Raw genomic sequence first — 243,793 nt, forward strand, 5'->3', positions numbered from 1 at the left:
ACATTGACAAATTAACGCGACCGCCAACTCTGCAACACTTGCTCCAGTAGACTGCATCAAACTCTTCCCCTTTGCTACAAATTATAAAACATCATCACCAAGGGAATGCTTGATGGGTTCAGTCTTTTATCTTTTTATCTGTGAGGTATTCATAGTGTCCGGCTGCAAATGGACAAGCTTTTTTATTCTGCTGTCAAACCTTTAATTATTACCACCCTGGGGGAACATTAGAGTTATGATTGATTAAATTTGAAAAGTTTAATTTTGGACACAAATTAGGTTTCTTAAACAATGTCAGTTATCACTGAAGAAACTCACTAAATGGGACTATTCCCTGAGCTACATTTAACCTGGGATTGCAACACCGAGATGATCAGCCATTCTCCCAGTCACAAACAATAGATAGCATAGGTCTGGAGATTGTGAGCAGGAGCTGGGCACTGTGGGCACTCACACTATGCACACCAACATTTATACAGCCACTTTGTAATCCAAATTTCCACACAATCCCACCGTGAACGCACTCAGACATACATTCATTGTATGGGCTCTCAGTCACACCTCTCCCAAGCAAATGCCCTGCAACACACACACTGTACAGACATTTATCCTCTCACACATATCGTTCACAAATACTCATTGTAATACACTTCTCAACACACCCTTCACACTCCCACACTCACTCATTGTAAGACACTCATACTCATCCAATGTAACACACACACACACACCATCACACTCACGTATACACTCTAATAACTTCGGCAAGGCCAGTCTTTTAATAATAAACCCTTTATTGCAGAAAGGTTGCAACTGCAGCTTACATGCATCCAAGCCCAGTGACCTTCGGAGATGTCGGTCCAGGTTGGGAAAGTGGGGTTTAAGCTCCCTCCATGCATTTCCGATTAGGCGAGTCACCTCCTGCTTAATAGAGGAATTAATATTCCATGAAGCCTAGGGGGAGGTCTCTTACTGATCCCCCATGTTCTTCGTGGCCACAAAAACATTCCTCCCCCCTCAAGTCCGTTTCTCCCTCGGCATTCCTACTTCTTCATGATCGGTTTGGGAATAGTAGGCTTAATCTCGTATGAAGCTGCCGTCCCATTAACAGTTCCTGGGGTGATACCTGTTGTAGTATGAGGAATGGTCCTATAATCAAATAAAAATCGTGCAAATTTGGTCTCTAAGGATGTCGTGTTATCTACCCTGGGGTAACACGGACTGCAAATGGATGCAGTTAGACTGTAAAGCATACACCAAACTTAGACATAGGTTCAATACGATTTATTAAACTTCTGTAACAATGCACACAGCTGGCTGTGGGTTGACACTCTACTACTCTAAGTGTACTAACTCTAACTAACTAGACCAGACTAGCTCTGATCCACGTGTAGAAGGTGCTGACTGATATATACACCCTGACTGTCACTACAGTTGTCACCAGTGGAAAGAGGTGGAGTGCTGATGCCTTGTGTGTTTTATAGTAGGAAACCCCCCTCTCGTGTTCTGTCTGGTAATTGGCTGTGTTCTGTCTGTGTGTTGATTGGCTAACCTGGGTGTCTGTCACTGCCTGTCTTTACCTCATGATGTGCATGGGTGCATATTATGACATCCTCCCTTTTTTAAAGAAAATTTGTCGGTTGCTTAGAGCATATACGACATATCTACAGATCGGACTATTTACAGCAAATGGCGAGTGAATGCATATGTACATGGAAGGTGCGGGCTTCCTCCGGGTGCTCCGGTTTCCTCCCACAGTCCAAAGATGTGCAGGTTGGGTGGATTGGCCATGATAAATTGCCCTTTGTGCCCAAAATTCTATGATAATCTATGATTAACCTAGGACAAAAGTTCGGCACAACATCGTGGGCCGAAGGGCCTGCTCTGTGCTGTATTTCTCTATGTTCTATAATATGTACAAAGGAAATGTCTATAAGTCCAATCTCTGGGGCTGGCGTCTGATCCTTGTCGATCGCCAGAGAGGTGGAGGTGGGGACGACGGCGCCTTGACAGGCGGGATTGCTGCCAGATCGGTGGCCTCGTGGAGCGAGTTGTCTGGAGAAGGCATAACGTCAGCTGTAAACGTGAGATTCGGTGGTGGGCAGGCAAGTTTGCGTAGTGCCCTTTTGTTGCGTCTGACAATGGAGCCAACAGCCATGCGAACCACGAACGACCTGGGAGCAGCCTGTCGAACAACAACTGGAGCTGACCAACCTCCACCAGGCAACTGGATATGAACAGTATCTTCCGGAGAGAGCACAGGCAAATCAGTAGCATGAGCATCGTATGCCAGCTTTTGCCGGTTTCTGAGTTGCTGCACCTTTTGCAGCACTGGGAGGTGATCCAGGTCTGGTAAATTAATGGCCGGAACAGTCGTCCGCAGGTCTCGATTCATAAGGAGTTGTGCTGGATACATACCGGTGGACAGAGGGGTTGCTCTGTACGCCAGCAGCGCAAGGTTAAAGTCAGAAGTCGAGTCCGCAGCCTTGCAGAGCAGTTGCTTCACGATATGGACCCCTTTTTCGACCTTCACGTTAGGTTGCGGGTAATGCGGGCTTGAGGTGATGTGCTTGAACTGGTACAGCTTTGTGAAGTTGGACCACTCTTGGCTGTGGAAGCAGGGACCATTGCCGCTCATGACCGTGAGCGGAATACCATGCCTGGCAAATGTCTCCTTGCATGCCTTGAAGACTGTCCTCGATGTGAGGTCGGACAGTTTCACCACTTCAGCACATAGTCGATTCCCACCTTAGACCACTGAGAGGTCACGATTTTGTGTTGCTGGAGTGTTTCTTTGGGTTAAGCAGGCTGGAAACGCTGGCAAGTCGCACAATTGAGGACCATGTTGGATATGTCCTGGTTGATTCCAGGCCAATAGACAACCTGACGGGCCCTGCGCCTGCATTTTTTGACACCGAGGTGTCCCTCATGACTCTGTTTGAGCACTCAGCTCTGGAGGCTGCGAGGAATAACGATACGATCTAGCTTGAGGAGGGTCCCCTCGACGACTGTCAGGTCGTCCTTAACATTAAAGAACTGGGGGCATTGCCCTTTCTGCCAACCACTTGCAAGGTGATGCATGACCCGCTGCAGAAGAGGGTCCTTGGCAGTCTCTTCTCGAATGTTGACCACTCTTTCATCTGAGGCCGGGAGGTTGCTGGCACACAGTTGCACCTGTGCCTCAATTTGGCGGGTGAAGTCGACCTGTTCACAGGGCGAGGTGAAGGCACACGACAAGGCATTCGCAATGATTAGCTCTTTGCCCGGTGTGTATACCAATTCGAAGTCATACCTGCGGAGGCGAAGGAGAATGCGCTGAAGCCTGGTCGTCATGTCATTCAAGTCCTTATGAATGATATGGACTAAGGGTCTGTGATCAGTCTCTACTGTGAATGTTGGTAGACCATAGACATAGTTATGGAACTTTACAATGCCTGTTAGGAGGCCCAGGCACTCTTTTTCTATCTGAGCATATCTCTGCTCAGTGGGAGTCATGGCCCTTGACGCATCGGCCACTGGAGCCCAGGATGAGGAGTCATCCTTCTGGAGGAGCACCGCACCAATGCCGTCCTGGTTTGCATCCGTGGAGATTTTTGTTTCCCTCTCCGGGTCAAAAAACGCTAGTACCGGAGCAGTGGTGAGCTTTGCCTTTAACCCGAGCCTCTGTGCTTGATGTGTGGGTAGCCACCGGAAGGCAGTGGACTTCTTCACCAGATGCCTCAGAGCCGTGGTGTGTGATGAGAGGTTGGGAATGAACTTTCCCAAGAAGTTAACCATACCGAGGAAGCGTAGAAACGCCTTTTTGTCTTCCGGGGTCTTCATGGTGTCGATAACTTTGACTTTATCCAAGTCTGGTTGCACACCCTGCTGGGATATTTGATCGCCCAAAAACTTGATTGATGACATGCCAAAGGAGCACTTGGCCTTGTTCAGCTTGAGGCCATTTGCATGGATGCTTCGAAAGACTTGTTTGAGACGCGATATGTGTTCCTCTGGGGTTGTGGACCATATGAATATGTCATCAACGTAGACCCACACACCCTGAATGCTCTCTAGCATTTGTTCCATGTTCCTGTGAAAGATTTCAGAGGCTGAAACAATACCGAATGGCATGCGGTTGTAACGGTACCTTCCGAAAGGTGTATTAAACGTGCAGAGCTTCCTGCTGGACTCGTCCAGTTGTATCTGCCAGAAACCACACAATGCATCTTGCTTCCCACAATTTAAACATCGCCTGCCTCTTGCAGGGCTTTGCCGCTTTAAGTGGGCGGTGCCGCAGTTCGGGCACGTCATGACGTTGACGTCATAACGCTCCATGCGTTGTCGCACATTCACAATGCGGTCAGCTGGCGCTCGCACCTGCGCAGTGTGGTCTTCAGCCGCTTCGTTTTCCCGTCCGTGGTGCGCACGTGTGAGACCCCGCGAAAAGGCCGCCTTCATTGATGTTAAAGCACCGCATTCAGGCAATGGCCTGTACAATCCTTGGCTCGTGGGAGGCAAGTTGGTTCTGTTCTGTCGATTTAAGGTGAGAGTAGCGATTTTCTGCCTGTTCATGCACTTTGCACATCTCGATGGCGACTGGCAGGGTCATGTTTTTCATATTTAGGAGCTGCTCCCGCAGGGTGTCAGAGTGGACTCCAAACACGATCTGATCCCTGATGAGGGAATCAGCAGTGCCATCATAGTTGCAGGATTGCGCTAATATGCGGAGATGAGTTAGAAGGGATTGGAAAGGCTCATCCTTACCCTGAAGGCGTTGCTGGAAAACATAGCGCTCAAAGGTCTCGTTCGTTTCGACTTCACAGTGACTGTTGAATTTGGCTAACACGGTCTGGAACTTGGACTTGTCCTCGCCATCGGCAAAAGTGAGCGAATTAAAGATTTGGATGGCCTGGTCCCCCGCAGTCGATAGGAGCAGCGCAATTTTTCTGGCATTGGACGCATCCTCGAGGCCCGAGGCCTCAATGTAGAGACTGAACCTCTGCTTGAAGACCCGCCAGTTGGCGCCGAGATTGCCGGAGATCCATAGCTGTGGAGGGGCCTGGATCTTCTCCATGCCGCTGGAAGGCACTTGCTGGTCACCACTGAATTATTCAAGGTAAATTACTTAGATGAAGTAGACTCCTGGTATCACGTTGTGTTATTTACCCTGGGGTACACGGACTGCAAATGGAAGCATACACTAAACTTAGACATTGGTTCAATACGATTTATTGAACTTCTGTAACAATGCACACAGCTGGCTGTGGGTTGACACTCTACTACTCTAAGTGTACCAACTCTAACTAACTAGACCAGACTAGCTCTGATCCACGTGTAGAAGGTGCTAACTGATATATACACCCTGACTGTCACTACATTTGTCACCAGTGGAAAGAGGCGGAGTGCTGATGCCTCGTGTGTTTTACAGTAGGAAGCCCCCCTCTTGTGTTCTGTCTGGTGATTGGTTGTGTTCTGTCTGTGTGTTGATTGGCTAACCTTGGTGTCTGTCACTGCCTGTCTTTACATCATGATGTGCATGGGTGCATATTATGACAAAGGACGCTGCCGGTTGTTTTGTCTAGCCGCTCTGTGCAGGAGACAACTACCTGGGTTCCTGAAAGAATGATACAGTCCTCAGCTTAGGCTGGCAAGTGGCAAATTACATTTGCGCCACACAAGTGCCAGGCAATGGCCATCCACTACAGGAGAGAATCTAACCATCGCCCCTTGACATTCAATGGTATTATCATTGCTGAATCAACATCCTTGGGGTTACCATTGATCAGAAACTGAACTGGACTAGCCATGTTGATACTTTGGCTGCCAGGGCAGGTCAAAGGTTCGGAATCCTATGGTGAATAACTCACCTCCTGACCCCCAAAGCCAGTCCATCATCTACATGGCACATGGTGTATAATGGAGTATAATGGAATACTCTCCACTTGCCTGGATGAGTGCAGCAGAACAACATTCAAGAAGCTTGACACTATCCAGGACAAAGCAGCCTGCTTGATTACTCCACCTTCCACAAACATTCAAATCCTCCACCACCGAGAAACAGTGGCAGCCGTGTGTACCATCTACAAGATGCACTGCAGTAACTCACCAATGTTCCTTAGACAGCCCCTTCCAAACCCATGACCATTACCATCTAGAAGGAAAAGAGCAGCACATACCTTGGGACCCTCCTATCTGGATGTTTCTCTCCAAGTCACTCACCATCCTGACTTGGAAATATATTGCCATTCCGTCACTGTCACTGGGGTAAAATCTTGGAATTCCCTCCCTAACAGCACAGTGGGTGTACCTACACCTCTGGGACTGCAGCGGTTCAAGAAGGCAACTCACCACCACCTTCTGAAGGGCAGCTAGTGAGGGGCAATAAATGCTGGTCCACCAGAGAAGCCCACATCCTGTAAATGATTTTTAAAAAAAATTAAATGCTCAATTTGTCTTTCTTGATCAAATAAATTTTCATGTCCTCGGAGGGTTGACCTCGGACTCCACCGTACAGGATCACATGCTTCAATTTTGACCATGTTGGGCCCCTTTGTGTCAAGGTCTTGATTTGCTTTGTAAGAACTGGTAAAGTCTCCAAATAATTTAGGATCATCGTGGCCTTTTCCAACACTGGCAAGGAGCCGGGCTCGTGGGCAGCGGGTACCGACTCAAAACCTCGGCGTTAACTAGTCACATTTCAGGGAGGTGTTCTAAGAGATATTCATAAGCTTCAAATAACAAGGCAATAGTGGGGGAATTGCTTTATCCTTCTTAAAAAGTCCCAATAAAGGCTTCTGGTCGGTCACCGTCGCAAAACACTTGCCATAGAGGTATTGGTGCCATTTTGTCACATCAAACACGACCATCAAGTCCTCCTCAATTTGAGAATACCTCCGCTCAGCATCTGAGAGTGTTCTGGATGCGTAGGCAATGGAACTTTCTGTCCCATTTTTCCAGGGGTGTGAGAGTACTGCCCCAACCCTGTAAGGAGAAGCATCGCATGTCAGAATGAGTTCCATTTTGGGCTGGAAACGGGCTATAAATTGGACAACGGCAACTGTTGTTTTACTTTTTTGAAGGCCTCCACCTGTGGTGCTTCCCAAGGACACTTTTGATACTTGTGCAATAGTGTGTGTAGTGGAGACAGCAAGGAGGCCAAATTCAGGATAAACTTCCCATAATAACTGATTAGTCTGAGGAAAAATTTCCATTCCATGGAATTTCTAGGAGTTGGTTTTTCCCTGATGGCCCTCACCTTGTCCTCCACTGGATGTTTACTTTTTTTTAATCCACCCAAAAACGCAAATAAATGATTTTGCTCGCTTGGAAAACTCATTTTTCCCTTTTTGGTTGTACCCCAGCTTTCGAAAATTGCTGCAAGGCTTCCTCTAGGTTTACCAGTCCCTGTGATCAGAACATCATCCAAGCACACGGCCATTTTAGGAAACCCTTGGAATATGTCCTCCAAGATCCATTGGAATATGGCTCATGCTGACAGACCCCAAAGCGTGTCGATCATAACATATTTGCAGGAAGGCTCGATTAATTTTGTTGTGACATGGCTATGTTGCATTGTCTCGGCTTCTGGGAATAAGTAGTACTGCATGATATGGGCCTGTGCTAGCCGTAGCTATCTCCCTGAGTAGCATGTATATTGCCTATTCCTAAAGCTTTGCCATGGCTCTGCTCTTTTACAGTGTTTACAATAGTCCATCGTCCAACATCTGCAATCTTCTGGAGCGGGTTGCCTAGCATCCTTTGGACCGTCATATTATATCTTTGACTATTGGGGGACTCGGGCTGAGCTCCAATTAGGTGATGGACTATTTGCACAGGCACCTACAGCTGAGGAATGGTTAATTTTTGCACGAGGCCCTGCCCCCTGATCGGAGGACATTGCTATCTGATTTCCCTTGTAGCACGGAAACCCCTTTTGCTGCCTTCTCCGTATATAGGGCTATCCCAATGGCTTTTTTTAGATTCAGATTGGGCTATGCCAGTAATTTATTTTGAGTTGTCAGATTTTTTATTCTGCATACCAATCAGTCTCGCAACATCTCGGTCAGGGATGGACCAAATTCACAATGTTCCTCCTAATGTATTCAACTCTGAAGACTGCTCGGAAAACCTTGTCTTCACTCCTCATCTTCGAATAACAACCCTTTTATTGCAGCAACGTAAAAGGCTTCAGTGCAGCTTACAGCACATGGGCATAAGCCCGGGGATGTACAGAGGTGTCGGTCCAGGTTGGAACTTTGGGTTTTAAGCTCCCACCAAACATTTCCTATTGGGCGCTTAATTGGGGAATTTATATTCCACGAAGCCCACGGGGAGCTCTCTTGCCGACCCCCCACCCCCGTGACCTTCTTGGCTGCTATAATTAAAATAAAACCAATAACCCAGGTAATAAACAAGGAAATAATAGAGACATGAGAAAAAAAAGAGAAGGAAGTAAAACCCCAACACTCAGGCGTAACCGACAACTTCATTCAGTTTTCCCCCAGTCCGTGTTTCTTTACAAAGTAATTTGCCTCCTCTGTTGTATCAATGTACTGGTCCATATCTCTAAGCGCGACCTGCAGGCAAGCCAGTTACACCACTCCAAACCGCACTTTGCTCTTTTGAAGAGTGTCCTTAGCCTTATTGAACCTTGCACACCTTTCATAAATTCCGACAGGAAGGAGCGTCCATCTACATTCTCAAGTGTCCTTTGCCTACCTCAGGATCTTTTCTTTATCCAAAACCTGTGGAGTAGGACTATGCTCACCCGTGGCAGCACCACAAATGAATGAAAATCGCTTATTGTCACAAGTAGGCTTCAAATGAAGTTACTGTGAAAAGCCCCTAGTCGCCCATTCCGACGCCTGTTTGGGGAGGCTGGTACGGGAATTGAACCATGCTGCCTGCCTGCCTTAGTCTGATTTCAAAGCCAGCGATTTAGCCCTGTGCTAAACCAGCCCCTGAAAGACCGATGGGCCCGGTCTTCTTACATGGAAACATGGAAAATATTTGAGAAGGAACCTAAATGGGCAAATAGGGCCAAAAAACAAATCCCCAAGCAGTGGCTACCTTATGTGCGTCTATTCACCTCATGCCTGCCACTGGAATTCCCTGTACAGTTTTTTAAAGGGTTATGGAAGGCATCCTCCAGCGTCTACCCAATGTTCCAATGTATTTAGATGATGTGCTCATAACACGGGCCACTGTAAAGGAGCATATGGATAATCTATAGGGAGTCCTCAGATGATTTTTCTAGCGAGGCGTCCTCTGAAGAGAGGCAAGTGCATCTTCCAAGCAAAGACTATGACATACTTGGAGTATAGAGTGGATAAGGACGGATTACGCCTTGTGGAGGAGAAGGTTTGCGCCATAAAAGGGGCCCTGACCCCACGAAACACCACGAATTGTGATAATTCCTGGGTCTCATCAACTATACGGGAAGTTTATTCCAAATTTGGCCATGATCCTGTTGGCACCTTCGCATCTTGCTAAAGAAGAACCAGAAGTGGGCCTGGGGAACTCCACGGGAGGAAGTGTTTGATGGGGTGAAGAAGTGGACGTCATCCTTCCTGCTGGTTGCCCGCAAGGGTCCATCCCGGCTGCTCGTCCTCACTTGTGGTGGCTTTCCTTATGGCATCGGGGCGGTGCTGTCCCATAGTTGGGGCAATGGCTCAGAACGCTCCATCACATTTGAAGCCTGGCAGATAAAAGGCACCACTATGCCCAGATAGAAAAAAAGGCAGTGATATTTGTCGTAAAACAATTTAATCAGTATGCCTATGTGCGATACTTCTTTATGTTCGATGTACACGTGGAAAGAAGGAAAATTCCTTCGTCATCAAGTGCCCAAACCTCCACAGATCCACACCACCAATCCGCTCCATGAGCCCAAGCAACTCCTTCGCCAACCCCGACACCTTCAGGGATTTGTGGCGCGATCGGTCCAACCTAGGGTCAAGCATATAATTAAAATCACCTTCCATAATCAATCGATAACTAAATCCAGAACCCTCGCCAACACCTTCTTAATAAATTCCACATCATCCCAGTTCGGAGTGTACAAATTCATCAACACCACAGGAGCCCCATCCAATCTTCCACTCCCCATCATGTATCTTCCCCCAGATCTCCCACTATATTACTCACCGGAAAAGCCACACTTCCATTGATAAGCACCGCAGTCTCCACCTTCTTCATATCCAACCCCGAATGGAACACTTGGCCCATCCACCATTTCCTCAATCTCATTTGGTCCTTAATCCTCCTGAAGGACCATGTCAGCCTTCAAACTTTTTAAATGGTCGAACACCCGAGATCTTTTAATTGGCTCATTCAGTCTCCACACGTTCCTCCCAATCCTCACCATCCACCACCCCCCCCCCCCCCCCCCCCAACCCTGACCAGCATACCCGAATCCTAACGGACTCAGCCAGGTCCCTACTTTGCCCACCACCGGGTCCACCCAAGATGGCCGCCACTACCGCCCTCCATCCAATTGCTACAGAAAGAAACCTTCATTGCTAGCAGCCCACCCCTTCCCTCACCATCACTTTCCCCATCTGAAACAGAGAAAGCCACATAGCCCCAGGCTCGCTATCCTAACCCAAACAAACAACAAAGAAAAAAGAAAAACAACAGGGCTGTGTTGTGTAAATAGTTCTTCTGACCGCTGGCTTTCTGAGTTTTATAAGTCTGAAACTAAAGAATTTATAATGGAGAACAGGGCAGAGCAATTAAACAACCACTTTATTTCTGTTTTCACAGAAGACACTAATAACATTAGAAATGCTAGGGAACCAAGGGTCCAGTGTGAATGACGAATTGAACAAAACTTTTATTAGTTAAAAAAAAAAGTAATGGAGAGATTAGTGGGACTGAAAGCTGATAAATCCCTGATCATCTACATCCCAGGGTACTGAAGGAGGTGTCCATGGAAATGGTATCTGCATTTTTCATCACCTTCCAAAATTCTGTAGATTGTGGAATAATTCTGGCTGATTGGAGGGTGGAAAATGTGACCCCACTATTTCTTTTTTAAATGAAGGCAGAGAACAGAAATTACAACCCAATTAACCTAACATCAGTAATAAGGAAAATGCAAGAATCTATTGTAAAGGATGTGATAACTGGTCACTTAGAAAATGTCAATAGGATTAGACAAAATCAACATCTATTTATGAAAGCAAAATCGTGCTTGAAGATGTAACTAGGAGAATCGATAAGGGAGAGCCACTGGATGTGGTGTATTTGCATTTTCAGAAACATTTTGAAAAGTCCCATAAGAGGTTAGTGTGCAAAGTTACAGCACGTGGGATGTAATGAAATGAAAATGAAATGAAAATGAAAATCGCTTATTGTCACGAGTAGGCTTCAATGAAGTTACTGTGAAAAGCCCCTAGTCGCCACTTTCCGGCGCCTGTTCGGGGGGGCTGGTACGGGAACTGAACCGTTCTGCTGGCCTGTCTTGGTCTGCTTTAAAAACCAGCGATTTAGCCCAGTGTGCTAAACCAGCCCCTTTGGCATCGACAAGGATTAGGGGTAATACATTGACAAGGATTGAGAATTGCTCAGCAGATAGTAAACCAAGAGTGCAGATTAATGGGGCTTCTTCAGAGTGACAGGCAGTGACTAGTGGGGTACCACAGGGATCAGTGACTGGGCACTAGTACTCATAACATATATCAATGATTTAGACGAGGGGACTAAATATAATATTTCCATGTTTGCTGACGGCACAAAATAAGGTGGGAATTTGAGTGGTGTGGAGGATGTAAGGAGGCTTCAAGGCAATTTAGACAGGGTGAAGTTATCAATTTTTATAGGAAAAACAGAAGATCAGAGTATTATTTAAGTGGCGATACATTGGGAAATAGTGATATCCAAAGGGACCTGGGCCCTTTACAACAATCACTGAAAGCAAGCAAGCAGATAGGAATGCAGATGGTATGTTGGCCTTCATTACAAGAGGATTTGACTACAGCATCAAGGATGTCTTACTGCAGCTATACAGGACCTTGGTGAGATCGCACCTGGAACGTTGTCTGCAGTTTTGGTCTTCTTACCTAAGAAAGTACATATTTGCTGCAGAGGGAGTGCAGCAAAGGTTCACCAGGCTGATTCCTGGGATGGCAGAATTATTGTCTGAGGAGAGCTTGGATCAACTAGATCTGCATTCATTGGAGTTTAGTAGATTGCGAAGGCATCTTATTGAAACATATAAAATTCTGGCAAGATTGGACAGACTGGATGCAGGGATAATGTTTCCCTTGGCTAGGGGATCTGGGACAAAGGGTCAAGGTCTCAAGATGTGGGCTAGGCCATTTAGGACTGAAATTAGTAATTTCTTCACTCAGAACCTGTGGAGAGAAAGTCACTCAATATTATATTTAAGGAGGAGATAGATACATTTCTGGACACTAAAGACATCAAGGGGTATGGGGAGACAGTGGGAGTATGGGAGTTGTGATAGAGGATCAGCCAGGATCATATTGAATAGCGGAGCAGGATTGAGGGCCGGATGGCCTATTCCTGCTCATATTTTCTATGTTTCTGTGGATTTCCATGAGGCATTTAAAAAGGTGCCACATAAAAAAATATTTTAATATAAATTTTGAGTACCCAATTCTTTTTTCCAATTAAGGGGCAATTTAGCGTGGCCCATCCACCTACCCTGCATATCTTTGGGTTGTGGGGGTGAGACCTACGCAGACACGTTGAGGCCACATAAAAAAAAGGTTACTGCAGAAGGTAAGACCTCATAATGTTGGAGGCGATGTTTTAGCATGGAAAGAGAATTGGAAAACAAACGGGAAACAGAGTCCGGATAAATGGATAATTTTCAGGTTGGTAAACTTTACCAACTATGGTCGGAGAGTCAAGTACTAGGGGACATAGGTTTAAAGTGCGTGGGGAAAAGTTTAGAACAGATGTGCAAGGCAAGCTTTTTACACAGAGGGTAGTAAATATATAGAATGGGGAGGTGGTGGGTGCTGGTACAATAGCGGCATTTAAGGGGCATCTAGACAAATATATGAATAGGGTGGGAATGAAAGGATACGGACTCCTTAAGTGCATACGGTTTTAGTTTAGGCAGGTACCATGGTCGGCCATGCTTGGAGGGCCGAAGGGCCTATTCCTGTGCTGTATTGTTCTTTTGTTCTTTGTTTACCGAGTGGAATGCCACAGAGATCAGGGCTGCAGCCTCAATTATTTGTGACCTTCGTGAATTATCTGGATGAAGAGGCTGGCTGGTTTGTAGCCAGATTTGCCAATGATTAAAAAAAAGATTGGCAGGAAAGCCAGTTGTGCAGGAGGCTACAATCCACAAAGGGATATAGATGGATTAATTGGATGGGAAAATATTTGACAGATGGAGTATAATAGAGTATAATGTGGAAAGGTGTTACTTTGGCAGAAAGGTAGAAAAGCATCATTTAAAATGCAGAGAGACTGCAGGATGCTGTGGTACAGAGGAATCTGGGTGTCTTTAGACATGAATTACAAAAAGGTTAGCATGCAGATGCCAAAGTGATTACGAAGGCAAATGGAATGTCGGCCTTTATTGCTAGTGGGATGGAATGTAAAAGTAGGGAGGTCTTGCTACAATGGTGCAGCGCATTGGTGAGACCTCACCTCGACTGCTGTGTACAGTTTTAGTCTCCATACTTAAGAAGGATATACTTGCATTGGAGGCAGCTCAAGGAGGTTTCACCAGGCTACTCGATTGATACTTGGGATAAAGGAGTTCCCTTATGAAGAAAGGTTAAGGCTATGTTCACTGGTGTTTGGAAGAACAGGTGGTCTTATTGAAACATATGAGACTGGATTCTCCGCTGGCGGGATCCTCCATTTCACCAGCAGCGCACTCACGCCCGTGGTTTTCCCGCCGACGTGGGGGTGCAAACAATGGGAAACCCCATTGGCTGGCTAGTGGGACGGGTGTCCTCATCACCAGTGGCATCCGACCAGGAATATCTGGCGACCATGTCCGAGATCTTCCAGCAGGTGGGTGCCTGCCTCTGGCAGGAAAATGTGTTTTTTATACCCTAAGGTCACTTATTTGGGTACTGAACGGGTTTCACCCTGTAGCGGACAAAGTGCGAGCGATAAAACAGGCCCCTGTCCCTGGCGCCAGACAGAAATATGCTCGTTCCTCGGATTAATTAATTATTATGGGAAATTCATCCCGAACCTGGAAACCCTCCTCAGTCCACTCCGCCTCTTGCTAACGAAGGGTCAACCATGGGCCTGGACAGCGTCACAACAGTGGGCAAATGGCAGCTGTCATTCTCAAAAGTGTTAACGCATTTCAACCCCGTCAAGTCGCTGCTGTTGACATGTGACGCGTCCCCTTACAGGGTGGGTGTGGTCCTCGGCCACCGCATGGCCAATGGATCAGAACAACCGATCGCATTCGCATCCTGTATGTTTGCCGACGCTAAGTGCAAATAGATGCACAGATCAAAAATGGTTAGTGGTCATCTTTGGAGTCCGTAAGTTCCATCAATACATTTATGGGCACACTTCCATAGTCAACACTGAACCTAACCCTGCCTGCTGGCTCCACCCAGTAGGCAGAGTATAAATGTGTGTGCTCACCGAGCTGCAGCCATTTCGTCAGCTGCTGTAGGAGGCAACACACCTCTGCTTAACAAAGCCTTGATCATTCTCTACTCTCATCTCGTCGTAATTGATAGTGCATCAAGTTTGTTGACCTCATGTTGCAGAGAAGGTTACTTTTTTGCCATCTCTTGGGAAGAGGATCTCTTGCCCTTCCGTTGCAGCCTAGAGAACCTGCAGGGAGACATTTCTAAAACATGGTCCAGCTGGCGACTTCCCTCTGCCATGTGGCACCACGTTTGGTGAGCCTCTAAGGATCTTCAGGGTTTTTTAATTTCTGCCACCAAGCTGGAGGGATGCAGATGAGAGGCAAAGGGTGCTTCAGGACTGCTGCTGTGATGATCAGAACACACAGGGAGGACTAAATGAAGGCTGGCAGGCCTTTAAAAATGGGGGCAGCCTCTCCATCAGATGATGGCCATTCGACATGCCCTGTACCTCCCGCCCATTAATTGGCCAGCCACCCCATGATCATGATATACTGGCCACATTGCTCTCGTGCAGCACCCATATCTAGTGCCGCCACCAAGACCTGAGTCATGTGCTCAAAATTCAGCCCAACACACAATATCATACTCGTGCATACCCCTTGCGCTCACTCACTCGATTTAACACTCAAAGACTCCTACACCACTCCATGTACCACCCACCCTGATATTCCCACTCATATCCTCGCACTAAGACATTCATACACACCTCTCACATACATAGATACACGTGTTGCTCGTTATGCTTTCCCTTAATTTGCTCTGTTTTAATTACCTTTGCTCAAGAGTCGCTAGGTATCTTTCTGATACCACCACAGGGTTCAAAGCCAAATACTGATCAATGACTCGATACACCAGTTAGTAAGTTTGAAATCAATACACATTTATTATACACACAGTCAATTCTTACTCATGCATAAATTCTGCTTGCTAAACTACAACTACTACTAAAAGCCTATACTTAGCTTCGAGTGGCCCACTCAGTCAGAGGAACAATAGCCGTTGTCCGGTTCTGGTACTGCTGGCTTCGAACTAGTACCGAATAGTAGCTAGGAGCGTCTATCCCGTAGCGTGCGTTGACCTTAGACTTACTTGGCTGGTGCTTGGCGGGCCTCTCGTTGTTGAGAGCCAAAGCCAAGGTGAGAGTTCTTCCAAGAGCTTTCAAGAGAACGAACTGAACTTGGGGACTCTGCTTTATAGTCCCCAGGGGTTTCGCGCCCTTCTGGGCGGACCCCGGACTTGGTCCCAATTAATTGGACCATGTCCCAATCGTTCGTATTGATTTTCTCCAATACCGGAGTTGTTCCCTGATCGTTGGGCGGGCCCTATGTGGCCGTTGGCCTGCCTTTGTTTTAGCTTCCACTGGCGCGGGGAGTCTGTCCTGGTCTCGATTGTTTCAATGTTTCCTTTTTGTCTCCAGAGATAGCTCATTAATATGTAAATGGCTATTGGTTTTAGTTCTGTCTGGGTTCTGCAAATCTTAATACACAGGAAATCTTGCACCTGCTTGTTTTTCCCTAGTGCAGTCCAATTTTCCCTGCTCTCTTTGCGGGCATCCATTTTGGAATCGGGACGTGGCCACCCCAGGTGGCTACACACGACACACACATCCTTACTCTCACCGATTGATACGCACTCTCTCACACCTCTCACATATATGCATGTACCCTCACACATTCCCATTTGCATACTCATATGCATCATATACATTCACATGTGTATACAGTCATACACATTCATCTTAACCACTCTCACACACACTCATACATGCCACATGCTATGCACTGTTGATGTACTTATACCATGTGGACTGTATTGTTTCAAGAAGGCAGCTCACCACCAACTCCTCAAGGGAAATTAGGGATGGGCAACAGATACTGGCCCTTGCCAGTGATGCTCACATCTCAAGAACAAATTAAAAAACACTTAACACATACCCTCACACACTTATATGCACACTCAAACTCACAGCCATTGCACACATTTACAAACATCTCCTTTAACATGTACACATTCACGCATCCCCTCACACTCACACTCACACTCCTACAGCCTCTACAGAAATCGACATTCTCCGAAACATTCACCTTATTGACTATTATGTTTAACGATTGTTCAAATTGATGACGTCAGAAGTGATTGGGATGATAGGTTTCCTGTCTGAAATTATAACAGTGAACCAGTTAATGTTTTGAAAACAATTTGATAAACAATTCCATGCCCACCATTTTATTCCAGGTGCATTTAGTTACTTGAATTTAGATTTAGATTTAAAGCCTCTGGATTACTAGCCGAGGAATCTGTCCCGTCGTGTTTTCAAGATCAGCATCATGCATTCTACTCCTGCAGCTAGTGGTCTATTTGGGTGTATTTCATTTTCTGGCAAAAAATGCTGGACCTTTCTGCCTTCCTACCCGCACAAGTTGCTCATGGCACATTACCCATCTTCTGGGTCAGTGACCATGGTTTAAACCTCGATAGCTACTTAAAATGAACTCAGCGTTCATCTAGACAAGCAATCAAAAAATGCACACACAGTCAAGCAAATGCATAACAACCACTTGCATTTTTTGTTTGGAAGTTTAGAGTACCCAATTCATTTTTTCCAATTAAGGGGCAATTTAGCGTGGCCAATCCACACACCCTGCACATCTTTGGGTTGTGAGGGCGAAACTCACGCAAACACAGGGAAAATGTGCAAACTCCACACGGACAGTGACCCAGAGCCGGGATCGAACCTGGGACCTCTGCACCTTGAAGCAGCAGTGCTGACCACTGCGCCACCGTGCTGCCCACTGATAGCACCTTTAACAGTAAAATATCCCACAGTGTTTCGCATGAGCATTATGAGGCAAAACGTGATACTACACATAAGAAGGTATGAGGACAGATAACCAAATACTTGATCAAACAGGTAGATTTTCAGGGGCGCATTAAAGGAGCAAGAACTGTCAAGGTGGAGAGGTTCACAAATGGAATTCCAAGATTAAGACTTAGATATCTGAAGGCGCAGTTGGCAAGAGCAGGTGAAGAAAGTTGGGATGTAAGAATTGAATGAAAATGGCACTTGAGGAGTTGTGAGGACAGTGGAGGCAATAGAGATTCTGAGGGGCATGGATATAGAGAGATTTGAACGTAAGGATGAGAATTTAAAAATCAAAGCATTGATGGAACAGGAATCAATGTCGGCCAATGAGCCGATGTGATAACTTATTGGTACTTAGCACAAGTTTGGATACTGGCAGAAGAATTTTGAAAGAGTTCGAGTTTAAGGAGAAGGCAATTAGGGTCACGTATGAACTGGTCAGAGAATCAGCATGGATATGTAATAATAATAATAATGATAATAATCTTTATTGTCACAATTAGGCATACATTAATACTGCAATGAAGTTACTATGAAAAGCCCCGAGTTGCCACATTCCGGTGCCTGTTCGGATACACTGAGGGAGACTTCAGGACGTCCAAATAACCTAACAGCATGCCTTTCGGAACTTGTGGGAGGAAACCGGAGCACCCGGAGGATATCCACCCAGAAATAACGTGCCGACTCTGCACAGACAGTGACCCAAGCGGGAATCAAACCTGGGGCCCTGATGCTGTGAAGCAACAGTGCTAACCACTGGACAGCATGTACACCAAATCTTCTGGATTGTCCGAGGACCTAACTAAAGTGGTGGATCAGAGAGTGTCTACTATTTATATGGACTTCCAGAAGTCATTCGGTAAAGTTCCCCACCAGAGACTGTTAACACAAATGAGAGTGAATGGAATTGGAGATAACCTATTGATATGGGTAGGAAATTGGCCAAGAGATTGAAAACAGAAAGTAGGGATAATAGGTATAAACTGATCCTGGTAGTCGGCCCCTGGCCCCTGCCCCCTCCCCCCTGCCCTTACCTTTCCTCCTTCTCCCAGACCCTCTTCAAACTGGGGCAAGATGGACTACAACTCCCGGCAGCTCCCTCGAATGCCGCGCATGCGCCACTGGCCTCAGTGTTCACGTGACGTGAGGAGTCACGAGCACCATGGCGGAAGTGGAACAGGTAAATAAAAGGGTGCAAGATGTCTCTGTGCAAATCGGTGCGTGTCTGCTCCGGGGAGGAGAGGCTGAGATGTCAGTAGCGGTGAGATTGGGGAGGACCTGAAGCGGGGCGTGGGGGGTGCTGCCTCCCCGCAGCTCTGGGACTGGTCGGTTGGTGAGGGGCCCTCAGGGCGCTGCTGACAGTGCAGCCACAGACAGAGCCATTAGCCCAGTCCAGCCTCATACTGTTCCAGGGATAACGCTGTCATGGCCGTTACAAGAACTTTACCTTTTGATTGTGTGTTTTGAAGAAAGCCCGAGCTGTTTTGTAAATACCAGCGTTTGTGCGGCTGCTTTGGTTTCGACACCAATTAGTAGAGGTGGAAGTTCTCACCGTAACCAGTGCACTTGTCCCATCATGGACTACACCCTCTAGTCAACATACTCTGTTCTCAGCTGAAGTTCTAAAGCTGTGAAAGGTAACTGCCCCTCCCTTTGGGGTCTTGGTGGTACTCCACACGATTGCCCTCCATGTGTGCACCCGATTGCAATAATAATTGTCACATGTAGGCTTACATCAACATGGTGATGAAGTTACTGTGAAAAGCCCCTAGTCGCTACATTCTGGCACCTATTCGGGTGCACAGAGGGAGAATTCACTGTCCAAATTACCTAATAACATAGCATTTGGGACTTGTGGGGGAAAACTGGAGCCCCTGCTGCAAACACTCACAGATACAGGGAGACTGCAGAATTTGCACACTGATCCAAGCCAGGAATCAAACCAGGGACCCTGGTGCTGTGAAGCAACAGTACTAACCACTGTGCAGCCCTAAATTGTGCTTTCAGCTCCCAAGGCCTGAAGCTCTGAATTTCATCCCCTATGTGGATGGTACTGGTTTGGTCTGGATTTACTGTTCGTCCTTGAGAAGGTGGTGGCATGTATTGCCTCCTTGAACTGCTGCAGTCCATGTTGTTGTAGGTGAGATGAGTGACTGCTATTGACGTTAAGGCAGCATCAAGGAGCTCTAGCAAAACTGGAATTGATGGGAATCAGAGGGAAATTCTCTGCTGGTTGGAGTCATGCATTGCACAAAAGAGTGATTTGTGACATGGTGTACAGTGGTTAGCACTGCTGCCTTGCAGCTCCAGGAACCTGGGTTCAATTCCGGCCTCGGGTGACTATGTGTGGGGTTTGCACTTTCTCCTGTGTCAGTATAGGTTCCTCCGGGTGCTCCAGTTTCCTCCCACTGTCCAATGATGTGTAGGTGCTCATGGAGGAAACCCACACACACTGGGAGGTCGTGTAAACTCTTGTGCAGACAATAACCCAAGGCTGGAATTGAACCTGGGTCTCTAGTGCTGTGAGGCAGCAGTGCTAACCACTGTGCCATTGTGATGGGCAATAAATGCTGGTTTAGCAGTGAATTCATCCCATGAATTCATTTTAAAAACATACAGGGTTGTGAGAAAGGGAATTTCAGGATTTTAATGTAGCAATAGCGAAGGAATGGTGAAAGTTACAAGTCGGTGTTGTGTGACTTTGGTGGGGAGCTTGCAGGTAGTGCCATTCCCTTTCATCTGCAGTGTTTGCCCTTCTAGGTGCTGGAGGTTGTGGATTTGGAAGATGCTTTTGAAGGGGCTTTGTTGAAGTGCATCTTATCTTACCACTGTGACTGGTGGATGGTGTGAATGTTTAAGGTGCTGGGTGAGGTGCTAATCAAGCTTTGTCCTGGATGGTTGAGTATTGTTGGGGATGCCCTCATCCAGGTAAGCGAATGGTATTCCATCACACTCTTGACTTGTGCCTTCTAGATGGTGGACAAGCTTTGAGGAGTTGGGAGGTGAGTTACTCTTTGCAGAATTCCCAGCCTCTGACCTGCTCTTATGAACACAGTATTTATATGGCTGGTCCTGTTTATAGTTTCTGGTCCGTGGTAACCTCTCAGGAGATAGTCAGAGATTCAGTGGTTGTTGTGCCATTCAGTATTGGAGATGGTCAATACTTGGCACTTGTGTGCACGAATGTTACTTGCCATTTCTTAGGCCAAGCCTGAATATTGTACAAGTGTGTTGCAAATGGACACTGAACGCTTCAGCATCTTGAGGATTTGCAAATAGTGCTGAACATTGTGCAGTCATCTGCAAAACGTTCCCACTTCTGATAAAAACAAATTACTGTGGATGCTGATAAAATTTGAAATAAAAACAAAGTACAATCATTCGCAACAGGTCTGACAGCATCTGTGGAGAGAGAAGGGAGCTAACATTTTTAATCTGGATGACTGCAATAGCTGGAGCAAACTGAAATAAGGTCAGATTTATACTGTTTGGAGGGGGAGATGGTATAGGGGGCCAGCAACAGGTGTAGATTAACAAATATGTTGTGCACAGAAAGACCAGAGGAATGTAAATGGGATGATTAAGGCTAAGAAGGGTGCTAATAGTGGCTGTAGGTACGTTACAGTCTCCTGGACTTCACATTGAGTTTAACAACTTCATAGGATCATAGGATTTGCAGTGCAGAAGGAGTCCTTTTGGCCCATCGAACAGTACTGGCCCTTGGAAAGAGCACCCTACTTAAGCCTACATCTCCACCCTATCCCTATAACTCAGCAACCCCACCTAACCTTTTGGACACTTGAGGGGCAATTTAGCCTGGCCAATCCACCTAACCTGCACTTTCTTGGACAGTGGGAGGTAACCGGAGCACCCCCTTCCAGAATACATTCTGTTCCCTTGGCACTCTGCTTTGCCCAAGTGGTATTCAACATGGAGGAGTACGGATTCACCAGCTAAGGCAGGTGGGGGGAGAGGGAGGAGAATGGTGGGTGGTAATAATCATCAGGAAGTTTCCTTGCCTATGTTTGACCTGATTCTGAGATTTCATAGGGTCCAGAGTCAATGATGAGGACTCCCAGAGCAACTTCCACCAAACTGTGTTGGAAGTATCCTCCTGTTTAAACCTGGTTTCCCTTGGGTATTCCCCTCTATTTTCTTGGTTGTTGTAACTCTTGTATCTGGGACATTGTAAGGTGTGAATTGGAGTATCACTGCCAGTCTGATTCTTCACTGGTCTGGGGAACAGCCCTCCCAATTCTGCCACAGTACCCAGATGTTGTTGAGGAGGACTATGCTGTATGTGCCGTTGCTTACTGCCGAGCGATCTGTCCAGTTTCACTATTCCTTTTAGAATTCATAGCGGCTTGATACAACTGGCTTGCTCAGCCAGAGGGCATTCAACAGTCAATCATATTTCTTTGGGTCTGGAGTTTCGCATAGGTCGGACTGGGTACGGAATGCAAATTTCCTTCAGTAAAGGGCAGAGATCAACTATGGTTTCGTGGAGATCGGCTATGGTTTTGTGGTCACCATGAGACTACTGTTTCATCCTTAATTTATTAATTTAATTTAAATGGTGGTGGGATTTGAAACCCCTGCCCCCAGAGCCTAATACTCTGGATTACAAGTCCAGTGGCATTGCCACTACACCACTGCCTTCACCGCAATAAAAGTATAACTGCAAGTTGCTGTTGAGATCTAGTCTGCAAATGCATTGATGACTGTTTATTCGACTTTGGAGTACAGTATGAGCATCCCTACAATTTATATGGAGGAGGAAGCTCCATTTATACCATAAGGATAGCCTAATGAGGTACTTCATTAAATTGTGTCCTTTCAGAGTCGAACTGTAGCCTGATTTAACCATTTTTGCAGCAGCCTGATGGCATTAAACAATATCAGAATATTTTGTCTAACTGAGGAGATCAATTGTAAGTTCTGAGGTACATCTAGATGAGCTTCGCCCTCAAACTTCACTTTTCTTCAAACAATTATGACTCAATGGGGACCTTGTGTAGATATAGAAGACCGTCACTGTGACGGGAAGTAAACATGGAACCGCTCTCTTAGTGCCAGAGCAGCAAGATGCAAGGTCAAGGGGTTGGAAAGGGCACATTTAGAATAGACATCAATGAAGAGTATTTATTTTGAAGGTCTTCCAACAGGCCAGGACACTGATCTCCTCTTGAAGTAACAGCTTCAGGCTGTTGGGAAGATGGTAGAGTCCATATCCTAGAGGAATGAGACAAAATGCATCATGGTGGGTCCTACCATATAAAGGTCAGCTATGCAAATCCCTGCCTGTGTTTTGTCAAAACTCAATTGGGCCAATTGCAATAGCTCCTATATTCATTGACACTACATTTATGGCATAAAATACATAATTCAGCAGAATTTGGTCCATTATGAAGCTTACAAGATGCCACATTTACTTTATTTCAAGGTGGAATTCAACCACATTTTTTCGTTAATAGAATGAAGGAAAAAAAAAGTGCTCCTGGATTTAGTACAGTCATTATATATAATGGGTTTGGTTATAGTAATGGAATGTTAGTAAATCATTTAAACGCTTTCTATTTCATCATTTCCAGCTTTTTCTGAATTTATTTACTCAGCACGTCAGGTAGCATCTATGGAGAAAGAAACAGTTAATGTTTCAAGACTTCTGACCTCAACTCGGCTAATTAAATTTTTGGCTATGTATGTAATTATTGGCAGCGTTTCCAACAAGAGGCACTGGACTGATTTTACCTGGGAGGGTTTGATTAAAAAATGTCTCCATTTGTAAACTTCTAAACTCAGCAAATCCTGTACACAAAGTCTTGATATTCACCCAGGAAACCTGCCCATCAAACCTTGCCTGGCAATTCTAACCTAAGTTTGGACATCTATAGTTGTAGAAATGCACAAATGACTATGTAAAATACAATTAAATCCCCTTCGTTCAGAATATTACATTTTTCTCAACACTAACTTTGCCATGTTGGTTAACTTTTTAGTGCAGAGAGTAACTTTGGATTTATTAGTGGATAGAATCATGATTTGCATCTAATTTTCCTTTACCAGGAGTCAACCAAGATGTTTTAGTATGCAAGAGTCAGTCATTACAGCACAAAAGCAGGATGATCCAAGTCCACTACATTCATGCCTCCTTTCTGGGGAGCAATCCAGTCAATCCCACTCCCTTGATCTATTCCTCCCAGTTCTGCCAGGATTATATCGTTTCCCCTTCCATCACCCTTGCTGGCAAGAGTGTTTCAGGTCACACCACGTGCTGGATGAAAAATGTTCTTTCTCTTATTCCCACAACCTGCAATCTGTCCTATTTCCAAATTGTATAAAGATAAGGTTTTTCTTCGTCTGCGTTATCTAAATCTGTTGTCCCTGAGGATTATTTGTCGGACATTTGAGACCAACGTATCAGAGCTGGAGTAACTTCTTGTGCTGGCACATATTAGACCTCCTGATGGCCGTAGAGAGAGCCTTCTCAAAGAACATGAGCTGATGGTTAACAACACTCCTATTGACTAGAGGATGGTAGTAAAACCTATGCACTCAACTGAAATATTGTAGTCCCTATTGAAACATACTCCTCACCCTACAGACTGATTACAGCCCCACCTCTTAGTGGCAACAACTGCAACCAGGTAACTGGCCCGAGTACTGTCCCAGGTTTCAGCCTTCCATGCAAAATCTGGACAACCCATCACAGCTTGAGGACAGGCCAAGAAAGATGAAGCCACTTCCTCTATAAATGGAACATGAGGAACAGCTCCCATTGTGACTGTGGCCATCCAAGTTGGACTATCACCCATATACTGAACCTCTGCCCTAAGAGGTGGAATCTCAATCATTCACACTGTATCTGAGGAAGCTCTTGGATGAATTGATAACCAAATATAGAACTATAATTACTTCCCCAGTCTTATGAATAGAAAGCATTTAAACCTGTCGCAAACTGTACATATATCACATTTTCCCTCAAGTCACCTTTGTTACAAAGAGAACAACCCAGCTTCTCCAAACTAACCTTGTAAAGAAAGCTGCTCATCACTGGAACCATTCTTGTAAATATCTTCTGCACCCTCTTTGAGAACCCTCGCATCATTCATAAAATGCGGTGACCACAATTGGGTGCAATATTCTGGTTACCAGAGCTTTTTAAAAGGTCAACAAACTTAGCTGCATTTGTACTCTGTACCTCTTTATGGAACCCAAGATCTCACATGTTTCGTGAATTACTCTCTCAAAAGTACAAAGATATATATCCAGGTGGATTGGCCATACTAAATTGCCCCGAGTGTCCAAAAGGTAGTGGGGTTACGGGGACAGGATGGGGAATGGGTCTAGGTAGGATACTGTATCGGAGGGTCGGTGCAGACTCAAATAGACTCTGTCTGCGCTGTAGGGATTCCACACGTTCTGCACCAGAATCTGAGTATGAAGTAGCCATGGCATTTCGATTACAATGTAAATTCACTTTCTGAAAACCCTTGTGAGGCCGGAGTCGATGTATGGCTCTGAAAGAAGAGTGGCAGAAGTAATTTATTATTTTACTTTGACATTTGCCAGTTCGATAGAACAGTAGACATGGCATTGATGAGTAATGAGGTAAGTGCATTTAAAATGAAAAAAAGAGATGTGTGGAATAAACTAAACACATTTGGAGGATAAAACCCATGGTTCAGATGGATTGCTTCCACATATTTTGAAATAATCCAAGAAAGAGATAGCAGAGGCATCATTAATGCCATGAGGAAGTAGATAGTCAGAATATTTTCTATTTTGCATTCATCAGGTTAATTTTTATGAAATATACCTTGGAGCCCAACAAGGTTGGGATTCCACAACAGTGGACAATATTCTTTGACCTTTTAAATGCAGTGATCCTGTTGATTGCAGATGATCTGCAGAATAAACTATTGGAAGAGTTGAATAATCTTTCCTGTTTAAATATGCCATCCTTGGGGACCATGTGATGCGGGTGCGGGAATAGCTTTTCCGTGGGCTTTGGTGCCATTCTCTCTGTGATCCGTCATTTATCCTGATTGCCCGGCACAGGTTTGCCTAAACCATGAATTAACACTTGATATGTCCCGAGAGGCCTTCTGGATTAGTATTGGTGTGAATCTGCCAAAAGATGTGAAGACATCCGATGATAAAAGGGTGCAATTGGATTCCACAGGGATGGAACTGCATTTTCAATATGGCGACTTGATCCTCAAGCGGTCTCTTGAGCTGGCCTTCTGAGATGCTCTCCGAGGTGCTGAAAATGATGACTAACAACATTCGCTTAGTTATTGACCAGAGACGACTTACTGACACAAAACCTTAGTGCTCAAGGGTCTGAGTTGCAGAATGCCAGTAAAAGGCTTGATGTTATGGAGGAAAGGATCTCGAATGTCGAAAATGTTGCTTCTTCAGCTGAAGTTTGTATTCAATCCTTAAAACTAGCTATGTGGCCTGTCAGAAATCCTGGAATATTTGGAGAACTGAGGTCGGAGAAAGAATATTCCAGTCTTCGGTCTGCCTGAGGGAGTGGAGGGTAAGGCTCCTATTAAGTTATTTGAGAATCGACTGACATTTCTTTGGGCAGGATATGAAAGCTGGGCATTTCAGGCCAAGTGACAATCGATGTTCCAGGCCTGTAATCATTTGCTTCCGCAATTTTAAAGGTCCCGGAGACGGCGAAGCGGGGCAGGGCCTGGCTCCATTCGGGAATGAGGATTTCCGTTTTACAGGACTTTTCGGGAATGACGCAGCTGCAGTGTCAAGGCTTGGATTTAAGGCAGCTGGAATGATTTGTGTTATGCATTATCCTGCAAACCTGAAAGTGATATCTGATGATTCGATTCTGTCGTTTTTCAATAATTGACTACTGCCTTGGCCTTCATTAAATCAATAAAGGTAAGGAATTGGATTGATAGTCTGGAACTTGGAACACTCAACATCTCTAATCCAGACTCTCTTCCTATCAATTGTGTTGGTTGTCTGATTATATTGTCATCTTTCTTGCTTAAAGGGAGATATTAATATTTGAGCCCTGTGATGAATGTATTTTTGACCTTTATGTATGGTAGTTGTGCCACATGTTTGTTATCCGTTGGTCTTATTAGCCGTGTCTTAACCATGGCAGAATTGAGTGGCGGCAGTGCTGAAGGATGGTGGTGGATAAAGGTCTTCATGGGTTGGCTTAAAATGTGCGAGAGGCATTTGTTTACCATTCCCTTGTGGGCTCTCTATCTCCTACTCGTTGAGGAGGGTGATATGTTGGTAATTACAGTATGGCCATAGGGATAGTCCTTTGGGTCCTCGCTCTTGTTGAGTGTTCCTTAATTGTGGTTGTGATTCTTTTTGTATTATATTTGTGCCTCTTATGTTTACTGTATACATGCCTTGGTACAGACTTGTCTTTTATCCGTGAAGGACTGTGTTAGGGACATTTTGGTGCCTCAGGTGTAAATTGAGATGGGGAGGGGATGTGGCGCTTGCTCGAATATGGTACAAAAATCTTATCCTATTCTTCTGGACTATGCAATAGCAGTAACACATTTTAAACTTTGCTCATGGAATATATGGGGAATTCATTATCCCATCGAAAGGAAAAAGATCCTCTCTTTCCTCAAGAAGGAGAAAGTGACATAACCTTGTTCAGGAGACTTGAATGACAGGGAGCACTTAAAATTGAGGCAGGAATAGGTGGGGTAGGTCTATTTTGTCTCTCTTTTTAACGAGTGGTGGGGGAGGGAGAGAAATCCTGGTCAACAAGAATGTTCCCTTGAAGGTCGAGAACTGTGGTAAGGATAAGAGTGGCAGGTATGTGATTGTTAGGGGACTGGTACACCTGTCTCAATAATGAATGTGTATGGGGTGGCACAGTGGGTTAGCACTGCAGTCTCGCGGTGCCGAGGCCTCAGGTTCGATCCCGGCTCTGGGTCACTGTCCGTGTGAAGTTTGCACATTCTCCCCGTGTTTGCATGGGTTTCGCCCCCACAACCCAAAGATGTGCAAGGTAGGTGGATTGACCACACTAAATTGCCCCTTAATTGGAAAAAATGAATTGAGAGGGGCCAGGCAGGACTGCCCACACTGGCTATTGAGGCATTGTGGAGTCTATTGCGTGGGACTCCCTAATATTAGGGCTGGAGTGTGGGGACAAGCAGCACGAGATGATGCTTTACGCAGACGATGTATTGTGTGGAATCTGGATGTCTAGGTTCCTGCTATTTAGTGCCTTTACAACTTTATTCTTAAGACAACTTTGTGTCTTGACTCCTCTATTTCCCTCGTGGGAAAATCTTGAATTTAGTGGAGCCTGAATAGTTGATCAGCAAATTTTGTGTTACCGCATGTTCCAGATCCTGCATTAGTACATTGGGTACTTTGCGGTCTCTGAAAAAAGACTTGGCAACTAACATTGAGGAAACATGGGACAGTATATGGAATTATGGCAGTAAAACTTCTGTTTGTAATAAAATTAAGGAGACCGTTTAAAATACTGCACAGCTTGCATATCACACCTAATCTTAGACACAGATTTGAGTCTGCTATATACCCGGTGTGCCTAAAAGTGCCTAGTATTTGAGGGTGATTATATACATTGTGTATGGGCCCATGTTAAGATTCAATCCTGATGTAGAGAGCTGGAGAAGATCTTTGACAGAGCTTTAGAATTGAATCCTATGTTCCTGGATTAGTGGCAAATATCCTTCAATTCGAATCTGGCATAAATAAGTTCTAGAATGTATTCCTATGGAATTCCTGACATCTGTGATCCGTTCTACATCTGATGTTATCCTAAAGTATGGGACCCCTATCTTAAAATTTTAGGCTCCATCTTGTCTGACCTGCTCCTGTTGGGCTTTCCATGAGCCATATTATATGTCTTGATGTCTCAATACCTTAAGGTGTGTGGCCTGTACTGTTATCGTTTCATACTTCGTTGCCCTTATCCTCCTTTCCCCCTTAACCTGCTATTAACTGTCATTGGATTGATCCGGTATCTAAACTGGAGGTACTAGTTCTGAAGTATACTGTTCTAAATTCATCCTGTCGTGTTTGTTCCTATATTTGTTGTTGTTCTGTAATGTACCTGTTTTGCATTGTTAATTACTTTTTGCAATATTTGTTAAAAATTGCAAAATCTAATGAAATTATATATGAGGTGAACTTATTAAGACATACAGATTCTCAGGAAGCTTGACAGGGTAGATGCTGAGAGGATGTTTGCTCTTGTAGAAAAGTCGAGGACCAATCTCGGAGTAAGGGGTCGCTCGTTTAACATGAGGAATTTCTTCTCCAAGGGTAGTGAATCTGTGGAATTCTTTATTACAGAGAACTGTAGAGGCTGGGTCATTAAGTATGTTCAAGGCTGAGATGGGCAGAGTTTTAATCAGTAAGGGAATCTAGAGTTATGGGGATAAGGCGGGAAAGTGTAGTTGAGGATTATATTAGATCAGCCATGATCTCATTGAATGGCAGAGCAGACTGTTGGGTTTATCCACAATAAAACATATTGAGCTACAATAAAACACGTTGAGCTAAGAAGAATGCATTTCCAATTTTTCCTGTTTTGCTCAAAAGTCTCGATGGAGATGAAAGTTGCTGTCTGACCAAAACTGAGCTCCGATGTCAGTTCAGACTAAGGTTTGAGTTTGGACTTTCTAATTTCTGTCAAATTTTCTTAAAAGGAATAGTGATAGTTTAGGTAGCTTGTGTATAATTGGTTAATGGATGGGGGGTCGAGGAGTGAATGGAATGGATGGTTTTCCGACTAGAGAGAGAAGAGTATGCAATGGAATCCTCCTGGGTCAGTATTTGATGTTGGCATTCTTGCATAAATTACCTAGTCTGGGTAAGAGAAAGGACAACTTTGAATTTTGTATAAACTTTGGTAATGTAGTAAATAGCATTATAGCAGAGGCTTTGGGCAACTTTTTTTTGCACCTTTCTTCACAGTAGAAGACACAAAACATCCCAAGAATAGTAGAAAATCAAGAGATAAGGGTGCATGGAACTTATTGCTGGAGAAAAAGTTATGGAACTCTAATGGGACTTGAGGCTGCCAAAACCCCTGACCTGATGGCCTGCACTCTTGGGTCTTAAAGAAGTGGCTGTGTAGCGTTTACATTGGAAGCATTTCAGAGAAGGTTCACTCTGATGAATCCTGGATTGGGGAGTTTTCTTATGAGGAAGGTTTGCGCCTATATTCATTGGGAGTTCAAAAGAGTGAGCGATCTTATTGAAACATGCAAGATTCTGAGGGGGCTTGGAGGGTAGATGCTGAGAGGCTGTTTCCCCTCGTGGAGGGATAGAACCCGTGACCACAGTTTAAAAATAAGGAATCTCCCATTAATGATAGATATGAGGGATTTATTCTCGAAGGATCATTTAGTCTTTGGAATTCTCTTTCCCAGAAAGCAGTCTAGGCTGGGTCATTGAACATAATCAAGGCTGTCAGATGACAGACGGAAAAGTGGAGTTGTGGCCAAATATCTTGGATTTTCTACTATTCTTGGGAATGTTTTTGTGTCTTCTGCTGTGATGGCAGATACAAAAGAGTTGTCCAAAGCCTCTGCTATAATACAGCTAGCTATTTACTACATTCCCAAAGTTTACATCATCCACAAAATTCAAAGTTGTCCTTTCTCTTACCCAGGTTAGGTAATTATATGTAAGAAAAGCAAACATCCAATACAGATCAGCCACGCTCTTATTGAATGGCAAAGCAGGCACAAGGGACCAAAAGGCCAACTCCTGCTACTAGTTCTTGTGCTTTTATGTCCATTATAGCAGATTGCAGGAGTGGTGAGATGGGCCCCCACATAGCAGATACCAGATACTATTTAATATAGGTAGGTGTAAGGTTCAAGACAACAACATTGCAAGGCTTTATAATTCCAATGGCTCTAATTTGAGGGGGTGGGGGTGCTATTTCTGTGCAAGAGCAGAGGGACCTGGGATGCCTGTTCAGAAATCTTTGAACAAGCATAAGTGAGTTTTAAAAAAAATAAAATAAATTTAGAGTACCCAATTCTTTTTTTCCAATTAAGGGGCAATTTCGCACAGCCACCTATGCGGGAGTGATGGCCTCCACGCTCCCCACTGTTCCTGGGCTTGGGTCACCGTTTCACCTCATGACCCAAAAACTTGGAGTGAAGTGCTACACCCACCCCACCATGTCAATCGAGGCCTGCGTCTGTGCTATGGCTGAGGTTGTTGGCCCTTTGGCCATAGTTGCGGTCTCGAAGGTGTATGGCAAAGCTGTCTTCTTTTAAGAGCTGAGTCGGTCCACCTCGCCCTGGAAAAAGGTGGGCGGGATCTGCCTGGCGGTGGACCCGCTGGAGGCCACTGCCGAGAGAGTTATCCTCTCTAATGTCCCGCCTTTTATTCCCACGGAGCTCCTCCTCGCCCACCTCCATCAACTGGGGGAGGTACGGTCAGGGGTGATACCTCTCCCGCTCGGCCTTAAAGATCCCACCCTCCAGCATATTTTCTCATTCCGGCACCAGGTCTTTGTTTGCCTGGCCCGGGAGGAGGTCCTGGAAGGGACTTTTGAGATCCCTTTTGGGGACGAAACGTGCCATGCCTGCAAGAAGGTAGGACATATTAGAAAAATTGGCCCACCTCTAACACTGCCGCTGATGATGCTGCCGGCCCCTCTACTTCCACTGGCGTGGAGGTGAGGGGACAGCCTCGTAGCTGGAAGGTGGAGAGGAAGACCAACGGTGATTCGCCAGAGGTCAGGTTTGGGTCCTTCTGACCCTCTACCCCTGACTGACCCAGTGCCCCTGGCTACTGACCTGGGTGCAGCCGTTACGCCTCACCCCACCATCTCCCAACAAAACCCTCAGCCCGGTGACATTTCTCCATCGAATGCTGGGCCCGGCGACACTTCTGCGCGGGCCCCTCTGGGTGGCGGTAGTGATGTGCGCGACTTCAGACCAGAGGGTGCTCTGTCCCAGCCACAAATTCTGGAGAGAAGCATTGAGGGACAAGGAGTCAGCCTGGAGGGACCTCCAGAGATAGAGGTCTCCCGGCGTGTGACCCTCTCCCCAACAAACGGTGTCAATGCAGGTTCTTTTCCATCGCGTCACACCCAGACCCCGAAAGAAAAGAGGCGGGGGGATAGTGAGGAAATCCCAGCAGCTGCTGCTGTCCCCCGAGCAGGGTGCTTCGGGGTCGGAAGGGACCCGAGAGGGCCCGCTCCACCCAGTACAATTTAGCACCCCGCATTTGTTCAATTTCTCAGGGGAGGGGGTCAGCGACAAGCCCCTGCTTCTAAGGTTCTTAGCGGGTTATAGTTTGGAAGACCCTCTGTCCCAACCGCTGTCTTTGGGCACCTCTACCACCATCCCGGCCCTGTTTCTGGAGTTATTTTCGGGGCCTTCCAGTGACCATGCGGCGGGGGCGGAGCATTTGCACCACCGCTTCCCACTGGCACGGGGCCTCAGGAGGAGCCTGAGGAGATCCCGCCTGTCGATGATCCCGGTGGTGGGATCAAGGCAGCACCTGAGTTGGTTGGTGGGCCCGTGTCGCCCGCCGCAGTCGGTATGGTGGAGGATTCAGGCCCGGAGGGCGACTGTCTGAAGGCTGTCAGCCGCCCAGTGTCGGGAGCGCAGGGTCCATGGGACGCTCTGTAGAGGGGTGCGGGTCTCACTCTTGCCTGACACTATGTCGCCCCTCACCCCCTCTGGGGATCTCCCAGAATATGGCACATCATAATTGATGGTTATTTTGTTTTTCTGCCTCTGTAGATAGTTCAGGCAGTGCCCTATTGGGCCCCCCCCTTCACCAACACTCCGACTCTGTCCCTCCCCACCGACACTGCACATCTTTTTGGATTGTGGTGGTGAGACCCACGAATACACTGGGAGAATGTGCAAACTCCACACGGACAGTGGGCCGGGATCGAACCCGGGCCCTCGGCGCTGTAAGGCAGCAGTGTGAACCACTATGCCATCGTACTGCCTTGGCATGGTGAGTTAATGAGACCGTTATGAAAAGGAAGGTTTGTGATTCTTGGCTTTGTAAAAAGGAGAATTGAAAGCAACACTAAAATTGTGCTATACCTTTAAAAATCATTTAATTTGGCCTCGGCTGCAGTCAATGTCTGAGATGCTGTAGAGAAGGTTTACCATTGATGATCAAGTTCCATCAAGTAGAGAAGTTGGTGAAAGTGACATTAGTTAGCAAAGGTTTTGATAGAACGTAAGGTGAACCGTTTCCTCAAGCAAACCAGTCAGTAAAGATAGGCCGTAGATTTACAATAATTGGCAAAAAAACTGGATGGGAACTGAGGCGAAATTATTTCGGAGGGTTCTCATTATCATGAATGCATGACCTGAAAGGGTGGTGAAATCATATTCCATCGGAACTTTCAAAGCCAATTGGACATGTACTAGAAGAGGACTAATTTGCAGGATTAGAAGGATAACATAGGGACATCGGACCAAGGAGCAGGTGTAGGCCTTTTGAGCGTACTCCACCATTCAAACATTCATGGCTGATCTGGCTGTGTTCTCGATTCACTTTCCTGTCTGCTCCCCATAACACTTAACTCCGTTGTCTACCAAAAGCCCATCTAACTCCGCCTCGAATAAGTTCAGAGAACAGCCACCACTGCTTTCTGAGAAGACCATTCCACAGACGAGTGACATTTTTGAGTAAAAATAATTCTGCTTGTTCCATCGTTAAGAGATAAACCTCTTATTTCTTAAAAAAGGTGTCCCTTAGTTTTAGTCTCTCTTCCCCTCCCCCACAGGTGGAGGCATCCTCCCGGCATTTACCCTATCAAGTCCCTCAAGATCTTGTATGTTTCAATAAGATCACTTCTCATTCTTCTAAACTCCAGTGGGTATAGGCTCAACCATTCAATCCTTTTTAAGACAAAGCATTATCCCTTCTTTGTACTGATTCTAACATTGTTCTTTCCAAATAAGTAGACAAAACTGCATGCAGTATTCCAGATGTGATCACACCAGTACCCTGTACAGCTGCAGTAAAGCTTCCCTACTTTTATGTTCCATTCTTGCGATAAATGACAACATTCCATTTGCCTTCCTAATCATTTGCTGTAACTTAACATTTTTGTGATTCATGTACGAAAACACCCAGATCCCATTGAGTTCTGCACTCGGTATACTACCTTTCTATTTTCCCACATCTAACTTTTTACCAGCTCAAATAACCTACCTATATCCCTTTGCAGACTCTCTGCACCTCATGGCAACTCACTTTCTTGCCTACCTTGCTGTTATCAGCAAATTTAGCTGCCATACATCTTGTCCCTTCAGATAGAGCTGTGGTATAGGTCTAATAAATTGGACAATTCTTTCCAAGAAAAAAGGGCTGTGATTCTATAATTCTGAGCTTTAGTGCATGCATCCAGAAAGATCCCAACTACCCCCAATCATGGTTTTACACTGTTCGTTAAATGTTTGAAGGAATTTTGGCCCTCCCAACATCAGGAATCCATTCCATATATTGATCACTATTTTTGTGTGAAGAACATCCTAAATCTTCATCCTAAATTTGTCTTTTACTACTTGTTGTTTTACCTTTTGGAAAGCTAGGGTCATTTGAAGATGGATTCATGTACATTGAAACGGGACAGTCAATTAAACTGTTGATGTAGTAGATTCTCACTTTGGTACAAATAATGATGGCATGTAATTAGAAACTTTTTAATGCTTTGAGCATGCCAGTTAAATCCAATTTCCAAAATGAAGCTTTGACAGTGTGCGTGCAAACAGTATACGTGGAGCCAAACAAATTAATACCGGTGCACCTTCTTCTGTAGATTCAAAATTAGCATTTGTCTGCATTTTATTGATGAATAACTTTTCAGTATTTATTTTATTTTTAAAAAATATTTTTATTCTCCTTTTTCACATTTTCTTCCGGATTTACACCCACCAACAATATCAGCAACAGATATGTCAATCCCCATAACAATAACAACGATTCCATCCTCCCACCAACCCCCAAACATCAGCCCGCATGTTTACACAAACAAATGACCAAAAAGGAATCAGGGATTACCCATAGTCATCCTTAATATACACAGCTGCCCTCCCCCCAAACCTCCCAACTAATGTTCAATGTTATCCAGTTCTTGAAAGTGCATAATAAATAATGCCCATAATTTGTAGAACCTCTCCGAGCTTCCCCTCAGTTCAAACTTAACCTTCTCAAGGGTCAAGTATTCCAACCAGTCCCCTTGCCACGCCAGGGCACAGGGTGGAGAGGCTGCTCTCCATCCCAGCAGGATCCGCCTTCGGGCGCTCAATGAGGCGAAGGCTACGATATCTGCCTCCACACCCGTTTCCAACCCTGGCTGGTCCGACACCCCGATAATGGCCTCCCGGGGACCCAGGTCCAGTTTCCCGTGCACCACCTTGGAAATTACCCTAAAAACCTCCTTCCAGTACTCCTCTAGCTTTGGACTGGACCAAAACGTATGAATGTGATTAGCGGGCCCCCCCACCCCGCAACACCCACACCCATCTTCTACTCCTTCAAAGAATCGGCTCATCCTCGCCCTCGTGAGGTGCGCTCTGTATACCACCTTCAGCTGCATCAGCTCCAACCTCGCACATGAGATGGAGGCATTTACTCTCCGGAGCACCTCACACCAGACCCCCTCCTCAAGAACCTCTCCCAACTCTTCCTCCCACTTTGCTTTGATCCCTTCCAGTGGTGCCTTATCCTCTTCCAAAATAGCTCCGTACACCGCTGACACTACCCCCTTCTCCAGTCCCCTTGTCGTCAGCACCTCCTCCAGCAATGTGGAGGCCGGTTCCTCCGGGAAGCTCTGTATCTCCTTCCTGGCAAAACCTCCATATATCTAAACATTTCTTCCTGCTCCAGCCCATACTTCGCTTCCAGCTCCCTCAATCCTACAAACCGACCTCTAAGAAACAAACCTTTTATTGTCTTAATCCCCTTCTCTTCCCATTTCCGAAAACTTCCATCCTACTTCCCTAACTCAAATATGTGGTTCCCCCTAATCGGCATTTGCCTTGACCCTGCCCCCAACCCGATGTGTTGGCGAAACTGCCCCCAGATTTCCAATGAAGCAATTATTACCGGACTCCCTGAGTATTTTCCCGGAGCTATCTGGAGCGGCGCTGTTGCTGGTGCTTTCAGTCCCGACCCCCTGCACAAACTCTCCTCCATTCTGGAACTTTTCAGTATTTATACAGTTAATTGCATAACCCTTTAACCCACCAACCCGTGCTCTGACTCGGTGAGCAAATCTAGTGAGCATCTGTGCCACACAGACCCAGTCTGTGCTGAGTTGGCTGCACTTGCTCTGAATTGTTGAATGAAAAGTTAGCCAGGTTATTGTTATTTTATTGGATTTGTTTATTGTCACGAATACCAAGGTACAGTGAAAAATATTTTTCTGCGAGCAGCTCAACGGATCATTAAGTACACGAAAAGTAAAGGAAATAAAAGAAAATATATAATCGGGCAGCACCAGGTACACAATGTAACGATAACATCGGGTGACGCATACAGGGGTGTACTGTTAGAGGTCAGTCCATAAGAGGGTCGTTTAGGAGTCTGGTAACAGCGGGGAGGAAGCTGTTTTTGAGTCCATTCGTGCGTGTTCTCAGACTTTGTATCCCCTGCCCAGTGGGAAAAGATGGAAGAGTGAGTATACCTGGTGGGAGGGGTCTTTGATTATGCTGCCCGCTTTCCCCAGGCAACAGGAGGTGTAGATGGAGTCGATGGATGGGAGGCAGGTTTGCGTGGTGGACTGGGCTGTGTTCACGACTCGCTGAAGTTTCTTGCAGTCTTGGGTTGAGCAGTTGCCATACCAGACTGTGATGCAGCCAGATAAGATGCTTTCTGTAGTGCATCTGTAAAAGTTGGTAAGAGTTAATGTGAACATGCCGAATTTCCTTAGTTTCCTGAGGAAGTATAGGCGCTGTCGTGCTTTCTTGGTGGTAGCGTCGACGTTGGTGGACCAGTACAGAGTTTAGGAGATGTATACCCCTAGGAATTTGAAACTGCTAACCATCTCCACCTCCGCCCCGCTGATGCTGACAGGGGTGTGCACAATAATTTGCTTTCTGAAGTCAATGACCAGCTCTTTAGTTTTGCTGGCATTGAGGGATAGATTGTTGCCGCTGCATCACTCCACTAGGTTCTCAATCTCCCTCCTGTATTCTGACTTGTCGTTATTCGAGATCCATCCCACTATGGTCGTATCTTGTAGATGGAGTTGGAATCAAATTTTGCCACGCAGTCGCATGTGTACAGGGAATGGAGTAGGGGGCTAAGTACGCAGCTTTGCGGGGCCCTGGTATTGATTACTATTGTGGAGGAGGTGTTGTTTGTTCTACTAATTGCGGTCTGTGGGTTAGAAAGTCGGGGAGCCAAGTCCTAGGTTTTGGAGCTTTGATATGAGCTTGGCTGGGATTATGGTGTTGAAGGCGGAGCTGTAGTTAATAAATAAGAGTCTGATGTAGGAATCCCTTGTTGTCAAGATGCTCTAGGGATGAGTTTAGGGCCATGGAGATGGCGTCTGCTGTGGACCAGTTGCGGCGGTATGCGAATTGCAGTGGATCAAGGCGTGGAGTATGGAGGTGATGCGCTTCATGACCAACCTCTCAAAGCACCTCATCATTACGGCTGAAGTCAGGGCCACCGGACGGTAGTCATTGAGGGACGTTGCTGATTTTCTTTGGCACCGAACCTCTCGAAGTACTTCATTACGACAAAGTCGGGTCCACCGGATGAGAAGTCATTGAGGCACATTGCCTGGCTTTTCTTTGGCACCGGTATGTTGGTGGTCTTCTTGAAGCAGGTGAGGACCTCTGAGCGGAGTAGGGACAGTTTTAAAGATATCTGCGGACACATCTGCCAGCTGGTCCACGCAGGCTCTTGGTGCATGACCAGAGATCCCGTCCGGACCCATCGCCTTCCGAGGGTTAACTTTCAGGAAAGCCTATTTGACCTTGGAAGCTGTGATAGTGGGTATGGGTGTGTCATGGGCTGCTGGGGCACTCGACAATGGATCGTTGGTTTCCTGCTCAAACTGAGCATAGAATGCATCGAGTTTATCGGGGAGGGGTGCGCTGCTGCTATAGATACTGCTCGCCTTCGCTTTGTAGCCCGATATGTTGTTTAGGCCTTGCCACAACCGCCGATAGTCTAAAGCTCGTCTGTGACTCTAACTTGGTCTGATATTTTCTCTTGGCATCTCGGATGGCTTTGCGGAGGTCGTACCTGGATTTCTTGTATTGGTCAGGATCGTCTGACTTGAACGCCTGTCATTCAGTAGGGAGTCTCGATCGAGCCATGGTTTCCGGTTGGGGAACGTACGGACTGCTTTCTTTGGCACGCAGTCATCCATACATTTGCTGATGAAGTCTGTGATGGTGGTGGCATACTCATTTAAGTTTGTCGCGGAGTTCTTAAATATGGACCAGTCCACTGCCTCCAAGCAGTCACGTAGGAGCTCTTCTGTTTCCTCGGACCAGCACTGCACGACCTTCTTAGCTGGATTCTCCTGCTTGAGTTTCTGTTTGTATGCCAGGAGAAGAAGCACTGTCTTACGGTCTGATTTCCCAAAGTGCGTTCGGGGGAAGGAACAATAGGCGCCCTTGATTTCTGAGTAGCAGTGGTCAAGAGTGTTGTTGCCCATGGTGGGACAGGAGATGTGCTGGTGGAATTTTGGCAGTACACTCTTGAGGTTGGCTTGCTGAAGTCCCCGGCCACGATGAACAAGGCCTCCTTTGGAACTGTGTCCAGTTTGTCCAGCGCCTTCTTCACTTCTGCCTGGGGTGGGATGTAGACCGCTGTGATGGCTCAAGTGAACTCGCGTGGAAGATAGTATGGGCGGCACTTCACGGTCAGCTATTCCAGGTCCGGAGAGCCGCAGGTGCCAGGGTCGCCACATCCAAGCACCAGAAGGAGTTGATGAGGAGGCAAACCTCTCCACCCTTCGCTTTGCCTGAAGATGTGGTGCGAAGCCTTCAGGTTGTATGGCACAGTCCGGTGAGGCGGGGGTGAACCATGTCTCTGTGAAACAGAGCACACAGCAGTCTCTTACTTCCTTCTGAGAGATAAGTCTAGCATTAAGTTCATCCAGCTTGTTTTCGATCACTTGTACGTTTGCTGGGAGTATGCTGGGGAGAAGAGTCTTGAAACCGCATTGCTTCAGTCTCACCTGCAGACCACCGCATTTCTTGATTACACTCTGATGATCCCTGGTTGAATGTACGTGTGCACATGATTTAACTTTGGCTCAATTGATACCCACATTGTGAAATAGCCTCCTGATGCTTGCTATTAAGATGCCAGATGACTAACGGGTTGTGAAATTGGGGGAAGTTGGGCGGTGGAGGAGAAGTACCAGTATCAGTGGACCTGCTATGCAATTAGTTCTACTTACGATTCGTTCTCTTGCTTGAACGTTAAGGCATCTGTGGTCTACCCAAGCCACTCAATTGAAGGCCACCGTTACTTTCCAATCATATGAATTCCGGCAGGCCCAAGGTAATCTTAAATATAAAAAAAAATTCTCAATTAAACCCTCAACAATGGCAGGTAATATGCAGCATTTGAAGACAATTAATTTACAACACATACGTTCATTGGACTATCATGCTTGGTTGGGCCAGTGCTAGCCTTCGAGCTATTACTCTTTATATATTCCCTATATCCTGTTGCATTCATCCTTTTCGAGTAATAGCCAATTCCATTTTAAATCAGAGATCATACTCTAATCCCGGTCTGTCTTGTGTTGTCTATTACAGGAGACTCAAAACTATGAAGAATCCACAGATGAATCCGAGGTAAGTTTGCGTCGGATAAAGGTATTTTAATAAAAACGCTGTTAGCACTCTAACATTGGCAATAGTAAAAATCAACCTTGTGAGTACCGATTGCACCATATAAGAAACGAGTGACAATGGTGGATGGATAAAGGTGCCTAGATAGTGAAGGCTAAATGTTGAAAATTGAATAGGTGTAAGGAATAATGGGATGGAGAGCTTGGCTTGCAGCGGGGGAGGAGGGGGGGGGGGGGGGGCTTTAAAGCATAGGACGTCGTTGAAACATCAAATGTACTCCATTTTCCTGAATTTTAAGTCATGAGACCGCTTTCTACATTTAATCCAGCATCAGGGTACAACTCCACTGCTACTCGCCTCCTCCGGACCATCCAACCATATCAAGAATCGGTATCATGAGCTTTTCTTTTTGGATTTGTGTTTATTTCACTGTTCCAGGAATGCCTACCTTGAAGTTTCACTCAAACAGTTCATGAGTACCGATGCCCAACTTAATGCTTCTTTGACGACTAGGCACAAACCTGAAACGTTAACTCTGTTTCTCTCCAAGCGTTGCCATAACTGCCTTGGTTAGACAAGACCTGGACACACACAGCGCACTTCTGGGCATTGTTGTGGGGAGACAAATTATTAGGGTTTACTGAGAGCAATCTATTAGGACAATTGATTATTTTTTGGGATATTAATTTATATAATGTAGTACAGTATACTAAAGCAATGAAGGGCAATTTACAAAGGTGCCCGCTAAAAGCTGATGTGGCACCATCTACAGCAGTCAGCATAAGGGTCAAGCAACCTGTTCCAGTTTTCAGTGACCTTAACAGCTTGTTCTTAAGACACAATCTACAAGTAGTCTGGATAAAGGTTAACAACATGTTTTCCTAACTTGACCTAAGGACCAGACACACCTATCGGGCCTAGCACCCAGTAGGGATGTTAGTGAGGAATCCATAGCAAGATGAAGGGTAGATAAAGGTAGATAACACTTTGCTTGTGTGCACATATGTAACTTGTTTAATGTAAAAGTTAAAGCAGATATGATCAAATGTAAATAATATTGTTGCCTACATAATCGGCACTGTATAAATATACCCGATTTCTTGCATTGAGCAGAATCGGTTCCAGAGGTCTTTCTCTGAAGTTGTACTCTCCCAATTCGTTCGTCAATAAACAATTGTTCTGCTCTTGAGACTCCTCCGATTTTATTTTGTGGAAAAGAAAAAAACCACGATAGTATCATACCTCAAGAAGGATATAATGGCGTGGGAGGAAGTAAAGCATAGATTTACTAGAATGATAGGCGGACTCCCAAGAGTTAAATTACGTGAAGCCATCAGGCAAATGGGCATGTCTTCCCTGAAATTTAGTTGGTTGTGATGTTTTCACTTGCACAGGGGTGCCCTATGAGTCTTTACTTTCTCCCCATGTCTGTGTGGGTTTCCTCCGAGCGCTTCGGTTTCCTCCCACAAGTCCTGAAAGACGTGCTTGTTGGGTAATTTGGGCATAGTTTACCCGAGCAGGTGCTAAATGTGGCGACGAGGGGATGTTCACAGTAACTTCTTTGCAGTGCTAATGTCAGCCTACTTGTGAGATTAATTATTATGTCCCCCCTCTTGTTCGCGTTGACAGTTGGCCATTGTCCTGAGGCTTTGGATAGGTGGAGAGGGATAGTAAGGGGAGGGACTGAACTAGAGAGATGGGCAAAGGGTCTGGTGGGGGGGCATCTTGCCAAATACATGAATAGGATGGGAATAGAGGGATACGGACCCCGGAAGTGTCGAAGATTTTAGTTTAGACGGGCAGCATGGTTGGTGGGGCTGGGTTTGCTTTTAGTTTCATTTTTCAGCCCTGCCATTTGTCTGTTTTTAGTTTCATTTTAGAGTTCTACTCTGGGTTCTGAGGAGTAGTGTTTCTCAGGCCGCTGCTGAAGGCTTTTCTCTAAGGACTTTGTGAATAATTCTGTAAGCCACTAGATGTTGACTTTATTTTATAAATGGCATTTGACCTGTATTGGATGTTGCTTTATTGAAATTTTAAAAGTAGATTGTAAAGTAAGCTCGAAAGACCTTCCTTTGTCTTGCGAACTGTTTAACTGTCAATTGAAAAGCTATTTTTTCCCTTTCATGGTAATGGGGTTAATCCTGTGTTAATATTAAAGTTTGTTTTAGAACAAAGAACAAAGAAAAGTACAGCACAGGAACAGGCCCTACGGCCCTCCAAGCCTGCGCCGACCATGCTGCCCGTCTAAACTCAAATTTTCTACACTTTCTCCGGGGTCCATATCCCTCTATTCCCATCCTATTCATGTATTTGCCAAGATGCCCCTTAAACGTCACTATTGTCCCTACTTCCACCACCTCCTCCGGCAGCGAGTTCCAGGCACCCACTAACCTCTTGTGTAAAGAACGTGCCTCGTACATCTCCTCTAAACCTTGCCGCTCGCACCTTAAACCTATGCCCCTAGTAATTGACCCCTCTACCCTGGGGAAAAGTCTCTAACTACCCACTCTGTCTATGCCCCTCATAATTTTGTAAACCTCTATCAGGTCGCCCCTCAACCTCCATTGTTCCAGTGAGAACAAACCGTGTTTATGCAACCTCTTTTCTCAAAGCTAATGCCCTCCATACCAGGCAACATCCTGGTAAATCTCTTCTGCACCCTCTCTAAACCCGCCACATCCTTCTGGTAGTGTGGCGACCAGAATTGAACACTATACTTCAAGTGTGGCCTAACTAAGGTTCTATACAGCTGCAACATGACTTGGCAATTTTTATACTCAATGCTCCGGCCAATGAAGCTAAGCATGCCGTACCTTCTCCACCTGTGTTTAATACAAAAACTCCGTATTTTTCAGTGAAATCATTCCTGGAGATGAACTATCCTTTCCTCACAGTTTACAAATTGAAAAATTGTTGGGGTTTCTCACCCGGTTTCCTACTATAAATTGAGGGTCTGGCCCGATACCATAACTAAGGGGGCAGCAGGGTAGCATGGTGGTTAGCATAAATGCTTCACAGCTCCAGGGTCCTAGGTTCGATTCCCGGCTGGGTCACTGTCTGTGTGGAGTCTGCACGTCCTCCCCCTATGTGCGTGGGTTTGCTCCGGTTTCCTCCCACAGTCCAAAGATGTGCGGGTTAGGTGGATTGGCCATGCTAAATTGCCCGTAGTGTCCTAATAAAAGTAGGGTTAAGGGGGAGGTTGTTGAGTTACGGGTGTAGGGTGGATACGTGGGTTTGAGTAGGGTGATCATGGCTCGGCACAACATTGAGGGCCGAAGGGCCTGTTCTGTGCTGTACTGTTCTATGTTCTATGTTCTAAATCTAAAGAGGTGTCAGGTTTTCTGATACTGCCAGAAAATACCCTTTGTTCAGGATCACAGGCAGTCATAACCTTGTCCAGCTTTTTAAATTTTTGAAATTAGTCAGGAGGATATCTATAAAATCTATAAAAAATATACTGTGAGGCCTTAGTCCCCTGACACAAGGAAATCTTAGTCACTGGCACTAATAAGAACAAAGAAATTAAGGTAATTCATATCTGCAGAGAAAATGTGCTGGAAAAACCCGAGGGACTAAAATCTGGCGAATCCCCAGGACCTGGTGGCCTACATCCTAGGGTTCTAAAAAAATAAAGCTGCAGAGATAGTGAATGCGATGGTTATGATTTGCAAAATTCCAGGGATTCAGGAACTGATCCATCAGATTGGAAGTTGGCAAATGTAACAGTGTTTTTCAAAAAATTAGGAGAGAATGCTGGGATCTACACTGTTAGCCCAACATCAGTCATTTGGAAAGTGCTAAAAAAAACATACTATGAGAAAAACAAGTCAACATGGTTTTAGCAAAGGAAAATACGTTTCACAAATTTATTTTGAGTTTTTTTGAGAATGTAACTTGTGGAGTAGATGAGGGGGAACCAGTAGATGTAGTAGACTTGGATTTCCAAAAGGCATTCATTAAGGTGCCACAAATAGGATTAATATGTAAGCTAAGGGCTCATAGAGTTGGGGGTGTTATATTAGCATGGATAAAGAATTAGTTAACAGACAAGAAGCAGAGAGAAGGAATAAATCGGGCATTTTTAAGTTGGCAGACTGAGTGCTGCGACCTCAACTATTTACAATCTATCTTAATGAGAGAGCAGTGTATCTAAAGTTTGCTGATGATACAAAGTTGGTCGGATTGCAAACTGTGAGGATGATGAGGCTGCAAAGAGATATAAAAAGGTTAAGTGAGTGGGCAACAAGAAGCAGACTGAGTATAATTGGTAAATTGTAAACTCGTAAGGATACAAAAGCAGAATATTTTTAAAAAGGTGTGAAATTCATAAAATGTTGAGAGAGATTTGGCTGCACTCCTAGAAGGAACGCAAAGGAACACAAAAGTTAGCATATCGGTACAGCAAGCAATTAGGACCATAAATAACATGGCGGCTTTCCTCCCACTATACATTCTGTTGCTGCATCACAAGGACCCTCATCTCTTTGAGTTGAAGCTGTATTTGACATCCGCCGGGTGTTCTAACCCCACCACATTCCCCTATCAAGGAGTAACTGACACCTGCTAAATATTCTTCTGCAGTTTTTCGCAATAAAGCGGCTGTCAACTGGGTAGAAAGTGCCAAACCCTAAGCCCCCAAGCGGAAGCCATCTTGTGTGTGACTGGCACAATGGTTAGCACTGCGATTTTACAGCTCCAGGGACCCGGTTTGATTCCCGACTTGAATCACTGTGTGAAATCTGCATGTTCTCCCCTGTCTGCGTGGGTTTCCTCCGGGTGCTCCAATTTCCTCCCACAAGTCCCAAAAGACTTGCTGGTTAGGTGAATTGGACATTCTGAATTCTCCCTCAGTGTACCGAATAGACGCCGGAATGTGGCCACTAGTGGATTTTCACAGTAACTTCATTGCAGTGTTATTGTGACACTAATACAGATTATTATTAATAGCAGCTCATGGCTGCCACTGGAAGTTCGTAACTAGTAGAGTTGACGAGGATGTGGTTTATTTGGACTTTCAGAAGGCTTTCACAAAAAAAACTATTAGCGTGTACAATTTGGGGTAGTATATTGCGATGAATAGAAAAGTGGTTGGCAGACTGGAAACAGTAAGAATAAATGGGTCTTTTTCCGAATAACAGGAGGTGACTTGTGGGGTACCGTAGGGATCAGTGTTGGACCCCAGCATGTATATTGATAATGTGGATGAGAGAACTAAATGTTATATCTCCAAATTTGCAGATGACACAAAGCTGGGTGGGCAGGTGAGCTGTGAGGAGGGTACAGAGATGCTTCAATGTGATTTGGAAAGGTTGAGTGAGTGGGAAAATGTATGGCAGATGCATATAATATGGATAAATGTAATATCCACTTTGGTAGCAAAATCAAAATGGCAGATTATTCTCTGAATAGCTATAGATAAAGAGAGGGGAATGAATGTGCAACAAGACCTCGGCATCCTTGTACGCCAGTTGTTGAAAGTAAGCATGCCGATGCAGTAGGTGGTAAGAAGGCAAATGATATGTTGGCCTTCATAGTGAGAGGATTTGAATACCGGAGCACGGGTGTCTTGCTGCAATTATACAGGCCTTGGTCAGACCACATCTGGAATATTGTGTGCAATTTTGGTCTCCTTATCTGGGGAAGGATGTTCTTGCTATAGAGGAGTGCAGCGAAGGTTTACCAGATTGATTCCTGGGATGTGGGACTTGGGGAGAGATTGAGTTAGTTTGGATTATATTCGCTGGGGTTTAGAAGAATTAGGGGGATCATATTGGAGGAAATCTAACAGCATTAGACAAGGGTGATGCAGGAAGGATGTCCCTGATGGCATGCGAGTTCAGAACCAGGAGTCACAGCCTGGTGATTTGGGTCTGGGATGAGGAGTAAAAATTATTCACCCAGTGAGTGGTGTACCAGTGGAATTTGCTACCACTGAAAGCATTTGAGGCCAAAACATTGTATGTTTTCAAGAAGGAGTGAGATATAGCTCTTGGGGCTAAGGGATGAAAGGATATGAGGGGGAAAAGAAGGAACAGGTTATTGAGTTGGATTATTAGTCATGGTCTTGAATGGCAGAGCAGGCTCGAAGGGCCGAATATTCTGCCCAACCTATTTCCTATACTTCAAATGGAAGTAGAAGGATCGGGAGGTTGATAGTGAGCAGATCCGGGGGGGGGGGGGGAGAAGTATTGGGTTTATTTCTAAAGAGACCAAGTTGAAAAACAGATATTGAACTCGTGCAGTGCTTGTTAGACCATATTTGGTACTTTTCTGGTCTATACATTATTAAAATTGATATAGAGGGAATAGAGAGAGTGCAAAAAGGATTTACTCGATTTAATATCAGAAGTGAGAGATTATGCCAATCAGGAAATGTTGAACAGGCTGGGATTCCTGGTTCACCTGGTAGTTTCTGCTTTTTAAGATTATGAAAGAGTTTGATGAGGGAAAGTGTTGCTCGTTCTGGGTGAGTGTGCTTTACACTCAATTGGCTCTGTTTTATTCCTTAGCTCTAGAGTCGCCAGGTATCCTTATGGTACCGCCACAAGATTCAAGTTCAGATCAATGACTCAATACACCAGTTAGTAAGTTCAAACAAGACAAGTTTATTATTACACAGTTATTTGCTACTCATGCATATAAACTAAGACTAAACTGTTCCTACCACTACTTAGGCCAGTACTTATCTGAAATAAGTTGCCCTATTATGTATTCTCATGTATTTTCTTGAATTGTTTAATTCCCTTTTCTTCCATGTACTGAATGATCTGTTGAGCTGCTTGCAGAAAAATACTTTTCACTGTACCTCGGTACACGTGACAATAAACAAATCCAATCCAATCCAATCCAAATAAGGGAACTGCTGGATCAGGGAACAATGGCCTCTTGCTTTGACCTGTATCTGCAGGCTTCCAGTTGGTGTGGACTAAAGGGGTCAGGAGTGTCTACTCTCTTAGCGTGCGTTGTGTGACACTTACTTGTCGGTGTAGCAATTGGCCAGGCCTCTCCTTCTCACGTTCAAATTCCCGGAGAGCTGCTGCAAAGGTGTTCTGCTGGGAGGGCCGGCTAAGAGAGCGGGAGGCTGGCTAAGAGAGAGAGCTGGGGTCGGGGTCTCTGTCTTATAATGTTTTGGGTTTCGTGCCCATTTGGGCGGACCCTCTATAAACTTGCAATCGATTGGGTCTCTTCCCAATCGATTGATTTGAATTTCCCCAATAACGGGGCTGTTCCTCGATCACTGGGCTGTTCTTTCCACCTTGCTTGTGTCCTTTTGTTTCAGACTCCACTGGCGCCGGGATGTCTGACCTGCTATAGAATGTTTCAATCTCTTCTAATTGTTGTGCCCATTGTGCCTGGGAATCACCGGGAATCGCTCACTTAATATGCAAACTTGTTAGTTACAATGCTGTCTGGTTTCTTTAGCAGCCAGAATACACAGGGGATTCTGCAAACTGCTTGTCTCTTTGCAACTGTCCATTTTTCCCTGTAACCTTTACGTTCTTCCATTTTGTGTGAGGAAGTGGCCAACCCAGGTGGCTACACTCGGAACCAATATGATACCACTTGTGGGGGAGATCTAATAAATCCAGTGGGTAGTTCAAGAGATGTTGCTTTTCCCAGAGAGGGGTTAGAATGTGGAACACACTACCGGGGGAATTTGTTGAGGTGACTAGCAGAGATGCATTGAGGGAGAAATGAGATAAACACATTAGGGAGAAAGGAACAGGAGGTTATATTGATATGGTTAGATGAAGAGTGAGGCACAGTAGAGAAAAAATATTAGCATGGAATCATTGGGCTGAATAGCCTGTACATAATATGCAGAAATAAATGGGTGCATATTAGGCTTCTGAGGACAAAATATTGGATGCTCCTGCTCTAAACCTAGAAAAACCTGGGGAAATAGCTATATGTCCAAGGATATTTCAAACAAGATAATACTTGAAATAAAATTTTAATTAAATATGGTCATCGTTTTTACTCAGTTTATCCCTTTTGTTTTAATTATTTCCTTTTGATGCCATTTAACCTCATCGATCTAACCAGCAATTCTTAAAAAGCAGGTGCAACATCCAGAATAAATTGGCCTCTATTCTAACACAAGAATTGGGGCTAAACCGGCCATTTGGCTTCTGAAGACTGATCTGCTATTCAGGAAGATTATAGCTGACCTTTTATCTCTGCTACGTCTTCCCACATTAGCACATCAGCTATGATTCGCTTGGAATCCTAGGTTAAAACATTTCTGTCTTGAATGTACTCAACGACTCCGCATCCTGCAGCTCTCTGGGTGAGAGATTTACAAAGATTCACAACCCTATGAGTGAAGAAACTTCACCTCAGTCCTACAAGACTGACCCTTGAGATGTGATCCTGAGTTCTAGACTCCCCAGTCAGGGAGACGTCCTCCCAGTATCTACACTAGCAATCCCCTTAAAAATCCCAGGAATCAGCCTTGTGATCGATTAGTTCTGATCAAAGAGCCATCAACGGCAATTTGAGTCAGAGGAGATCTAGCTGTGTAGAAAGAGAAGGGCTTGTGTTTGGATAGCACTGCTGATGTAGAAAGGGTACCCTGAGTCCTTTACAACCATTTAAGTACTTTTGAAGTGTGGTCACTGTTATGTAGGAATTGCAGCAGTCAATTAACATACTCGAAACTCAACTGTTTTTAATGTTCTGTGACATTTATCTTGACCATGTTGCGACTGGGATTGCTTCTGTTCAGGGAATATGTTAATGAGAATCACCTGATCTTCTCCCAACCTAAGCACTGCGAGTACGAATCAACAAATTATACTTTGGTCTGGTCTCTGATTAATTCGATCACTGCTCTGCAGAACCGTCTGGTGGGTTGGGATCGGTTTTATTTTCGTAGCCAAATGAAAGGTCTCTTAAGGCCCACTACAAATGACAATTTCATTATGATGCTATAAAATCAAACTCTCACAAGCTTCATTCAAAGCAGAGAAAATACAATCTTGATTTTGAATTTTTTTAAAGCAGGGAAACAGCACACCAATAAAAATCAATAATGCTAAATCTTATGAAATGGAACAAATTAAAATATATTATGTTGTAGAACTTTATTGCACACGCAATTGATTTTTCAGAAGCGTAGTGATGCCTATTTTCTCTCCTGGTGGAAGGGTAGAATGTCTTTCTGTTCATGTCTTTGTCCTGCTACAAGTCAAAACTTGTTACTGGTTGCACCAGGTTGCCATAGGAACATAACGAACTGTCATTTCAACTCAAAACATTAGTGGTTATATTTGTGGGTTTGCAGGATTATTAAAATTTAACAAAATTATTGATTTTTCTTTTATTTACGCCTGTGAGAGTTTTCTCCAGGTAGTTGATTTTGAAGAACAAAGCTTTCTTGCACTGTGCTTTTTTGACACGAGGCAGTGATATTAAAATCTTCCCTTTTTAAATAAGTAAGGAGCATTTTTTTAAGTAAATATGAAATTTACTGTGAAGTGATTTGAGCAAGTACGTTGTGTATTTTTAAAAATAAATTGTATGGACTTGGTATCGGCATCATCAGTCGATCATCGTTTGCGCTCCTGGTACTGTATTCTATTTTATGGCAGGAACCTGAAAGCTGATGTTTCGTTTTAGGTTGTCTTGTTTTTTTTAAATTGACTTGTTATATTTTGCACTGATCACATGGAATTTTGCAGCAGGGAACTAAGAATTCAGCCCAGCTGGTTTTGTTCCACACAAACCTCATCCTACCCTTTTCACCTCACCATATCAACATACCCTTCTATTCTTTTCTTCCTCATGCATTCCTTGAGCTTCCCCTTAAACGCTTTAATGCTATTTGCTTCAATTGCTTCAAGCGATAGTGGTTTCCACATTCGAACCATCTCTATGGGTCAAAAAGTTTGTCCTTCATTCTCTATTGGATTTATTTGTGGTCTCTAATTTTGGGTTTCCTCAAACACCTTCATAATGGTCACCTCATACCGAAAAGGCCCTTCGGCCCATCGCGTCTGTGCCAGTCAAAAACAACCACCTTCAAGGGTCAGCTCATCCTCCTTTTTGATGACATTTCCTCCTTTTAAGAGTCTCACCACCTGCCTCCAAATGCTTATCCACCCAAATCTATTGCCACTTTGTGGAGGTGACTGGGCTACTTAACAGTTCAACATTAACTATGATGTGGAGATGCCGGCGTTGGACTGGGGTGGGCACAGAAAGAAGTCTTGCAACAAGTCCAACAGGTTTGTTTCGAATCACTAGCTTTTGGCGGGCAGTTCCTTCCTCAGGTGAATGTGAACATTAACTAGACAGAAGTAGTTCTGCCTTTACAGTAAAAGGCTTGAACACTTAACCTGCTATTACAATCCTAGAGATCCCATAGTGGCTAGGATACTGGACCGAAACCCCACATTATTTTGGAAGACTGTGCAGAAAGAATGATTTGCTCCAGGAGTGATTACATGAAAAAATAGGCCTTTGATATTTTAAAACAAAACTTTATCATGATTGCAATATTAAACTCTAACTTCACAACTGAAAAGAACAGATTACAATTACCCCTTAACGCCACTCAATCCCCCTTTAAACATCAAGAAATGATCCATACAGCTCTCACTCCATTTTAAAATCAGCAGGGCATATAGTAATTTTTGCTTTGTCGAACAGATTTGGGCCCGGTTAGAACCCCTGCAGACACTGGCTGAACATCTTCAAATAGCAGCTTCAACTTGGTCGTTTCAGCCTCTTCCTTGTCTTCATATAAGACTGCTTTGCTTTAAAATATTATTACTATTTTTTAAACTATTCTACTGGGAAAGAAAACTGCCTCTTCTTGTGGTCAAAAAAAAAACAAGGGTTGGCAAATCCGACTTCAACTCTTCTCTTCAAAAGCTTTCACAAAAAATGTGTTTCTCTTCCTTGGCTCCACCTAGCATTGATATCCTCTCCCTAAGCTGAAAAATAAATTAACTTTACAGGGACTGAAAGCACATTAACTCCCCAGGGACTGTCCCCAGTCAAACCACAGTGCGTTCGCTCAGACTGAAAAATGCATTCACCTTGGTCAATTTCACCTCTGGCTCCCGTGTCTGCGTGGGTTTCCTCCAGGTGCTACAGTTTGCTCCCACCAAGTCCTGAAAGACTTGCTGTTCGGCAATTTGGACATTCTGAATTCTCTATCAGTGTACCCGAACAGGCACCGGAATGTGGCGACTTGGGGCTTTTCACAGTAACTTCATTGCAGTGTTAATGTAAGCCTACTTGTGACAGTAAAGCTGATTAACGTTATTTTTTAAAAAATAAAAGCACCCAGGCCCTGCAGGACAGAATTCTTTTTCAAAACAAACATGACCATCGGAGTCAAACATGCTTTTAACCCTTATATTGCCCAATACTTAGAATCCAATATTCCTAAAATCATATGTTTGTCACACTGACATATATTAGGAATAGCCAACTGTGGCTCAGTGGTAGTGCACTCGTCCTTGACTTGGGAGGCAGTTTAGCACAGTTGGCTAGGCAACTGGTTTGTGATGCAGATCAAGGCCAGCAGCGTGGTTTCAATTCCTGTACTGGCTGAGGTTATTCATGAAGGCCCACCTTCTCAACCTTGCCCCTCGCCTGAGGTGTGGTGAGCCTCCGATTAAACCACCACCATTCAGCTCTCCCCCTCTTAAGGGGAAAGCAGCCTATGGTCACCTGGGAATATGGCGACCTTGCTCACCTTCCGTGGTTATGGCCCCAACCCAGAGACCATTCATAGGGCCCATCATTTTTGATCTACGGTTTGCCGTTCCCTCAGGGTACCCTGAAGTTACACTGGGGATCCCACATAAGAACTGCATTGTAATTGCTGGGGTAGTTCAAATTTGCATTGGGCAATTACTCTGCATTATAAATCCCCCAATGCACTAATGATTTTAAATCGCAGCCTTCAGATGGTTCTGAAGGTCTTACTCGGGAAAAGTTAGAGTTGAAACCACTGGTCCACCCGACTACTCTGCTGATTACCTCCCATACCCCCAACTACCCACCTGAGCTCCTAGGGACCAACCACTGGCCACCCTTCCAACTCCCAATCCACTGACCACCCTTCCAACTCCCAACTACACTCCTGACCTCCCATGGAACTACCCGACCATCTCTGCCAATCCTCCCAACCACACCCCAACCCCCATTACCATCACTGACTGACTGATAACCCCCCCTGTGTTAGGCTGCATGTCCCTAATTCCTCGGGAGAGCAGGATGGTCAATTTATTATTCGCCACTTACAGCGATCTTAATCTGTCTCTTGCAATTTAACTGTGAGTTTGCAGATTTTGAAGTGCTTCCTAGCAGTACCAGTGAGAACACGTGCCAAATGAGGGGCTGCCGACATGACTGGGAAATATACATATAGGCACTGAGGCCTCGTAGCTGCTTTCTTGCCTGCTTATGATTGTTCACAGTATTGGGCGGTAATTTGCACACCTTGAAGATTGTTTGCACATTTGGAGATTCCATTCACAACTTTGGAAATTTGTATGTCTGATCTGCCATCATCATAGGTGATCTTATGTTATGCTACTTTGGTCCTCCAGATGAGGTCAACAGAGAGGTGTAGTTTGGCAGAAACCATGCCTGGCGCACAGGGTCCACAGGTAGAAGATGAACGTTGTTGAATGTTGGAATGATAGTGTCTCAGTCAGCTCAATGTCTTGCATTTATATGATGGTAAACATTTTCAACTTGCTTGCAAAAGACCAACATCCTCAACATCTTTGCTTCTGATCAGCACAGTAGCACAAGTGGCTCGCACTGTGGCTTCACAGCGCCAGCGTCCCAGATTTGATTCCCCACTGGGTCACTGTCTGTGGAGTCTGCACGTTCTCCCCGTGTCTGCGTGGGTTTCCTCCGGGTGCTCCGGTTTCCTCCCACAGTCCAAAGACGTGCAGGTAAGGTGGATTGGCAATGCTAAATTGCCCTTCGTGACCAAAAAGGCTAGGAGGGGTTATTGGGTTACGGGGATAGGGTGGAAGTGAGGGCTTAAATGGTCGGTGCACACTTGATGAGTCGAATGGCCTCCTTCTGAACTCTATGTCCTATGTTTCTATGATCTTTCCATAAATCTGCCAGAGACCTTTAAGGATCTTGTGGTTGGCGGCCCACAACCAGGGGCTGGTTTAGCTCACGAGGCTAAATCGCTGCCTTATAAAGCAGACCAAGCAGGCCAGCAGCACGGTTCTATTCCTGTACCAGCCTCCCCGGACAGGCGCCGGAATGTGGCGACTAGGGGCTTTTCACAGTAACTCCATTGGAGCCTACTCGTGACAATAAAGCGATTTTCATTTTCACTTTCACATACTGCACAATATATGCTGCATATTACACAGCACAAGAGTTTGGATCTTCAGCTGGAACCGGGAGCAGAATATAGAACCTCTTTAGATAATTCAAAGCAGAAAGTACAGCCTCTGCATCAGCAGCAATGCTTGTTGCTACTTGGGGTCATCTCCTTATTGTGAAGCTCGCTTCAGTCCTCCCACCTGGCAGCCACACTCAAAACCCTGCCAACCATATCCCCAGTGTAAAACAGTCCTGTAAACAACCAGGCACTTTCACACCTCTCAAATTGCTTGGTATTCATGTCTTAGCATTCAGCAGTCAGCAGACAAAAATAGGCAAGATGGGAATGTGGTGGAAAGAAATAATATTTTTATGAATCAAAAATAAACAGACTTGGCAATCTTAACAGTGTATGTGCAAATCTTGACAGTTCCTCTTCATGATACTTCTACGTGGTGCAATATTCTCAGTGTCCGAGCGCATAAGGCCCCGGTAAAGATTGCTCAACCTGAAAATGTACAGGGACAGATCCAGCCATTGGGAAACAAGGCAATATGTGGAATTCCGAAACAGGAGGGCGGCTTTGGGTAGGAAGTGGAGTGCTTTGAGTTGTGTCTCTTATTTCCCAACCATGATCCCTCACAATCCACCAACGTGACCCAAATCGGGTGAGGTGATGAATGGCAAAAGCTAGAGTGTCATACATCCCATTTAAGGTGGCATTTATATAGTGCAAACAGTTGATTAAGCCATCATACGCTTGGCTGATTGCATGTTTGATGTTCCATGGACAAAGATATCACAAAGGCCCTGCAACAAGACAAACTTTGCCAATTTTTCAGGATGGCGCTGTTAGAAAACCTGGTGTACATTACACATTCTTTGTTGTGGCTCCAGATGTATCCTCTTTGTTGACCACTGCTGAAGTACAGCATCTATGTCACAAATATACAGAATTTAGTCTGTTGTGAGGACTGGTGTGGTTTCTCAATTGCTATTCCTGTCTCTAGCACTTGCCCTTTTTCATTGCACGATGTATGAGTCACAAAGTGAAAACTCAACAATATGCCTACCAGTCCCATCAAAGTATGGTTATCTGAGCTGGTGCATGGTCTACATGAGTTCTGTGATAGTGAATCCTCAGTATGGTGATCTCCTCTGAGGAGTTGGAAACTAAAGACATGAAGTAGAACTGTTAAGATAAGACTGTTCTAAATGATCATTTGTTCTTATGATCATCTTAATAGCTATCGCAATTTTCCATGCAAAAGGACCTCGGTTCGAAACTGGTCATTTACAATTCCATATTTGATTTACTGCTGACTTCAAGTGAACATGTTTTGTCAGCCATTGCTTATTTGGTAGCACTCTTGCTTCCAAATCAGAAGGTTGTAGGATCAAACCCTGCTCCAGAAGCACAGATCAAGGCCAACACTAGAGTGTAGTAGTGAGGGAGTATTCCACCATCTGAAGTATTGTTTTCAGATGAGACATTGAACCAAGGTCTTCTGCACTCTCAGGTGGATGTAAAAGATCCCATTGCACCCCCTTGGGGTAATTGCTGTGCACTGGGAACCATCCAGTAATGCAATTTAAATCACAAACTTTCGATGGGTCTCACTGTCATAGTCGTAGTTACCCAGAAAAGGTTAGAAGGATTAAAACCACGTGTAGCTTCTGGGTAATTATAGCACTGATCCACCCTATCTCCCTTGGGACTCGTGTTAAAGTGGCAGATACTTTAAGCCTATGTGGTTTACGCAGAAATGCTGGATAAAAGGATGGTGTGGCTTACTTACCTTTGACTCTCCTGAATTCTACAGTAGGCCACAGGAACTTGCTGCGCTAAGTGATCTTAGTCCCGCCCGGTTTGAGTCAGAAGGTCATGCGAGATCGGAGAGGCTTCATTTTGAAGTAAGAAACTAGGAATGGAGTGACTCAACTTGTCATTCCAATGGAAATTATGGGCATCATTTGGTCAGGATGTGGGAGTTCGCCATGCTCAGATTGGTGACTGTCTTTCCTACATTATAATAGTGGCAACACGTTGAAAAAGTTCCTCATTAATGTCCGATGATGGGGATGTGCTGAGTAGTCACACGTCAGTTGGCTCTCTTCCACAAGAAAGGAAAATAAGCATTTTTGGCCAAAATTAGCCTGGATTTAAAAATCCCTTCACCCTCGACAACAGAATAAACAACAATGCCAGGAAGGAACAGCTCGAGAGGCCGCAGGGACACTAGAAATTGCGGCAAGGGACAGGAGTGGCGAGCAAGTGGATTGGTAGAGCCATGAGGTTAGGCGTCCCGGTCTCCCCCGAGAGAGGGAGACTGGTGATTCAGAAAACAAAGAAAAAGACAATTTTGCTTGGCACTGCTTTGCCTTGCTATAAACTAGGGAACTAGCTCACACTAAGGAGGAGGCAAGGGAGCAGAGCACAGCAGACGGTGAGGAGGAGATAGAAGGGACGCAAGCATAGCGGGCGTAGGAGGGGAGTCTGATCGACCCTGGGGGGGGGGGGGGGCACCACACTAGTGGGAAAGCCAGCGGGGGGGGGGGACGCCGCATCTCCCATCGGGGAGGGAGCGTCTGGCTGAGGCGGCCGGGTGGGGGTGCGGATGCAGTGGGCCAGGGTGGGAAGCAAGGGGAGCCAAATCCATGGGGTGAACAAAACGATGAGGTGGGGAGGGGAATGGAAGGGTTCTGGACTGGCTTCAGCAGATCGATATAGGAAATGTGGAACAAGCTGGCACTGTAGGCAGCCACTTTGGATGGTCCCTGAACAAAGGGAAATCCTGGAGTGCTTGGGCTCACCCACATGGCAAACACATGGTCATGTTGCATGGAACCCCAAAGCGCAGGGTCCCGGCCTCATGGTGAGACTGGATATGTCAGTTGTTGGGACGATAGACGCAGGGACTTGGAAGCATCACTAGGACTGTGAGAGGTCATGGAGAGCATCATGTTTGTTCCAGTGTCTGCCCATCTTCCTCCCCAGGGCCTTTTTCAAGAAGGTAACGAGTAGTATCATGGGGTATGTGTGGGCACATGGCACCCCGAGAGTTAGAAGGGTCTTTTTGGAGCGGAGTAGGGATAGTGGAGGGCTGGCGTTACCCAACCTTTCAGGATATTACTGGGCGGCAAATACATCGATGGTACGAAAGTGGATGATGGAAGGGGAGGGGGCAGCCTGGAAGCGCATGGAGAGGGCGTCCTGTGGCAACATAAGCTTAGGGGCACTGGTAACGGCACCATGGCCGCTCCCTCCCACGAGGTATACCACGAGCCCGGTGGTGGCGGCCACCCTCAAGATCTGGGGGCAGTGGAGGCGACACAGGGGGGAAGTGGGAGGTCTGATAGGGGCACCACTAAGAGGGAACCACAGATTTGCGCCGGGAAACACAGGAGGGGGATTCCAGAGCTGGCAGAGGGCGGGTATTAGACAACTGAGGGACTTGTTTATAGAGGGGAGGTTTGCGAGCCTGGGAGAGCTGGAGGAGAAATTTGGGCTCCCCCCGGGGAACACGTTCAGGTACCTCCAAGTGAAGGCATTTGCCAGACGACAGGTAGCGGGGTTCCCCGCGCTCCCCGACAGGGGGGTGAGTGATAGGGTGCTATCAGGGGTCTGGGTCGGGGAGGGGAAGATCTCGGACATCTATAAGATTATGCAGGAGGTGGAGGAGGTACCAGTAGAGGAGCTGAAAGATAAGTGGGAGTTAGAGCTGGGGGAACAGATAGAGGACGGGACATGGGCAGACGCCCTGGAGAGGGTTAACTCGTCGTCGTCATGTGCGAGACTAAGTCTCATTCAATTTAAGGTACTGCATAGAGCCCACATGACGGGGACAAGGATGAGTCGGTTTTTCGGGGGTGAAGACAGGTGTATTAGATGTTCGGGAAGCCCTGCGAATCATGCACATATGTTTTGGGCATGTCCGGCACTGGAGGAGTTCTGGAAGGGGGTGGCAGGGACGGTGTCGAGAGTGGTGGGGTCCAGGGTCAAGCCAGGATGGGGACTTGCGATCTTCGGGGTTGGGGTGGAACCGGGGGTACAGGAGGCGAGGGAGGCTGGAATATTAGCCTTTGCGTCCTTGGTGGCTCGGAGGAGGATCCTGATTCAGTGGAGGGACGAAAGGCCTCCGAGTGTTAACACCTGGTTAAACGACATGGCAAACTTCATCCAATTGGAAAGGATCAAATTCGCCCTGAGAGGGTCGGTGCAGGGGTTTTCCAGGCGATGGCAACCCTTCCTAGACCTCTTGGATCAGAGATAGAAACTGAGGCCATGACAGCAGCAACCCGGGAGGGGAGGGGAGGGCGGGAGGGGGGGATGGGGGGGGGGGGGGAGGGGGGACAACGACGAAGGAAGTACGGTAGCGGCGGTGGCACGGGCAAGGCCTGCCCGAGGACGCTGCTAGAAATGATAAGTTGGTCTGACTGTCGGTTCGCCGGCGGGGGGGGGGGGGGGGGGGGGGGGGGGGGGACGCGCGGGTAGGGGGGGGGGGATTCTTTTTCTTTTTCTTGTTAAGTAGGGGGGTTTGACTTTGTTTTGCTATAATTTAAATGTAAATGTAGGGGGGGTTAAAATGTTTGTATTTTGAAAAATTCAATAAAAATTATTTAAAAAAAAAAAAAATGGAGAGCATCATGGAGGCGGAGAAGGTGCCGGGACCCGATGAGTTCTTGGTGGAATTCTACAAATTATTCGCAACAGTACTCACACTGCACCTGCAGGAAATGTTTGTGGACTTACTAGCGAGGGGCACCCTGCCTCCAACCCAAAAACAGGCCACCATATCATTGGTACCCAAAAAGGATAAAGACTCAAACGAAGTGGGGATCATACAGACCCATTTTGCTGCTCAATATGGATGCGAAAATACTCGCAAAAGCTCTGGCCAAGTGGCTGGAGAACACATACTGGTCACAGAAGACCAGACGGGCTTTAAGGGTAGACCGCTAACTGCGAACAGCAGGCACCTGCTGGACATAATAATGACCCCACCTGGAAAGAGAACACCAGAGGTGTTTGTCTCCCTGGACACAAAAATGTCCTTCAACGGAGTAGAGTGGAAATACCTCAGTACGAGAGCGGTTTGGACGAGGGACAGGACCCTTATACAACGCCGCCAAGGCGAGCGTACGGACCAATGCCACCAGTTCTGAATACCTCCAGCTGCACAGCAGCACAAGGCAGGGATGCCCGCTGACCCACTGCTTTGGACTAATTTTCATTTTAAAACCCAGACTTTTCAGTCCGAGCTGTAAAGGCAATTAAAAGTAATGATGTTGCAATAGAGGATCACTCTTCACTCAGGATTGAGGTGAGTTGTTTAAGTTGTGAAAAGAGAGAGGGTGGCAGTGGGAATAAGGCAGCTTTCCGGTATTTCTAATATTATAGAGCTTGGCATTGTCAGTTGTTTGGAGGAAAGAAAAATAATTTCCCTAACACAGTCAACTGTCACTCCAATCTAGAAACACATTATACAAAAGAGCAATGCCAGGACGTGGATTAGTTGTTTTCAGTGAGTGAAATTTGTTTAGATTTTAAAAAATTATTCGTTAATGTGATCGTGTTGTGTTAAAGCGATGACTTGCTATAGTGGCCATATGGTAATAAAACATTTGCTGTACATGCCTTAACACGACATGAGTTTATTTGGTGGACTCAAGAAATTATAAATAGTTGGCTTGCCACTTTAATTTCCCCTAGGTGGAATTCTGGCAGACAATCAATAATTCATGGTTGTCCTGGGATAACGGGAGTTCCTAAGTAATTGTCTTTTGTGGTTTTAATAGAGTAAAAACCTGGAAATTATCAGTTTATTTAGCTGTTGATTTTTTTTTTTATTCTTTCAAAATACAGGAGGAAGAAAGTGAAGAGGAACCGAAGCTTAAATATGAAAGATTGGCTAATGGAATGACAGATATCCTGCAGAAAGATGCAGCAAGTTGTATGACTGTGCATGATAAGGTAGCCTGTTTGTTCCAGCAATTTTAATGTATCATTTTCAAAAAAACTTAGTTTACCTGTTACAATCTTAAGGACACTGGAACAAGCTACACAAATTATAGAGCTGTTAAAAGCAAAGGTGAATAATTTAAAATCATGTGCGTGGCCTATCTATCTCATTGTGATTCATATCAAGCAGTGACGATTTATGTTTTTGATAAAACATACGGGTTCCACATAATTCAATGTTCCATATCTATTCAGAATTTGCTTCCCACTTTTCTTGTAGCCACTTTCCTTTTCTAAAGCATCACATTTTCACAAGCATCAGTCTGTACTAGATGACTAATCGTCATGGCACCTGGTGCAGTCAAGCAGGCTTGTGCAGTGGAATAGTCATACCTAGTTATGTCTGCGCACCTGATGTTTTATTAACCAGTATTGATTTTCTTTACCCGGGGGACTTTCTTCTTCTTGGAAAAAAAAAAGCAACCTTGCAGGGGCGAAAGACATTGCCGGGCTGAATTTGTAATGAGTCTCTTCTTCCTTTTTTACTCTTTAATGCAGGTTCATGTTATAAGTGCCTGAATTTAATTTTCAGTTTAGCAATTCCATCTTGATAAATCCTTTTTAAACCTCAAGTTAATGGAAGGTTATTTTTTAGATGGTGCTGGTTGACTGACATGCTTGGTAGTGCCTGTAAATATGAGCATTTCATTAGAGCCTCCAATCAAGCATGCTCAGAGTCACAGAGAGATTGTAATTTGAGTTGCCCCAGAATTTGGTTAATGCATTGAACTCAAATATATCGATTCTCTGTTTACTATTCCGTTTCTTTCAGAAAAAAAAGTTGAGAATGTTTCAAATATTATTTTAAAATATTCTTTTGTGTTTGCAAAACTCCTAAATGGTTGGTTATGTATGTTGATTTTCTTTTTAGCAATCGCTCCCAGAACTTTGCACTTTTAGCTCTTGAATCTTTTTACATTTATTTTACACTGCTATAACTTGATCCTTGTTCAATGATATTGCAAATATTTCCTCAATCCTTGCTGTGCCTGTGCATCTTGCTCGTGTTTAAAAGCCACACTTTTAATTAGCTGCCACAGTTCATCAGTGAGTATGCACAAGCTGCAAACAATTTGTTGTCAGTAGATAAGGCTTCCTTTGACTCATTTTGACAGCTAACAAGTACTTGCACAATCATATTGCCTCACTTTGCGTAAAGATGTCACTGACTTCGAGAAAATGTTCCCTTTTTTTTGGGAGGGAGGTTAATATTACAGTCCTTGGATACTAATTTGATACTAATTATGATACAGTGAAGCAAAGTTTGTAGAACATTGTGCATAAAAACAATTATAGGTTCATGCTGGGGAGCACACTTTTAGTCACCATGCATGTAAGGCAGCAAAATTGTACTCTGAAAAGGGCAAAAGGATATTAAAAAAATTGCTGCAATTTTACTGCAGCTTGTGAATTTATTTAGCTCGGCACAAATATCCTGAAGGATTTGGAATTTTACTAAAATGAGTAAATTGTTTTATTCCAATAATGTGATTTTAAGTGTATTGTGGAATTACAGGGCAATGAATACGTAATGTGACCATATTCATATGTTTTCAAGCTTGTGTGGTAGATAATTTTATATATAATGACGAGAATAGATTAATTTAAATAAACTTAGTCTTTTAAGTCTTTTGATCAAGGCCGATTTGAACACAATTGTCGGATTTGTGAGGATCTGTGCTGCATAATCCATCCATCTGTTGCTGCAGATGAGTGAAGACTGGGCTTTTTAGGGACCCCTTTAATTTAATGGAGTTTGTTCAGGGATATGTGGTTCTGCAGTGCCCTGGAGGTGCCAGTATTTAAATCTGCTGCTTCTCCACTGTGACATAAACTTGCCACCAAGAGCCGAAAAACAGGCCTTAAACTTGCACGGCTGCCTCGAAGATGGGTGATCGGATATAGCCTTGGGAATACAGCAGTGACGTTATCTGACTTGTATTAAATCGTCAGTGCCAAAGTTGGGGCAGCCATCATTGGCAGTGTTGGAATATAACGAGGATATTGGATAGCTCCTTGTTGAATGTATTGACGTCTCCATTCCTGCGACCATATACTTGGCATCACATGGCCAGATTTACACACCGTTCCAGAATGTCATCTGAATTGTTTTGGAATAACAGCAAAGGTGCCTCTCAGCATTTTATGTGAAGAAAGGTAAACGGTTTCTGTCGATAGAAGTGAATCAGGATTGCATATAGCATAAATAAATTTTACTTTACTGCTGTTTTGTTTCAGTTTTTGGCACTGGGGACACATCAAGGCAAAGTCTATTTGCTGGATGTTCAGGGGAATGTGACGCAACGCTTTGACATTGTAAGTATAATCTGATACTGTAACAAAAAAATTGCGAGTGTGATATCTTTTCATTTCCCCACTCACTTTGAATTGTTTTCTCCAAGCCATCTTTTTGTGCTTCTGGGACCACCTGAGTATCTATATGTTCCCCCTCTCCCCTGTTGAAAGAATGAATAATCAAGCTGCTCTGAGGTCTCGCCTTGTACTTCTCCAGAGCTAACCACAAGACGCTTCTTGAGAGAGGTCCAGGTCGACTGCCCTTTTCAATTATTTTTTCCACCCTTCTTTGCTCCCCATCTGACCCTTTAACAGCTCAACTGAGACAGTGTGTGAAGGGCAGGTTTGAAGCAATGCCTTTATCCCACTGACATGCTATTGGTGCTTCATTATTTCACTGCCATTAAAGCTATATTGTTAACTTAAACATAAATATCTTGTGTACTCACTTCCACCTCTCTCTCAATATACTTCATAAATGTGATCAAACTGGTGGGACTTTTGTCTGATTAAACCCATGGAAAGCACTTTGAGTTGTTTTTATATAGGCTATATGACACAGAAACGGGCCATTTGGCCCAACCAGTCAATGCTGTCATTTGCACTCCATTCAAGCATCCTTCCTTCCTACCCAAATCTATCATTGCAATCCTCTGTTCCCTTCTACCTCATATCTTAGTCTAGCTTCCCTTTAAATGCATCGATACCATTTGCTTTAATCACTCTGTGCGAGTTTTCAATCTCACCAGCCTTTGGGGAATGAAGTCTATTTTGAATTCCCTATTGACTATCTATATTGATGGCCTCTAGTTATGCTCTTCCTACAAGGGAAACCTTCTCTCTCTATCCACTTTATCAAAACCGTACATAATTTTAAAGGTCTCTAATAGGTCTCTCCCCAGCCTTTTTTCAAGGAGAGAAGTCCAGCCTGCATATCCTTTCCTGATATGTATACCCATGCATTTCTGTTACCGCCCTTGTAAATCTCTGCACCCTCTCCAATGCCTCAATATCTTTTTTTACAATGCTGCATTTCAAACTGCACAGTCATCTAATTGTGGTCCAACCCAGGTTGTTTCAATTCTCTTCCCCTAGAAATTAAGTCCAGAGCTTGGTTTGCTTCTTCTTATAACTTTGATAACCTGTGGTGCAACTTGTAGTTGTTGATGTACTTTTGAGATCCCTTTGTTCCTCTATCCCTCTCCCTAGATTTCCGTCATTCAAATAATAAGTGACCTCCCTATTCTTCCACCTAAAATATGCTACCACAAATTTGTCTGTGACAAGCTTCGTTTGCCAGTTATTTGTCCATCCTGTTGAAGTTTTATTAATGTCCTCCTATAATATGTTGCACGCCTCCTCCTTAATGATAACTATACCTCACAATTTGGTGTCCCACAAATTTAGAATTTGCGTCCTTGATTCCAGAGTTTAAAATTGTTCATGTATGTTGTGAACTGCGATGATGCCAGTGCGTGTCTTTGGGAAGCATCATTTCCCACCTCTGCAACTCCGAATAACCATGAGGCAGAAATTGAGAAGTACCGCACCAGATTCAGCAGTGCCTCGTGGCGAAGTGGAAGAAAATTCGGCGGGGCCCTCCAGGTTGTCAGCGTGCTCCCAATGGAGAAATTGGTGGAATTCCTTATGAGGGAAATCCAGAAACCGAGGCAGTCAACGTTAGAGGATCTTTTCAATGCAATTGAGGTGGCACCCCTTCTAGTAACTTTGGAGAGGGTGGAGCAGCGGTTGGAGGCGGAGGGCATGACGATCTGGAAGGTGGATGAGGCGGTCTCACATCACAGTGACTGTATTGCCTCTTTGGAGGCTGAGGTAGCATTATTTGGACGGTCAAGGAGAACCAGTCCAGGTGCCAGGACCTGAGGATTGTCAGGCTACTGGAAGGCATTGAAGGTATATGTGGCAAAGATGCTCGGGAAATTGATTGGGGAGGGGGCCTTTGTGAACCCTACCGTGATGGACCGGGCCCACCGGTCACTACAACAGAAGCCATAATCCGGGTATCTGCCGCGCGCGGTCATAGTCCAACTTCATAGATATCTGGACAAGGATACTGGACAAGATAAAGGCCATTATTTCAATGCTCTGGAGGAGGTAAATGACTTTGAGGAAGAGTAGACTGAGAGCGTTCTGATTGTGGTTATGGGATGTTTTGGAGTTTTTGAATTTTGTGTGGTTCTTTCTGTGTTTTGCTCTTTTCTCTTCCGTTTCTTCTTGCAAATGGTAGAATGGTGTAGTTTGATTTGTTGATGTGGGGTGGGGCTCATTTTTCCCAGTATGTACTATTTTAGTTGCGTGATTGGAGTAAGGGAGTGTTTGGTTTCTCCTGGTTGGATTTACGGTCTGCATCTGGTTGCCTGGGGAGGGAGTTGCTATCTGTTTTGTTTGTGGGGTAAGGTAATGAGCTGAGGTCAGCTGGGTTTTCTTTGTTGGGGGTGGGAGAGGGTGCCTCTCTGAGCTGGGAGGCTGGTTGGCTATTGTTGGGGGGTATGGTTGGATAGGAAGGTGGGAGTGGGTGTGCGGAGGAGGAGCGGTGCTTGTAGAATGCTGGCGATTAAAGCTTCTTTGCTTATGGATCTGTGTGAGGATGGACGGCAGCATCTTGGATTTGAGGTATGTTGGGGCTCAATTGGAGTTCCTCGCAGGAGGCATGTGACTGCTTTTAGTAGGGGAGGGGGTCCAGAGGCCTACAGTTAAGCTGGTTACGTGGAATCATAGGGGCTTAAATCGTCTGGTTAAAAGGTTCCGTGTGTTTACCCATTTGAAGAGTTTGAGCACCGAGGTAGGTCTTCTTGCAGGAGAGGCAGTTGGAGGCTCTGGATCAGACGAGGCTGAGAAAGAGATCGGTGGGGCATATATATATATATGGTTGGTTGCTGGAGACAGGGAAACATTGAGGAGGTAAAGGGGAAGTGGGAAGAATTTTAGAATTGTCCCTTTTTTATTTTCTGTTGCCTGACCTCGTTTTTCCTACCAAAATGCTTAACTCAACACTTCCCTGCATTAAATGTTCTCTGCCATGAGTTTACACATTGCAATAACTTATCTATGTCCTCTTGAAGTCTATCACTATCCTTCTCTCAGTTCACAATACTTGTAAGATTTGACTCATTTTAGGTGGGGTTATAGGGTGACAGGGATATGGTGGGGGAGTGGGCCTAGATGGGATGCTCTTTCATAAAGTTGGTGTAGATCTGGTGTCGGCCGAATGGTGGTCTTGTGCATTGTTAGGGATTCTCTCTCCACATTTTGGAATTGTCTACCCAAGACGAAGTCATTGATATATGCCACGCAAAGCAGGATTTTGATACCCACCCTTGGAGAATCCAACTATATTCCTTCTTTCATTCTGAAAATAACTGCTCACCATTACTCCAACTCCTGTCACTTAGCCAACTTTGTATTCATTATGCCACTGTCCCTTTTATTCCATGGGTTTCAACTTTATTGACAAGCCAATTATTTGTCACTTTATCAAATGCCTTGAAAGCTCATGATGTGGAGATGCCGGCGTTGGACTGGGGTGAGCACAGTAAGAAGTCTTACAACACCAGGTTAAAGTCCAACGAGCTCGTGTTTGAAACAAACCTGTTGGACTTTAACCTGGTGTTGTAAGACTTCTTATTGAAAGCTCATGACCACCAGAGCAACCGCATTATCCATATCAACCTTCTCTGATACCTCATAATAAATTCATGCTGGTTTTCTTGAATCTATCCACACTTGTCTAAGTACTTGTAAATTTTACCCTGGATTGTCACTTCTAAACATTTTTTTCACCACAATGGCTAAATTAACTGGCCTACAGTTGCTAGTTTCATTCTTGCACTCTGATCAAAGGTGTATCAACTGAAATTCTCTAGCCATCTGACTTACACCCTTGTATCTAAGATGGATGAAAAGGTCATGGTCATAACCTCATTCATTTTCTTGCATTCCTTCCTTTTTCTCAGCACCCTTGGATGCATTTCATCCACCCTGGCGACTTAATAACTTTAGCAGCCGGCCTTTCTCAATTGTCCAGTTTTAGTATATTCAGTGTCTCAACTAACTCCTTTTTAACTGGACGTTAGCACCATCAGATTTCTTTCATTCATTAAGTATGTCAGCCATGCCCTCTACCTCCATATATAGATCTCCTTTTTGATCCATGTGTCTCAGTGACGAGACGAATGCAGCAAAGAAATTAGGAGAAAGAGGCAAATTCAGATTTCTGACAAGGGGGCCATTGGAGGAGGTTTGGCCCCCATAAGCTAAGGGAATACTGATCCCTATTTAACCTGGTTTATTTTGCAGGGCAATTGCTGTATGAGGCTAGCAGTCCTAGAATTGTTTCCGCTTTCTATTGAACATTGTTAGAAAGAAAGGACCTGTATTTATATTGCACCCGTCAAGACCTCATGATGTCTCAAAGGTGTTTAATTTGCTTTTATTCGCTATTGAAATGTAGCAACCAATGTATTCACTGCAAGGTTCAGTAAACAACAGAGATAATTGACCTGATCATATTCATTCCAGTTTGGTTGAGGGATAAATATGAACACTGGGAGAACTCCACTAATCTTTGAATAGTGCCAATGAGTCTTTCATGTTCACCTGAGGGGACAGATTTCAGTTTAGCACTTCATTTGTAAGACATTTTGTTGTAGCAGAATAGATACTTGTTTGAGTGTCAATCAGTTTCACCCCTTTCCATTGTGTTGATTAAATTCATTTTCATATTTTAATTGCGATTTTGGGAATGGGGCTTGAAGCAATTGGCTCCTCTCATTTGCACTATTAAATCTATGTACTATAGTTCAGCAGATTCTCATCCAACTCTGGACAGAACAGCAGAAACACTGGGATCCGGTTCACCTATGCCGTAGTTCCAGATTATGGATTAAAATATCAGCATAAGAACAGTTAAAATACATCAAACACAAACTCGTATTGTAGTGGTTGCATGATAAGTTATATTTTCTCTTTTTAGTGAATTGAGTGCCGTTCATTAATGATATTATTTTCTCTGATCTGTTAAAATTTGATCGTCCAAATTTTGTTTGTAGCTATTTTTTGAATGGTTTCTTAACGTTTGACCTGTACTTCAGAGGTTCAAGTGTCAGCCTTGGCTCCAGCGAAAGCACTCAGCGCTGAGTCAAAATGTTGTGTTCAAGCCTCATGACAGAACTGGGCACATAATCTTGACTGACAATTGACTGCGGTACTAAAGTGATGCAACGTTGTTGTAAGTGCAGTTTCTTGGACAAGGCATTAAACCTTGTCTGGAGTTGAATATTAAAATCTCATGAATCAGAGAGATATATATATATAATATATTTTCACTCCCAAGGGAAAGAGTCTTTGTTTTAGATAGTGGTTTCTAGCACCTTAATCCTCTTCAAACTTTGCTTTAGTTTGAGGTTTTTTGCTGTAGATTCATTCCAGTTTTCTGCAGCTCCAAGAATGCAGCACTCGTAGCCTTTCTGGAGAAACCGGGAGGAGAGAGAGTAGGATCTTGTCCCTGTGCTGCCAGGAGTTAAACTGAGCTCCTTGAGACTCTGAAAATCATTCCACGCGGATGGGAGCCAATCACCACCTGCTACTGGGCAGAGTACAGCCTTTTGGGCCAATTCATTGGCCATCAGCCAAGCCATCAAACCGAGTCTCACCCCATCTCTCTGGTGCCCATAAGTCTGAAGCTCCTGTTCAAACTAGCAGAGTGTTCTCTCCTGTGATTTCTGAAGTCCTCATTCTCTCTGCTGCTTCACTTGAAGAAACATGTCCATTAATCTTCCATGGATCATAAGTGATAATGCCAAAATAAAGGAAATGGGAAATAAGGAAATAAACAGGAAGGACCCTAACAGCAGTGATTATACCTCAAATTAATCCAATACCATGGAATGCCCTGGGGATCTGAAATCATGCTATATAATTAGAATTATTTGTATTTCTTTCCTGTTAAGTTAGTTCCTCGCGTCTAGTTGAGTAATCTTCCAAATACATTTAAAATTTGCATGTTAAATTTTTAAATCCCATTTATATATCTCCATCTCAGCAACAGCTCAAACATACACAGCGGTACATCTTTGAATGTATGCAGCTGGTGGTTCATCATAAACCTATTGTACTATAAGATCCCACCAGTTATTTCCTTAACTTTGTCTTTGGGGGATCGATGAGAAGGAGGTTATTGCTCATGCAGTCACTCTCTCCTTCAGATACTGTGTACTTTTTTGTCTTACAGTAGTCACTTCCAAAACAGATTTTCCATGGGGATGCAACATTTGCAAGAGAATCAATTACCCATTTGTTAGCAAGGCAAGCTTTACAAATGACCCATTAGCTGATTGATTACTCTGGCCTCTGTTGGGTATCTGAGAAGTGGAAGCTGGTGTGATGGATGCTGAGGGAAATGGCTTTGCCAAAAAGTATGTGATTATAAAAAGCTTTTCTAATAGTTAGGAATATTCCTAATTGAAAAGCTGACAAATCCATGCTTATGGGTATTTTGTCTGCATTTACAATCTCAGTTTAGTGGTTTGGCTGTCTTATAATGAATGTTGCAATAGTTTGTTTTGCAACACAATAATTTGTCTTTGAGCAAATCAACTTTCGGTAAACCAGTAATATATCTTGCGTATCTCCGACTGGAGGCAGCAGGTATTATGATTATATTTTATTATAATATATTTGTATCCCATTGACAGATTCATTGTGAGATGGAGAAATTACTGTTTTAAAGCAATAGATATGTTGCAGGAAGCAGATGTGACACTCGAAGATAGTGTGTGTTATACATCGGCCTCCACTACACATTGCTATTCCTCGTGGTTTTGTAAATGCAGTGAAAGAAAAGTTGCCCCAAAAGCTGCACAAAGTGACTGCCAATGCTGCCAAGCATTGACTCGTGTGTCAGGAACCTAGGTTTATTGTGGACTGAACAACATTTTTTATCAGGTTAGAAAGGAACATAGCAAGAGCCAGAGAATGTGTGGAACCAAACAGGGTGGCACAGGGAATGGAGCTGGTAGGGATCTGCAGACAGGTATTTAGCAGACCATAACATGGGGTATCAGTGGACATGGTCAATTAGCCAGAGGTGTAGCCAGGGGCAGGTCAGGAAGGTGTAAAAGGCCAGTTTGCACTTTTGATATGCCAAAGCTGCACCATTTTGTTACAGCTTTGCAGGGAGTAGTGAGAGGCAAACAAGTGAATTCAGATATTTTCTATATATTTTTAATTCATAACAGTGAGTTGCTTATGGAGGGAGTGGGGGGCTCAATTTTTGTAGACAGCAGATACACTTGACAGCGCAATAGTGCCACCTAGTGTCCATCAGTCTGCATTGTTTCATTGAAAGAAACAAAGAAAATGCATTTACGTACCTATTCGTGACCTCAGGATGTCTCGAGGCTAATTAAGCATTTCTCACATGTAGTCATTGTTATAATGTAGAGAGATGTTACAGACCTGTGCCCAGTTAGCAAACTTTTATGCATGTATGTTACAGTTCACTCAGGGAGGCAGTGTTGTTGCGACAGGAGCACTTTTACATGCATGCTGTAGTCTGGAGCTCTGGACAGTGGTGGTCGAGGCTGTAACTTTCTTTCCATCTCATGGCTGACCAGGAATCTCTCCCACTTTTAATGCCTGCCATTGGCAGGTGTTGGGAGGATTTTCAGGCTGATAATCAACCTGTTTGGCTGTTATAAATGTAGCTTCATTGCCATTCAAGATTTCAGGTGGGACTCCACCCCGGAGCTCCTGACTGAGAAGCTGGGATATCACCCACTGCACCACAAGGCCTCTGTTATCAGAATTAACTGCTATGAATAAACGTGCATTTTACTAAGGTTGGAAAATGTGTGTGTGTGTGGGCAAAGGGAAGGGGTGATGGTGCAAGAGCCACAAATGCATCAGTCACAGCAATGGAGTTAATGTGTTAAATGACCTTAACTATTCAACAAATAATGAATAATATAATGGATTATCATTGAGACAATACAGATATATAGAAAGGACAATGGAATGTTCAAAGTATAATGGGTGGAAGAGAGACGAATAAATTCTGTAAAATAATAATATTTTTAATGGCTGTTTATTTTCCCTCTGCCCAGTCGGTAGGGATGGAGTGGGAATTTATTGGAATGCCTGGATCATGCTTTCTAATATTTGTGTTCTACATAGATCACCAGCTATTTTTATACTGATGTGTTTCTTACTGTAGTCGATACATTCTTTTAAAAAAAACACTTCCACAAAATGTTATTCCTGGGTGAGAAGTGCAAATTTAAAATTGTAACAACGTATAATATGTGCATAGTAATTGTTATGAAGAGGATGATGAGTGAGCTAAAGTGGACTTGCAGTTTCTTCAGTGTATTTTTTCAGGCATAGTGGTTTGATTGGTCACCACTCAACCAGTGTAAAATAAAGACACAGATGATAAAGAATGCTACTATTGAAGTTAGTCTATATTGGTGGGATATCACCACAAGGAGGAAACTTTCCTCTGTGGAGATAACCCACTCTAGGTCCATGTGACTTTTGACAACCCTTGACCTGGCAACAGTGCCAACAGGAAGGAAATTAAGATACAAAAAAAGCTGTGTGACCAGACATAGAGAAGACAGATAAAGAAGCCACTGCTGTAAAGGACAAATGAGCCACTGCTATAAAGAACAAATGAGAGCTGCAGCAGAGGGGAAAACAGAAAGCCACATTTGTAAGGAGCTGTATGTATGAAATACAGTGAAATAGGACCGAAAAGTGAGCACTGGGTTAGAACAGGGATCGTGAATTGAACAATTTTACTTTTTTAAAAATTCTCCCATAAAATGTGGGTGTCACTGACGAGGCCAGCATTCCTAATTGCCCTTGGCCAAATGGTGCTGAGCCGCCGCCTTGAACCATTGGTGGTGTTAGGAACAGAGTTTTGTGGTGGAAGGTCTGGAAGGTGTTGTTGGAGTCTTGGTGAGCTGCTGCAGTGCATCTTGTACATGGTGCACACTGCTGCCACTGTGTGTCAGTGGTGGAGGGAGTGAATATTTAAGTTAATGGGGTGGACTGCCAATCAATCAAGCTGTTTTGTCTAGATCAGGGGTGGGCAAACTTTTCCGTGCAAGGGCCACATTCAGAAATTCACAATTCACAAAGGGCCGCATAGTATATTAAGTAAAATAATTACTTCACCCGGTTATGATTCTGGGCGCCTCATATAGAACATAGAACAGTACAGCACAGAACAGGCCCTTCGGCCCTCGACGTTGTGCCGAGCAATGATCACCCTACTCAAGTCAACGTATCCACCCTATACCAGTAAGTAACCCAACAGCCCCCCCCATTAACCTTAAAAAATTTTTAAAAAAAAAAACATTTAAAAAAAAAAAAAATTTTTTTTTTTTTTTTAATGACTTGGTGGGCCGCAGAAATACCTTTGGCGGGCCGCATGCGGCCCGCGGGCCGTAGTTTGCCCACCCCTGGTCTAGATGGTGTCAAGCTTCTTGAGCAGTGATGGGCAGTCTGATCCGTGAGCCGCATGTGGCCCCTCCTTGTTCTGAGCATGACCCACGTTCTGCTGATTTCCATTGTGTCGTTTTTTTTCCTACCGGTATGACTGTAGTGATACACTCATAAAGCAAGGACGAATGAAGTGAGGTACATGCTGATTGCACCAAACAATGAATGTGGGAGCCGTGTGCCCCATCTGCGTCTAAAGTGTAAATATTACTTTATTTTTACCATTTACATTAACAACCTGGTAGAAGGAATTGAGGGCACTGTTGGTAAGTTTGCAGATGATACAAAGATATGCAGAGGGACAGGTAGCATTGAGGAAGCAGGGAGGCTGCAGAAGGACTTGGACAAGCTCGGAGAGTGGGCAAAGGAGTGGCAGATAGAATACAATGTGGAAAAGTGTGAGGTTATACGCTTTGGTCATACCGGAATGGAGCCATAGACTTTTTTCTAAATGAGAAAAGGCTTATGAAATCAGAAGCACAAAGAGACTTGAGAGTCCTTGTTTAAGATTCTCTTAAAGTTAACATGCAGGTTCAGGCGGGCAGTTAGGAAAGCAAATGCAATGTTCGCATTCATCTCGAGAGTGCTGGAATACAAGAGCAGGGATGTACTTGAGTCTGTATAAGGCTCTGGTCAAACCCCATTTTGAAGTATTATGAGCAGTTTTGGGCCTCCTTTCTAAGGAAGGATGTGCTGGCTTTGTAAAGGGTCCAGAGGAGGTTCACAAATGAGGCGAAAGGGAAAACGCTGGAAAATCTCAGCAAGTCTGGCAGCATCTGTAGGGAGAGAAAAGTGCTAACGTTTCGAGTCCGATGACTCAGCTTTGACAAAGAGTAATCAGACTCTAAACGTTAGCTCTTCTCTCTCCCTACAGATGCTGCCAGACTTGCTGAGATTTTCCAGCACTTTCCCTTTCGTTTCAGATTCCAGCATCCGCAGTAATTTGCTTTTTTTCACAAATGAGCGGTTGAGGAGTCTGGATCTGTGCTTGTTGGAGTTTAGAAGGATGGGGGGATCTTATTGAAACTTGCAGGATGCTGAGAGGCCCAGATAGAGTCGATGTGGAGGAGATGTTTCTGCGAGTAGGAAAAACTAGAACCCGAGGGTACAGCCTCAGACTGAAGGGACGATCCTTTTAAAACCCGAGATGAGGAATTTCTTCAGCCAGAGGGAGGTGAATCTGTGGAACTGAGGATCCATGGGGATGAGAAGCATATCAGCCATGATTGAATGGCGGAGCAGACTCAAGTGGGCCAAATGGCTGAATTCTGCTCCCATGTCTTCTGGTCATACGGTTTTATTTGATGTTGATGGTTGTTCTGTTAATATGTAAATGATTAATCATTTCCTAATACTCGTTATGAAATTGTATTACATGTATTTTTATCTTATTCATGGGGTCATGGTTAGTGAACAAGCCCGATTTCAATCTTGCGGCCCACTGAGATGAAAGAGGACCATTCATGTGGCCCACCCACTAGCCTAGGTTGCCTATCACTGTTCTGGAGTGCTTTGGAACTGCACTCATCCAGGCAGGTGGTGGGTATTCCATCACATTCCTGACTTGTGCCTTGTAGATGGTGGACAGACTTTAGGCAGTCAGGCGGTCAGTTACTTGCCTTAGAATTCCCAGCTTTTGACCTGCTTTTGTAGTCACCTGTTTTTATAGATAGTCCAATTCAGTTCTATGTCAATGGTAACCCCATGAATATAGATAGTGGGGAATGGGGCAATGCCATTGAACATCCAAGTGTGTGTGTGTGGGGGGGGGTTAGTGGTGGTCATTGCCTGGGACATCTGTATTATGAATGTTTCTTGCCACTTGTTAGCCTAAGACTGGCTGTTGTCCAGTTCTTGTTGCATACAAGCACAGACTGCTTCCAACTAAGGAGTTGAAAATTATATTGCACGCTGTGCAATCATCAATACATCCCCACTTCTGACTTTATTTTGGAGCATTGATGAAGTATGAATCATAGATTCATGGAATTTACAGTGCAGAAGGAGGCCATTCAGCCCATCAAGTCTGCACTGGCCCTTGGAAAGAGCAACCCATTTAAGCCCACCCTTCCAACCTATCCCTGTAACCCAGCAACCCCACCTAACCTTTCTGGACACCAAGGGCAATTTAGCAAAGCCAATCCACCTAACCTGCACATCTTTGGACTGTGGGAGGAAACCGGAGCACCCGGAGGAAATCCACGCAGACACTGGGAGACTGTGCAGATTCGCACAGACAGTGACCCAAGCTGGGAATCGTCCCTGGGACTCTGGAGCTGTGAAGCAACTGTACTAACCACTTTGCTACCGTGCTGCCCACTCCATTTTTCCAAAATCCAACGGCTCTTTTAAGAGCCACCGACATTTTCTGGAAAGCAGCCACACCATATTTTGAATTATTTCTGTTTTATTTTAAAGAGTCATATACACAAATTTGGGTTTCTGAATGCGTTTCAATTTTTCTTTGAATTCACAATTATTGCCCAGTCGATCTTTATTGTTTATAAAGTGACTGCTCGATGGGGCTTTACGTCTTTGGTCTCTGACTTGTTCATACTTGGCCCCTGTCGTTGGATTTGAGGAGGGATAGAATGGAACACAAATGCCTCCCTTTCCATTTGGTGGAGATGGTTGGGCCTAAGTTTCTATCCTGAGGAACTCCTGCAGTAATCTTCTGGGTCTGAGATGATTGGCCTCCAACAACCACAACGATCTTTGTGCTGTACGTAATTCATCGAGTGGAGAGTTACTCCCTGATTCATATTGACTTCGGTTTTACCTGGGCTCCTTGATACACACTTGGTCAAATGCTGTCTTGATGTCGAGGGCGGTCACTCTCATCCCACCAGTTGAGTTCAGCTCTTTTTTTTCCATATTTGGACCAAAGCTGTAATTAGGTTAGAATTGGAGTGGTCCTGATGGAACCTAAACTGAGCTTCACCGAGCAGATTATTGATGTGTCAGTACAGTCAATGATACTTGAAGGAGGCTAATGGGGCGGTAATTGGCTGGGTTGGCTTTGTCCTGCTTTTGGACAGGAAATATCTAGATATTTTTCCAAATTGTCGACTGTACTGGAACTAATTGGCTAGGGTATGCAGCTAAGTCTGGCACCCAAGTCTCCGGTACTACTGCTGGGATGGTGTCGGGGCCCACAGCCTTTGTAGCATCCTATGCCTTCAGCCATTTAGTGGTATCACGTGGTGTGAATCAAATTGGCTGCCGATTAGAATCTCTGATGCTGGGGAACTCCAGAGGAGGCTGAGATTGATCATCTGAGAGTTTGGCTCGATAGAATCAGAGCTTGATAGGAAATGGAATGTCAAGGTTTTGTGTAAAATGTGTATGTGACTTCTGAGATGAATCGCTTCGGTGTTTGCACTCGGCTTGGTACGGTCGTTATCACAATCCTGGCTGTGACTCTGCAATAACAAGACTCAGCTGGGGAATGGGTTACTCCTTCTAAAGATAAAAATGCTGCGCTATGTAACTAATGAATTAACTATGATTGTTGAGACAAAGGGGTAAATGTATGGAGGAGGGGTTTGAGGGGTTTTGTACCAGTATATAATTAATTGTAACTAAAAGAAATTGCTTTCACTTGCTGTAACTTTAAGAGTTACGCTGGTGCAGCCCGGCGGTGAATAAAAGAATCATTGAAGTCATCTGGTGTTCGACTGATATTTGCATCCGGACTGAAGTTTAGGAACTTTCACATCCACTCCACACTTCTGGCTGAAGATGATTGCAGGTATTTCAAGCTTGTCTTGCACTGCTGCTGCCGCCTCAGTTCTGCCAGAGCTGACCAGACCGCTCCTCTTATCGGGTTCAGATAAAGGTGGCTCTGAGGAATATGTGCCCTCAAGACTAACATGGACTTGGCCAAGGCTCTGCAGGTGTGTGCTGTTCAGGTAACAACCGCCACCATCTCTGATGGAATGCGGCTTCTGTGGAATTCGACTTGAGGTCCAAATTGATTTGAGTTCATTAAGGAAAATTTGCAACCCCTTTAAAATGTTTAGGGATCTAAAAAATAATGTTTGAAAATGACTTGTAGTTTACATTAATTGTAAAGGGATCAATTGTAATTTCTTGAATATAAGAAATACTGGTCCAGGTCACCTGGCAGCCATTACTTGGAAGCAGTACCAATAGGGAGGAAGTTGAAACCGAAACAGTGTGGCAAGACACAAAGGACAACTACAAGGAACAGAGCTGCAGGGTGAAGGTGATCAGCAGAGAGATGCAGACAGAAAAAGGAAGCGGACAGAGAGAGGAACACCAAATTTATGTATGGAGAAGCTAACCAGGTCGGTTTTTGATTTTGGCAGTAAGAAGAAAAACTGAATTCCAGAAGCTCCGTGATCTAAAAGGGAGTGAACCCTGGAAACTGGTGAGAGTAGCTCAGGCCTATGAAAGGACTGAGAGTCTGCATCGGAGGGCCAGATCGTAAACTGAGTGAGATTGGTTGCGCAGTTGAAAGGAGTTTGGGAAATCTGTGAGAGGGGGTTGGTAGGAGTGTACCTGTCAAATTTTACCTTTTCATTTGAAATATTATTTGCCTGTCATGTTCTGTTTAATTTGTGTTGGTTTTGATTTGTGTTAAAGTAAAAGTTAGAAAAAGTGAAATTTTGTTGGTAATATTTATATTTTGGGGTTTATTTGGTTACTTTGGTTTATGTTCCCCCATGGAGAGCATAACAATATGTGGTAAAAGGTTTTGCCAGATGTGTTTCCAGAGGTGGACAAAGGAGCTGTTGGTCTTGGACAATCGATTGTCTATGTTCTTGTTGATAGTGATGACATTTAAGACAATGTTATCAATATAGATGAGCTGTTCTACTACACTAAGATTGCTGTCAATGCCAACCTGCGGTGGATTGTAATTTCCTCTGGACTGTAACTGGTGGAACTGTTTTCTTTGGTACAGCCAAAAGCATTTGCGGCTTCAGAAGAACACTTTTACAATGAGCTGGATTGTCTGCCCCACGTGTGCCAGTAAGGCACAATCATCAGAAAACAGATGCTCCATCATAAGCTCTTTGGTTTTGGTATTTGCCAGTAGTCGTAGCAGGTTGAAGAGACTGTGGAAGCAGATGTATCTGCCCTCTGTCAAGCTTGCCCGTCCCTCCTCCTTGAAGCATTATACTGAAGAAAATAGAGTAAAAGTTCAGCTGAACACATCCTTGCTTCACAACGTAGGAGATGGGCATCACGTTAGCACTGCAGCTTCACAGCGTCAGGGTCCCAGACTCGATTCCTGGTTTGGGTCATTGTCCGTGCAGAGTCTGCATGTTCAGACCCCTGATACTATCCAGCACTTCGCTCAGCCCCAAAGACTCCTCCAACGCCTGCCTTTTTCGTTCCTCTACCTGGGGAAATTCTAGCTTGTCCAGAAACAGCCTCATGTCGCCCTCCTCTCCTCCTGGGTCTGCCTCATAAAATCTCTGGTAGTACTCTCTAAATGTCAGTTTTATCTTCCCTGGCTCTGTCACCACATCCCCAGCCACATTCTGTATCTTCAGTATTTCCCTGGATGCAGCCTGCCTCCGCAGCTGGTGCACTCGTATTGCATCCCTCTTGCCCTACCGCCCTCCCTGTTGTCAGCCTGTCAAACTGCCCTGCAATATATTCCTCCTCACCAATCCCTCCACGGTGGGCACCCTCGAATATTCCCTGTCCATCTCCACTATCCCACTCACTAGATGGTCACGTTCCTCCCTCCTTTCCCTATCCGCTCGGGCCTTAAACAAAATACTAATTTCCCCCCGGACCACTGCCTTCAGTGCTTCCCAAAAAATGGCCACTGCCACCTCTCCATTCTGATTCAACTCCACATACTCCTTAATCGCCTCCCGCATCTTATCACAAAAATCTCCATCCGCCAACAACCCCGAGTCAGACCTCCACCCCGGCCTCTGCTCTCGCCCTCTCGATTTCGTCATTCAATGTTACATTTCTGCTAAGGACTTCAGTTGAGAATTTAAGCTCTCGCATCCTTTGGAAAAAAATCAAGAGATTTGTCCTCAATTGCGCCATGCTTCAAATGCCTTTAAAAGTTTGATGGTTTTAAACTTTCATTTGCCAGTACTTCCCTGCATATAACACACATGGGCTTTGCATCCTGATTTGCATTGGCACAATGTCTGCATTCTGGCAGGAAACTCCCATCAATTAAAAAAAAATAAAAAATCTAGTCCTGGGACTGCCGCTGATGTCCAGAGGAGGCGGTCTGCCCCGCTGGGCTCCTGGCCAGTGTACGGATAGATCCAGCTGAGGGGGCACGCAGGCGTGGGATGGCCAGCATTCTTGAAAGCCGCTCACGGCGATTGGACACTTCTTCTCGCGATCGGGAACGCCACGACCCTCCTCACACCCATCCGCAGGTCGCGATCCTGAGTTTGAAAATGACTGTTTTAGTGCAAATGTTCCTTAATTGTCAAACAGGATATCATTAATACAAAGAGAGGTAAACTAATATTTGACAGGCCAGTGCATTTCATGATGTGCATTCAGAAATTCAACTGGCAGCATTATTAACCTCTTTCCAGTGATGTATGGCAACCTTATACTATTCATGTCAAATATGATTAACATAGTTGGAATTCAAGTACCATCTGACAAAGCATCTATAATAAGAACCAGGCCAGGTTTTGTCGTCTGTTAAAATATCTCTCTTTTCTGGTTTCTTACAATTACAATAAATTGGCTAAATGGAGGCTGTGTTGATGGGTATCGAGCAGTGCCATTTATGTTCGATTGCTTGCCTGGCATCTAGTATGGGAAATGCTAAAATTTGCTCGAATTAGATATTGTGAAGCCTGAAGCCACTGTCATTTGTGCCCACCACAAATTCTGCTCACTCTCCATTGATTCCATCCTTCTCCCTGGCAAAGATCTGAGGCTCAGACAGATCGCAGCCTTGGCGCAGTATGTGACCCTGAGACACACCTCCACTAAGACCACCTATTCTACCTCTAGTACTGTTGGATGTGGCTTGACCTCTGACTCAGTTCTTCTGCTGAAACACTCATCCACGCCTTTGTTTCATGCATACTCCAGATTTGACTATTCTAACACTCTCCTAGCCAGCCTCCACATTCTACCCTTTGTAAAATTGAAGTCACCCAATGTCTGCTGCCTTTGTCCTAATTCACATCAAATGTCGTTCACCCATCACCCTTATGCTTGCAGACCTACATTGGCTCACAGGTAAGCAATTCTCCCCATTGTTTTCACATCCCTCCATGACCTACCCCTTCCCTAATTGTGTAATTTCTTCCAGTCCTAAAGTCCTCCAAGATACCTGTGCTGCTCTAAATTTGACCTCTTGACCATCCTTTCAACTGCCTGGGCCATAAGCTGTGGAATTTTCTCTGTAATCATCCCCGTCTCTCTGTCTCTTTCCTCTTTGTGATGAATGTCCTATTATGTGTTTGGTGCAGTAAGGGTTAAACACCTGGGTTAGTGTGTGTATGGCTGCTGCAGTCATGTTTTTTAAAATATTGGTTTGCAAGACAGCTAAGCTTTTGGGAGCCAGAGGTTCAATTAAAGCATCGTAAGAGCTTGGGCCAATGGATTTTTGTTTAGATTAAGAAGGGCTCCCTGTGGAGTAGTTAATTAAATACATAGTGTTCAATTGGTAAGATTATGTAACTAATGGGAGGAGCTAGAGTACCAGGCATTTTGGAGGAAAGCAGTTTTGTATTCGATTGGCATGTGAGCAGAAGTCGAGCACCTTTTCAATGCAGTTCAATTAAAGATTTGACTAGAGACAGACCAGAAGCAACTGGATCTCAGGATTGTGAAACAAGATAGGCAGTTTCAACAGTGAGTTGAAACAGACAGGCGATTGTTCAGTTGGTTCTGGAGATGGAAGTCAAATTATGAAGACAATTTCTGAAGACCTCAGCTAGAGATCCTGTGTTGGTCTGACAGATTCTTAAACATTCTCAAAGAACATCTCTTAAGCAAGTATTCCTGAGTCTACTAACTGCATTTTAGGTGGATTGAGAGCTGAGATGGTTTTACTGTTTGAGTAGGAATAAGTACAGCAGTTCAGGGTTATTATGTCACTGTATTAATTAGCATTGTATAAGGGGTAATAGTAAGCCATTTTTCTTGTGTGGTGTTAAATATATTTAATACTGTGTGAGTAGTAAAAGTTTTTTTTTTAATAGACCATATCCTTATTTTGCATGTAATCATTCCTGGAGTGAGGTATACTTCCCTCACAGGCTTATAAAGTCTTGGGATTTCTGTCTAGTACCCTGGCCACTGTTAGGGTCTGGTCTGGGAATGTAATATCTTTTTAAGATGCGCTCCTTAAAACCTATCTCTTTGACCAAACTTTCAGTCACCTGTTCTAATAAGGCAGTAGTGTAGTGGTATTGTCACTGAACTGGTAATTCAGAGATCCAGAGTTCAAGGGTAATGCTCTGGGGTTCTGGTTCGAATCCCACCATGCAGATGCTGGAATTTGGTTTCAATCAATAAAAATCTGGATTAAAAGTCTAATGACGATGACGATGAAAACATTGCCAATTGTCAGATAAACCCATCTAGTTCACTAAAGTCATAGCCTAAATGTGACTCCAGGTTCACACCAATGTGGTTTACTCTTAAATGCCCTGTGAAATGACCTAGCCCCATTCAGTTGCATTGAACCACTAGACAATCCATAAAGAATGAAACTGAATACACCACCCAACATCGACCAAGGCACCAGAAACGACAACGGTACCTCAGCCCTAAACGCCCTGCAAGGTCTTCCTTCCTAACATCTGACGGCTTGTGCCAACATTGGGAGAGCTCTCCCACAGAATATCAAGCAGCCGACTGACATAGTCACAGAATCGTACCCTATTGATAATGTCCCAGATACCACCATCCCTGGGTATATCGTGTTCCACACCCCAACAGATGTGGTGGCATATTGTATACAGTTGGGAGGAAATTGCCTGGTAGTCCTCAACATCGATTCTGGACCCTATGAAGTCTCATGGCATCAGATCACACGTGGGCAAGGAAACCTCCTGCTGATTGTCACATAACCACAAAACCCTCCCCATTCAACTGATGAATCAATACTCCACCATGTTGAATGCCACTTGGAGGAAACACTTGAGGGTGGTAAGGGCCTAGAACAGTGTTCTTCAAACGTTTTTTCCAGGGGCCCATTTTTACCACCCGCCAACCTTCGGGACCCAACCCGGCCGACCTTCACGACCCACGACGGCTGACCCGCACGACCCACCATTTTCTCTGACCTTGTTTGCTGCTGACAAAAATGGAGGAAATGTTTTTGGGTCCCTTTGGCCCCCGTACACGCTCCTCCAATGGAACCTGTTGGATGAAGGTGAAGCCTTTCGGTGTCGGAAAGTATGGAGTCGCCATCTGTCCAAAGTTCTGCATTAAATTAACCCCCCCCCCGAACTTGTAAAAAAAATACAAATGAAATGAATAAAACCGCCCCGAACTTGGAAAACAAAAAGCATGTGCATAGTTATCTGGCACACACGTGCAATGCGACCGCAATTTTTTTTTTAACATGTTTGCGGCCATTTTGAAGCCTGCTTACAGCTGGCTGTTGGGTGCAGATTTGCGCGATTGGGAGCGCCGCGACGGACGGCAATGCCTGGCTTAGAATATATGGGTGACTTCACCAAAAATGAATCAGTAATGACTAGGCTCAGAGTGCTCAAGGACATAGATGCTAGACTGCGTCTGCAGCAGATGGTGAGGAAGCAAACGAGGGAAAAACATAGTTCTCCTTATCCTCACCCAGCTATTGCAGCTGCATTTGTCCATGACCATTAGTTGTAAGAGTTTGCACTGGAGTGCTGAGCTTGTGGCATTTGAGTGCTACAGTGAGAGTTTGGTGACTGAGGGAGTATAAGGGTTCATTTTTATTTAAAGTCTAGTATTTCTTTTATTTAGTTAATTAACTTAAAAGTTGCTGTTTGGTCTATAAGAAGGTGAATTTTGAATCAGCTTTAAACAAGGTTCTACTTGGACTTACTTGCAGCTGGAGCTTGTTAATTAGTTAATTGCATTAGGCCAGTTTTCAGAAGCTAGAGTCACAGGATAAATAGGAGCTAGTTACAGTGCAGACTTTGTTTGCACTGGAGTGCTGAGCTTGTGGCATTTGAGTGCTACAGTGAGAGTTTGGTGACTGAGGGAGTGCTGAGCTTGTGGCATTTGAGTGCTACAGTGAGAGTTTGGTGACTGAGGGAGTTAGGTGAGGAGGGAGTAAGGTGCTCCTTACATTTCATTTCCTATATTTATCAAAGAGCGTGAAGGGAGCCAGGAGTTTAGAGTACAGCTGACTGGAAGTAGAGTCGGAGGGCGGAGGTCCAGTTGGTCCAAGGGGCAGCTAATTCTGTAAAGTAAGAGGGGATGGAGGCTAGGGCAGTTGCATGCTCCTCCTGTAGGATGTGGGTGGTGAGGGAAACCACTGGTGTTCCCGCTGACTATACCTGCGGGAAGTGCACCCAACTCCAGCTCCTCAGAGACCGTGTTAAGGTACTGGAGCTGGAGCTGGATGAACTTCGGATCTATCCGGGAGGCAGAGGGGGTTATAGAGAAGAGTTACAGGGAGGTAACCACACCAAAGGTACTGGACAAGAGTAGCTGGGTTACAGTCAGGGGAAAGAAAACTAACAGGCAGACAGTGCAGGGATCCTTCATGGCCGTTCCCCTTCAAAACAAGTATACCATTTTGGATGCTGTTGGGGGGATGACCTACCGGGGGAAGGCCCCAGCGGCCAGGTCTCTGGCACTGAGTCTGGCTCTGGGACTCAGAAGGGAAGGGGGGAGCATAGAAAAGCAATAGTAATAGGAGATTCAATGGTTAGGGGAATAGATAGGAGATTCTGTGGTCGCGAGCGAGATTCCCGAAAGGTATGTTGCCTCCCGGGTGCCAGGGCCAGGGATGTCTCGGATCGTGTCTTCAGGATCCTGAAGGGGGAGGGTGAGCAGCCAGAAGTCGTGGTGCACATTGGTACCAACAATGTAGGTAGGAAAAAGGGTGTGGAGGTAATAAACAAGTTTAGGGAGTTAGGCTGGAAGTTAAAGGCCAGGACAGACAGAGTTGTCATCTCTGGTTTGTTGCCGGTGCCACGTGATAGCGAGGCTAGGAATAGGGAGAGAGTGCAGTTGAACACGTGGCTGCAGGAATGGTGTAGGAGGGAGGGCTTCAGGTATTTGGATAATTGGAGCGCATTCTGGGGAAGGTGGGACCCGTACAAGCAGGACGGGTTGCATCTGAACCAGAGGGGCACCAATATCCTGGGGGGGAGGTTTTCTAGTACTCTTCGGGAGGGTTTAAACTAATTTGGCAGGGGAATGGGAACCGGATCTGTAGTCCAGCAACTAAGGAAGACGATAGTCAGGACGCCAAAGCACGTAGTGATGCAGTGGGGAAGGTAACAATGACAAAGGAGAGTACTTGCAGGCAAGGAGATGGGTTGAAGTGTGTATACTTTAATGCAAGAAGCATCAGGAATAAGGTGGGTGAACTTAAGGCATGGATCGGTACTTGGGACTACGATGTGGTGGCCATCACGGAAACTTGGATAGAAGAGGGGCAGAAATGGTTGTTGGAGGTCCCTGATTATAGGTGTTTCAACAAGGTTTGGGAGGATGGTAAAAGAGGTGGGGGGGGGTGGGTGGCATTGTTAATTAGAGATAGTATAACAGCTGCAGAAAGGCACTTCGAGGGGGATCTGCCTACTGAGGTAATATGGGTTGAAGTCAGAAATAGGAAAGGAGCAGTCACCTTGTTGGGAGTTTTCTATAGGCCCCCCAATAGCGGAACAGATTGGGAAACAGATTTTGGAAAGGTGCAGAAGTCACAGGGTAGTAGTCATGGGTGACTTCAACTTCCCAAACATTGAGTGGGAACTCTTTAGATCAAATAGTTTGGATGGGGTAGTGTTTGTGCAGTGTGTCCAGGAAGCTTTTCTAACACAGTATGTAGATTGTCCGACCAGAGGGGAGGCCATATTGGATTTAGTACTTGGTAATGAACCAGGGCAGGTGATAGATTTGTTAGTGGGGGAGCATTTTGGAGGTAGTGACCACAATTCTGTGACTTTCACTTTAGTAATGGAGAGAGATAGGTGCGAGCAACAGGGCAAGGTTTATAATTGGGGGGAAGGGTAAATACAATGCTGTCAGACAAGAATTGAAGTGCAGAGGTTGGGAACATAGGCTGTCATGGAAGGACACAAGTGAAATGTGGAACTTGTTCAAGGAACAGGTACTGCGTGTCTTTGATATGTATGTCCCTGTCAGGCAGGGAAGAGATGGTCGAGTGAGGGAACCATGGTTGACAAGAGAGGTTGAATGTCTTGTTAAGAGGAAGAAGGAGACTTATGTAAGGCTGCATACTCTCTCTAATCAGTGAAGTAATGGAAGGGATCATCAACATTGCTGTTATGTGGCACTTGCTTAGCAATAACCTGCTCACCAATGCTCTGTTTGGGTTCAGCCAGGGCCACTCAGTTCCTGATCTCATTACAACCCTGGTTCAAACATGGAGAAAAAAGCTGAACTCCAAAGGTGAAGTGACAATGCAGAGTGCCACAAAGCACCCAGCATTCAACAAATTGAAGATAGACAAGACCACGAAATGCGACTCTTTGGAGAAATTACAGTCTAATTGTAACAATTGGAGCACAGACATGGTCAACAGGCATAAAACAAATTAGACACTGCAGGAGTTTCAGTTCTTTCTGTTAGGTGGATGTACCTTTAAGAAATGAGTGTTTATCAAATAGCTGCAGTGATGTCAAATGTGTGGGTGGAGCTGGGCTGCCTGTCTTTCACTTTCATTTTTGAGCTGGCAGATGCAGTGTCTTTTTGGTTTCTTTTTCAGAGATGGATAGCTGCATTCAAAGCAAGCAGCTGTATAATGATCTCCCTCTCTACAAGCTAAGGAATGTCTCTAGATCATTATTGATTTCTAAGTAATACCATTTCTGTAGATAATTTAAATCTGTTGTCTTTATTTTAAAAGGGTTTAACTTGTGTATATTGTTTGGGAAGTTATCAAGGGTACTATAGAGTATTGTATCTTGGGGGGTGGTCAGGATTGGTAGTTTATAAACTATTTACTGTGTGTTTATAAAATGTTAACTGGATTCATAGAATAAACATTGTTTTGTTTTAAACATACTTTAGCTCTCTGTTGCACCACACCTGTAAAGTGGGCCCTTGTGCTCCCCATAACCAAATCTATTAAAAGTTGTGGGTCAGGTGAACTCCATGATATAGTTTGGTGTTCTCTCAACCCTGGCTCATAATATTTCAGATACAGAACAAATGTCTAAAGCGTACATCTCTTTAGCCATCGATCGTACAACTCCACGGTCCAGGAGGCATTCAGCTGGTGGTCAAGAGACAGGTGATTTCTAAACTTCAGGACAGAGGAAAGAGTGCTCACTGTTGAGATGAAAAGCTTGTTTGAGATCTGCCACACATCTATAAAGTAGACCAGCTGGGAGGCCAACGAAAACCTAAGTCAAGACAGAATTTCCAAAATTCATCTGGGGTCTTGAAGTACTCTGAATTGAGTACTGAATAGAACATAGAATATACAGTGCAGAAGGACGCCATTCGGCCCATCTAGTCTGCACCAACCCATTTAAGCCCTCACTTCCACCCCATCCCTGTAACCCAATCACCCCTCCTAACCTTTTTGGTCACTAAGGGCAATTTATCATGGCCAATCCACCTAACCTGCACGTCTTTGGACTGTGGGAGGAAACCCACGGAGACACTGGGAGAACGTGCAGACTCCGCACAGACAGTGACCCAGTGGGGAATCAAACCTGGGACCCTGGCGCTGTTAAGCCACAGTGCTATCCACTTGTGCTGCTATCCACTTGTGCTACCGTGCTGCCCAAATAGGACAACCAGAAGCTTGTAGAAACATTGGAAAACCCTGAGGAAACCTGCAGCAGACTTCCCATGAAAGAACCACAAGTTCATTACCCGGAAGGGAAACTTGCATCAAGCAAGGAACAGATGGACAAATTTGAATCAAGGAAAATAAAAAAAAAATAGCAGCCACATTGAGGGGCAGCACGGTAGCATGGTGGTTAGCATAAAAATGCTTCACAGCTCCATGGTCCCAGGTTCGATTCCCGGCCGGGTCACTGTCTGTGTGGAGTCTGCACGTCCTCCCCGTGTGTGCGTGGGTTTCCTCCGGGTGCTCCGGTTTCCTCCCACAGTCCAAAGATGTGCGGGTTAGGTGGATTGGCCATGCTAAATTGCCCGTAGTGTCCTAAAAAGTAAGGTTAAGGGGGGGTTGTTGGGTTGCGGGTATAGGGTGGATATGTGGGTTTGAGTAGGGTGATCATTGCTCGGCACAACATCGAGGGCCGAAGGGCCTGTTCTGTGCTGTACTGTTCTATGTTCTATTGTTATGCATTCCTTTGAAAAGCCTGAACAAAATGATATCGGCGATGTATACTTCATTGTCCACAAGTTTTTACAAGCAGCAACACAGGCTAAATAAAACTTAAGGCTGATGAAGGATGTGCTAAAAGTTGGGAATATTGCCTAAATGGATGGGTAGAATATGTTTCAAATAACCTCATCCGAAAGCAATGCTTTGAGTGACAAATACTTCTTTGTGTCAGGATTACCTGCTCGTTTATGATAGATTTAAAACATAGATTCGGGTGGTGCGGTGACAGTGATTAGCGTTGCTGACCCTCCGCGTCAGGGACCCAGGTTGAATTCTGGCCTTGGGTCTCTGTTTGTGTGGAGTGGAGTTTTCACGTTCTCCCCATGTCTGTGTAGGTCTCCTCCGGATGCTCCGGTTTCCTCCCACAGTCCAACGATGTGCAGGATAGGTGGATTGGCCATTCTAAATTGCCCTTTCGTGTCCAGGGATGTGTAGGTTGGGATAGAGTGGGGAAGTGGGCTTGGGTGGAGTGCTCTTTCAGAGGGTTGGTGCATGCCTGATGGGCCGGATGGCTTCCTTCTGCACTGTAGGGGTTCTCTTTCTTTTAAATTCATTTATGAGATGTGGGTGTCGCTGGTTAGGCTAGCATTTATTGTCCAAACCTAGTTGCCCTTCAGAAGGTGGTGGTGAGTTGCCCTCTTGAATTGTTGATGTCCTTGAGGTGTAGGTACATCCACTGTGCTGTTAGGGAGGGACTTCCAGGATTTTGCCCCAGCGACAGCGAACAAACAGCGATATATTTCCAAGTCAGGGTGGTGAGGGACTTGGAGGGGAACCTCCAGAGTGGTGGCGTTCCCAGGTATCTGCTGCTCTTGACCTCCTAGATGGTAATGGTGATGGGTTTGGAAGGTGCTGTCGAAGGAACCTTGATAAGTTTCTGCAGAGCATCTTGCAGACGGTGGACACGACTGCCACTGTTCGTCGGCGGTGGAGGGATTGAATATTTGTGGAAGGGCGATCGCTCAAGCGGGCTGCTTTGTCCTGGATGATGTCAAGCTTTTTGAGTGTTGTTGAAGCTGCACTCATCCAGGCAAGTGGAAAGTATCCCATTACGCTCCTGACTTGTGCCTTGTAGATGGTGGACAGGCTTTGGGGAGTCAGGAGGTGAGTTAGTTGCCGTAGGATTCCGAGCATTTGACCTGCCCTGGTAGCCACAGTATTTGTTTTCCAATTAAGGAGCAATTTAGCGTGACCAATCCACCTATCCTGCACATCTTTTGGATGTGGTGGCAAAACCCACACAAATACGGGGAGAAAGTGCAAACTCTACATGGACAGTGGCCCAGAGCCGGAATCAGACCTGGGACCTCAGCGGCTTGAGACAGCAGTGCTAACCACTGCCCTCGTAGCCACAGTATTAATATGACCAGTCCAGTTCAGTTTCTGATCAATGGTAACCCTCGGGATGTTGATTTCATAGAATCATAAAATTTACAGTGCAGAAGAAGGCCATTCGGCCCATTGAGTCTGCAGTGGAAGTTGGAAAGAGCACCCCACTTAATGCCTCCACCCTATCCCTGTAACTCAGTAACCCAACCCAATCTTTTTGGACACTAAGGGCAATTTATCATGGCCAATCCACCTAACCTGCACATCTTTGGACTGTGTGAGGAAACAGGGGCACCAGGAGGAAACCCATGCAGACACCGGGAGGACGTGCAGACTTCGCACAGTGACCCAAGCCCGCTTTCCCAAGGCAGCGGGAGGTGCAGATAGAGTCATTGAGGTGGGTTTGAGTGATGGACTGGTCTGTGTTCACAATTCTCTGAAGTTTCTTGTGGTCTTGGGCCGAGCAGTTGCCATACCAGTCTGTGATGCTTTTTACTGTGCTTCTGAGTCAATGTGGACATGCCAAATTTCCTTAGTTTCCTGAGAAAGTAAAGGTGTTGTTGTGCATTCTTGGTGGTAGCGTCGATTATGGGTGGACCAGGACAGATTTTTGGTGATGTGCACACCTAGGAATTTGAAGCTGTTAACCCATCTCCACCTCGGCCCCGTTGATGCTGACAGGGATGTGTACAGTATTTTGTTTCCTGAAGTCAGTAACCAGCTCTTTAATTTTGCAGGCACTGAGGGATAGATTGTTGCATTACACCACTCCACTAGGTTCTCTAACTCCCTCCTGTATTCTGACTCGTCATTATTCAAGATCCGACTCACTACAGTCATGTCGTCTATAAGCTTGTCGATGGAGTTGGAACTTAATTTTGCCACGCAGTCGTGTATGTATAGGGAGTATAGTAGGGGACTAAGTACGCAGCCTTGTGGGGCCACAGTATTGAGGACTATCGTGGAGGCGGTGTTGTTGTTTATTCTTACTGATTGTGGTCTGTGGGTCAGAAAGTCGAGGATCCAGTTGCAGAATGAGGAGCAAAGTCCTTGGTTTTGGAGTTTTGATCTGAGCTTGGCTGGGATTATGGTGTTGAAGGTGGAGCTGTAGTCAATAAATAAGAGTCTGATGTAGGAATCCCTTGTTGTCAAGATGCTCTCTGGATGAGTGTATGGCAGCACGGTAGCACAAGTGGCTAGCACTGTGGCTTCACAGCGCCAGGGTCCCAGGTTCGATTCCCAGCTGGGTCACTGTCTTTGTGGAGTCTTCACATTCTCCCCGTGTCTGCGTGAGTTTCCTCCGGGTGCTCCGGTTTCCTCCCACAGTCCAAAGATGTGCAGGTTGGTTGGATTGGTCATGAAAAATTGCCCTTAGTCACCAAAAAGGTTTGGAGGGGTTATTGGGTTACGGGGATAGGATGGAAGTGAGGGCTTAAGTGGTAAGTCATTTAAGTCATTTTCCTAAGTTAGATCTTTTATGCACGATTAGCTCACTTGCCATCCAAGGGGAGCTCTAACAGAAATTCCAAGTATTATTTGTGTTGAAGAGGATATCCGTGTGGAAAAGTATTTTCTTGACCCTCTGCCACTGAGAATAAAATCAATAATCAATGGTGAATGTGATCAGTTATTCCATTGTTTGCAAAATGAGCATTAATATATTTCATTTTTAAGAATTCTTTTTGAATTGAGGGGCAATTTGGTGTGGCCAATCCACCTACTCCGCCCATCTTTTTGGTGGTGGGGACGAGACCCACGCAGACACTGGGAGAATGTGCAAACTCCACGTGGACAGTGACCTGGGGATGGGATCGAACCCGGGTCCTCGGCGTCATGAGGCCGCAATGCTAACCAACCACTGCATCAATTTGCCGCTCAGATTTATATCATCATGTACATAATGGGATAGTATTATTTATTTTGTGGAACAAATAGTTTTTGTTCATTCTCAAGATGTGGGTATGATCAGGTTGATGGTTATTTCTCATCCTTAATGCCCAGCAGTTTGGTTTAACTGATTGGCTTGCCAGACCACTTCAGGTGGCAGTGAGGAAGAATTTGCATTGATGCGAAACTTGAATTGTACCAGCCAGATACATGTGAGAATTGCAGACTTCTCCCCCTAAAGGGCTTTAGTGAACCAGTTGAATGACGATCCAATAGTTTCTCAGTCTGTTGGTGTCAGCATTCTATTTACTGATTTTTTAAAAAAGAAATGTAAATTGATATTCTCAAATCACTATGATGTATTTTAAGATTGCCAGTGTTACTCAAGTACAAAGATGGTAAGAGTCTGCTCAAACGTCTACCATTAATTTGTCCGATTTTGAGTATTGCTAACTTGGGCTTCCAAGATACGAATGTTTTATTTTTATTAATATTTGAAAAAATTCTATTGACCCGTTCATGTTTCTTTACTCTATCTACCATTAGACTGAGTGCCCAGAACAGCTGTCCAATAAGACAATGACATCTATGTCCATGACACATTTGAGCAGTGAGTGACATGTTGTACCTTGATTACTGCATTTCAGAGCACTGTGAAGGTGAATCAAGTTAGCTTGGATGAAAGCGGAGAGCATATTGGGATTTGTTCAGAAGATGGCAAGGTAGGAACTATATGGCTTACTTTCCTACATCTTTCCCTACAACTATATCCCTGTAGCTTTTCCTACATCCTCTGTGACTCCTTGTTGCCGTTGGGGCATTTTCCCCATTTCCCTACTGAAGTTGGTGCATTTTCCTGTTGCTGCATATTCCCATTTATCGTCTGCCTTCCTGTATTTTAACTCGAGCACAAAATTATGCACCTTTATATTAATAGCTTAATGATGACAAACAGCAGGAACAAAAGAGATAATCCGGCCAGAAAAATCACCTGAATTTTTTCCTGACATTCTGACACTCTCACATCTGTAGATTCTGTATTATTTATTTACTCTTATTTATTTTCCTGGGATGTGGGCCTGTCCCTAATTATCCTTAACTAAGTGATTTGCTGGACCATTGCAGAGAGCGGTTAAGAGTTGACCATATTGCTGAGGGTTTGGAGTCACATGTAGGACAGACCAAGTAAGGATGGCAGATTTGCTTCCCTAAACGACATTAGTGAACCAGATGAGTTTTTAACAACCATCACTAGCTTTATATTGATTAAATCCCACCAGCTGCTGTGGTGAGATTTGAGCCCATGTTCCCAAAGCATTAGCCTAGGCCTCTGGATATTACCAATGATATTACCACTACACCATCGCCTTCCCCCAGATCCATGTATATTTTGAATTTCTCCGTCGCAAAAGTTACATTGAAGGCATTTGTTTTCCTGTGGGAACGTTTTTAAAAACCTTTTAGAATTTAGCGTGCATACACAAGTACAGAGCCTGATAGATAATGATAGATAATGGAAAGACACCCGAGGCTTTAGAACAGAAAAATCACCAGCAATGTTCAACAGGTTAGGTATCATTAGAGCTTTTGCTTTCTTTTTAGCGCTTAATAATGTCCAAGGCTCCAGCCCATATATTAACAGGTTATTTTGGCAGTGAGATTGCAAATCTGTGTGGGACATTATGAATAAATTGCACATGTAAGTTAAACAGCACGTCCATCAAAGCAATAATTGTAGAAAAAAGTCAGAAATTATTGCTGAGGGACCAGGGAAATGCTGGAATATAACAAACCTAGCTGGATCATTACCCAGGTAGTCCTGTCCACAAAAATCATCAGCAATATGATGGAAAGGTAATCAACCATGCTCCCTGTTGTAATATGCCTTTAAGGGACAGCAGCATGTCATGTATTCCAGTCTCTCATTCATTCTCGCCCGTTAGTACAACACATGGCGCATCGCTCTGCTGCTGATGTCTTTCAGCTTTCTCTTGTATGTGTGTGTATATATATGTTCTCATGTGCCTTGTTTAAGTAAATGAACTCTCAACATCTTTACCTAATCCCTTGAGGGACTGGTGTCTTTATATCGTTATTAAAAAATGACATGCCGTTCAGCGATGGTCAAACAGCAGCAGCAAGATTAATTACAGGTACAACATGGTAAACAGCCTTAGATCATATTACATGGCATCAGACAACAATGTTTTGGTCAGATCGCAACAAGTCGTAGTATCAAACTGCACAGGAAAGCTTTGAAGACACAGGACTGGATTGTGCTAAAATAAAGAGATGGTAAAGAGATGGATCCTTTGTGGTGAAATTGCAGTGTATAGTCTGTCTGTTCAGTGGGCATTATCTCTCAGTGTGCGGTAGTGTGTTGAGAGGACCAGCTCCAGGTTAGCTGAGTAGGGGAATGCAAGTGATCCGAGTGTGGGTTGGATCGATAGTGAGCAAGAGAGAATCAAACAAAAAAGAAACCAGCATTAAAATCAGGCCAGAGAAAGTTACAATTGTAAACAGTGGAGCTCTGGAAAAGCATGCAAAAGCAGCTGCATCGACACACATCTCGGGTACTCTGGGAGATGCAAAGTCAAAGGGATATTGTCAAAATGTCCACAAAAGTCTGCAGTTTGAATTGGGATGCAGATGACCTACTTTGCAAATTCGGAATGTTTAAATAGCGTACAGAGCTATGGTTTCTTGATTCAAGTGTGTCTGAAACATATAAGCAAGCCATAAAAATTTGCCTACCAATTGGGAATTAAGGCCTACATATACTGAACATGTCAGGATTGACAACAAAAGAACTGAAAGATCGCCAAAAGATATGGACCATGTTGGAAGACTGATACAAAATCAGATTAAACTTCCATATGCATTGACTAGACTTGATGTCATTTCAACAACAACCTGCAGAATCCATAGACCACTCCATCAGCAGATGGAGAGGAATGAGTACACATTGTTATTTTTCTAGCAGACAGAATTTTTCAGTGCACAACCCAATTGTTGACTCACTCACTAGAACACCCAAACATAGCAAGACATGTGGAAGGTGTGGCCTTCCAAGGAAATGTGGAATTTTTAATAAATTCTGCAAGGCATGTGACAGAAAAGGCTATTGGCAGCACCAGTGTACTCTAGCAAAGCCTGATGCAGCTACAAAGAGCCATGCACTGATCCAAACAGGCCATATGCAACAGGAAGCTTGAGGTAAAAAAAAATCATTTGGTATCCTGTCAGAAGAGTAAACATGAGGTGATCCAGAAAAGGATGATGATGCGCATACTGAGGCTAATAGTGGTGAACATGGGCTTCACACTATCAATCTTGAAAAAACATACATACCTTCACACAAGTGTTTGCCTAAATTCAAATTATCTGTCCTAAGAAAGTTGATAAACATTCGCTGTTGACACGGGCAAGTGCCAACAAAGTACCCTTGCAAATTCTAAAAACGTATCTGGGCAGATGATGGGATTGTGGTAATGCCACTGGACTAGTATTCCAGACGCCTAGGCTAATGCTCCAGGAACATGGGTTCAAATTCCACCAAGGCAGTTGGTAGAATTTATTTATTTATTTTAATTTTATTTTTAAATATTCCAGTGAAGGGGCAATTTACCGTGGCCAATAAACCTACCCTGCACATCTTTTGGGTTCTGGGGGTGAGGCCCACACAGACATGGGGAGAATGTGCAAATTCACATGGGAGGTGACCCAGGGTCAGGATTGAACCCGGGTCCTCGGTGCCATGAGGCAGCAGTGCTAACCAGTGCCACCATGCTGCCCAGTTGTTAGAATTTAAATTCAATTAATACATTTGGAAGTAAAAGTGACTGTTTTATTGATTGTTGTGACTGTTTTGTTGATTGTTGTAAAGCTCCATCTTGTTCACAGATATCCTTAGGCAAGAAAATCTGCCTTCCTTACCCAGTCTGGCCACATGCGATTACAGACACACAGCAATGTGGTTGACTCTTAAAAATGCCCTCCAAAATGACCTAGAAGGTCACTCGGTTCAAGAGAATTGAGGAATAGGCAACAAATGCTGACCTTGCCAGTGATCCCCACTCCTCTGAAATAATTTTTAAAAAGTATCCACAGACATGGAAGGCCATGGCAAAACATACAACTGCACAACTTTCAGCATGTAATGATTCACATATTCCATGTGCAGGATCCATAGTACTGGAATACAAAGTACAGTCAATCCTCTTGGGTGTCACAGATGTTTTATGTCGTGGAGACTAAAGGGCGGTTGATTTTGGGTCGACCTGGCACTTCACACCAGTGACAATCCATGGAATCAGTCAGACCTCACATGGCAGATCAACTAGACAAGCTACTCCTAGCATCTCTGTTCATGACCTAACTTCACAATATCCAGTATATTTCAACAAAATTGGAAGAAGTTTTAAGATATCTGCAACATTACACTTGCAAGAGAATGCTGATCTGTCAATTGATCCAGCACATGAATGCAGCATCCAAGTACAATACAAATTGAACGTCAAATTGGACAAAATAGAGATAGAGAAAGACAATGTTTAGAAGAGTACAAGAATACAGTTTGTTGCAGCTCATAAAGAAGGATGAATAATTGAAAGCATGACTTGATCCAAAATGTTTAAATGCAACTTTGAAACATCCTTACAAAATACCTACATTACAAGAGTTAAATCTGCGATTTGCAGTGCAAAGTTCTTCTCTACGTTTGATGGCAAGCATGATTACTGGTTGGTACATTTCACGGAGCAGTCCCAAGAGGTTACATTTTGTACCCCATTCAGACGATACTGTTTTCAACAACTTCCTTTTGGGTTATCTGTCAGCCAGGATCTTGTTCAAGCTCACATAGACCACTTTATGTGCATTGTGCCAAGATGCATGTGTTTCACTGATGACATTGCTGTTGTAGAACAAAGCTAGATTGTGAGCATAATCTGGACTTATTCATGCACGCAGCACATAATGTTAAACAGTCTGAAGTGTGTTATCAGCATGCAACAGATCAATTTCTTCTATTTATTCCAGTGCTGGCATATGCCCTTGTCCAAGTAAAATGCAGGATATGAATGCCATGCCGACTCCTCAAGAAATGCCGATCTTCGAAGAGCTCTAGGTCTCTAATTTCTTGTTCCCATATATTCCCCGTTTCAGACAAAACATTTTCATTGCTAAAGGAATTATTCAGAATGGATTTGCCTTTCCTGTGGCATTAAAGCCATCAGTACTTCCAAACAGCACTGCAACAGTCATCGTCAGAAGCATCAACATTGCAAGTTTAGGATCTAAGGCAGACAACTACCCTGGTGATACACACCCCACAGAATGGTCTGGGAGCATGCATAATTGAAAAAGGAAACTGGCTGCATTTGCTTCATGTTATGCATTACAACTACTTCAAGCAGGAAACATTAACCTTGGTTTTTAGAATCATGTGTTTTCACACCCATCTATTTGGCAAAGGATTTATGGTAAAGAATGACTACAAGTCACTGGAGATGATTTACTGAAAACAATTGAACAGAACACTGCTAAGATTGCAGCGTATCTTGATAAAGATTCAGGGCTACACGGTGGCGCAGTGGGTTAGTCTTGCTGCCTCACAGCGCCGAGGACCCAGGTTCGATCCCGGCTCTGGGTCACTGTCTGTGTGGAGTTTTCACATTATCCCCGTGTTTGCGTGGGTTTCTCCCCCACAACCAAAAGATGTGCAAGGTAGGTGGATTGAACACACTAAATTGTCCCTTAATTGGAGAAAAATTAATTGGGTACACTAAATTTATTAAAAAAAAGAAAAAAAAGATAAAGATTCACGGTTACAACTGAGGTTACAAGCCCAGTAACTTCATGGTCACATCGGATACATTTCGCAGACTGCCTAATCCAGTGCAAAAAGATGTATCCTTGGATCTACAAGTTGACTTCATTGACATCGAACTTGAAGATGTTCTCCAAATTGATCTGACACATTTTGCACAACATAAGTGCCAGCAGGAACAAGAAGAAACAACTAAAGATTTCACACTGCAGAAACTGTAGAAATCCATCATTGAAGGATGGCCTGATTCAATTCAGCATGTCCAGAAACATGAGACCATTTTGGCCTTACCAGACAAGCTATGTATCTCCCAAGGGATCATTTTAAAGGCAGGTAGGCACTACACCGCAATCTTTGTGACCCGATAAAGACAGTAATTTTATAATTTTTTATAAAACATGGAGAAACAGAGTCACAGGACCGCTATAATTTCAACAACACGAAAAACATTAAGCTTGGAAACATTGGATTATTATGCAATATTCATTTACTCCTCCTTAGTTTAAACATTGCACACAGATGTTACTATTGACACAGATTACATCGTGCATTTTAATCTACAATGGTCTCATTAGCACAAAATCCCTTTTTAAGTACACAAGATGACTGGGCTAATACACTCTCCACTCTGAATCCCAACTTTATGAATCCCAAGTATATGTTTGTGGATATTTCCTCAGAATCCCCCCCAGATGATTGTCACACGAGAGTTTCCAAACTCTACGCCCAAAAACACGCTTGAAACTCTTCTTTCATAGTAATAGTGCTTTCCCATAGCAGCCTGCATTCCAAAATCCAGATCAGGTTTTCCAAACTTCTAAATAAAGCTTCCAGTCCAGGATTTTATATCAACCCCATTAGAATCTTTTTGTCTTCACCACTGTAAAAACGGCTCACTGTTGCTTTAACTCTCAGTTCCCAGACTGTATGAAAATAGCATCAAATGTTTGATATATCTTTTGAAGACTGTTGTCCCACTTTAAACCTGGTTGCTACAATTGCCTCTTTAACTCAAAATGCTTTGTTTAGTCTTCCTTGAATTCTTTTGAACAATACCTTTTGTGTCTGTTCTCTTCATTTCAGGCATCTTTAACATTCTTTCTGTCCTAATTCCCTAGTTATCTGAACTGTATCTCCTTCCTTAGGAAGCTTGTATCTTTGCAACTCACTTGTCCTGTCCAGCTTCTCCTGGCAGAGTTTAGAGTTGTTCACTCCTCCGTGTCCTATCTCCAACTGCTCTGGCTTCCAGTAAAAACTCTCCCAGGAAAATGGCCTCCCAACAACTTCAATTTACTTTTTGCGCCGTAACTCCTTCTAAGCACATTAGGGACATGATTGGAACTGAACCAACCCCCGCACATAAGAAACACCTTTGTCCAGCATGAATCTTGTCATAATATCCACTCATGTATAATGAGATGCAGACAGGCAGTGATTGATACATAGGATGGCCAATGAACACACAACACACAACAACCGATCACCAGACAAGACACCGCCACTATAAAGCCCACAGGGCATTAAGACTCCCACTCTTTTTGGGACCCAGACACTGAGACAGTCAGAGTGCACAAGTCAGTGGACATTATTGTCATGTGGTAGCTAGTAGGTCTGGTCGAGCCAGTAAGAGGTCATCAGTAGGATTAGCAGAGTGTCAACCCGCAGCTGAACATGTACAGCAGTTCATAGTTTAAACAAAACTGTGTTGGATCATCTCCGGTGTTAGACGTTTGTTTCTAGCCTCCCTGCATCCAGTTGCAGTCAATATCGAATCAACCCGCCTAGCACATCAAATCTAACTATAGGTTTTATCCTTCCAGGTACAGAAACAATAAATTCAATTAATTTAAAACTATACCTTATTTCTAATGTTTACCAATACAAATATAAATCCCTGAAAACTACCTTTGTTTTTCGAACAATTGGTAAGCCAATATTGGTGTCCTTGTCTGAGGAACGATGTTCTGGTTTGGAGGGAATGCAGCAAAGATTTACCTGGCTGATTCCTGGCATGGCAGGAATGTCATATGAGGAGAGACTTGAGTCGGTTAGGATTACATTAATTGAAGTTCATAAATTTATAAAATCCTAACAGGATTAGACAAGGTAGGTTCAGAAAGAATATCCCCAATGATGGGGGAGCCCAGAACTAGGGGTCATAGTTTGAGGATAAGGGGTAAACCTTTTTAGGACTGAAGTGAGGGGAAATTTCTTCACCCAGAGAGTGCTGAATCTCTGGAATTCACCACCGCACAAAGTAGTTGAGGCCAAAATTTGTGTAATTTCAAGAATTAATTAGATATAGCTAAGGGGTGATCAAGTGACATGGGGGGGGGGGGGGGGGGGGGGGGGAGACGGGACCTGGATATTGAACCTGATGATCAGCCGTGATAATGAATGGTGGAGCAGGACCAAATGGCTTCCTCCTGTTTCTACTTCCAAGTGCGTGACACAGTTCGAACAATCTACAGTTTGTGATTTAACTCCTGTTTTCTGATGGTTTCCAGTACGCAAAATTGTCCTGGAGCTTGAGAGTTACGGCCTCTTGTGTTATTGTAAAGCCTGAGAAATAAAACAACCCACTTCCTCAAATACCATTAACCATGCCATTAAGGTTTGAACTCCAAGTTGACTAGTGCTATTTTGATGGGATGGAGTCAGATAATAACATTTGAGGGATACGAGGGTTATGGTGCAATTGACGCTGTAAGTCACTCATGCCAAGATTTCCTGGAACAACTTCTGTATTAACATAATGGCAGCACCTTGCATGTAAACCATACATGTTCTCAGAAAATGTGTTGTCTAGCGGCACGGTGGCGCAGTGGTTAGCACTGCTGCCTCATGGCGCTGAGGTCCCAGGTTCGATCCCGGCTCTGGGTCACTGTCCGTGTGGAGTTTGCACATTCTCCCCGTGTCTGCGTGGGTTTCGCCCCCACAACCCAAAAATGTGCAGAGTAGGTGGATTGGCCACGCTAAATTGCCCCTTAATTAGAAAAAATAATTGGGTAATCTAAATTTATTTTAAAAAAAGAAAGAAAATGTGTTGTCTTTCTCTTTAAAGCCATTTCGAATTGTGTTTAGTCTTGCCAAGACAGCTATAATTACTGTTTCAGCGGAAGACTTTGCTTGACTCTTGGTTTTCCTGGAGCAGGTGCTCTGCAGTTGTCTTAGTAATTTGCACAATTCGCTTTCAATCTAAACAAGTGCTTAATTAGAACAATACAAGAGCTGCTTGCATTACACTTCATACCTTAAAAAGGTTGATTGCTTTGATTCAACCTGCTACAAGTCTACTAATTACTTTTTGTAGTGGGCAAATAAAAAAGGCAACCCCAGGGAATAAAGTGTTGATTCTAGTTTAAAGGACAAACTGACAACAGCCTTTGGATTTTATCTGCACACAAGAACATCTAACAATCTGTGAGGAACCTGAAAAGGAATTGAAAGGTTTTTTTCCCCCCCACTTAAGTGACACATTTTCCTTGGGTTTTTTTTAATAAAAAGAATGAGTTGGGAATGGGTTCTTTGTATCAGTATTCACAAAAGCTGACTACACATTCAGGATCCGTTTCATTTTGACACAGGAATTTTGAAAGCATCGAAGTCAGCAAAGCATTCGTCAAAATGAATTTGCTTTATTCGTTTTTTGGACATGCGCAACGCTGTCAAGCCAGCATTTATTGTCCATCCCTGGTTTCCCTGAGGGTATTAACAGTCATAACACATAGTATGGGATTGGAATGACATGTCAGCCAAACGTGGGAGGGAAATGGTAGGTTCTCTATCCTGAAGGATAATAGTGAATCAGTTGGGTTTTATGAACAATCTATTTCTTTCTTTGCTGCTGGCTCACAAATTAGCAAATTTATTGAATTCAATTTCACAAGTTGCCATACAGCATGATGTGAACGCACGACCTCTGGCTCACCGATGCAGTGCCATCACCACTAGGCTACTCTACCTCAGTGAGTGTCTGTCTGCAGAACACCCAGCCCAGATAACGTACACCCTAGACTCCCAAGAAAATGACAGGAAATTACCGTTATAAGACTCCAGCTCATATTTGTTGGAATTCTATTAACCACGTGGGTTTTATTTGCAGACTGGAGAAGAGAAAGATCTGAATATTAAAAGTAGAAATGAGGCATTACATCTGTAGTGAAGAAAATATTTTGTCATTATTGATTGTTATCAATACCAGATCAAAGTCCATGAGGAGTAATCAGATGAATTTAGAAGCAATAAGTCATGTTTTTTGTTGGTCTTGTGGCTGGGGAAGCAGTTATAGTTCAATGTTGAGGTTAACAATCCATTCAACGGCTTCATCTGACACAGCTTGAATGGTTGTGATAGCACAGGAATGGACCTCTCGGCTGAAGTTCGGTATATGGGCAATGATCTGACTTGAATGGTCACAGTTGGAGCTGTTCCTCATGTTCCATCTGTGGTCCATGCTGGAAGGCTACCACACATCTTGCTGGTGTACCTCCTGGTTGACTGCAAACATCATCAAACCCAATCTGGTAACTTAGCCAACTGGAGGTAATTAAAGCTAGTGTGTGGGAATTTTGGAAGGATTGGGTAAGGTTTCATGTATGAGGCTTTTAAAGAAGAAGGCTTATAGAACTGGTGGCAACATAATTTTGTTCTTTAAGGAAGTGCTAAGGGTTTTGGCAAAGGTTGGTACAGGCTTGGTTTCCTGTGCTGTATTGTTCTCTGTAATTTGTTCTTTGTTCTATAACTATCTGGAATTTAAAATTCTTTCAAAATGGAAACCAACAACTGCAATTTTTATTGCCAAGTAGCTAATTCTATGTTTTAACATCAATTGAAGTGAACTGGCTGACTGGGAAAGGGGGTAGGGGGTTAGTTAGTAATGAACTTCCTCAAATGTCTGTTGTGTCCTCTGCTGTTGATGCTAGTCAGAAACATAAAAATGTGTGCATCGAGCATAAATATTTTTATTGAAATCTCAATATTGGCAGATAACTAGTAGCAGAGATTTATTACATTCAAAATCTGTACCAATTAAGCATGTGGACTTGAGAATGACCTGTAGGTTTTAGTATTGATAAGCCATAATTTAGTACATGACGGAGGGATACACAGGAACAAAGGAAAAAAAGTATGTTGTTGCCACTATGGGTCCTTCATTGACTCTGAATTCAAAGTTAACAAGGCTAGTAAAATATAGAGAGAAATTACACGTAGAGAGAAATATAGAGAGACATTACATCTAGTGTGCAAAAATCTTGTCAGCATTGGAATCAATTCAACCAGGCATTGAACTGAGGCCAGACCTGCCATTTGGGTAGACATGAAAGAGTACACAGCACAATTTGAAGAAGAGCAAAGAGCCTCTTCCCCAGTCAAAACCATCAAACCTTGACCACGCAAAGATTATTTGCTATTTTTAAAAATAAATTGAGTACCCAATTATTATTTGTTTCAATTGAGGGGCAATTTAGCGTGGTAAATCCACCTATCCTGCACATCTGGGTTGTGGGGGCAAGACCCACGCAGACACTGGGAGAATGTGAAAACTCCACACAGACCGTGACCAGGGCTGGGATTGAACCCGGATCCTCAGCGCCGTCAGGCAGCAGTGCTAACCACTGCACCACCGTGCTGCCCAAGATTATCTGCTATTTGCCTACATCACTACAGTAACTATATTTGAGAAATAGTTTATTGAATGTGAAATGTTTTGGAGTGCCCAATTGAAGTGACAATACTAAATACATGCAAGTTCTTATGGCCTGGCCTTAATTTCTCTGGTTTAGGATGTTGTCTTGTCCAATCTCCCACTATTAACTTCAACAGGAAATTAATACGACCCCAACTAAAGTGTAATGCTAATGACCTGTCTTCTGTAGTTTATCAAATGACTAGTTTTAAACTTTCTTTTCCAGTTTCAGTCAGTGCTGGAAATAGTTCTAGTTTCCCAGATTTTCAGTTAGGGAATGGTATTTGCGGAGACCAGCTATAAAAGTAGAGGTCACCGATAGACGCAGATCTTCTAGTCCGTGCATGGGCAGAGACCTTACATATCCTAAAGATGTGCTATGAGACCCCTCTGTTGTCCCAGTGCAGGTCTGCAGGAATTCTCCAGGAGATTACAACTTCTGATGGACAACATCTGCATCCAAAATCTTCCAAAATGTCACCACAATTGGAGACTTCAGTGGATTCCGACCCAGTTACCTAGGAAATTTTAGATAGAAAAAAACATGTCTAATTCCTTGGTAACTATACGACTGACTCCCCACACTTAACCCAACTTTGCCACTCACCCACCTACCTCAATGACGCTCGTTATTAACACACTTAAGAGTTATTTAAATGTTCCTTTTCCGTGTGTTAGTGAGTGAAGAATTAGCAAAATATGGCAGCTAGTGCTGTAAAAAGGGTGTGTGGCTTGGCTATCCGATGATACTACGAAGTCACTCAGAAAAGGTGCGTTCCACATTCCTGCAAAGGCCTGGTTCATAACTCTGGGTCAGAAATGTGGAATTCCACCTTAGTGTGAACAAAATAGGAGGGGAGTGACAATCCAATAGTGATTGGGGTGCACAAATGTTTACATGGTCAGATTAGCAACAGGTACGTCATGAAGATCACCCAAGTGTCAATCTTGAGATGGTCTTCTGTATTTAATCAAGATTGACTAATTGATAATGTAATATGGAAACATAGAAAATAGAAGCGGGGGAGGCCATTGGGCACTTAGAGCCTGCTCCACCATTCATTGTTATGGCTGAGCATCAAGTTCAATACCCTGATCCCACCTTCCCCCTCATATCCCTTGATCATTTTAGCCCCAAGAATTCTATCTAATTCCTTGAAATTACACAATGTTTTGGCCTCAACTACTTTTGTGTTGGCAAATTCCGCAGATTCACCATTCTGAGTGAAGGAATTTATCCTCACCTTGGTCCTAAAAAGTTTACCACTTATCCTCAAACTATAACCCCTTGTTCTGGACTCCCCTACCATTGGGAATATTTTTTCTGAATGTACCCTGCCTAATCCTGTTAGAATTTTGTCTATGAGATCCCCTCTCACTCTTCTGAACTCCAATGAATATAATCCTAACCAACTTAGTCTCTCCTCATATGACAGTCCCACCATCCCAGGAATCAGCCTGGTAAACTTTCATTGCACTCCCTCCATACCAAGAACATCCTTCCTCAGATAAAAATGCACCCAATACTCCAGGTGTGGCCTCATCAATGCCTTATACAATTGCAGTAAAACAAACTATTCCGATACTCAAACTCTCTCGCTAAGAAGGCCAACATACCATTTGCCTTTACTGCCTGCTGTACCTGCGTGCTTACTTTCAGCGACTGATATATGAGGACACCAAGGAGTTGCTGAGTATCCACCTCTCTCAATTGGCACCCATTCAAATAATAATCTTCTTTCCTCTTTTTGCTACTGAAGCGGATGACCTCAGAATTATCCACATTATACTGCATTTGCCATGTACGTGGCCACTATATATAATGGAGTATGGTAGACCAAATCCTATTATGGTTAATTATATCAGTCTTTGATGTCACGGCTGAGAAGACTTCAAGAGGCAGGATTGATAGTCAACAGTCAGTGCGAGTTTCCACAGCCAACGATCAGGTTTCTTCAGGTCCCAGTGAGTGCATCAGAAATAATGGTTGTCCACTGAACATTGCAGCTATAAAGGAATTTCCACCTGCAAGGAATATTACGGAGTTACAAAATCTCATGGGAATGAAAAATCCCTTTCTGGTGAAATTTCTAAAAAAAATTAACCAAACTCAACTAGCCACTACGCCAGTTGTTACACCAGGACAAGAAATGTGACTGGGAAGAGACCCATCAGAAATGATTCAAAAAAATCAAGTAGAGGTTGGTGTCATCAGAAGAACATAAGAACTAGGAGCAGGAGTAGGCCACCTGGCCCCTCGAGCCTGCTCCGCCATTCAATGAGATCATGGCTGATCTTTTGTGGACTCAGCTCCACTTTCCGGCCCGAACACCATAACCCTTAATCCCTTTATTCTTCAAAAAACTATCTATCTTTACCTTAAAAACATGTAATGAAGGAGCCTCAACTGCTTCACTGGGCAAGGAATTCCATAGATTCACAACCCTTTGGGTGAAGAAGTTCCTCCTAAACTCAGTCCTAAATCTACTTCCCCTTATTTTGAGGCTATGTCCCCTAGTTCTGCTTTCACCCGCCAGTGGAAACAACCTGCCCGCATCTATCCTATCTATTCCCTTCATAATTTTAAATGTTTCTATAAGATCCCCCCTCATCCTTCTAAATTCCAACGAGTACAGTCCCAGTCTACTCAACCGCTCCTCATAATCCAACCCCTTCAGCTCTGGGATTAACCTAGTGAATCTCCTCTGCACACCCTCCAGTGCCAGTACGTCCTTTCTCAAGTAAGGAGACCAAAACTGAACACAATACTACAGGTGTGGCCTCACTAACACCTTATACAATTGCAACATAACCTCCCTAGTCTTAAACTCCATCCCTCTAGCAATGAAGGACAAAATTCCATTTGCCTTCTTAATCACCTGTTGCACCTGTAAACCAACCTTCTGTGACTCATGCACTAGCACACCCAAGTCTCTCTGCACACCGGTATGCTTTAATATTTTATCGTTTAAATAATAATCCCGTTTGCTGTTATTCCTACCAAAATGGATAACCTCACATTTGTCAACATTGTATTCCATCTGCCAGACCCTAGCCCATTCACTTAACCTATCCAAATCCCTCTGCAGACTTCCAGTATCCTCTGCACTTTTCGCTTTACCACTCATCTTAGTGTCATCTGCCAGCTTGGGCACATTGCCCTTGGTCCCCAACTCCAAATCATCTATGTAAATTGTGAACAATTGTGGGCCCAACACGGATCCCTGAGGGACACCACTAGCTACTGATTACCAACCAGAGAAACACCCATTAATCCCCACTCTTTGCTTTCTATTAATTAACCAATCCTCTATCCATGCTACTATTTTACCCTTAATGCCATGCATCTTTATCTTATGCAGCAACCTTTTGTGTGGCACCTTGTCAAAGGCTTTCTGGAAATCCAGATATACCACATCCATCGGCTCCCCGTTATCTACTGCACTGGTAATTTCCTCAAAAAATTCCACTAAATTAGTTAGGCATGACCTGCCCTTTATGAACCCATGCTGCGTCTGCCCAATGGGACAATTTCTATCCCGATGCCTCGCTATTTCCTCCTTGATGATAGATTCCAGCATCTTCCCTACTACCGAAGTTAAGCTCACTGGCCTATTATTTCCTGCTTTCTGCCTACCTCCTTTTTTTAAACCGTGGTGTCACGTTTGCTAATTTCCAATCCATCGGGACCACCCCAGAGTCTAGTGAATTTTGGTAAATTATCACTAGTGCATCTGCAATTTCCCTAGCCATCTCTTTTAGCACTCTGGGATGCATTCCATCAGGGCCAGGAGACTTGTCTACCTTTAGCCCCATTAGCTTGTCCATCACTACCTCCTTAGTGATAACAATCCTCTCAAGGTCCTCACCTGTCATAGCCTCATTTCTGTCAGTCGCTGGCATGTTATTTGTGTCTTCCACTGTGAAGACCGACCCAAAAAACCTGTTCAGTTCCTCAGCCATTTCCTCATTTCCCATTATTAAAACTCCCTTCTCATCCTCTAACGGACCAATATTTACCTTACCTACTCTTTTTTTGTTTTATATATTTGTAAAAACTTTTACTGTCTGTTTTTATATTCTGTGCAAGTTTACTCTCATACTCTATCTTACTCTTCTTTATAGCTTTTTTTAGTAGCTTTCTGTTGCCCCCTAAAGATTTCCCAGTCCTCTAATCTCCCAGCAATCTTTGCCACTTTATATGCTTTTTCCTTCAATTTGATACTCTCCCTTATTTCTTTAGATATCCACGGTCGATTTTCCCTCTTTCTACCGTCCGTCCTTTTTTCTTGGTATAAACCTTTGCTGAGCACTATGAAAAATCGCTTGGAAGGTTCTCAACTGTTCCCCAACTGTTCCACCATAAAGTCTTAGCTCCCAGTCTACCTTAGCTAGTTCTTCTCTCATTCCCTTGTAACCTCCTTTGTTTAAACACAAAACACTAGTATTTGATTTTACTTTCTCACCCTCCATCTTTATTTTAAATTCCACCATATTGTGATCGCTCCTTCCGAGAGGATCCCTAACTATGAGATCATGAATCAATCCTGTCTCATTACACAGGACAAGATCTAGGACTGCTTGTTCCCTCGTAGGTTCCATTACATACTGTTCTAGGAAACTATCGCGGATACGTTCTATAAACTCCTCCTCAAGGTTGCCTTGACCGACCTGGTTAAACCAATCGACATGTAGATTAAAATCCCCCATGATAACTGCTGTACCATTTCTACATGCATCAGTTATTTCTTTGTTTATTGCCTGCCCCACCATAACGTTACTATTTGGTGGCCGATAGACTACTCCTATCAGTGACTTTTTCGCCTTACTATTCCTGATTTCCACCCAAATGGATTCAACCTTATCCTCCATAGCACCGATGTCATCCCTTACTATTGCCCGGATGTCATCCTTAAATAACAGAGCAACACCACCTCCCTTACCATCCACTCTGTCCTTCCGAATAGTTTGATACCCTCGGATATTTAACTCCCAGTCGTGACCATCCTTTAACCATGTTTCAGTAATGGCCACTAAATCATAGTCATTTACGATGATTTGTGCCATCAACTCATTTACTTTATTCCGAATACTACGAGCATTCAGGTAAAGTACACTTATGTTGGTTTTTTTACCTCTGTTTTGAATCTTAACATCTCCAGTTTTATTCCTTTTGTTATTCCTGGGCCTATTCACTGAGCTCCCCTCAGTCACTGTACCTTGTACTGTCGCCCTTTTAGATTTTTGACTATGTCTTCTCTGCCTTGCACTTTTCCCCTTCCTTTTGCTTCTGTCCCTGTTTTACTACCTTCCAACTTCCTGCATCCGGTTCCCATCCCCCTGCCACATTAGTTTAAACCCTCCCCAACAGCTCTAGAAAACACCCTCCCTAGGACATCGATTCCAGTCCTGCCCAGGTGCAGACCGTCCGGTTTGTACTGGTCCCACCTCCCCCAGAACTGGTCCCAATGCCCCAGGAATTTGAATCCCTCCCTCTTGCACCATCTCTCGAGCCACGCATTCATCCTATCTATCTTGACATTCCTACTCTGACTAGCTCGTGGCACTGGTAGCAATCCTGAGATTACTACCTTTGAGGTTCTACTTTTTAGTTTAACTCCTGACTCCCTGAATTCCACTTGTAGGACCTCATCCCGTTCTTTACCTATATCGTTGGTGCCTAAGTGCACCACAACAGCTGGCTGTTCACCCCCCCCCCCCCCCAGAATGTCCTGCAGCCGCTCCGAGACATCCTTGACCCTTGCACCGGGGAGGCAACATACCATCCTGGAGTCTCGATTGCGTCCACAGAACCGCCTATCTATTCCCCTTACGATCAAGTCCCCTATCACTATAGCCCTGCCATTTTTCTTTCTGCCCTGCTCTGCAGCAGAGCCATCCATGGTGCCATGAACCTGGCCTCTGCTGCCTTTCCCTGGTGAGCCATCTCCCTCAACAGTATCCAAAGCGGTATATCTGTTTTGCAGGGAGATGACCGCAGGGGACACCTGCACTGCCTTCCTACTCTTTCTTTTGGTCACCCATTTTCTATCTCCCTCATTAATTTTCACCTGCGGTGTGACCAACTCGCTAAACGTGCTATCCACGACCTCCTCAGCATTGCGGGTGCTCCAAAGTGTGTCCATCCGCAGCTCCAGAGCCGTCAAGCAGTCTAACAAGAGCTGCAACTGAACACAATTCTTGCACGTGAAAGAGCCAGGGACAGTGAACGTGTCCCTGAGCTCCCACATCGCACACGAGGAGCATGACACGGGTCTGGGATCTCCTGCCATGTCTCAAACCTTGGGTAAACTTATACAACAATATAGGTTATTCAACTTATCCACACGGGCAGTGGGACCTCGGCGCCGTGAGGCAGCAATGCTAACCGCTTGCGTCCCCGTGCTGCCAGTGAACACTGATTTCTAACCTTCCACAATGTCATGAATTGATGAGCTGGGGAGCGGGGGGCGTTCATGGTAATGCCAGGGAGGAACTGAAGAAAATTACAGCCAACAGGGTACTTAGCAAATTGTTGGAACTGCGGGTTGACAAGTTTCCAGGTCCTAATGGAATTCATTCTAGGGTCTTAAAGGAAGTGGCTAGTGAGATAGTTGATGCATTGGTTTTAATTGTCAAAAATACTTTAGATTTAGGGAAGGTTCCATTAGATTGGAAGATATCAAAAGTAACTCCATTAATCAAAAAGGGAGGTAGACAGACAGCAGGAAACTACAGACCAGTTAGCTTAACATCTATCATCGGGAAAATGCTAGAAGCTATTATTTAATTTGTTATAACAGGGCATTTGGATAAATTCCAGGCAATCGGGCAGAGTCAACTTGGTTTTGTGAAGGGAAATAAAGTTTAACCAATTTGTTGGACTTCTTTGAAGAAATAACAGGTGCTGTAGATAAAGGGAAATCGATGGATGCACTGTACTTAGATTTTCAGAAGGCATTTGAAAAGTTGTCTCATTAAAGGTTATTGAGGAAAATAAAAGGCTCATAGTGTATGGGGTAGCATATTGGCATGGTTGAAGATTGGCTAGCTAATAGTAAACAAAGAGGCACAAATGGGTAATTTTCTGGTTGGCAGGATGTGACAAGTTATGTGCCACAGGGATCAGTGCTGGGGAATGAAACTCTTCACAACTTGGATGAAGGGGCAGATGGTAAGTTTGCTGATGTAAAGAGGACATGAGGCTTCAAACAGATATAGGTAGGTTAGATGAGCGTGAAAAATCTGGCAAATGGAGTATAATGTGGGAAAATGTACAGATTGAATAAAACATATCATCTAAATGGTGAGAGATTTGAATAACAGAGTTTTGAAATGCAGAGGGATCGGAATGTCGTAGTGCATGAATTGCAAAAGGTTAGTGTGCAGTAAGTAATTAGTAAAGTTCTTGGAACACTATCGTTTATTGCGAGGGGAATTGAATGCAAGAGTTAGGGAGGTTATACTTTGGTTATAGGGTATTGGTGAGACCACACCTGGAATACTGTGTACAGTACTTCCCTCATTTATTTAAGTAATGATGTAAATACATTGGAAGAAGTTCAGAGAAGGTTTACTAGATCAATATCTGAAATGGGTGGGTTGCCTTCTGAGAAAAGGCTGGACATGAGGCTCGTAGCCACTGGAGTTTAGAAGAGTAACAGGCGACTTGATTGAAACATAACATCCTGAAGGGACTTGATAGGGTAGATGAGGAAAGGATATTTCTTATTTCGGAGAAAATCAAGAAATAGAAGGCACAGTTCTAAAAATATGGGGTCAGCCAGTTAAGATGGAGATGAGGAATTGTTTCTCGAGTTGCGAGACTTTGGAATTCTCTTCCTCGAAAGGTGGTTGAGCCAGAGTCTTTGAATATCTTTAAGGCAGAAGCAGTTGGATTCTTGGTAAGCTACGGGTGAAAGGTTATCTGGGGTAGCAGGAATGCGAAATTGAGGTTAAAATTAGATCAGCCATGATCATATTAAATGGCAGAGCAAGCTCGAAGGGCTGAGTGACCTACTCCCGCTTCAAATTCATGTGTTTGTACGACCTTCCATTGAGAGCTAATTCCTGAGAGCACTTGAGTGATTCAAATTAATAACCAGAGAATGCGGGAAATAACAGCAGCTCTACTAAAAATGTACTGTGAGAATTTTGATAACCTGTTGCACAGATCTATCATCAGAACAGTCCTGTCAAAGGATAGTACCCAAAGGTACCTTCCTGCTCTCTCTAAAGATGATTCACGAGCTTTGCATTTTCCACATTTTATATTTTGGCAATTATATTTTTTATTTTTCTTAATACAAGCTTATTATGTGATTCTCTTTATGACTTTGCTGCTTTTTTTTCCTAACAGGTCCAGGTGGTTGGACTGTACACCAGAGAAGGATTTCATGAAAATTTTGACTGTCCTATCAAAGTAGGTATTTTTTTACTTCTTGGATAAAGTACTGCTATTGTGCTGAAGCAGCATTTAATGACTTTATGTCTTCAGAGAAGTTATAGAAAGGCTACAAGGATGAACACTGTCCTAGATACATTGAGCAATGAAGGTAGACTTCAGGCCTTGGGTTTGGCTTTGCTGGATAGCTGACGACTTGGAATGGATTTGAAATCATAGATGTACAAATTGGTAGGTTGTGAGGGCTGATAGTTTCAAATAGATCTAGGGAACATCTCTGAAAATTGAGGAATCGGTGAGAGAGATTGAACATTACACAGCTTTTCTTTATTCAGATAGTGGTTGACCTTGGTGTAGGATTCGAGAGATAGTAGCAAGGGATGATTCCCTGTACTACTTCACAATGACGTGTTAAAAATGGTGGAATTATATAATTAAGACAAAACTTTGGGTAATCACAAACAGGTTTGAGCCTTTTGGGATCATTGACTTTGAGATCATTGACTTTGACAGGTCACAGAGGAACGTTGGCAGAAATCCTAAATTGATTACATATTGACTCTCAGGAAGCAAGATTTAGTGGTGAAGAAAGAGATGCTTGTCCTAAGTATATGATAAATAATCACACAGGAGAAGCTACTTTAAAATATTTTATGACAAATTTCATGGTAATAAATAGATTAACTATTGTTTACACTGTTGTTGATCCCAATGAATGTTTTTCATTTGTCCGATCCAACTCCTCCTTTGTGTGTGCAGAAATGCTTCCTGATATCAGTTTAAAGCTTTTCTTTTAATATATCTTTAAGTTTACCACAAAGAGTAAAGGTATGGAGGTGCCCCCACTCTGGATTCTTATGAACGCGATGAGACGTTTTATTAGGATGTTACTCATATTATCCAAGATGGGAAACTGAAGCTCCACAAGCACTCTACTTGGACGTCACTACAGATCGCTGAATGCTTCACCAGCATAATACAGAAAATCCCTCCCTTTTTACTGCTTTAGTACAATGATGTAACATTTTTACAACAGACCTAATTATGCATTATCTCTATACATATATTATCAGCTTAATAAGACTCTCTGAAGTGGATGTCTAGTCCTTTTGGGTTGTAGGCGACGTTCTGGAACCTGGCTACTCAAGACCATGGAAATGTTCATTGTTCCTTCAGTAGGTGGTACTTCTGGGAAGTTACTCCAGTGTCCATCGCTATAGGTATTGGGAGGTCCTCTAAAACAGAATCAACACTTGCCTCTGCATTTGACCTCTGCTCCGAAGTATCGCTGTCTACATTTTCCATGAGGAAATACTTGAGAAGTTTCAACATTTTCACTGCATGAAGCTGGTCAGTATGATGTTGCCAAACTCATTCATCATCCGTCTGCAAGGTGTATGATATTGGACCTGTCTTCACTAGGATCGCAGCAGGTACCCATTTCTTGCAGTGGTTAGCTTCTGGCTACACTCATACTCACTTTATTTGGAGTTTTGCCCTCTTCTAGCAATCTGTGCTTGTTGTTGTCATTTGATAATCTCAAGTATCAGGTGGTATTAACAAATCAAACAGTTTCCTCTTGAACAGCAGCATTGCTGGTGAGCTCTGTGTTGTTGCGTTTGCAATGTTCCGATAAGACATTTAAGAATTTGTTTACTCGTCTTGTCAATGTACCTTGGACCTTCGATGCCTTGAAGGGATGTTTCAATGATTGAAAGAAACATTCAGCCAACTCATTTGTTGCAGGATGGAATGGAGCTGTCGTGATATGGCATATACCGATTCCCTTCAGGTATTTCTCAAAGTGAACTGAGTACCATTGTCACTCGGCCGTTCCCAGTGTTCCAAATCATGAAAATACTTCATCTTGCTGCTCAATGGTTTGTTCTGCATTCATAGATTTCATGAATACAACTTCTGGCCACTTGTAGTGTGCATCCACAATCACTCGGAACATGTAGCCATTCACTGGACCAGCATAGTCTCTGTCTATTCTCTGCCATTGCTTTGTCGGCCATTCCCACAGATGTAATGGTTGCAATGGTGGAGTGTTCCATGGTTTTGCACAGGATTGTCATTTCCCCACTTTCTCTTTGATTTGAGTATCTAATCCTGGCCACCATAAATAACTGTGTGCCAGTTCCTACATTCTCTCAACATCAGGATGTCCCCCATGTAGTTGGCCAGGACTTTACTATGCAAGCATGGAGGAATAATGGATTCCTCACAATAAAACTCCATTCTGAATTGTCAACTCAAGTCTTCGTGTGATGTAGGTCTGGATTTTTCTGATATATGTCAGCATTCTTTTTTGGACCATGTCCATCACCTTCAATTTCACTGTTTCAGTTCTTGAATATCTCTGTACTTATGATGAAATCACAGGTACTTTATCCACGAATGGGAAATACAGGATGTTGACAAAATGTTCATCCTTGACTTGTAGCAGCAATCTGGACAAATCATCAGTATTTGCATATTGCTTTGATTTGCGATATTGGACATCGTATGTCTGCCGACAATATCAAAGACCATCTTTGCAACCTACCAGCTGCCAAAGAAGGAACACTTCATAAGGCCCTAAAATTGCCGTCAAGGGTCAATCAATGATCTGTCAAAAGAGTAAAATGATGCCCATAAAGGTAATGGTGGAACCTTGCCCCAAGTTTTATGCTCAAAGTCTCTATTTCTAGCTGAGCGTAACTCTTTTCAGCGCTAGTAAGAGTTTGTGAAACAAATGCTCTTGGTCAATCCTCCCCTGAAGGCACGATTTGCGAGACAACTGCACCACATCACAATAAATTTGTGACTTCGGCTTGGGATTGTAGTGACCAACAGCACCGACTTCTGTCAGGCTTCTTTGACCTCATTGTATTCACTTTCACACTCTTCTGACTAGTGTTGGGTTGTTGGGTTACGGGTATAGGGTGGATACGTGGGTTTGAGTAGGGTGATCATGGCTCGGCACAACATTGAGGGCCGAAGGGCCTGTTCTGTGCTGTACTGTTCTATGTTCTATGTCTTGAAAGAGTCACACTTTTCCTTTTTAACTCTTGAGTTTGTGACTCTGTAAATGTTTCAGTCTCGCTTCCAAATTCTTTAAGTGTTCCTGTTCACTCGAACCCGCGGTGAGAACGCAATCTGAATAACATTGCACCCCATTGAGCCCACTCAGAATTGGATCCATAGGGCAGGATTCTCCCCTACCTGGCGGGGCGGGGGTGCCCGGCGCCGAGGAGTGGCGTGAACCACTCCGGCATCGGGCCGCCCCAAAGCTGCGGAACCCTCCGCACCTTCAGGGACTAGGCCCGCCCCGGAGTGGCTTGTGCCCCGCCGGCCGGCAGGGAAGGGGCTTGGCGCCACGCCAACCGGCGCCAAAGGGCCTCCGGCCGGTTGGCGCATGCGCAGGAGCGCCAGCGTATGCTGGCGTCATCCCGGCGCATGCTCGGGAGGGTTCGTCTCCGCATCGGCTATGGCGGAGGACCACAGCGGCCGATGGAGAGGAACAGAGTGCCCCTACGGCGCAGGCCTACCTGCGGATCGGTGTGCTCCAATCGGGCAACTCCCGGGGCCAGATCCTCTCGAGCCGTCGCTCCCCCCACCACCACCCCCCCCGGAGGCCGCCCACGGAGCTGGGTCCCGCCGGTAGGGACCAACCTTGATTTATGCTGGTGGGACCCTCGTTAAACGGGCGGGACTTCTGCCCATCGCGGCCTGGAGAATTTGGGCGGCCCCGGGGTCCATTGAGTCGTGCCGGTCCCCGCCATTCCCCGTGGCGGGCGGCGCGATTCACGCCTGCCGACTTTTGGGGGGCCGGAGAATTCAGAGGACGGCGGGGACGGGATTTACATCGACCCCCGGCGATTCTCCGACCCGGCGGGGGTCGGAGAATCCCGTCCATGGCCTCTGAAAAAGGGCAAGAGCAGATGTTCTTCCAAAAGGAAGTCTTCTGAAACAAACAGACCATTGTGCTTCACAATAGTGAGTCACGGTTTTGCTTTTGCAGCCATGCATTTGTAAATTTTAATGAACTTATGTCCTCTAGAAAATACAACTAATAACTCTTCAATCGGAGGCAGTGCATCGTGATCTGTGCACAATAGTTGTTTTAAAATCTCCACGTAGTCTCACTGAGCCATCACATTTCGATACAGGAATTATTGGTCTTGCCCATTCACTTGTAGCAACTGGTTCAATGACTTGTGTTTGGACTAGCCTTTCTTTTTCAACTTGGCCTGATGTTGTGTAGTGCAGTTCTAGCGTTGAAACATTTTGGTGTACTGTTTGACTTGATCTTTAATAGTCCTTCAACTCTAGTAATGGAACCTAGTGAATCTTTGAGCACCTTCACGTATATCTCCCGAAGTTTATGTAGGTTGTTCTTCAAATTCATGAGCAGATTTATTGCCCCCCTGTTGAGTTTTTTAAGTTTTGTCAGACATGCTCTTCCAAATAGAGCAAGAAAATTTCGATGGACAATGTGAAGAGGTAATTCCGCCATCTGCCCATTGACTGATACTTTCAACTATAATGCATCCTTTCAATGGTGCAATCTCTTCTTTGTACTTCCTCAAGATCACATTGAACAGTAAGGCAAATGCTTCTGCTTTTGATTATAAATTGTAATGGGTATCAATGATACCTCCAGTATGCACTTTCCTTTTTATTTGATGACCATTAAGTTTGGGATAAGCCCAAAAATGTTGTTGATCGCCCCACACCAACAAGATATCTGATTTCGGCTCCTGCAGTTGCTTAGGTATGTCATCTTCTGAGTGGTCTTGGACTTTGTCTACTAATTTATAGACATGACTAATCTGTTTAGATGTGTTTTCTTTTGCAAACCCTTGGTATTGCAGTTTTCTGAGCCCAGCATGTCTTGGCAATATGGCCCTTTTTGCCACCATCTATGCATTTAATTTCTCTACTCCAGCATTTTCCTGCTGAGTGTCCAGCCTGTGTACATCGGCCTTTCTTCTTGTGGTATCCATTTTGTGGACCTTCATTCCAGCCGCTATCTGTGAAACTTCCTTCATTGCTGGCTTCATAGATGTGGCAAGTTCCGCAGCAGCTTTGAGAGTTAAGTCACTTACAGTAAGCAGCTTCTCCTGAATAGCGTTACTGTGGAGTCAGCAAACAAGCCTATCACGAAGGGTATCATCCAATTGTTGCATCAAACTCGCAGTATTTTGCTAACCTTCTTAAAGTCGCTTCGAATTGTAAAATGCTCTCACCTTGATAACGGCAATGGAAACAAAACCTTTCTGCAATTAACAGAGTTCTATGTGAAAAATGCCGTTCTAAAATCTGTTATTTTGATATAGGACTCCTATCCCAGTTTTGCTGGATGTACTAAATTTGGTAGGAGCATGAAGGTTTAGTGACTTACGTAAAAAGTTGCGACCTTTAGGTTCTCTAGTGTTTGATTCACTAAGTGATATAATTGGAATCTTTCCTCAATGAATTCCAGATCTCTTGGGTCTTCATCAAATGCATCCATGGCACTTGTTCTTCCCCGACATTTTGGATCTCCCCCCCCCCCCCCCCCCCCCCCCCCCCCCCCCCGGATAGTGGCATGTAGATTCGGAAGACTTCTGAATCCCCGTTCCCGCAGCCCATTTAGTTTCCCTGCGTGTGCAGTCTCTGCAACCCAGACTCTACCCCTTCAATGGCAAGAAAGCTTTGAACTGACCTTCGGTTGTAGTTGATTTTTTTTTTGTGTGAGAGTGACTGGGTAGGTGCCGGCATACAGACAGTTCGCTGCGGTCCCGCCGGTGGGTCCACCTCATGAATGCTCATCAAAGTAGCACCTCGCTGAAATCATGTGCCGCCTTATGCTCTTGTGTCATGCCAGGGGGAAATCGGATCGGTCTGAATCCCGTTTGAAAAAGGGAGGCGTGCACAGTCCTGATTTCACTTCGCTCGCGACTTCATGGTGAGTGGAAAAGCCGAGGGGCCACCATGCTGCGCCAGCCCCGTTGCGATGCCTGTGGAACATCACCTGCTGTAAATGTAGGGTTAGTCTCCTCCTGCTGGCTGCCTCTGTGGTCACAAGGCCATTACTATGGAGCGGTACTCATGCTGCGCTCAGCATTCAGACATGGGCAAGTATTGTGATTGAGTGGGTTGTAGGGTTAGTCTGCTCCAAGTGGGCACCGCTGTTGTCCTGAAATGCACAACTGTGCAGTGGAACTCAGACCAAGCTCAATATTCAGAGGCCAACAATGACCACGGTTGGGGGCTAAGGATTGAATGCACATTGGGAGTAAAGGTGCAGGAAGGCTTTGCAATTGATTGCGGGGGAAGGGTGAACAGTGGGAGTATAGGGGCACAAAGGCTTTACAAGGGTCTGCAAGAGGGTGGGAAACAATGGCAGGCAGAGGGGAGACCAAGGGGTGGGAAGCTGGAGCCCAAAAAGGCAGGTGGCAAAAGGGAAATGCAAAGCTTACAAACAAGGGGGTGACTGGGATACCACATGTGTGAATGGGAGGGGCGGGGGGGGGGGGGGGGGGGGGGGGGGGGGGTGCATGCACACACACTCTCTGGAATAGGGAAGTAGGGGGTGGGTATGTTAATGTGGCACAAGAGGGTTGGGTTGCTCAGAGACTCATAAGTGTGGGACGGGGGTGCAAATGGAGAAAATGTAGTCTTCAGTCATGAGGGCAATAGAGAACTCGTGTCAAAATTCTAGGTCTTGGGCTGGCAGGTCAGAGTCAGAGACTAGAGATAAATCTTGGGATTATTAGAATCATAGAATCATATTGTCAGGAAACAGAGAGTAGACTCTCTGTGGCTCTCAGAGTAAGAGAGTTGAAACAGTCATGGGTTGCAGTCATGCTGATGGACTCGAGGGAAGGGTAGGAATGTCAACCACAAATAAAGGTATCCACTATTACTGGTGGAGCCCGGAGAAAAATAGGAGAGAATTCTACCTTCACTTTGTGAGGTTCCAGGTAGATTTCTGAGATGTGGGAAGTCAGGGGTAATGTCCAAGCTGGTCTCAAAATAATAGCGCGAGGTGGTGGTTCTCTACTATCAAAGTTGTGGTGCTGTTATAAATCGAAAGTACGAGCAAATCTGCCTGGAAGGGTTGTGAGGCAGTGTTGGAGGAGTGCACTGCTGGACTAAGGGGCTCTTTCTGGGGCGTCCTCATACTTTTTGGTGCCACAAGAGTTAACTAAATTCTGACCTGAAAGAAAAGAGGAAGATATCCTTCGGAAGACACCAATTGGAACCAATGCCTTTTTCAGTGCATTAACAGGGAAATGTAAGAGTCGATGGCTTAACATCACAGTCGCTACATTTCAACATGAACACAGGAATGTGAAATTTGGTTATGCAGGCAACAGTTAAGAAGGCACAGGTGTAGTAAATATGGCATCCCATCAATGCAAGATTGTCATGTGCTTTCCAGAATTGGCATATAACAGCCTGAAGGCATCCAGTATCAATCATTCAAAACTCCAACCTCGGATGTGAAGTCTCAAGTGTTGTATCTTAGTCACTTGATGTGTCTGATAGCACATCATATACAAGGCTGCATCAACAACAAAGCTAGTTGGACAGAAAGCACGTTAGTGACCATTACAGGTCCTATTGGTTGCAGATTGTGAGCATCATTCATCTGTTAAATGTTTCATTTCAGAAAACATCACAATCCCAGACCAGACCCCAATGTTTGGTAGGATACTGGACAAGAACCCCAATCACTTATTTTTAAATTTGTAAAGCGGTGAGGAAAGAATACTTTGTTCCATGAGTGATTCCACACACAAATAGGGATATGGTATATTAAAACAAACTTTACTATTAACACAGTATTGAACTATCTTAACATCACAGATTACTTGTTAAACAATGCTTAACAATAAAAAACACTAAATCCAAACATACCACGTTTATCTCCAATCAAACAAACCCATCACAGGTCAAAAAACACTTTTAAATAAAGTTAGCAAACACAGAATTATTTGCCAATCTCTGGATAGAGTTCTTTGAAAGGCGACTGAGAGAAAGAGAGACAGTAGTGTCCACAGTGGTTGGGGTTACTGGGTTACGGGGGATAGGTCGGAAGGGTGGGCTGAAGTGGGGTGCTCTTACCAAGGGCTGGTGCATACCCAATGGGCCCAATGGCCTCCTTCTGCACTGTAAATTCTATAACACACCGCCTCCAAAAAAATGACTCAAAACCGACTGCTACAGATCTGGCTCCTTCCATTACTATGTCATGTTTATCCCACTCAAATCCCAACTACTTACTTGGGTTCAGGCACACTGGGCAGGATTCTTCGCTTCTGGGGCTATGTCCCCACGCCGGATGGGACTGATGGCATTTTACGGCAGGAAAACTGGTGCAAAATGGCTATTGATTCCCTGTTTTGCTGGGGGCTATCAGGACGGCAGCACTGAGCACCCGCCTCTAGCTGCCGATACGTCCTGGAGATTTGCCATGTCGGTGGCCGCGCATGCACATGACTGCAGCCCGTAGCGGCCATGCCGTGCTTTGGGGGTTGCTTGCGGACCTGGCCCACGAAAAATTACCCCCCCCCCCCCCTTTGACCGGCTTGCATGCCCCGGACCACCCCACCACAGTGTCCCCAGCCCTGAATAATGTCCCCCTGCCAGTGGTAAGACCCTCTCCCGACTGTGGCGACGCTAACTGAGTCTGCAGCCGCCACGCAGAGTTCCCGACGGATGAGACCATGAGAGACCAACGCCGAGGGGAACTGTCAGTCAGGGGTGGGGGGGGCTTCAGGCAATGTCCTGAGGCCATCGATACATGGCGCAGCGTACTCTATGAGTACGTTGCTTTGGAGGGGGCAGAGTATCGCGAAAGCGGCGCCGCCCCCGATTCTGTCATAAACATGGATTCTCCGGCCAGTCACCAAACGCAATTTTTGCAGCGGTGACCGGAGATTCCAGCACACTGTTCCTAATTATCTAGTCCCCAGAAATCATAACCCATTAGGCCTTTCCTTGTAAACATAAGCATGGCTTAAAAGAAATTATGATTTCACATTTATGACGTCTTAATTGCACCTTCTGCAGCCACAATGTCTATCTTTTAAACCAGGTTCCAATTGGAGCAAAGTGAAGGCAAGGGCAGATAGCCCCATTTCACCTGTCCCTTAATGCCATTCTGATTCAATGAAAGGAATTTCCAACTTATCACATCAAGAGCTCGCTCAGCATCCTCTGGCATCATGGTTCACCCAGGCCATGATCTCTAAGAAAGTCAACGGTGCCCCCTGTATTTACATATTTTCTCTGGGAAGTGAAAGTCCACGCAACAGTGATAATGCTGCCGCTAATCCCTCAAGGTTGCCTTCACACAATAGTGAATCATGAGGATACGGGTTTCGAGTGCTTTAATCGCACACTTCCAATAGAGATTTTAACACACAGAATCATTGAATTCCTATAGTGCAGAAGGAGGCCATCCAGCTCATCCTCCCTGTGCAGGAGATCGAGGGCTCCTTCTTGACTTTGAGGAGAAGGGACACCTGGACAAAGATCTGGACCTGGAAGAAGTTTCTATAAATGTAGCACTTTGCTGAAGGTGATCAAAGGATATGGGGGAAAGCGAATTAGGCTATTGAGTTGGATGATCAGTTATGATAATAATGAACAGCGGACGAACTTGAAGGGCCCAATGGCCTCCTCCTGCTCCTATTTTTTCTATGTTTAAATGTTTCGAAGATGCTTCCTCCCCCTCTTGCATATGTATGTGTGTGGCCCATGAAGTCCAGGGCCAAGTACAAATCTGGCAAAACCACCTGGACGAAGATCTCCATGGTGGTTTCCAACCTTCCCACGGTGACTTTGAGGCACACTCGCATCAGAACCACAAATCAAATTGAGCATAAATAGACTTGTCCACCCTTCTCTAATCTGCCAAATCTCTGCCTGATATTCCACCGCTTTTTCTGCATCTCCAGCATTGACTTGTCGAACTCTCTCAGATGCTCATCATCTGACTCGGAGCTGAATGAGCAGCTGGTCCCTAGCCACCCTTCGAGTTCCGGAGAAATGTGCTGTCTCTGTCTCCAAGTGCTGTGGGGACATGTCAATGCGGTGATCTCCAGTACGCGAGTCCGAATCTAATCTGAAACCTTGCCCAACGGTGGTTTGTCTCTCTGCGCTGTTGGAGGGCAGGGATGAGCGCAATAACGGATCTTCCTCAACTTCGTCATTTGAAATGGCCTGAGGGCTAGAACTTGCATTGGTCAGCCTTTTTGGCCTCACTCTACAGGTGCTTTTTGGCCTCACTCGACAGGCGTGTATAAGAAAGAGAAGAGAGTGTTAGTTCCTGAGAATGCAGATTACAAGACTGCATGTCACCCACTGTGATTGTCAGAATGTGATAAACTGAAGGAGGAGTGATCTGTACTAGGTTGCTGAGACAATACAATCTCCCCTTCCGAGAGTGATCCTTGTCCTCCTCCTCAGCGATCTCGGTAGTATCATACTGATGGGTACAGTAGCGGCAGTCCCTCTTCGGTCTGGGATCAATCCTGCCTGTTGTGGGCAAGCTTGTCCTTGATGAAGACCAAAGAAAGGCATGTGATGAGAAGGGATTGAGCTGATGCTGGGCTACATGCATGCCCGCTGTGAGTGTTGAGCCTACACCAGACGGGCTGAGGATAGAGTGTGTGCCGAATGATCGATTATATTGTGGTGATGTGAAACTTTTTCCATGAGTAAATCAGTGGTGATATGTGTTCCTTACTAATGGTTGTGTACAAGGAGCCCTTTGAGTACATGATGTCATCATGAGCTCGTCATATTAGAGGGAGTTGAAGGATGATTTGACCCTTGTGGAGTGGATGCGATTATCGTTCTTCTTGCACTGGATGGCGTTGTGGATATGATGGCCAGCCATGCTGACATCCTCTGCGCTGCCCTCCCAAACCAGCGAGATGAGGTTGGTGTGCTTTTCGGAACTGTCCATGGGGTGTGCCCATCCCTATACACCCACAATCCTTATCAAGGCCTGGGGGGGTCATTGTGGGTGAAGAAACATGCAGCCGTCTTTTAGTACGCTGACATATCTATGCGTGTCCTGCAGACAAGTGAGTTGGAGAGAGTGAGACGTGTGTCCTTAGGTGGCATTTGAATATGACGCCCAGAATTTTGACCGTCCCCGGTAATAGTGGGCTGGAAAAATCAGCTCCTGACCCGCTATTGGAGATACTCGCCTATGCATAATTAACCCAGCTTCAAAGCGTGGAATTGGGTACGACTTTCCACCATTCCAAGAAGCAGAATACGCACTGCGGAACCTGCCTGCCACCACATTTAGTTTTGAAAAAGGAAAATTCCACCCAAGAAATCCAATTTTGATTTAAACCATGTGCAGAAAACGTGCCGCAGATTGGGAAGACTGATGAGATTGAAGGAGAGATACAGTAAAATAAATGTAAATCTTCAACGCTCGTTAACGGAGGAATGTGTCTGCAAACTTGTTTAATTAAACCTTCAGGACCAGAGCCCGCATTTATCAATGATCATACCATTAAAAATTCAGATCCTCCTAAATGACCGAACTTTGAAACTAAGTGTGGCGGCAGGTGGGTTCTGCAGCATATATCGTGCTGCTGATTGCAGCCCTAAGCAAGCACGGAAGATAATTATATTGTATACCAGTTCAACTAGTCTAAGAATACTTGATACTTTCCCTCATTTCCTTTTCTTTTGAATTTTTCATTTGTATTTGGTGCAAAGGCATCCCTATCAAATCTGACAAATTCACTAATTTGTAAGGTTTATTCCTTACAGCTCATTATTAAATTGGAGCACTCTCAAAACAGTCTACGCTTCAAGTAGAATAAATGCCATTCCTTCAGTCCTTATCACTCTTGGACTAAAATTAAAATGGTCTTGGCGACTCTTCTCTGCTACTGCCTCTGTCAGCTTTATGTTTTGCGAGCATATTTATGCAGTATGATCATGGTGGACATTCCCCGAAATGGTATCAGGCAAGGGTCACATGCCAAAAAAATCAAAGTCATTTTCGAAATTGGCTGTTGGGTTAGGAGAAATCATATGTTTCTGTGGAAGAGTGAGCTGGACGTGCACCATCAATTCTTCTCTTGGTTTTTCAAAAAGAACTTCCATGGATCAGCACCGACAGCATCCATATCTTTGGTTAATTGCTCCATTTCTGTCTAACTTGGTCAGTTCATTCACTCCTCGACAGAGGGACAATCTTACACAATTCCACAGGAAGCGTGCAATCTTACTAATAGTGAGTGCAAGTTGAAGAATTGGGACTATGAGCTCTATCTCTGATCTGCGCTTGCACATTGAGCGGCTCTATACAGATTGGGGAGCTTTGTAAAATGAACCCTTTAATCTTGTGGTAAAATGATACCAAGTTGGAAATTGTGATCTTCCCCACCATTGAGACCATTCCATATCATGGTAGGAGTTTTCCATTTCACTTCAAGGTGCTTGACTGCATTCTGAATTTCCTTGGCAATTGCAAAATCTGCATTTGATTCACAGCTATCTCAGCATGAAGATTTATCTCTTGTCTTGCAATGCTCCTTTAGACATAATTGATGGTTTTATCAATATTTTAAGAGGCTTCCTGCTGAATTTGACAAAAGTTAAACATTTCAATCACAGATGGCAATTTCTGGGAGTTTTTTAAAAATTTGTGGGTGTCACTGGTTAGGCCAGTATTTATTGCCCATCCCTCGTTGCCCCTCAGAAGGTGGTGGTGAGCTGCCTTCTTGAACCGCTGCAGTCCCTGAGGTGTAGCTACACCCACTGTGCTGCTAGGGAGAAGTTGCAGAATTTTAACCCAGTGACAGTGAAGGATCTCCTATATATAGAACATAGAACAGTACAGCACAGAACAGGCCCTTCGGCCCTCGATGTTGTGCCGAGCAATGATCACCCTACTCAAACCCACGTATCCACCCTATACCCGTAACCCAACAGCCCCCCCCTTAACCTTACTTTTTAGGACACTACGGGCAATTTAGCATGGCCAATCCACCTAACCCGCACATCTTTGGACTGTGGGAGGAAACCGGAGCACCCGGAGGAAACCCACGCACACACGGGGAGGACGTGCAGACTCCGCACAGACAGTGACCCAGCCGGGAACCGAACCTGGGACCATGGAGCTGTGAAGCATTTATGCTAACCACCATGCTACCGTGCTGCCCCTTAATGGTATGATCATCTCTCAAGTCTGGATGGTGAGTGACGAGGAGGGAAACCTCCAGGTGGTGGAGTTCCTAGGTATCTGCTGTTCTTGTCCTTCCAGATGGTAGTGGGGGTCGTGGATTTGGAAGGTGCTGCCTAAGGAACATTGGCGAGTTCCTGCAGTGCATCTGGTAGATGGCACACAAGGCTGCCACTGTTCGTCAATAGTGGAGGGATCTGAATATTTGTGGAAGGGGTAGCAATCAGTTGGTGATCTCAGAATTACTATTCGAACCAAAGTTAGCAAGGGGACAGGATTCTTTCCATCATTTGCCTTCTTCAAGCGCTACTGAGAGTATGGTTTACTACATCTTTGTTTTTGTTTTGAATTATGCTCTTAAATGGTGACCTGGTTTTTGGGGGGGGTGGCTTTGCGGAGTTGCTCAACCTAACGGAGAAGAAGAGCTCTGTGAAATTTGTAAAAATGACCGCATGATTCTCTCTCCCTTTTCAGCTCAATGAGATTGGTATTGCACCCTTCTCACAACCTGAGACCTTCACAGGACACTTAACTGGTCATGCATGTCTTAAACATGGCAACCGATTTGCATGCAGCAATGCCCCACGAAAAGCAGAGAAATAAATGAAATTGTTATTTTTTTTTTAATGATGTTGGTTGAGAGGATTTTGTTTTTGCAGAACACCGCAAAACAGCCCTGCTGCCCTTTGAATTGTACTTCGGAAGCTTTTACATTGACTTTGAGGGCAGATGGAGCTTCCGTTTGGTAACTAAGCTGAAAGACTGAACTTCCAACAGTGCAGCACACCCTAAGCATTGTACAAAATCTCAACCTCAATTTTGTGTTCAAGTAAATTAATGAAGTGCAGCGAATGGGGAATCTTCCCCAATATCCTGGCCAGATATTCCCTCAACCAGCAGGACTAAAAATAGATTATCTGACCATTCTCTCCTTGCAATTTCTGGGACCTTTCAGTGTCCAAATTGTTACTGACATTCCAGCAGTAGTTGCGTTTCAAAATAATAATTGGTTGTGGAATGCCTTGAGGTTGTAAAGGGCAATGAATACAACTTATTTATTATAACGACAGTATAAAGTCCCACCAGGCCTGGTATATCATGAATTAGATGCAAATCAAGGCTGTAATTGCGCTGGCCCAATGCTCTTGAAATCAATAGCTGCAGAATATGAAAACCACCTGGTAAGGCTCATGTTATATTGGCACTTTGGATTTTTGTGAATCATCTATTGTTACCGTATATGCTTCTATCTGGACCAAGAGTCTGTAAAACGTAGAAGCATAAATAGGCCTTTCAGCCCTTCGAGTCCATTCCGCCATTTATTGAGATCATCCCACCTTATTCCCATAACCCTTGATTCCCTGATTGATTAAAATCTGTCTCTCTCAGCTTTGAATATATTTAACGACTCAGCCTCCACAGCGCTCTGCAGTTAAAAGGTTAGCTCAGTTGGCTGGATGGCTGGTTTGTGATGCGGAGCAACGCCAACAGTGTGGGTTCCTCTCCTGTACTGGCTGAGGCTATTCATGAAGGTCCCACCTTCGCAATCTCCCCCTTTGCTTGAGGTGTGGTGAAATTTAGTTAAATCACCACCAGTCAGCTCTCAAAAGGAGACGGCAGTCGATTGTCCTCGGGGACTACGGCGACTTAAATTTCTATGGGCGGCATGGTTGCACAGTGGTTAGCACTGTTGCCTTAGCACCAGGAACCTAGGCTCAATTCCGACCTTGGATTACTGTTGGGAGTTTGCACCTTGTCAACGTGTCAGCGTGGGTTTCCTCCAGATGCTCTGGTTTCCTCCCACAGTCCAAAGATATGCAGGTTAGATGGATTGGCCTAGCTAAATTGCCCCTAAGTGTCCCAAGATGCCAAGGTTAGGTTGCAGGGATGAGGCGGGAGAGTTGGCCTGGGTAAGTGCTCTTTCGCATAGTCGGTGCAGACTTGATGTGGCGAATGACCTTCTTCTGCACTGTAGGGATTCTATAATAATAACCTTTATTAGTGTCACAAGTAGGCTTACAGTGACACCACAGTGACGTTACTGTGAAAATCCCCTAATTGCCACACTTCTGCACCTGTTCGGGTACACTGAGGGAGAATTCAGAATGTCCAATTTACCTAACAAGCACGTCTTTCGGGCCTTGTGGGAGGAAACCGGAGCACGTGGAGGAAACTATACACAGGGAGAGCGTGCAGATTCCGCACACTGACCCAAGCATGGAATCGGACCCGGGTCCCTGGTGCTGTACCACCTCGAATGATAGGATTATAAGATTCTGTGGAAAAATTCCGCAGACTATTACCCAAAGAAAATTAATTTTTCCTCATCTCTGTATCAAATGGGGGAGCCCCTTACTCTGAGGTAATGCCCTCCAGTCCTAGACTCTCACAAGGGGAAACAGCCTCTCAGCATCTACACTGAGAATCAATAAGGTCACTTCTCATCCTTCTAAACTAAAATGAGTACAACCAACTCAACTCCCCTCATCAGAAAATTCTTCCATACCCAGAACCAACCTAGTTAACCTTCTCTGGATTTCTTCCATTGCCGTTGTATCTTCTCTTGGACAATGGGGCCAAAACTATTTACAATATTCCAGGGGTGGTCTAACTAGTGCCTTGTATAGTTTTAGCAAGTGGTGGTTAGCACTGCTACCATGGTGCTGAGGACCCAGGTTCGATCCCGGCCTCGCTGCTGCAAAGGCATTGTGACAATACTTTACTCCATTCAGCCCTCTGAAACAAAAATTGATTAACTAATCATTATTACTTGTAATGGCTTGGCTTTTAAAAAGGGGATAGGTCGATTGTGATGGATAAATGCTCTTGCCAAAACGTTCTGTTGAGTTTCTTCACATTTTTTGCATTTATTCACACTTTTCTGCTGCCACATACAGTATGCAACATCTGCAAACCAGCTGAACTGAAATGCCACACATTTCCTGCCTCCCTTGGCAAAGTATATGTGGATCAGTGGCATTGAAGTTGGAATCTCTCTGTGTCGGGAATTTCATGAAAGGAACCCCATTCGACCATTCATTGCTGTACCCCTGAGGCTAGGAAGAGTTTTATCGATTTTCAATCTTGTCAAAAGCTGAAAATCTATTGAAGCAGAACTAATTGTTAACTACTGTGTAGTAACAGAAAATGGTTGTACATCGGTGATTAATTTGAGAAAATTCTGTAAACATCAGTTCTTGTGCTCATATACATGTCTCATGCAGCAGTAGTTGGTCACATGTGTAAATTAAGATTGTTTCGCTATGTGCCTGCTTGATGCATGGAATCAGAAGCAATTCCTGCCTCCCATGGCAGCTGAGGGAAATGTTTAATGCTTCTTATTACTTATAAATGACATAAACCTTGTCACTCTGTATTGTGCTTCACAAATGAACCATCAAGTGACATTTGCATTTTTAGTGTTTTTCTTAACCAGCCCCCATTCAAAATTTGTTGTGGGGGGGGGGGGGGAGGAAGGTTCACTTTGGGGGGAAAAGCAAACTTGGGAGTTAAAACCATGAACATTCTGAACACATGATAGGAGGTAGAAGGATACATTGAAACCACTGCTCCCAATTGGATGCAGTGAGGCAAGGTGGTATTTACTGATGTAATTGCAGTAAGTTAAGGAGAGATGTTTAGAGGATGCCATGGGAGGAATATAGGAAATACAAGACAAAGGAAATACTGGAAGGGGTAGTCAAATGATTGCAGACAAATGTTGTCAAGCTAAGGTTGAGACATTCCTTGTACATTTGAACTCCTTACCCAAAAGCACTCTGGGCTCACCTTCATCACATGGACTCTGGTGGCCCAAGAAGATGGCCCACCAACAATTTCCTCAGGTAGCTAGGAACAAGATTTACACCTTGGTCTTGCCAGTGCACCCAGATCCCAAGAAAGAACTACAAAAATACTATTGGCCATTCTCAGTTTGATTTCGTTATTTTTATTTTAGATCGTGGCTCTTCATCCACAGTTTGGCAGATCCAGCAGTAAGCAGTTCATCACAGGAGGAAACAAGGTAAGCATGTTGATCTATCTTTCTGAATGCTGCAAGTTGTGCCAGGGTAGCTGAAAATCAGAACTGTAATTTCTTTGTTCACTTAATTTAGCAGGCATTTTAAAGTGCATTTGTTGTTGGCTACAACACAATAGCAACAAATGTCATTTATACGGTACTCATCACCTAAAAACTGTTTTGCATGAATCAGCAGATAAAATATCAAAGTGTGTACTGTTGCTGTTCCTTCTGCTCAGTTAGACATTTCTCAAAGGAAGGAAATTTGTACAATTAGTGATTCTTCCTTTAGTCTGCCAGGAGTGAACAAACTGCAATTCGCTTTTTTATTGTGCATTTAATAGACACAATTCCTCAGATGTTTAGGGTGTAAGGAAAGACGGGCACTTTGCCAAAGAAGGAAAGATTAAGAAAGTTGATGAAAGCCTGGTCAAAGAATGCATTTTAAAGAGTGTATCTAAAGAGGTGAGGGAGGTGGAGAGACTGAAAAGCTGTGAGGGAATAAGAGAGCGGAACCAACTTTGGTGGCTGAATGCATGGTTATTGGATTGGACGTGGCTGGACAAAGGAACTGAAAAGATGATAGAACACAAGAATGGGAGGATTCGGGGCAATGGGAGTTGGTTAGAAGGAGATTTCGGAAATCGGAAGATGTGAGTACATGAGATTTAAGCACAGAGATGAGGATTTTAAATTTGAGGCATTAGAGGGACCAGGAGCATATGTAGATCATGGATGAGAGTAGAATATGGACAGGAGAGTTTCGACATGACAGGATACAGGCAGCAGGGTTTTATATGCACTGGGATTTGCAGTAATTGGAGAGCTGACAACATTTTTTTTACGCCATTCAGCCCTCTAAATCAAAAATTGATTAACTATCATTATTACATGTAATGGCTTGGCTTTTAAAAAGGGGATAGGTCGATTGTGATGGATAAATGCTCTTACTAAAACGTTCTGTTGAGTTTCTTCACATTTGAAGAATGTGAAGAATGTTCACATTGAGGGGGAGCTGGAAAAACAATCAAAATGTTGTGGAGGACAGATGAGCATTAAACCAGGACATGCAGATGTAGTTTTATCCCTATTTTAAGATCATATGTTGTCCACTTATTGATATATTTCAATCAAAGATTCTTATCTCTCAATTTATAAAGGAACTGACAGTAAACATTGGTGTACTTTCCTGTTAGTGGGGGCCCCTGCAGCCTCTCCAGTGGTGGCATGGTGTAAATACAATGTGACAGATTTATATTGGCAGTTTCCATTATAAGTATGGGCGTGGTCAGTTTCTTATGAGAAATTCATAAGTGTGCTTTTTAAAAATATAGAACAGTATATCAAAGAAGACGTGGGAACATCCAAGATGTATAAACCACTAACTGAACCAGATGTGAATCTTTATACAATGGAGGTGGAGAGGACATTTGTAGAAGTAGATATATTTGATTTGTACCACAAGTAGCTGGTTGTTAAGCAAGGGGCTTTGGGGTCCGAGTGGAATTAGCTCAAACAGGCTTTGGTTGGGTTGTGGGTTCGTCGGGTCACGGAGATAGCTGGGTCTGCTTGGGGGTTGTAGTCTGGTTGGGTTAAGGTTAGCCGGGCCAGCTGAGATTTGTTGAGGGGGGGGGGGGGGGGGGGGTTAAATCTGTAGTTGGGTTAGTGAGTAGTCAGGTGGTTGGGGGGTAGTTGGGCAAAGTTGGAGGGTAGTCACCTGGTCAGAGGCTAGTTGGATCGGGATGATTTTAACCAGGTGGCCAAGGTTTGGTGAGGTTTGGGGGGTGGGGGGCCTTTCATATAGTAATTATATTTCAAATTAAGGATTCAACTATTTTAAGAACTACCCAGAGAGACCAGAAAACATTTGACCTGTCTTGCAAGGAAAAATGAATTTGATTGGTAATATTGCCTGTAAAATGCAATGAGATGTTGTGGTAGCTATAATATCTATACCAGGTTTTCTTCCTCTTTAGTGTTAACTTCCTCTAAATGTACCTCTCACATTCCACAGCCAAAAATTATTTTTGTTAATCCAAACATTGAGACGTGTTCTGTTAAGCTTCTTGAGCTCCACCCTATAAACATCAACTTGGGCAGAACTCCAATGCCTGCATTCTGTGACACTTGTGTCAACAGTGGCTTAGTCGGTAGCACTCTCACCTCTATGGGTTCAAGTCCCACTCCAGTCCAGGGCTTGAGCCCAAAACTGTATGTTAACACTCCAGTACAATACTGAAGGAGTGTGGTGTTGTTGGAGATGCTAACTCTGAGATGTGTTTATAATTATATGGTTTATAAAATAGTTTGGGATTGTGTATTTAATTTAAGGTCAAATGAAGGGAGTCGTGTGACCTGTTCTGAAGTATGTCGAATGGCAAGTTTGGGTGATTTGATTGTTGGAGATTAGAGGGGACCCAGATTCATTTTACCTGGGGAAAGGCACAATGGTGTTTTGGATATAATGGCAACAGCTGTATGTTAATAGTGGATAGATGGAGAGTCTCCAAAGTCCCAGGAATGTGTTCAGGATGTCGAATTGTGGACAGTTGTGCTAAACCATCCATTTACTTGCAAGGTAAGAGAGTTGGAATCTCAAAGTGTGCTCACTATTGTTCCTGTCTGGATAAAAGACCCATATGATTCATATTGGGCTTTGAAATGGGGAAGGGAACAAAGCCATTATGATATTGGGTTACAGGCTTTCTTAAAATATCACGCTGTTACAGGTGGTTAAGGCTGCTCGGGTCCAAGAGAGATGGAGGAGAGCAGCTGAAGGGCTCTGTGGTTCACGTATCCGAACCGTGGAAGCTCATGCTCAGGTTGAAAATTCATGAGTTAAAATGAGGTTGGAAGATTCCCCTAGCTTGCAGTACAGGGCAAATTGCCAAGAATACACTCGCCATTAAGGATAATTCTGGAGTGAGCAGTTACCAGTCTGAGAAAGAAAAAGAACCGAAGTAAACATTCAGAAGTTAAGAATTTTTGGACTGATTCTGGAAGAGTTGAATGTGGTGCATATGTGACAACGTTTTAAAAGTTCTGTGCCATAGTTTTAAATATACATTGCCTACAACAGAGTGTTTAGTCAATAGTACTTTCAGTCTGTTACAGTAAAAGTCTTAAATGTGAAATCTTGTTGGGTCAGTCACCTGTTCAACTGATAAACTGGACCTTCAAATATTTTTTTCAAAGTTATCAATATTCATGGGAATTGTAATATGTGAGATGTTAAACAGAGACTCCATCTGTCTGCTTAGGTGGATAGAAATGATTCTATGGCATTACTATGAAGACGATCAGTGGAGTCATCCCCACTGTCTTGCCAATATTTATTCCTCAATCAACCTCACAAGGAAAACACAACAACAGTATAACAATCTGGTTACAAACAAGGGGCTGGTTAGCAAAGTGGGCTAAACATTTGGCTTGCAATGCAGAACAAGGCCAGCAGCGTGGGTTCAATTCCCGTACCGGCCTCCCCGAACAGGCGCCGGAATGTGGCAACCAGGGGCTTTTCAGAGTAACTTCATTGAAGCCTAATTGTAACAATAAGCGATTTATTATTATTATCTTTATTATTGTCACAAATAGGCTTACATTAACACTGCAATGAAGTTGCTGTGAAAAGCCCCTAGTCGCCACATTCCGGCGCTTGTTTGGGTACGTAGAGGGAGAATTCAGAATGTCCAATTCAACTAACAAGCACGTCTTGGGGCAGCAGGGTAGCATAGTGGTTAGCATAAATGCTTCACAGCTCCAGGGTCCCAGGTTCGATTCCCGGCTGGGTCACTGTCTGTGTGGAGTCTGCACGTCCTCCCCCTGTGTGCGTGGCTTTCCTCCGGGTGCTCCGGTTTCCTCCCACCGTCCAAAGATGTGCGGGTTAGGTGGATTGACCATGCTAAATTGCCCGTAGTGTCCTAATAAAAAGTAAGGTTAAGGGGGGGGTTGTTGGGTTACGGGTATAGGGTGGATACGTGGGTTGAGTAGGGTGATCATGGCTCGGCACAACATTGAGGGCCGAAGGGCCTGTTCTGTGCTGTACTGTTCTATGTTCTATGTCTCTTGGGACTTGTGGGAGGAAACCGGAGCACCCGGAGGAAACCCTGGCAGTCACGGAGAGAACGTGCAGACTCCACACAGATGGTGACCCAAGCGCGAATCGAACCCTAGACCCTGGCGCTGTGAAGTAACAGTGTTAACCACTGTGCTACCGTGCTGCCCACTTTACTCTCCCAATCATTCATTCTTTCCCCTCTCAGAAATACCTTGGTACACTCCTGCAAGTGCTCCAATAGAAACACTGATTGAATCAGCTGGACGTTGAGGAAGCATCAGTATCGCCTTTGTGTTATGTAGGATCAATTGACAAATACTTTTCTCACAACCTAAAGTACTGGAAAACAAAACATTTCTGCAGTTTTTCTGAATTGCAGGAGGGTATTTACTGGTAGTAGTTTAATGAAACCATACTTTATGTGAAGGCTGCAGGAACTGACAACATTACTTAATCTAATCTTGACATTTAGTTGACAACTACACCTTGCTTATTATTGATTGGCTCTGACCTGCTGTTCCTGCCAGCTTGCAAAACCGGCCAGTACATACTATATATGGTGTAACATTGTTTTGTTGTCGTTTCTCTTATTTTTAATCATTTTTGTAGTTGGCCCTGTACGACAGACAAGGTAGCTGGAAGCAAAGCAACTGTGCAGGAATGCTAATGTAGCTAGAGAATGAGGTTCATGTATGTGTTTCTTCTGATAGGAGGTGTGAATCCTTTTAATACTTTCTTATGTTTTGTCAATGGTTTGTCTAATGAATTGTTCAAGTTGATGTCCAATTCAGCTAAATCCACTAAAATATAATTAATGCAATCATAATATGAACAAACTTAACATGGTTTCAACACACTTGGTTCGTGGTTCTTTTAATGGCAGCTTTGTCTACCAAAGCTAATGCGATTGACTGGAGAAGATGCAATAATTCAGAGACGGTTAAGGGAACATTTAATCGAGGTGTTCAAAATTCTGAAAAATTTAGATAGAATAGATAGAAGCCGTTTCCACTGGCAGGTGGGTCAGTAGCCAGAGGGCACATATTTAGGATAATTCACACTAGGAACAGAGAGGAGAGGGAGAGAAGTTTTTTTTATGCTGCGAGTCATGATGACCTGAAATGCACTGGCTGAAAAAGCAGTGAAAGCAGATTAAATAGTAACTTTCAAAAGGGAATTGGATCTATACTACAAAGGGAAAAAAAATGTAGGGCTCTTGGGGAAAAGACAGATAATTGAATAGCTCTTTGAAGAATCAGCACACGTACAAAAGCTGAATGACTTCCTTTTATACTGTATTATTCTACTACTTTATCATATTTTTAAATCAAAAATTGTATGCAATTTAGTTTTTTTTCTATAAGAAGCAAATTTATTATCAATTAATTGTGATCTGATTGTAATTATCAGTCGGGTGGATACCCTGTTTCAAATCTCACCAGTACAGCAATTAACAGCTCAACTTCCACTGACGGTGATTTCTGTATTCATTTGTTTCCTATTTTTTCACTTCCCATTTTTCCTTTATAAATGTTGCTAGTTTAAACCAAAGATCCATACCCAAATCATCACTTTGCCCATTCTCTGTCCAGTTTTTCAGTTTCTTCTAGTCTTAGGGCAGCACAACATTTAGCATTGTTGCTTCACAGCGCCAAGGTCTCCAGTTTGATTCCCGGCTTGGGCCACTGTCTGTGCGGAGTCTGCACGTTCTCCCCGTGTCTGCGTGGCTTTCCTTTGGGTGGCCAGTTTCCTCTCACAAGTCCCAAAGTGCTGTTAGGTGAATTGGACATTCTGAATTCTCCATCAGTGTACCCGAACAGGCGCCAGAATGTGGCGACTAGGGGATTTTCCTGGTAACTTCATTGCAGTGTTAATGTATGCCTACTTGTGACAATGAAGGTTATTATTATTATTGTTTAACGTTTTGAGTGGTTTTAGGCAGAACTGATTGTTCATATTTAATAGAGGATAAGAAGTTGGCTTCGGTACAGCTACAGGAGTTTAGACTCGAGTGAAGGATGATTTCCTGACAATCCTGGTCAGTAAATAGTTCGAAGGCTTATTTTTCTTTGCTTAATCATGGCTTTGAATTGTAGTTACACAGCACTGTCAACAAAATAATTTAGCTTACATCTTAAACTAGCTCAGAGACCAGATTACTGTTACTCAGTGAAAGCTGGAACCAGAAGGACTGATTCTGGTTTGTTGTGCAGTGGGGCCACTGAGTGGGGGAAATGCGTGCAAGTGTTTGTTGGCAGTGGAGGTGGACACTTGGGTTCACTCGGCAATGTGTCAACTCCTTGACCAAGCAAGAAATAAAATAAAATTAATTGAAGATGTTCCAGGTTGCAACAGTCAATAAAAGAAATGGAGAAAAATGAAACTGTGGAATGACATGCTGGTTATTGAAAATCAGACGAGCAGAAAATGAAGGCGAAAAAGGAAAGAAGACAAATGGGGAAGGTTGGAAATGAAATGATGGCCATGTCAAAAGAAAGAAACTTCACCTATTATCTTGGCTCCATCAATTTATTATAGAGAAACTAATCAGACTGCACTATCCAGGTTCCTCCACCTTTACACAGAGATGTTTTTCAAGTTATGTAATGCATTCTTTGTGGTAAAGTGCTGGTTGAACGATGCCACTGTGTTAAAACAATTCAAAATGAAAACCTTCAGCTAATGGAAAGTTTGCCTTGTGCTTAAGAACATGAATAGGTGACCCGACGAAGCTTTTCGCCTGGCCCTCATCAGGGCAGCTCACAACAACGCTATTATGAGGAAAACAACAATTTGCACTGTATGAGTAGGGAGTTGGCAAGTGGACTCTGATTGATTGGTAGAGGCAAAGAGATAACTTAAATAAAAGCAGGAGAGGGCCAAAGGAAATGATGATGGGGCAAGAAAATAAATCAAACCTGGCACAGGTGTGCTACTATCGAAAAATGAACATAAGGGAAAAACTGAAATATGCAAGGTAAAAGAAACAGAATAGGGTGGGGGAAATGGAGTTTATGATCTGACCTTGTTGAACTCCGTGTTGAGTCTGGAAGACTGTGAAGTGCCTAATTGAAAGATGAGGTGCTGTTCCTCACTTTGGCCTTCACTGGGACACTGTAAGACCAACCCTGCCATTCAGTCTCTCCTGTCTTCCACTCTATGACCGACTGTCCTTTTGTCCTTGTCCCACCCACCACTTGCTCATAACCTACGACGCCTCTAACCTTTCCCAGTTCTGATGAAAGGTCATTGACCTGAAACTTTAACTCATTTTCTCTTCACAGAGGCTCCCTGACCTGTTGAGTATTTCCAGCATTTTATTTTTATTTCAGATTTCCAACATCTGCAGCATTCTGCGTTTCAATTGCCAGTAATTTATTTTGCTCATTTAGTGGTTGCTGAGTTCCCTTGTTGTTCACAGATTATTCTTGGAACATTGTGTTGCACACAGCAGAACAATGGTGTCTAAATACCATTTTATTTTCCTTTAAAAAATGTTTACAGTACCCAATTATTTGTTTCCAATTAAGGGGCAAATTAGCATGGCCAATCCACCAAACCTGCACATCTTTTGGGCTGTGGGGTGAAACCCACGCAGACACAGGGAGAATGTGCAAACTCCACACGGGCAGTGAACCAGGGCCGGGCTTCGAACCCGGCTCCTCAGTGCCGTAGGCAGCAATGCTAACCACTGTGCCACCGTGCAGCCCTCTAAATGCCATTTTATATAAATTGTCGAACACAGTGGCACCTTTTCAGCGCACAGTGTACGTACTACTGACAAAAGTGCACAGCAGCGATTCGCCAAGACTTCTTCAGCAGCACCTCCCTAACTGCTGACTTCCACCACCCAGAGGAACAGGCGCAGCAGGTATATCACCTTCAGGGTGCACAGCACTCGCCAAGGCTCATTCAAAAGCACCGTCTAAATTTGCTACCGCTACCACCTGAAGAACCAGGGCAGCAGGCCCATGGGAACACCTCCATCTAAAAGTCCCCCTCCAAGCCTAGCACCATCTTGACTTGGAAATATATCGCCGTTCCTTCACTTAGTCTCAGTTGAAATCCTGAACTTCCTCCCCTACACCTGTGGGTGTACCGTCACCAGATGCACTGAGAATGAATAAAAATAAAACTTCCTAACTAAAAATTCATTATTATACGCTCCAGGAACATCACTCTTTAAAGTTGGTCAAGGATTCTGGTTAGTACACATTGATTGGTTTCTATACATTTTGCGACTCCTGTAGAGACTGATGCTAATTAAAAAGAAATTCTAATTTCCAGTTAATAGCTGAAAAGAATGACGTGACAAGATTTTGCTTTTTTAACAAATGACTGAAAACATTAACTGAACACTTTTTTGGAAAACTTGTATTTTAAACTGCAGATAGGAACATTTCTCTTTTACCACACATCACAGCCTCGACAGAATTATAGTTCTTGTATCAAACAGTCCACAACTGCTTCCAGCTTCCACATTAATGATTGTTCTTGCCCTCTGGCCATGCCAGGATGAATTCCCCAGAAACTTTAAATGGCTGCAGGATATGTTTCTTTGACTAGCGACCATCCCCCCTCCCACATCCGATTTGGGTAGTTCACAGTGAACCTGCAGCTTCCTCTCTCTGTTGGCCACACTATTTTCCTCCCTCTCTTTTTCTTTCTGTCCCAAAAGTTTGAAGCCGGCTAGTCTATTTTACTGTTGGCACAGCTGCCCTTACCCTTTGTTCCCAGGTATGAGAGCTTTGCACCTTGTTCACCTGTCCCTTGTCTCAGCCAGGCTTGATGTCAGGCAAATCTGAAATAGTCACATAACCCCTTTCTTTTTAACCAAGGTTTAAAAACAGTACAAAAATGCAATGACCTTTGTTGTAACAATATTAAGTAGATGGAGCCTTGGTACCAAATGAGGTATTTTTTTCACTTCACTTGGATTTAGTTTAATTCTTTCCGTCTCTATTTGTAATATCCTTCTTTCCCCACACACTGTGTTTTGCTCGTCGGGCTCTCGGTAACCGATGCGTTGTTCTTTGTTTCAATCTTTGCATTATTCTGCCCCCATGTGGTTGATCATGCTGCAATTGCATTGCATTTCGAGCAGGGTATGGCCATGATGAGATGGCATACAGATTCAAGGCTACAAGATGTTGAAAATAGATGTTTCCATAAAGCTGCAAATCCAACTGGAAAATTCAATAAAATGAAAAGCAATAGGAAGAATAGTCGAGAGTTACCATTCATCTTTTCATTTAGATTTTTTTTTAAATAGCTACAATGCTAATGACCACAATTATAAATCCTTTACATCTTTCTGAGGACATATTTGTACATTGGAAAGAATTTAGCAAAGATGCCAGAAACCCATGCAGAGGTTTAGGTGTTGCATTTTGACATGGTGCCTTTCTGACTAATTTTTTTTATTATTCCTTCTTCCCAAATCTTTCCTACAAGTTGCTGCTGTATGAACGAAATTGGTTGAACCGGTGGAAAACAATTGTATTGCACGAAGGAGAAGGCACCATAACGAATATTAAATGGAGGGGCAACCTTGTTGCATGGTCAAACCGTGTGGTAATGAAACCTATTGTTGTCTTAACAGTGTATAAAACTTGGAAAATTTCTCACTGGAACCTCTGATTACAAGCAAGTGTAGATTGGAGCTGTCTCTCCCATTCATTCCTTTGCTCTTTTGTTTCTTATTCCTTTTCAGTTACTTCTTTAGTTCTCTTTTAAATTAAGTGCTGCCTCAGTAACTGTATGATAAAGCATTCCATGTTGTAATAACCCTCTGTATAAATAATTTCACTCTGTTTTCTGTTTCTAATTATCCTAAACGTTTGCCCTCGTGTTACTCATTTAGTATCTTTCCATTATTTACCCTCAAAATCATTTGTAATTTTGAAAACCTTCATTTAATCCCATTAAACCTTCTTTATGCCAGCTGTAAAAAGTTCCAATTTTTCAAACCTTTCCTTGTTGCCAGTATTATACTACTGATTCTTCACTGTTTCTTCCTTATGGTTCTATCAAGTAAAACATTGGATAGGTCCTAGAACAGGAATTTTCCAACTCGACACTTGAGGGACTTTCTGGTCTGAAATACGAGTATTTCGCAAACCTGTAAAGATGCACAATCCCCACACGCCAAGAAATTCACATTCCCAATAACCAATTGGCTAGCTGCTACTATATCCATTGATACTGTTGTGGTATACCTTTTAAGTGGCATATCTACAACTACTCTGCATTACCAGGAAAGATGTAATGTATATTCTCATGTGATCATCGGGCAGAAGATAGGAAATGTCCCACAGATCAGATGTGTTAACTAACCTTCCAGTTATTGCTTTAATAGTTTAATATCTTCAAACAAAGTAATCCACCTAATTGAGTTACCAATTTTCTTTGTGCGGTTTCTACGGTATAAAACATAGCATGGTGGCAGCTGGTAGTGTTTAAAGATTTGAATTGAAGAGTTTACAGAGCCTGCAACACTGAACTCACCTACATGCAACAGAATTCCAATGTGTGGAGGTTTGAGGACCTAATAAGGACATCTGCAGTTCTTACAGTAAATTTTGCAACAGTGGGAGGCATCCAATACATAGCAGATCCCAGTGTTCAGGGCGTCGCATCTTGCCCCAACAGAGAGGTGTCGGTCGGGTCCTGGTTAAAAAGAAAAGCGTGCAAATCGAGGGAGTGCAAGTCCAACTGCTTGTAACAGCTTGCATGGGAACAGCTGTTCGACAACCAACTCTGAGAGCTGTAGTGCTGGGCAGAGCTCCAGTAAGGGGAGCAATTGCTTCTCCTGTGGGCCACCAGATCAGGCGTTCTTAGAGGGTGAGAGGAGGTTAGCAACAGAGGCAAATAAACATTTGCGACAGGTACAGGCAATAGAGTCTGTTGAGCGGCAGCTTCCCAGATGAGGAAGGCTGAAAAAGAAAGAACTTCATCACCATTAAATTATTTGGGCTTCAGGGCGTGTTCACACCAAAACTTACTTGGCAGAGCCTAATAAAAATGTGGGATGGCAACAATAGCGTTATTAATCCTGGGCGGGATTCTCTGATCCTGAGGCTAAGTATTGACACCATCGTAAACGCCGTTGCGTTTTACGATGGCGTTGACAGGCCCCCAGGAGCAGCGATCCCGAGCCCTACAGGGGGCCAGCACAGCACTGGAGCGACTCACGCAGCTCCAGCTGCCAGTATGGGCGGGCGAGTCTGCGCATGCGGCGCTCCGATGTCCGCGAGCTCGTGCATGCGCGCTGGCTTCCTTCTCTGTGCCGGCCCCCACGCAACATGGTGGAGAGCTACAGGGGCCGGCACGGAGTAAAGGAGGCCCCCACCAGGAGAAGCCAGCCCGCCGATCGGTAGGCCCCGATCATGGGCCAGGCCATGGTGGAGGCCCCCCCAGGGTCAGATCCCCACCCCCCTTGCAGGATGGATGCTGAGGTCCCGCCGGGTAAGACCACGTGTGAACGGTGCCGGCGGGACTCGGGCTATCTTGTGACCGGAGAATCGGCGGACCGGCGACACGTGAATCGCGCCTGGCCTGGCGATTTTCCGACCCGGCCCCAGTGTCAGAGAATCCTGCCCCATATGTCTTAACAACAGGGTGTGGCCATCCAAGGAACTGCAAGCTAGTGGAACCACAAAATTTAAACCCTGAAGAACTGTGCAAGCCTAAATATTTGTTCGTGCCACAGATTTTTTAAAATTCCTGCAAATGCTGACCGGATGACTACAAAACTTTCATACCTGAATTAGAACGTGACGACCCTCCACCTGAGTTCACTTTCAGGCAATGGATAGAACTATTCCTTGGATCTGTCTGACTCTAAAACAAAAGCATCAAGCCATGAAAGTCAAAATAGTCATAGGGGAAGATGATCTCCAGGGACTGAACACAGCAGGATTGTTTGAAGGCGACCTCAAAGACTCGAGAGAAATATTGTCCACACTGGAAGACCAGCTAAGAGTTGAACTTAATTTTACATGTACTATCTCAAATTTGTGTTTAAGATAGCAACCCAAGAAGGCTAGCCAAACTACAAAGTTGGATGATGACAGTGACCAGAGCATTAACACGTACATTGTTAAACCATCCAAAGTTATTCAAAGTTATTGCCATTATTCACAACGCATGCCCACAGAAACCTGAGAAAAATACGGTCTTGACAAAAATCAGTATGGGTGGTTGTGCTAACATTGTTCCACTTTGTATACTAAAATGCATGTACATGTAGAAATGGAAAGTGATGGCTCAATCATTGTCAAACTCTCTGCCTACTATGGCTCGAAGATTCCATCTCTTAAGATCCATCGTTCTCGAACAACTCTCCATTGTCAAGCAGATATTTTGCATTGTGGATATTGCAGGTCCAGCGATTGTAAGCCTACCGTCATGCAGAGACCTGACCTTGCTCATTGCATCGACAAGACAATGGTTAAGATAACAGTCTGGAAACAATCATTAACTTGCAGAGCACCCGCGCACCCATTGACCAGAATTGCAACTGAAAAATTGCAATAAACTATGCAAGATTTGCACGTCAGTGTGATGCCTTAAAGCAACACTGCTCAATGCCCCATTCCTTCATCAGAATTATTGTTCAGCAGGCAATGTGAATAACTCTCCCCTGTTACCATTTGTTGAAACACCCAAGCGTATGAGATACGTTCATTGAGAAAAAGGGGAAAATGAAGGCTGCATGTGACACACATGCAGTCAAAGAATTACGCAACTTCTGCACTGAACAAAAGATATAAATAAAGCATCCAAACTATGGAATCCAGCAGAAATCATTGAACATTTTTCCAAGAACACGATCATATAAAGTACGAACACCCAATGGCATGATATTGAAAAGAAACCGATGTCTAACCAGAGAAGTACAAGATTAGGAAACACCAAGTAACCCCATTGTAAGTAGAAAATGATCCAAGCCCATAAAATAACCCTCCAAAACGAGTTACCAATCCTCATAAAGTGATTAGTTTGTTTGTGTAAGGTAGAAAACCCTAGTCTTCTCTGTATCGAAATACTGTGCATGGGTACGGACCAGCCACACTCAACTTGATACCCAATTGAACACCGCAATGTGATGCATCACAAGTACCCTCTAGTCAACTCTTTATACCCTGGCTGCCTGTGGTGTCGCACATCCATTCCCCGTTTTGCCATAACTCTCTGGGAAATCCAGTGAATCGAGGAAGAACACCTCCCTATCGACGAAGACTTTAACAACATCCCTCAACATCTCTTGAAATTTGGACCTGTGCACACTTAATCTTCAACAATGCGACTTCAACCCTGACAAAGCTTGAAAAGCCTAATGAAGTTCACATGAAGTCACAAACACCCCGTGAAAGACCTGACGTGAAGGTTTCCTGGTTTTGATCTTTCACAAAACTGAAGGGTAACCCTAAAACTACATCTGCATCAAGCATGTTAGATAGATGCATGATGCGCAAATGGAAAATCCAAAACTCCAGTGTGCAACTGTGATCACCCAGAACAGACCATGGAACTTATGATAACTCAACTCAGTTCCTGATTTACAAATACAGAAGAGGTCACAGTGCAACACTCCATTGCTGATGCAATTATCTAGTTTAACCATCAGAATGTAAATGTATATTTGCTGCTCTATATCTACATCCAGCAGAAAGAAGAGCAAGATGACCTGTATTATCCTTGCGATCAGGGGCTGGTTTAGCACAGTGGGCTAAACAGCTTGCTTGTAATCCAGAACAAGGCAGCAGCGCAGGTTCAATTCCTCTACCGGTCACCCCGAACAGGTGCCAGAATGGGGCTTTTCACAGTAACTTTATTGAAGCCTACTTGTGACAAGCTGCTATTATTATTATTATTATTATTTTAAAATAGCTAAAAATGAATGCAATGCTCCAATTGTATTCCAAGGAACTTTTTTTCACAAATTCAATAGTACTTATTTGCTTTTATATTCTATGATCCATGTATAAAATGTTTAGCTGCATCTTAAAAGAATGCTGCCTTGATGAGAGGAACTACGCAAGATGTATTAATTGATTTTAACAAGATGTGTCTTTTGAAACCATAATTTTAAATGTTGGTTTCCTCGGTGATATTGGCAACAAAATCATTTGAGTCTGCTTTTCATTGTAGTAATAACACTGGCAACAACTGACCCAATAAGCACCCCTAACTTGAAACGTCTGGACTTTGCTGGGCAGGACTTTGGAAAATGATTGGCCTTAATTCATCACCAATAGAATCATAGAATGGTTGCAGCACAACAGGAGGCCATTTGAGCCGTCATGTTCATGCCGACTGTTTAAAAGAAGAATCCAAAACCCATGTCTCTGGGATATATTAAGATGGTTATGTGACATATGATGAAGTCATTCTCTCTTCTCACAAGAACCACTTCCTGCAGTGTTATGGCTCATTGAAATGGAAAGTCTCCTTTTTCTTTAAGCTCCTCTCTGATCATGCTCAAGCTACTTTTCTTTCTTCAGGGGGTCAAGATATATGATGCTAGCTCAAAGCAGCGAATCACAAACATATCTCGAGACAATATAAATTTTCGTCCCGATATGTACCTCTGCAGCCTCTGCTGGAAAGACAACATCACGCTCATTATTGGTTGGGCAACATCTGTTAAGGTACGTTCCAGCTAATATCAAAGGCAAACTTGCGAACGTTCTAAATTCTCCTGAGTTTATGAAGGTGGATCAGGTAAGCCAAATAATCCAAATGTCGGTGCATTTTGTTAGCCACGTTTCTTGTGCTGAAAGATTTTCAACCTGTAGGCGAGTGAGTGAGTTATTTTTGGAGGCGATGTCTTTTGCCTTTGTGAAAAAATTCTCCTTGTGATCAGCAGCATTGGTTGAGACCTGTCAGTTCTTTCGGGTGGTGAGACTGTGGCATGACCAAATTTGAAAATAGAAGGGAAGAATAGGTTGTGTATCTCGAAAATTAATATGCACAATAGATACAGTAAGTTTCCAGAGTGCAGTCATAATTTTTAAAAGATTTATTTTGCCACCGCAAGACCAAAGCACTTAAAACAAAAAGTAAAAAACACCACTGAAATCGGAAATGGCTCATAATAAATTCATTTGAAATATTTTATGCATTCTTGCCCTGGTCATTTTCTTGACAGTTGCTCAGAATGTTGAAATGAAAAATAAAGCTGAATAGATTAAAATCTGCTCAAATAAAAATCCATTCTGCTGTTTCTCTCTCGGCCCACGACAGCAAGTGTTGCTACATGTGATTTATAGCGCATTTTTAAAATTTGTGCCAGTAGAACTCTTGGTTTGTATTGCTTTGTATCTTGATCCACAAAGAGATTTGTTAGAATTTGCAAAGAACATGTCATTTATCATTTAGCTCTACCGTGCACACACTTGAAGGAAGTCCTACAAGTGTTTTGTTCTTTTTTTAAATCGCCATGATTTTTTTGTTGTTGTTGAAAACACCATGGAGAATCTCAAGAAGCTGTCTCCCACCTTTTATTAGACCACTCCAATTACATATCTTACAGAGTTCCTCCTGGTCTGACTCTGCTGCACATAATGCGTACGGGTTGAGTTGGAGGGAGGGGGACATTGGGGGCACAGGGCAGCAGCTTGACTCCAGAGCAGCCTGACAACTGGTCCACTTCAGCAGGTGGGGTGTGGAAAACAGCTGCAAACGGAATGCTTTGCTGAAGCAATGGATGCAGGTGCTGAGGGAAGGAGTGGAGACCATAGTTAGAAGTTGCGAATGGTGATGCTAGGGAAATGAGGGACCACAGTTACAGGCTGTAAATGCAAATGCCGGAAGGACAATTCTATTTTGGAGTTTTCTATGGAATTGAGGTTGTGATTAAGTTGATGTGTTTTTAAAACCCCTTCGGTCAAAAGCACTCGCATCAAAGGATCAGCATTTTTTGCACCTGCAGCTTTACACCATACAAATAAAATTGGAAGATATTTCAATATCTTTGACATGGTAATTTTAGTAAACCTATTGACGTTGACGACTGTGGAGTAAGCTCCCTTATAATGTGGCGCACTGTCATTCACACGCTCTCAAATATGTTTGAAGCTAAGGATTAGAAAGTGACTTTGGATGGAGCAATTTGTTTGGAATGCAGCATCACATCATAAATTGTACAATGGGGCAGCACGGTGGCGCAGTGGGTTAGCCCTGCAGCCTCACGGCGCTGAGGTCCCAGGTTCGATCCCGGCTCTGGGTCACTGTGCGTGTGGAGTTTGCACATTCTCCCCGTGTTTGCGTGGGTTTCACCCCCACAATCCAAAGATGTGCACAGTAGGTGGATTGGCCACGCTAAATTGCCCCTTAATTGGAAAAAATTAATTGGGTACACTAAATTATTTAAAAAAAAAAAAAAAAATTGTACAATGCTGCAGTAAGTGGCACCCTCTGCTCAGGAAGAGAATTTTTTGGCTTTTAATTTGCAAGTCACCTTGTTTTTTCAGGTGTGTGTGGTGAAGGAGCGTGATCCCACGGATCTAAGGGACTTGCCCACTCGTTATGTTGAAATCGGTAAGAATTTTTTTCTCTTATGTCAGTCACGTTTCTACTTTGACCTGTTCAGCACATCTTTGTGAAATGGTAACTCTATCATTAGCTAGTTGAGAGATGCAGGAACTTCAGGCACATCAATTAGTTCTGCACATTGTGACATGTAATGACTTTTAAAATCATGAATAAAATGCAATTATCAGTTTTAATAAGCTCTGGCAGGCTGGTTATGCAACAACAACAAAAAGTCTCCTCATTCACCACTGTAGCTCCTGCAAGTTGAAATACATTCCACAGAAGTTTGAAGGGATGTTGAATTTTGTAAAGGAAGGACATGGTAGAATTTATAAGATGTACATTGTAGAAGTATATATTCAAGTACATATATACCCATAGAAAAAAAAATACAAGTTCCGTTCACAGCAAGAAACCTTCCTAATAGGGATTTATTGCTGATGTCCTTCTGCGTACGTAAGAAAGTACGTAACCAGTTCAATGTCCTGGTGTACCGATGCACAATTTTGCCATTAAGTTAAGCTATTCACACCGAATTCTAGTCAGAACAAAGCCCAGGTTGTCAACATGAGGAATTGCGTGGATCCAGGGTCAGAATGATTTATATTGTATCGAGACTCTGGCCTGATACACAAGGGTGCCATCAAGGAACATACTGTCATTTCTCATGCTGAAGAGCTTATCTTCATTGCTTTGACAATGGTTCTTTGGAAAACAACAATGTGTTTCTCTTTTTTGCCATTTATCGATTATCACACCAAAGACCTTCAAACTCTGCCAAATAAGCATTTGGGCTCAGCAATGATCAGTGTTTAGAGCTGGTTTTTAAGCATGGCTTAAATGGTGACAAGAGATAGTTGGGATTTCTGGATTGCACATCTTGGATTAACTACAGAAATAGGACATTTATTTGGGTGTATAACAGGTCTGACTTTGTGGACCATTATGGAGGAGAATGATGCGCAGCCTCTGTAATGGCAATGGTAAATGTACGAGCTGTACAAGCTCATTCAAAACCCTTGTATATTTTAATCAACTGATTCTACTTTTTCTTTTCCTAACTTAAGTATATAAAGGTAGCAAAACCAGTCCATGAGTGTAGGCCTAGTACCCTGGAGGGAATGCTCCCATTAGAATGAAAGGTGCAAGTTATTGAACTGTAGCTTACTAAAACTCCAGATTCAATTACCGTGCTACAATATTATAGTAGATTTTTTGCATTATAGGGCATCCCGGGTTTTAGGAGTGCTGTGCAAGCTGCCATCTAGACCACTTTCCTGCCAGTAACATGTTATTGTGCATGCTTGAAAATGAGTGCAGCCTTTTGCCAACAGAATGTCAATATGCTTGACTGCATAGTTATGATCTGCCTGCAGACCTTAGTCATTGAATATCCTCTTAATGCAATGCAGTTGGTTTCATAACGGGATAGAGCATTTGCTAGCAGTCTATAAGCATTATAGTTACTCTAGCGATATTTTGCCTTAGCCAAAGCCCAAATTATGTTCTATCGCCAGTTGGGATCTGTCTGACAAAGATTCATAGTATGGGGTTCAACTGACATTAAGCTGGACCTGTTTGGAATGAAGTTCTGCATTTCTGGTTGCTCACACAGCATTGCCATTCCTCTAACTCCCCTACAACGATGGCTTTGTGAGGGGCAGGTCATGCCTCGCAAGCCTCATTGAATTCTGGAGGATGTGACGCGACACATTGATTAAGGTCGGGCAGTAGATGTGGTGTACATGGATTTCAGTAAGGCATTTGATAACGTTCCCCATAGTAGGCTCATTCAGAAACTTAGGGGGCATGGGATACAGGAAAACTTGGCTGTCCGGATACAGAATTGGCTGGCCAAAAGAAGACAGCGAATGGTAGCGGATGGAAAGTATTCCACCTGGAGGTCAGTGACCAGTGGTGTCCCGCAGGATCTGTTCTGGGACCTCTGCTATTTGTGGTTTTTATAAATGACTTGGATAAGGAAGTGGAAGGGTGGGTTAGTAAGTTTGCCGATAACACAAAGCTTGATGGAGTTGTAGATAGTGTCAAGGGCTGTTGCAGGTTACAACAAGACATTGACAGGATGCAGAGCTGGGCTGAGAAGTGGCAGATGGAGTTCAACCTTGATAAATGTGAAGTGATTCATTTTGGAAGGTCAAATTTTAATGCTGAATACAGGGTTAAAGGCAGGATTCTTGGAAGTGTGGAGTAACAGAGGGAACTTGGGGTCCACGTGCATAGATCCCTCAAAGTTGCCACCCAGGTTGATAGGGTTGTTAAGAAGGCGTATGGTGTGTTGGCTTTCATTAACAGGGGGATTGAGTTTAAGAGCCGCGAGGTTTTGCTGCAGCTTTATAAAACCCTGGTTAGATCACACTTGGAATATTGTGTCCAGTTCTGTTCGCCTCGTTATAGGAAGGATGTGGATGTTTTGGATAGGGTGCAGAGAAGACTTATCAGGATGCTGCCTGGACTGGAGGGCATGTCTTCTGAAGAAAGGTTCTGGGAGCTAGGGCTTTTCTCACTGCAGCGAAGAAGGAAAAGAGGTGACTTTATAAAGGTGTACAAGGTGATGAGAGGATAGAGTGGATAGCCAGCGACTTTTCCCCAGGGCGGAAATGGCTGTCACGAGGGGACATAGTTTTAAGGTGATTGGAGGAAGGTATAGGGGGGATGTCAGAGGTAGGTTCTTTACACAGAGAGTGATGGGTGCATGGAATGCACTGCCAGCAGAGGTGGTGGAGTCAGAGTCATTAGGGACATTTAAGCGACACTTGGACAGGCACATGGACAGCAGTAAATTGAAGGGGTGTAGGTTAGGTTGAACTTGGATTAGGATAAATGGTCGGCACAACATCGTGGGCCGAAGGGCTTGTACTGTGCTGTACTGTTCTATGTCCTAAGGAGCCCATTTGTCAAAAGATCCATCAGTTCAGCTAGTGCTACTCTAGAAAAAACAGCACAGGCTTTTGTCCAAATGACTGATGTTCTAAGGTTACGATCTGCAATGCCATCTATTGTATCAATAACTGATAAATTACAAATTTCCTGAAGTGCATGTTGCAGGGGAGAGCAGAGCACTCAGTCAAAATTTGCGTAGAACAGACTGGAGATCTTTGGATTTTAGCAACACCCATATGGTTCTGGTGATAATGTTGAACTTTTAGTCTGCTCTACAACAATTCTCGAGTACTTTAACAAAAAATGACCGGAATCATCGTTCAGACCGAATGGGTTTTGCTTGACTTTATAAATATGATGCACTAAGCCATTTTTCAGTACTTAGCTCTTTTTACCTAGGATAAAATTCGGACACATGGAGAAAGGTGTTTTTTTAGTGGAGGTATAACTTAATTGGAGTGTCCACCCACTGTTATTTCTCTCTTGGCTTTCTTTCTTCCAGAAACAATTTATCAATATTCATTCTGAAATGAAAGCATTAACTAGGTCATAACTTGAGTAAACTAATGGTGTTTTGCATCTCTGAAGCTTTTCTTTAAGTGCCTGTAATGTGCAATGTTTTTCTTTGCAGTGTCGGCCTTCGAGTCAGAGTTTCACATCAGTGGACTTGCACCACTTGGCGAGCGTCTAGTTCTCCTGATGTATGTGAAAGAGATGTTGGAACAAACGGTAAAGGAATATCTGAACGGTTGTGATTTAAAAACTATGTAGTTAAAGGAAAGAAGAGTAGGAGGAATGCTTATTGTTCAGACACTTCTCGTCTCGTGCATTGGTTTTTAAAAGCAGGATTAAAACAATGGATTTGTGCTGTTGAGAAATGTGATTTTTGTAAAGAAAAGTCCATAATTTCATCTCTCTTCACCTGTGATCAAGTTTCACACAAAGCTCGACGTTGTGGGATTCACGGCAAAACTAGGAAATGGATAAGAAATTAGTTGAAGGGTACAGTGGATACTTGCTGGTTATGTCAAGTGTCGACATGTTGTGCTGAATGGGGCGCTTTAGCATTGGTGCCTCCTATTGCTCTTAAATTACTTCAAAGTTCAGAGAATTAATGCAAACTGTTTGGATTTGCTCATAAATGCCAAAGCAGGGGGCCAGTTGAGGAGGCAGCTGAGAAAATACAGGAGGAGTTGGAGACAATATACCTGTAGGACAAAGATGCAGTCTAATGTGGGCAAGTCTTTGGCAAATAAGAATGGCAGCTTATTAGCTGCAGTGGGCATGGTCAGTGCAAGTGGTTTAGGTTTTCTCTGTTAAAGCTCTTAAGAGTGAAATGTTTCGGTTGTAAATGTTCCTGTTCTACCTAGCTTTACCTTTCAAGCCTTTCTGATGATCTTCGTGGAAAGGTATTATAGTTTTCTTATGAAGGAAGCTCCTATTTTTAAAAGATCGAAGCCAAACTGCTGTCAGACACTTTCAAATCACCAATTTCCAACCCCTCCTCAATAAAGGGAACAATATCATGAGTGGTAAACCATAAACATTCTGAGGCATTTCATTTGAGGATGAGACATATTTTTGTTGTTGGTTGAAAGTGGCTCGGAACAGGAAATCAGATGGAAAAAGCTCACTGTTTTTTCTCTTCTGGTCTCACCACTGGTATAGGAAAGATTATGACAATGTGTCTCATGTACAAGTAAGATCTTTAAAACACCTTTGATGTGGAACCGAAGAGTAGTTTTTATACTTTGTCTAGATGCATCGCTGCCTAACCAACTCCTTCCCTATCTTGAAAAACAGTAAGGGCTGTAATAAGCCATTTAGGCCAGCCCATTGAGCCCTATTCCACAATTCAATTAGTTCATCTTGATCTGCACCCTCTACTTCATTTACCTACCTCTGCTCTGTGCCCCTTGATGCACATTTAACAGTACTCTTTTTTCAGTCTGTCCTGCAAGCTCCACTTGTCGCAGCAACCATAAACCTTTCATAGAATCATAGAATTTACAGTGCAGAAGGAGGCCATTCAGCCCATCGAGTCTGCAGAACCTTTTTTTAAATTTGGAGTACCCAATTATTTTTTTCCAATTAAGGGGCAATTTAGCATGGCCAATCCACCTAACCTGCACGTATTTGGGCTGTGGGGGCAACCTCCACACGGACAGTGGCCTGGGGCTGGGATCGAACCCGGGTCCTCAGCGTGTAGCCAGCAGTGCTAACCATTGCACCACCATGCCACCCTAACCTTAAGTATTTTCTGTCTTAAATTCCGACTGTTTGTTATATTAAAGTGTTTCCTGGTTTAATTTCTGAGTGGCCAGTTCTAATTTTAAATTGTAAATTGTATCCCTTTGTTCTTGATTTCCCCCACCACAGGAAATTATTTCTCTATATCTATCCAGTCAAATCAGATCACCCCCTCAACCTTCTATACTCGAGGGAATACAAGCCTTAAGTATACAGCCTCTCTTAATTTAACCCTCTTGTTTTTGATTGCACTTTGCCTCTTGATGTTTATCCTTCAGTCTTCGTTGCTGAATTTTCTACTCACTATCCTCGCCTGATAAAATGCTCCAAGAGGTTTCTCTTTTTATAATCAGTCATACAGAAACATATTGTTTATTTGCAGTTAGATTGTCCTTGGAAGTTACACAACTCATTGATGGAAATTTTGTCACTGTTTTCAGTCTGTACCCCAAAGTGCAAAGATATCCATTGTGTCGTGCATCCCTTGTTGACTGGCACAGCTACAAAAGGATATTGTATTTTCAATCTCTTCTTGGCAAATCAAACCTTGACTTCTATGAGAACTCTTTCATTTACCATTATTCTTCTATGTTAGATAATTCTGATGGTCAATAACTAAATAAGCTTCATCATCACAAAGGGAATACATCTTCAGTGATATAGATTCACTGCCTGCTTGCACTGCTCACAACACCCCTAGCCCACCTACCCGCCCCCTTACTCTAATGCATCTTGTTGTTTCATATTTTTGCGTATCGATTCAATCTCTGGTCAGGTGGAGCGGCATAGTTAGTTAGCATACGGTTGTACTTGCATATAACCTGCCATGCTGTGTTAAAACTTTCAATGGGACTTGCCTCAAGTATTTCTCCAAATTTAATGCTGAACTTGTTCTGAACCATGCATTTGTTGGTAATCTAGAGGTTGTAAATGTACCTAAAGACACGGGAGGAAATCTGCAGTCCTTGCCTGGCCTACATATGACCCTAGACCCACAGCAATCTGATCAACTCTTAAATGCCGCTTAGATCAAGGATAATTAAGGATGGGCAACAAATGCAGCCTTGCCAATGATGCCCAATCACAGAATCACATCTAATGTTGGACACTTGTAATGAGTTTTGCCAAGCACGGGCTGGTTTGATATGGTCTGTACCATGCCCGTTGCGAACAGCAGAAAGGGCATGTTGTTTGATATGACCTGCCAGTCTTTAGGACGTGCGCCCTACATACCTGGCTTCACATTGGCACTAAAATTCACATGCCACATTACTCATTTGTTTGGTAGGCAGAATGTCTTTTTGGCTTGATAATGGGAATACCACTCAAATTTACGTCTTAGTAGCAGGGTAATCTGAGGTGGACTGAGCACTTTGCAGGGTCGAAAGTGATGGCCTTTAACACGTTTAGTACCCTGATCAGGGTAGCCATTATCTCACAGGATGTCTTTGATGTCCCCTATTTCAGCATCAACATTGCATAATTTCCTTGCATGTCTTAATAGGCTCCATGCTCGGCTCAAGTTTACCTTCGAAATGGAGCAGTCAAATTAACTCCCTTTCCTTGACATACAAGTTGAGAAATCTGTCAGGGGTTCTCTACCATGGTTCACTGCAAGACTACCTTCACTGGTCAGTGCACATATTAGGATTCTTACATGTCAATGCTGTATAGGATTTGCTCTATCGGCAGCCTTGTAACGAGGGCCCCCCCGAGTCATTTGCTCACCGTAATAATAATCACTTATTGTCACGAGTAGGCTTCAATTAAGTTACTGTGAAAAGCCCCTAGTCACCACATTCCGGCGCATGTTCGGGGAGGCTGGAACAGGAATTGAACCCACGCTGTTGGTCTTGTTCTGCATTACAAGCCAGCTGTCTTAGCCCACTGTGCTAAACCAGTCCTATGCATGCTTTGGTGAGAATTGGAAGCTATTTGTTAATATACAGGGTCCTGTTCTTTGTAGACAGAATGAACATGTACACACATTGTGCCTGTTTCAACCAAATACAATAAGTGACAGCCATTTGGTGGTGCATTCTGCAGGGCAATGCCTTGACCATCAAAGTCGAACTGCCTGGTTTAAATTTTTGAATAATGCTTGGCAGTTAATTATCAGTCACTGTTAACTGGTGCATTCTTCACGGCAACACCTGTGCCAATCAGACACCACTGCAACCGATCAGCACTCTTCTCATGCAGTACAAAGTTGTTGTTTCCCCTGACGTTGGTAACCTTGCAAGTGTCCTGATGCGTGCAAAACAAAAAGCTTCACCAAAATGTCTTTTTTCAGCAATTCTCAAATTATTTTGTCATGACGTGGGGGGAATTCTGTTCCAAGACATTTTGTGTGGTGCAAGATGAAAGTGCAATTTCCAAAATATTCACATCATGTGATTTCATTCTTTCAAATAATCTCAATATATGATAAAACATACTGGGCGGGATTCTCCAACCATACCCGCCCGGCGACTTTTCCATTGTCTGCATCTCGCCCGTGGCGATCTTGCGGCAGGCAGGGCGGAAAAATCTCACTGTGTATCAGGTGTTAAAATAGGCAAACCTAACAGATTTAATATCACTTGTTCTCAAGTCACAGCCTGGTAATGAGCCATTGGTTGTTAATGACATAGTATCCAAGGGAAAGGTTTTTAAACATGACTAAAAAATATCCATGATGATGATGTGCCAAGGCCGAATACTGGCATTGACCAAGGTAATCTCCCAGCTTCCACTGTCTTTTGAAATCCATCTTGCAATGGAGGGCAAGTTTGTTGCTCTTTCTTAAATTGTGAAGGAAGCATGAGAAAAATGTCCAGAAGGTTCCATTTTGCAGCATGGAAGCACAGTGCATCAAACAGGGGCTAGCATGAATGGGAGATGTGTTGGGAGGTGGAAGCAAGAGGTGGAGGGCATTGTGTTTTCCCTGCGTTTACATGAATAAGAAATGACATTCTTTCTTTCTGGAATAGGATAAAGAACACTGTGCAAGGCCTCGGCTTGACATCATTCACCACTTGCCTGATTCATATGAGGAGATTTCGTCTGATGCTCTATCCGTAAGAGGTTTCCAAGAAAATGAATGCCGAGACTACAGCTTAGGTGAGAAATAGACAGTAATTAACTGGTGAAAGTGAGCTTTGTTGAAGGGGACATAGAAAAACAGGGGTGTAAGTTTTAACATCGCCTTTGAAAGCTGATTTTGATTCACACACTCCGACTCCAAAGTGAACAAATCAGCCTTATTATTTGACCATTGAATGAATTATGGATCAGTTGGAAAGCCGCTCTCAGTCTTGCATGAACCAACAAGCTCCAAGTAATGCTGCTATAGCATTTGATCAAGAGGTAAAATTGCAGATTATTTACCAATTATCCATTCTATTGCCTACCCCGGTTAACTTTGAGAACAGTCACAGCCAGATCAAGTGCAAATCAACTTAGATCCCTGTGCTACTGGATTGTATAGCCCAGAAGAGCCAGGTTTGGTTTGCTAACCTCAGCTTGGGCTGTGTTTGAGAGACCGTAATTGGTATCGTAGTCCTAGGTTACAATGCAGAAACATCAGCTACGTTTCTCGCTCCTGATTTCTATCTGACACTAGCCACTGGAAAGTACAGGTGTGCTGACACCACCTGAAGATAGGAAGATAGATAATGCACTGTGTTCAAATAGCCTACCGACCCTCACTGCACAAATTCACACATTTCAAAAAATTTTCAAGAGGCGGGAAGTTAAATGTCAGTCCTGGAATGAGAGATTAACAAAGAGTGTTCTAAAAATGTTGGTCAAAGTTAAAACTTCATACATTAATGTTATTGCCTTGTTCTTCACTTAATCAAATCTTCATTGAGTAACTTCAAAAATGTTTGCTGCTGTCGGGGCTCCTCAACCATCAAGAGTACAACTCTGCAATTTGGGTACACACTCCTAACAACTTTCCACAAAATGTGACTTTAACAAATTATAATTGCAGTTTGCGATAAATTAGTGATACAAATCCAGTTGGTCACGATTTTGGTCCACAACAAGAACAAAATCAGTAGCTTTCAGTTCAGTTTTCAGCAAACTTGACAAATGACCTGTCCTCATGGAGGGGACAGAAAAGCTCCCCGCTAAATGTCTGGCACATAAGGCAGAACTTTGACTGCGGCACTATACACTATATGTGGGCTCAAGTCTCTAGTGGGGTTTTCCAACCATAAACCTATGAGTCCGGCATGTGTGCCAGCATTATGGGCACAGTAAGAAGTCTTACAACACCAGGTTAAAGTCCAACAGGTTTGTTTCAAATCACTAGCTTTTCGAACACTGCTCCTTCCTCCTTCCACCTGAGGAAGGAGCAGTGCTCCGAAAGCTAGTGATTTGAAACAAACCTGTTGGACTTTAAACTGGTGTTGTAAGACTACTTACTGTGCTCACCCCAGTCCAACGCCAGCATCTCCACATGAGCATTATGGGTGGCATGGTAGCACAGTGATAGCACTTGCTTCACAGCGCCAGGCTCCCAGGTTCGATTCCTGCTTGGGTCACTGTCTGTGGAGTCTGCACGTTCTCCCCGTGTCTGTGCAGGTTTCATCCGGGGGCCCTGGTTTCCACCCACAGTCCAAGATGTGCAGGTTAGGTGGATTGGCCATGCTTAGTTGCCCTTCGTGTCAACAAAAGGGTAGGTGGGGTTATGGGGATAGGGTGGAGGTATGGGCTTAGGTAGGGTGCCCTTTCCAAGAGCTGGTTGTTTTTACGTTTGTTATAATATAATCCCTGTTACTAATAAGGGAAACGCAGCGGTCTGCAGGTTAGACTGAAGGAACGCGGTTTCAAGACCCCTCTCCCCAGCATACTCCTGGCAAACGTCCAAGCGATTGAAAACAAGCTGGATGAACTTAACGCCAGACTTACCTCTCAGAGGGAAGTAAGAGACTGCTGTGTGCTCTGTTTCACAGAGACATGGCTCACCCCTGCCTCACCGGACTGTGCCATACAACCTGAAGGCTTCTCTATTCACCGGGCGGACTGCACGGCATCTTCAGGCAAAGCAAAGGGTGGGGGGGTTTGCCTCCTCATCAACTCCTCCTGGTGCTTGGATGTGGTGACCCTGGTGACCTACTGCTCCCCAGACTTGGAATACTTGACCGTAAAGTGCCGCCCATACTATCTTCCACGTGAGTTCACTTCAGCCATTATCACAGCGGTCTACATCCCACCCCAGGCAGAAGTGAGGAAGGCGCTGGATGAACTGTACACAGTCATAAACAACTATGAAACAGAACACCCGGAGGCCCTGTTCATTGTGGCCGGAGACTTCAACAAAGCCAACCTCAAGAGTGTACTGCCAAAATTCCACCAGCACATCTCCTGTACCACCCGGGGCGACAACACTCTTGACCACTGCTACTCAAAAATCAAGGGCGCCTACCGTTCCATCCCCCGACCGCACTTTGGGAAATCAGACCATAAGACTGTGCTCCTTCTCCCGGCTTACAAGCAGAAACTCAAGCGGGAGAATCCAGCTAAGAAGGTTGTGCAGTGCTGGTCTGAGGAGACAGAAGACCTCTTACGTGACTGCTTGGAGACAGTGGACTGGTCCATATTTAAAAACTCAGCGACTAACTTAAATAAGTATGTCACCACCGTCACAGACTTCATCAGCAAATGTGTGGACGACTGCGTGCCAAAGAAAGCAGTACGTATGTTCCCCAACCGGAAACCATGGCTCAACCGCGAGATTGACTCCCTACTGAAGGACAGATCTGAGGCGTTCAAGGCAGACGACCCTGTCCTATACAAGAAATCCAGGTACGACCTCCGCAAAGCCATCCGAGATGCCAAGAGAGAATATCAAACTAAGCTAGAGTCTCGGCGGTTGTGGCAAGGACTAAGCAACATAACGGGCTACAAAGCGAAGCCGAGCAGTATCTCTGGCAGCAGTGCACCCCTCCCCGATGAACTTAATGCATTCTATGCTCGGTTTGAGCAGGTAACCAACAACCCGCTATCGAGTGCCCCAGCAACCCATAATTCACCCGTACCCACCATCACAGTTTCCGAAGTCAGATCAGCCTTCCTGAAAGTGAACCCACGGAAGGCGATGGGCCCGGACGGGATCCCTGGTCGTGCACTCAGAACCTGCGCGGACCAGCTGGCAGAGGTTTTCACAGACATCTTTAACCTATCCCTACTCCACTCCGAGGTCCCCACCTGCTTCAAGAAGACCACCATCATACCGGTACCAAAGAAGAACCAGGTAACGTGCCTCAATGACTACCGCCCGGTGGCCCTGACGTCAGTTGTAATGAAGTGCTTCGAGAGGCTGATCATGAAGCGCATCACCTCCATACTCCCGGAACGCCTTGACCCACTTCAATTCGCATACCGTCGCAACCGGTCTACATCAGACGCCATTTCCCTGGCCCTACACTCATCCCTAGAGCATCTCGAAAACAAGGACTCCTACATCAGACTCCTATTTATTGACTACAGCTCCGCCTTCAACACCATAATCCCAGCCAAGCTCATATCAAAGCTCCAAAACCTAGGACTTGGCTCACTACTCTGCAACTGGATCCTTGACTTTCTGACCAACAGACCACAGTCAGTAAGAATGAACACCAACACCTCCTCCACAATAGTCCTCAACACCGGTGCCCCGCAAGGCTGCGTACTTAGCCCCCTACTCTACTCCCTGTACACACACGACTGCATGGCAAAACTTGGTTCCAACTCCATCTACAAGTTTGCTGACGATACGACCATAGTGGGCCGGATCTTGAATAACGACGAGTCTGAATACAGGAGGGAGATAGAGAACCTAGTGGAGTGGTGCAACGACAACAATCTCTCCCTTAATGCCAGCAAAACTAAAGAGCTGGTCATCGACTTCAGGAAGCATAGTACTGTACACACCACTGTCAGCATCAATGGAGCCGAGGTAGAGATGGTGAGCAGTTTCAAATTCCTAGGGGTGCACGTCACCAAAAATCTATCCTGGTCCACTCATGTCGACGCTATCACCAAGAAAGCACAACAGCGCCTTTACTTCCTCAGGAAACTAAGGAAATTCGGCATGTCCACATTAACCCTTACCAACTTTTACAGATGCACTATAGAGAGCATCCTCTCGGGCTGCATCACAGCCTGGTATGGCAACTGCTCGGCCCAGGACCGCAAGGAACTTCAGAGAGTCGTGAATACCGCCCAGTCCATCACACGAACCTGCCTCCCATCCATTGATTCCATCTACATCTCCCGCTGCCGGGGGAAAGCAGGCAGCATAACCAAGGATCCCTCCCACCCGGCTTACTCACTTTTCCAACTTCTTCCATCGGGCAGGAGATTCAGAAGTCTGAGAACACGGACGAACAGACTCAAAAACAGCTTCTTCCCCACTGTCACCAGACTCCTAAATGACCCTTTTATGGACTGTCCTCATTAACACTACACCCATGTCTGCTTCATCCGATGCCAATGCTTATGTAGTACATTGTATATATTGTGTTGCCCTATTATGTATTCTCATGTATTTTCTTGAATTCTGTTCAATTCCCTTTTCTTCCCATGTACTGAATGATCTGTTGAGCTGCTTTCAGAAAAATACTTTTCACTGTACCTCGGTACACGTGACAATAAACAAATCCAATCCAATCCAATCCAATAATAAAAGACAGTGACCAAAATTATTTTCACATAATATTTGGCATGATTTCAATGGTGCCATTGTTTGCTTGTTAGTTAATGCAGTTGTTTGCTGACTCGTCATTATCGTTTTCCTATTATGTATTCATTCAGTGGGTTTTTGATTATATTTCAAACAATCGGCATAATTTTAACAGTAATTGATTTGATTTATGTTTTTCTTCGTGATTTTATTTTCTAATATAACCATGGTGTACATTTTGTGTATGTGATTTTTCTATTTTCCCACCTGTCGCTGGGTTAGGCGCAGGATTATTGTCCAGATTGATATACTCTTGGTGTAAAATTTCAGTCATCATTTACTACTTTAAAATTAAAATTTGATATGTGAAAGAGTTTGTATCAATGTGTTTGTTTTAACTAAAGAAAAATACCCTTTCTGTCATACAGAACACTCTGATGGTGAATCGCTATTTTATATCATCAGCCCAAGGGACATTGTAGTGGCAAAGGAACGGGACCAAGATGACCACATTGAATGGCTACTTGGAAAAAAGAAGTATGAAGTAAGTTATCTTTGCCTTGTTAGTGTCTTTTCTTCTGTATACAAATGGTAATAAAAGCTGCTTTTTTTTAATGTTGGATTCTGCAATGGCTGGTCAATCTTTATTTTTTTTTCTTCCTGTGTTTCAGGAAGCTATGATGGCAGCTGAAATCAGCCAGAAGAATATAAAAAGACATAATATACTGGTAACTTAAGCACATTCTAGTGAATAGAAACACTTGCATTTATACCTTTAAAATCATAAAAGTCTAAGGTGCTTCATGAGAAAATTACAAAGCAAAACTTGACACCAAGCCAAGAAAAAGGGTATTCGTGCAGATCATCAAAAACTTGGACAGAGGGGGTTAGGGAAACTGGTGAAGAGATCGACAGTTTTCGCACACTTGGAGTTTAAAGTCTGATGTGGTGGTGCTGCAGGAGACACATTTGAGGGTGAAGGATCAGGTGAGGCTTTGGAAGGGTTGGGTGAGTCAAGTGTTTCATTCGGGGTTTGATTGTGGGGCTCGGGGGTGTAGCGATATTGGTGGACAAGGGGGTGAGGTCTCAAATGGTGGCGGATCAGAGCGACAGGTATGTGGTAGCGAATGATGCATTAAAGGGGAAGTCGGTTGCACTGGGTGGCCCCAACTGGGATGGTGCGGGGTTTGTGAAGAGGGTGCTGGGTGCCATCCCAGATTTGGATACCCATGAGCTGATAGTAAGGGAGGACTGGAACATAATGTTGGAACCGAAGATGGACATATACCAACCGCGCTCGCTGACCCAGTTAGGCAGGGGCGAAGACATTGGCTGGTCACATGAGCGAGATGGAAGGTGCAAACCCGTGGAGGTTTTTACATCCAATGGTTGTTTTTCTCCCCGGTGCAAAAGGTATATTCGACAATTGACTTCTTTGTGGTATAAAAGACGCTGTTGGTTGGGATTAAGAGGTTGAGTACTCAGCAATTGTGATCTCCGATCACGCTTTGCATTGGATGGATGTGGTTTTGGAGAAAAGGGCAGCCCAGAGGCTGGGGTGGAGAATCAATGTGGGGTTATTAATGGACTGGAACTTCTATGACAAGATAGAGAAGGTGATTGAGGAGTATGCGGGGTTAAATTGCACTGGGGAGGTCTTGTGGGCGGTGGTCTCTGGGGCCCTGAAGGCGGTATTGAGGGGGGAGGTGATCCCGTTTAAGTAAGGTGAAGAGGGGGGTGCGCCAATGACTGACAGAAGAGATTTTGGAGGTAGATGGGAGGTATGCAGGTGCCCCGGGCTGTTTTGTATTTGCTGAATAAAAATACTTTAAAAATATCAAAAACTTGGTCAACGAGGTAAATTTTCAGGAGTGTCTTAAAGGAGGAAAGAGAGAGGTTGTGTGTGGGGGGGGGTTCCAAAGTTTAGGGCTTTGAAAGCTAAGTTTAGGGCTTTAAATTTGTATCCTGGTTAAGCAACTCCTCAATGTGGGTTAGTGCACTCAGGAGTGATAAGTAAATGGGGCTTGTCAAAAAGTTTGGACATGCGCAGCAGAATTTTGGATGAATATAGAAGGCACAGAAGTTTAGAGGTAACAAAGGCAAGGGTGAGGGATTTAGTACCAGGTGAACTGAGGCTGGGGAGGAATCGACATATGTTATGGAAGAGGAATGTTATGGAAGAGGAAATAGACAATCTTCTTTTCTTACGGTGTAGATATGAGGTTGGAAATTCATCTTGGAGTCAAGTAGGACAATCAGATTTGATTCAACCTCAGACAGTTTTCAGGGATCGAGATGGATTTTGTGGCTGGCAAACATTTATGGTGGGGGCAGAAAAGAATGCCTTGGCTCTTCCAACATTTAGTTGGAGAAAGGTTCTGCTCATCCAGTACTAAATTTCAAATTAGCAATTTGACCATTTACAGACAAGGTTTAAAGAGTTAGTGATGAGGTAGAGTTCAGTGTTTCCTGCGTACATGTAAAAAAACTGCTGCCAATTTCAGATAATATTGCTGAATGACAGCATGTAGACGAGAAATAGGAAGGGGGCAAGGATAGATCTGGGGATGTAGCAGCTTGGAGACACCAGAGGTAACAATGCAGAAGTTGGAGACTTTGGGTCTATGTAAGGAGAGGATGCGCAGGAGGTGGCTCCTGCTGGAAAATATCTTTCTGCCTATTTTGTTCTGGTGCCATGGACCGTTTACCTTTCATGAATCCTTGTAATTTAGAGGAATAGAGTTTTTACCTTTCTGAGATGCCCAGGAGAGATGAAACCAAGAAGGATTTGAACCAAAATCCGTCAATAGATTCTGAAACCTCATGGGGTTCTTCTGGAAGTAAAATGGCTGGGGTGGATTCTCCCCCTCCGACCACTCCACTAATGGCCGAGTATCTCACAAGTATTTTGACGAGCGAGCTAGAGAAACAGTTATCAGTGTTTTATGACAGATCTCAAAAGATTGATTGAAGAGGCCTTGGAAAACACAAATAAGAGCAGTGAAGCAGCATTAACAGGACACCTCACTTCCGTGGTTGAAAGCAACAAGGAAATAAAGGCCAAACTGAATGACCTGGAGAATAGATCCAGGAGACGGAACATTCACATTGTGGGGTTGTCAGAGGGGGCGAGGGGTTGCACCCCTGCTGATCTTTTTTTTTTTTTTTGCAGCATGCTTTACAAGATGGTGAATGAGGGTATATTTGTGTCGTCGTCTCCCCCCCCAGAATTGGTCCAAGCCCATTGCTCACTGTGACCAAAACTTTGACCAACATCTCATGCGGTGATTGTAGGTTTTCATAGCTTCAAGGAAAAAGAACAGGTTCTTCACTGGGTTAGAGTGACTGTTGAGGAGAAAGAAAACACTTTTTTGACATGCCGGGATGAGCAGACTCCTTTGTTCGAAAGCTCAAATTTTTGCACTGTTTCATCCATGTTAGTTGTGTTTCTTTAACTGTAGGTTTTGGAATACGTTTTTTTTACTGTTTCAATATGGCATTGTTGGGGGTGGGGTGGTGGTGCTGGAATAGTGTTAGTTTGCTGACTGTGGCTGTAGTTGAGTCATTTAACTTGACTCGGTGGCCATCTTGGGTGGATTTCTTTAATTTATCTTTTCAGTGTCCCTTGTTGGGTTTCTCTCTTTGGATGACTGACTCTGGTTTACGGAGTTGTGGGAGAACTCCAAACCATTTGGCTATCTGGAATGTTAGGGGTTTGAATGGCCCAGTAAAATGATCGAGGGCATTTGCCCATCTTAAGCGTCTAAACTCCGATGTTGTTTTCCTGCAGAAAACCCATTTGGGTGTCAAGGACCAGACCAGGTTGCGTGAGGGTTGGGTTGGGCAGGTTTTTCACTCCAGTTTTATTGGCAGGGCCAGTGAGACGGCAATTTTAACAAATGCGTGTTCAGTTCTCCTCCTCTCGGAATATAGCCCTACCCGAATAGTCATTATGTTATTGTTTGTGGCTCTCTGGTGAACATTCTGGTACTCGTGGTTAATGTTTATGCCCGTAACTGGGATGACACAAATTTTATCAACTCTCTTTGACCTCTCTTCCAATCTTGAAGCGCACCAGCTGATCATCAAACCATAGAATTTACAGTGCAGAAGGAGGCCAGTAGGCCCATCGAGTCTTCACCGGCCCTTGTAAAGAGCACCCTATTCAAGCCCACACCTCCACCCTTTCCCCATAACCCAGTAACCCCACCTAACCGTTTGTTTTGGACACTTAGGGCAATTTAGCATGGCCAATCCATCTAACCTGCACATCCTTCGACTGTGGGAGGAAACCGGAGCACCTGGAGGAAGCTGAAGCATCCGTAAGAAACCCACGCGGGGAGAACGTGCAGACTCCACACAGACAGTGACCCAAGCCGGGAATCAAACCTTGGTCTCTGGGACTGTGTAGCAACAGTGCTTCCACTGTGCTACTGCACCGCTGTGATTTTAGGAGGCGACCTGAACTGTGTTTTGGGACAATCCAATTTAGAATCTGAAACAAAATCTCCTGTCCCATCTTATCGACTTATAGGATCCTTGGGTTATTCTTCTCTCTCCTCCCCCGCCCCTGGACACTCAAAAAAGCATTTGATAGGGTGAAATTGAATTATCTATTCCAGATTCTCGGGGAATTTGGATTCGACCACACATTTGCCTCTTTACTTTGTTAATTAATTCCCCTACTGCCAGTCTTCACATGAATACTCTACACTCAAATTACTTCCCCTTAAACAGGAACACAAGACAGCACTGCCCTCTTTCCCCACTTTTGTTTGTCTTGGCAATAGAGCCTCTCTGTGGCATTGAGTGCCTCGAGTCAATGGAGGGATATTTGTCGTGTTGGGGTGGAGCATTGGGTATCGCTTTATGCGGATGACCTGCTGTACATTAAGGACCCGATTCCCTCCATAGACGGCATAATGAAGACATTTAATACGTTTGGCTCCTTCTCTGGTTACAAATTGAAGCTGTGCAAGAGTGAATGTTTTCTGGTGAACCCTCCCGGTAGAAGAGCTCAGTAAAGCTTTTTATCTTTCCCCTTTCTAATATCAGTTTCCATTATTTGGGGTCTAGGTACCCATAATTGGGTCTCACTTTGTAAGTTTAACTACTCAAGCCTGATTAATAGTGATAAAGTGGATCTAAAAAGGTGGAACAACCTCCCTCTGACGGGCTGGATCCAAACGATTATAATGAATGTACTTCTTAGGTTTTTATTTTTCTTTCAATGTATTCCCATTTTTTTGCCCAAATCCTTTTTTATTAAGGTTAACAAATTGATTTGTACTTTTATTTGGGCGGGTAAGAATCCCAGAATCCAGTGTGTTCTGCTCGAAATAGATGGGTTGGCTGGAGGCTTGGCCCTCCCAAATTTATTGTTTTATTATTGGGCAGCTAGCATTCAAAAAGTTTTGCTGTGGATTACTGACCCCGATTCTAGTTGAGGCCGAAAGGAGGCTCGCTCATGCACTACCATAACTCCAAGCCATAATTACTGCACCACTGTCGTTCTCTCCTGCTAGATTTTCCTCAAACCCAGTGGTGGTCTCTTCCCTTAAAGATTTGGCATCTGTTTCTTCAGCACTTTCAGCTTCTTTCCCTGTCTTTGGCATCTATTTGTAACAGTCACCTCTTCTTAACTTCTGGTTTGGACCATTCATTCAAATCTTGGAAAGCAAAGGAACTTGAACATTTTGGGGACCTAGCATGGTGGTTAGCATCAATGCTTCACAGCTCCAGTGGTCCCAGGTTTGATTCCCGGCTGGGTCACTGTCTGTGTGGAGTCTGCACGTCCTCCCCGTGTGTGCGTGGGTTTCCTCCAGGTGCTCCGGTTTCCTCCCACAGTCCAAAGATGTGCGGGTTAGGTGGATTGGCCATGCTAAATTGCCCGTAGTGTAAGGTTAATGGGGGGATTGTTGGGTTACGGGTATACGGGTTACGTGGGTTTAAGTAGGGTGATCATTGCTCGGCACAACATCGAGGGCCGAAGGGCCTGTTCTGTGCTGTACTGTTCTATGTTCTATTTGTAGAGGGGAGGTTTGCCAATCTTAGGGAGCTGGCTAACACATGTCAGTTGCCCGATTCAAGCCTCTTTCATTATTTTCAGATTCAGGACTTTTCCTGTAAGGGTTTTCTTTCCTTTCCTTGGGCCCCTCCCTCCTCCTTGCTAAAGAAAGTTTTATCATTGGCTCAACCTGGCGAGGGTTCCATTTCCGATATTTCAGACCTACCTGGCTATATTCTCTCATCGAACCCCACCCCACTGGATGGGGTGAGATGGGAGAGTGAGCTGTGCTTACAGATGAGGCTTGGAGAGAGGCCCTCTACAGGGTCAAACTCCACGTCTTCTTGTGCCTGACTGAGTTTGACTCAGTTCAAGGTGTTACACATGATGCACTTGACCAAGGCAAGGATGAGTTTTCCCCAGAAGTAGAGGATAGATGTGATCATTGTTCGCTTGCCCCAGCTAACCATGCTATTATATTTTGGAACAAAAACAGAAAATACTTTATGAATCCACACTCGAAACGTTAGCTCCCTTCTCTCTCCACAGATGTTGTCAGACCTGCTGCAATGGTCCAGTATTTTCTGTTTCTGTTTCTTTTTTGACGCTACATTGGAGATTCTCCGGGTGGTTCTAAATCCATGTCCATTGGTAGCCATATTGGGGGTCTCGGATTCACCGGCATTTCACTCTGGGGTAGGGTCGGACATTGTCGCCGTTGCCGTGCTGATAGCCCGAAAGCGAATATTGCTTAGCTGGAGGTCTCCCATCCCGCCCAGTGATTCTGACTGTTTGGGCCATTTACTGTCTTTGCTGCATTCAGAGAAAATTAAATTCTTTTTTTACTAAGGGGCAATTTAGTGTGGCCAATCCACCTACCCTGCACACCTTTGGGTTGTGGAGTAGAATGTGCAAACTCCAAACGGACAGTGGCCTGGGGCCGGGATCGAACCCAGGTCCTTGGAGCCGTGAGACAGCAGTGCTAACCACTGAGCTATCGTGCCACCCACGAGAAAATTAAATACATCATCAGGGAGTCAGTGGGGAAGTTCTACCTGAGATGACAACCTTTTATTTCCTTTTTTAAGGATCTGGACACCGTCAGCTGTTACGGGGTTTAGTTATAAGTGTTTTAAGTTTTAGTTTGTCTTTCTGTTGTGGATTTGTTTGTAAAATTTTACTTTGTACTCTTGCATCTTCGCTGGTTAATGCTATTTTGATATTATGTAAAACCACAAAAAGAGTCCGTGTACGAGCTGGAAGAGAAGCCATTGTGGGCTTCTCGGTCTATAGCTGTGATTTGTGTCAGTGTTTGCGGTATGTAGCACAAATTTGAGTTCATTGAAAGTTCACAATACAAACAAAGATTTGACAGGCCTTTCAGGGCCGAAAGCAGGAAGCAGTTTTGCACGGGAAGCGTAGTGGAAACTTGGAATTCTCTCCTCTAGGACGCAGTGGAAGCCAGGTCAGTTGAAATTTTCACGGCAATGGTTGACAGATGGTTGAGGAAAGGGTATGGACAAAGGCTGAAAGATCTATCTGAGGCACTGATCAGTCAAATTCTGATTGAATGAAAGAACTGGCTCGAGGAGCTACTCAAATAGCCCACTCCTTTTCCGACGCAAATGGGAAAGGAGGTGAATTAACCCCCCCCCCCACACACAACCTGTTGTGACCACTTTCACTCAATAGGCCACAGCTATTGAGTACCAGAAGGTGGAAACCTGAAGAGAATTATGAGCAAGTAGGTAGGGCATTCTAAATGACAATGGTAGTCCAACAGCTTCTCAACTATAGGACCATAGGTAATCATGTATGTGTTGCATGGAAATATGAGTAAGGAATTAAGTAACTGTTTTGACGACCCTTCATTTTGTAGGATATTGGCAGAGCCTATGTAAACTACCTGGTGGACAAAGGAGACTATCATGGAGCTGCAAGGTAATACATGTTAATTTATTTTTAAAGGTTTCCTCAAAGAGCATTTCATACATCATTATTTAAATGTTTTCACTGCTGTCTTCTAGAAAATGTCAGAAGATTCTTGGCAAAAACATGGATCTCTGGGAAAATGAGGTGTACCGATTTAAAAAGATAGGGCAACTTAAAGTAAGTAAAGCATATGTTGGGGTTGTGATTTCTGTTAGGCTGGTAACGGCCCATAGTAAGAAACTCCTGTCATTGACTAAGAAACCTCTGTAAAATACATTTCTTTTGTAAATGTCAGGCTTTACATAATTTGTATTTTTGGGGGAGTTTTTTGTGCCAACATAAAACCAAATTCAAAAGTTGCACTTGAGTGGTGCTGTGAAGTGAAATGGAACCAAGCAGTAAGATGCAGGTCTAATCCATGAGTTGCGTTGAACTATAAGCTGCTTTTATGTTGTTCTCTCGTTGGTTACTGTAATTTGGGTCTTCAGCAGTCGGCAGCCAGGTAGATATAAAATGCTCCATTTTTTTAAGATTGTTTGACAGCAAGATCCCCTTTTTCAAACTGTTTCTTCAATGTTGGTGCTATTTCACTGAGTCAGAACACAGCGCTCTAGCTGCTGCATCGCAAGTTGGTGATACCTCCACGCAAGTTTGTAACATCCTCACATGTTGCTAATTATGGACATTAATTTGTGATGTCAGTACGGTGTACTTGCACACTATATGAGCAGCTTGCTTTTCCCATGCTTGGCTCTGATACAAAAGTAGCTTGCAGTGTAATAAATCCAGGGCACCTCTTCATGGGGGGCAGGGGGAGGAAAAAATAATCAGATGATGAAACTTCACAGAGATACATTTGTTTGGTAATGTGGGGCCTCTTAAAAGCAACATTATCAATTGAACGGTAGTACGGCATTGCCCCACTCTCTGGGCAGGATTCTCCGGCCTCCCAGCTGCCTGTTTCTTGGTTCTGTTCAGGTGTACTGAATGTCATCCTGACTTGTAACTTGTTCTTCCTTCACTGTTTCTGGATCAACGTCCTGGCACTCCCTTCGTACCCACAGCTGATGGGCTACAACATTTCAAAAAGGTAACTCACCAACCACCACCTTCTCGAAGGCAATTAGGGGATGAGCAACAAATGCTGCCCTTGCCAGGAACGTGCACATGAAAGGATGAAGGAAAAAGTGTCTTGGAAAGTGTCTGCTCCGGCTCACTTGTGAGTGTGAATCAGCAGATGAAAGCACAGCTGGTTGATTAGACCCACTGAAATGAGGATATTTGCCCAATTACAGCTTCCAGACAAAATGCATAAAAAGAGAGAAAGAAAGAGAAAGCTAGAAAGAAAGTAGGACTGTTGTCAAGCAGACTCTTAGCAATTCTCAAACTGACAAGTAACGGGATAAAACAAGCAAAGCATCCTCCTCTGTTCAAATGGTGACCATCTCTGTCTGCATAGCACTGACCAAAATGGACAGTAAGGATTAATTGAATCGAGCATTGATGCATTAAAGATAAGCATGTCAGTCTGATGATCCAAAACATGATGTTCAAAGATAACGCTAAGTTAGAAACATGTGACAGTCCAAATTGTCAGGGCATGTAAAATGGCAATTTATTGGCAGGGACATCAGCAGTGCACGCAGAAAAGATTACTGTGAGTTCTCAGTTCTTTTAACGATAATCATCTTTGTACGTCACGGATTGAAGAAGTGGTCTTAAAAAGTCTTGCAATCAGCGAATCCAAAACATGTAAGGAACTAGTGTTAACAGCTGTTAAATTCGCTAATGTAACAGGAGTGAACATTCTTATTCCAGTACAAAACAGGTTCAAAATTAGTGGTGTGGGAATTAACCAATGCGAATGAGGGGTTTTCATCCATGAAGCAAAGGTCAATTAATGGAGGATCTCTAACAAAAGCATTTTATAGTCTTGGACAGCTTTTTTGTTCACATTAACTTTTTTGACTGCGAACTGCATTACAAACCTGAGCAGTACTGATTTGGCCAGAAAGAAGAAACTCTCTTCTGTGCTTTGGAAAGAACTCTAAATGAGATCTCGTGCATCCTGTGCCCCCAAGATGGAGCCAGAAACGCAGTCCATTCCTCCATACCTTAAAACAGAAGTTATAAGATTTACAGCCACCATACACGAGGACTGATAGGTATGACTAGACACCAAAAAATTATTTTCAGCTTCACAGCTCTGCTGCAAAGGGAGCTTGATTTCCTTGGATGGAGTGAGTGCTCATCCCAAGTCAATTTCCCGAAGGAATATTTCCTGCTTTGAATGGCCTTCATTTCCTCGAGTTTTATAATACTCGGCTTTTGGAGCCTCCTTTTTGAAAACAACGGTGCAGCAGTTTCTCCTGCATAGAATATAAAGCTCTGCAAAGTAGCCAGATGTATTTTATTTGCACAGATTTAAAGACCTTTGGTACAAAATAACAGAAAGGAATTAAGGGGCAGCAGGGTAGCATGGTGGTTAGCATAAATGCTTCACAGCTCCAGGGTCCCAGGTTCGATTCCCGGCTGGGTCACTGTCTGTGTGGAGTCTGCACGTCCTCCCCCTGTGTGCGTGGGTTTCCTCAGGGTGCTCCGGTTTCCTCCCACAGTCCAAAGATGTGCGGGTTAGGTGGATTGGCCATGCTAAATTGCCCGTAGTGTCCTAATAAAAGTAAGGTTAAGGGGGGGGTTGTTGGGTTACGGGTATAGGGTGGATACGTGGGTTTGAGTAGGGTGATCATGGCTCGGCACAACATTGAGGGCTGAAGGGCCTGTTCTGTGCTGTACTGTTCTATGTTCTATGAATGAACTGGTTGGCCTTTTGATCAGGTATTGTCAAAATTATTAAATGTTGATCTATGCACTTACACAATGTTAATTTGTCCCTTTTAGGCAATTAGTCAGTACTTACCAAGAGGTGACCTACGCTTGAGACCTGCCATATATGAAATGATCTTGTATGAATTCCTGGAGAGTGATTATGAGGTACGATAGCTCTTGATTCCTATAAGGGTGCTGCTTCAGTAGCTGAAGCTGTTGAACATTAAATTGGCAATTCCAGAAGAATTATTTTAAGTCCTCGAGTCGACTCGATCTCAATTGAGTTGGGTACGTTTTGTCAGACTGTTGTTGCTCAGCAGTTTGGAATATGACTTTTTCCACAAAACAGCTTATTACAGCACTCCATAGCCCCATAGCAGGTACAAGTATAGCAACCCGAGGGCGCAGCCACAGACTGAAGGGACGATCTTTCAAAACTGAGATGAGGAAGAATTTCTTCAGCAAGAGGGTGGTGAATCTGTGGAACTCCTTGCCACAGAAGACTGGAGAGGCCAAGTCAGTGAGTGTCTTTAAGACCGAGATAGATAGGTTCTTGATTAATAAGGAGATCGGGGGTTATGGGGAGAAGGCAGGAGAATAGGAATGAGAAACATATCAGCCATGGTTGAATGGCCAAACATACTCGATTTATCATAGAATTTACAGTGCAGAAGGAGGCCATTCGGCCCATCAAGTCTGCACCGGCTCCTGGAAAGAGCATCCTACCCAAGGTCAACACCTCCACCCTATCCCCATAACCCAGTAACCCCACCCAACACTAAGGCCAATTTTGTATACTAAGGGCAATTTATCATGGCCAATCCACCTAACCTGCACATCTTTGGACTGTGGGAGGAAACCGGAGCACCCGGAGGAAACCCACGCACACACGGGGAGGATGTGCAGACTCCGCACAGACAGTGACCCAAGCCGGAATCGAACCTTGGACCCTGGAGCTGTGAAGCAGTTGTGCTATCCACAATGCTACCGTGCTGCCCTTTTTTTAAATGGCCAATCCACCTAACCCGCACATCTTTGGACTGTGGGAGGAAACCGGAGCACCCGGAGGAAACCCACGCACACACGGGGAGGACGTGCAGACTCCACACAGACAGTGACCCAGCCGGGAATCGAACCTGGGACCCTGGAGCTGTGAAGCATTGATGCTAACCACCATGCTACCGTGAGGCCCCTCGATGGACCAAAAAGCCTAATTCTGCTCCTATATCTTGTGGTTTTATGGTCTTCACTTTTCAAAGTAATTCAAGTGAAATATGGTTATTATTTAAGTCAAAGAGGGGCGAAGAGAGTGTCATGTTTGTGATGAGGGATCATTTGAGCATAAATGTGTTCTAGGTGACCTGGAGGGTCTTTCGAGACTATATTTGTGGTATATGTGACCAGGATGAGTGAGCAAGGTATGATAAGAACTTGCATTTATATAGTGCCTATAATGTAGAAAAATTTCCCATGGGTTTCCTTAAAGCATAATCAGAGAAAAATGGGCATTGAGAGGAAGAAGAGACCATTAAGTAATCTTTATTAGTGTCACAAGTAGGATTACATTAACACTGCAATAAAGTTGCTGTGAAAATCCCCAAGTCACCACACGTTTTTCAGGACTTGTGGAAGGAAACTGAAGTGCCCGGAAGAAACACACTCGTACACTGGGAGAACGTGCAGGTTCCACACAGACAGTGACGCAAGCCGGGAATCGAACCCAGGTCCCTGGCGCTGTGCAGCAACAGTGTTAACCACTGTGCTACCATGCCGCAAGAGGGCATAGATAAGTTGGTGGAGTAGGCAGATAGGAGATGAAATTCAAAGTGGAAAAGTGTGAAGTGAAACATTTTGGTAAGTGCGTAGACAGTGTAAATTAGGGGTGAAATTCTTGAAGAGCTCAGGAGTAGAGGGACCCAATGTAGACGTTAGGAGTGGTGACGAAAAGCTTCGACAAAGAGGTGTGTGTTAAAGTGGAGTGGTTTCGAGGGAGAATTGCAGATCATAGGGCACAGGGTACCTGAAGCAGAGTTACAAGAAAAGGGTATCCATGAGAGTTAGAGAAATAGAGCTTTCTAGAGGATTGTAGGGCTGGAAGAACACACACAAATAGGATGGTGCAAGGCCATTTAAACACAAGGATAAGAATTTTAAAATTGTACATGTTGGATTAATAACAAATTTATGTCAGAACATGCAACGGTGATGGTTGAGAAGATTCGGTGTCAGATAGGAGCTGGGCAGCAGTGATTTTGATAAACGAAAGTTACGGTGTGTGGAGGGAGAGAAGCCACTGAGGTAAGCATTGGAGTATTTGCTCGGGAAGTGGCGATGGCATGGTTGGGGGTATCAGTAGCCAAAGTACTAAGGCACATGAGTATGCAGCTAACATGCAGGTAGAAGCAGACCTCATTGGTGATGAAGAGGATATTGAGTCAGGAGCTCAACTTTGGGTCCAATAAGCTGTCAAGGTTGCAAATAATTATTTTTTTTAAAAAATATTTTTATTCTCCTTTTTCACAATTTTTCTCCCGAATTCACACCCACCAACAACAACCAATAACCAACAACAAATATCTCAAACCCCATAACAATAACAACGATCCCATCTTCCCACCAACCCCCAAACATCACCCCGCATGTTAACATAAACAAATGACAAAAAGGAATCACGGATTACCCATAGCCATCTTTAACATACATAGCCCCCATCCCCGCCAAACTAATGTTCGATGTTATCCAGTTCTTGAAAGTGCATAATAAATAGTGCCCATGACTTGTAGAACCCCTCCGAGCTTCCCCTCAGTTCGAACTTAACCTTCTCAAGGGTCAAGTATTCCAACAGGTCCCCTCGCCACGCCAGGGCACAGGATGAAGAGGCCGTTCTCCATCCCAGCAGGATCTGCCTTCGGGCGTTCAACGAGGCGAAGGCTATGATATCTGTCTCCGCACCCGTTTCCAACACTGGCTGGTCCGACACCCCGATAATGGCCTCCCGGGGACCCGGGTCCAGCTTCACATGCACCACCTTGGAAATTACCCTAAACACCTCCTTCCAGTATTCCCCAAGCTTTGGACAGGACCAAAACATATGAACGTGATTAGCGCCGTGCCCCCCCCCCCCCCCCCCCACCCCCCGCAACGCTCACACACATCTTCTACTCCTTCAAAGAATCAGCTCATCCTTGCCCTCGTGAGGTGTGCCCTGTACACCACCTTCAGCTGTATCAGCCCCAACCCAGTGATATGGGCCTATACGACCCACAATCTGTTGGATCCTTATCCTTTTTAAGCAACAGTGAAATCGATGCCTGCCCCAAGATATCCGGCAGCACTCCCTTCCCTATCGCCTCTTCAAACATCCCCACCATCAGGGGTGCCAACGTATCCTTAAATTTTTTATAATACTCCACCCGAAACCCATCTGGCCTTGCCACCTTCCCCGATTGCATCCTACCAATCGCATCCTTTATCTCCTGCTCCAGTATTGCTGCTTCTAATGTAGCCCTGTCCCCCTCCCCTAGCCTCGGGCACTCCAACCCATCTAGAAATTCCAGCACCTCACAGTTTCCCCCGGGTGGCTCTGACCTGTACAACCTCTCGTAAAATTCCTCAAAAACCTTGTTAATCAGCTCCGGAGCCACCACCAACTTCCCGGCCCTATCCCTTACATGCAGAATTTCCCTTGCTGCTGCCTCCCTCTGGAGCTGACCCGCTAACCCTTGCCTCCATGTTCATAGACTGCACCCCTTGTTCGCTTCAGTTGGCGCACCGCCTTCCTGGTGGATAGTCGGTCGAAGCTTACCTGTAGTTCCTTCCTCTTTCCCAGCATCGCTGGGTCCCCATCCTCTGCATAACTCCTATCTGTCTCCAACATCTCATCTATTAGCCTCTGCTGCTCCAACCTCTCCTTTTTGTCCACCCTGGCCTTAAACAAAATTACCTCACCCCTCACTACTGCCTTTAGAGCCTCCCAGATGACTGCCTTCGACACCTCACCTATACAGTTGAATCTTACATATTCCTTAATTACCTTTTCAATTTTTTCACTTGGTTCCCCAAAAGCCCCACATCCAGTTTCCACCCCGGCCTCTGCGCTACCCCCTTCTCCAGCACCATATGCACCCAATGTGGTGGCGCGTGATCTGACACAGCAATTGCAGAGTATTCCGACCCCTTGGCTCCAGCCAACAAAGCCTTTCCCACCACAAATAAGTCAATCCGCGAGTATGCCCTATGGACTGCTGAGAAAAACGAGTACTCCCGTTCCCCTGGGTGCAGGAACCTCCAAGGGTCCACCCTCCCATTTCTACCATTAGCCCAGCCAGCGCCTTTGCCCCCCTGAAGGTTGCAAATAATTCACCTGAAACAGTGACTAGGGAGGGGAGATCAGCTATGTGACAAGCATACAGGGTTTGTGATTGGAATTGAGGAAGATGGCTTCATTCCGGGCAGGACGGTGGCGCAGTGGTTAGCACTGCAGTCTCGTGGCGCCAAGGTCCCAGGTTCGATCCCGGCTGTGGGTCACTGTCCGTGTGGAGTTTGCGCATTCTCCCCGTGTTTGCATGGGTTTCGCCCCCACAGCCCAAAGATGTGCAAGGTAGGTGAATTGAACATGTTAAATTGCCCCTTAATTCGAAAAAAATGCATTGGGTACTCTAAATTTATATATTTTTTAAAAAGGTGACCATTCTTCCTACCTGTAGCAACAAAATTGAAGCTTCTGGAAACTGGATATCAGACAAGAAGTCTTGGCAACACAGGCAGTTACATGGTTGAGAGGCTCTGAGGAGTTAGAACTGGGTATCATCAGCATACATTTGGAACTGGACAGTGTATTTTTAGTTAATATGTTATCAAAGGAAAATATGTAGATGAGGACGGGGCCAAGAATGTGTTTTTGGGGAACTCTAATGGTGTTGCTGTGGCGATAGGAAGAGAAACCATTAGAATGTGTATTCTGAGTGATCAGTTAAAACTACTTGTGCACTATTGATGGAAACTCTTCAAGACAGGACATGAAGATGAATAATTTTTGGGGAAAAGGACGAGTAGTAAAGATACTGCCGTTTGGCATTTTAAAGCACTGAAATTGTAGTCACTTGACTTTGTTTCCCAATTGTGATTAATTTAAAATTGGTGCAAGTATACTTTATACATGACTGTAAATTACTCCTGCAAGCTGAAATGTTGTACAAGGAAATACTGAGTATATTTGTGGGTGTTTTTTCTGTTTATTATGAAAGATTTGATGTGTGTAAAATTAACATGAAACATCCACATGAAACTCAACTATACTGGAAATGATGTTTAAAAGTTGCATTGTTTTAATACAGAGATCAATTATTTCCAACATTGTTAAGACCGAAAGCATATTTTATGATTTCAGCATGTTCCAAAGCACTTTACAACTAATAAAAGATTGGCTGCTGTAACATACGAAACCTAGCAGCCAATTTGCATGTTGCAGGGTTCCCCAAATATCAAGAAGATGATAAATAGCCAGATAATCTGTAGTGGTGATTATTAGTTGTGGGATAAATATTTGCCAGGGCACTGGAGAAAACTCCTCTGCTCTTCAAATAGTACTGTGGAATTTTTACATCTACATGAGAGGGCAAGCATTTTAGTTTCACTTCTCATCTGAACAATTCACCTGAGGAAGGAGCAGTGCTCCAAAAGCTAGTGATTTGAAACAAACCTGTTGGACTTTAACCTGGTGTTGTAAGATTTCTTACTGTGCTCACCCCAGTCCAACGCCGGCATCTCCACATCTGAACAATGGCAGCTCCAATTCCCTTAGTAAATCTGGAAACCTAGATCATGTGCTCAAACCGTTGGAATCCTTTTGTCTTTGGCTGGAGTGTTACCACTGAGCTACAAGTGACACCTATTTTATCAGAGAACTAAGAGATATTGGGCTCCTCTATTCTTTTAGAAGCTACTAAAGGTTGTTTCCCCGATGAAGATGCGTCTAAATGCTATCTCATCTCGTGGATTTAGAATAATGTCTCACTGGATTAAAGTGCGCTGTTCACATTCGGTGTACATGTAATGCTTCTGATCTGTAACAGATGCATCATTTCAAAATGTTTGTGGTTTTCTGGCTAATTGATCCTGCTGCAGTCTGCTGGTTTATGAAATCATAAACTTGAAATGAAACTTTATGCTGTCCTTTGGATTTTTAAAAATGCGCCAGCAATTCAGTTCTAACCAAAAATAAATTTGAATCGCAAAAATATTTTCTCTGCCTCCAATCGATTACTAGATTTAGAATTTCTATTGAAAGTATTACAATGAATTCACAGTATTGCACCAATGAAATTCAACACATTTGTTGATTGTAGATGCCTGAAAGTGGGTTAAATTTGTGACAACACAGAAGAATATTTCAGGATGGTTGGCCTACCTGACGCTGGTGGTCAGGAAATTCTTTGCATTCATTAGCATGTCATGCAGTTTGATTGAATATTCGCACAACCGTACGCCGGTGTGATTTACAACACTGTATAAAAATGAGAATCTGCTGATCTCCCCTCTGAAGGGGATATCGGAAGTCTGGTCTCAGGGCACCATCACGCTCCAGAGTGCCAGTCACAGAAGGGGCAGCGGAGAGGACACGAGGAACTCAGATAAGTGCAACTTTGGGTAGGGGTGTAGATCAGTGTGGCATCTTGGGGGGTGGGGTCACTTGCAGGCCTTGGTAGCCCTTCGTGACCTCTAGGTTTAATGGGGTTTGGGGAAGGGGGATGAGGCAGGCACGCTCCAGTGGGTGGGCTTGTGAAATCACCGCTGAGGAATTGCCCTTCCAGACTGGCAGCTGGAAAGTGGGTGGGAGAAGGTGAATTCATAGGGGTTCCATGAGATGCCAGGTTGCATGGATAGAGTGGGGGACTCTGACAAGGGATTCTTTCTAGCCTCCTGAGGACTGATGATCCACAAACAGTGCGGCCGACAACTGCAGTGAGAATGAACCCCACTCTCAGGCAACACTCTGAAGCCAGAGGACATGAGACGTATGGAAGTTCAAGGCCACTGGTTATGGAGGCCAGGCTAAAGGGGATTAATGTATGGGTGACCGGCTGTTCCAAGTTGGAAGGCTCATTAACCCGCAGCCCTTGAGAGCTGGGGAAATTAAGGTGCCCGTAAGGATGAAGTTATAATAATAATCTTTATTAGTTTCACAAGTAGGCTAACATTAACACTGCAATGAAGTTATTGTGAAAATCGTGAAAAGGTTGACATGCTAATTGCAGCCTTCACGTGCATCAGGTATGCCACATAGGGAAAGCCAAGTGCCTAATCAGCTCCCTTTTGTTTTATAAATTTAGAATATCCAGACTGTGCACTCTTCAGTTTCTTGCCCTCACCTGGACATGCCTTAACACACCTTGTTGCTGTCCAGCAACAGAGGTCCCCAGTGGAAGTTCCTCTCATGAGGAGTCCTCCACCTTAGCATCGGGGACCTGGGGTGGACCATGTTGCATGCAGCAATCCCATGCAACTGTAAGCTGCATCAGTTCACGGACTCCCAAGATGCCTGCTCTTTTTGTGGCCCTGTGGACCACACCTATATTAATTGTTTTAGACAGCACCCTCTTCTCAGTTATTTAAAAAACCTTTTGTAGCAGCTTTGTTTGCACTTCACCCGCCCCACACACCCACCACCACCTCCTGATCTATGGGCTCCTGGTGCAAAGAGGTGTGAGGAAGAAGGAGGACCTTCTCATGATCCTGCTGTTGGGCTTGGCCAAACTTGCCATCAACAGGTCCAGATCTAGGGGGTCATCTGACCCAACTGTCTGCTCCTCTACAGTGGCTACATTCGCGGCCGGGTGTCCCTGGAGAGGAAGCATGCAGTGTCTACTGGCATACTCGAGACCTTCCCTGCCCATTGAGACCCCTCTAATCACAGTTTGGTTTGGTTCTTAAGTCTCATTTGTGACTCGCTTTTGGTTTAAGGCAGTTTGCCTCAGTTTATTTGATTTAGTTTAATTGATTGTTTACATTGATTAAAATATTTGAAAGCCTAGCCCCGAAGCATTGAACTCAAAGTCTCATACTAGCATCGACATAGCAGAGAAGTGACAAAGATGTGGCCCGAATCAAGGCATTATGGTGAATTCACTCATCAGTCACCGAGTTCAAGGGATGATGGGGGGCATAGACTTGTGTCCCTGTAAGGTTAATACGCAACTCCATTGAATGCACTCAACTGCCCTTAGTCCTCACCCTGGGGTGGGGGCATGCAGATTACTGAGGTTCTCAAGGGGAAAGTGGCTATTGTGTGACAGGAGAGGGAGTGAAGCTCAGTGGGAAGGTGGTCACATCGGGGGATGTGCAGTAGTGGATCTCCCAGATCCTGAGTGTGCTAAGGGTCAAACCATTGTCATGACTCCTCATCACTCACTTTGATGTTCTCTTCCTCTCAGGTTTTTGATTCTGGGGAATCATGGAGCCAGTTGAGCTGGCAATTATTTATATTGTGATCGACTAGCAGCACCAACATTGACATGCTGCTGCTGGCAGCCAGGATCAGTGATATGCAGAGGAGAGGGAGACGAGGCCCATTGATCTTCCTGGATCAGGGGAACAAATAGTGGAACCTCTGAGGAGACACTACCAGCCATGGGTGTACTGACGTAGAACATTCTACCTCCAGATGTCAAAGGTCCAGTGTCGCAGAAGACTGCTTCCGTCCCGGGGGATGGTTAACCACCTGCGCCAGGTGATGCAAGAGTTGGCACCACATGGACTAGGAGGTCACCTGTGTGCCTGAATGTTACTGCCACTCGGAACTTCTATGCAGCACGCATTTCCCAGTCAGCAGCACATTAGTGCATAAAGAAAGGTCACGGGTGCGCTACTGGCATGGGGCCATATATACATCAACTTGGACCGGGACCAGATGAGCCAGGTTCATGGGAATTGCCCGCCTCCATGCCCCAGGGTGTCATCCACGGGCCTCTGCATTCCCCATGGCATCATGGCGGTCCATTTTTGAACCGCAATGGATACTACTCCCTCAATGTCCAGTTCGTCTATGACCATGCAATGCACATCATGCAGGTGTGTGCCTGTTTCCCGGGAGTACGATGATAATTACCTCCTGGGCAGCTTTTGAGGAAGGGCAGCGACTAGAGGATGGCTCTGCGGGGACAAAGGGTACCCACTCAGGAGGTGACTGATGGTGCCAGTGTGGAGCCACAAGCACCAGCTGAATCTCGCTACAATGAGGCTCGTGCATCAATGCGTGCGCTAGTCGAGCAGGCGATTGACTGTTCAAGATGCAGTTCTGGTGCCTGGACCGGTCAGGGGAGCCGTCCAGTACAGCCCTCCGAGAATGTCCCTCATCATAGTGGCTTACTGCGCTCTGCACAACCTGGCAATGCAGCGGGACAAGCAGCTAGATGAGGAGGAGATGGAGGAGCGCCACAACTCCTCAGATGAGGAGGATGTTGAGGGGGGCTGTGATGAGTGACCGAGGAGGAGGAAAGACCTGGGGCAATGGCTAGTGTCCCTGTGGAGCGCAGGGATAGGGGTGCCCTCATTGATTCTCAGTTTGATGGTGACCAGGATTAGGTTGTGAAGCCCTCTCCCAACATAGGGTCTCAATTCTTCTCCTTGCTACTGGGCCTGTGGGAGGTCATCGAACTGGTCAATACATTCATGGGCAGGGCACTAAAGTGACTGACCAGACGTTGCAGGAGAATGATGATGATTTGCAGTGAAGACAGAGTGATGCTGATCTTATTCTCCGTGAAATATCTGACAGGTGCTGCCTGACCGAGAGCTGAACACGGCCTGTCACAAGGGTAATCTAGGGTCCCATAATGGCAGAATAATACATCTCAGCTGGTACTGCCTCCTCCGAGATCAGTGGTCTTGACTTGGTGGACGGACTCTTGCATGTTTTCCGCTGATGTCATCCTTATAACCAGAGAATTCTGGCACACAAGAGGACTGAGTGTTGGTGTTTGGTGTGGGGCTGGGGGGAACTGTGTCAGAAGCAATGCAAAATTGCTGTGTTATCAGTGTGAAAGGTGGGAAGGCATAGCATTGCCATTCTCACGCTGCATAGGGAGGGAGTGCTGAGTATGCACGGTGGTTTACAGAGCATGGTGCCACGTCATGGCAACATGGAGGCTCTTTATGGGCGTTAAAGTGATTTTTATTGCTAGCTAGTTATTACAATGGTGTCTTCTCTAATAGTGCCTAGTTTCACCCGTTCCGATCGGTTATTAGTCTTCCTTCCCCTCCCTCTACATCTACGTGTATCCCCAGGATCCGCAACTAAGGTTGATATGGCCTAATGACTTCCACACCCTGTGCCTGAGATGACCTTGAGGGCCTGGCACCTTGTGGGTTCCAGCCTGTTTTCGGCAGCATGGGTGTTGCAGTGCTGTCCACCTCAGTGTGTGGGACTGGGGGTGTTTCGCAGTGTGTCAGATGGGCTGGACACCCCCAGGGTGGAAGGCTCTGGGCAGTCACCTGTCAATCTTCTTCCCTTTGGTGTCTTGGGGCCCGGGGTTCCTCCATGGGCTAGAGGGGAAGCTGGAGTGAGATCCAGAAGCCATGCTGTCCTCTGCCCTGATGCACGTGGATTCCGACTAGTCCCTGCACGATGCAGTTGAAGCCCTGCATCATGGCGCTCATGCCCTCAGCCATGGAGGTTATCCCCCACTATGGAGTACACGCCTTGCACCAAGGTACCCACTGTGAACGCCACGCTCGCAGTGTTGACCTCGTTGCGCCGGACTGACAGCACCATCTCGTCAGACTGAAGGCCATGGGACTCCGCCAGTCGGCCTTGCAGTCCTAGGAGGGATGCTTGCGACTCTGCCATTGCAGCTCCAGCTGCTCTGGGATGACCGTACCCAGGAGCACGCCATCTCAAAATGTACTAAGTGCCTTGATAGGCATCTATCAGTGCCAACTGCTGACAAAGGCTTTCTTTATGCTGACCAAATGCAGTAGACCATTCATGGTTGAGAACGAAACAGAAAACATGAAAGGAGAATGGCCTCTCAGCAGGGAGTTTGTCGTACCGACGTGATTGGCTATGCAGGAAGTCAAGTATTTCCACGTCAGGAAGAGGTCACATTTGTCTAGTTTGTGTAACATTTGTGCTGATCAATGCTAATTTATCCTTTCTCCAATGTTGATGCCTTTGGCACATTCTTCCAGTGCACAGGCCTTAACGGTAGTACTAAGTGGCAAAACACACCAGTGATGAATTTTAGAACAATACAGTACAATGTAATAATAAAAACACCACTCCAAATAGAGTTCTACTGCAATTATTTAATATTCTTCAACAAGGCGGGTCAGTCTGATAATGGATCTCTTATGTTTTAAAAAGTTCCTCCGTCACATAGGTTCAAAGTGGTCATATCACCTCAGAGTATGCCAGCAGCCTGGCTAACACCCTGAAAGTTATCCAGTCCTCCATTACCCTGCAGGAATGCCGTGCACTCTACAGAATGAGCTGTCGCTAAAGTTTCTGTGCTGCCATACTGGTGAAACATCTATTCTTTTGTGTTGAATTTTGGGAACTAGTGACTGCTTCCATTTTAACTTAACTATTTTGAAGACGATACAAAATAAAGTCTTTTAGTTTCAGCAACTAAATTGTTTGGCATGTTGCAAAAACTCACAGTATGCTAGTGAACAACTGAGGGTATTTTGTTCTGCTACTTCCTTGCAGGGAAAAGGCCCGGAGCAGGTTAAAGATTATCCCACACGTGGCACAAATGCATCCTAAAAATTTCTCAATCATTTTCTGACAGATTTTGCAAACTAAGACGTCTTTCAACTTCACAACAAGAGCACAGTTAATGTCATTGGCAGTTTGTTTAACTGCTTTGCATTAGATCGCCTATGCAGAACTTTCCTTTCTAAATTATACTGCTTTATTATACTCCTATGGTATATGGAGATGATTAATTAAGAAAGCTAGATTACCAACCTTGTTGAGTTGGTTTTATTCACGTCACATTGAGCCTTCATGATTAACAATGCTGCCGAACCATTCATTCCTCTCTAGGTATACTAAAGTGCAGGTTCCAGTACTTAAAAGTATAACAGCAAGTCTGTTGCACTTTCATTCAGCTTAAATTAAACTTGTTCTGTAAATTAAACCAGTCCTGTGGGCTTCATATGAAGCTAGAGTTGAATGAAGTATGTTTATAAAGCCACAATAACTCATTAATGATTCTGCAGCATCCCAAAATCTGTCCAACTAAGCTTCATTCTTCCATTGCACAGAAGATGTATTTCACACAAAGAAGGAAAGTCTTTGGCCAGTTACAAATTTGGATTCATAGTTCATGTATGTTATCTTTTTTTTTAAGGGGTTTGCATCTTTAATACGAGAGTGGCCCGGTGACATTTATAACAATATGACTGTAGTCCGCTCTGTGTTGGATCATCTGGATCGGGCTCCGAGTAACAGAACGTTGTTGACAACGCTCGCAGAATTGTGAGTATCTCTGTTCTCATCAGTGTCCTTGAATCATAATATTTTTATGGTGACAAAGGAATCTATTCGGCATATGGAGTCCACATGAGCTCTCTGCAAGAGCAATTCAGCTAGTCCCACTTCCCCACCCTTTCCCCATAACCCTGCACATTTTTTCTCTTCAGATAATTATTCAATTCCCTTTTGAAAACCATCATTGAATCGGTCTTCACCACACTCTCAGGTAATGCATACCAAATCCAAACCATTCACTGAGAAACAAAGTGTTTTCTCATGCCAGCTTTGGATTTTTTAACCAATCATTGGAAATCTGTGTCCTCTGCTGCTTAACCCCTTCACCAAAAGGAACAATTTCTATCTACTCATCATTTTGAATATCTTTGTCGAATCTCATCTGAATTTTCTCTAAGGAGAACAATGCCATCTTCTCCAATCTATTCTCACCATTGGAATTTTTTTTACATCCTCTCTAAAGGCTTCATGTTCTTCAAAAATGTTGTGTCTATAATTGGAAACAGTAATCTAGTTGAGGCTAAACCAGTGTTTTAGAAAGGTTCATCGTACCTGCCTTGCAGTACTCCTTGCCTCAATCTATAAAGCCCAGGAACCCATATACCTTAACCACTTGCTCAAGTCCTCTGCCACCTTCAATGTTTTATTCACATATATCCACAGATCTGCCTGTTCCTGTAGCCACCCTCCCTTTAGAATTCTACCCTTTGGTTTGTATTGTCACTCCCTGTTGTTCCTTCCAAAATTTAGCACTTCCTATTTCTCGCCCATAAATCCTATTTGCCATGTGCTCGCCCATTTCACCAGCCTGTCTGTGTCCTCTTGAAGTCTATATCTTCTTCACAGTTCCCAATTCTTGCAAGTTTTTGAAATTGTTCCCTGCGCACTAATGTCTTTAAGTCATTAAAATACATCAAGAAAAACTATGATTTTAGTATTGCAGATCCTTGAAGGACACCACCAAATAACTTTCTCCAGTCTGAAAAGTAATTGTTTAGTACTACACTGTTTCCTGTCACTCAGCCAACTTCCATACCACCACTGTCCTTTTTATTCCATGGGCCTCAAGTTGTCGACAAGCCTATTATGTAGCATTTCATCAAACACAGACCTCAGACATTCATTGCTGAGGAGGGCAATTTGCTACAATGCAAAATTAAAGAAACAGACAAAATTACAGAGGACAGACCGAGAATGGCTGAAATGTTAAATTCCCTTTTTTAATAATCTTTATTTTCACAATATTTTAAACGTGAATTACATACTTGCATGTGCAGGAGAAATATTAAACCATATGTGGGCGCGATTAGACATGGAAGCCTCTTGTGGAAAAGAAGATCAGCACAAACCTGGTGGCCTGTTTTTGTATTTTATTTTGTGAATGTTAAGTTGGATAATTCATCCATCCACAAAGACTATATAACCTTCACCACCTCATAGCTACTTCTAGCTATTCTTTTAAAATGCCAAATATTTGCTTTCACTATTCTTATCGGGGAGTCAATTGTGTGTTGATTGGTTATTGTGTGAAGAAGAGCTTCCTGTTAAACAATCCTAAATTTATCTTTTAGACTTTGAACAGATGTCCCTCTTTCCTGCTCTCTCAATTTGATTTGAAGCAATATATATCTTTTCCCATGCCTTTAACTATTGTGTATACTTCTGTAAAATCACTTGCTTCTGCACAAAGTAATTTGGCATTCTATTGGCGTTATTGATTGCTGCCCTGCATTGGTCAGACACGTAAAGCGTGAGCTTTGCAAGTTACCTAGGAATCTTTGTATCGACGTCCTTGAATATTTCAGTGCCATTCATGTATGTGTATGGATTCTTTTTCTTTTCTACTTTGCACTTTTATGTATTAAATTTAATCTTGTTGTTCTGTTCAGATGTGTATTCTATCTGCCCTTTCTAGTTAATTCTGCAATGATTTTCTAGAAACTGATGTTTTTGCATCTTCTTTGTTGGTTACTACTTGGGTTTACGTTTACAATCTAAAGTGGATCAGTAGTTTTCTGTCCTTACAAAGTTGGGATTATCCCAAAATTTGAATTGACCAACCTTAATGAAATAGAAAAATGCTGCAAAAATAAATGACCAGACATCTTGAGTAAAGTAACTTTGAAGCAAGAGGTGCAGACTGTACTTGGTATCATGGTTAACATTTGTTTGGGTTGCTCCCAGGTACACCTATGACCAGCGTTATGACAAAGCTCTTGAAATTTACTTAAAGTTGCGACATAAAGATGTCTTCCAGCTCATACACAAGCACAATCTCTTCAGCTCCATCAAGGATAAGATTGTTCTTCTCATGGAGTTTGATAAGGAGGTATGAAAGTTTAATTCTCATGTTGCTCTCCGTTTTTACTTTTCATTTAAGACAATAAAGGTAGTTTTAAGGGATTTATATTTGTATTGGTAAACATTAAACATAAGGTATAGTTTTTAAGTGGGTTTAATTTAATGTTTCTGTACTTGGAAGGGTAAAACCTATGGTTAGATTCATGCTGGAAAAAAGGTGCTTGTATGCGTGGGGGTTGGTTAAGTTTACAACCCTGTCTCTATTGTGCTTTGAGAGAGCTACGGCGTGAAGAATAAATAAAATACATAAGCATGTGGGTGTTTGTTATGATCCCAGTTGATGTTATAACTGGACGGAAAAATCTCAATGGAATCCTGACTAAAAAGGCCATAACTTTTACTTTTTTAATAAAACCTGGAGGAACAAAGTCACAGGATCGCTAATTAGTTTCAACAACCTGGAATAAAATATTTACTAAACATGGGAAAATTGGGTTAAAATATAATTCTCCATTACTCCCCTGTAGCTTAATAATTACATACAGATTTAAAGAGTAACATGAGTTACAAAGTATATCTTAAGCTACAATAATCTCATTTCACAAAATGTCCCGTTTAAGTACACAAGATGACTGTAGTAAGGCACACTCCTCTCTGAACCCAAGGGAATGGCTGTGGTTTTCTCCTCAGAATCCCCCCTCCACCCAGATAATTGTTACATGAGGGTTTCAAAACTCAATTCCCAAGAACACACTTTAAAATCTACTCATAATAATACTTTCCCTTGGCGGTTTGCATTCCAGAGTTCAGACAAGGTTTTCCAAATTACACTTTAAACATATCTTCCAGTCCACTTTTAACAGTGAATCCAGTCTAGGATTTCACACCAACTCTGTAAAGATTCCTTTGTCTTAACTGCTATGCAAAGTGCTCACAATTGTTTTAACTCTCCATTCACAGACTATATTAAAATGGCATCTGACATTTGTTTTACTTATTGAAGGCTGTTGTCCCAATTTAAATCTGGTTGCTGAAATTCTCTCTTTAACTCAAAACACTGTTTATTCTTCCTTGAATTCTTCTGAACAATATTTTGCTCTCTGTTCACTTAACTCCAGACTTCGTGGACATTTCTCTTGTTATGACCACAAAGACACTGGGGGGGTGGGGGAGATAGTCAAAGAACTTAGGACATGGGGGCAGGGTGTGTAGATAGTGAAAGGCAAATGGGATGTTGGCCTTCATAGCGAGAAGATTTGAGAATGAGGATGTTTTGCGGAGTATTGTGTACAGTTTTGGTGTCCTTATCTGAGGAAGGATGTTCTTAACATAGAACAGTACAGCACAGAACAGGCCCTTCGGCCCTCAATGTTGTGCCGAGCCATGATCACCCTACTCAAACCCACGTATCCACCCTATACCCGTAACCCAACAACCCCCCCCTTAACCTTACTTTTATTAGGACACTACGGGCAATTTAGCATGGCCAATCCACCTAACCCGCACATCTTTGGACTGTGGGAGGAAACCGGAGCACCCAGAGGAAACCCACGCACACAGCGGGAGGACGTGCAGACTCCACACAGACAGTGACCCAGCCGGGAATCTTGTTATGGAGGAAGTGCAGTGAAGGTTTATCAGTCTGATTCCTGGGATTACAGGACTAAATCGATTAGGATTATATTCATTGGAGTTTAGAAGAGTGAGGGCGGAATCTCATAATTTACAAAATTCAAACAGGATTAGACAGAGTATATTCAGAAAGAATCGTCCTGATGGTGGAGGAATTCCGAACTAGGGGCCATAGTTTGAGAATAAGGGATAAACCTTTTAGGCCTTGGGTGAGGAGAAATTTCTTCACCCAGAGAGTCGTGAATCTGTGGAATTCACTACCACAGAAAGTAGCTGAGGGCAAAACATTGTGTGATTTCAAGAAGGAATTAGATTTGGTTTTGGGGGCTAAAGGGATCAAGGGATATGGGGGAAGGCAGGATCAGGGTATTGAATCAACCATGATCATGTTGAATGTCAGAGCAGGCTTGGAAGGGCCTACTCCTGTTTCTATGTTCTATGTATGTTCCTATGTGTACGTGATTGATTCCCCCCATGGAGTTTGTGGAATACGGGCTCCCCTATTGAGTGAGAGGACGCTCGACAATAGGAACCATTCGGCGGGACTTTAAAACCCGCAGCCCAAACTTGGACCTGTGTTCCGAATGGTCCCCGGGCTAGGATGCACGCACAATATATCGTGGCAGCGTTTCTTTTCGAATAACCAAGAGTTTTGTATGAATCCTGGCCTTGGCGAGTTATTACATTTGGCGACGAGGAGTAAAAATGACATTCCTGAGCAGCCTTCAGAGTGAAGCAAACAGCTCTCCAGTACGCAACGAAGAAAATGTCTTTTTTCGGTAAGCTCAAGTTTTAAGATATTAGCAGAGAGAACTAGGCCCAGTATGCAGAGTGCATGAGCTATTTCTTCCGGGCTGACAACATGGTGGGGGACGAGAGGCAAAACAGAATTCTACTGACAGCATGCATGGCCCCAACATATAAAGTCATAAAAAGCGTTACTTTCCCAAAGGCCCCGACTCAAAAATATATGATGAGCTTGCATACCTAGTGCAAAACCACGATGACCTGAAGCCCTCGATCATCCTCCAGAGGCACTATTTAAATACAGCAGGGACGACTCCGGAGAACCCGTCACTGATTTCCTCAGTTGGCTGCGGAAATTGGTGGAATACTGTGAATTCGGCCCATCCCTGCTAAGTGATAGATTGGTGTGCGACATAAAGTGTCACGACTCAAGAAGTTACTGGCGGATCCTACTCTAGACCTAAAAAGAGCCATTGAGATAGCCCTATCCCTGGAGAACAGAGAATGAGCTCAGGAACCACAAGGGGCACCAGACAGTAGTGTCCTTGGTTATGGGGAGGGGCCTCCTACAAGAAAGCCCATACCTCAGATGATGGTGCTAATGCAAGTCGCCCATTGCCTAACCAAAACTCTTCACGGGCGCCCGAGCAGTTATGCAAACCTCATGACAACCCCAGTTATATCCTGGTATAGGTCCAAAGATGTGCGGGCTAGGTGGATTGGCTATGTTAAATTGCCCTTAGTGTCCAAAACGGTTAGGTGGGGTTACGGGGATAGTGTGAGGTGTGGGCTTGGGTAGGGTGCTCTTTCCAAGGGCAGGTGCAGACTTGATGGGCCGAATGGCCTCCTTCAGCACTGTAAATTCTATTATGGGTCTATGACCCACTCTGGAGTAATGCAAGTGCCAGCTAAGGGACTACTATAAGAACTATAGAAGGCTACAACCAAGGCAAGACTGCTGGAATCGGGATTAGAATGATGGAGGCTGAGGAGTGACCTGATAGATGTCTACAGGATTGAGGGGCATGGATAGAGTGGATAGGTAGGCACTCTTTCCCAGGATGGAGGGGTCCGTCACTAGGGAGCATAAGGGCAAAGTTTAGAGGAGATGTGCGAGGCAGGTGTTTTTACAGAGGGTGGCGAGTGCCTGGAACGCGCTGCCAGGGGAGGCTGCAGAAGCAGATACATTAACGGAGTTCAACAGGCATCTCGACAAATACATGGATAGGATGGGTATAGAGGGATATGGCACTAGGAAGTGTTGAGGGTTTTAACCAAGGGTGGTATCATGACCAGTACAAGTTTGGAGGGCCAAAGGGACTGTTCCTGTGCTGTATTGTTCTTTATACCCAGACAAGAAACCAAGGCCAGCACAGGCTTGTACCATGAAAGTCCACCCACTTCCAGACAAAGAGACAATGCAATTGAACTGTATCGTCACGACTAAGGTCGCTCCAATAATGATGAGGCTAGTCATGAATGGTTATCCATTAGAGTTGGAGATGGACACTTGAGACTGCTGTCTTCGTCATGAGAGAACAGACATTTAATCGCCTCCAGACTGACACCCTATCTCTGAATATAGATCACCAGAGTTAACTTAGCCACTTGTATGAGGGAATCTTTATGGTTTATGGGAACCACAACAACCCCAGTGACCTACAGATAACAGTCAGAGCGACTTCTACTCATTGGTTACGATGACGGGGAACATTTCCTATGGGCAGACATTGGCTGCAGTGGATCAAACTGGATTGGCTGGTAATTTTCAGATTTGATTTTGGAGAACTGTACGAAATTAACAGTAAATGGCCTGACGTTTTTCACGACGGCCTTGGAAAAATAAAAGGAACCAAAGCCAGAATCTATGTTGACACAGATGCCATGCCAAATTAAGGGCACAACCGGTTCCAGATGTGTTGCTCGAGAAAGTAGAAACTGAGATTGGGTATCTGGAAAGCCTAGGTATTTAAGACCCATGCAATTCGCTGATTGGACTGCTCCCATCGTACCAGTCCGCCAACCTAACCAATCAGTCCATCTATGCAGGGATTATAAATTCACAGTTAATCGGGTCTCAGAATTGGATGCATACTCCATGTCGCGTATCGCCAAATTGGCAGATGGCCTGTCTTTCACAAAACTAGACATGATCCACGCCTACCTCCAGTTCGAACGAGAAGAACCCTCTTGTAAATGCGTCACAATTAACACACAAGGGCCTGTACAAGTATGCCCACCTGCCGTTTGGGGTCTTGTCAGCGTGTGACATATTTCAGAGTGTCATGGAGAATATACTCTCAAGGGTTAACCAATTTGCGGTGTACTTGGTTGACGTTCTGGTTACAGGGGCTTCTGAGCAAACCTAGATGAGTCCTGCAGCACTTTTCAAAAGCAGGCAACATCTTAAAAGAGAGAAGTGCATTTTCTAAGCAAGTGAAGTAATCTATCCAGGCAACAGAGTGGGTAAAAATGGCCTCCAAGGGGTGGAGGCCATGGTCAAAGTCATTAAGGAATCACCTACCCCATGAAATGCCACGGATATGAAATCCTTCCTGGGATTAATCAATTATTATGGGAAATCTCTCCTGAACTTGGCTTCCTTGCTGTTGCCATGACATCTACTATTGAGGAATTACCAAAAATAGTCCTGCAAGGTGCCACAAGAAGAGACCTCTGAAAGAATCAAACGGCAGCTCTTATCATTAATTCACTGGCCCATTACGATCCCAAAAAGGAGCTCATAATGATTTGCGATGCTCAGTTTACGGAGTTAGGATGGTATTCTTGCATCGTTGGAAAACTGGCCCATTGCCTTCGCATCCTGGACTGTCCTGGAGGCATTCGACGCTACTTGAAAATTGAGAAGGAAGGCTTGGCAGTTATATTTGGTGTTCAAGAAATTTCACCAGTACATCGATGACATGTGTTTTGTGATAGTGACCGCAAAAGCCTTTATCTGGCCTTTTTAAAGAAGATAGGGCCTTCCCTCCTATCACCTCTGCCTAGATACAGCGATGTGCCTTATTACTTTTAGCCCACAAACATTCCTTCGAGCATCGCCCTGGAACGCGAATAGCCAACGCTGATGCTTTGAGTCATCTCCTGCTGCCCACAAGCCTAGCTTCCTTGCCTGTGTTAAAAGAAGTTACAGTGGCCTTGCATTACGATTAAACCCTTCCAGTATCGGTGAAGCAAATTGAGGCTTAGTCGCAACATTATCAACACTAAAACGCATAATCCTGAACGCCGGGATCCGACGACAAGCCTCTGACGACATGAACCCATAAACCATACCTAACTAAAAGAGAAGAACTCCATGTCGAATACAGTATAATCTTGTGGGGATCCCGGATAGTGGTTCCCCGCCCAAAGCAGTGCCCAATCCTAATGGAAAAACATAACTGCCACCCTGGGGTTTCCAAAATGAAGATGCTCACCAGGAGCTATATTGGGTGGCCTGGACATCATGGACCTGATTAAATATAACAATGCCATAAAACCAGAAACTCCCTCCTTCAACTTCCCTACACCCATGGTTAGGCAGGTCATGGGTACGAGTGCATGTAGACTTCACCGGGATTTTCTTAGGGTCTGCATTCCTGATCTTGGTGGATGTGCATTCCAAGTGGATGGCGGTACATTGCATTGCTTGTATGACCTCCCATGTCACCGTCGAGAAACTTCAACAAATTTTAGCTCACAATGGCACACCAGATGTCTTGGTGTCTGACATTGGCAGGGCCTTCACTAGTGGGGAGTTCCAGACCTTCATGAAATCAAATGGCAGCAAACACATATGGACGCTGCCATATCACTCATCGTCCAACAAATTGGTAGACCGAGCAGTGCAGACCTTCAAGAAGGGCATGCCAGGCAGCCAGCCGCATCTACAGAGACTAAGTTGGCACATTTCTTATTCGACTACACGATCGCTCCCCATACCACAACAGGAGTCACCCGGGCAGAACTATTGATGGGACGATGGCTTTGCACCAGATAAAGCTTGTAATAACCAAACTTGGCAGGGAGAGTGGAGTCCCAACTGGAAAATCAAAACAGAAATCATAATGCCGTAAGATCTGAGAGTGTGTTCGGGACTGGTGAGCCAATCTGCATACGGAATTTTTGAGCTGGTTTCAGTTCAGTCCCTGGAGTCAGAGAGGTCTACAGCACAGAAAAGGCCCTTCAAACTATCGTGTCTACGCCAGTCAAAAGCAAACATCCAGGTATTCTAATCCCATTTTCCACCACTTGGCTCGTATTCGAGAAAGCGGGGCCTGAATCCTACAGGACAAAGCACCTGGAGCACCTCAGAAGTAGGGAGCCTGCCCCCATTGGAGCCTTGTTTCCATCTCCTCCAATTTTGTGGACTCTGGTTATCATACGGTGGCCAAGGAATCGGCTATTTCCCCAATAGGCAATGCCAAAGAAGAACCCACATCGCTGATCCTTGAGCGCTCCCTGCGGAAACAAATCTGCTTCAAATTCCGCCAATCTGCTTCACACCTCCCAATCCGGCCCCACCTACTGCAGAGTTGAGGCCGAATGTGAAGAGGCAGAAGAGGCCTCCTCATCATGGAAGCACTTGGGCTGAAACATACTTGAGGGGGGAGGGATGTTATGATGGCCACAAAGGACACTGGGGGATTGTTGATTGATCTGCCCGTGGATTTGTGGAATACAAGTTCCCCTATTGAGCAGGCAGAGGCTTGACGTTCAGAACCATTTGGCAGGAGTTTAAAACCCGTAGCCCTGACCGGTGTTCCCAATGGTCCCCAGGCTGGGACACGAGCACTGTACACCGTGTCAGCAGTTCTTTTCATTGTTCAAAAAGACAAGAGTTTTGTATGAAGCCTGGCCGTGGCGAGTTAGTACAACTCTAAGTTTCCTTAATTAGCTGCTCTTCAGATCTTTGCACTTGTTTTGTTAAACCATACCCAATGGGATAATGGTTTTCTTCGAGCAAAGCTGAGAGAGATGTTCTCTCTTCAGCCTTCTCGACCAATTGCTTCTGGCAGAGCTATGAGAGCTGTCTTCTCACTACATTACCTCCAAATGCAATCAAATTAGCTCAAATTTAAAACTTAATTTATTCTCTACCTTGCAAGGCCCCGGTTGTTAAGCAATGCCCTCACACCGATGCTGGCCTACTTATTTTTCATACAGTAGCCCTGTCTAAGCACAATAGTGACACGGTTGCAACTTAACCAACCTCCACACATACAAACATACAGTAGTCCCCCTTTATAACGCAGGTGTTGGGGTCCAAGACAGCCACCCGCGTTGTATCTTAGCCGCGGATATCCATGATGGGGGTTTTAAATTTATTTAAAAATCTATGCTAGCGCTTCCCATTGAGAGTCTACGGGGGGCGGGGGGAGAGGTCAGACCCCCGTAGACTCAATATGGGAAGCGCTAGCATAGATTTTTAAATAAATTTAAAACCCCCATCGTGGATCCAATTAAAATTTCAGCGGCCGGCTCACTTTGATCCGGAGAAGGAAGCTGCTCTCACTGAAATCAGCCGGCCGCTGAAATTGACACTGCCGGCTGCGCTCTCCCTCCAATCCAACTTTTAAGTTTTAATGTTTCTGATTGGAGGGAGAGAGCAGCCGGCAGTGTCAATTTCTTTTTTTTTCCTCCGGCTTGCCCCCTCGCCCCCCACATCCTCCAACTAGACCCCTCTCCCCCCCAACACCCTCCGGCTCGCCCCCTCTCCCCCCACACCCTCCGCCTCGCCCCCTCTCCCCCCACATCCTCCAACTAGACCCCTCTCCCCCCCACACCCTCCGGCTCGCCCCCTCTCCCCCCACATCCTCCAACTAGACCCCTCTCCCCCCACACCCTCCGGCTCGCCCCCTCTCCCCCCACATCCTCCAACTAGACCCCTCTCCCCCCACACCCTCCGGCTCGCCCCCTCTCCCCCCACATCCTCCAACTAGACCTCTCTCCCCCCCACACCCTCCGGCTCGCCCCCTCTCCCCCCACATCCTCCAACTAGACCCCTCTCCCCCCCACACCCTCCGGCTCGCCCCCTCTCCCCCCCAACACCCTCCGGCTCGCCCCCTCTCCCCCCACACCCTCCGGTTCGCCCCCTCTCCCCCCACATCCTCCAACTAGACCCCTCTCCCCCCACACCCTCCGGCTCGCCCCCTCTCCCCACCACACCCTCCGGCTCGCCCCCTCTCCCCCCACATCCTCCGGCTCGCCCCCTCCCCACACCCTCCGGCTCGCCCCCTCTCCCCCCACATCCTCCAACTAGACCCCTCTCCCCCCCCCCCCACACCCTCCGGTTCGCCCCCTCTCCCCTCACATCCTCCAACTAGACCCCTTTCCCCCCACACCCTCCGGCTCGCCCCCTCTCCCCCCCAACACTCTCCGGCTCGCCCCCTCTCCCCCCACACCCTCCTGTTCGCCCCCTCTCCCCCCATACCCTCCGGCTCGCTCCCTCTCCCCCTCTCCCCCACACCCTCCTGCTCTCCCACACAGCGTCCAGCTCGCCCCCTGTCCCCCCACACCCTCCGGCTCGCCCCCTCCCCACACCCTCCGGCTTGCCCCCTCCCCCCCCCCTCTCCTCCCCCGTCCCCCAACACCCGCAGGGCCCCCCTCTCTCCCCCAACACCCGCAGGGCCCTCCTCTCTCTCCCAACACCCGCAGGTCCACCCTCTCTCCCCCACACCCCCAGGGGGGTCTCCCCCACACCCACAGGGGGGTCTCCCCCACACCCGCCCACACCCGCTCCCCCACCTCTCCCCCCCCCCCCCCAACACCCGCAGGGCCCCCCTCTCTCCCGCAACACCCGCAGGGCCCCCCTCTCTCCCCCACACCCCCAGGGGGGTCTCCCCACACCCACAGGGGGGTCTCCCCCACACCCACAGGGGGGTCTCCCCCACACCCGCCCCCCTCCTCTCTCCCCCCAACACCCGCCCCCCTCCTCTCTCCCCCCAACACCCGCCCCCCTCCTCTTCTCCCCCCCCAACACCCGCAGGGCCCCCCTCTCTCCCCCAACACCCGCAGGGCCCCCCTCTCTCCCCCAACACCCGCAGGGCCCTCCTCTCTCCCCCAACACCCGCAGGTCCACCCTCTCTCCCCACACCCCCAGGGGGGTCTCCCCCACATCCACAGGGGGGTCTCCCCCACACCCCGCCCCCCGCCCCCTCCTCTCCCCCCCAAAACCCACCCCCCTCTTCTCCCCGCCCCCCCTCTTCCCCCCCCAACACCCGCCCCCCCTCTTCTCCCCCCCCAACACCCGCCCCCCTTCTTCTTCCCCCCCCCCCCCCCAACACCCGCCCCCCCCTTCTTCTCCCCCCCAACACCTGCCCCCCCCTCGGCAGTGTCAATTTCAGAGGCCGGCTGATTGTTTCAGTGAGAGAGCAGCTTCCCTCTCCGGATCAAAGTGAGCCGGCCGCTGAAATTGACACTGCCGGCTGCTCTCTCCCTCCAATCCAACTTTTAAGTTTTAATGTTTCTGATTGGAGGGAGAGAGCAGCCGGCAGTGTCAATTTCAGCGGCCGGCTCACTTTGATCCAGAGAGGGAAGCTGCTCTCACTGAAATAATCAGCCGGCCGCTGAAATTGACACAACTGACAGTTGGGGTCCATAAGCCCCCCCGCGGTATATCGCGAACCGGGGACTACCGGGGTATAACAGGGGACTACTGTATTTGTCCAGCTTGGATCATATTTGCCCAGCTTGAATCTAACGATAAGCATAGAAACATTAAATTAAACCCACTTAAAACTATACCTCATTTCTAATGTTTACCAATACAAATATAGATCCCTTAAAACAATCTTTGTTTTCCGAACATGATTTCCTAATGTCAGATGCCAGAAAATGTCCAGCTAGTTAAGAAAACTAGAGAAATGAACCATCCAAGAAGCCTGGAGTTATGTGAACAGAGACAAAGGTATGGTTCAGAAGAATTCAAGGAAGAGTAAAGAGTGTTCTGGGTTAAAGAGACAGTTGCAGTAACCAGATTTAAAGTGGGACAGCAACCGTTAAAGATTAAACAAATGTCTGATAATTTAATGCAGCCTTAATTATAATAATATTAATAATAATCACTTATTGTCACAAGTAGGCTTCAGTGAAGTTACTGTGAAAAGTCCCTAGTCGCCACATTCCGGCGCCTGTTCAGGGAGGCCGGTACGGGAATTGAACCCGTGCTGCTGGCCTTGTTCTCCATTACAAGCCTGCTGTTTAGTACACTATGCTAAACCAGCCCCAAGAATCAAGAATGAAAGCAATTGTGAGCAGTTTGCACAGTAGTCAAGACAAAGAAATACTAAAGGGGTTGGTGTAAAATCTTAGACTGGATTCGCTATTAAAATGGACCAGAAGCTTTGTTTATAAGTGTAATTGGGAAAACTAGTCTGGACTTTGGATGCAAATGACTAAAGGAAAGCATTATTATGAGAGAAGATTTTAACGTGTGTTTTTGGTTGTGGAGATTGGAAACGCTCATGATTCTGAGGAGAAATCCACCGACACTAACTTGAGTTTAGAGTGGAATGCGTGTATTTGACCACTGTCATCGTGTGTGCTTAAAAGGGACATTTTGTGTTAATGTGACCATTGTACCTTTTAGATGCACTTTGTAATCCATGTTAATTTTTAGATCTGTGTGTATTTATTAAAGTAAGGGGCAAGTTAACAACTATTGTATAATCAACTATTCATGTTTAATTTTTTTTCTTGTTGAAACTAATAGGCGGTCCTACGACTCTTCCTCCACATTTTATTGAAAAAAATGTATAAGTTGCAGTCTTTTGTGCCAGGGTTCCATTCTAGGAACTTCCCATTCAGTTATAACATCAGCTAGGATAGGAACATAGAAATATAGAAAATAGGAGCAGGAGGAAGCCATTCGACGCTTCGAGCCTGCTCCGCCATTCATTAAGATCATGAAATGAAAATCGCTTATTGTCACAAGTAGGCTTCAAATGAAGTTACTGTGAAAAGCCCCGAGTCGCCATATTCCGGCTCCTGTTCGGGGAGGCTGTTACGGGAATCGAACCATGCTGCTGGCTTGCTTAGTGTCCTTTCAAAGCCAGCGTTTTAGCCCTGTGCTAAACAGCCCCTCATGGATGATCATGGTTGATCATCCAAATTACCTAACAGCATATCTTTTGGGGCACCCGGAGGAAACCCACGCAGACACTGGGAGAACGTGCAGACTCCTCACAGCCAGTGACCCATCCGGGAATCGAACCTGGGACCCAGCGCTGTGAAACCACAGTGCTAACCACTGTGCTAGCATGCTGCCCACCTGCATGCTTACTTTCAGCGACTGGTATATGAGGACACCCAGGTCTTATTGAACATTCCCCTCTCCTAATTTATGGTCATTCAGATAATAATCTGCCTTCCAGTTTTGCTACCAAAGCGGATACCTCGCATTTCTCCAAATTTTACTGCATCTGCTATTCATTTGTCCACTCGCTCAACTTGTCCAAATCGCACTGAAGGATCTCTGCACAGTTCACCCACCCAACTTGGTGTCATCTGCAAATTTGGAGATATTACATTTTGTTCCCTCCATCTAAATCATGAAAAGAATTGTTAATAACTGGGGAAACACCGATCCCTGGTACCTCATTCGCCACTGCCTGCCGATTTGAAAAAGACCTGTTAATTTCAACCCTGTTTCCTGTCTGCCAACCAGTTTTCTATCCATCTAAACACACTACCATAATCCCATGCGCTTTAATTTTACACACCAATCTCTGATGTAGGACTTTTCTAAAAACCTTCTGAATGTCCAAATAAACCACATCCACTGGTTTCCCCTCATCATCTCTACTAGTTACATCTTCGAAGAATTCCATTAGATTTGTCAAGCATCATTTTCCCTTCATAAATCCATGCTGACTCTGACCGATCCTGCCACTGTTTTCAAAGTACTTTGCTATAAAATGTTTGATACTGGATTCTAGAACTTTCCCCAATACCGACGTCAGGCTTACTGGTCTATAATTCTCTGTTATATCTCTACCTTCCCTCTTAAATAGTTTAATTGTTTTGCTTTTTTACATGCAGTAAAGAAATGATCATCTCTTAATTTAATGGGATTTTTTCACATTTTTCTCACGTAAATCCTGGATGGGGGAACAACCACTGAGTACGAAGAAAGAGATTATATTAGAGTTAGCTAATCCTGGGGTCATCTAGGTAGATTTTGAGTAGGCTTTTGAAGGTGAGCTGAGTGGCAGTGAAGGGGAAGGATTTAAGAGGAGTTCTGTGATGTGATAACTGAATGCTGTGTCACTGATGGTGGATGAAGTGGAACATCATGTGCAATGGAGTACGACGGGAAAGAATGGGAGCATGTTGCACAGCATGCTGTGGAGAGTAGTATATGGCAGAATGTAGAGATAGTTGCAGGGCATGGAAGTGGTCAGAATGTACGATGTGCGATTTACCATCTGCGGTCGCATATAATGTTCCACTACCTGTAATAACCAGAGGATAGGGCATGTAATCTTGCTGTGTTGCACTCTCTGCGTATTACCGCCTGATTACTCAAATGATCAAGTCAATTGTAAATTGTAACAACTTTCATTAAATTAACTTTATAGAATAAATTATTTTCAGCTACTTTTGCTCAATGACAAGTCTTTCTCATTTGCAAATAATTTCTCGATATGGGAAAACAATAACTCTTTAAATCTTAGGGTTCTACTGCAATGCATCCTGCTACCTTTTGTCTATCTGAAATGTTGTTTCACGGTTGCAGTGGTTTGTCCAAAACTATCCGACTGGTATCATCGACATTGAGATATCTGTGCTCTGTTTCTGTCTCTGGCTGGCACAATAATTCCACTAAACAATGGTAGAAAATATCCTGTGCCTCTTAAAAGTTTCCCTTCACCTGTTCCTTTAAATGAGGCTGGAGGAGATGGGTAATGTGAAAAGCACTGAGCAAACAGTGACTTGGCAACATCATTCTGTATTTGTGATTGTAGACTGCTACTGTATTAATTGGAGCACAAAGACTTGTGGGACATGAGTAAGATGGATACAGTCAATAACCCCCATGACTCCTCGAAAGCTAGCATATATCTGTAGAGATGAGTAGTCTTCTTATGCCGATGTTGCTGGGCAGTGAAGAATGTGCTGACACTGCTAAATGATGCATTCAATGTATGCCGCTAAATCAGTATATTTAGAGACAAACCAGCCATTCTCTAACAAGAAATGTACGAGTCTGCTTCATCCTATATTAGCAGAACTGTCAATATCGGGGAAGTGTTACAAATGATGTTTATTTTCATCAATAATCACATGGGTTGCAAATCAACCGGTTGTATTTTTTTAAAGACTGCCTTTTATCCAAATAATTACATTTTTCAAAATCATTTTTATTGAATGATTAATGGTAGATCTGAGTGGTCGAGGCAGTGTGAGCTGGAAACAAGGGCACATTTGCTGTATTTAGCTCTAATGTTAGTGTTTCTATAGCAGGATGTCATCACCCCACACCTAACTTGAACTAATGCCATTAAAAAAACAAAGAGAGAATTTGTGCTCCTACCCCACCATCATTACTTCAGTTGTCTCAAAGTACTTCACAACGTATTACTTTTAACACAAAAGCAAAATGCTAGAGATGCTGAAACTCTGATATGAAATCAGAAAATACTGGAAATACACAGATCAGGCGACTTCTGTTAGGACAGACATTTCAGGTCGGGTGGCACAGTGGTTAGCACTGCAACCTCAAGGCGCCAAGGACCCCAGTTCAATCCCCGCTCTGGGTCACTGTCCCTGTGGAGTTAGCACATTCTCCCCATGTCTGCGTGAGCTCAGCCCCACAACCCAAAGATGTGCAGGGTAAGTGGACTGGCCACACTAAATTACCCTTCATTGGGGAAAAACATTTTTGTTTTAACTTTTCAGGTCAATCACCTTTCATCTGAACTGCCCAGTTAACAAAGTACTTTTTAAAGTATGCTTACTAACCTGAGGGAGGGAGACTAAAGGCAGAAAACTATAGGCCAGTTAGCTGAACATCTGTCACTGGGAAAATGTTGGAGTCCATTATAAAGGATATGATAGCAGAGCATTTAGAAATATATAACTGTATCAAGCAGAGTCAGCATGGCTTCAGTGAAGGAGAAACCATGCCTGACAAATTTATTCGAATTAGGTAAAAGGGAACCAGTAAATGTAACATACCTGGATTTCCAGAAAGCATTCGATAAGGTTCTGTAGAAAAGACTACTTAAAACGATAAGTGCCCATGATGTTGGAGGTAGTATATTAGCATGGGTAGAGGATTGGCTAACTTTTAGAAGACAGAGGACGCTTGACGGGGCAGATGTTTCCCCTTGTGGGAGAGTGTAGGACCAGAGCAGACTCAATGGGCCTAATGGCCTACTTCTGCTCCTATGTCTTGCAGTCTTATAACATTGGAAGTGTATTGCCAAAATGTCCGTACATGCTGCATCAGTTTTAAATGGTCAATTCATAGGGCACGATCCAATGGCCACAATGTGCCAGAAAAGCAGCTCGCCGCAGCGTGGCCGATAAAAGCCAGGAGACCTCACTCCCATGATCTACCCAGCTCGCAACATCTCGTGAGATCCATCACGATCTCGCTGAGACATTGCGATGTAAATCCTGCATTGTGGGCAGGGTCACCTTTTGGAAAATCTGCATATTAGAACGAGACAGCTCGCCTCACTCTAATATGCAGATTCCCAAGGTGCCGAAGGTTTTGGGAGTCATCCCCTTCGCCTCAGAGACCTCGGGCGAACGCCGTTCAGCTCTGGTCCCCACAAACTGGGACCACACAGAACAGCACTGGCGGGAGTCTTTCAAGAAATTGGAGGCCCCCAGTTGCATGCCCTTTGGGCAAAGTGGTGCCCTTTCGGGAGAATAGTGCCCATATAGTGTCAGATGCAAGGCCTATTATCTGGGCACAACCCATGGTTTATGCACTATTCATCTGTGCTGTTGGATTGTGCAAGTGTCTACGTGCATTCTAAAGCTGGTACATGTGGTATGTAAAACAAATCTAAATTACATTCCTTGGTTAGAAAATCATAATTAGTAATTTGTTACACTGTAGTAATTAAGTACATTTTAACTGGAAGCTGCTTTAAATTCATCCATGCAGTTAAATTATCAGCAGCCCTTTAACCAGAAGCTGAATTGGTGTGATATTGTACACAAGTATTCTGTCACATGCCAGTGCATTGTAGAAAATTATCTGGGCAGATCTGTGTGTCTCAAGTTTCATCCTGAGCTTAAATCAGCCCCTTAAGTAGATCTGCTAACTTGCATCATAAAGAGAAAATTTAGATGATTCATTGATGGGAATTTTATTTGTTGATCCATATAAGTCCAGGCGCTGAGTGAGATTCAAGGACCCCTCTCCCATCTCTGCCTCTAGCATTGACAGCTTTTCTTCCAATAGCAGCATGATTCCCATGGCATCCACTGTTCTCTGGTATCTCCTCCAAGTGACCATTCCTCATTTATGAGCTTTAACGCTGAACCTTGGCAGGCTGTTCAACCACAGAAGGCACCACAGCTGAGCTCAACTTAAACTACACAAAGCCTTTTTCCTGTAGAGGCCACGGAATATTGATCAGGAACAGGAATGCTGGTTGATTCCTTCACCACCACCCAGCCCAGAGATTGAGGCCCAATTGTGTCTCTGTCTGTGCCAAGTGGAGATTAGATAATTCATCAGAGACCAGGGATTGTACCAGAAGCACTCTTGTCTTGCATGTTGCACAGTGAATTTATCCAGACAATCCCAATGTAAATTGTCGTGATTTCAACAAAGATGAGCTATTATTGTATGAATATGAATCCTCTATTATGTTTACTGACATTACAAGCACAAGGAATTAACCTGGAAGTATGACTGAAGTGCAAACAATTTCACCATCCTCAGTACAAACATAAACGTCCCTTTTTGTGCTCTCTTTTTTTCCCCTCTAGTTACTAGTGCACAAGTCAAGCAGCAAAGCCAATTCCATTGCAAAGTCATTCCATTGCTAGCTCTGGGCATTCTCATCAGTTTAGAATCCCTTGTTGTGCCTTCAGCCACCACAAGGTTAAGTGTTTGCTTATCTCTTATGAAAATCCCTGCCTCTAAAAGTATTTCAATCTATCCTATACAACAAACTTTCAGTTGCTTCCTCGTTTTCTCTTCCAAGAGGTTGCCATTCGTTCCTCTGTCCCACAACAATGAAACAACTTGGGATGTTTTTCTGCATTAATGGGGATGTTTTTCTGCATTAATTGAGGATGTTTTTCTGCATTAATGGCGCCAGATAAGTTGTGCCGATTGCAGAGTATCAGGGAACTCGACTAAAATACTGCTGATCGCATGTGATATCAAATTCCAATATTTGCTAGAAAGTTTATTCTAGGAGCTAACTGGGTGGCAATGTATTATAAAATACAAATTATTCTTGCCTGCCTTTAAACATTACATTGTTTTAACAATTATTCTGTATTTCACCTACAGCAAGCAGTTAATATGCTCCTGGACAATGAAGATAAAATTTCAGTAAGTAGCGAACCATTTTAGCTACTACATTGTCTTTCATTAAAAACATAAACTTCCAGATGAAACTACAGAAACAAAGAACGACTTGCATTTCTGTAGTGCCTTCCACATCCTCTGGAAAGCACAGTCAATGACATTTTTCTGACGTGTAGTCACTATTGTGATGTAAGAATATGAGCTGTGCAATTGAATAATGCTTTGGAACGGAGTGTAATGAGCCAGAATTAACTGTGATCAGAGGTGGACATCTCATTCGATTGTTTTCGCTTCTGATTAATTTTCGTTCTGCTTTCTGTTAAAGATTGACAAAGTTGTGGAAGAGCTGAAGGATCAACCAGAACTGCAGCATGTGGTTAGTTTTTATTCTTTGTCTTGTATAAACATCAAATATCTTTGTTCAAAATTGTTACTTTTGAAGACGACATATTGTATCTGAAGATGCAACAAAGTTATTGGATGTGGGTTTGCAGTTGCAAGTTTATGATCTTGTCCATGCCATCCACAGTGAAACAGAAAGTGAAATACTCTTTTTTTTTTTGCAACTCCGAAAGCAACATCTTTCCCCAGCTCCATTGTGGGTGTACGCTACACGGACTGCAACAATTCACGAAGGCAGCTCACCACCACCACCTCGAGAGCAATTAGGGATGACCTAGCCAGCGATGCTCGCATACCATGAATGAATAAAAAAAACATTTGGATATTAGCATTTAACAATCCATCTTCCCCTTGTCTGAAGTTGTTGTACCATTGATGCATAAATAACACCAAGTGCCATTAGCCTCACTGCCATTACTTCAACAAGGAAACAGACCATGATAGACTTAAAATGTGTAACAGAGCAGAACTCATGAATTACCTGATAGTAATGCAGCATCCTGTAATCAGTGACCATAACATAACATTTTGACATTAAATTTGAGAAGGAGAAGAATCACACCAAAAACCTATGTAAGCCGGACTTACAAGTAAGTATCCTAAACAGTTGGTAAAGAAAGGGGTTATCCAGAAAACTGGGAGAAATATAGAATGTAATAAAGAGCCACACAGGAAATATGAACAACTACAAAAAGGAAACAACAAAACTGCAATTAAGATAAAGGATAATAGTAAAACTATTAATCCATTAATAGATAACAAGATAATGGCAGATTTAAGCAAGCACTTATCTGTTTTCATAGTAAAAGAAGCTAAAATACCAAAAAATAAATCAAGGTGGAAAAACTTTACTGGATTTATTGGGTTTGAAAACAAAAAAATCATTAAAAGTATTGGGAGATAGGTACATCTCTAGGTCCTGATGGTTTCCACCCCAGGATACTAATGGAAGATCAGGAAATTGGCAAACATAAGTCATAATCTTTTCAAGTTCTTTTGTTTTGAGCAAATTTGCGAATGTCATATTTTAAGAAGTACAGAAGAGAAAATCCAGGTAACTATAAACCCTGCCATTTTAGCATCACTTATGGAAACAGGGCTGATTCAGTTCAGTGGGCTAGACAGATGGTTTGTAATGCAGAACAAGGCCAGCAGCGAGGGTTCAATTCCCGTACCGGCTGAGAATTCTGAATTCTCCCTCTGTATACCCAAATAGGCACCGGAATGTGGTGACTGGGGGTTTTTCAGAATAACTTCATACTTGTGACAATAAAAGATTATTATTATTGAAACTGCGAGAATCTGTCAGTTGTATAGAATTCCGCACTTAAGCAAATGTGATTTGAGAACCCATGACATTGTTAAGAGCAAGTTGTAGCTATATAATCTAATTGCATTCTTTTTAAAGTTACTAATAGGATAGGTAAGGGAATGTCTAAAATGATATGTATATGGATTCCAAGAAAACTTTCAGTGAGAGTGGGGATAAAGGGTACATACTGTGGATGGCAGGTTGTGATGAGTGGCATGCACGAGGAATCTGTTATGGGGCATCAACTTTTCATTTATTAACGACTGGAATGAAGTTGCAGGGCGTTGAATATCCAAGTTTGTAGATTCGGAGAGATAGCAAGTTGTGGATGTGGGATCAGGAAATTGCGGATGTAGCTGAATTGAGTTGTCGGAGCTGCGCTAGGTGGGGTTCAATACAAGATAATGAAATTATAGAATTTACAGTGCATAAGGAGTCCATTCAACCCATCGCACTGCCCTTTGAAAATCCCACCTAAACTTTTGGACACTTAAGAGGTCATTCAGCATGGCTAATCCACCTAACCTGCACATTTTTGGACTGTGGGAGGAATCCCACACACAGACTGGGAGAATGTGCAAACTCCACACAGGCAGTCACCCGAGGCCGGAATTGAGCCCGGGACCCTGGAGCTGTGAGGCAGCAGTGCTATCCACTGAGCCACCGTGTTGCCCATCATTCACTTTTCACGCAAGAAAAATGAATGGAAGTATTTTCTAAAGGATAAAAAACTAGGAATTGTGGAGGAGTAAATAGATTTTAAATTCAAGTTCAAAAATCATTAAAAGCCAGTCAACAAGCAGAAAAACAACAAAAGGTGAATTAAATGTTGCTTCATCTCTGGAGGATTGGAATAGAAAGGAAGTTATGCTTCAGCTGTATAATGTCTTGCTCAGAGCCCATATGGAGTACACTATATGGTTTTGGACACCATACCTCTAAAGTTATATTGACCTTGAAAGAATACAACGCAATTTACCAGAATATTACTGGGGCAGTTACATTTTGAGGACAGGTTGCATAAACTTGGCTTGTTTTTCCTTGAGTATAGGAGATTGAAGGTGAGCTAATCCAGCCATTTAAAATAGTAAAACTATTTGACAGGGTAGATGACGCTATATTCACCCACCTTTGTTTCATATTTTAATACGGAACAAAAACTTAGATGACAAGAAACTGTTTCCTGTTAGTGAAATAAAGAATGAGGGACGCACTCTTAAAATTAGAGCTAGGCCATTCAGAGATGAAATCAGTAAACACATTTTCCACACAAAGGATGGTGGAAATTTGGAACACTCTTCCTTCAAAAGATTGTAAATTGGAACTTTGAAGATTGGTAAATTTTTGTTCCGTTTTAAAATATGAAACAAAGGTGGGTGAATATAGTGTGCTGATAAACCGAGATCTAACTGGGTGGTGAGCACACTTGATGGGCAAAGCGACCTATTCATGTACGTATGATTCCCGTGAGGTTTAAGATATTCTAATGGGTTGGTCTAACCCCCATCCTACTCGACCACAATCCTGTGAGTGTGGCTCTGGCAATAATATAAAACAACTGTTCAGCCTTGTGCGGCCTACTGGTTTCTCTAATCGGTTTTACAGTGATTTGGAAACTTAGAATTTGTCATCAGGTGATTAGTTGCATGGCGATAACAGCTTGTGTCTCAATGATTAAAAACTTGTTCTGTGACAAAAAGGATTTCTTTTACTATTGCATGCTTCAGGAAGGTTTATCTATCAATTTTCAAAGCTTGTAACAAGAAGACAAACTTATTGATTTCCAATGTACTCAAAGTAAGAGGTGACTGCATTTCATCTGTTTCAAATTTGTGGCTGGTGTGCAGTGTCCCATGAAGCTTGGTAAGATGTTCCTGTTTCCCGCAGTGTTGTTGTGCTGCTTGTAAAAGGACAGATTTTTATTAATGTAAATAACTACATGAGACAGGAAAGCACTGATTTTGGACACCAGATGAGAGATTATAAAGAGAAACATGAGATAATGGCATTATTCCACTGGAACAGAAAAGATTTTAAATTATGAATGGTTTCGATAGGAAGATGTAGGGAAGGAATTTTATATCCAGTAAGAGAGTCCGAGATGAGGATTATCAGTATAAAATTGTCACTGAGGGTGAGGAGAGAGGTTAGGCAGCACGTCCTTAAGACAGGGTTGCTGGACCATGTAATGCTTTGTCACGGAGTGTGGTTAAGCTTGAAACCATTACATTTTTCAAGAGAAAATTGGATAAATATTTTAAGCAGAGGAAAATATAAGAGGGGGCAGTGCGATTATTAGTTTTGGATGGCTGCACTCAGTGTTATGCTGTACATACGTAATAACGCAGCTGCTCAGATCGAAAATCTATGTTGGACCTTAAGGAAATTAAACTTCAGATCAGGATTATCTAGATAATTTCATATGCAAACTCTAAATATGCTTATTGTAGAGTTGCAGCTGAGGATGAACATTCTTGTGAAATGTTATAATTCTTGAAGAGATGATGTTGAAATGTAGTTTAAAGAAGTTAGTTTGCGATTGCAATTCATAAGGTAATGCCAGTATTGATCAGTGTATCGGGTGCTGCGTGAACATCTCAAATTAAAATGAATTAAAATGTTAACATCAGTGTGCTACACATTCTAAACTTGAGAGGCCGAGAGCTTCCATTAGGTTGCTCTTGAATTTCAGTGGCAAATCATCAGAAATTAACCAAACTAATATAGAAGATAAAGATTTTCAAGTGCAAGGAATATTCACTGCAAAGCAAATTTCCACAATCTTGGGCGGCACGTGGCACAGCGGTTAGCACTGGGACTACGGCGCTGAGGACCCGGGTTCAAATCCGGCCCTGGGTGACTGTCTGTGTGGAGCTTGCACATTCTCCCCGTGTCTGCGTGGGACACAACCCAAAAGATGTGCGGGTTAGGTGGATTGGCCAGGTTAAATTGCCCCTTAATTAGGAGAAAAAAATAATTGGGTACTCTAAATTAATAATAAATTCCACAATCTTTTGGGTTAGTTTGAAAAGAATCGTGTTAGAATATTTATGGCCAATCCCAAAACTGGCCCAGATTGAAATGAAATGAAAATTAGGCTTCAAATGAAGTTACCCGTGAAAAGCCCCGAATTAACCATAATTGAAAATGACGTTAGACATGAGCGCAATTATCAGAAACTACCAGTTATTTAAAAACGGATCACTCACATACGATTTTTGATTTGGCGGTAACCTCATTTTCACCAGTATGAATCAAACTGCACCAAGTTATCACTCTTAAATATATCAAGGATTTTTTTTAAGCAAAATTTAAGAGAAAAATCACTGCCAAGTGGTGCTCAATTGTGCTGGTTCATGGCGGATTTCCTTTCGGGGAGATGCAAATAAGTTTGCATCCAGAGACTGCACTAGTTATCTTTAAACTGATGTAAATTTAGATATTTGCACCTCGATCACTGATTTGTACCCAAAGTGGGAGCTATATTTCAGTGTATACAATTGTTATACAATATGGGATGATTTGCTAATGTGTCCTGATTATTTAAAATACTTGTCACAGGAATTGAGTGTAAAAAAAAATGAAATAGCTGTAAATCAGGAAATAGAAGGGATGGAAGAATTCAGGAAATTACAATCACCAGGGAAGTGGTATTGAGCAAATAATTGGGGCTCCCCTGGCTGGCCTGGATGGACTTCATCCTAGGGTCCTGAAAGAAGTGGCTAGGGAGACAGTTGATGCATTGGTTTTATTTTTCAAAATTCACTAGATTTGGGAAAAGTTCCATTAGATTGGGAGACAGAAAGTGGGAAACCACAAGCCAGTCAGCGTAACCTGCGTCCTAGGGAAAATGTTAGAAACTAGTATTAAAAATGTTAAAGCAGCACACTTCGAACAATTCAAGGTAATCAGGCAGAGTCAACACTGTTTTGTGAAAGGGAAATCATGTTAAGTAATTATTGGAGTTATTTAATGGAGTCACATGCTGTAGATAAAGGAGGACTAGTGGACGACTGTACTTACATTTCCGGAATGAATTTGATAAGGTGCCACATCAAAGGTTATTGTGGGGAATAAAAGCTCATGATATAGGGGCTAACACAATGACATGGATAGAAGATTGGCTAGCTACCAGGAAATAGAAAGTTCGCATAAATGAGTCTTTTTCTGGTTGGTAAGATGTCACGAGTGGTGTGCCAGAGGAATCATTGTTGGGGCCTCAATGTTGAATAATTTATATAAATCATGAAAGGACCGAAGGTATGGGTGAAAATTTGCTGACAACACAGATGCATAGAAAAGTCACTACCTCCAGTGCAGAAGGAGGCCATTCAGACTCTTCACCAACCGTCCAAAAGAGCACCCCGCCTAGGCCCACTCCCTCACTCTATCCCTGTCACCCCTCCTACCTTGGACACTAAGGGGCAATTTAGCATGGCCAATCCATCTAACCTGCACATCTTTGGACTGTGGGAGGAAACGGAGTACCGAGAGGAAACCCAAGCAGACACTGGGAGAACATGCAAACTCCACACAGTTACCCAAGGTCAGAATCGAACCTAGGTCCCTGACGCTGCGAGGCAGCAGTAAATTATGAAGAGGACGTAAGACTGCTACAAAAAGATATAAATAGTTTGTGAGTGGACAAAGATCCCGCAAATGGAGTTATAATGTGGGAAAATGTGGAATTGGTCATTTTAGCAAGAAGAATAAATAAGAAGCTTATTAACTAAATGGTGAGTGATTGCAGAGCTCTGCGTTTCAGAGGAATCTGACTGTCTTAGTGTATGAATCACAAAAGGCTAGTATGCAGGTACACCAAATAATGTTATCGATTATTGTGAGGGAAATTGAGTACAAAAGTGGGGTGCAAAGGGCACATCTGGAATAGTGTGCAATCTGCAATGTTGATCTCCAAGGAAAGATGTAAAGATGTTAGAAGCAGTTCAGTGATAATTTACTAGCCAATTACCAAGAATGGGTGAGTTGTCTTTTGAGAAAAGGTTGGACTCCATTGGAGTTTAGAAGAGTAAGGTGACTTGATTGAAGCATATATGATCCTGAGGGGTCTCCTTGACGGATACTGCATGCATTGTCCAAGATTTTATCTTCCAAATAAAATGTTAAAACCCTGTCTTATCCAGGCAAATGTGACAGACATTTTATATTGATCACCATCCTGATCACCGTACTCCATATAGCAATGACGTGAATGGCTGGTTAATCTATTTTTAACAGTGGTAATCCCATTGAGGGAAGAAAGCATGTTCCATATTTTGGGCGGCCTTCTTCGAAGTAGCAGCAAGTGCTGTTTCTTTGCAGCTGACTGTAAAACGTGAGCCAATAGGAATAGTCTTTGGAAAGAATTACAGCCTGGAAATGACAAAGTTTTATCTCTGTTGATATTTCTGTCCCGTTAAGTGTTTTTAGTTCTTACCTCTTTCATCATGACCCTATCTCTTGCAAGCTGAATTAGAGGAAATGTCTGAACATGTGCTTATCAGTATTTGTTGTGTTATTGTTGCATTCTCATCTTGCCGGTTTAATTAGAAAAAGATTTTGTGGATGCTAAACCCATTTAATTTTATTATAAAGTTTATATCTCCCATCTTATGTAGTTATGTTATAAGCCTCGTTCTGTGCTTTCTTTAAACAGTATTTGCATAACCTGTTCAAGCGAGATCACCATAAAGGACAGAAGTTCCACGAGCAACAGATCAGCCTGTACGCCGAATATGATCGACCAAACCTGTTGCCATTCCTAAGAGACAGCACCCATTGTCCGCTGGAAAAAGTAAATTGGTCTTCTAGTTATATATCTGTTATATTCTCTGTTATATATCTTGATATCTTTTCTGAGATCTACAATTGACTTCAACCAGGATTGCACATAGCATGGCCACCAGCCTGCTATCACAAGCACTATCCAATTGGTATTACACTGCCTGGTTGTGATTATAATACTATTGTGTGATCTGTTGGGTCTTTCTACTCAATGCACTAATATAAATACGACACAAAATTCTCATGTTAAAAGCTGTTGTTCAAGGTATGGTGAGGATAGATTATATCGTAATTACGTCAGTTTTTCTCTTTGTTTTGCTGTTTCTTTATCTAGTGGGCTCTGCTCTACACGCTATAAATCCTGTTTTGTGCCAAAGGTTAAAGGCAGAAAATAATGTAACAAATAACTCGACTATTTAGAGTAAATTTCTCTACTCTCTAAATCACTCCATCACTTAAGTCCCTTCCTAAAGCTTACCAATTTGACCAAGCTTTTAGTTACTACTGATATGTCCTTTGTTCTGATTTACACCTTGTTAAAAGTACATATCATTCAAGAGGGCTTATTACAATTTCATACCCTGAGAATTTAATCTTCACCTCACAAAAGTGGAAATTCCTGTGCAGACATGTTCAGTAAATTGGGTGTGGTAAGAATTTGTTTACAAGGGGAAACACTTGCACGAGGAGACAGGTATTATAGGCTGTAAACCAATAAAAGCTAATATTTAGTAAGGGAGGGAGCAAGTAAATAATACAGAACAAAAGGTTCTCTTTGCCTCTGTTCCCAGTGGTGTCGTACTGGAATTGTGGCACAGAATGTTGGAGCCAGCATCACAAAAGGAAAAGTGGGTGTTCCTGACTTGGTGACAGGCTTTCCTCAGCCACAACAAAATAACTGGAAACAGCTTTGCACCCCATCTAGGCTGAACCTTTGCTGGAGACTACCTGTGAGATTGGCGTTCCAAGAGACGAGTAACTATGAAAGGCGAGAAAAACTGACATTTAAGGTCGCTGCTTTTGAGCGGATGGTAACAATGAAGGATTGAAAATCTTGAAAGCTAGAGTTAAAATGGGAACGTCAGGAGTCCTGCATATGGAACATTAGCTAAAGCTCCTGCTGACAGGGTTCGACCAACTAAACATCCATAAAGTACAAGGAGGAACTAAGATCAGATCTGGTTGTGTACAAAACATATTCTCAAAACCAAACCTTCCAAAGACACCAGTATCATCTTTGAACTCAATAAAAATACTTGTGTAAAATGCAGACCAATGCAAGTTTGTAGAAATATCCCAAATGTTCCATGAGGAAGAAAATAGCAGCTGTTGTAAAACTGAACTACTAATAAAGTGAAATGACAACTTAAATATTTTTTTTCTCCCCTGCAGGCCCTTGAAATTTGTCAGCAACGGAACTTTGTCGCAGAGACCGTCTTTCTCTTGAGTAAGAACATATTTGTTGTAGCACACTTTGAGGGTTAGGGCTGACCTACCTCTCTACAGACTGGTTCACTTGTTAAAGTGAAAAGGCGGTCATTTAATATGAAACGCCTAAGTCCAGTCAAATATAAGAACATAAGAACTAGGAGCAGGAGTAGGCCATCTGGCCCCTCGAGCCTGCTCCGCCATTCAATTAGATCATGGCTGATCTTTTGTGGACTCAGCTCCACTTTCCGGCCCGAACACCATAACCCTTAATCCCTTTATTCTTCAAAAAACTATCTATCTTTACCTTAAAAACATGTAATGAAGGAGCCTCAACTGCTTCACTGGAATGCAATATGTTGCATTGTTGCATCTGAGGTGCAAAAGTCATTCTCGACCCTTGCTGCCAAGTTGTTTGAAATCTTCCTGGAAAGTTATGCGATACAAAAGCATTGAAGTTTGCGAGTAATAAGCCCAGAAATGAAACCAGCGAAAGCATTGTGACATTCTAGTATTGTGGCTGAAGTTGTTAGTGGTTCTGCTATGTACATGCATACTAATTAGAAGCAGGAAGAAGCAACTTTGCTCTTCAAGCCTGCTCCGGCATTCAATAAAATCATGGCTGATCTGATTGTAATCTCACCCCACATTCCTAACCACCCCCAAGAACTTCCACCCCCTTGTTGATCAGAAATCCTTTTAGCACAGCCTTAAAAAAACATTCAAAGATTCTGCTTCCACCACTGTGAGGACCATAAAGTATCCAGCATGGGATCGTAGAGTCCAACAGAAAGTAACTTTATTTACAACAATATACACACCAGTTTTTTTTTTACGTATTACTTTTTCTGAGTTACAAAGCCAGAGCTCAGAGTGTGGACAGAGGCGAACCCCTAATCCAGCTCATTGCCTGCTCCAAAAAACAATTCAAATTGAATCCAATTCATGCTCCCCACAAGAGAAACATACCAGATTTTCAGAGCTTGGCCAAAAGGCCGAGCAGATACTACACTTGATCGTAGCCAAAAGGTCGAGAGATATGAACACCAGTAGTTCACTAGTGGTTCCCCCTCTAGTCTGTACCATACTGGCCAGCTCTCTTTATACAGCTGTACTACTAATGATTGCGCCCCCCCGCCCCCCACCTCTCTGATTGGGGAGCTCATATTTCCGAAGGAACATGAGGTGACCAATTGTCCCCAGCCAATAGGATCCGGGCCATCCTACCCGCCCAAAGTCCGAGGAATCCGCCGAAGACCCTGGCGAAGGAGAGCGTCAGGCTCTTTTGACATCAGGCTGGGCATCATGCATATGAGGCGCCGGATCGGGCGGCGTTTAACGAGAAGGTGAAGTCCGTGGGCTGTGGAACCAAGGGCTTCCCCTCAGAGGTGCCCAGCACGTTGATCTCAGACTCCCGAGTCGAGAAGCTCCATCATCTTGGCATCCCTTTTCTTGTGGGGTTTTGTAGCGACCCGAGCAGGCCATGAGCACGGTACCAGAGGGATATCTCGAGGATGAGCATCAACTATATCTGGATCCGGTGGCTGCTGCAACGAGAGAAGTGATTTCCGAGGACAACAAACCTGCGGAACAGGCGGCTTCCTGGATCTAATGTGGTCTAAATGCTTGTGTTGAACACTACCCTGGACTTCACCTGGTAAGAAATTAGCCCTGTTTGTCAAAGGATCGCGCCTGAAACCCACTGAGCACCGCTGGCAAAATTGCAAACAAACACCAATCTGCCGGACTGACCGGAGTCGAGAAGGGCAATGCCCCTACCATTCCTGATTTCGGCGTGCTTTTGCGCCAATATCTGAAAAAACTATGCTGAGGTGGGTACGAAGTCCGCAGCCATTAGGAGATCCGCGGGAGATACCCCAGTCATCGCATGCAGAGTGGTCCTATAACAAAACAAAGTATGAGCCAGTCCAGTGACCATGGACGTGGAAGACTGTTTCTTGAGGCCCTGTTTTAACATCTGCAGTGGATGCGCCGCCAAACTATTAGAAGCTGGATCGTACAGGGAGGTGCGAATAGGCTGTATAATGTTCACCTTCATGAAACCCGCAAACTCCTCACTCATGAAAGGAGTGCCATTGTCAGTGACGAGGACCTCAGGGAGGCCATGCGTGCTAAAAGATAAACTCATTTGCTCAATCATTGCATGGGACATCGTTGTTTCCCCCCCCCCCCCCCCCCCCCCCCCCCATCCTTTGCCACTTCAAATGGGCATCGATCAAGAAAAGGACCCTTGAAAAGGGCCAATGAAATTGGCAGGTATTTCCAGTGATGTATGGGTGTAACTGGTGGAAGCTTCTGATGCTCCTGGCAAACGGAGCAGCATTGGGTCATCTTCTCAATGTCAGCATTGAGATCTGGCCACCAGACATAAATCTGTGCCAGCATTTTCATTTTGGTCATGCCCGGATGACCATTGTGGCGGTCCTTTAGAATCAGCTCCTACCCTTTCTCTGGGACGACCATGAAGTGTTGGCTAGTGTAGACTTGAGAGATGAACAGACACTTCCAACACTGATGAAGGTTCAACTCAATTTTATTAACTACTTCTAACTAACTAACATACGATGACTGTGGGTCTAAATGATGCTAACTTAAACTAGAGACCTAAGCCTTGTCCGAACCAGTTGATTCTCTCAGCACGTCTTGTAAGTCTGTGCTGGGCTGGATGAGTTCCTGTTACACTGAGAGGCAGCACCCAGAATGAGCGGGAACCATGGAGCCCTCTGCCTTTATAGTGTGTGTATTCTAACTGGTGATTGGCTGCGGTGTTTGTACATGTTGATTGGTCCATGTTTGTGTCCATTAGTGTGTGTCTGCACCATGATATACTGGTGTATATTATGACAGACCACACATGTCCCCCACAACAGGATCCCATTCTCATTGCCAGTTTTGTGCAGGTCACAAAGAATCCAGCACAAGTTTGTAGAGTTAAATAGAAAATAACTTTATTTACAACAATAAGTACATGGTACCAGCAGTTCACTACTGGTTCCCTCTCGATCCGGTACCACCCTGGCCAGCTCTATTTATACAGCTGCGCTGCTAATGATCGCCCCACTGACCCCGCCCTTATTGGGAGAGTTCATATTCCCCAAAGATCATGGGTAACCAATTGTCCCCAGCCAGTAATATCTGGGCTGCCTATAACGGCCACCATTTGAGGAAGAGAGCCCCAAAGACTCACGGCCCTCCGAGAGAAAAACTCTCAACATCTCTGTCTTAAATTCCTTATTTTTAAACAGTGACCCCGAGTTCTAGATTATCCCACAAAAGGAAACATGCTCTCCACATCCACCCTGTCAAGACCCTCAGGATCTTAAAGGTTTCAATCAAGTTGCCTCTTACTCTTCTAAACTCCAGTGGATACAAATTTCACCTGACCAACCTTTCCTCAAAACGCACCAATTCTTGATATAAGCATAGTAAACCTTCACTGAATGCATTTACATTGTTCCTTCAATAAGTAAACAAATGCTGTACTTTACTCCGAATGTGGTCTCACCAGTGCTCTGTACAACTGAAGCAGAACCTCCTACTTTTGTATTAAATTCTCCTCACAATAAACAATTTCATACATTCTATTAGCTTTTCTAATTAGTTGCCAAAGGGCAGCACGGTGGCACAGTGGTTAGCATTGCTGCCTCGGTGCCGAGGTCCCGGGTTCAATCCTGCCTCTGGTCACTGTCTGTGTGGAGTTTGCACATTCTCCCCGTGTTTGCGTGGGTTTCGCCCCCTCAACCCAAAGATGTGCAGGCTAGGTGGATTGGTCACGCCAAATTGCCCCCTAATTGGAAAAAATTAATTGGCTACTCTAAAGTTATATTAAAAAAATATAATTTGTTGCTATATTTGTAAACTAGTCATTTGTGATTCATGCACTAAGACACCCGTATCCCTCTGAATCTCGGAGCTTTGCAATCTCTCACCATTTAGATCATAAGTTTCTTCTTTATTCTTCCTGTATAAAATGGAAAAAAAACACTTCTTCGTGGTGTGTGTGCAACAGAGAGCACCTGGTGAGTATGTGTTTTTGTAAGAGAGCGGCGAGTGTGTGTGATATAGGCAGGCGAGAGCGTCTGTGATTATAGGCAGGCAAGAGCATGTGCGATATAGGCAGCTGAGACGGTGTGTGATATAGGCAGGCGAGGGCATGTGTGATATAGGCAGGTGACAGCATGAGTGATATAGGCAGGTGAGGGCATGTGTGATATAGGCAGGTGAGGGCATGAGTGATATAGGCATGTGAGAGCATGTGTGATGTAGGCAAGTGAGAGCGTGTGTGATATAGGCAGGCGAGAGCCTGTGTGATATAGGCAGGCGAGTGAGTGTGTTATTATAGGCAGGCAAGAGCCTGTGTGATATAGGCAGGTGAGAGCATGTGAGATATAGGCAGGTGAGAGCATGTGAAATATAGGCAGGTGAGATGGTGTGTGATATAGGCAGGTGAGAGCATGTGTGATATAGGCAGGTGAGAGCATGTGTGATATAGGCAGGTGAGAGCATGTGTGATATAAGCAGGTGAGAGCATGTGTGATATAGGCAGGTGAGAACGTGTGAGATAGAGGCAGGCGAGAGCGCGTGTGATATAGGCAGGCGAGAGCGTGTGTGAGAGGAAGGTGAGGGTGCATGTGAGGAAGGTGAGGGTGCGTGTGAGAGAGGAAGGTGAAATGAAATGAAAATCGCTTATTGTCACGAGTAGGCTTCAAATGAAGTTACTGTGAAAAGCCCCTAGTCGCCACATTCCGGCGCCTGTTCGGGGAGGCTGTTACGGGAATCGAACCATGCAGCTGGCTTGCCTTGGTCTGCTTTAAAAGCCAGCGATTTAGCCTGGTGAAATTTACTCTTGGGGTTGTCCCCCTCCCCCCCCCCCCCCCCCCCCCCCCCCCCCCAGCAGCCCTTCCCTGTCACTGTCTATTATTTCCCATGTTAGTGCCTTTCTATCACCCTGTCTCTACTCTTTGATTTACCACATCTTCCCAGACTTGATCGCTTCCCCCCCCCCCCCCAACTATTTAGTTTTAATCTCTCTTTACTTTCCTAGTTATGCGGCTCACTAGAACACCAGCCCCAGCACGGTTCAGGTGTAGACCATCCCAGTGGTGCAGATCCCACCTTCCCCAGTTCTGGTGCCAGAGCCCCACGAACTGTATCCCACTTCTCCCACACCAGTCTTTGAGTCACTTATTCATTTCTCTAATCCTATATGGCCTATGCCAATTTGCACGTGGCTCAGGCAATGGCTAGAACATAGAACAGTACAGCACAGAACAGGCCCTTCGGCCCTCAATGTTGTGCCGAGCCATGATCACCCTACTCAAACCCACGTATCCACCCTATACCCGTAACCCAACAACCCCCCCTTAACCTTACTTTTATTAGGACACTACGGGCAATTTAGCATGGCCAATCTTTGGACTGTGAGAGGAAACCGGAGCACCCGGAGGAAACTCACGCACACGGGGAGGACGTGCAGACTCCACACAGACAGTGACCCAGCCGGGAATCGAACCTGGGACCCTGGAGCTGTGAAGCATTTTTGCTAACCACCATGCTACCCTGCTGCCCCTAATAATCCATAAATTATGCAAGATTAATCTGATAAAAAGGAAGTGATAAAATGTGGTTTATTATCATTTCTATCTAAAAGGAAAAACATTTTTGGCTGTCTAATTATGGGGGGAAAATCCGAGAATATATTGATTGTCTCAATTTATGCACAAGTTTGAACAGGACTTCCTCACCACACAGGACTTTCAACCGATGCTATACACCAGATACATCGATGACATTTTTTTCCTTTGGACCCACGGCGAGACATCACTGAAACGACTACACGATGACATCAATAAGTTCCATCCCACCATCAAACTCACCATGGACTATTCTCCAAATTCAGTTCCATTCTTGGACACACTCGTCTCCATCAAGGACGGTCACCTCAGCACCTCGCTTTACCGCAAGCCCACAGATAATCTCACGATGCTCCACTTCTCCAGCTTTCACCCGAAACACATTAAAGAAGCCATCCCCTATGGACAAGCCCTCCGTATACACAGGATCTGCTCAGACAAGGAGGAGCGCAACAGACACCTACAGATGCTGAAAGATGCCCTCGTACGAACGGGATATGGCGCTCGACTCATTGATCGACAGTTCCACCGCGCCACAGCAAAAAACCGCACCGACCTCCTCAGAAGACAAACACGGGACACCACTGACAAAGTACCCTTCGTCGTCCAGTACTTTCCTGGGGCGGAGAAACTACGACATCTTCTTCGCAGCCTCCAACACATCATCAGCGAGGATGGACATCTTGCCAAGGTCATCCCCACACCCCCACTACTGGCCTTCAAACAACCGCGCAACCTCAAACAAACCATTGTTTGCAGCAAATTACCCAGCCTTCAGAACAGCAACCACAACACCACAAAACCCTGCCAGGGTAATCTCTGCAAGACATGCCAGATCATCGACATGGACACCACCATTACACGTGGAAACACCACCCACCAGGTACGCGGCGCATACTCGTGCGACTCGACCAATGTAGTCTACCTCATACGCTGCAGGAAAGGATGTCCCGAAGCGTGGTACATTGGCGAGACCATGCAGACACTGCGACAACGAATAAACGGGCATCGTGCGACTATCAACAGGCAGGACTGTTCCCTTCCAGTTGGGGAACACTTCAGCAGTCAAGGACATTCAGCCTCTGATCTCCGGGTCAGCATTCTACAAGGAGGCCTTCAGGAGACGCGACAACGCAAAATTGCTGAGCAAAAACTTATAGCTAAGTTCCGCACGCATGAATGCGGACTCAACCGGGATCTGGGATTCATGTCGCATTACATTCGGCCCCCACCAACAAGCCTGGACTTGCAGAGGCCTACCGACTGAACTGGCTTGGGACAATTCACACCTCTTTAACCTGGAGTTACCTCTCTCTCTGCATCTTTGATGATTTGATTGCCTGCAGGTGCTCGCATTCCGGGGCATCTCTGACTGTGTCTATATAAACATTTCTGGAACAAGCCTTTCCATTCACCTGAAGAAGGAGCCGTGCTCCGAAAGCTCGTGTTTGAAACAAACCTGTTGGACTTTAACCTGGTGTTGTAAGACTTCTTACTGTGCTCAATTTATGGTAAACACTGCCCTCTACTGTCTTTGTATACACATTGACATCTGCAGTATCAAAGCAGGAAAATAAATACAACATTTGACAATGATTCCAGGAAAAGGTCTCTATAAAGTAATGGGATTCGTTCAGAGTAAAACAACTGATCCACTAAAATACTACCCCATAGGCAGATACAACATGGATTTAGCTCATCTATTTCACCCATAGCTATCTCCTGTTATTAACCAGCCCATCGTGGTGGGACAGAATTAAAATAGAAAAATTAAGTTACTGATGCCTTCAATGCCAGACAGAACAATGGTTCACGTTCTTAGGCAGAGACTAGTGCATGGAACAAGAAAATATTCTGAGCAGTAGAATCAGGTGCATAGATTGGGGGGCAAAAAAAAGACCATGAACTCCATGCTGGATTGAGATTGGGTAAAACGCCCGAAATGTGAGCCACTAAAACATTAGTACCCTAAACTCAAACTAGGAGTAGACCCACCACTTGCATTGGCTTCACTTGACATGGACTGCCACTTGTATCGGGCAAATGATACCAAACGTTTTCCTATTATTTCAGATGAGATATTAAACAGGGCCCCGATCTGCTCAGATGGATGTAAACGGCCGCACTGCACTGCTTCAGAGCAGAGTAGTTAATCCCAGCAGGATTCAAAACACGCTGGGACGGGGGGGGAGCAAATTCGCCCTCGAGGAACTGCCATGAAGCCCCTGAAAAATCAATGTCAGGGAGAACAAATGAGAGAAAAGTCAGTACCCCCCATATATCAGAGAGACATCTGTGACACATTCTGTTTCTCCCTGCACTTTTTTTTTGATTAAAAAAAATCCCCACCCTGTTCAGTCTCGTCCTTAATATTATATCCTCTCTGCTCTTTGTTTTTTCTCAAGTCCTTCTATAATCATTTTGTAATGTGGGCTAGGCTAAAATAAAAAATGTAAGCCCACCACCGGAAAAGTCAGAGAGAAGGTCAGATCCCTGCCTGACCCCCACCCCAACGACTGCCCAATGGCTGTTTAATGGACCTGTTAATTAGCTGGAGACAGGACCAACACCTCTATCTGGGGAGGAAGTCCAACCTACCCCTGCCCCCCACCACAGAGAGCGCTGCCAGCTATCTGGTCCATGGACATCGACCTGAAGCATCTCTATTCCTCTTTCCAGTGATGTTGCCAGACCAGCTGGGTATTTCCAATGTTTTCTGTTTGTATTTGATGCCTGTAATGAATCAAGGGTTGGTTTAGCACAGTGGGCTAAACAGCTGGCTTGTAATGCAGAACAATGCCAGCAGCGCGGGTTCAATTCCCGTACCGGCCTCCCCGAACAGGTGCCGGAATGTGGCGACTAGGGGCTTTTCACAGTAGCTTCATTGAAGCCTACTTGTGACAAGCGATTATTATTATTTGTGTTTCTGGCCATCCTTTTTTTAAAATAAGTTTAGAGTAGCCAATTATTTTTTTTTTTCCAATTAAGGGGCAATTTAGTGTGGCTAATCCACCTAACCAGCACATCTTTGGGTTGTGGGGGGTGAAACCCACGCAGACATGGGGAGAATGTGCAAACTCCACACGGACAGTGACCCAGGACCGGGATTCGAACCCGGGTCCTCCGCGCCCCAGTCCCAGTGGTATTTCTGGCCATCCTTGATCCTTTTGCAGTTCTTTGCAGCTTAGGCTTTTATTTTACCGGGAATACATAGCCTCCTTATTTCTACCATTATAATGCACCACATCACATTGACAATGAAATTCATTTTCCATTTACACACCCAGGGAAATTACTCATTTAGCTGTCCCTTTTGGGCACAGTAAGAAGTCTTACAACACCAGGTTAAAGTCCAACAGGTTTGTTTCAAACACGAGCTTTCGGAGCTCCGAAAGCTCGTATTTAAAACAAACCTGTTGGACTTTAACCTGGTGTTGTAAGACTTCTTTCTGTGCTCACCCCAGTCCAACGCCGGCATCTCCACATCATGTCCCTTTTGGAGCTGTGCACTTCGAGGACCAGATTAGACACACTCTCTTTAAGAGAATTTCTAAACCACCAGTAAAAATGCCCATTGCTGACTAGTTTGTGCAAATATCTGGTTCTTGTAGTAAAAGTCACCGAGTTTCTGAATATTAAGATGGGGAATAATTTCGACCACTGGGAGAATATGCAGAATATTTTGTGTTGGAGAGATGCTTGTCCCACATCTTTGGTTCTTTTGCTATCATTTTTTTCCTTTGAAAAGGGTGGGTGGGGGGTTCAATTTAATATCACCTATTTTCCTCCCAATGCTAAAAGTTTTAAAATCTACCTCACTATCATTTCTGTTGGAGCAGAGTTAATAAAATTTTGGGATTGGTGATTGCACCTCTCCATTGACGTCTAATGTTTTCTTTTCTCATACAGGTAGAATGGGTAATAGTCGGCGAGCACTCCAGATGATAACTGAGGAACTGCAAGACGTAGACAAAGCCATTGAGTTTGCGAAGGAGCAAGATGATGCTGAACTATGGGAGGACCTTATCTCCCATTCCATTGACAAGCCACGTATGTAAATGGCCTTAAATGTTTTTTTATATTCATTTTTATGGAATGTGAGCATCACTGGCTCGGATTTGTTGCCATCCCTAATTGCCCTTTGGAAGGTGATAGTGAGCTGCCTTGATCCACTGCAATTCATGTGGTGTTGATACCCCCTGTGCTATTAGGCAGGGAGTTCCAGGATTTTGCCCCAGCGACAATGAAGGAACGGCAATATAAATCCAAGCGAGGATAGTGAGTGACTTGGAGGGGAACTTCCAGGTGGCGCTGTTCCGATGTATCTCGTACCCTTGTCCTTCTAGATGGTAGTGGTCATGCGTTTGGAAGGTACTACCTAAGGAGCTTTGGAGAGTTCCTGCAGTGCATTTTGTGGATGGTACACACTTGCTAATGTCCGTAGGTGGTGGAGAGAGTGAATGTTTCTGGAAGGGGTGCCAATCAAGGGGTGCTTTGTCCTGGATGGTGTTGAACTTCTTGAGTGTTGTTGCAGCTGCACTCACCCAGGGAAGTGGGGAGTATTCTGTCACACTCCTGACTTGTGCCTTGTAGATGGTGGACAGGCTTTCGGGAGTCAGGAGGTGAGTAATTCGCCATAGGATTCCTAGCCTCCGACCTGCTCTAGCCACAGTATTTGTACAGCTAGTCCAGTCAGTTCTAGGTCAATGGTAACTCCCACAATGTTGATAGTGGGGGATTCAGTGATGGAAACGCCATTGAATGTCAAGGGGCGATGGTTTGATTCTCTTATTGAAGATGGTCATTGCCTGGTACTTGTGTGGCGTGAATGTTACTTGCCATTTGTCAGCCCAAGCCTAGATATTGTTCACTGCTTCAATGCCTGAGGAGTTGCGAATAGTGCTGACATTGTGCAATCATCACTGAACATCTCCACATCTGACTTTCTATTGGAAGGAATGTCATTAGTTGAGCAGCGGAAGATGGTTGGGCCTAGGACACTATCCTGAGGAACCCCTGCAGTAATGCTCGAGGACTGAGATGACTTGCCTCCAACAATCAAAAACAACCACAATCATCTTCCTTTGTGCTGGATATGACTTCAGCAACAGAGAGTTTTTCCCCTGATTCATTGACTTGCTTGGGCTCCTTGAAGCCATACTCTACCAAATTCTGCCTTGACGTCAAGGGCAGTCACTCTCACCTCACCTCACCTCTAGGGTTCAGCTCTTTTGTCCACGTTTGAACCAAGGCTGTAATGAGTTCAGGAGTTGAGTGGCTATTGCTAAGTAAGTGCCACTTGATGGCACTTGATGATCCCTTCCATCACTTTACTGATGATTGAGAGTAGACTGATGGGGCAGTAATTGGCTGGGTTGGATTTGTCCTACTGTGTACAGGACATACCTGGGCAATCTTTCACACTTCCGGGTAGATGCTAACATTGTAGATGTACTGCAATAGCTTGGTTAGGGGCGCAGCAAGTCCTGGAACACAGGCCTTCAGTACTATTACTAGTGGCTTTTCACAGTAACTTCATTGAAGCCTACATGTGACAATAAGCGATTTTCATCTGTTCCTTCATAATATCGTAGAGTGATTTGAATTGGCTGTAGCCTGACATCTGTGATGCTGGGGACCTCTAGAGGAGCCCAAGATGGATCATCCACTTGGCACTTCTGGCTGAAGACTATGACGAATGCTTCAACCTTGTCTTTTGCACTGATGTACAGACCTCCTGCATCAGTGAAGATGGGAAGATTTGTGGAGCCTCCTCCTCCAATGAGTGTTTAATTGTCCATCACAACTGGATGTGGGAGAACTGCAAAGCTTAGTTCTGATCCTTTGGTTGTGCAAGCACTTAGCTCCATCTATCACTTGCTGCTTAAGTTGTTTGTCATGCAAGCAGACATGTGTTGTAGTTTCACCAGATTGATAGATCATTTATTGCCATTCCTGGTCCTGCTGCTGTCACACCCTCCTGCACTCTTAATTCAACCAGGATTAGTCCCCTGGCTTTGTGGTAATGGTAGAGTGGGGGAATACACAGGTTATGAGATTACAGATTGCGGCTGATGGCCCACAGCACTTCATGAATGCCCAGTCTTGCGTTGTTAGATCTGTTCAGAATCTATCCCATGTAGCACGAAGGTAGTGCCACGCAGCACAATGGAGGATATCCTCAATGTGAAGAAGGGGGGACTTTGTCTCCACAAGGACTGTGTGGTGGTCACTTCTACCAATACTGTCATGGACAGATGCCCCTGCAGCAGGCAGGTTGGTGAGGATGAGGTCTAGTGTGTTTTTCCCTCTTGCTGTTTCTCTCACCACCTGTCCTAGATCCAGTCTAGCAGTTATGCCCTTTCAGTGGTGGTACTACCAAGCCACACTTGGTAATGGACATAAGTCCCCCATCCAGAGTGTATTCTGTGCCCTTGCCACCCTCAGTGCTTCCTCCAAATGGTGTTCAACATTGAGGAGTACTGATTCATTAGCTGACGGTGTACCCTATGCGGTAATCAGCAGGAACTTTCCTTGCCCGTGTTTAACCTGAAGCCATGAGACTTCATGGAGTCCAGAGTCGATGTTGAGGATTTCCAGGGCTACTCACACCCAACTGTATACCACTGTGTCGCCACTTCTGCTGGGTCAGTCCTGCCGGTGGGACAGGATGGTGATAGTGGTGTCTGGGACATTCTCTGTAAGGTATTATTCTGTGAGTATGACTATGTCAGGCTGTTGCTTGACTAGCCTCTGAGATAGCTCTCCCAATTTTGGCACAAGCTCCCAGCTGTTAGTAAGGAAGACTTCATAGGGTTGACAGGGCTGGGTTTGCCGTTGTTGTTTCCAGCTCCTAGCTCGATGCCGAGTTGTCTGTCCAGTTTCTTTTTTATTGGCTTTGTAGCATTTTGATTCAGAGGACATTTAAGAGTCAACCACATGTAGGCCAGGCCAAATGAGGACTGCAGTTTTCCTCACTAAAGGGCATTAATGAACCAGCTGTTTTTTTCAAATTACAATCGACAATAGTTTCATCGTCATCATTAGAGTTTTCATTCCAGATATTTATTGGATTCAGTTTCCACCATCTGCCTTGGTAGGATTGAAACCCGGGTCCCCTGAGTATTACCCTGGATCTCTGGATCACCCGTCCAGTGACAAGACCGCTACCCCCCCTTTCCTCCCCTTAGCAACATGAGACAGTTTGCTGATCTTTAATAACTCACTGTGCTTATGTGCTGAATCTTGTCATGACAGGCACAACGGCCCTTTCAAACTCCGAATGCCTAGTCTTTGGGCCTTCCATTATCACTTGCGAAAATGTCAATCTGTTTAACTTATCCTTCACCTCCACCTTGGTCTGTTGACCCAAGGAAAACCTTTAATCATCCCAGCCCTGTTTATTTTCCTCTGTTGTGGTTTACTTCTTTGTTCCCTCAAGTTCAACGGGTATGTTGGTGCATGACTGGTTTAGCAATCCATCACCAGGTATGGATGGACCTACATCAAACATTGTCAGATCCAGGGCAACACGGTGGCGCAGTGGGTTAGCCCTGCTGCCTCACGGCGCCGAGGTCCCAGGTTCGATTCCGGCTCTGGGTCACTGTCCGTGTGGAGTTTGCGTGGGTTTTGCTCCCACAACCCAAAAATGTGCAGGGTAGGTGGATTGGCCATGCTAAATTGCCCCTTAATTGGAAAAAGAAATGAATTGGGTACACTAAATTTATAAAATAAAAAATACATTGTCAGATCCTCACTCTCCTCTGTCATCACTGCAGATCCTCACTCTCCTCTGTCATCACTGCACTCCAGGATCACCAGGAGAGTAAATCTTGACCCCTCTCCATCCTCACCCACAACAAGAACGAGGGACTCATAGATTTCCTTCTAAGTAACTTCGGGACCAAATATCTTGCTTTTTATCTTTCTCCGGGGCCTCACGGTAGCATGGTGGTTAGCATCAATGCTTCACAGCTCCAGGGTCCCAGGTTCGATTCCCGGCTGGGTCACTGTCTGTGTGGAGTCTGCACGTCCTCCCCGTGTGTGCGTGGGTTTCCTCCGGGTGCTCCGGTTTCCTCCCACAGTCCAAAAGATGTGCAGGTTAGGTGGATTGGCCATGCTAAATTGCCCGTAGTGTAAGGTTAATGGGGGGATTGTTGGATTACGGGTATACGGGTTACGTGGGTTTAAGTAGGGTGATCATTGCTCGGCACAACATCGAGGGCCGAAGGGCCTGTTCTGTGCTGTACTGTTCTATGTTCTATGTCCTTTCCACTAAATCAAGTTTAATTTTGTGTTTCTGTATAAGATAGGGTTAAAACTTTAGTTAGCTTCATATTAAACAAAAGTGCCTGCGTCTGTGAGTTTTTGGATTCATTTCAAAATGTCCCTGCATTTTTATGAAAGCGTTTACAACATGAAAATAAACACGGCCCAAGGAAAGACTAGGCTGTTGCTTAGCAACCAGGGCCCAACCCACACTGACAAGCATATGCACTTCTGGTTCAGTTGGAGCCAGGTATCTGAGTAGAAAGTGACTCTCACGGAAACTGCCAGCAGAGAGAAAGGGCAATGGAGTAGGGGCAGGAAAGTAAGTCCAAGAAGCTCAAGATAGTTCTAGAAACCAGGGGCTGAAAAGAAGAGTCCTAAGAAGTCTGAAGTCAAAGGGACAAGTAACTGAAATCATTGAAGTTGAAGATAGAGCTGTACGGTGAAGACCAGGAGAAATTAGCTAGCTGGAGTAATACCAAGATTGGTGACACCTTAATACAGCCTGTGAAACAGTCCTGTTCTATTGGCGTGGCTGGATACCCGAGAGATTGTGTGGAAGCTTGAATGCATTTGGCGATCCAAGGCAGAAGAATACTGAAAGGAGAGATTGAAATCCTGGAAGTGGATCCTTTGTGAAGGCATCAGAGAGAAAGCGTTGTTTGGGAAAATATTCTAAGGCTCGTATTTCAAGAGAGGAATTTGGAAACATCGTGTGGAAGTCAGATTCTAGTGAGACCAGTTGGCTCACAGTGTGATGAGCGTCGGGGGTTTAATGAGAAATCCACCACAGTTGTATTGGGTGGTCTCTGCCACTGGTTTTAGAGTGTCGTGTGTCTGATCACAATTAACCTGTTGATTTATATAGACTGTGCATTTACCAAGCACATACAGTCTATGATATATTTTGTATCTTGTGTTGTCCTTAAAGTCTGTGTACATCTGTAAAGACCTCCAACTTCAGCAATCACTCGCTAATAAGTATGATTCTCCACCAAAGAAACTCCATGGCACTGGTCACGAGTTCTGTGGGTTCTTGTGTGGCTGATGAGGATGATCCTGGAGCCACATCTCTGACTGCACACTTGGCAGGTGTGACTGGGAGGTGGGATTGGTCCTTTGACTCGAGATCGCTGGCATTCCTTTCTCAGGCCCCTTTTCCGGACCTCTTGCCATTGGATGTTCTCAGAATTGTGTTCCTTCAATCAGGATATTCCTCCAAATAGGTCTTCTGAGCGAGGATCTCCCAGGCGTTGACGTTTGTTCTTGAGGTAAGCCTTCAGGGTATCGTTGAAGCACTTCCTTTGTCCTCCTCTTGTCCCAGATTTTCAGGAACAGCTGATGGGGATGACTTGTGATCGCTTCACTTCCAAGTTTATAAATCTCTGCTGGAATTGTGTCCACTCCTGCGGCTTTTCCATTCTTCATGTGTTTAATGGCAACTTTGGATTGGTCCACACAAGTGGGCAGCACGGTAGCACAGGGGTTAGCACAGTTGATTCACGGCTCCAAAGTTCCAGGTTTGATTCCCGGCTTGGGTCACTGCCTGAGCAGAGTCTGCACGTTCTCCCCGTGTCTGTGTGCTCCGGTTTCCTCCCACAGTCCAAAGATGTGCAGGTTAGGTGGATTGGCCATGATAAATTGCCCTTAGTGTCCAAAAAGGTCAGGTGGTGTTACTGGGTTACAGGGATAGGGTGGAGGTGTGGGCTTAAGTAGGGTGCTCTTTCCAAGAGCCGGTGCAGACTCAATGGGCCGAATAGCCTCCTTCTGCACTGTAAATTCTATGATTCTAGCCGAGGGTGTTGGATCCATATATTGCCTTTGTGGCACTGAAGGAGCCCTGGGTGACATGCTTGTCAGTGAGGAGTTGCGGCTCCTTCGCTTTCTCAGTCCACCATTGATTTTTGATTCACTGAATTCCTCTTTGTATCTATGCTGTTTGATGAGTTCTCCTCCTTGCCTTGCTGGTAATGTCATTTTGTCAGGTGCGGAGAGCTTTCCTCTACTTGTCGATGAGATCTTGGATGGTGTGGTCATTCTCATTGAACCAGTCTTGTGTTTCCTGGTCTTGTAGGCGATAGTTTCGTCACAGCTCGACCTGATGGTTGCCTTCAGCTCTTCCCAGTTTTCCTACAATCCAATAGAATGAACGCTTTGAAGATTTTGGTGAAGACATTGTTGGATGTTCACTGGCATGCATGGCTCTTGAAGTACTCAACATGATCTATTTTATGAGCTGTTTCTTAATCTTCCTTTGCTTCTGGTGGAGTTTTCTGGACGTAGAACAGCGAATGGGCAGGCGGTCTGTCAAGCAGTCTCATGCACAGGTCGCAGCTTTGGTGATGAGGGCATCCTTTTGGTCTCAGAATTAGACAATGACGTAGTCAATAATTCTCCTGTGCTTTGATCATGGATGGCTTCAGGAAGTCTTGAACTTGTCTTTTTGCAGAAACAGTGTGTTAATGATGACAAGCTAGTGTTCCGAGCATTTGGTAAGCAGAAGAACCCTTTTGGAGTTGCATTTCCTAACTCTTTCCTTTCCGATGGTTCCTATCCAACGTTGGGAGTCCACTCTGTCCCTGGCTTTGGATGATGTTCTTTAAGAACCCTGGAGTGTATGGTGTACAAGAGTAGAAGCCGCCTTTGGACTCATCAAGGGTTGGGGCGTTGGCACTCACGACCATTGTTTGCTGGTTCTTGGCAAGTTGTAGGTGGAGGGTCATGAGGCACTCATTCATGGCGTCAGGGAGCTCCGAAAGTCAGTTGATGAGTTTGTTCTTGATGGCGAATCCAATTCCATGCTGGGCTGATCCTCTGGTTTTCCTCTCCAGAAGAAGGTGTCACCCAGCTTTCTTCCCCCCCCCCGCTGCCCTTGGCCTGTGCTCTTCGGGCCTCTTGCAGGACAGCGGCGTCAATGTTGAAGTGCCTGAGTTCACGGGAATGGAGGGCGGTTGTCTGTTCCAGTTGATTCTTTTGCTCCTTATCCATGAGGGTTCATGCATCACATGTTCTGAAATTGAGTTTAACTTTGATTTGCCTCTGCAGGTGGGTGAGCCTGCTGGTGCAGTTTTCCAGCCATGTTGGGGATGGAACAGACTCTGTTTAAGGCACTATTTCTCATCCTTTCCCCATGGGGGATGAGCAGAGTGGATCCTGAAGAGGGCTGCTTGTGTGTGTGTGTGTGCGCGTGTGTGTGTCCCCCAACCTCTGCTGCCTGCGTCCTAACGCACCACGCATCACTGTCTCATCACCCCGGGCTCGATGACCAACGTTGACACTCGGTCCCCGAACCCTCCACGCTTAAAGACGCATCCTCTTTCTAAGTCCCTTCATGTCCTCGTCGCTCCCTACTTCTGTATTTGCATACAGCCCCCGAACCCCTCCCTCTGCCCCTCTCAAAAAAAACTCTCTGGTTCTCCAACTCTGGATTTCTATGCATCCCCAGCCTCTTCATAGCAGTATTCAAGCCTTCCGCTTCCACAGCCCAAATCTCTGGAATTTCCTTATGATACTTCTCCAATTCCCTACTTCACTCTCTTCCTTTAGATGGTCCTTAAGAGCCACCTTTCTGTCTCCTGTCCTGATGTTGCCTGCTTTGGCTTAGTGTCTATTATTGTCTTACTATGTTCCTCTGCAGCACCTTGGGAATGGTTTCTACTTCAAATGCATTATGATAAAATGTGGGCTGCACGGTAGCACAGTGGTTAGCACTGTTGCTTCACAGCTCCAGGGTCCTAGGTTCGATTCCCGGCTTGGGTCACTGTCTGTGTGGAGTCTGCATATTCTCCCCATGTCTGCGTGGGTTTCCTCCGGGTGCTGCGGTTTCCTCCCACAAGTCCCAAAAGATGGGCTGTTAGGTAATTTGGACATTCTGAATTCTCTATCAGTGTACCCGAACAGGCGCCGGAATGTGGCGACTAGGGGCTTTTCACAGTAACTTCATTGCAGTGTTAATGTAAGCCTACTTGTGACAATAAAGATTATTATTATTAAAATGTGCTGTTAATTGTTTAAGAAAACAGATTTATCAAGTGATTTTTGTTGGCTAAAATTTTAACTTTTTTTCTTCAATTTTTTAATTCATTACTATCTATTAAGAAATTAATCACAATATATGTCCATGCTTATATGGAGATCATTATGATGCCAATCCTAGAACAATCTCCAGCCACTAATAAATGCTATATAGTCAAGACAGAATAGTTCAAAAACGCTCCCAAAATGTTCTGGGAGAAAAAAACGTTGCCTTTATTCTCATTCTCTAGGTAGTTTTGGCTATCTTTCAAAACAAATTTTGTACCTGAGTATAACTTGCTGGTTGCTTATAATGAGTGATGCAAAATAATGGCACACCACAGCCGAAAGCTCTGTATTTACGTTTAATTCCTATTCCCTGGCTTCATTCCTCTTTAACTTTTTTCCTTGAGTGATCTGCTGAACCAACTGCTGCTCTCTTCTCCAACTTAGCCTGCATCCCCTGCTGAACCCGCTATCATCATCAGTGATGGAGTTACTAAACTCCGGAACTCTCCCTAAATGCCTTAACTTGCCCACCTCTCTCCTCTGCTTGTGTTTTAGATTTAAAGTTCATTAATATAATGTTTAGTGTCATCTCTAAGATAGCATTTGCCAGGTCCTGGGGTAAAATTAACCTGCCAGTAGATTGATTTTCTAAGGAGATTCACTGAAATAAATTGTAATAAAAGGCATGTCCTTTTATTGTTCTCGGATAGCTCACTTAGCCTGCTGGACTACAATGTTATAACCTGTGAAAGGGGCTGCAAAAGTCACAGGAACTATTTGCGGGCTCTTGGATGTAAATCAAAAATAATTTATTTCTGAGTGTTAATATATCACGTGTCAGTTAGAGGTGAAATTATGATAAAATGCATTACGACTTGCGTTACTGAAGTACCTTCTCATTCACTCTGGTTTCCAAGCGTTTGAATATAATTGGTAAATACCTTTGAGGCCAGAAGCGGCTATTCAAGTTTTGTAAAACACAGGATTTTATTGTAACCTGAAATTTGTATAATTAGACTGATTATGGTATAACTAGAATCCCTCAAAACAAATTCTCTTATGCCATGACCCATTCAGATAAAATGTACGTACAGTTATGCAGATATTAAGTGTTGGTTTTGGGTGAAGTTAGGTAGCAAACTTGGGATTCCCCTATCTTGATCATTGGGAGCCAATCAACCATAGCAAACGTCTGGATTAAGCTTTCCAAGATATGTTTAATTAAGTGTCCAAATCAGATTCGGCTAATTGCTGATGACCTTCTTTTGGTTACATTTGAAGAAAATGGAAGTTATCACATTATTCCAAACAGTTGCTAATTGTGATTCCTAAACTAGTCTTTGAGATATTTCATCATTTTAAAAGCACTAGCATCCAACAGGATAGGATGGGCTCTGAGAGATTGGAATTCAGCACTTAGGTAAGACTTTGATTAGCATTTGGTGGGTACGAAAATATTGTGCATTGGCCCAGGCCCTGAAACTGCCTGCTGATGACAGCTTCTCGTCTATACCCACAGCATTTATAACTGGATTGTTGAACAATATTGGGACCCACGTTGATCCTATCCTCTTGATCTACCGAATAAAGGAAGGCATGGAGATCCCTAACCTGCGGGATTCGCTAGTGAAGATCCTTCAAGATTATAACTTGCAGGTCAGTTTCAGCGGGCGAGCTAGGGGAGTTAGAGGGAAAGCAGCAAGAATTGCATTGGGTAGAATTTCCATAGGAGCTTTGTGAGAGGAGGCTGAGAGGTGGGAAACTGTATTTGAAGTTTGTCAACTCTCTGGCCCTGTTCTCAACCATCCAGCATTTCTGTTGTAATATTGCTTGATATAAAACCCTGATCCAAAAGTGCCCAGCTTGACCCTTTGATGAATGTAAGAATTTGTTATATTTTATACTTGTTGCAGTAATGTTCTTAAAAAAACTGGGTAAGATACATGCAAACAGTATATCTTCTAAAGATGTGATTATGGTGTCGTAAGAGTGAGGTAATTCTTGATTTTGCAGGGGGAATATTCTGCTAATCGATTTGAGAAGCATTTACTTGTTTACAGATAGCTACATAATGGAATATTGTTTTGGTTTGGAGGTTCCTGGAGTGTAGATAATTTATGCTTTGGGCACAGATGATGTAATTAAGGAGAGGAGCCAGGCCTGTAGTTTCAATTTGCCAGAGGATTTTAGCCAACAAGAGGTATATTTTAGTTTGCTCCTTAAAGGTTCTCTCCAAAATCTCTACTTGGAGAAAAGCAGGCAAAACCTGATAACTTTATTTACAAGTGGTATTTGAACTATATTGGTTTGCTTAATTGGAATATTTAGCGGCAGATTTAGGAAGTAAGTTAGAGTTCCTTCCTGATTTCAAAACTGTTAACTGTAAAGAAAAACATTTTTGTTATTAATGGGGCTAATTTTGTGTTTAAATTTAAGCTTGTTTTAACATAAAATATACCTATTATCTCTCCTGTGATGCAGTGACCTTTCCTCACGATTTTACAAATTTCAAATTGCTGGGTTCTTATCTGGGATCCTAACAACCCCAGCAGGAGATCTATGAGTATATATTGAAGGTCTGAGCTAGAACAAACATTTGCTGTAAATCATGCTCTCTTCAAATTTCAAGCATTATGCAAATGTAAGGCTGGGACTAAATATGCCATGAGTCATTTTGCTAGATTATCTTTTTTCTTTGTTTGTCTTTTTTACCCTCCCGTATTCCTCAGCACAAACCAGGAATCAAGCCTATGACCTTCTTAATCTGTGTGTGACATAGCGACTCACTTTTTAAAAATATAAATTAGAGTACCCAATTCTTTTTTTCCAATTAAGGAGCAATTTAGCGAGGCCAATCTACCTACCCTGCACATCTTTGGGTTGTGAAGGTGAGACACGGGGAGAATGTGCAAACTCCACACGGACAGTAACCCGGGGCCGGGATCGAAACCAAGTCCTCGGTGCCATGAGGCAGCAGTGCTAACCACTGCACCACCATGCCGCCCTCGACGCGCTTTTTTTTTAGTGCACCTTCACACACGTTTTTCCCCCTTTGGGTAATAGTGGAGAGGTGATGGGAGGATTCCCAGCTGGTAATCTGTCTGTAGCAATACGTCATGAATGCTCTTTCCATAGCCAGCAAGTCCTGACATTGGACTTAAATCTAGAGCTGCGAAGGACATTACCACTGGCCACAAGACGTCCACAATCGCTCACTCGCTAAACTCGATGCGATATTGCGAAAAACCAAATACAAACTACTGAGGACAGAAGAGTGTTTCATCTTTAGAGTATCACAGAGGGCAGGTAGAGTTAAATAGTGAAATCAATGGAACAAACCCCACCTCCTTTCATTTTAACCACGTCCTCCCCCTGTGTGCGTGGGTTTCCTCCGGGTCCTCCGGTTTCCTCCCACAGTCCAAAGATGTGCGGGTTAGGTGGATTGGCCATGCTAAATTGCCCGTAGTGTCCTAATAAAAGTAAGGTTAAGGGGGGGGTTGTTGGGTTACGGGTATAGGGTGGATACGTGGGTTGAGTAGGGTGATCATGGCTCGGCACAACATTGAGGGCCGAAGGGCCTGTTCTGTGCTGTACTGTTCTATGTTCTATGTTCTAAAGGCTTTTGGAGTATCTGAGTAACTTAGAGGCCCATAAGTTATAACGTAAACTAAGCTTTGTTCCTGATATCTTGACAGTGATTTTAATTTAACGGCACCTACATAGGTTTCCAGGGGCTTGGAAGACCTGCCGCTGAGGGCAGAATGGACCAAGGAGGTTATTGCTTTTTATAGTCCTGTTTTTTCACCACGAGGAGCAAAGGTGCCCCTCCCAGCCCCCCACTCGAATATTCTGCTGGCCTACTGTCCCCCACCCTCCAACCTGCTTTCCCTACCTCCTCATATATATCATGGCATTGTCTCCAAACAAGGCAGTGCATTAGGATCTCATTGGAGATTCGGACATTTGTAAAGCGTGTGGCAACAGAGTAGGTTTTAACAAATGTATTTTTGTAAGTGACTGTTTGTTTTTAAATGGTTTGGGATTTATCTACTCCATAGTAAGACTTCAAATCTCAACTGGATGAGCCCCTCGTGAGGAAAGGGTCTTGCAAGATTTTAATAAATTCAAAGCTTTTGAGCTGACTGCCACATGGTTCCTGGTTTTCTTTTAACTAGCACAGTATAGTGTTAATTTACCAATCGTAAGGCTGTTGGTTCAATCCCGGATGGTGCATAATAATCTAGCCCCCCCCCCCAAGAGATTCATGTGGATTTAGTACCATGGGATCTTCTATCTGAAGAACAGGGGATTTTCTGTGTCCTGACAATGTCCTTCCCTCAATCAGCACCACATAAAATCGTTCAATTTATTTGTTGTTTATGGGGCCTTGTTTTATGCAAACTAGCTGCCTCTTTTCTCTGTGGCCCTTCATAAATTTTGATTGCAAAGCATTTTGGAGCGCCGTAAGGACCTAAGTTCTTACTTTACTGCATATTCAACAGTAGCTTTTGTTCCCTGACAAGATTGCTCTCTTTATCTCCTCCACTGACACACTCCACCCTGGTGGCATCTTAATAGAAGATTGTTTTAGATAAGGAAATATTTAAGTATTTTTTTATTGTTTCAGCTGTTCTTGTGTTTTTCTTGCAGATTTTGTTGCGGGAGGGGTGCAAAAAGATTATTGTTTCTGATTGTCTGACGTTGCTGAAAAAAATGCATAAAACCCAGCTGAGAGGAGTTCGCGTTGATGGTAAAAAAAAAACATTTTTTTTTTGTCTGTCTCCATTCAGCAGAAGTTGCTGGACCTTTAGTGTACCAGCAAGGCTATAATTAATTTTGTGCTGACAATCAATATTGTTGCGTAGTCTGCTTTATCCATAGAAATATTTGAGGGATTATATTTTCACACTGAACAACCACTGACTCATCACACTGTTCAAACTTCAATAAATTGTGTTCAAAGTTAAAATATAAATGTACCGCTAATGAGAAACAGGTGAGGTCAATGCAGTTAAATTTGGAAATCTAGTTTTAGGAGTGGAATTTGACTTTTTCTTTTGCTACTTTCTCCGGGGCTCTCCAGGTTGTAATGTTTTAAAATTATAGTCCATGGAATTGAAGGACGAATGGCAGTGTTGGGGGAAATGTGACACAGGGACAGAAAGCAGGAAGTAGTGCTGAAGGGTTTCTTCAGACAGAGGGAAATATTGAGTGGGATTTGCCAGGGGTCGGAATTAGGACTGCTGTATTTTTACTATATTTTAATGATCTGGACGATTCTACAGGGCATAATTTCAAAGTTTGCAGATATCATGAAACTCAGAAATGTTGCAAACAGTAAGGAGAATAGTAATAGACTAAAGGAGAGCATAGACAGATTGGTGACATGAGCAGACACGTGGCAGAGTACATTTTACATATAGCGTTACGTTATGCATTTTGGAAGAATCAGGAGATACAATACAAGTGAAATGGGATCATTTTAAAGAGAATGCAAAATTGGAGACCTGTATTCAAATCTTTGAAAGGGATATGACAAGTTGATAAGATGTTATAAGTAGAGGAAGAATACAAAAGCAAGGACGTTCAGTGAAACTTTTATAAACCACTGTTTACAGCTCTAAGCAAAGGATGCAGATTTACGGTAATTGGCAAATGAGCCAGTGACAAATTTTGTTATGCAAAATGTTATGATAATCTGAAATGCATTGCTTGAAAGAATAGTTGAAGTAGATGCAGTAGTAACTTTTAGGATGGGATTAAAAAGGAAAAAAATAAAAAAATTGCAGTGCCTTGGAAACAGAGAAACATAGAAATATTTATGGTACTGTACGGGGCCATTCAGTCCATTGTCTATGCTGGCTGAAAGAAACCTCCACAGACTCGCCAACCTTCCATTTCTTGGTTTCTAACTTGGTAGGTTTAAGCACCTTAAGTGAATTTCCAAATATTGTTCAAATGCAAATGTAGATTTTTGCCTCAACCAATCTTTCAGGCAGTAAGTTCCATGTCCCACCACCCTCTTGTGTGAAAAGCTATTACTCCCCTCTAATTCTCCCACCCATTGGTTTAAATCTATGCCCCCTGGTTACTGACCTTTCTGTAAACTAAAATAGGTCTTTCCTAATCATTTTGGGTTGATAAGTGGCATGTTACATTCAAGCCACACAAGGCAATGGCCATCTCTCAACAAGAGGGAATCCAGCTATATGCCCTTGACATTCAAAGGCATTCTCATTACTGAACCTCCCACTATCAACATCCTCGGGGTTACATTAATCAGAAACTGAACTGGGCCAGCCATATAAATACTGTGGCTACAATAGAGGTCAAAGGCAGGGCAATATTAGGGTGATTAACCCATCTAACTCGCCAAAGCCTGCACAAGTCAGGACTGTGATGCAATACTCTCTACTTGGTTACAGCACCAGCAGTACTCAAGAAGCTCGACACCATCCAGGACATAGCAGCTCATTTGATTGGCACCTCATCCAGCACCTTAAACATTCACTTCCACCACCAATGTGCAGTGGCAGCCTGTATACCATTTGCAAGATGCACGACTGTAACTCAGCAAACCTCCTTTGACAGCACCTTCTCTAGGGCAATGAACGATGGGCAATAAAGACTGACCTAGCCAGTGACACCCATACACCATGAAATAATTTTTTAAAACTCTATCCAGGTCCCTCAGTCCTGAAAACGAAGTCCATAAATAACACTTTCCTGTTAGGCTTGCTACGTATTGGCTCATGAATGTATTTAAGTACCTTTTGCACCTTTTTATCCCAGTAATGTTTGAGCAGAGGAGTGGCACTAGCTGTATAGCACTTTTAACAGCCAACACGCATACAATTGGTCAAATCACCTCCTCCACTGCTGTATTATTCTATAAATGACTGGTTTGGGGTCAGATAACTATTCTTAGATGGAAATGATGTCTTGCCAGCAGAATATACAATAATTGCTGTCTGTTTTCTTGCAGAAGAGAATATTTGTGAATCATGTCATTCACCCATATTGCCTGCAGGTAGGGAACATAAATGGATAAAATGGCTTGTAAATCTGAACTGCATGAAGCACTTTCTCATGTTAGTAAAACTCAGTGAACGATGACCTTACCTTTCATTATTCAGCAGCAGGATATATGATGCAGCAGTTCGGTTTATTCAAAGTATCTTTCTGCAGATGTGTTTCTTTTATCTTTATTTTCTTCTCATTTGATGTTCAAAACATAATTTTAATGCTAAGTTATTATTTTGACTTGGCATGAAGGAAGATTAAGCGTTTACCCCATTCCCTTTCTCCTTTTAAGTAAAGTGAACATCTCTGGGAGTTCAAATGATCAATATATTAATCTGTCTAAAATACTCAATCTGGTACATATCCGTAGCTCGGGGAAGGATATTATTTATTTTGCTTGTGGCATGCATGTCTCAAATTTCTCCTTTCCTTAAACCACAGTAAGTGAAACATTTTTTTCACTTTCCCATTATTCCTAACAATGCAGCTTGCCATGATGGAATTTGACCTCACAACCAGTGGCGTGCTGGTCTAGTCCCATTGCTACTGTTTTGTATGTTCAGCTGACACTGATTGACTTTTGCTCAGGAGAAAAATATACTTTCCAATTGAATGTCTAAATGGTTAGGCACAAATTAAAGTTGTCATGTCTTTGCACAGATGAAGGCGAATTCTACACCGAATAGTTTTTTCACATTTGGTGGTGACTCACAGGGATAATACCTTCCATTGCTTCACCTCTATTAGACTGGTTGACTGGAAAAAGATCCTAGCTTATGGTGTCTGTGTCAAAGCAGTCACTTGTCTGTACGATCTTGCTTCATGTTATCAAGTGTGTCAGTGAAGGTTACCACAAACACTTGAGCAACATCTCCTATTCTCTTCATTGGGCTTCACATCCAAGAACAGAGACTCCCATTACATTGAGAAGCTATCTTATGGCTTCAGTTCAGTGTACCATTGCCCCATTCCATGAAACTCCTTTCAGTACCAAGAACATTGAAGTTTGAACAGATTAAGGTGTTTAAATTGTTAAAATGTATTTGAGAGTGTTGATGGAGCCGCAGATCAAGGAACCCTTTCTTTTAGTGGGGGAAATAGAGAATGAGGGATCATAATCGAACAATAGAGCTTGGGCTATTTAGAAATAAAATCACAAACTTCTTTTTCATAACTAATGGGAATAGAAATTTGGAGCTCTCTATCCCAAAAATTGTAGATTCTGAGGCAAGTGAAGCTTTCAAAACAGATGGGAAGTTAGGGTTTAAAGGAATATAAAGCTAAGACAGATTTAATTGGGTGGATTTTGATATCCCGAAGTGGGGGAAACTTGTCGGGGGGGAAATAAAAGTGGTGGGCAAGATTTCAAGATTCCTGCTCCCAAAGTCCAAAGATGTGCGGGTTAGGTGGATTGGCCAGGCTAAATTGCCCTTAGTGTCCTAAAAGGTGAGGTTGGTGGGGGTTGTTGGGTTACTGGTATAGGGTGGATACGTGGGCTAGAGTGGGGTGATCATTGCTCGGCACAGCGCCGAGGGGCCTGTTCTGTGCTGTACTGTTCTAATTATAATGTGGAATCTTTAAGTACACCGGATAACGGTGCAGGTCATAAGCCCGCAAGCAGCAGGTCCAATGCCAGTAACTCCATTGCGGTGGTGGTGATTTGCAATATTCATGGAGTTTGCCTGGCTTCTGAAAGGTTTCTAAAAGGAGACATGATTCACACCAGTTCAGGGGTGTTGTGAACCACACCCAGAAAGCCTGTTGTGGAGATGTAAACTTTCTGATAGGTAAGTTTATAAGGTGTTGCAAACTTCACATGTCATAATGGTCTTGAGTATTTTTTTAAATGGCTGTTTGTTTATTTTGACATTTTCATGAGTCTGTCTTTATACTGGGTGAGTGGGCATGGGGGGGGGGCTATGAAAGGGCCTGGGAAGATGTATCAGAGAGAGGAGGATATAAGAACAATGAGCAGGAAAAGGCTATCTGGCCCCTCGAGCCTGCTCTGCCATTCAATGAGATCATGGCTGATCTTTTGTGGACTCAGCTCCACTTTTCCGCCCGAACACCATAACCCTTTATTCTTCAAAAAACTATCTATCTTTATCTTGAAAACATTTAATGAAGGAGCCTTAACTGCTTCACTGGGCAGGATGTTCCATAGAATTCACAACCCTTTGGGTGAAGAAGTTCCTCCTAAACTCGGTCCTCAATCTACTTCCCCTTATTTTGAGGCTATGCCCCCTAGTTCTGTTTTCACCTGCCAGTGGAAACAACCTGCCCGCATCTATCCTTTCTATTCCCTTCATAATTTTATATGTTTCTTTGAGATTCCCCCCCCCCCCGCATCCTTCTAAATTCCAACAAGTATAGTCCCAGTCTCTCAAACTCTCCTCGTAATCCAACCCCCTCAACTCTGGGATTAACCTAGTGAATCTCCTCTGCGCGCCCTCCAGTGCCTTTCTCAGGTAAGGAGACCAAAACTGAACAGTGTGGCCTCACTAACACCTTATACAGTTGCAGCATAACCTCCCTAGTCTTAAACGCCACCCCTCTAGCAATGAAGGACAAAACTCCATTCGCCTTCTTCATCACCTGTTGCTCCTGTAAACCAACTTTTTTGCGGCTCATGCACTAGGACACCCAGGTCCCTCTGCACAGCAGCATGTTTTAATATTTTATCGTTTAAATAATAATCCCTTTTGCTGTTATTCCTACCAAAATGGATAACCTCACATTGTATTCCTTCCTAGCCCATTCACTTAACCTATCCAAATCCCTCTGCAGACTTCCGGTATCCTCTGCACTTTTTGCTTTACCACTCATCTTGATGTTGTCTGCAAACTTGGACACATTGCACTTGGTCCCCAACTCCAAATCATCTATTTAAATCGTGAACAATTGTGGGCCCAACACTGATCCCTGAGGGACACCACTAGCAACTGATTGCCAACCACTCTTTGCTTTCTATTAATTAACCAATCCACTATCCATGCTTCTACTTTATAAAGATCAACTGAAATGAAAATCGCTTATTGTCACGAGTAACCTTCAATGAAGTTACTGTGAAAATCCCCTAGTCGCCACATTCCGGCGCCTGTCCGGGGAGGCTGGTACGGGAACCGTGCTGCTGGCCTGCTTGGTCTGCTTTAAAAGCCAGCGATTTAGCTTTGTGAGCTAAACCAGCCCCTGCTGGTTTATAAAGATGCCAAGCATCCTTATCTTATGCAGCAACCTTTTGTGTGGCGCCTTGTCAAGGAGTTAGGGGGTAGGAAGTGGGTGAAGGGGTGAGAGGTAGGATGCCTACATTGGTATAGAATTCAACCAATGTCCCAACGAATGGAGTTGGGCCTTCTAACCTGTCTGTCTTGGTATCTGCCCCCCCCCCCCTCTCTTCCTGGCTTGGGCTTGTTCCAGAAGGCAGCAGCCCTGATTCCAGTCTGTCCCCGCCACCTTACCATGAAAATAGCGTGGATGGGTAGGCAATCAAGATTGAAACCCTAATGGCAATTCCCACCTCGGAGAGGAAAACCCAGCCCCTGGAGTTGAGGCACAAATCAACCATGATCTCATTGAATGGTGGAGACGGTTTGTATGGCTGACTAGAATGGTCCTGTACCTCAACTATGATTCCACTCCATTATTAACAATGGTACTAAATTTCTGGGTTTTCACATGGTTAATGTTCATAATGTTCAATTGTGTCTAGCACCCAGCTTATATTTCAGTGGTGGTCGCAATCATAGCTTTATCTGGCTCAAACGGTAAATAGTATTGGACCTCATTTCCTTCAGCCCTTGGTAGTAATTGCAATTTGGATTTCAAACTGGAGTGCTTTCCAGTCACCTTTCTATATGTGGACCACCTCGCTGGCCATAACTCTGCTTCCTCTAATTCAGCATCGTTCAGATCGTTCCCAAATATTTTTCCCTATTCCCATCTCCTCAGATCATTAGGGTTTCAATCTTGATTGCCCTCCCATAAGAACCATAAGCCATACGAATTAGAAGCAATAGAAACAGGAGTAGGCCAGTCGGCTTCAAGGCTGCTCCACCATTCAATAGGATCATGGCTGATCCGACATTCCTCACGTCCACTTTCTTGCCCTTTCCCTGCAACCTTTGATTCCCTTGCTGATGAAGAATCTATCTCAGCCTTAAATATACACAAGGTATCTGCCCCCTCAGCTCTCTGTGGCAAGGAGTTCCAAAGACTTACAACCCTCAGAGAAGAAATTCCTCCTCATCTCAGTCTTAAATTGGCACCCCTTTATTCTGAGACTATCCAATCTGGTCCTAGACGCTTCCATGAGGGGAAACGTCCTCTCAGCATTTACCATGTCCAGCCCTTAAAGAATCCTGTATGCTTCAATGAGATCACATCTCGTTCTTCTAAATTCCAACGAGTAGAGACCCAACCTGTTTAACATTTGCTCATAAATCAATCCCTCCATCCCCAGGGATCATCCTTCTTTGAACCACCTCCAATGAAATAATATCTTCCCTTAAATAAGGGGACCGTAACTGCTTACAGTACTCCAGATGTGGACTCACCAGTACCTTGCACTGTTGCACAAGACGTCCCTACTCTTATACACCAGCCCCCTTGAAATAAGGGCCAACATTCCATTAGCCTTCCTGATTACTTGCTGCACCTGTGTGCTAGCTTTCTGTGTTTCGTGTGCAATTACCCCCAAGTCCCTTTGTGTTGCAGTTTTGCTCCATTTAAATAATACTCTATACTCCATTTGTCAACTTTTTGCCCATTTACTTAACCTATCAATATCTTAGCAAACTGTTTGTATCCCCCTCTCAGCTTGTCTTTCCACCTATTTTTGTGTTGTCTGCAAATATGGCTCCAGTCATTCGCTTCCTTCATTCCAAGTCATTAATATATATTGTAAACAGTTGTGGTCCCAGGACTGATCCCTGTGGAACCCCCTGATTACAGATCATCAACCTGAAAAATAACCCCTCATCCCCACTCACTGTTTCCTGCCCATTAGTCAATTCTCTATCCATGCAGATATACTACCACCGACACCATGGGCTCTTATCTTGTGACTTAACCTTTTGTCAGGTACCTTGTCAAATGCCTTCTGGAAGTCCAAATAGAACACACCTACTGGTTCCCTTCTTATACACACTTGGTTGAGACTGCCTCGAAAAATTAGTCAACATGATTTCTCTTTCATGAAGCCATGCTGACTATGCTTGATTATATTATGATGTTTCAAAAATGATGCAATTAGTTCCTTTAATAATTAATTCCAACATTTTGCCAACAATAGATCTTACGCGCTATAGTTACCCGCTTTTTCCCTCCCTCCTTCTTGAATAGGGGCGTCACTTTGGCAGTTTTCCAATCCTCCGGTACTGCTCCAGAATCCAAGGATTTGGGGAAAATTACAACCAATGCATCCATTAACTCTAGCTACTTCTTTTAAGATCCTAGAATGCATGCTATCAGGGCCAGGGGACTTATTGCCTTTTGTAAAATAATAATCTTTATTATCACAAGCAGGCTTACATTAGCACCGCAGTGAAGTTACTGTGAAAAGCTCCAAGTCGCTACATTCCAGTGCCAGTTTGCGTACACAGAGGAATCGAACCTGGGACCCTATCGCTGTGAGCAACAATGCTAGCCACTGTGCTAGCGTGCTGCCTTTAGCCCCATTAGCTTGTATAATACTGTAAGATTAAGTAAAGTCACCATAGCCCCAGGTGACCATAGGCTGCTCTCCCTTTTGAGGCGATAAGCTGAGAATTATCACCACACCTCAGGCGAGGGCCAAGGTTGAGAAGGCAGGCCTTCGTGAATAACAGGAATTGAACCCACACTGTTGGCCTCGCTCTGCATCACAAACCAGCTGTCTAGCCAAGTGAGCTAAATCGACCCCTGTCTTAATACCACTTCCCTACTGATGGTATTTAATTGCTCCTCCCAAAAACTCAGCAGCATCCATGTTTATCCAGGGCACCTCTGTTGGCCGCTGGCTGCCTTCCTGCCTCGGTTTAGAAATTTGTATTGCGTATGCTTTATCCTTTTGTGTTCTCATCATATTTTTAATGAATTTCTGAAAATGTCCCAAGGTTTCAAGCGGACAAAGGTACCAGATGGCCTGCAAGAAAGAAGTGTCAGTAAAGTGTCAGACCTCCATTCTCTGCTGAATCGATTTCTGGTTCCATTCAACTGAGATTAATGCCAATTTCCTTTCTGTGGTTGCAGTGGTTACTATGTAGCATTCGTCATGGCTGAGCAATGAAAAGAGCTCAATAAACTTTGATCTAGTTTTTTAATAAACTCTAGGGACATCCAGCCAGGGTTCCATAATACAATAAGGTTTGCTATCTCTGTTTTTGTTATCTCGGTTTTCAGGTGTCCCCATATAGTGGTGATCTGCTTAAGGGCAGGTCCTTAGCTCATTTCTCCCCACCTAATGGTCTTGCACTTTCCTCTTCAGTTGATCATAAGAGCCTTCCATTTTCAATTGCAATATGAGTATGGTAATTAATACGTGACACACCTGAGGAAGGCACATGTCTTCTTTCCGAAGCATTCTCCACCAGTAAGCAGCCGTTATCCTCCCAGGTTCTAGCTCTTCTGCTATTACCACTGAAAATTCGCTGGCTCCACTATTAGCCATGGTTCACAACCCTGAGCATAGGACCTTTACTTGGGCCGAATATGACTTTCAAAACAGCAGGTCCAACTACCCACCGAGGATTCAAATGACCCTGCGAATCAATTTCTTCATGTGCTTCTTTGTACTATTGTTTTTTTATTACTTTATTGCACTTGGAGTTAAACATTTTGATGTATAATAAAAACAGAAAATGCTGTAAATACTCAGCAGGTCAGGCAGCATCTGTGGAGGGGAACAAAGTTAATGATCAGTCGTGATTATCCGTCATCGGAACCTGAGATATTGGACGTGATTCTCCGGAAAAAATTCAAAGTGTGGTAGTGAGCAGGAATTGCCGCGAGCTTCCCAGCGCTCAGCCCAACGAGGCCGGAACTGCAATTAAATATTAATTGGTTCACTTAATGAGACCTCATTGGCTTCTCGCCACAATGAACGCTTGCCAGCTGATTCCCTGGTACCGCGCTCGCCAGTCCCCTGCTAATATAAGTATAGCGTGGACGGCACAGTGGCCCAGTGGTTAGCACTGCTGGCTACAGCACTGAGGATCCGGGTTCAATCCCAGCCCCGAGTCACTATCTATGTGGAGTTTGCACATTCTCCCCGTGTCTGCGTGGGTTTCATCCCCACAACGCAAAGATTTGCAGGGTAGGTGGATTGGCCATGCTAAATTGTCCTTAAATTGGCAAAAAATAATTGGGTACTCTAAATTTATAAAACAGAAATAATGTCCAACTCGCTGGAAAGGTGTCCCAGTACCAGGCTGACCTTGATGAGGTTCTGCGGGACATGACCGGAACGACCGAGGTGCTGCAGAGCATGTCCCAGTCACTGAAGGAGCATCGTCGATTGCGTCGACACGATGGTGCAGACATTGGGGAGCCGCCAGTGCTGGCAGAGCCAGATGATGAAGGGGCAGCCAGAACACGAACCAGCTGCCCCTCCATCCCATGGTGAACCCCAGGGCTCTATGGGACCGACCGTGAGGAGGGGGTTCTGGGTGTGAACCAGGACACGTCCCATGGAGTGGCCACCAGCTCCCCAAAATTCCACCCCGCTGATGAGGCCGCATTTCAAAGTCAGCACACGGGACAGGGCAACACGGCTGTGCATGTGCTGCCGACAAGTGCGCCGGGGCCCTCCAGCCTCCGAGTCCCCAGAGGATGCCCGCCAGGGGCACCAAAGACCACGGGGCGAGGTAAGAAGCTGGTTGCCTCTACCTCAGATGTGCATCTTAGGGACACATCTAGACATAGCGGCAGAGCTAGGAGGGCCAAGCACGTTGGGGATCACTGAGGACACCTGGGGGGGGGATTGTAAAACACATTAAACACCTGATGATGCCTCTGTCACTTTCCTCTGCAATGCGGGCTGACCACTAAACCCTTGGCTCATGTTTCCAAGCATCGTCCCCGCCCCCCATGGCACTCACCCACCCTCCGGCCCCATCCCCTGGGTGTTCGGATTTTGGCTGCTGCATGTGTGGTGTTACCTCCCGCTGTGTTCAAGCACAGTGTCCATGCACTAAGGTGTGATTCGGATGCTCGGCACTGACTCCCACATGGCCCACCCACCCACTGGTATCCACTTGGGATATGTGAAGTGCTTACTTAACCACGATTGCCAATTCCCTATTAGCAATAGCCGCCAGCCGCACGGCCAGAGGCCTCAGCAGTCGGTGGGGGTTATGGGTGGTCGTTGGGGCAGACAGGCAGGGACAAAGGTTGCTCCCGGAACAGGTGAACAATCCAGGAATTGGCATGGTAGTGCTGCGAGCGGTTGCCCACTCCCGGTTGCCCCCAGGCCCCCCCCCTCGCCCCCCCCCCCCCCCAACACTCCTATGGCGTCCCACCCACACTGAGGATCGTCCACCCCCAGCTGAGGATCCCTCATCCCCCCCGCCAAGCATTGGGGTAGCAGGTCCAGCCCCCCCAGGCTCTTTGCTTGTGAGCAAAAATGGCTACTTTCCTCCTCGGCTCCCCACAGAAGCCCTTCCGGCAGTTTTAAGTTTTTTAAAAGGAGTACTAATCGGCGCCAACGTGACCACTTTGCTGGGGAGGCCGCTGAATGACGGGAGGCCATTGGATGTGGGGTGGCTCCCATTAATTGTATGGAAATTGGGCTTAAGTGGTGATAATTGGTTTCACACCACGCTACAGCAAGATCCTGATTTCACCTACGGGAGTGGTTGCATCGCAAACTGTTTGCCACCTGGTTCGGTCTCTTTTTTATGGCCTCTCCCGCTATTCACCGGCCTCGTTTCGCTTGAGCAAGAGCGCAACGAGGCCGGAATATCGCACCCATTAGCTTTGTTCCCCTCCACAGATGCTGTCTAACTTGCTGAGTTTTTCCAGCACTTGCTGTTTTTATTTCATTTTGAAGTATCTGCAGTACTTTCCTTTGTGCTCCTGTCCATTTAATGTACAGTGTCTTATTTTGTGTTTCCTCATTTTAGACACTGCCAAAACATTCAATGTGGTGGTCTTTCACTGCAGGCACATGTTTCACAAAGATTGCCTTCCAACTCCTGGCATGGTATGTTTTTGACTGGTTGTGTAGAGTAATAAGGGTTATATAATTTACGTGCGAATATTATTTCCAATTTTGCATTGTAGTTGGATCTTGTCAAATTTGGGGACACGCTGCTCCAGGCCTCTATTACTGCCACTTGTGATTGATAATAATGGTTCTAACTTTACAAATTCACACAAAATCTGAGAAACAAAAAACTCTAGAACTGAAACAGGAATATGTTTATCCAGTTGCAGTAACCTCAACACCACATTCCCAATGTCAACTCCCCATTCCCAATTCCCACCTAACCCCGATCAGCTTTCTTGCTCATCAAGAAATTTCTGTAAGAAGTCTTACAACACCAGGTTAAAGTCCAACAGGTTTGATTCATACACGAGCTTTCGGAGCGCAGCTCCTTCCTCAGGTGAAGGAGCTGCGCTCCGAAAGCTCGTGTTTGAATCAAACCTGTTGGACTTTAACCTGGTGTTGTAAGACTTCTTACTGTGCTCACCCCAGTCCAACGCCGGCATCTCCACATCAAGAAATTTCTAACTGCCTTAAAAATATTAAAAGATTCTGCTTCCACCACCTATTGAGGAAGAGAGCTCCAGAAACTCATGACCCGCAGAGAAAGAATTTTTTTTCATCTGTCTTACATGGGCGTTCCCTTATTTCGAAACATTGACCCTTAGTTCTTGATTCTCCCACAAGAGGAAACATCCTCTCTACACCCATCCTGTCACGACCTCTCAGGATCTTGTATGTTTCAGACAAGTCACCTCTTCTACATTCCAGTGAATGTAGCTCATCCTGTCTAATCTTTCCTCATACGACAGCACTCCCATTCCAGGTATTAGTCTAATAAACCCTACATTATGTACTATTTGACATCTAGTTCAAATAAAGAACAAAGAACAGCACAGGAACAGGCCCTTCGGCCCTCCAAGCCCGTGCCGACCATGCTGCCCGTTTAAACTAAAATCTTCTACACTTCCTAGGTCCGTATCCCTCTATTCCCATCCTATTCATGTATTTGTCAAGATGCCCCTTAAATGTCACTATCGCCCCTGCTTCCACCACCTCCTCCGGCAGCGATTTCCAGGCACCCACTAACCTCTTGTGTAAAGAACGTGCCTCGTACATCTCCTCTAAACCTTGCCCCAAGCACCTTAAACCTATGCCCCCTAGTAATTGACCCCTCTACCCTGGGAAAAAGCCTCTGACTATCCACTCTGTCTATGCCCTTCATAATTTTGAAAACCTCTATCAGGTCGCCTCTCAACCTCCGTCGTTCCAGTGAGAACAAACCGAGTTTATTCAACCCCTCCTCATAGCTAATGCTTCAACCGCTCCTCATAGCTAATGCAAATGTTGATAACAAAGTGTTCTTTGTTTTTGGTTTATAGTAGATATATATTGACACTTTAGAACTATGTCTTGCTGTATTTTCTCAAAACAAGTTTGCACAGAAGAGCTGACTATCAGTCTACATGAGCTTCCAAAAGATCATCTTAGTCGCCTGAAATCTGCTAAATAAATGATAGCGAATCGAAGTATACCAGCCAATTTTCGAATCTAATGAGAAACAACAGCGCCAACTTAGATTTACATAGTACTGTCAATATAGTAAAATGTCCTAGAGTTTTACAGCACAAAAAGAGGCACTATGGCCCATCATCCAGAGACAACTCCAAAGAGAGCTATCAAACCAAATACTTAGCCTCGTAAGGATATAGTGGACAGGTGCCAAATGCTTGCTCAAAGAGATAGGGTTTAAAGGGCATCATTAAGTAGGAGAGAGAGAGGCAGTGAGATTCAGGCAAGCAATGCCAAAGCTTTGGCCAAAACTTGAGGGCAATAGCTAGCATTGCTGGAGTGAAAGAAATCGGATGTGCACAAGAGGCCAGAAGCGGAGAACCATGGAGTTTTTAAGAGTGTTGTAAAAGCTGGAGGAGCTTACAAATATAGGAAGAGGGATATAAACATCAGGATGCGTGTTGTAAATTTGAGGAATTGCTGGTTTGAAAGGCAACATAAGTCAGCAGACACAGGAGTTGGGGGAGGGGGGGGGGAACAGGACTCGGAGTGAGGTCTGGCAGCAGAACTTTGAAAAAGCCAAAGTTTCCGGAGGGTAGATAATGGCTGGCCAGTCAGATGAACATTGGTCCAGTCAAATCAGGAGGTAACAAATTCATGGATGAGGGTTTCAGCAACTGATGAACAATATCATGGAGGTGAAAGTAAAAGATCTAGATGATGGAGAGAATATAGAATTAGAAGATCAGCCGAAGGTCAGATAGGATATTGAGGCTTCAAATAGTCTGGCTCAGCCTCAAGAAAAGGTTGGAATCCCTACCTTGGGAATGAGGTTTGTGGTAGCTGCTGATGACAATGACTTTGATCCACCCAATATTTCATTAGATTAATATTATATTCCAAAAATATTACAGAAAGCACTCCAGCTCCATGAAACAAGTACTAACAGCAGAGTTACATTCGCAAGCAGTTTTGCACGTGTTCAGTTTTGTGTACTGGTGGTGAGGACACCCAGTTTGCAGCGTGGGGTAGTTTAGACATGGAGGAAGTTCACTCAGTCACAAGATGTGACAAAAATATCACGATAATGGTTACAAATATATGTAATGTTTCCAGTCTTCTAGTATCTAAGTTAAAAATGTTATTTCAGCTTTCTTGTAGGAGCAGTACAGATTAACATTTTTTTTTTTAATTTTAAGCAGTTCTGTAATATCTGCAGTGCAAAACGTCGAGGACCTGCTGGTGGATTGAGTGAGGCTTAAAACGGGAGATTAATTTGACTGAGGACCACAAACTTCAAATGGTCAAATTATTGTAATAAAAGTCTGTTTTCTGACAGACATTGGCTTGCTCCTTCAAAGCTTTTGTACCTGTGCGAATGTCAAATGCCAACCATTAATAAAAGTTACTTCAGAGTCATCCGGCTTGTGGAGCAGAAGCCACTTACTGAAGCGCATGTGACTCTACCTAAATGTGGTAAGCAGGCGGTCTTAAGCTCTCCTGTTTGTCATTTATGCAATGACTTTGATCTTTTCACAGGCCGATAAACTACTCTGCAAATTGTTACTGCTCGCTAAACTTACAACTTTGTTAAAATTTATTTACCTTTGTTATTGTACAATACTCTTCTAAAGAAATGAGATTCTGATTTATTCTAAAATGCATGAGTAATAATGCTCAGCAGTAATAATGTATGAAATATCCTGTGATAAATAACTTGTTTCATAAATTCCAGGCTGACACTGGTTATTTACTTGTTTGGGCTAGCGCTATGAAGCACACTTTACAGCGCACACTTTACAGCACACACTGACATATCCTCCTCAGGATCTTTCTCTGTATGTTTTGAGTTAAGTATTACATAGAATTAAATAGAAATACAGCACAATATTACCAACATCTGTGCTCCATTTGAACTTCCGCCCATCCTTTCTCATCTAACTATATCAGCATAACCATCTATTCCCTGCTCTCTCATTTGCTTACCTAACCTCCCCTTAAATGCTCCCCTTACTCACATCAACAACTTGTGGTAGCGAATCCCCCATCCTGACCACTCTAGATAAGGAAATGTCTTCTGAGCTCCTTTCTTGATGACTATCAT

At 44.3% G+C, this 243,793-nt stretch overlaps 1 protein-coding gene across 5 annotated transcripts; it reads left to right on the forward strand.

The window, feature by feature from the left end:
- The first annotated feature begins 18,553 nt into the window (after positions 1 to 18,553).
- Positions 18,554 to 243,418, forward strand: vps41 (VPS41 subunit of HOPS complex). 5 transcript variants are annotated; one of them, XM_038809941.1, is made up of 29 exons: positions 18,554 to 18,634; positions 39,228 to 39,266; positions 58,444 to 58,551; positions 60,838 to 60,915; positions 88,759 to 88,833; positions 107,990 to 108,052; positions 125,191 to 125,256; positions 134,765 to 134,884; positions 139,819 to 139,965; positions 141,790 to 141,856; positions 145,383 to 145,480; positions 149,974 to 150,103; positions 155,084 to 155,199; positions 155,327 to 155,383; positions 162,542 to 162,603; positions 162,690 to 162,771; positions 165,493 to 165,585; positions 177,774 to 177,901; positions 180,098 to 180,242; positions 197,085 to 197,126; positions 197,428 to 197,478; positions 204,473 to 204,610; positions 205,993 to 206,047; positions 215,592 to 215,732; positions 225,493 to 225,629; positions 228,624 to 228,723; positions 230,959 to 231,003; positions 240,095 to 240,174; positions 242,889 to 243,418. In XM_038809941.1, exons 1-29 carry the CDS (start codon positions 18,617 to 18,619, stop codon positions 242,949 to 242,951), a joined length of 2,544 nt encoding a protein of 847 aa, XP_038665869.1. In that variant the 5' UTR covers positions 18,554 to 18,616; the 3' UTR covers positions 242,952 to 243,418. The 5 variants fall into 5 exon arrangements, with proteins under 5 accessions (XP_038665869.1, XP_038665870.1, XP_038665865.1 ...); XM_038809942.1 differs by lacking the exon at positions 18,554 to 18,634 and adding an exon at positions 18,689 to 18,715; XM_038809937.1 differs by lacking the exon at positions 18,554 to 18,634 and adding an exon at positions 20,380 to 20,456.
- The last annotated feature ends 375 nt before the right edge of the window (positions 243,419 to 243,793 follow it).

This window comes from Scyliorhinus canicula, chromosome 10 (assembly GCF_902713615.1).
Source record: "Scyliorhinus canicula chromosome 10, sScyCan1.1, whole genome shotgun sequence".
NCBI classification, from domain to species: Eukaryota; Metazoa; Chordata; class Chondrichthyes; order Carcharhiniformes; family Scyliorhinidae; genus Scyliorhinus; species Scyliorhinus canicula.

Excerpts from the sequence above, each read along its gene's own strand:
- vps41 (XM_038809937.1), top strand. The coding sequence starts at position 20,391 with ATGGTATTCCATCACACTCTTGACTTGTGCCTTCTAGATGGTGGACAA. Across the intron at positions 139,966-141,789 it reads GTTGGGCAACATCTGTTAAG|GTGTGTGTGGTGAAGGAGCG; the intron begins GTACGTTCCAGC and ends TTGTTTTTTCAG. Across the intron at positions 240,175-242,888 it reads GCCTTCCAACTCCTGGCATG|CAGTTCTGTAATATCTGCAG; the intron begins GTATGTTTTTGA and ends TTTAATTTTAAG.